Source organism: Solanum dulcamara, chromosome 12, assembly GCF_947179165.1.
Source record: "Solanum dulcamara chromosome 12, daSolDulc1.2, whole genome shotgun sequence".
NCBI classification, from domain to species: domain Eukaryota; kingdom Viridiplantae; phylum Streptophyta; class Magnoliopsida; order Solanales; family Solanaceae; genus Solanum; species Solanum dulcamara.
In genome coordinates, this window is record NC_077248.1 from 3,644,889 (window position 1) to 3,887,602 (window position 242,714).

The 242,714-nt window shown below is 32.2% G+C and overlaps 22 protein-coding genes across 26 annotated transcripts; 10 read left to right on the forward strand and 12 right to left on the reverse strand.

Moving 5' to 3' along the window:
* Nucleotides 1-4,005: 4,005 nt before the first annotated feature.
* On the forward strand, nt 4,006-6,799 carry LOC129876155 (transcription factor MYB54). The gene is made up of 3 exons (XM_055951504.1): nt 4,006-4,575; nt 5,348-5,815; nt 6,318-6,799. Exons 1-3 carry the CDS (start codon nt 4,275-4,277, stop codon nt 6,584-6,586), a joined length of 1,038 nt encoding a protein of 345 aa, XP_055807479.1. The 5' UTR covers nt 4,006-4,274; the 3' UTR covers nt 6,587-6,799.
* A 2,906-nt stretch (nt 6,800-9,705) lies between these two features.
* LOC129876153 (UBP1-associated protein 2A-like) lies at nt 9,706-12,715 on the reverse strand. Its single transcript, XM_055951503.1, has 2 exons — nt 11,372-12,715; nt 9,706-9,975 (listed from the first exon to the last, which is right to left on the reverse strand). Exon 1 carries the CDS (start codon nt 12,596-12,598, stop codon nt 11,372-11,374), a length of 1,227 nt encoding a protein of 408 aa, XP_055807478.1. The 5' UTR covers nt 12,599-12,715; the 3' UTR covers nt 9,706-9,975.
* Nucleotides 12,716-27,850: 15,135 nt separating this feature from the next.
* Nucleotides 27,851-29,541, forward strand: LOC129876369 (protein PHYTOCHROME KINASE SUBSTRATE 4). Its single transcript, XM_055951784.1, has one exon. It carries the CDS (start codon nt 27,905-27,907, stop codon nt 29,423-29,425), a length of 1,521 nt encoding a protein of 506 aa, XP_055807759.1. The 5' UTR covers nt 27,851-27,904; the 3' UTR covers nt 29,426-29,541.
* A 4,967-nt stretch (nt 29,542-34,508) lies between these two features.
* Nucleotides 34,509-40,530, forward strand: LOC129877246 (ABSCISIC ACID-INSENSITIVE 5-like protein 2). Its single transcript, XM_055952737.1, has 3 exons — nt 34,509-35,887; nt 35,969-36,040; nt 40,042-40,530. Exons 1-3 carry the CDS (start codon nt 34,991-34,993, stop codon nt 40,120-40,122), a joined length of 1,050 nt encoding a protein of 349 aa, XP_055808712.1. The 5' UTR covers nt 34,509-34,990; the 3' UTR covers nt 40,123-40,530.
* A 560-nt stretch (nt 40,531-41,090) lies between these two features.
* Nucleotides 41,091-47,594, reverse strand: LOC129877005 (co-chaperone protein p23-2). Its single transcript, XM_055952481.1, has 6 exons — nt 47,434-47,594; nt 47,166-47,349; nt 43,463-43,619; nt 42,474-42,499; nt 42,334-42,379; nt 41,091-41,482 (listed from the first exon to the last, which is right to left on the reverse strand). Exons 1-6 carry the CDS (start codon nt 47,436-47,438, stop codon nt 41,448-41,450), a joined length of 453 nt encoding a protein of 150 aa, XP_055808456.1. The 5' UTR covers nt 47,439-47,594; the 3' UTR covers nt 41,091-41,447.
* A 1,226-nt stretch (nt 47,595-48,820) lies between these two features.
* LOC129877399 (probable small nuclear ribonucleoprotein F) lies at nt 48,821-51,899 on the forward strand. 2 transcript variants are annotated; one of them, XM_055952895.1, is made up of 5 exons: nt 48,821-48,885; nt 49,507-49,594; nt 49,714-49,751; nt 50,816-50,880; nt 51,632-51,899. In XM_055952895.1, the coding sequence occupies exons 1-5, from the start codon at nt 48,880-48,882 to the stop codon at nt 51,699-51,701; spliced, it is 267 nt and encodes an 88-aa protein (XP_055808870.1). In that variant the 5' UTR covers nt 48,821-48,879; the 3' UTR covers nt 51,702-51,899. The 2 variants fall into 2 exon arrangements, with proteins under 2 accessions (XP_055808870.1, XP_055808871.1); XM_055952896.1 differs by lacking the exon at nt 51,632-51,899 and adding an exon at nt 49,877-49,950 and having other exon boundaries at nt 48,840-48,885.
* A 1,087-nt stretch (nt 51,900-52,986) lies between these two features.
* On the reverse strand, nt 52,987-55,819 carry LOC129876403 (uncharacterized). The gene is made up of 3 exons (XM_055951838.1): nt 55,580-55,819; nt 53,501-53,762; nt 52,987-53,380 (listed from the first exon to the last, which is right to left on the reverse strand). Exons 1-3 carry the CDS (start codon nt 55,721-55,723, stop codon nt 53,313-53,315), a joined length of 474 nt encoding a protein of 157 aa, XP_055807813.1. The 5' UTR covers nt 55,724-55,819; the 3' UTR covers nt 52,987-53,312.
* A 33,196-nt stretch (nt 55,820-89,015) lies between these two features.
* LOC129877385 (protein PLANT CADMIUM RESISTANCE 10) lies at nt 89,016-94,483 on the forward strand. 2 transcript variants are annotated; one of them, XM_055952883.1, is made up of 4 exons: nt 89,016-89,166; nt 91,429-91,618; nt 92,713-92,939; nt 94,011-94,483. In XM_055952883.1, exons 2-4 carry the CDS (start codon nt 91,453-91,455, stop codon nt 94,182-94,184), a joined length of 567 nt encoding a protein of 188 aa, XP_055808858.1. In that variant the 5' UTR covers nt 89,016-89,166; nt 91,429-91,452; the 3' UTR covers nt 94,185-94,483. The 2 variants fall into 2 exon arrangements, with proteins under 2 accessions (XP_055808858.1, XP_055808859.1); XM_055952884.1 differs by lacking the exon at nt 89,016-89,166 and adding an exon at nt 90,932-91,193.
* A 230-nt stretch (nt 94,484-94,713) lies between these two features.
* Nucleotides 94,714-100,875, reverse strand: LOC129876602 (probable inactive leucine-rich repeat receptor-like protein kinase At3g03770). The gene is made up of 7 exons (XM_055952077.1): nt 100,721-100,875; nt 98,174-99,751; nt 97,867-98,000; nt 96,978-97,218; nt 96,673-96,892; nt 95,958-96,069; nt 94,714-95,375 (listed from the first exon to the last, which is right to left on the reverse strand). Exons 2-7 carry the CDS (start codon nt 99,507-99,509, stop codon nt 95,067-95,069), a joined length of 2,352 nt encoding a protein of 783 aa, XP_055808052.1. The 5' UTR covers nt 99,510-99,751; nt 100,721-100,875; the 3' UTR covers nt 94,714-95,066.
* A 4,346-nt stretch (nt 100,876-105,221) lies between these two features.
* LOC129877605 (probable arabinosyltransferase ARAD1) lies at nt 105,222-108,875 on the reverse strand. Its single transcript, XM_055953128.1, has 2 exons — nt 107,497-108,875; nt 105,222-105,963 (listed from the first exon to the last, which is right to left on the reverse strand). The coding sequence occupies exons 1-2, from the start codon at nt 108,424-108,426 to the stop codon at nt 105,409-105,411; spliced, it is 1,485 nt and encodes a 494-aa protein (XP_055809103.1). The 5' UTR covers nt 108,427-108,875; the 3' UTR covers nt 105,222-105,408.
* A 4,139-nt stretch (nt 108,876-113,014) lies between these two features.
* Nucleotides 113,015-117,981, reverse strand: LOC129876708 (NADH--cytochrome b5 reductase 1). Of its 2 annotated transcripts, none has more exons than XM_055952202.1 (11): nt 117,949-117,981; nt 117,792-117,843; nt 117,345-117,469; nt 116,537-116,678; nt 116,329-116,419; nt 116,160-116,237; nt 115,629-115,709; nt 115,419-115,508; nt 114,009-114,074; nt 113,441-113,527; nt 113,015-113,335 (listed from the first exon to the last, which is right to left on the reverse strand). In XM_055952202.1, exons 3-11 carry the CDS (start codon nt 117,451-117,453, stop codon nt 113,243-113,245), a joined length of 837 nt encoding a protein of 278 aa, XP_055808177.1. In that variant the 5' UTR covers nt 117,454-117,469; nt 117,792-117,843; nt 117,949-117,981; the 3' UTR covers nt 113,015-113,242. The 2 variants fall into 2 exon arrangements, with proteins under 2 accessions (XP_055808177.1, XP_055808176.1); XM_055952201.1 differs by having other exon boundaries at nt 117,345-117,474; nt 117,949-117,973.
* Nucleotides 117,982-124,871: 6,890 nt separating this feature from the next.
* LOC129877746 (probable lysophospholipase BODYGUARD 4) lies at nt 124,872-128,714 on the forward strand. Its single transcript, XM_055953273.1, has 4 exons — nt 124,872-125,401; nt 126,668-127,017; nt 127,723-127,919; nt 128,285-128,714. Exons 1-4 carry the CDS (start codon nt 124,981-124,983, stop codon nt 128,601-128,603), a joined length of 1,287 nt encoding a protein of 428 aa, XP_055809248.1. The 5' UTR covers nt 124,872-124,980; the 3' UTR covers nt 128,604-128,714.
* Nucleotides 128,715-129,464: 750 nt separating this feature from the next.
* On the reverse strand, nt 129,465-137,902 carry LOC129875870 (cationic amino acid transporter 2, vacuolar-like). Its single transcript, XM_055951090.1, has 14 exons — nt 137,413-137,902; nt 136,211-136,412; nt 135,871-135,955; nt 134,618-134,758; nt 134,410-134,528; nt 134,250-134,346; nt 133,703-133,875; nt 133,507-133,573; nt 132,955-133,113; nt 131,890-132,160; nt 131,293-131,395; nt 130,874-130,986; nt 130,580-130,655; nt 129,465-130,003 (listed from the first exon to the last, which is right to left on the reverse strand). Exons 1-14 carry the CDS (start codon nt 137,612-137,614, stop codon nt 129,844-129,846), a joined length of 1,968 nt encoding a protein of 655 aa, XP_055807065.1. The 5' UTR covers nt 137,615-137,902; the 3' UTR covers nt 129,465-129,843.
* Nucleotides 137,903-145,421: 7,519 nt separating this feature from the next.
* Nucleotides 145,422-155,604, reverse strand: LOC129876017 (probable zinc metalloprotease EGY1, chloroplastic). Its single transcript, XM_055951298.1, has 10 exons — nt 155,155-155,604; nt 153,051-153,512; nt 152,786-152,926; nt 150,458-150,559; nt 147,562-147,773; nt 147,223-147,273; nt 147,080-147,149; nt 146,548-146,616; nt 145,876-145,926; nt 145,422-145,780 (listed from the first exon to the last, which is right to left on the reverse strand). The coding sequence occupies exons 1-10, from the start codon at nt 155,491-155,493 to the stop codon at nt 145,622-145,624; spliced, it is 1,656 nt and encodes a 551-aa protein (XP_055807273.1). The 5' UTR covers nt 155,494-155,604; the 3' UTR covers nt 145,422-145,621.
* A 1,147-nt stretch (nt 155,605-156,751) lies between these two features.
* LOC129877463 (uncharacterized) lies at nt 156,752-159,768 on the reverse strand. Of its 2 annotated transcripts, none has more exons than XM_055952967.1 (4): nt 159,647-159,768; nt 158,679-158,916; nt 158,519-158,577; nt 156,752-157,030 (listed from the first exon to the last, which is right to left on the reverse strand). In XM_055952967.1, exons 1-4 carry the CDS (start codon nt 159,704-159,706, stop codon nt 156,857-156,859), a joined length of 531 nt encoding a protein of 176 aa, XP_055808942.1. In that variant the 5' UTR covers nt 159,707-159,768; the 3' UTR covers nt 156,752-156,856. The 2 variants fall into 2 exon arrangements, with proteins under 2 accessions (XP_055808942.1, XP_055808941.1); XM_055952966.1 differs by having other exon boundaries at nt 158,519-158,580.
* Nucleotides 159,769-161,194: 1,426 nt separating this feature from the next.
* LOC129876405 (transcription factor MYB60) lies at nt 161,195-163,516 on the forward strand. Its single transcript, XM_055951841.1, has 3 exons — nt 161,195-161,415; nt 161,798-161,927; nt 162,383-163,516. Exons 1-3 carry the CDS (start codon nt 161,283-161,285, stop codon nt 162,969-162,971), a joined length of 852 nt encoding a protein of 283 aa, XP_055807816.1. The 5' UTR covers nt 161,195-161,282; the 3' UTR covers nt 162,972-163,516.
* Nucleotides 163,517-171,086: 7,570 nt separating this feature from the next.
* LOC129877110 (protein VAPYRIN-like) lies at nt 171,087-173,637 on the forward strand. The gene is made up of 2 exons (XM_055952591.1): nt 171,087-172,294; nt 172,905-173,637. The coding sequence occupies exons 1-2, from the start codon at nt 171,205-171,207 to the stop codon at nt 173,438-173,440; spliced, it is 1,626 nt and encodes a 541-aa protein (XP_055808566.1). The 5' UTR covers nt 171,087-171,204; the 3' UTR covers nt 173,441-173,637.
* Nucleotides 173,638-181,916: 8,279 nt separating this feature from the next.
* LOC129877753 (5-methyltetrahydropteroyltriglutamate--homocysteine methyltransferase) lies at nt 181,917-186,396 on the forward strand. The gene is made up of 11 exons (XM_055953281.1): nt 181,917-182,024; nt 182,829-183,182; nt 183,280-183,367; nt 183,584-183,711; nt 183,782-184,173; nt 184,264-184,427; nt 184,552-184,632; nt 184,723-184,889; nt 184,968-185,073; nt 185,194-185,444; nt 185,539-186,396. The coding sequence occupies exons 2-11, from the start codon at nt 182,833-182,835 to the stop codon at nt 186,107-186,109; spliced, it is 2,298 nt and encodes a 765-aa protein (XP_055809256.1). The 5' UTR covers nt 181,917-182,024; nt 182,829-182,832; the 3' UTR covers nt 186,110-186,396.
* Nucleotides 186,146-188,487, forward strand: LOC129876840 (blue copper protein-like). The gene is made up of 3 exons (XM_055952323.1): nt 186,146-186,155; nt 187,529-187,651; nt 188,135-188,487. Exons 1-3 carry the CDS (start codon nt 186,146-186,148, stop codon nt 188,485-188,487), a joined length of 486 nt encoding a protein of 161 aa, XP_055808298.1.
* Nucleotides 188,488-189,245: 758 nt separating this feature from the next.
* On the reverse strand, nt 189,246-200,254 carry LOC129876290 (V-type proton ATPase subunit d2). Its single transcript, XM_055951679.1, has 10 exons — nt 199,936-200,254; nt 196,771-196,891; nt 191,572-191,679; nt 191,392-191,494; nt 190,909-190,989; nt 190,724-190,809; nt 190,561-190,620; nt 190,430-190,478; nt 189,890-190,024; nt 189,246-189,719 (listed from the first exon to the last, which is right to left on the reverse strand). The coding sequence occupies exons 1-10, from the start codon at nt 200,114-200,116 to the stop codon at nt 189,588-189,590; spliced, it is 1,056 nt and encodes a 351-aa protein (XP_055807654.1). The 5' UTR covers nt 200,117-200,254; the 3' UTR covers nt 189,246-189,587.
* A 570-nt stretch (nt 200,255-200,824) lies between these two features.
* LOC129877318 (uncharacterized) lies at nt 200,825-207,580 on the reverse strand. Its single transcript, XM_055952805.1, has 10 exons — nt 207,379-207,580; nt 206,232-206,455; nt 206,015-206,123; nt 204,054-204,393; nt 203,430-203,499; nt 203,235-203,302; nt 202,991-203,106; nt 202,804-202,910; nt 201,821-201,957; nt 200,825-201,283 (listed from the first exon to the last, which is right to left on the reverse strand). Exons 1-10 carry the CDS (start codon nt 207,457-207,459, stop codon nt 201,036-201,038), a joined length of 1,500 nt encoding a protein of 499 aa, XP_055808780.1. The 5' UTR covers nt 207,460-207,580; the 3' UTR covers nt 200,825-201,035.
* A 3,349-nt stretch (nt 207,581-210,929) lies between these two features.
* On the reverse strand, nt 210,930-212,944 carry LOC129877096 (nicotine N-demethylase CYP82E3-like). The gene is made up of 2 exons (XM_055952576.1): nt 211,919-212,944; nt 210,930-211,656 (listed from the first exon to the last, which is right to left on the reverse strand). The coding sequence occupies exons 1-2, from the start codon at nt 212,864-212,866 to the stop codon at nt 211,030-211,032; spliced, it is 1,575 nt and encodes a 524-aa protein (XP_055808551.1). The 5' UTR covers nt 212,867-212,944; the 3' UTR covers nt 210,930-211,029.
* Nucleotides 212,945-242,714: the final 29,770 nt, after the last annotated feature.

Genomic DNA, 242,714 nt, shown 5'->3' on the forward strand with positions numbered 1-242,714 from the left:
AACCAACAAATAAAAATCTCAATTTTTCGATTTTTGTTTTTCTTTTCAAAAGGTGTCAAAAAAGGTGATGTGTTGAAAGCCCAATAAAGTGAAAACTGACACAATGCTATTTTGTCGATACATGGATCACACGTGCTAAGACAAAATTGATTCGCACGTGTGCATAACGGAAAACATCGTCATGCGAAAAAGTGACGACCGTTTCATTTTCCTCTTTAACAACAAAATGTGTCCCACTTTCCCATAAAAACAAAAACAAATACTTTTTCAACCACCCTTTACATTTTTGTAATATGGACTTCATTTATTTATTGAAGTTTTATATTTTTTAGGATTACTTACAAAGTTATATATTTATAATTTTATAAAAAATAATAATAAAAAATATTATTTAAATTATGTTTTTTAATATTTTTTTAATATATACGTTTTGTCTCACAAATTCAATTAATATGAAATAGAAGAAGTAGTATACATTGAATAATAAGAGAATGAGGAGGCTCGTTCTCTATCTTTTTTTACATAAGATGTGATAATACTTTACTATATTTTATTCTTTTATCATAATTTTCGATCTTTATAATTGTATATAGGATTGTATATTTAGACTTCAGTAAATTAAAATATTTACGGCTATCTAATTTTAATTCACATCTTAATATTTATATATTATAGTTCTAATTAAAATATATAATACCTCAAAATGCAGGACATAATAATAATAATAATAATAATAATAATAATAATAATAATTATTATTATTATTATTATTATTATTATTATTATTATTATTATTATTATTATTATTATTATTATTATTATTTTAGGACAAAGAAAGGGTTACAAGAATAGCATAACAGAATCAGAGAAAAGGCTAAAAAGAAACCGTTGTTTGCGCCATAGGTTTTTGGTTTTTTCCCATTCCACGTTTGGTCCAATTGCACGTAATTTATCATATAAAACCCCACCCCACTGTCCTTTTCTATAATATTTCATGAATATTATTTTTTGAATTGATTGTAAAGTGTTTTTCGGAGTAAAAAAATCTAGAGAAAATAAAAATTTTACGCCTTCATAAAGAGCAAAATAAAATCTGTTATATTTTATCCTTTTCAAATTTCACTCACCATCGTTCTATACTCACTTTGTTGTTGTTGAATGAGCTTGGAACGATATTTTATTATTTATTTTCGCCTAAGTAACATAGTTAAAAAAAAGTTAAATAATCAATAAAAGTTGAGCCGCTATTTTGGACTTTGGAGTCAAATTGACATGGGATAAACCGACAAAAGGGATCTTGATTAACATTTTATTTTAACCTATTCATGCCTTTAATTAATCTAAAGTTTTTGTAGTTTCTTTTAATGGTTAATTTGTTAGTTTAGGTAGTGTTAACTTTTTAAAATAATTGTAGTGTTTTAAGTAGGAGAATATTTCTAATTAGTTTTGTGTAATGTTTTTCTGTGTGTTGTCATTTGTTTTTGTCTCGAACATGCAAGTTTACTGTGAGGGGTCGTTTTGATTGATGATATAGAAATAATTAATAAATTATATAATCTTTGGCCGGTCACAAAAGAGAAATAATTGCCACATAACTAATTGATGAAATATTTAATTCGCGATGAATAAATTATGCGGGAATTTATGTAAAATAAAATTGGATGTGTGCACAATATGTGATTTTTACTCCTAGAGAAATTGGAATCAATAGGGGCACCATGGGATATTGATAAATGAAAAATCTTTTATTTAATTATATTTTAGTGTTTGAGTCATGAGTAAATATAACTCAGGTAAAAGAGTATTTCTACCTTAATGAACAAATTTAAGTATAGTATATATGAGTAAATTGTGCATTTAAATTTGTTCATATATTAATGACATTATTCGTCTTTAATAAAATGTTTCTAATTAAATTCAATTTTAAAAATTAAAAAAACAACAATAAATAATGAGTCTTATGTACAATAACATTAAAATTGTTGAAGGTTAATGAGATAGATGAGATCGCTTTATTCTAAACAACAGTTCTAAACTTCAAATCAAATACTCCTAATATAGTGTTTCCTTCTTAATTAGTCAAACGAACAACAGTTCTAAACTTCAAATCAAATACTCCTAATATAGTGTTTCCTTCTTAATTAGTCAAACGTACAACAAATCTTGATTAATAGTTAGTTGGGATGGTCTCCATCCTTAATAACAATTTTTAAAATTCGAATTCCTTAAATAGAGAAATCCATAATAAAGAGTGTTTTCTCCTTAATATTTTCTTCATCGTCCACTTTTACTTATTTAATTTGAACATTGCATCTTTTTCAAGATATAATGATTGATAGGACTATTTTATTATAATATTTCTATAAATTGATATTTATTATGATACTCATACTTTTGAAAAACAATTCGAGGAACAAGTGTACTAATGAAAATGGGAAAAAAAATTGAAATACACAAGATTCAAAGGAGTGGATATCGTATATTAGATAGAAGTTTAGTAGAGGTGGAGTGATCATGTCTTGCCTTGTGAAGGTTTAGGAATTTTAATCTAGTACTAGTCGTATTCTTGTAGTTTTTGTCATTATGTTGTTTATTGTGGTTCGATTATTACACTATTTTACTGATATATCATTGTCTCATTCTTGCAAACTTTACATGCTTTTCTTATTAACTACTATTTTTTTCTTCTTTGCCTTGAGTTTGATGCACTTTATGTCAATTGTCTTTTGGAAATAGACTTTCTACTTCCATAAGATAGTAGTAAAATCTGCGTACACTCTATCTTCTTCAAACCTTACTTAGTAGAATTTTAAATACATTATTTCAAACTTAATTTATTTAAACCCCCCAAAAAATTCTCTTAAATAAATCATATATATATATTCAAATTTAAATTAGTCGAATAAGTAAATTTTAAATATCGAAATCCAAAAAAAGACAGAGAGATTCTGTTTTCATGAAAATTCGAGAGCAGCGGTTACAGAAAAAAAAAAAGCACGACGTCCAAGTGCAACAGTGTGTTAAATGGAAGTTCCCGCCCACCCACACGAGCGGTTCTCGTTTTCCTACACACACGACCACACTTACTTTGAGCAATTTTTTAATTATTTCTTTATTAATATTAATAATTATAGTTACAACCGAAAGTATAATAAATTATTATCACTATTATTACTACTACTAACAAATTATTATTAAAAGAAAAAAGTAACCTTTATGTAATTCTTATATTACTATTGTATTAACTCTTCGATTGACGTTTTTGGTTAAAGACCTAGCCTTTTTTTTCTTTTTTTTTGTTAACTTTAGAATATTGTGGCTGAAATTTTTTATATTTATTGAGAAATATTGAAATTCGAAATATTTAATTGAGAAGAAATGACTTTTATTAATAGATTATCAATCTCTCGATGATATTACTTATTTATACGAGGTGTTTTTCTAAAACAAATTCAATTTATTATAGTAAAGTGGTAATTAAATATTTATTAATTAATTATGGTTAAGTGATGGAAATATATGTAGAAACATATGATATGTCTCTATTTAAAGTTTTAAACAATAATACAAATAAATGTTTAATGTAATTTTACGAGTGAGTTTAAGGAATGCGATGTGATGCACATGAGAAGATATAGAGATTGTTTTATGTTCAGCTCAAATAAAATATATCAAAAATCAAATATGTATTATAAATTAATACAATAATCCATATTGAAAATAATAGAAAAGAGAATAATAACAATAATAAATAGTATGATAATTGAAGCCAAGAAATTATTAAAATTAAAGAATAAGATAATAATAATAATAATAATAATAATAATAATAATAGTACTGATACATGTATCTGATATATTTGGATATTAGAAAATTTTAATTCAGAAATGAGAGAATCGTGTAAGTTAATTTTATTTATTTTTTAATATTTCTTGTTTTGTTTTATTCTTTTTTTTTTCTTATATATTAAATGAAAAGACGATTCTGTTTCATGCTCTTCGTCACTTGGTCCTTTTAAACGTTACAGCTCTTTTTCTTTTTGTTCCCTTGTGCTTTCATTTCTCTACTCCTTTTTTTCTCTAAACATCAACAATGAAAAATCACTCTTTTTCTTTTTTTGGTCTGATTTTTTGACCAAAATTTGATCTTTTTTCAAAACAATTTCTTACCCTTTTTTCCTTTTTCAAAGCAGAAAAAAACCCATCTTGAATCTTTAATTTTGGTTCTATAAATCAACTTTTCTTAGTATTATAAAAAAAAGGTGTCTTGAACACATGAATGGTGGTGTTGGTTTTAGTGTTGTTCAAGAAATAAACTTTTTAGTCCCTTGTGTTGATAAAAATCCTTGGATATTACATCAAATGGAAAATAAGTTGAAGGATGAAACAGAGGAATTAGTAGATTTAGTTGGGATTAGGGAGAATAATAATAGTAATAATAATAATAATGGAGGTACAAAGTTATGTGCTAGGGGTCATTGGAGACCTCATGAAGATTCAAAGCTTAAAGAACTTGTTGCTCAATATGGTCCACAAAATTGGAATCTCATTGCTGATAAACTTGAAGGAAGATCAGGTAATATTTCAATTTTTTTTTTGGTTTTTTTGGGTAGTTTTGTTGGATAGATTAAATGAAGTGTGTCCATATGGTATAAAGGTGTTTAATTAGTTGTTAAATTAGTTGTTAATCTTTTTACATAGTGGTGGATCTAACAATGAGTTATGAAATTGCGTTAGTCTTGCTACCTCTTTAGTTATCGTCTGCCACTTGCTTATAGGCAATTATTATCACAAGAAAGTCGAATCATGTCTCTACCTAATCAGTGGAACATGTTTGTTGGCCAAGACAAAAGGTCAGTCTCAAACAGTCTACAAAATAGGGCTAGTGTTTAGTCTTGGTTGGTTTCATCTCTTTACCAAAAGGAAAAGGCTAAGGCAACCAAACCTTGAAGGAGTTCAGGAGAAATATCACATCCTTCACACCCAAGACACCCAAAAATGTGATTCAGTGGTCAATGAAGCAATGGAGGGCTATAAGGTCTCAGGTTCAAATTCTAGAGGAGACGAAAATAACTGGGTGATTCTTCTGATCTGTCTTAATCTTAATAGAAGAATAATCTGGTATATATTTGTCTTAGTCTTAATAGCAGAATAGCTTGGTATATGTTGCTGCTGACAAGTATCCCATGAAATTATTCTTCACCTTCCACCTCGTAATATATAGTACATTACAAAACCCACACATAACTTAACGTTTAAATTCTGAACTTTATAACTATTGAACTTACTTTTTGTTTAAATCAGAACTCACAACGTCTAAAATCTTTGTTCTTTTTTTCTTTTTTCAGGGAAAAGCTGCAGATTGAGATGGTTTAATCAACTAGATCCAAGAATCAACAGAAAAGCATTCTCAGAGGAAGAAGAGGAAAGACTATTAACAGCACACAAAATGTATGGCAACAAATGGTCAATGATTGCAAGGCTATTCCCAGGAAGGACAGACAATGCAGTTAAGAATCATTGGCATGTCATAATGGCAAGAAAACATAGAGAACAAAACAGCGTGTATAGAAGAAGAAAGACTTCAAATTTGCAACAAACTATTGCTCCTAATAATAATGGTATGATCATCCAAAGTGATTCAACAATTTCTAGCAACAACAACAACAACATTGTTGATGATCTTCAAAGTGATTCAACTTGCACTGATCTTTCACTAACTCCCTCTTCTTCTAAAGCAATAATTCATCCTTTTCTCATGACAAGATTTAATCATCATCATGTGGAACATCAAGGAGTCCTTGATTCGAACAATGGTATAAGCTTTTTTCTCCCTTCCTTTTTACTTGTTTAAAACGAGTTTAAGTTATATACACTCATAGTATATAAGATAAAATTTTCTATATATGATCACAATATATGATCACAATAGTACCTTAAAACTTTTAAGTTATGGGGTACATATCATATCCTTCAACAGTATGCATTTTTTGAAGAGTTAGATATTCCATTCGTTTCATATTAGTTATCCACATTACTATAAATAGTTGTTCCAAACTATTTGCTAATTTATAAATTAAGATATAATTATTTTTTCATTTTACTCTTATAATTAGTTCTCTTTTGAAAGGGTGCTTTAACTCTTTCAAAATGTTTGGAGGGGGGGTGGGGTGCGTATTTTGATCCTATGCATTAATATTTTTGAAAATTTCAAACAACAATATTGCTTGTAATATCAAGTTAATTACTTATCATTTATTTCTAGTAAATTACCATAAATATTTGTAAATCTTTAATTATTTTTGGATTGTAATATAGGCTTGTCACAAGAGGTGAAAATGGGCTTGTATGGAAAGGAGCCAATTGCAAATTTGACTAGTGCTACTATAGATGATGAAGGTCATTATTATCATCAATATTATGGAAGTGGAAGTTGTATTAATAATAATAATATGTCAGATACAAATTCAGAAATTTCAGCATCAGACTCAGTAGCCAACAACAGGACCAATATTGTCAAGATTTATGAAGAAGAAGATGTAAAAACTGTGCCCTTCATTGATTTTCTTGGAGTTGGGGCCACTTGAAAAATTAAATACAAGTGGGATTTTGAGGGTTTATTTTACTATTACATAGTATATTATTATGGGGAAGTAACAATTAATAGAAGCTAATTAAGAGTTTGTTTTGCCAACGGAGTAGGATTAATTAGTTTTGTGTAACTGCTTATAACTGTCTCTAATTCTCTATTAATAGAGTTATTTTAAATTACTGCAAGAGAAAAAAGTTGATCTTAGTAGTTTAATTTGTAGGCACGTTTGGTTGGTAAACAAGTTATCCTGCAATTGTTATTCCATTTAGGATAAAAATAACATCATAATTTCGAGAAATAATTATCCTCGAAATTGTTATCCACCTTCAATGTGAAATAAAAATAACACTATAATTTAGGAATAACTAATTCAAAATAAGTTATTTTGTGATTTTATTTCAATCAAACATGAACCAAACATGAGATGTTGAAATTAATTATTTCTTATCTCTCATATCAAACGAGTCCGTACAGTCTTTTCTATGAATGGAAAAAAAATTGATAAAAAAACAAGGCTATATATGAAAGCATAGGTGATTTTTATATTTGATATACGCAAAGTTTCTTGATTACATATATCATGTATTGATAAGTAATTAGTAATATTTATTCGAGACACAAGTTAATTCAAACAACAACGTTATATACTACTAAATTAAAATACACATGAGGTTGATGAAAATGAAAATTGGAACGTTTTCGAACAAACTTTTCGTATTTCTAATGAACATGAATATCAGTTCGAAATTCACATTTTTATAATAGTAATAAAACCAAAAAGAAATACAATGTGGTAATTAAGCAAAGTTATACAACAACATTATATTTCTACCTCGTGGAAAAATAGAATTTACGCAGATCATACTTATCGAAAATTAAATAGTATGTGGGTGATAAAGTAATTCAAAGAGTCAATTTTAGTTTGAATGACATTGGCACATTGCTTACTGGACTAAAGTATTAATTGTTTTGGCCTATTAGGCAAAAGAAAAGAAAAAGGGGTTTATTTGCCTATCTTTTATGACTTTTTCGTTTGGAGTTTGGTATACTTTTGTTGACTGTCTGTGATAGTGATTTGTTGAAAACATTTTATTTTTATTTTTTGCATGTTTTCTTTTAATAATTACTAAATACTTTTTACACGTGTGCTTCATGATGACATCTTTCTGGTAATGTTTTTTCATTTTTGCATGAAATAATTAACTACTTTTTTACTATTCTGATTGGATTAACTGAACCTAATCACTTATAGGTAAAAATGATAGTGAAACACGTACTCAAGTTAAATCGAGTTCATAAAGGCAATCAATCTACAAGCAATATAAAAGAATAATTCGATACACAAAATATTAGTTCACATAAAAATAAAAGGGATTGTAATATAGACAATATACCTAACACAATCTTGAAATTGTGACATATACATCAAACGAATTGAAATTGTGACACACACACTATATATATATTTATTTGTAACAAATTTTAAATATATAAAAAATAAATCAAGCATAAATCAAATCTAAAAATAAAAATATTATTGATAAAACAATTTTTTCTGTAATAATTCGAGCTATTTCTTTAAGGAAGCATAAGCTAAGATTTAGAATAAAGTAATCTCCAAAAAAATTTAATTAAACTCAAACTCATTTTATAGAGTCTTACGAATTTTCAACGTCTATAATATTATAACAAGATAATTTTATCATTTGCTAAGAGTTCACGAGCTCAAATATAAGGGTAACAAGTGTCATACACCTCCCTTGGGCTGTACGAAGACGCACGTGAAATAAATTAATAAATGAAACCTATAGTCATTGATAAGATTTGAGAGAATATATTCTTCAATCACTTCATAATTATCTGCACAAATACTGCAGACAGTGTTGTCCTTATCATGGTCTTCAGTCATCACACAAGGAAAGAAGGATTCCTTTAATCACTCTTAAGGTGTTTTTTTTTCCTTATTATAAAGAAAATTCATAGCCGCAACTCTTTAGATGTGTACATGATAAAACTTCATTTTTATGAAATAGCTTACAAATTAAATAAAAAAAGTAATTTATATTAGACAAGTCTGATGCGATGAGCTCGATTCAAAGAACAAATTCCTTGTTTTCCCTCGCAACAGATTTTGAATTTGAAACCTCCAATATGAAAGTCTCAAGCCCAAACCATTGAGTCACCCCGAAGGGTACTATAAGGTGTGTTTCTGGTGTTATGCACTTAATGAAGAACTTAATTTTAATTAATTAAATTTTGATTATGAAGTCTGTTTACTTTTTAATTCTAAATCTTAATTATTGTAGTCATTTGGTAGGTAATTAGAATTATGCAAGTATTAAGTATGTAAATATTAATTATGCGGATATTAGTTATCACATTTTCTATCTTGCATAAGATATATATAATACACTAATTTCCTTTTTAACTTATACATGTATTAATTATGTCAATTTCTCAATTACAAACAACATCGTATTAATTTTATATATAAATAACTTATTTCCTAACTAGCTACCAAACGTTGAATAACTTATTACGGAAATCAATACATGAATTAATTGCTTCTTTACTAACTACAAGTGTGTTTGTTTATATAATTTTACAACCACTTAATGGATATGATTGATTCTGAATTATTAAAATTTATAATTAAGTCTTAATATCATTGACATATCTATTTATAAATTTCTACAAAGATGGTATATATATTATCACTACTCCATTCATTTTCACAACTAATCCCACCATTATCAACTACCACCGCGCACCACCCACCACCACCATCATCAGCCACAACTTGATGTGGGAAAAATAGGGTGGTTTTTGAGTTTAAAAGAAGACGGTAAGGTGAACAACAAATGTTTACACAGATGACAAATGATTTGGAATTGAACCCCCTTTAAATGGACATCCTAATTGCAAGTGTACAATGTTGGTAATATTCACGAATTGGAACTCCATAACATAGCTATTTTTCAAAGATAAGGAACGAAAAGTGATCAGTAGACGTTATTTCTACGAACCATAAAGATGGCTTATATTTTCAAAACCCATGTATCAGCTCAGAAGGAAGATATCAACAGCGGAAGAAACAGCAACGAAATATAGAAGTAAAGACTAAACAAAAGATCTACTCTGCAATGACAAATGTATGTTACATTTCTAAAATGTATCTTATCATATTCAATCCAATTGTGAAATACTCAATCAAATGGCTTACATATGAGCATTTTGGGTAGGATACACAACGCTGGTGTTGCAAGAAGATATTGTCACATCCAGCCGTTTTCTCAATGTGTCGATAGTGATTAGTGTGGAACGCTGCACATCAGAATGCTTACTTCATCCACTCTCACACATAACCCCCAGCCACTCTGTCATCTGTTGCAGGAGAAGAGTTTCACAGATGATCAGTTGAACATGAGGATTACTAATAAGAAACAGAGGCAGTAACGCCTGAAATGATAAGTGATTAGTATTTCAGGCTTAAAAAATAGCACAAGGCACTGAGCTGAATAGCACGGTCTGAAACTTAAGGTGCTATTTAGGATCTGGATCCTAAAGATCACAACACCTTGAGATCCACCTCCTCCAGTAATCAGAATGCAAGGGCAATTTAAGAAGTTGGAGGATGGTATTTGCATAGCAACCCATAAATTCTTACAACAGACGCCAACTTTGCTCCAGTTATGAGTTATTACAAAGTTTTTTTTTTCATTTGAAGTCCTAAAGCACAAAACCCAATATAACATAATAACATGAGATATTAAGGTGCCAAGACACATGCACTTGTGTTTTTTTTGATTAAGTAATGAAATTTCATCCAAAAGCATCAAGACGATGCAGAGCAGAAAAGACTAGTGCACTTGTGTTAGCATGACCATCACAAAACTCCGGTTCCAGCTGTCAAGTATCCAGGACCAGCCCACTACCAAAAGCACAGATGATTAATGAATACAAATAACTAAACATTAACTGACTTACAAAACTGGTTCATCATGTTTCCTTACTGATTTCCAACATGATTATTCAGGTTTTTATTTTAAGAAGAGTAGATTTCACCATATTTGGACTTGGTGGTGAAAAGGTAGTCAATGTTTTGTCAACTCCGAGTTAATACTTGATGGGATGGAAATTATGCAAACCTATATTTTTTCCTACAAATTGTAATAAACATAGTAATTCGTCATAGACTATCCCCTCGGAACTTACAAGGTCAATTGATAAATAGTCAAGATATCGTGGTCTGTGGACTGGATGGAATATACAGAACAAGAAGGGAGAAGCTTTATTGAGATTCAGTAAAATGCAGCACGGCATAAATCTCACACGGAAGGATATTGAAAGATAGAAGCAATCAACTTGTCAATCTAAGTGCCACCTACAAAAGTCGACGAAACCAGAGAACATATTTTGTTGCAGTTACACTTTGCAGATGACAAGTGAACTAAGAAAAGAGTAAGCAAACAAAATTCAGTTTATCAAATACACAAACTAAGCACTAAGCTTCTACCATAGTCAAGTTTGACAAATAATTTTTGAAACACGGCAAAAGTCAATATTTAAGATATCTCATCATCTAAACCTATAGAGTCAAAGACAAAATTGATAAGCATGAAATACACTGAGCGATAAACTCGAATTAAAAGAAGGTGGTGCCAAATATACATTCAATACTGATATCAAAATGCATTACATTTAAGACAACAGGAAATGAATAATAATATGAATCATATTACAGGGGGGATCAAGTCCAAGTAAGCTCAAAAGGCATTACCTAGCGGCCCAGAGACGAGGGATAGGTCACCCCTGCTGATCCAACGCCAGATGAATCTTTTGCAGGTGTTGTTATTGTTGCCATTGCTGCTGACCCTCCAAAAGAAGGCTGCCACATTTGTGCACCCTGGTAAGTCCCTAATCCCTGGAAAGCTAGGTCTGTACCATAACTACCTACAACAACCGGACTAACACCATTTATACCGTAACCAGCACCAATCCCTCCAAACGAAGGATTAAATCCTGGCGCAAGCAATGGATTCATTCCAAATCCCATGTTTTGCCCCATCAAAAGGGGCATCCCATTAATACTTGCGCCACTCATTATCCCAGGAGTCACTCCAAAACCATAACTCATCTCATTTTGCTGCACACCTTGATTTGCATTACTACTACTAGCATTATTCAAATTCTCCACAAATTTCTTGCAAAACAATTGACACCCATCAAACGATTTCTGCGGTTCCTCCAATGCCTTATTAGCTCCTTCAACAGACTTATACACAAATATAGCAAACCCCTTAAATTTCCTACTAACACTATCAATCCCCGATGGCCCTTCCTCAATTTCACCAAATTTCGCGAAAAAAGCCCGTAACTTTTCACTATCTACATCCGCCCCAACATTCCCAACATAAATTTTCCGGCCACCGGAATCTTGACTAGTCCCAGAAGATCGCATAGCAGCCAGCTGACAAGAGGTAGTACGATTCCCAATTTTCTTCTGGGGTTCCTTTAAAGCCCTTTTTGCCCCGACCCGTGTTTTGAATAGCACAAACCCATAACCTTTAGCTCTTCCTGTAACCTTATCAGTAATCAGCTTACACTCTACGATTTCTCCATAGGGTTTAAAGGCGTCGAGTAATTGCTCGGAAGTTGCATCGTAGCCGAGTCCATGAACGAAGATTTTCCGGTGGGTCGGGTCGTTATCGGCAAGAGCCGTGACCCGAGAAAGAATTGATGGGTCGTTTGAAGCTGCGGTTTTGAATTGCTGGATTATTTGGTCTTTACTGAATGGTTCAAGAATTTTCTGGATATTCTCTCGCTTTGTCGACTCATCTTCGTCGTCGGAGTCGGATTCTTGTTCGGATTCGGATTTTTCTTCGTATTCGGATTCTTCGGGATCTTCTTCATATTCTTCTTCTTCAGAGGATGAAGATTGAGGTTTTTGTTCTTCAGGTTGGGGCTTTAAGGTTGAAGAAGATGATGATTTTCGCTTAGTGCCCATTGAAGCTCAGCTCAGCTCAGTACAGAGAAATTCTAAACCCTAATCCCTCTTCTTCTTCTAGGGTTTTTGTTTTATGCCTTATAATTTTGGGCTTGTTTGAATCTCATGTATTAAATATTAAGAAAACTTGACAAAGCACGCTATTATTAGTGTTAATTACTCGCTGAAACAATAGTTTACATCCTAATTTTTTTTTTTGTCTTTTGAGTTTTGAGTGATAAAAACAATTCTAGAGCCCGTTTGGATGGGCTTTAAGTTGGTCAAAATCAATTTAAAGCCTTTTTTAGCTTTTGGACGTGTTTGTCTAATGCTAACTTTAAGCCATAAAGTTCTTAAACAGTCAAAAATGAAAAATTAGGATTTCTAACTTTTTTTTTCTAAGTGTTTAAAGCCATTTTGTTTGACCATGCAAATTACTTTTATATCTCTTATATTTTAACTAAATTTCCAAACTACCATTTTTATTCTTTTAACCCTAAAATTCAAACACTTATTTTCAACATAAGCACTTTTATCCAAACACTCAACTGCTTATTTATAAAAATAACTTTCAGCACTTTAAAATTCTAAAAACACTTCATACATAAAAGTTACTTTTTTTAATCCCATCCAAACGGACTCTACTCTCATATGCATAGTGTAGATTAATCGTGAGTTCATGGAACCCTCTTCATTAATAAAAATTACACTATATATATGTATATTATACGCATGAACAGTTTTTTTTATGTATATTTATTAGCTGTTGAATTTCTTAAGAATGTTTCGATCGATGTTTTTATGTATATACAATATCACACATCAGTTTTTTGAAGGAAAATTTTTTATAGAAAAAGTAGAGTATGACGTAAAATCATTATTAAAAAATTTGGGTAAAGTATAAAATAAGATTAGATATTAAATAATTAGTAAAGACAAAATAGCAAAAATCAAAAATAACAATACGAATGTGCCTGGGTCACTCTACTAAGAGAAGAACTATTGTTGTGGACGAACACTTAAAGCAAGTCTTAATGTTCATCAGAAGAAAGCACCGGAAAAATTTTAAAAAAAATGATGGTAGATGTATGTGGTGCAGTTCTATATCATATTTGAAGGGCTCGAAGTTGGAAGATCTTCCACCATAGAATCGTACAAGAGACAGATATAGTTACACAGATCAAAAAGGAAACTGTACATAAAATCCAGATGTTAAACAAATTGAAGAAGGCGTAGGAGCAAGGAGTTTATATACATAAAATACTTTGCATTTAGTTCAGGGTGTGGTATGCACAAAAATTGTAACTAGCTTATACTACTAGAGGCTAACCATTCATAACAATTAGTGATTGTGGAGGCGAGTGCTCTCTAGGTGTATTATTTTACTCCTTAATAGTATTGTTTACATGATTATCAAAAAAATATAATATTATATTTAAACTAACAACGTTATACAATGCAACATGTGACAACTAAACAATAAAATATGTTCCCTGATGTGTTTGGTTCAAAATCATGAGATTGTAACATCGATTATTTTGGGTTAATGTTAGAAAAGCCTAAAGTGTTATGTAACAAACTAACTTAGCAAATTAACAAGAGAGATAGTAAGAGAAAGGGAGAGAGTTGAGAGAACTGAGTATCTGCCCGTTTAATTGCATAACAGCAATGACTATTTATAGCCACTGCAAAGAAAGAAAACGTGAAAAGTTGGGGGGGAAGAAAAAGTGGACATGGACATCCACTTATTATTGCACAACACTCCCTCTTGGATGTCCACGTGTAATGTGCCTCATTAAAAACTTTCCAAGAAACAATATACATAGTTATCCTGAACACCCATAGATGTTGTGCCTCGTTAAAACCTTACTAGGAAAAACCCAGTTAAAAAAGCCTAATGAAGAAAAAAGAGTACACATATCTAGTAATACGCCTTGAGTGCTGCCTCATTAAAAACCTTACCACAAAAATCCAGTGGAATAAAATCTTAGTTAAGGAAAAATAATACAATGCGTATTTTACTCCCCTGATAAAAACTTCATTTGATATTTTGGAGACGACGCATTCCAATCTTCTACCTTAGCTTCTCAAAAGTTGATGTTGGTAATGCCTTTGTGAATAAATCTGCAAGAATATCACTCCAACGAATTTGCTGTACATCAATATCACCATTTTTTTGGAGATCATGTATGAAGAATAATTTTGGTGAAATAAGTTTCGTTTTGTCTTCTTTTATGAAGCCACATTTCAATTGAGCTATGCACACGATATTGTCTTCGAATATAACTGTGAGTACTTTGACATCATATTTCAGGTCACATCTTTCTTTGATGAACTGTATCAACGATCTCAACCACGCACATTCTCTACTTGCTTCATGAATTGCTATTATTTCAGCATGGTTTGAAGAAGTACCAACAATAGACTGCTTTGTAGATCGCCATGATATAGCAGTTCCTCCGTATGTAAATAGATAGCCTGTTTGAGATCGAGTTTTATGTGGGTCTGATAAATAACCTGCATCTGCATGATCAATAAGGTCTGCACAACCTTTGTTAATATAAAATAAACCCATATCAATGGTATCCTTTAGGTATTGCAAAATATGCTTGATATCATTCCAATGTCTTCGCGTTGTGAATGAACTATACCTTGCCAGTAAATTAACAGAAAATGTTATATCAGGCCTGATTGCGTTAGCAAGATACATAAGTGCACCAACAGCACTGAGATATGGTACTTCAGAACCAAGAAGTTCTTCATTCTCTTCCGGAGGTCGAAATGGATCTTTATCCATTTCAAGTGATCGAACAACCATTGGAGTACTTAATGGATGTGCTTTGTCCATGTGAAATCATTTTAAAATTTTCTCAGTGTAGGCAGATCTGTGGACGAAGACCCCGTTTGCTAAATGTTCAATTCGCAGACCCAGATAAAGTTTTGTTTTTCCAAGATCTTTCATCTCAAATTCTTTCTTTAGGTATTCAATCGCCTTTTGGACCTTTTCAGGAGTTCCAATGAGATTTATGCCATCAACATAAACGGTGAGTATAAAAAACTCCGATTCTATTTTCTTAATAAAAACACATGGAAAAATAACATTATTTGTATAACATTCATTTATCAAGTACTCACTAATGCGATTATACCATATACGCCCTGATTGTTTCAGATCATATAATGCTCTTTGCAATTTGATTGAGCACATCTCCCGAGACTTAGTACATGCTTCAGGCAATTTTAATCCTTCTGAAATTTTCATGTAAATTTCATTATTAAGTGAACCATAAAGGTAAGTTGTAACTACATCCATTAAATATATTTCAAGATTTTTATGTACAGCTAAACTGATGAGATATCAAAAAGTTATTCCATCCATAACAGGTGAATATATTTCTTCATAGTTGACCCTAGATTTTTGAGAGAATCCTTGTACAACAAGGCGTGCCTTGTCTCTTACAAATTCATTTCTCTCATTTTATTTTCGCACAAAAATTCATGTATAGCCAACTGATTTTACACCTTCAAGGGTTTGGACTACAGGTCCAAAAACCTCACGTTTAGCAAGTGAGTCTAATGCTGATTGAATTGACTTTTGTCACTCTGTCCAATCACATCTACGTCAACATTCTTCGACAGATTTAGGCTCAAGACTTTCACTATCTTGTATGAGGTTAAGTGCAACATTATATGCAAAAACATTATCCATCATAATTTTTGATCGATCTAAATTTATCTCATCACCAGTAGAACTTATTGAAAGTTCTTCATTCACTTAAGTCTCGGGTTCACTGATTTCTTCAGAAATAACAGGATTACTCAAATCTTGACCTTGTTCAGGAGGTTCTTCTTTAGTATCATCTTTATTATTTCTCATGCTTCTCTTTCTAGGATTTTTATCCTTTGAATCCAATGGTCTACCACGCTTCAGATGTGTTTGGGATTCTGGAGCTCTAATACTGGTAAATGCTTTTTTGGGACATCAATCCATATAGGCATATTCACTGCAGGAATATGTGACTTAGTTATCCGTTTCAAATCAGTAAATGCATATGCATTTGATTTGTTATTTTTTGTAAGTGAATGATCTTCTGGACCTCCTGCTCACATGTACAGGTACGTGAATCAAAATGAGATAGTGATGAAACTTTTCACGCAAGTTCTCTTTCTCTTTTGGGTTCCGTTTTTTCTCCCAACAATTTACTTTTGGGTTCCATTTTCTCTCCCCTTAAAATCTGCAAATCGAGCAGTAAATAAGTGTCCTGTCAACAGTTCAAGATAGCAAATTATAGAAGGCGGATCAAACCCAACATATATACTCAACCTTCATTAAGGGCCACCATTTTTGTACGTTGTGGTGGTGCTACAGGCATGTATATCGCACAACTAAAAATTCGTAGATGGGCTGTATTTGGATCATGACCAAATACTAATTATGACGGGGAGTATTTATTATAATTTATCAGTCTAAAACATACAAGTGCTGCTGCATGTAAGATAGTATGACCCCAAACAATAATCGGCAATTTTATTTTCATAAGTAAAAGTCTTGCTATCAATTGTAGATCCTTAATAAATGACTCTGCAAGGCCATTTTGAGTATGAACATGAGCAACGGGATATTCAGTTTTTATACCAATTTATAAGCAATAATCATTAAAAGTTTAGGATGTAAATTCTTCAGCAATATCAAGACGAATAGCTTTAAAAATCCAGGAGATTCATCTTGATAATGCATCTATTAAGACCATAAAATATCTAAACAATCCACTAGGTAGATGAATAGGTCCACATATATCTCCATGTATATGCTTTAAAAAGCCAGGAGATTCGATGTCAAGCTTCAGGATTTATGATCTGGCAATTAATTTGCCTTGATAACAAGCAGCATATGAAAATTCATCATTCGTAAGATTCTTCTGTTTCTTTAACGGATGTCCAGTTGAATTTTCAAGAATTCATCTCATCATTATTAAATCAGGATGACCTATTCAATCATGTCATAGCACAAATGTATTTAGATCAGTAAACGTCTGATTTACGATCAAATGTGCTTCAATTGCACTAATTTCTGCATAATATAGGCCAGACGATAAAGTTGGTAATTTTTTTAAAATATATTTCTGGCTTGAGACACTCTTGGTTATACCAAGATATTCAATATTAATTTCATTTAGTGTCTCAACATGATATCCATTTCTGCGAATATTTTTAAAACTTAACAAGTTTCTTTCTCAAAGTTCTCTAGCAAGGGTGAAGTGATCAAGAGAAGTTGTCCCTCGAGGATTTAGAAGAGAACAGTGCATCTTCTATAACAATCTTTGTCCCCTTAGGCAGAAATATAGTAGCTCTTCCGGAATCTTCAATTATTTTCGAATTATCAAAAATTGTAGTAACATTTACTTTTCTTCTAAGCAAGTAGGAAAAATATTTCTCATCTTTAAAAATGATACGAGTCGTTCCACTATCAATTACATAAATATCCTTGTGATTGATCATTGATCCAAATAAAATTTGAGGCATATCCATATTTTTCTTCAAAAAGATATAAAATAAATATTATAATTAAAACATGGCTCATTATACAAATTTTATTTATTTACATGAATTAGAAAAATATAAACATATTATTTATTTACATGATTATAATTTCTTCTTCGACCACGACCACGACTGAGGCCATGACCTTTTTCTCGTTGGTTATAGTTTGTCTGATTCACTTCAGGGAGTGAAAAAGAACCAACGGACCGACTATCATGATTTTTCATTAATATTTCGTTATGTCGTTCAACAATAAGAAGGTGAGAGAGTAATTTAAAATATTTTTTAAAACCCTTTTTGATGTTCTGCTGCTACAGGAGCATATTCGCAGGTTGAAATGTGGAGTATATTTTTTCAAATTTGTCTTGCTCATTGATTTTTTCTCCACATAAATTTAATTGCGCTATAAATCTAAATAAGGCATAATTATATTCAGTTATCTTTTTAAAATTTATTAATCTCAAATTAAGTCAATTATGACGTGTCTGTGGAAGGATGATCAACTTCAGGTGGTCATATCTTTCTTTTAGATTCTTCCACAGTTTAAGGGGTCTTTTAATGTGAGGTACTGTAATTTTAACCCCTCGTCAAGATGGTGGCGAAGAAATAACATGGTTTTGCACGGTCTTGACTAGATGTCTTATTGTCATTTTTGATGGTGTCTGCCAGATCCATTGATTCTAGATGTATTTCGGCATCTAGTACCCATGATGAGTAGTCTTTTCCAGATGTATCAAGAACAACAAATTCAAGTTTAGAGATATTCGACATTTTAAGAAAATAAAATTCTTATCCTTTTGTTACATTTTAAAAATAGATCAAAGTAACCGAAGCTCGTGCTGATAACTTGTTATATAACAAACTAACTTAGCAAATTAACAAGAGAGATAGTAAGAGAAAGGGAGAGAGTTGAGAGAATTGAGTATCTGCCCGTTTAATTGCATAACAGCAATGGCTATTTATAGCCACTGCAAAGGAAGAAAACGTGAAAAGTTGAGGCACAAAATTGGAGGACAAAATTGGGTGGAAAAAAAGTGGACATGAACATCCACTTATTGTTGTACAACACAAAGGCATTTATTGCATATTTTTAAAATTTTCACGCTTGTCAACCTTAAGAGTTTTCAAGAAAACTAACACAAACATGTATAGACACCTAAACAAAAGTGAAAGCAACTTCTTTCATTAATCAACTAGGTAAAAAAAAATATTTCAATCAAGAGAGAAAAGTCAAAATTTTAAAATTTTAACAGCACTAGTTAATCCTCTGTCATGCCACCATCAAATGAGATGTAACATGCAGTTTTATATTTAATACTAGGGAAAACGGTGATATATCCCCAAATTTTGTGATTTAGTATTGGTATACTTTCGTTATAAAAGGGGCAAATAACACAAATTTACTAGTTTAGAATCTAATTACCTGCCTTTTTGTGCGTTTTCAAAATTACTATTTATGCCAGATTTTTATCTCCAGATACATGTGTATTTGAAGCGTCCAAATACATGTATCTCAGATACATGTTGTCAAACTAAGGTGTAATTTATTTCAGATACATTGTATCCAAGTGAATTAGTATGTATCTAAAATGCCCTTACTCTCTCGCTCGCCTCTCTTCCACTCCTTCTCTCCTCTGTCCCTTTCTCGCTCGTCTCTCTTCCACTCTCGCTCGCCTCCCTTTCTCCATATGCATCTGTATTTCAGAATGTATATAGCACCCAGATGCATGTATCTGATGTATTTCGTGTGTATCTGGAATACACTGACTTTCTCGCTCGCCTTCCTCCTATCTCACTCACCTTTTTCTCTATGTATCAATATTTCTGAGTGTATCTAGTAGCAAAAATACATATATTTAGGTATATCTGACTTGAAATCTGGTATGAAATTATTAATTAGTGAGACAATATATAATTATTTCAAACTATAGAGAGAATTAGTAAATATGATTGGAATCTTTATGTAATTAAGTAGTTTTTCCTAATAAAAGTGACTCATATGTACCTCGACCATTACACAAATAACCAGATATATCCTTTTTATTTAACGAAGGTGAAAAAAATTAATTTTAAGTTAATTTTTTAGTGAAAAATTCATGAAGATAATTATTTAAAATCCTTTTAGCAAATTACAAATGTGTAATTGATCATTTTTACAAGTAATTATTTTTTTAACATTTTAATTCAACGACTAATTTGAAATTCGAATTTCTTGTTCTCCTATTCTCCCCTGATTTTGCCACCTCACTATTCATTTTTCTCCATGCCTCTTTTGTACTTATTGGCAACTCATAGTACATTTATTAATTTCAAGAAATAATGTTCATGAAGCTACTAATTAGTTATATTATAAAATCGCCTGGATCTAGCATGACAGACTTTCTTTCTTATCTCATTTGTCTCCATAAATTAAACAACATATTTTGTCCGTTGGCTAGTACATTAAGAATATTATTTCATTATTTAATCATATGTACACAAATTGGCCACGACTTCATGGCAACACATTCAGTAATTATTAGTATGGATTATGATGGAATGATTCGAAAGTTTTTCACCTTTAATTAGAGATTCTAGTATCGAGCTTTTAGAAATGAAAAAAAATAATCTATTGAGAGCACTATTTTTTAGAAATAGGCCTCGTAACACATAAATTTAAATTTAATTAAATCCAAATACAAATATCAAATACTAAATTGAATGAAAAAAAAAGAAGACACATCTAGTAGCTAACTTTTGCCAAAATTTCATTTTATCTCTACGTTACAAGAAGTTTTGCTAATACATGTATCAGAAATACATAATACTTGCATGTGGATTTTTTTTTTGTATAAGTTTCAATTAAGGTATCCAAATTATTTTTTTGTATAAAAATATTTCTTGTTTATATAAGTAAATGTCTAATTGAAGAGCTTGAAAAATGCCATTATCTTCTAGCACAGATATTATAATGATATATACCACCAACAATAATAATTATTTCTCAATTTCAAATAAACTGGAATTGATTATATGAATTCTTATTTCTCCATTTAAATTTAACTTGTATCTTAATTTCAACTTTCATATGGTATGGTCAAGACCATAATATTAAATGATATTTTGGTATATTATATATATTTTTAGTTTAAGATCATATGATTTAAACTTTTTTTTAATTTCTTAAATTCTGTATCAAATAAAAATCAGACAAATAAATTAAAACATCGGAAGTAAGTATTTAATTTCCTTTCTCCAATCAAACATGAAAGCTTAAACAATTCTCAAATTAAGAGAGTGTTTTCCTTGTTACCAAACCCACTGGTACTGTTTTCTTGTATGCTCAATTGATTGCAAATCTAACAACATGAATATTTGGTTGGTGGAAAATAGATCCTCCATTTTATGTAAGCTATAGAGCAATGCATGTAACAAATTAATGAAAACTAGATGCATTGAACTTTTTCTATCCCATGATACTATGATAGACCTTAATTATGTGTAGTGTTCGGATCAATTTGTACATATTTCGATTAGTTTTATATGGTATATATATACAATCTCTTATCAGTATAGCTCTCCACTAGAATTTGGTCTGGTATTTGCAACACATCTTGTCATTATAGATATCGGATATGTAACTCTATTCACAAAGACTTGAGCCAATGAAAAAAAATTATCAAGAACTTTTTTCGTTGCTACGAAATGTTATCTACTATAATAGTGAATTCAACTTAATTTTTTCCCTTGATTGGTTGGTCAAAATAATTTATGTACCTGCACTATACCAAAGATGTTTTTTAGTGGCAATTATTTAACATCAATAGTTTAATTACCACTAAATATATTCTTTTAGAGGTTATTACTAGTGGCAATTATATTTTAGTACTCTTTGTAAGTATCGCTATAACCTATAGCTACATTAGATCTAATGACAATAAAATAATGTGATAAAGACTTTAATACTCACACTCTTTGCTAATGTACATATTTATTGTTGCTAAAAACTATTTCTGTTGTAATTCTCACCCAAACCCTGCTGCTCACCCTATCCCATCCTCATAATATTTTGTTGCGTTACATATTAATGCCTGAGTGATAATATTCTTATACTTACTTACCATACAATAAAAATTAATTAAGAATCTTGCTTATTTTCTAGGGAAAACATTTTCCCTTCCTACCAAACCGACCATATATATGCACAAATAACAGTGATAGAAGAAATATATATTAACTGTTTTATAGGAAATTGTTACAATTTGTGAAAATATTTGGAACCAGGTTGTATTGTCTTTTCAGGATCCTTCTTTTGATTTGGTTAGTAGGAAATAAATATAGTAATTGTTTCATTAATTTATTCTTTATTTTTGTATTTTATGAGGTCGAACTGTATATATATATATACTTTTTATTCCTTTTGCTTTGACATGACATGAAGTGTTGTTGCATCTAATTTACCTAACAATTAATCTTAAGCCAACTAAAAATAAATACTTTAACCTAAATATAATTTACAAGCACAAACGCAACAAGATTTAGATCAAGTAGTTCGATCGAAAATTTTGTGTACGTCACTTCAACTCCACTAATTTTTGAATATCACCGTTACCATATACTAGACTTCTATTAACCACCCTAAAAATGTTAAGGGCATGTGAATGTGACTTCAACTTACGTATACGTAAATTCGATTTTGAAATGTGTAAAGTATCAAAAGAAATAATTGTTTGAGAAGTATTTATTCAAGTGAATATTAGTTCTGCTCAATATATTTTTCCACTTTTTTTTTTTCCAAAAAAAATTCATTACGGTTTCCAAATACCCTTGTTATCTAATTTCAATCAAATATTATCTAAATGCCTAATTTACTTAATAGTAATAACTAGATCATAATACAAAAACTTAGTAGCTCAGTTAATTGACTATCTGAACTTTCAACTTATTGGTGAGAGTTCGATTTCCTATCTTGTAATCTCAGTTCCTTTTTCCTGCACCCCCCCCCCCCCCTTCCCCCCCCCCCAAAAAAAAAAAAAGATTACAAAATGGGATTCAAAAATGATTTTCCATTGGAACTCTTATTAATTCGGATCCATAGCGTGTAAGGTATATTAAGTGAAAAATCACTTCGCATCAACTTATATTTTTAATCTTCAAGATTCAAATTCAAAAATTTATTCATTACACCATAATTCTCGATAGAGGTATCAATTCCCCTTGAAGACAATACTCATCCAGCCCATCAAATTATATTAGCCCTCCTCCTTCACATACCACAAAGCACAAGGCTAACACTTCATGTTAGGTTTGAAATAATTCTTACCCTACAAAACACAGTTCCCAATTTGTATCAAACAACAAATCTTTCTTCTTCTTTTTTTATTGGGGTCCAAATTGTTTTGTTTTCTTTCATGTTTGAATTAAATGCCCACAACAATTTTTCTCTATTTTTCAAAGCAAAGGGACCCTCTCACAGTTCACATCCACACATTATGCTAAGGTTTTTAAGCTAAAAAGTAGATCTGTTTCATAACCAAAAGACATTGAGACATGCAATAGTTTAATCAGTGTGACCAAAAAAAGAAATTAATTGGTCTAAAAAAAAGTAGTGGCTAAGAGTACAACAAGAAGATAAGAATGAAAAATCTAATCATAGAATAGATGATATCGTTTAATCTTTTAAATAGCTTGCCTTTTGTTCTCATGTCAATGAATTGATGAGACAGAAAGTGTGTAAAATTATATGTATTATTAATATATGGGACCTTGTTTAATTTGGAAATCATGCTGATTATTGGATGTGATACTAGATGTTGAATTTTCAACGTATATATGTAATTAGTGGTGGATTCAAAATTTAAAGTTTATGAATTCGAGCTATTACTAAACTTATTTGACTATTTAGTTACTCAGTTTGAAATTTAATATTTATACGTATTTCGTAGATTTAAGATTTCGTAATGTAACGATTCAAGATCCAACAGTCAAGTTATTGTTCGTTTTGGGCCTCTCCTCAAGGAACATAAAAACATCTAATTGTATGATTATTTCTTTAAATGAGTTGATCTTTAATTTTTTTGTCTTTCAAATGAATACTTCTGTAATTTTTGACCTTATAGAACTTATTCCCTAATAAAGGAGGCAAAAATTGTGAAATATTATGATATGAAAATAAAAACTTATGTCTCGTAAAAAAGTTATTTACGTTTGAGCGATAAAAGTTACAGGCTAACACAGCTAACACAAAACAGGGGCAATAGTGCAAATGGAACTTATAGATTTATCCCCTTGAACTTTAACTCAAAAGGAGTCTCAACAGTTTATATCATCACATCAATATGTTCTAAAAAGAAAAATTGAAATATGAATTTTATCGAGATCATCGATCTATGAGTTCGCTCTTATATAACTCTTTAAATCTCTCTTTCCATTCTGAAATGGAACTTATAGATTTATCCCCTTGAACTTTAACTCAAAAAGGATTCTCAATAGTTTACTTCATCAAATCAAAATATTCTAGAAAGAAAAATTGAAATATCAATTTAATCGATCTATAAGTTCAATCTTACGTAACTCTTTAATTTAACTCTCTCTTTTCATTCTAGTGTGACATTTGAGTTAAAGACAATTGTCATAGCAAATTTTATTTCGAGTTCAAGTAACAACACCCTTGAGATGTGACACTTAACACATATATAAAGTTTGAATCAAAATAATTGTGTTAGGCGAATTCGTAGATCATATTTTACGTTTTCACCTTCTTGTTAATAATGAATAATTTATTAATGCAAATATTAGTAACAAACATTAAAATCTCGACCTTCCCAATATAATGTACCTATTTTTCTTATGGTTATATTTTGCTATATAAAATAAGCATGTGAGATTTCAATTTATATATATATATATATATATTCATTTATTTCAATTTAAATGATTTTATTTTCTTTTTAATTTGTCCCCCCCTCCCAACCCCCACCCAACCCCAAATATTTATTTTTTTTTTAAAAAAAAACTCTCTCTCTATATATATGATTTGAAAACTCAATGATTGATAAGAGAGGAAATTAATAATTCTCAAATAAAAAAGACATTTGAGAAAGAAATTCGATTCTACAGAAAAGAATACCAAAATTTTCAATTTATATACATGTATCTTAGCTTGAATTATAAAGTTTATTAATTGTAGATTATTTAAATATATGTGCTTCTTTCATTTTTTTTTTCTCCTTTTAATCAGTTAGTAACTATTGTATGGGAGTTTTCATTCTTTATTGTTTTCCCCATTACCATTTTTAAGCGGTACTTATGTGGGAGAAAGATTGAGGTTAGTGGGGTACTTTGGGGCATGTTCCATTCAAAATTTTTAGGGTGTGATTCCTTCAATCTTAATTAGAGATTTTGAGTATCGAAACAATTTATGATAGCATGTGCCCTTTTTAATGGGTTTTATATGTGACGATTTTGAATTAGGACATTCCAAATACTACATAGTTATCAAAACAAAAAATATTTATCGTTTTATTGTAATTATTCTTGCTCAAAACTATCTTTTTTCATGATTTAAATGTGTAGTCTAACTATCGATGAAATAAGATTTTAAGTTTAAATTTTGAGAACGTAAAAATAGTTAAGAGTTAATCATGACTTATAATGGTGACCTTATAAAATTAGTCAATGCAACCAAGCGGCCTGGACAGCTTATTAGTGATCTTAAGATTGTTTGCTTCATAACGTAGGTGGTAGGACATTAGTCTTAAGATAAACTAGGACTTTTTTAATGTATAGGTGTCAAACCATCTTTAGAATACATCATGATATAATTAGCATGGTACAATCTATATTATATTATTGCTAGATCAAAAGCAAGATTTAGAGTTTTTGATGTCATCACTACTGAAAATACTAGGTTAATGAAAATATCATCTTAGTGTCCTTTTTAAATATCTCATCTAATCTTCTTGGCCAAATGTAACAATATTATAATTAGGACATTGCTTCGGTTGTGTTGGGGGTGGGGCACATTTCTTATATATATTTTTGGGGAATACATTGATATTTTTTAAAATTTTCAGTAAAATTTCATTCCGATATTTTAATTATTGTTCATTGAAATTGAACACATGAACATATGATAATAGGCGATTGAAAAAACGCACAAATTTTTTTTAAAAAAAAATTGAGACGGAAATGTTTAGTAGGAACACTTTATCACATCACTCAGGTGTTCAATCGGAACATGTCATGTACCGCTTTGCATAGTAATTTTGTCTGTTTTCAGCCTCACGTTAATTCGATTGTGGAGGTTGAGTCTTAAATATATGTGCATATTAGTTGTATAGTACTACATCCTTTTACATAGTTGAATTTGCACATAATACATAGATAAATATTTTAATTTGGTCTTAACTGATAAATTAAACATTTTAATTTTGAGGATGCACATCTAAATAACTCAACTTGTTTTTATTGTGTCAGTTGAACACTAAACTTACAAAATCATATTTATCTAAATACCTCTAAAATTTTATGTGTTATCTCAATATTCAATGTCCACGAAATATATTAAAAACAAATTAAAATATCTAAATATATATTTTTAAAGTTAAAATATTTAGTTATCCATTAATATCAAATTAAGATGTTTATATATTTCATTAAACTATGATCTTACAACTACAACTACCAGTGGGCTTCAAATTTATTGCTGCATCTCATCAATATTTCTTAGGTCTATATCAAGTTATTAACAAGACCAAATTTCCACTAAATAATTATTGTGTAATGAGTGACAATAAATAGTAATATAATTCCATCATCCAACCACTCTTGTTGGCTAAATTAATGAGAACATGGGACTTGAAATGATATCTGTAACTAGTTTACGTGAGCATAGATTGAAACAATTTACCTAATTTCTAATCTGTTTCAAAATAAATGTTGTTTTAATTATTGTTTTTCATGCTTATGAAAAATGATTAGAAGATATTATTTATTAAGTTATCCCTATTATTAGATGTTTCTTGAGAACTCAGCATTATTAAAAAGATATAAGGATATTGTTAAAAATAATTACACTATTTATAGTCTTAAATTTCAAAAGTAACAATTATTTTGAAACTCTACGAGACGAGTTCAATTTCAGTTAGGACTTATGGAGGATGTTTCACCCTAAATCCTAACTCATATCTATATACATGATAATATATTTTCTGAAGAGCCATATCGAAGATCCACAAAAACTTCTTCTTAAATTAAATAAATTCTAAAGAGGTCCGCATCTTCCAAATCAAGAAATAAGATGCTTCGCTCCTTGAATCACGGAGATAATCAATGAATAAACAGATTTGTATCTTCAATGTTGATGAATAAAATCATTTTTTTAATTTATTTTGTAATTATTGTATAATTTTTGTAATTAAAAAAAATATTGCAAACAATCATTATAAAAAAATTAATAAATAAATAAAATTAACAGGCCAAACATGACAAAATTGATCGCCACCAATTGAAAATATTAACATAACTTGAAAAAGAGTTGGTAGATTATACTATCAGTCTATCACTACTATGATTTTCTCAGAGTTTTTTTCCATCATTCTATATTTCCAATCATTAATATCTAAAAACTGAAAAATAATAAATAAAAAAGGAAGGTTCTTTTATTAGAACTCCAAAAAACTGACAGATGGTCAAGATAAATTCTCAAAAAACAATATTATCTCAAGAATTTTGTATAAATAATAGTACTATCTATATTTAGTTGTACAACAAAAAATTAAAACCAGAAAAAAGGAGGAAAAAAAAATGGATTCCCAAACAACAGTTAAAACCTTAACAGAACATCCTCTTCAATACAGAGCTTTTGTCCAAAACAATATACTAAAAGATGCATCATTTTCTTCTTATCTCAAACCTGAAGAACATAGTCCTGATGATTCCGAAATCAACGTATTCGATGCGAAAAAATATTTCAGTGAAAGCAATGAATCCTCTCCTACTGTCCAAAAAAACATAGTTGATAATCAATGTGAATTAGCTTCAGGTCATCGACATTCGTCAGTTTCTTCCGTAGATAATGCCTACGGAAGAAACTTTCGTGTCAATTCTTTTCGTGCTACTCCAACTGCTTCATCTGAAGCTAGTTGGAATAGCCAAACTGGACTATTAGCAAATCCTCCGGGTGCTATAGCTGTTTCATTGAGAGGTATTAATACGAACGAGAAAAAAAGAGGTTCGTTTAGTAGTACTCGTAAATGGTTTTTCTGTAGGAAATGCCCTTGTTCTGGGAAGAAATCGGTGCAAATCGAGGAAACTAGCTCGGAGCCGAGAACAGAAATTGGCTCCGAGCAGTTCCCCGTCAAACACACTAATAAGGTGGTAGTTGAGAAATCAATCAACATATCTCAAAAAAATTCGATTGAAATACAACAAAGAGTGGTGAGGCCACAATCGTCAGAGACTCATGTGGGAGCGATAAATAAAATTGGAACGATACAGAGAAGATCAACGTCAGAATCATCAGAGAGTACTCATGCTACAGCTACCTGTCAACAGCGTGTACTGGCACCAGTTAGACCATTTACCGAAACGCCAGGTGGAGGATTTTCATTCCCAATTCTGAACAATTCAGGACAAGCGAAATTGGAAATCAAATCTCCACCAACAAGAAGATCGGTTTCCCCAATATTAGAAGATCCGCCTCGAGAATCACTCGAAGTATTTCAACCATCTTCCAGAAAATCAACAGAAACAGATCATCGCCGATGCAATAATTTCCCCTTCCCGGGTAGTCCAATTTCTCGAGTGACAGCAACGGACGACGACGTTGCGAGCGATGCAAGTTCCGATTTATTCGAAATCGAGAGCTTTTCGACTTCGATCGCGACGTCGTCATGTCCGTTGTATCGTCAACGAAATTCACTAGAGGAGCCTGGTACGCCTAGCATTGCAGCTACAGAGTGTTATGCACCAAGTGAAGTGAGTATCGATTGGAGTGTTACTACAGCTGAAGGATTCGATCGTGCTAGTGTAACTAATTATTCAACAATCTCGGAAATCGAGACGAATACCCGATTTTTTGGCGGTAACGGTGGTGGTGGTGGTGACGGAGGAAAATGGAAAGGGGGTGGGTTGTTGAGCTGTAGGCATGAAAAGGCGGTAAATGTAGGACCACAGCCAGTTAAATATGGGTCGCCCAATGGGCTACCACAATTGCCGTTGATTAATACGGCAGAACATGTGGGAAGTAAGGCAATGCCAAGAGCTAATAAGCCACCTCTTGCAAGCTCTCATTCAGCACGCTTGTCTGTTGCATTTGCAGCATGACAAACATCTTCCTTCACTCTTTCATGTTTGATGTTTGTATGTTTTAGCCTTCTTCTATGTTTCATTTTACGTGGCATTATTATCAATCGGAGAGTCTTGAGAAATTTTTATCGTGAATTTTTTAAAATATTTTAAATCATTTATTATTGTAACTTATAATTTTTTTATGTAATTTCTTAGTACTCCCTCTCAGAGTTTATGTAGCAATATTTTTTTTTAATTAACTCGTTTCACGAAGAATGTTTTTCTTTTCATTTTAATTTGTTTATCTTATTTTTTTTATTACCTTTAAAAAAGAATGTCTTTTTTTTGACAAATCTTTAACTTAAACTTTCTACATTACATATTTAAAAACACAAAATTAAATGATATTTTGATACATTATATAAATATATTTTAATTTAAAACAATAAAATTTTAAAAAAAAATTTAATTTATTAAACTACGTATCAAGCCAAGCAAACAGATTGAAATGAACGAGTAACTTATTAAAAATTAATTTGAACTTCTCTTTTTTTGGATTTCCCAACAAGTATTCGGTATATATATATATATAATGTATACATTGGATCTTTGACTAATATGAATTCTCGGAACATAAAATTCATTAAAAGGTGAAGCTTTTCTGATCATGAATTCTTTTTTATATGTAAGTTAAATCTGATTCTTTTAATTAAGAGTGAATAGATATTAACCATCCACAACAAATATCTTTGGCAGTTGAAATTCTCATTCTATCCTTAATAGTAAGCCTTTGTAGAGATACATATGTTATGGTACGATATGCTTAAGAGCATATTTCAAAAAATTTATAGTCATATAAATATTATAATATATTTAAATTTATAGCCACACAAATTATACGACATATTTACCACAAAAAGCTTTGATTTTGCCAGCAAAATTTGAGTAAATGCCTGTACAATGTCTAGTTGGGGTCATCTAAACAGTAGGTAGGCTGAAATGTCTGATATTTTTAGTTGTTGTTCATGCACCTACCAATTGCCAATTGAAAAAAAAAATCTTAGATCAAATTTACGTGAATTTAATAGTTTTGCGTAAATAATATATCAAAAAATCTACTTAATTAGTGTTTGATTGTAGATTTTATATTAGATTTTAAAAAATTTATCTTCAAAATATTTTCAAGTTTTACTTTTGGCTTAGATAAGGTTTTGGGCGAAATTTCACTCCCACTCACAAACTTTAAATTTGTTTTATGTAAAATACATATCCAAACATAATTTTAAATTTCAAAAACTTAAATTTTAAAGTTTTAACTTCAAATATATGGTCAAATAGAAGCTAGATATCGAAAAATATTTAACTGTAAACTCAGTTATTATTATAGTATCAATTTAAAATTGACTTAGAGTATTCATAAACGTTTAATTTTGAATACATCGCTATTTTCAAGGCTATATATTTCTTCAATTTATCGTGGTTATGTTATTTACCAAATCCTTCGTCACTATACTATAGTCTATATGTCCTCTTATTTTGGGTCCTTAAATTGTCCCTTAATTTTTGGTAATTTCATTAGATTTATAAATATAAATCCTTCTATATGAGTTTTCTTCTTCTAATCCTTCATGTTCATTTATCTTTAATCAATTAATTATCTAATCTTTTTATCCACATTTATTTGATTGATTAGAATAAGGTTCAAGTTTGTTTTCCCTAATTATTAATGTTCGAAATTCATTGGTCCGATCTATAATTTTGAAAACACAACTTAGAAAGTAAAAATAATTTTCAATGCTTTTGTAAAATAATGTTGAGTTAAATTATTCGTGTGCTTTTCACAAGCTGCAGGACCAGCCTACAAACCCAACATGTTGTATTTTTTTAGCACTGAAAACCACTGCACTATATTTTGGTGGGCTATGTTTGTCTGTGAAAAGAGAATTTGCAATCTGAATGTGTGAAAGAAAAATATTCTTCTTTTGTTAATGCCCTACTTTTAGAAAGAAAAATAAATTTGAAAAACTATTCTTAATATATGTATGATTGGTATTGTATAATTAATGTAAGAATCCTTTTAAAATAATATAGCAGTAGTAAATTAGGTAGAAAACTAGAGGGTATCAAATCGGATGATTGAGTTGAATTTAGGCGTGTCATAATGAATTAAATTAATAAAATGTGTGGAACATGTTTTTATGGACTAGGTTTGTCACCCTTATATAACATGGGAATAACTAATTTTGAGATCATCATTTAAGTCATAGTCCTAGTGTATAAATTTTGTAAGTTTAGCCACTTTAGAATTAATATCAGGCATATGCAATCAAAATAATAAAGATTTATGTCTGAAGTTCTTCGATAAATTTGCTTGAAGTTTGTGTCTGTAGGCATGTGGTAAAGCAAACTTCAAACATGTATGTCTAAAGTTTTAGATATATATATGTTAGAAATTGAAAATAGTTTTTTTTTAAAGTTTGAACCATCGATATATATATATATAACGTTAACGTTATATGGTGTATTACATGTTTTTTGCGTTTTGTCTCACACTTCATATCTATCATACATTTTTTTGTGTGTTTTATCTCACACTTCATACATACCTTTTCTTTCAGCAATCTTTTATATTTGAAAGTCCATATTTAGCACCAACTTATATAGAAATAAATCTTTATGCTAATTTGTAGAAATGTCCAAATATAAACTAATTCTAAAAAAGCACAAGTTTCCATAATATTATATATACATACATGGTGGATTTGTACTACTTTAGTATGGTCAAAACTCAAAAGTGAAATGTATAAACAAGTTAAAATCCTTTCCATATTAGGTAATGATAAAAGAAGCAATTAACCTTTTTCCCCAAACATTTTGTAGTGGACCACCAAATGATATCCAAACTATAAAGTATAAAATAATTTGCCTAATAGCAAGCAGAAAAGTGAAACTGCAAAAGGATGCATTTGCAAATAATATATATATCAATGAAATTCCTTCATGCTTATTTCTACTTTATTATTGCCGCTATTTTCTTTTTACCCTATCTTGGTATTTTCGTTTTAATTGGTTTTTTGAAAATATTTTGATTTTCTTTTTTTGAGTCGAAGATCTATCGAAAACAACTTCATTACTTTGAATATATTTTATTCTCTTTATACTCCTACTTATGGAATTACACTGTATATATTATAGTGTAGATAGTTTGAGCTTTGGAATAAAAAACTCTTGGTAAGGACTAGGAATCGAGCAAAAGACAAAGCTATAATTTTGCTTACAGATTTAATACGACTTACTAACTTTGATCCATATTTTGAATTGGAACTTAAAAATCCCACTTAATATGTATATCTTTGCCTTTGTTAAGGAGCACTTTTTATTTTACGATACGAGTCTGAATTGATTGAGTCAAAGAATACTGAATACCGGATGATGGTTATGTTTAAAATAGAAATACACACTCCAACCACTTATGGTCACTGCCAAGTCACATTAGCATGTTACATATTCTCACAAATAAAATAAGACACTTTGCCTAAAAAGATGAGTAAAGCAGCACAGACCAGGTCTCTATGGCCTAGGTTTTGAAAAGTTTTAAGAAAGTAGAGAATTAAGTGTCAAATGTGGGAATACTATGGCCCCCTTTACTTTCTTACACACGTCTTATTTTTTTAATTTTAATTAATAAACATAACGAAGTGGGTATTTTTAAAATACTTTTTTATTTGTCCTAGGTTGGGTACTCAAGTAAATAAATCTTATTGATTTACTTCTGTCTTTGTTTAATAAAATAAACTAACAATTTGATCATTACCTATCTTTTTAACTTTTTGAGGTACTTTCTTTAAGTTAAATTGATCCAGACTTTTGTGAAAGCTTAAAAGGAAAAAAAGTACTTTAGCCACTTAGCTGATTTGGGTAAGTTGTGCATGTATTAAATTTTTCATAAGTGATATTATATTTAATAGCTAATTAAAAAATAAATTATTTATATATAAAATTAATATTATGTTTGATTTGCTATTTAGAAGCTAAGTTATAAAGAAATTTATTTAAATAACAAATCTTTGCATAGAGTGGCAGATTTAAGATTTTCACTAAGAGGAGTCGAAAACAAAAGATGTAGTGCCTAAGATATGAACTTGAAACCTTAAAGTGAATTTTGAATTTCCTAAATCACTAAACTACCCTTTAATCTTGTGTTGAACGAATTCAAAATCAATATATATACATAAAGGAGTTAAAAATAATCTTATATATAATATATAATTTTTTGTCAAAGAAGTTCGGATGAACACCCTTACCCCTCTTAGATCCACTCCTGCCTACATGGAATAATACGTAGATTTCTTTGTAACTAACACATAAATTACTAAAACATGCATGATTCTTATAGTTAGTTAGACTTATACAGGTATTAGTAATGTAGAGATTAGTTATGAGGAAATTTATATATTATTTTATGTAGATATTAGTTATTCCACCTTCTATCATGTATAAAATTATACAAGTTTCGCTTTCATAACTAATATCTGTATAACAATCACTAGTACAAGATAATTATATTTTGAAGCAATCAAATACAATATATTGTAACACTCAATAATCATGATATTAGTAAATATTAGTTATTCCACCTTCTATAATGTATAAAACTATACACAATTTCGCCTCCGTAACTTATACCTACATAATAATCACTACTACAAGATAATTATAATTTGAAGCAACCAAATACAAGATATTGTAACAGTCAATAACGATAATATTTACTCTAATTTTTTGTATGCATATAAAAAAAGATAGATCTTCAAGAAAATAAATCGTCTAAAATAGTACAGAAAAAAAAAATAACATAAATAAAAAAGTCATGTAATAAAGTTTGCATACACTCTATTTTATTCAGAAATCACTTAATATGTTATTGTTGATGGCTATTTAAGTTAATTTTCCTATAGAAAATAGCTTAGGTAATATTGAGGTCAAATTCTTGTATTGAAAATGAAAAAGAGACATTTTATAAATAGTCTTAGGATAATATAAAACTAAGGACTAAGATTTGTTTAATTAATTATTACTTAATTTCCTATTCGAAAGTTGTCTTGGATTTCTAATTTTTATATAGGGAGTGCACTTTTTTTTTTCTAGAGAGAATAGAATGTGGGTCTTGCTTCTATTCTCTCCTGAGTTAGATTGAGCCTCAGTTTTTTGCAGCAGAGAGAATATATGGTTTCTGGGTTTTTTGTTCTCTCATGGATGATGAATGTTGGACATATTTTGCTGCATGCAAGCTAATTTGACTATTCCCCTTTCTGGGTATTTCTTCAATTCCTTGGTAACACTGTTTTCTCCCTATTTTTCTACATGAATCCCTAGCATTTTCTTGAATTTGATCTGGGTATTCTGTTTCTTGATTTTTGTTTTTGTGAATCTGTTGATGGGGTTTTTGTGATTGTTACTGGAAGTGGGAAATGGGTTTGATTTGTGTGTATAGGGTTCTTAAGGAACAAATGTGTTTTGATGTGATGAATCATTGGGATATTGACAATAAACATTAGGACTTTAGTTTGTTTGTGTGTGAAAATAGAATTGATTTAAGGGATGGGATCTCAGGGTGGTGGGGGAGGGGGTAATAGTATTGGTGCAACTCAAGCTCAAGCTCAAGCTCAAGCCCAAGACCCAAAGACAAATGCTTTGGCTAGGCAAGGATCATTATATAGCCTAACTCTTGATGAGGTTCAGAGTCAGTTGGGGGATTTGGGGAAACCACTGAGTAGTATGAATCTTGATGAGCTTCTTAAGACTGTATGGACTGTTGAGGCTAGTCAAGGAATGGGGGGAACGGATTATGGGGCGTTGCAGCATGGTCAGGTTGCTTCGGGGAGTTCTCTGCATCGACAATCGAATATTACACTGTCTCGTGATCTGAGCAAGAAGACTGTTGATCAGGTGTGGCATGATATTCAGCAGGGGCATAAAAAGGATAGTATCGATAGGAAAGCTCAGGAGAGGCAGCCTACTCTTGGTGAGATGACCCTGGAGGATTTTTTGGTTAAGGCTGGAGTGGTTGCTGAGTCGACTCCGGGGAAGAAAAGTTTGGGCTCGGTTTTAGGTGTTGATTCATTGGCATTGCCACAACAGAGTGTTCAACAGCAAGCTCAATGGTCACAATATCAGATGCAGGCAATGCATCAACTACCGCCACAACAACATCAACAACAACAACCACAACAGCAGACCATGCTACCAGTTTTTATGCCTGGCCATCCAGTTCAACAACCTTTGACTATCGTTGCCAACCCAACAATAGATGCAGCTTATCCTGAATCTCAGATGACAATGTCCCCAACCGCTCTGTTGGGCACATTATCGGACACACAAACACTTGGAAGAAAAAGAGTTGCACCAGATGATGTCGTTGAGAAGACTGTTGAAAGGAGGCAGAAGAGGATGATTAAGAATAGGGAATCTGCAGCGAGGTCACGAGCAAGGAAGCAGGTGAAGTTGAAATACATTACAGAGTTTTGAATATAGTATATCGTCGCCATGGCTATTGAAATATTATCTTTTTATCAACAGGCTTACACCCATGAACTGGAGAACAAGGTTATACGCCTAGAAGAAGAGAATGAAAGGCTCAAGAGACAGAAGGTATGTTTGCAATAGCTAACTTTCTCGTCTGGTGAATATGGTAGTCATTTTGCATATTCTTCTAGTGGTTCTTGAAGAGTATGTGGTTATCAGGTACTTCGTTTCATTTGCATACTTAATGGTGTTACTTGCACTGACGTGGGCATCATTAAAAAGTGTAGACGAGTTTCAATTCTAGAACATGAGAAGCAAATTTGAAAGAAATGTAGAACAATTTCAACCTAACGATTTTTCAATACCATTTCCGACATATTATGTTAAACTTTTTACTGTTGAAACCTACATCGTTCGAATCATGTAGGCTCTTCACTTGTCCGCATAACAACCTCTCATCTAACGATCTTTGTAATGCTGCATTATGAAGCTCCAACTCCCGAAATAATGTTTTTTACATAAAATAAAGAAATAATTATATATCATGTTTAAAGTGAAATGTCTTTGGTAAGGTTAGAAACAAAATGAGTTTAATCATTTATGCAATGAGAAGAAGCAGTTACTTAAGTACATACTTTACGAGAGAGAAATGATTGCTTTATTCTCATTGCAATGTTTTTTAGAAAGGTCAGATATAGAATGTTTCGATCATTTATGCAAATTTGCATGAGAAGAAACTGCCTCTCTTTCTCATTTTGGGTCTTGTTTTATCTCCCCTACCCCATACTAAAAGAAAATGAATTTAAAGGGTCTAATACTGAATTACTATAAATTATATAACTTTATTCCTTGTATCGTTATGTTTCATATTGTAAAACTTTTAAACTATTATGTTGCCATTTTTGCTGGTTAAGTTGCATAAAGGTGCAGGGCTATCTAATGTTTAAAGTTCACTGCTTTTCATGTCATGCCCTTCACCGTTACTTTTATCCATTTCACGGAAATTCTCATAGTTGTAATACCCTTAAGGAAAATATCATCTTCAGTCAGTTTTGATTGCACAAGGTATTGTCTCTAGATTCTCCAAACATCTAGAGTTCCTTTCCTTCCATATTGCCCACCAAATGCTTGCAGGGACAATTCTCCATAAACTTCTGTTTTTAGCCTGCATACCTGCCTTCTCCCAGCTTTGAAGTGCTTCTGTAATCTTTCCAGGCATAGTCCAAGATATGCCTTTGAGATTTAGGAAGAGTCTCCAGAGTTGGCCTGCGATCTTGCAATGAAGAAATAAATGGTTAACTGTCTCAACAGTTTCACCTCAAAAGAAACATCTAGAACATAGTGGTATCCCTCTCCTCATCAGGTTATCTAAGCTCTACCATTCTAACACTAATTCTTAATGTTCTAACACTTAATGCCTTACTTAAGGGGTTAGGAACAAAGGGGAATGAATGCTATGGGTGGATCATTTTTCTTTGTATACAAAAAGGGATGGTCATCCATATGAAAATAAAGGCAGATTTTGTCGGTCTTCATCCATCCAAATCAGAATCAAAGTAGTATACATCTTCTTTCTTTGTTGGTATCTTAAATCTTGACCAAGCTATTTCAGATTAAGTGTTCAAAACAAGGAAGTGATCCTGATCTTATATCATCAACAAAGGACTTATCTCATGCCATGCTGTAGGCTTGACCTAGAATTCTTTTGCTCTCTATGGATTCCAAATTGAAAAAACAAAGCTTTAATGGATCGAGATTCTAAGACATCACACTCATCAACAAGCCAAATACTGTTCCAATTATTGTTGGTGAACATACCCCTTTCAGATTGGCTCAAGGCTATAGGTTTTGGAGGTAGAGTCAAAGATTATTGGAATGGTTATGAAGTTGTCTTGGGAAGGGATAGAGATGAAGATGAGATGAGTTTGGAGGAATAGAGGATTGGAAGGGGGTAAGGGAGTGCAAGGAACAGGTCAAGCGAGAGATAGCTATGTTGGCGATTGCGCAAGAGACTGATTGTAGATAGAATTTGAGGGCATTTTGCTTAAATGAGGGGACTTGTGATACTAATATTTTCCCCATGGTAGCAGTTAGATTAGGAACAAATCATAAAGAATAAGAGGGGTGGGCATAAAACCGAAAAAAACTGGCCAGCCGAAAGTTTTGATTTTTCAGTTTAGTTAGTTGGTTCACATTTAATGTTGAGGGCACAAGAGCTCTAGATTAATTTCCTTTATGATATATAAATAAGCTCTGAAGCAATTTCTACACTGAACATGAGAGAGCTAGCTTTGATAAAGAAGTAAGACTAAGCTGTTGAGTCTATTTTTACTTTCACTTTTCTTTTCTTTTTTGTTTTGTCTATTTGGTTTCGAAAGTAGTTAACTTAGCTAAATTTTATTGAACAAATCTTTGTAACTGATGCAGCAGTATCCAAGTAAATTTATTTTTACATGAACCCAAAACCAAACAAATCGAACCAATTAAACAAAACGAACATGAAGAACCGAAACCGAACCAAATTTACTATGTTTTGGTTCGGATTACCCAAATTGTCAAATCGAAAATAGAAAACCGGCTGAGACTTTCGCAAAACCGAATCAAATGATTGACGCCCAGCCCTAAAAGATAAAGTCAATGAGGCGGTGATGAAGTGTAAGGAGGAAGTGAGAGCAACAGCAGTTGCGAGATTTTATGAACAATTGTACATGAGTGGGGGGGGGGGGGGGGGATTCAAATAGGAGGGGACTTAAGGGAGTGATTGGAGAGGCCTAGAGGAGAAGAAGAGACGCGGTAGGCTGTCGAATGAATTCACATTGCTTTTTTATAGCATTGTTGGAAAGAGATTTGTTGGAGACCATTGCAGAGTTTCAAGAAATCGTAAAGTTTGAAAGCAATCCACAATGCATCCTTCATACTTAAAGAGGGAGTAGCATCAAGGATTGTTGGGCTGTTAGTATTGTTGGAAACATCTATGAGATGTGCTAGACGAAATATTCTCTACTTCTTAAGTCCATTTGTGGAAAAAAGACGTATCTTGGATGTTATTTTGGTGCAAAATGAAGTGGTTGACTCTAGAAAGGAAGAAGAGTTACACAAGTTGGACCTTAAGAAGGCTTGTGATCAGGTGAATTAAGAATTTCCAGACTTCATTTTGACGAGGATGGAATTTGGTGACAGGTGGAGGAGGACTCTCTCTCTCTCTCTCTCTCTCTTGATATCAGTCTGAACCACTACTAAGCTTTCTGCAAACTCAACGTGTATAATACTCATAAAATTTGCCCTTTTAAACAATATCAAAGGAAAAATCAGGGACGACAGGTTTGGATAGTCTTTTTCTAAAAATGAAAAAATGTTTTGCTCCTAGAGATCATAGCTTTGGTTTAATGGTAAGAACACAATTTGATGTGTTGATTAGGTGTTCGTCACGGATTCGAATCCTGTTGCGGACAAAAGTCTGACATATAAGTGGGGGAAGGGAGAAGGGCAAGCTTATTATCCACTGAGTTTAAACTGTGCACCACTAGCCATCTGGGACTCTTGGTTATAAAAAAGGATCAAAGATGAGTTTCAGGGTGTACTTGTCCCAAAAAGAAAAGAAAAACAAAAGATAGAACTATTTGGTCTAAAAGTGAGGTTCTGGTATCCAACAATAAGTTTTTCAAAAATCAAAAACACCAAAATGATAGGTGTTCACTAAATTAACACGCTAAACTAATAAGTCAAATTGAAGGTGGGAAGGTATCATAACTCTGTAAATCCTTTGTTCTTTTTTTCATCAAAAAATAATAATAATAAAAGATCCTTTGTTCTTTCAAGAAAGAGCAGGGGAAGCTTGACAACCAGCCATTTTCCATGATGTTCCTTAGTTTCTGTCTGAAATTTGTTTAGTTTCTGTCAGAAATTTGTGGCAAATGAATCCTTGAAATGCCTTTTCAGACGTCACCTATGCGAACTTATATAGCGAATTCATTGTTCAAAATAGCAAGATAGTTGTTGCTTAGCACTTGATGATCTGTTGTCTTCCCAAAATTAGAGAGCATTTGAGAAGCTCTTCTTCACATCCATTTCTTGTGTTTCTCAGCTGTCTTTCACAGATTATAATTTTACTATGGTTTTACGTGCAGGAGATAGAGAAGGTGTTACCAAGTGTTCCACTTCCAGAGCCTAAGTATCAGCTGCGCAGAACAAGCTCCGCGCCCTTCTAACATCCAGTTTCATGTACGAATGATGAATATGTAGATGCATAGTGTTCGTAATGTCATTGAAATTTATGTTTAGCTAGTCATTATCCGTTCATCTCCTTGTTCTTGGTTAACATCCTTGTTCAGGAGACCACCATGGAGGCCTCCGGTGGCAGCTCTTGTCTGCTGCCCGTGTGATTGCCTTGGCTGTCTCTACTTCTCTAGATAAGTTTTTTTTTCCTTGTATGTACATTTTTATAGTTTTAACCTTGGAATTATGTGGAGGATATAGTTTTGGTAGTTTCCTTTCAGTTACTGTAAGCATTTCCAGTATGAATGCTTTCTAGACAAGTGAAAACAAAGTTATTGTATGTTTCCAGTTGTATTAAAACGATCGTGAGAGGGGTAATCTTCTTCATGGTTCCTTCTAGACTTGAAATCCTCAACTGCTTTGGCATATGGTTTCCATACTTGACACTCAAATTGAACTTCACTATTCTCATATATGGACTAATCTGAAGCTTTGATAAGTTGTTTTCTAAGTTCAATTGTAAGGTGTACATGTTCCATGTAGATCAATATCTTTTGCTTTCCTTTATGTTGGAACAAGAAGCACTTTTTGAATACAAATGGGATATATACATAACTTGTGAGCTAGACAGTTGTTGAACACATTAACCTCATCTTTAGTAACCAGGTGTTTACACCAAATTATGTAAATTTACTATAGTTAAGTGATTTAATGAGGCGAGAATGATGTTAAGTAATGGTGTGATAGAAGTCGATGTAATAGATGTGTCTATCTATTTATTGATTTGGTGTAAAACTGTAAATACTCATAGTAGGCAAGGCAAGGCAAGGCAAATACAATAGAATCAGTTTACAATAAGGGTGCCCATAACCTGAAAGTAAAAAAGGGTGATTTCAGAACATTTCCAATAGTACTGGGCCAAATTTTCTCTAGACTATAGTATGTACTAAAACTACCTTGGTATGATGAAAATATTTCTGGTTAACAATCTCCTTTCCAAAGCCATAATAACCAAACGCATACCCATGAAAGGAAAAGAAAACAAAGAATTAGAAAAGCAAAGTAAACTTCTTTTAAATCCAAAACCGCGCTGGGAAATCCCATATTGAGAGGTAAAGCACTTTCTAACAAAAGTGACTCCTGAACCAGCCTGATAAGGTGAAACTAGATCAAACACATGGCTTAAAATCAGTCTTCCAAAAACCACTATACATCTGAATACTTAAGCAAGAAAGTCATTATATTTTGTTTCCTAAAAGACAATTTTAAACATCTCTGATGATCATCAGCCTCTTTTCAAAGTTTTCAACAGCTGGCTTTAATTTCCTCTAGCCTTTTCCAGGTCTGGAAGATCTGCAATTAAGAGACAAAATAGCCACAATTGAAAAAACTCCATCTCCTAATAAATAACTTGCTTCTATCTGGCTAAGTTGGATAAGGGAAATTAAGGACATTGTAATAGATGTATCAAAAAGAGCAAGCAAACATGGTTTTTTTCCGCCTTTATGCAAGTAAATAATCAGAATACACAAGAAAAATCAACAGCTAAATAAATGTCGTTTTGGTAACTTAGAAGACAGAGAAAATGTCAGGCAGATACTGGTGGATCAAGGAGAAGGAAAAAAGACACTGGCAGAGTAGAAAAGAGATATAGAGAGCCACTAACTTACACATTGGCAGAGACCAAGATTAAAGCTAATGTGTGTTATGTGATTTCAATGTACTTATCGGATGTTCAATTTATTCTCGCTTCTAAGATGTCTTTTAGCATTACAAAAAGTGTAACTAAGTGAGGTTTCCCAGTAGGAATAAACGAAAGCTTTAAGTCTCAGTTTAGTAACCTGTCCTTGTCTCTCTCATTTTCTCCTCCTTTGTTTCTCTCCTTAAGAGTTTATCCAAACTCCGAATGTTATCCTCCTATACTCATTCCTCTCCTTTCTCTCCCTTTCTTCCAATCTCTCTAAGTTCCTTGTATCTTCACCGTCATTCGAGTATAAAAAGTTATTCATATAGCAAGAAAATGAGAAGCAAGAAGTTGGGCTATTCCTATCTTAAAGGAAATGAGGCTTGGATAAGTATTTGAGAGCAGCTGCATAATGATGAATTGCAAGGAGAGCTGACTGAAAAACATAACATTGTCTCTGATGTGTACAACAAATTAAAGTTATATGTAAACTAGTGCAATCAGATTGGAAACAACTCACAGAGCATTCCTCCATCATCGCTGCTCTCGTCGTCATCTCCAGTGTACTAAAAGAAGATATATTCAAGTCATATAACTATGATCACAGTAATTGGACATTATGTTGCATATAATATTTAATTAGATCAGGTTAGGCATTACCGCAACACCCCCATCATCAGAGTCCGCTGCATGGAACAGAAAACTGGATTAGCTTTATGAGTATATTAGTTAGGATACAACATATAGTGTTATACATGAGAAGGAGTTAGCCAACTACTGAAAAGAATTACATGGTTTCAGTTCTTCCCAAAGTGAAGAGAGAGGAGGAAGTAGGTGAGGTAGTATAGTTCAATGTTCATCGCTATTGATGTGCAGCTGTAAAAGACACTAACTTGACAGAATAGATATCACTATGGTCAGAGAAACGAAGAGGGAGGGAAGTGATGAAGTGATATTTATATCTGGATCAACCTGAAGGTTTGGGAAGTACGAAAGGCAAATCTGCATGCCTAATTTTGGAGCACATTATCATTTCACTTTAAGCAACTACATCGATTGTAAAATTAAAATTTTAGACAAACTGGTCCCCGGAGTTTTAGTCTAGTGGTAAGAGCAAAATGCGTGATGTGCGGGTTAGGCCACGTTACGTGTTTGAATATTGATATAGGTAGAATCATGGTATTTAAGTGGAGAAGGGTAGAGGGGCGGGTCCATTATCCATCGAGTTTCAAACCTTCTATTACTTTAGTCAGGCAAGAAAAGTTTGATTAGAGACAGTCAGACTTAATACACTCAACCCACAGTCTGATTAATAAGGTTGCCTTTGATCAATCAAATGGAACATTTAGCAGAGAAAATAGAAAGAAAAAGAAAATTAAGTATTGTTAATATTTCAGCCGCCACTTTGCTCCTATTCCAAAGCATAAGAAAATAAAAGAGGAAATGGAGATGAAGTTGAATTACAAATTGAAGGAAGATTCAACAGAAAAACAATAGTAAGATTGGCTGAACAGGAAGGAGGCTTACCAGCATTAGGATTCATTAAAACACTTGAGTTCTCTAGTTCTATTTTCCCCCTCAAATTAATGGAAGGATAGCCATAAAATTAATTAAAATTTAAGGAAGCAAGTGAGATGCAGCCAACTCACAATATTCTTCATCATCTTCATCACACCATTTGTTCCAATCAACCTTGAGGTATGGAGCGGGCTTCTCTTCAGACTTCAATATTCTTGGCCACCAGCCTTTTTGCTCCTTTTGGATTGAGCAGAGGATGTTTCTCGACCCAATATTGGTTTTACACCGCTGCACCAGAAAACACTCTACAATATCAACCATGAGAATTTTCTAACCTTGAAACAAAATTGTAAAGGAAGATACATCCAGTTCAAATTTAACATTTCTTTAATAGACTAGTCATATCTCATCTAAAGGGAGCAAGACACTATCCTATTATTCAAGCAAAAAGTAATAGAAAGATTCTTTTTATAAGTCATGATAGACATAAACAGCCACAATGACGTCTGAATTAGGAAATACAATATCCAACTATCATAGAGAAGCAACCCAATATAAGACCTCTCCAGTTTTCAAGAAGTGTAAGGGACTTTGTCGTAACCTAAATTAGAATGTAAAAAAAGAATTTCTACTAAGAAATCAATGATTAGGTATCAAATTGCAAATTTAACATGATCATTTTTTTAAGAAGGTAAAACTTATCAATAACCAACAAAAAGAAAGTGCTTAGTAGGTACAAAAGAAACTGGCAGATTCCTAGTATATCCGTAAGGAATCTAGTAGACCATATATCGTCTATACTATTTACAACATTCAGATTGCACAGTAAGTTTAAATTCTGAAGACATCTTAATTATAAGAAAACTATATGATCATCTATATCATCAAAACACTTATAATTTCTTTCTATCCACCACAAAATAGCAGTTCTCTAGACTTGTCTCTGCCTTTTCTTCTCTTTCTAAATCAGCCAACTGGTGAGTGCAGCATTCGAGCCTCTTGACATAACCCGATGTACTCCAAGTATGTTTCAGAACATACACCAGTTTTCCCAGATTTGTCTGCACTTCATAAACATAACGGTATACTGATCCAGTTTCTGACCTGCAAAAGTAGCATCTGCAGCACATGATCCTCTTCTTAGCATGTTGTCTTGAGTGAACATGCATTGTGAGTAATTCTCCATATCATCCACAATGTATACAGATTTAAACTTGTGACATTATAGGTAACTCTATCAATTTCTCAATCAAAGTGTTTGTATGATTCCAATGTTCCATTCCCCCCTTTCTTATACTTAGCAATTGTGAGGTCATTAGTAACTGCAATGCCGAACAAATCAGGGAACGTCTCTTTCAAAAGAGGAGCCTTCCATCCATACATCCGATAAAAGCTAATTCTCTTGCCCTTCCCTACTTTCACTTTTACCTTGTTTTGAAATTCCCGCAATATTCCTAATCATGTTCCACACACGAACAATCTGATAATCATTATTGTTCCCATTTTGTCCTTACTACAATCTGATAATCACTATTGTTCCCATTTTGCCCTAACTTAATAGACATTTGACATTCATATGCGTGCGCAAACTAGTATTGTGATGGTTTATGCAAAAGTAGAAGATTAGACCAATTTTAGAAAGATAAAAAAGAAGTACTGCACAAATTGGCAGAAGTGCATACAATAGGTTGCATATCCCTTTCTACTTGATAACTGAGTATCACCAGGTATAAAGGAACAGACTAATAATCACGAGTGGCGTGCTTCCATATGCTTCCCTGTGAACTATCATCATGACAGACATACAGTTGAAGACACAAATGTAAAATTAAGAAACCTCTCTCACTATTTAATAGATAAACGTGGGTAGAGCATATGTAACTAAGCACTGTGCCAGCTTAAAAGTATCAATTCACTTCCAAAAGTATATCACGTTTAAATGCAAAACACAGCTACGTACATGATACCAAACTCTAGAAGAATAAGGAATACAAGCAAAGACAACTTGAAGTCACAAACATAGGACAGTGGGTTCACAGTCTTATACATACACTTCCCAAAAGTAAGATAAATTTTTATATCCATTTATATAGTCCAAGCCAAGGCAATGGGTAGATCTATCTTGGTGTAGATCCACCTCTGGTCATGAACCATCACAAAAAGGTATTACAACAGCTATGATTGAGCGAGCCATATGCTGATTTTGTGAAACCCATCAGTAATCACAGCAATAAACCATGCATCCTGATTCAAAACTACTACAGCCCTTTTCAGCAAAACAACACCTCAATCCCAAACTAGTTATAAGGAAGCTACATGAATCCTTAATATCTGTCCCAATCTACTTGTACCATTCCCATACTAACATTCCCACCGGGGGTAGACCCACATGCAATGTTTTGGGTGCTCAAGCACCCATCGACCCCAACACAAACTATATATTCTTATACAAAAATTTCTTAAAATTGGTATATAATAGCTGAAAAGCACCCATCAGTCAAAACTTGGAGTGGGTTCTTTGGTTGAAAACTAGAAAAAAGGGGCCTGGCTCGCCCCTACATTCACGGTTCGACTCCTAAATGTAACATTTTTATGAAGTCCTGTTTTCTTTTTCTTTCTTAACTTGTCCTTTTTTTGACATAAAGCTTAGCTTGTCCTCTTTCATTTTAATTATACTTTCTTTATTCTTCTTCTTTCTTTGTTCACTTTTTCATTTAGTTTTAACTTTTCTAAATGTTTTCATTGTTAACTTGGTTTTAAAGAAAATTATTATTGTGTACCAATAGTTTTGCTCCTATATTTTATGATCGGTAGCAATTTTATGTTAATTTCTACTTTGTGGAGTCATACTCAGTATGTTGTTGTTATTGTATGCAATTTTACATTAAACGAAGGTCAGCACCCACGATCTTAAAATCCCGGATCTGTCACTAATTCCCACCAATGGGACCGAAACTAATGGGTAACTCAGGATAAAAAGTATATATACTTTTAGTTACACGCGTACATGAGCTAGTTCAAACCTCACTACAGGATTGAGGAAGAGGCAAGAAAGTTGAGCTATATGGCTATACATCCTTCCTTCCCTATGGTTAACTATTTTTTCCTCCTTTTCCCATACTTCCGAAGGAAGAGATAGACGGTGCAATGGTAAAAGTACTCATCAGGTTCAAGCTGCGGAAACAACTTCATGCACAAGGTAAGGCTGCACATATGTAAAACCTAATGTGCTCCAGCCCTTTCTCAAACCCCCACCCCATAGTGAAAGCTTAGTGCACCAGACTGCCCTTAATCAATAATTTGGGGTTCTCCACATTTTCTAATCATATACAAATTGCTAGACAAACACCCTATACGAATATACTAACAACCCTGTTCATCATACTCTACACAATTGCTACATTTTTGTAACCTTTTTCAATAATTTAGGGTTTCTCTAAACATTTTTCACTTACATACAAATCGCTAAACAAACTACTCCTTGCAAACACTAAACTTAACATAAAACTACCATCAACCCACCAACAAGGGTTGTGGTAGAGTGGTAAGTACTCTCCTTAATCAGAGATCTCGGATTCGAGTCCCCTAATACGGAATCACCTTTGTTAGGAAGCTTTACCACCGCATTGGTAATTCCCAATGCGAATCTGGATTTAGTCGGGAGCCAATGTGAGTACCGGACACCGCGTGGGAAACCAAAAAAGAAAAACTAGCATCAACCCTTTTCATCAAACTCAACAAATTTGCCACGACCAATAAAATAAACGAAAGCCCATAAAGAAAAAACAAAACTTTAAAACTTTACATAAAACAATAGAAAAAACAGTGGAAAACCTCAGGGGAAACATTCCCGTAAAGTTGGAGAGTGACAGAGAATGAATCGCCATTAACACCAATTGCAGAGAAATTAAAAACACCATCTGGGTCACACTTCAATGATACATCTTTAGCATCGGGCAATGATATAGTCAAGTAAACTTTCTCCGATCGTTGAGCCCAAAGAACTTCTGGTTGACGACTGCACATTTTTTTTAAAATTTTTTTAATACATCTCAGAAAGAGAAAAAAATTGCAGATAATCAAAATTTATTCAAATGGGTACCTCATTTTTGGAGAGAAATTGTAGATTTAGATCGTCTACTGAATCAATTGATGCCGATTTTTCTTCTGCTTTTCGAGTTTTAGACTCAAAACTTTCTTCAATTAGCAGTTCATAGTTGTCACTTTCTCTTTTTGACTTGTTTCCTTGTACTAATCATTAATTCATTATATCTTCTAATAGCTATATTAAAATTAAAAAGAAAAAGATTTTCATGCTTTTATTGTGTTTTATCATGCTTTTATTGTGTTTTGCCATGATTTTTTAGTTTTGTAATTTCTTTTTCGATCTGCTTTGATATATTACAGATTTGAATGAAGAGTCTATCAGAAATAATAAATCTATCTATCAAAATAAAAATACATCAATTATGTTATTGTTATTGTTGTTGTTGTATTACTTTTGTGGAATACACCAATTAATTATATGCACTGGCGGAGCCAGAATTTCGATTAAAAAGTAAAAATATAAAAAAGTTAAATGGCATAGAAATCAAGAAATGTCAATAAAAAAATTATCTAGCTACACCTCTCAAATATCCGCCATTGATTATATGTACCTTCTTATTCTTTTCTTGAAACTTTAATATAAAACAAAGTGTATATGAGATCAAAGGATTTTATTTTTGGGTTGATTTTCCTTCTATGGAATAAGAATGTGTGTATAACGTGGTATACATATTAAACAAAGAAAAAAAATTGTACTAGTTTTTTGATTTGTACCACATGTTTAGATACGAATATTTATATCTTCAATCCTTTATATCTGATTATTTTTTTTTGATTTTTCATTCAGTATCCGATGTTTGCGTGAGAGTTCGCTTCCTAACAAAGGTGATTTTGTACCAAAAAGATTAAAATTTAAGACTTCTGATTAAAAATGGAAGAATAGTTATCACTACACACAACAGTAATTTTTTGGAATTTGACTCTATAGGTAGGTATCGGCGGGGTCTTTCGAACATCGGATCTCGAGTACAAGCCAAGGAGAAAGACTGCCGGAGTGCGGAGGTTGTTCCCATCATTGAAGTCAGGGTGTGGGACTGAGCCTTCCGAATGAGAAAGAAGAAAAGTGCTGAGTTCCTGAATATTCAGACAATAAAAAGAACCTTCTTAAACTCCAAAGAGTCGACTGACTCTTAGTTGTTTCCGCCGCGGATGCGGAAGACCCAATAAAAAAAGATTCTTGTGGTAGGCCCTGTCCCTGGTAAAAAATATAGTGAAATATTTTACCATCAACCTAGGGCAAGGCTTAAATTAGTCGTTCCAAATGGGCTATATGTTGCAACTCTCCATTGGGCTTTACATGGGCCCGTCCCATCTAATTGGAGCTGGGCCCATTAAAGTTTGTAAGCCCACTGCGTCCTCCATATTGATATAGCTCACCATTTGGTTACTTGGCTTTTTATTCCTCGCCTTCTTGTGAAACCCTAAACCTCGAAAAGCTTCAATGGCGGTAAGTACTCGAGCTCATTCTTCAAATGGCGTCTCTCCTTATTGTGCTGCTCACTATTGTTTTCCTCTTTCTTCAATCCCTAATAACTTTGTTTTTGACCAGTTTTTTGGCTTTCAGAGCCCTGTACTGCAATTACACTAACTATATTTATGCAAATTATGTTGAACAAATGTATGTATTCCTGAGCGTCTTTCGGGTGATATAATTTTAGTTTTTAGCTTATTTGCTGCTCGATAATTGCATTATTACTTCTTACTGCTGCTCTGGAAGATAAGCTTGCGATATGTGTTGTGAGTCTTGGATATTCCAGGAAGCGCACAAACGTTCTGGAGCTAATGGAACCATTTGAATTCCATTTTGAGGCCTTTTATCTGAAGTTTTAAAAAGTTTGTCAATTTGATTAGCAGAATTACCAAGTAAATTGAGACACAGAGAGTAGATGTAAGTATTTATGCATCATATTTCATAAGTTTGGTACTATAAATCGTCTGAAGAACTTCCAGGCTTTGTACAAAGTGTATTACTCATTATGTGTGGATGGAAATAAAAGTAGAGTATCACACTATATTTAGAAACTTTGGGTTCTGATTCTGAAAATCTTCTAATATTGTGTCACTGCAGACAGTACCAGTTAATCCGAAGCCTTTTTTGAACAATTTGACTGGAAAGCCTGTGATGGTAAAGCTAAAGTGGGGATTAGAGTACAAAGGTACTCAGTTTCTTGGACTCACTGATTCCTAACACTGTTATTCATTAAGGTTTTTGAGAGCTAGACTTGTGCAGACATTATTTAACTAAGCTCCTTTTTTTTGTTTTCTCTCTTTCAAGGGTATTTGGTCTCTGTGGATTCATACATGAACTTGCAGGTACTACTATTAATTTGAGTTTTGTCTGTATAATAAACTGTCTAAAAGAACATTATCATTAAGTGGATGTATGTGCATGTATGTCCTTGTGATATGTTTAACTCTTTATAATGAACCATTCACAGTTATCCATCAGTGGCATGAATAGCTTAGATCACGACATTATTATATTGTATAAAGGATTTCCTTTTGCAAACAGGTAGAAACGAATTTTTCCGAATATCTAACTCTGTTAAGACAATTCGTGTTAACTTTGCAATAGTTTGGGACATTTACCTTTTGTCTTTTTTCTATTTGTGGATGTGCAGTGGGGAGGAACTGTGTTCAAATCAGATGTCTTCACTAAAAAGTAGCATTAAGTTTTGTTTTGTTTTTGCAATGGTGTAGAGTGATCAGTGATAAAGTAGAAGACAAATGGAAAAATACAGTACAAACAACGGCATAGATATCAAAACAAAGAGATGCAAAACTCGTGAACTGTTTCATGTCATATGTTTCTTATACGTGTACTGTATCTATCATAGAGATAGCTTTGCATTGAGTAAAGCAGTTGTTTCATCTTCCAAACCTCTGTTCTTCTTTCTTTCCACACAAACCTGAAGATGCATTCAGGATGCCATCCAACTTATGGTGCCTTTCCCGCATTTTAGTAAAGTACAAACAGCTCAAGCCTGACCCATCAATTTTGCAGCAATGCATAGACCATTTCAAAGATAGTGTGCTATCTAGAAATGAAGTAGGAAACAATTAGCTAATTCATCTGTCTGCAGCATATACTACCCATAGCTGCGTACTTGAAGGTTATCTTGGATAAGGATAGCTCCATGTATGACTACATAAAAACTTGAATCTGGGAGTAGAGTTTTGTTTTACAAATGGCTTTGCAACTAAAATCAGAAAAATAATGAGCAGAAAACAATACAATATGTAATAAAAGACTAATCATTTTACATTCGTTGTCAGAAGAAGTTATCATGAGCTCACGTAACGTGCTTTTTCTAAAGAATTCTGTATCCGTGCATATTTTTGTGTTATTTTCTGGAATCACGTTATTCTTTTTGCAGCTTGCAAATGCAGAAGAATTCACTGATGGAGTAAGCTCCGGCTCTCTCGGAGAGATCCTGATTAGGTACCTTCATTGCTTTGTCTTTTGATGTTTATATTTGGACTGTATTTGAAATTCATGCAACAGCTGAACATAATACTCATGCTGTGGTAGTTAGTATTTTTAAAATATAGTAATTTTATCCCCCCTCTCCTCTCACCTCTCTTTTCTGCTTGCATTAAGTAGGAAGCATAAAAAGCTGAAGAGACGTGTCTAGTTGAAAATAGAGCTCTCATTTATTCTTCCCTGGTTGACATTTTCTGTTAATTTTTTCCCCACAATTGGTTCATTTTCGGAGTGGAAAGATGGAGACTTTTCTTTGCCCTGCATCTTTCTACGTGTTGGATGTGTCATGGTGGAAACCTTAAATTGTTAATATTCGACCAGCATGACTTAAATGTATAATGTACTGTATTTTCTCTGCTGCCCTTGTGATATGGGTGAGTACTCAGACATTCATAGCACATTTCAAAAGTGTCTCTTGTTGCTAACTAATTCAATCCGTACCCGCAAACATGATTCCATGCTCCATCTTCCTTGCAATACCACTCTCTAATTAGATCACTTGCATCTTTTCCTTTTAGAGGACGGCTGAAATAACCAACTTAGACCATAGAAAGTTGCATACCTTGATCTTTTTAACTCTTCTTACACATTTACTTGTTTCTGTTTTTAATCAATTGTATCATGGAAATCACCTAGGTTGAAATAGCTGCTGCTAAATAAAAAACCATGTAACTTATCTTTGTTAACCTTGTTTGTTTTGCATTTGCAGATGTAATAACGTCCTCTATCTTCGTGGTGTACCCGAGGATGAAGAACTGGAAGATGCTGACCGCGACTAGAGAGTGTGTTGTATTAATAGTGACATGGTTCATTGATCAATGATTGGAACGACTTGAATGTATTATCGATATGTGTTTTCTAGGTGCTTCCATCTTGATATATGCTGTTGGTAGTCTGGGGTAAATGTTGGTGACTAATGATTTACTGGAGCAAAATGACTAGAAAGCTATACGAGATTGCGTTTATTTTTGTTATGATCTCCAGATTGAATGATGGTTAGATTTTCTCCAAATTGAAACCAAATTAATTGTGCTGAATTGTTAAATATACAAATCAAATACTGTTTTTGTTTCTATTTTATCCAAATTTTGTTGGTTTTTTTTGTCTTGTTATCTACTTGAAATATATAAATGATTACTATAATTAAATATACAACTCCTCATCTACTGAAACATCTATACGCAAGAAATTTCATTGTAAGCCACAGCAATTATTTACTGTACAATCTATTTATGTTTTAAACTTATCTAACAAAAATAACTTTCTAGAAGAATAAAAGAACTCAGCAAGAGCCATTAAGATAGATAAAGTAGTTAAAAGATATCTATAAAAAATAGATATATATGGCAAAATAATTGAAATAATCTTTCCATATATTTTCACTACTTCCCATCAAGTCTTTAATGCGTTCAAAAAATTTCTTTCTTCATCAATTGAATCGCTGTTCGCGAAAAAGTGCATTTTCGTAACTCAAACTCCCTTGTATCCGAGTGCCTCCCTTTTTCATATTGAGGATCTTGATAAACTCAACTATTAAGATAGTTTCATCTAACTTTTTGGAGTGTGTTAATGGTTTATTTTGCTTCTCGACGTTGGAACGTCACCAACGTCCTATAATTTGCATTGTTCATTAGGTTATGAACCAAAAGAAAAGATCTACAAAGTTCTTTTCACGAGACTTGAAAACAACAGAAGATATTTAGAGACATAACTGGGTTTTCACTTTAGACGCAAGTCATGGAAGGAGATCAATAGCATTTTCCATTTTCGACAATTCAAGGAGGGAGTTTGTGTCAATGGAGTTATCTATATGTTTAACGGTTATCTTTGGGAGAAAAGTATAATTGCATTCCATGTTAAAGCTGAAAGTTTCATAGGTATTACAATACCGGAAACTTTACATGAGGTAGTAAATTATTCTAACCTGATAGAAGTGAGGGAAAATTAGCCAAGTATTAAAACCTAATAGAACTTGTAACTATACGTTGGCTACGCCCTTGTATTCATTGAGCCAAGTATTAAATCTTCGAGTAGCAGTTCATTCTCAAACTAACAACGAAAGTGTATGGATATTACTGTGGCCTGTTTCAGATAACCCTTGAAAACTCTAAATTGTTTTACATCCATTCAGATATAACTACATTCTTTGATGTTCAACTTGATAAGAATCAAGAACAAAAACTGATACACTAAAAAGGAAATTTAGTTGCATTTATCCGATAACGTTATTTTTCCCCAAAAACAATTAATTGATACACAAAGCTAACTTTGAATCATCTGTTCTTGAATATGTGTAACAAACTCTGTGTTTTTCATGTTACCTGACAAAGCCAAAGCCAATGCTTGCAATCATGATTCATGAAAAACAAGTCCCAATCAAACCCAAAGGATCAAGCAAGCCCAAGATGACCTCGACCCCCACACTCCGAACACATTATGTTACCAGAACCCCCACAACCTGCAAGGCCAAAGTCAAAGAGTAAAATATCTGGCCGTCTCCAGATCTTTGTCAGCACACATTGACAAAGATTGAAGGAAATCTGAATGCGAAGGGAATGAGGGAAAGAACAGAACTTACCTAAGCATCTAACTTTGACAATTATTCCCTGACTTTCCATTATAGAATCAACATATAGGCCCGAACCGGAGCATGTGGTACAAAGGACAGCGCCTTTAGCTTCACACTCGGAACAATGAGGATTATCTCCAGTATTCTTCTTGGCCAATGACAATCCAGTTGGCTTCTCAATTCTTTCCTCCGGTACAGATTTATCATAGCAAAACAGAGATTCAAGACTGCTTATATGTTTGTGAGCATCACCAACAGCATTTGGCATTGCCTGCAAAGTTGGGGCACATACTCTTAGGTCTCAAGTAAAATGTATAAATCCTTTGCCAAATACAAAGAAATGCAAATCTGAGATTGTTGTAGATTATTTTCAACCACAGCTTTAGCTATGACACAAAAACAAATGATGATATATTAAATTTAAGAAATTGATGCATGAGGTCTTAAAATAAAAGATTTTGAAACCGGTGGCCTCGCTGAATCCTACCCTTTAGATTTAGGCTTTAGCTTAATGCGTTCTCAATGTTGTGTATGTTGTGTTGCCTATGTGAGAAATAAAGTTGGAAGCATGCATGAAGACAAATGTAATACTTTATAGTTGCTCCATATAACATATACAATACATTCACCCGAGGTGGGGACACAAATACATACACTATTATGTTACATCTAGTCTAACACATGTTATGTACAAGACAATTTTTTCCTTGCACGAGATGGGCGTGTTATGTAGTGATTCAAAGGGTGGCTCGGATTTCTCCTAAGTTCCAACTCATTGTGGCTTCCTTTTCCTTTGAAACTCTTTACATAATCTGTCCACTGTTTCAAGAAGCTCTTCGTCATTCTAATCTTGAAGCACTTATATAAAAGTTATACTCCAAAAGAAAAGGATGAAATACATAGAGGTGTAGCAAGCTCATATTGCTCCATATTTGGAATTGTTCATTCACTAGGCTCTTTTGTAGACACGAACAACTGTAACCATAGATTTTTTGCCCTTTCAATTAATCTGCCACCTCCCAACAGTACCGGAAAGCTCTGTTCACCCAATCACAGAGCTAGGTTAAAGAATTGAATTCCCTTTTGTCGAAAATTTATATTGAGCAAATAGTGGCAAAACCAATTCTTTCTTAATTATAAGTTGTAGAATCCATAAAAAGAGAAAATTGTAGTGAAAGGATTCAAAAATTTGCCACTTTTGAATTCCTAGTATAAACTCCTAGCTCCGCCACTGTGTTCATCATTTTATATTTGTCCTTTATATGCAACACTAAGCACTTATAAACACATGACCCAACTCTATTTATCTTTATGTCCTCCCCCGGGCGGAGCTATACTTCTGCTTGTTGATTCCGCAGAACCTAGTACCTTTGGTCAAGACCTCGTATTTATATTAAAAATTTCATTTAATATGTACAAATAATCTATCCGGAACCCAACAAGCTTCCTTTTTCCTATAACTCGAAACTCAAAATCCTAGCTCCACCTTTGTCATCCCCTACCCCCACCCCCTTTATGTCAAAACAAAAAATCCACTTATTATGTACAAATAATTGATCCATAACCCAGTAAATTGCCTTTTTCCTAGAACTCCAAACTCAAAATCCTAGCTTCGCCTTTGTCATCCCCCACCCCCTTTATGTTAAAAAATCCACTTATTATGTACAAATAATTTATCCACAACCCAATAAGTTGCCTTTTCCCTAGAACTCCAAACTCAAAATCCTAGCTCCGTCTGTTGCCCCCTCCTCCTCCTTTATGTTAAAAAACCAGTAAATTGCCTTTCCTAAAAATCAGAACTCAAAATTCTAGCTCCGCCCCCTGCCCCTGCCCCACCCCAACCACCACCACCACCGACATGCCCAGTATAGTCCCACAAGTCGTGTGGTTTGAAGAGGCTAGAGTGTACGCAAACCTTACGTATCATTTAGGTATCATTTTCTCCAGTAATTCAACCTTTGAAGCTTAAAATTAAGCGGCTCAACTTCGACTTTTCTAATAGGATCGAGAAATCATAAACAACAACAAAATTGAAGAATTTAAAAACACCATCAAATAAAATTGGAAACAAATTAAATTTACACTTACTCGTCGTGGTATCGGAGATCCAAAAATGACATTGTTGGTGAAATTTCTCAAATTGGGTGTTGCAGAGAAGGAACCTATCCGACAAATTTGTGAAAATTTGGGCAAACTAACTGACAAAGATGATATTTTTAGCGTACAATCCATTGTTTTTCACAAAGAAATTTGATACCCAGATAATAAATTTAAAGGTTTTATATTTTAATCTTCATTTTTCGATGAAATTCATTGGTATTTTTATCTCTAAACCTTGTAATTAACGCCAGAATTCATTTGTCTTCACATTCTCTGTTTCGGGTCGAGAGAGATGAGGCCCATTATGGATTAATTTGGACCACTTTTCGAAGTAGGCCCATGTATTTGTAGGCGTTTAGGAAATATTTAAGTTGTAGCCGATATTTCCAAATTATTTAACTAGTAATCAGAATTAACAAATTTTAGGTAAGAGTTACTACAAGTCTACACTAGGATTGTTCAAAGCTCGAACTGAAATCAGTAACCTGAAATAAAAAAGGTTACTCTGGTAATGGGCTATTGATTTAACTATTTTGGTAACGGTTTTAATTTTTTTTTTCCTTATATTGGGTTATGAGTTCTTTAAGGTTTGAGATTTTCTCTTTAACGGTTTGATTGATAGTAAATTAATAAATTATATTTATATCACTTGGCATATATAGTCCTTAACTTAAGATTTAGTTTCATACTTTATTTCTGACTGTCTCAAACTCTCGGTTAGTCTACAAGGTGTCAGTATTTCCTTTTGAGTAAAATGCAATCTGTCAACTCATGTGCATTGTTCATTTGGTTTGTGACTATGTTACTAAATGCTTTTTAATGATTTATTTAGTATGAAATCTTAATAATTAAATCGATAATGATCAATAATTGATAATCCAATAAACGATATAATAGTTTATCATGTCTACAAACCGATAATCGCTAAGTCAAACTAAATCTACCGATACACAAACCTATGCTACATGCTTATTAGGTTAAAATCGTGAAATGTTGCCTACAAAATATGCAACTAATTATAAAAATGTTTGGAGTTTACATTCAAAGTTGTGTTTGGATACAAATTTCACTTCTCTTGAAATACATCTCAAAGTTATTTTAACTTTTTTTAATTTTGTATTTGAAGTTGAAAATAATGGATGGAATTGTTTAAGCAAAATATTTATTAATGGAGTGATATATTTCTTGCATTTCGTAGTTCTTGTGTCTTTGGTGTTGACTTGAATTAATTATTACTTTTAAAAAAAAATGACAATTAGATAAGTTTGGGATAGAGTTAGATTATAATGTCAATTTAATTTACAATTCTCTTGATGAACTACTTGAAAAGGATATAAAACTTGGAGAATGCTACTTGATAAGGAAGAGCAAACAGACAACAAAGAGATATTTTAGTTTATTTCAACTCAAATTTTGCGAAAGGAAATAAATATAAATGTCCTTTTAAAATAAAAATAAAATTATCTTTGTGTGAATATATATTGTCTATATTACACTCTTAGCTTTGAGATGCGATTTTTCTTTAAACTTTGCTAATGCGGATGTTTTGAACACTGAGTTGCTCTTACATAAATGAACTTTTTTAGATTAATAAGTATCCTTTTTAGGATACTTTTTTTATTACGGCCTATATCATATTTATCTTAATTAATAACTAAAATCACTTCATTAATCCCCCTCTCTCTCTCTCCCTTTTCTGCATGCTTCTTCTCTTTCTTTCTTTTCCGCGTGTGTAACGATCCATTAGATCGTTTTGAGAACTGAAGCTTTTTATTTCATAAAAGACTCATCCCGTAAAGTTTTAATGGGTATTTTGGACTAATTGACAACCATAGTTATTTAGTTGGGGGATAAATTTAAATAACCAATTAATTAATGGGCTAAAGTGATAATTTATTTAATGTCCTATACCACTTGTTCAATACATATAAAAACATATTAATGAGATTTAGCTTTTATTTATTTATTAATTCATGATTAGTTGCCCTAATTAATTAGAAAAGAGAAAAGAAGAGAGGGTGATTACTGCTACGGCGTGGAACCCGAATTGCTTCAGGTAAGCATTCCATAATACAATTAAAAAAAATGTCTCTTTCTGTTGAAAGATTTCAACTAGTGAGGGAGATGATGCAATATCACATGATATGGTTAATGTTCATTGGGCCAAAAAGAAAGAAAAAAATGGAAAGAAGACAAAGTGTTACTTCGTGTTGAATAATCGTATATAAGAAACCTTAATTTCTGTAAAGGTGTAAATGGGTAGAGGACATTATATTATAATACTAAACTTGAATTGTAAAAAGAACTTGTAAGTTAGCATGCGTACTGTTGGAAATTTTCTACAAGATTTTGGTCAATTGAATAATGATTATAGGCTAATATTTAGGGTGATGATATATATTAAATTCTTAGTTAGGTACTGCATTTTGTAGTTCAATTCTTTGTGTAATTTGAGTTTGATTTCAGATATTCTCATAATTATCACAATTTAATTCAAGTTTTAAAATATTGAGGTAGATAATTAAATAGTAGGTGTATTGTATTATATGAATACCATTAAATTTATGTTATTTGGAGGAATTAAGACTTAACCCTAGGCTTGAGATTTTAAGAAATTGATTATAGAATTGGGTGAGTTGTTGGGTCTAGGTTAAACATGTAAATAATATTGGTGTCTACGGACTAGTTACTTATAAATATTGTATAATTGATAGATTGAAAACGTGAGGCTTTGAAGGAAGGAAAGACATTCGTGAATTAGCTTGCTTGGATTCGGTTCTTCGATTGAGGTAGGTTATGGTTTTATTCTACATCATAGATAGACTCTTAATAGTGATTGATATTCATGGAGTAATATGTGTGAAGTTTACTACGCATTTAATTATTGTGGTTTGGATGGTTGATATGTTATTGTGATTGGTCTAAAATCCCGAGGCCATGAAATCCATAATCTTGAACTTACCTTATAAAAAATGGTGCCTTGAATAAAGAAGGCTTGATGAAATATTGTTAATGAAGGAGAATATAATCATAAGGAATGATAAATTAATTACATTTGGATCGGGTGTCACGTTCCGACACGGTATATTTGAATCGGGTGTCACGTTTCGACACGGTATATTTGGATCGAGTATCACATTCCGATACGGTATATTTAGATCGGGTGTCACGTTCTGACACGGTAATATTAAAGGGAAATAAATTAAAATTACTTAATGCTACCCAATCTCCAAAAATTCATACTTCAAAGAGTGTGGTGTGGAGGCTTGAGTCCTCATGTGTGATCTTGATATTGTTGACCGGTTATGTAATTGTTCGTTGGTTGCCACCTGTTAAGTGTTGTTGTTGATTTCCCACTATTATTTTATGTATATTGATTTCTATTTTGAGTCGACCGATGATACCTACTCAGTACATGTTGTCCTGTACTGACCCCTACTTGTATCTTTTCTTGTTTTATTTTGTGGAGTGCAGCGAGTGTTCCACAGACTTCGACTCGACCTCAGCTCTAGTCAGTCTCAAGATCATCGGATTTCAGGATGAGCTATCCTTCTAGCTCGTGATGGATTCTCTTAGTCATGACATGATGTCCTTAGTGTTCGGACATGAACTATGTCACTTATTTTATTTTAGTGTTTGACATTCTGGATTTAGTATTTTAGAATTATATGTCCTTGATGTGATGACTTTCAGATTTTGGGGAAAATATATTTATTTGAGTTTCCGCGTTATTGTTATTAGTTGTGGTTTGTATCGTTAGTTCTCCCACCCAGGAGGTTAAGTGTGGGTGCCACTCATGGCCCATTTGGGATCCTGACAGCGTGCTTATTCTCTTTCTCATTTCTATCTATTTTTTCTCTTTCTTTTTCTCTCTCTTTCTCCCTTTTTAAAAAAATAATAATTAATTATACTAATTTAAATAATACCAAAATATTTAAAATTCACATATAATACTTGCAATATATTTGTATTAAAAATATTCTAATTATATATTCACCACATTCGTTGAAAGATACCTATAATATGTATCATATATTGATTTCAAAATGTATTATAATTATTGTTTATTTTTTCTTTTATTAATGGTTCTAAAATATATTATTGTATTAAAAATATTTTAGTTATATATTCACCACGTGCATTGAAACATGCGTATAATATATTGAGTTTAAAATCTATTAGAATTATTTTTTATTTTTTTCTCTTATTAATGGAATATATTATTGTATTAAAAATATTTTAGTTATATATTCACCACATGCATTGAAACATGCTTATAATATATATGTATAATATATTGAATTCAAAATGTATTACAACTAGAATTCAATATTATACATTGTTATGAATTCAATTGTCGTTATTTCAATAAATATAATATATTTCTAACAACGTAAATTAATTTGAATAGTACTAGAATGTTCAAAATTCACACATAATACTTATAATACATTTGTATTAAAAATGTTTTAGTTATATATTCACCACGTGCATTGTAACATGCCTATAATATGTATAATATATTGAATTCAAAATGTATTACATTTATCGTTTATATTTATTTCTTTTATTGTGTTAGAAATGCATTATATAAAAATGTTTTAGTTATACACTTCACCATATGTATTGAAACATGTCTATAATATATGTGTTATTTATTTTTTTCTCTTACTAACGAAGTTAAAATATATTATTATATTAAAAACATAGAGTTATATATTTACAGTGTGTATTAAAAAATACCTATAATATGTATAATATATTAAATTTAAAATGTATTATAAGTATAGTTTATATTTTTTTAGTTTTATTAATAATATAAAAAAAATCCTCATATTTTCAAAAAAAATATTAATCTTAATCAAACATCCTTAAATATTAAAATAAATGAAATTTAAAAAAGAAAGAGAGAGAAAAAAATGACTGAAGAAAATAGAAAATGATAAAAGAAGAAAGCACAGAGAAGAGAGAAAAAAATGATGGGAAGAAAAGAGAAGAAGAGAGAGAAAAATAAAGAGATTGATTTATTTGTGGTAAGAAAAGTAATGTTAATTTGTGTAACAGTAAAAGATATGTTATAATTTGTAAATAAAGTTATACAATATATTATTTATGTAAATTAGCCTTTTTTAATTATTATTACTACGATCTAAAAATGGCCTTTTGTTCTTCCTACCAATAATATTATCATCACTAAAAGAATGGTGAACCTAAATCAAAAGTGGATCGAAAATTTAAAATTTATGAGTTATTAACAATTTATTAATTCTTAAAATTTGCAACTTTACATTTCAACAACATAATTATTTTTTCTTCTATGTTTCTTCCTTGCCATTATTATGAATAATTAACAACATATAATTAGTGGTGCCAGTTTGTTGAAGAAGCTGTCTAAATATTAGAAAAATGTCATACTAATGTGACAAAAAATTAATTTAGGCAAGTGGGAAAAAAGTCTACTCAAAATTTTAAATTTATTATTTGCAGTGTATATTGTGGTTGTTGGGAGGAGATTTCTTATCTAATTGAAGGAACTAGAAGTTGACTTTTTGTTATTAAATTATATTTATGATTTCTATATAATTAAATCACACAATTTAAAACTTCTGAAAACTTGTCTTGTTCTGCTAAAATTAATTGATCATTAAAAAAAAATGGTGCAAAAAGTTGCCTTTCACCTTCTTCTTCTGTTCATCTTTGCCACTATCATTTCAACTGCTTCATCATCAAGTAAGTTTTCATCAAGTTACTATTTTATAAAGCCTTCGATTAATTCTACGAAATATCTGTTATTTTTCATTAGTATGAATTTTGAATAACTCTATTTATCATAACTTGAATAGATGAGAAAAATTACTTAATATTTTTGTCTTCGTCTGAATTTGAACCGAAATTTCATGATTCTCAATTGTCAAAAATATACGTTCTTGCGTACATAGATCTAGGATTTAGATTTAATGAAATTTATAATGATTGTTATAAATCTTATTATATGCATACTTTTTAGTGTGTGTATGTAGTTTGAGCCGAGAATATTATAAATTCAGTTAAACTCACAGAATTCGTTCTAATTAAGATGAGTTAAAGATGGGTTGATGATTAGCTTTTGCGTTGACTCCTTAAAAAGAATGTAATTCACCTATTTTTCCAACCAAGAATTTGCGCATATATGAATGTTTTGTGCATTTTACATCTAAATAATTAATTTAATCAAATAATTGTTTATCTAATTACAGGAATTCCCAAGGAATCCATTGATGAAACCTCTACGTTCGATTTACCAGCCCAGGTTCCCCTCTCTCTCTTGCAAAACATATAATTTGAATTTTAGCGGATGTTTGGACATAAAATTATTAATTTAAAATAGTACTAAATATCTGTTTTAAATTGAAAATTGGAGTTATTTTTGAATTTTCAAGAGTGTTTTTAAATAAAAATTGTGAAAATTACTTTTTAAAGTTTCTTACTCGAAGTCGAATTCCCAAAAATTATGACAATTCTATGTCCAAAATACATGAATAAGGAAGCACAAATGAATAAGATGGCAAGTATACATGAAAATGTGAATTTAGAGATTTAGGTGGAAAGTTTAATAAAACAAGATTTTTAGCAAAGTTCTCCTATTTGCTATAGATTTAAGGGAAAAGGGTCAAAAAATGCACTTAAATTATTTGAAATGAATAAAAATATCTTCCGTTTATAATTTGGTCCAAAAATGTCCTTGTTGTTAATACTTTGGTTCAGAAATACCCTTATTGTTATTTAGTAGGTCCAAAAAAAACCTTTTCAAATAAAAATATTATTTATTTTCTTTTTGAACACATTTTTTTCCTAATAATATTTCTTTTATTAGCAAATATTTATCATACTTCAATTAGAAAAAAAGTTTAAAACTTAAAAATATTTCTTATTTTATTATGATTATTTTTTATCGTTATTTGAATAAAAATTAATAATGTATTTGTTATGATCTTATATATATGACATATATTATCCATTAAAACATAGAGTACCTGAATTTTTTTTTAATTGATAAAATGAGATTACGGAGAATAAAATAATTTCTACATTTTTATTACTTAAAGTGGTTTAAAAAGAAAAAAATAAGAATATAGTTTCTTAAAAGTAATATTATTATAAAGAACCAGATTTGTTTTTTCTTAAAAACAAATTATATTTATTCGTAAAAAGGTATTTTTGACCCATTTTATAACAATATGGACATTTTTGACCCATTAAATAACAATACGGACATTTCTGGACCAAAGTATTGATAGCAGGGGCATTTTTGGACCAAATTATAAACGGAGGATATTTTTGTTCGTTTCAAATAGTTTAATGACATTTTTGACCCTTTTCCCTAGATTTAAATAAAGACTTTGAGTTCAACGCAGCATGATCATCTCACCTAAAGTTTAATTTGTTCTAAAAAATATAATATTAATTATATTATGTAACGCTCACATTTTTAATTAATTTGGCTCAACATATTATCTCCACGTATGTGAGCGTAATTTTTTTTCACTGTCTAGATACGTCATTACTAGAAAAGAGAGGAACTTTTGAGACGTTTCTATCAGAAATCAGTCAAAAATCCCAAGGAAAAGTCTCTCTCAAATTTCTCAACGAGCAAATTTTCGACGAAATTTCTAATTTTTAGTAGTGCGTGGAATACGTTTTTTATTTTTGGGTGAAAGCGAGATATCAACCCAAGAATTTTTACCAGATGTGATATTATATTAAAATATGTGATCATTTCTTTCTAGAAATTAAAATTATTGTAGAAAGCATAATTTTAATTACTTAATTATATTATATTTCAACGAAATTTAAGTATAATTTTAAGTTTCTCTTCTCTCTTTTGTGTATATATAGGATGCAACAAACATAGAAGTGGATGATGCAGAGTTCTCTATAGCAAGGAGAATGGATTTGGTGTTAGACTATGCTAGTCCTGGAGCAAACAATCAACATAATCCAAAGCCTTGAAAATAATATTACGGTTTGTTTGGTACGCAGGATAAGATGAGATATTTTAGGATAAGTTTATATCGTTAATTCAAAATAAATTGAATTAATCTCAAACTTATTCTTAGATATCTCAATTTATCCTATTAAACTTGGGATTATTTCATCCTACTTTTCAGATGAAATAAATTTGTTCAAGAATTATAATTTCAGGACTATAATTCTGACTAATTTAATTTGCGTACCAAACGGCTCCTAATTACTTGGTGTCTATTGTTTTTTCATTCTTGATATCTTTTTCATGCATGTAATAAAAATTCAATTATTTATGCCTTTTTTTTTTTGCTCAATTCCCTATAATTTGTATCATGTAATAATTCTCCGACTGTGATTACTTTAAGGATAAAAATTAAAGATAATCATGTAATTGAATGCACGTTTTTCACTTCGCAATTTTAATTTATGTCTGATATCTCCAAATTACTGAACGATAGTTAGGATTGACAAGCGTTAGGTAATTAAAAATAACTATACGCTTATCTTACTACACCAAAAAAAGACTTTTAGCGGCAATAAATTTTTCTTTTAGCGGCAATATTTATTGCCACAAGTATATTTACCAATCAAATGCCATTGGATCCAATATCCCTAAAACCTTTAGTGACATTTATGTCGAGTGCCGATAAAGACCCTTATTATTGCCGCTAAAAGTAATTTACTTTTAGAGTCATTTATTTAGCGGCCATTACTATTGCCATTAAAGCTACCTTAGAAATTTAATATCAAGCATATTTGTGGATTTTGTTATTGCCTGCAAAGATAATAATTGTCACTAAAGGAAACCCTCTTTTATAGCATCAAAATTAAAATTCACAAGAGAAATAAGTTCGAAGGTAGTAAAGAAGAATTATCAAACTCAAAACAATGCCATTCACTTAAATAAGAAAAGACAATTCTAATACATTCACTTTCTTATCTAGTAGCAGTAAAAGAAAGTATGAATTATCAAAATGGAAAGAATGCGTTCAACAATAGAGGAAATAAGGACATAAAGCCGCTATTTTTTCTCTTAAGGGAAACTGTGTCAGCTTCCTGGATCAGGATAAATATTTGAAAAAATTATTTTCAAATATTTTCAGGATAATTTTCATTTTCATTCATATATATAATTTTAATTTTTTTTTCAAGTAAAATGCATGTTCAGATACAATATCAAGTTCCAAAAAAAAACAACTTTCAAAACAATTTTCAAATTTCAACTTCAAAATTTATAAACAAACAGGATTTTGGTCTAATTCCCCTCAGTAATATTTTGCTTATTTGATCTTTTTGGCTTTTCTTTATATGTTTCATTTTCTTTGGTTCCACAAATAGTACAAAACGGAGGAAGTAGGTGAGTAAACATTTGAGTGAATCCTTCAATAATAACTAGTTAATATTAAGTGGTAAAATTTTAAAAAAAGTCCATACACTAAGCTTCTATAAATATAAAATGGTATGAATTCTTCATTATTGTAGTTGATTTATTTATTATATATTTTATTTGAATCGAGGATCTATTGAAAATAACCTCTATGCCTTATTATAATAGAAATAAAGTTGTACATACTATTCTTCTCAGATCTCATTTATAAAACTACACAAAATATGTTATTGTTCGAGTACAAATGAAATATATTATGTAGGATATGTAATAATGATGAAAAGTAAAAATTTGAATTTCTTTCAATTTTTATATAAAAAAATAAGACTTAATGTTGTCCACCTCGTTAATTTCACTTAGACATTTGAATTGTAGTCTATTTTAAATTGAGCATTTAAGCACATGATAAAATATTTTTATTATCCATTTTTCAATTGAAAACTTGAAAAACTTTTGTGCATACTCTCAGAGATAGATAAATTAACCACATAAAATATGTTATGTCATTTAATTATATACATCGACCTCAATTAAACATGTGTGATTAGATTTTACAACATATTTAGGCTAAAGCATATAAATAAAGTAGGTGACATATTTTAATTAGTCAATTATCTATGTAATTGACACTTGAAAACATGTGGAGTTTTTTCTAAAATTTTAAGTGAAAGTGTTTAACAGAAATATTTATTTTGTGTTCACGTACTTAATTGAAACAAATCATAATTTGAGTGTTTAAACAAAATTTACTGAAAACTTTAAGGAATTATCAATGAATAAGCAAAAAAAAAAATCTAAGTGAAAACACTTTTTTCAACCGTCTTACCTTTTAAAAATATTGGCATAGTCTTAACTGATATCAATGTCTTCCAATTTTGGGTATGACTAAGTAGATGGTTAAAAATGTATGAAATTTTTTGGATTCTTTCATAGTAGTGTCCATAACGACCTAGGGATTGACTCAAGTAGCCCTAATGATGCTTAAGAAGGGTTTAAGAGCATTTTATTACGACGCAATAGAAATTAGACGATTTTGCAAATTTTTCGTATGTGTTAGCCCACAAAATTTTTAGGTTTCGGGGGTCCAGGTCGAATTTTCTTGAATTCTTAAATAGCAGCATCCGTAACTACATAAGAAACGACTCCAATAGTCTCGGAGGCACTTTAGATGGGTTAAGGAGCATTTTATTGGATTCTTCCATAATAGCGTCCGTAAAGACCTGGAACGACTCCAGTAGCCCCGGTGGCGCTTTAGATGGGTTTAGGAGCATTTTATTTGCGATGCAATAGGAATTAGGCGATTGTGCCAGTTTTTCGTGTGTGTTAGCCCACAGATTTTTTATGTGTCGGGGGTCCTGATCGAATTTTCTTGAATTCTTTCATAGTAGCATCCGTAACGACCTAGGGAATGACTCCAGTAGCCCTGAAGGGCTTTAAAGGGGATTAGAAGCATTTTATTGGCGACGTAACAGGAATTAGACGATTTTGCTAATTTTTCGTATATGTTAACCCACGAATTTTTGGGTGCCGGGATTCGGGTTGAATTTTCTTGAATTCTTCAATAGTAGCGTCTGTAATGACCTGGGGAACGACTCCAGTGGCCCCAACGACGCTTTAAAGGGGGTTCAGACTATTTTATTGGCGATGCAAAAGGAATTAGGCGATTTTGCTTGATTTTTTGTGTGTGTTAGCCTATAGAATTTTTAGATGTCGGGGTCTGGGTCAAATTTTCTTGGATTCTTATTTAGTAGTGTCTATAACGATCTGGAGAATGACTCCAGTAGCTCCGGTAGTGCTTTAGAGAGATTTATGAGCATTTTATTTGTGAGGCAATAGGATTTATGCGATTTTGCCAGTTTTTTATATGTGTTAGCCCTCACATTTTTTAGGTGCCAGGGGTCTTGATTGAATTTTCATGGATTATTTTATAGTAGCATCCGTAACGACTTAGGGAGCGACTCTATTAGCCCAGCAACGTTTAAGAGGGATTTATGAGCATATTATTAGCGACGCAACAAGAATTAGGTGATTTTGTCAGTTTTTTGTGTGTGTTAGCCCTGGGATTTTTAGGTGATGGGGGGTCGGGTGGAATTTTCTTAGTTTCTTCCATAGTAGCATCCGTAACGACTTGGGGAACGACGACGGTGCTTTGCAGGGGTTTAGAAGCATTTTATTCGCAACGCAATAAGAATTTAGCGATTTTGTTAGTTTTTTGTGTGTGTTAGCCCATAAAAATTTTCGGTACCAAGGTCCTAGATCGATTTTTCTTGGATTCTTTCATAGTAGCGTCTATAACGACCTAGGAAACGACTCTAGTAACCCGACAGAGCTTTAGAGGGGTATAGGATCATTTTATAGGCGACCTAACATGAATTAGGCAATTTTGCGAGTTTTTTGTGTGTGTTAGCCCACAGATTTTTAGATGCCAAGGGTCAGGGTCAAACTTTGTTGGATTCTTCCATAGTTTTATCTGTAACGACCCGGAGAAAGGCCCTAGTAACCCCGACGGTTGTTTTGAGGGGTTTAGGAGCATTTAATCCTAAAATTCACATAATTTTCCTCATTTAAGCACTTTTATCCAAACACTCAACTGCTTATTTGTAAAAATAACTTTCAGCACTTTAAAGTTCTAAAAGCACTTTATACATAAAAGTTACTTTTTTAAGCTCATCCAAACGGGCTCTTAGTCTACAGAATTTTTAGGTGACAGGGGTCCGATTAAATTTTCTTGGAGTATTACATAGTGGCATCCGTAAAGACTTACGGAACGACTATAGTAGCTCCGATGGTGCTTAAGAGGTGTTTAACAATATTTTATTAGTGAGGCAACAAAAATTAGGCGATTTTGTGAGTTTTTCGTCGATGTTAGCTTACAGATGTTTTAGGTGTCGGAGGTCCAGATCGAATTTTCTTGGATTCATCAATAGTAGCGTCCGCAACAACTTAGAGAATGATTCTAGTAGCCTCGGTAACGCTTTAAAGGGTTTTAGTAGCATTTTATTGGCGACGCAAAAGGAATTAGGTTATTTTGCCAGCTTTTCGTATGTATTAGCCCCACAGAATTTTTAGGTGATGGAGGTTCGGGTCAAATTTTCTTGGATTCTTCCATAGTAGCATCTGTAACGATCGAGGGAACGCTTTAGAAGATTTAGGAGCATTTTATTGGCGATACAATAGGAATTAGGCTATTTTGCCAGTTTTTGTGTGTGTTAGCGCACAAATTATTTAGGTTTCGAGGGTCCGGGTCAAATTTTCTTGGATTCTTCCATAGTAGCGTCCGTAACGATCTCGAAAACAACTCTAGTAGCCTTGGCAGTGCCTTAGAAGGATTTAGAAGCATTTTATTGGCGACAGAATAGAAATTAAGAGATTTACCAATTTTTAGTGTGTGTCATCCACAAATTATTTAGGCGCCGAGGGTCCGGATCAAATTTTTTTGGATTCTTCTATTGTAGCATCTATAACGACCTTGGGAACGAGTTCAATAGCCTCGGCAGCTCTTTAAAGGGGTTTAGGAATATTTTATTGATGAGGCAAAAGGAATTAGGCGATTTTGCCAGTTTTATGTGTGTATTAGCCTATAAATTTAGGTGTCGGAAGTCCATGTCGAATTTTCTTGGATTCTTCCATAGTAGCATCCGTACTGACCTGGGAAATGACTTCAACAACCCCAACAACACTTTAGAGGGGTTTAGGAGCATTTTATTGGCGATGCAATTGGAATTAGACGATTTTGCCGGTTCTTCATGTGTGTTAGCCCATAGATTTTTTTTGCTGCCGGGGATCAAGGTGAAACTTTCTTCAATTCTTCCATAGTAGCATTCGAAACGACCTGGGGAAGGATTCTAGTAGCCTCGACAGCGCTTTAGAGATATTTAGAAGCATTTTATTGTCGACACAATAGGAATTAGGCGATTTTGCCAGTTTTTTGTGTGTGTTAGCCTACGAATTCTTTAGGTGTTGGTGGTTCGGGTCGAACTTTCTTCGATTCTTCTATAGTTGCATTGGTAACAACCTGGAGAAGGACTAGAGTAACCCCGACGACGCTTTAGATGAGTTTAGAAGCATTTTATTGGCGACACAAAAGGAATTAAGCAATTTTGTGTTAGACCGCAGATTTTTAGGTGTCGGAGGATCGGGTCGAATTTTCTTGATTTCTTCCATAGTAGCGTCCATAACAATCTAGGGAATGACTCTAGTAGCCCCGACGACGCTTAAGAGAGGTTTATGAGCATTTTATTGCGACGCAATAGGAATTAGGCGATTTTGCCAATTTTTCGTGTGTGTTAGCCCATAGAATTTTTAGGTGCTAGGGGTTCAGGTCAAATTTTCTTGGTTTTTTCCATAATAGCATTCGTAAAGACCTAAGAAATGACTCCAATAGCCCCGGTGACACTTTAGATGGGTTAAAAAGCATTTTATTAGCGATGCAATAAGAATTTAACAATTTTGCATGTTTTTCGTGTGTGTTAGCCCATGAATTTTTTAGGTGTCGGGGGTCAGGGTTGAATTTTCTTAGATTCATCTATAGTAGCGTCCATAACGACATGAGAAATGACTTCAATAGGCCCGGCGTCGCTTTAGATAGGTTTAGGAATATTTTATTTGCGACGCAATAGGAATGAGGTGATTATGCCAGTTTTTCGTTGTGTTAGTCCATGCATTTTTTATGTGCCGAGGGTCCTGATCGAATTTTCTTGGATTCTTTCGTAGTAGCGTCTGTAACGACCCGGGGAAGGACTCTAGTAGCCCGGCAGCGCTTTAGAGGGGTTTAAGAGCATTTTATTTGTGAGGCAATAGGATTTAAGTGATTTTATCGATTTTTCGTGTGTGTTAGTCCTTGAATTTTTTATGTGCCAGGGGTCCCGCTCGAATTTTCTTATAATCTTCCATAGTAGTATTCGTAACGACCTAAGAAATGACTCCAGTCATCTCGACGTCTCTTTAGAGGGGTTTATGAGCATTTTATTAACGATGCAATACGAATTAGGCAATTTTGTCAATTTTTCGTGTGCGTTAGCCTATAGATTTTGTAGGTTCCTGGGGTCCGGGTCAAACTTCCTTATATTCTTCAATAGTAGCATTCGTAATGACCTAGGGAACGACTCCAGTAGCCCCGACAGTGTTTTAAAGGAGTTTAGGAACATTTTATTGGCGATGCAAAAGGAAGTTGACAATTTTGCTATTTTGTTTTGTGTGTTAATCCACAGATTTTTTAGGTGCCGAGGGTCCGGTTCGAACTTTCTTAGATTCTTCAATAGTAGCCTTTATAGCGACCTAGGAAACGACTTAAATAACTGCGACAACGCTTTAGAGGGGTTTAGAAATATTTGATTGGCTACGCAACAGAAATTAGGCTATTTTGCCAGCTTTTCGTGTGTATTAGCCCACAGAATTTTTAAGTGCCGGGTCAAATTTTATTGTATTTTCCATAGTAGCAATTGTAACGACCTAGGAAATGACTCTAGTAGCTCCGACGATGCTTTAGAGGGGTTTAGGTACATTTTATTGGTGACGCAATAAATATTAGGCGATTTTGTCAGTTTTTCGTGTGTGTTAGCCGATGCATTTTTTTGGTGTCGGAGGTCAGGGTCGAATTCTTCCATAGTAGCGTCCGTAACGACCTAGAGAACAATTTCAGTAGCTCTGACAGTGCTTTAGAGGGGTTTAAGAACATTTTATTGGAAACGCAATAGGAATTTGATGATTTTTTCTAGTTTTTCGTATGTGTTAGCCTAGAGAAATTTTCGGTGCCAAGGTCCCGGATCGAATTTTTTTGGATTCTTCCATAGTAGGTCCGTAACGACCCAGGGAACGACTCCAGTAACCTCGACAGGCTTTAGAGGGGTTTAGGAGCATTTTATTGGCGACTCAACAGGAATAATTAATCCCTTGATTTATTTCATTAACCTCATCAGTTTATACACAAAATACAAGAGTATAATTATGCTATAATTAAAGAAACTAAATATCTATCTATTAGGAATTAAATATATACAATCTGTCAGAATATATTTTTATATATTCTAACACATCTCCGCAGTCGAAGCGAAAGGTCGCCGAATGCTAAGATTGTCCCAAAAATCCTCAAATAATATCAACGAAAGGCCTTTGGTGAAGATATCTGTAATCTGATAACGAGAGGGGACATGTAACACTTGAACCTGGCCATATGCCATTTTTTTCTTTACAAAATGTATATCTATCTCAATGTACTTAATGTGTTTATGTTGAACAACATTATCACAGTAAATCAAGGCAGCCTGTATGACAATAAAGGTAGCCTGTAGGACAATGAAGTTCCAAAAGCAAGTTTCGCAACCAACATGACTCAGAGTACAAGAGTATTCTAACAATGCATAAAGTTAATCAAGTAGACACACGCGTTCTATAGGACACATATGACAACTTGTTTAACTTTATATAAATTTAAGTGTACACTCAAAGTTGGATGACATAGATGCTAATTGAGACCAATTTAACGAATATATTTATATATTATACCTAAAAATATTTAGTGAGAAACGCTATTCCTAATTATATTCGGCACGAATTCAAATTAGTCGGCTTTAATACATGTATCGAAATAAAAATAAAAAATAAAAATTATCCTACCTTTTACAAAGTTTTTCACTTTTTTTCTAGAAACGGAAAAAATAGAAATATTCATTTTTTGGGAAACAAACGCCAGTTTTTGTCCTTTGGTTATTTGTTCTCCTCTGCGTCATTTGGAACCTACTTGATTTATTTTTCGGTGAAGTTCATTGCCCGGCGATCTCTTTCTCCGGCGAAATCCTCAGCGATCTCTTTCTCTGGCGACATCGACCTATAAGTTCCGTTCTCTCTCTTATTTCTTCTCTAGATTTTGCCTTTTCTTTCTCTTACGAGCAAAAAAAGAAAATAAGAAATCTTATCCCTTTTCCAAAATGATTCTTAGTGGTAAAATAGGCGAAAAAATAATTGATATCTGGACTTAATGCTCTGTATCCGTTTTCACTGCATGAATGAAGCTTGAATTTCGATACTACGTAGTTGTTTTCCATGGAGCCATAGTTGGGATCTGAGTAATAATTGCATTGGAGTATTGCTAAGCAATTTTTTGAAGAAAATTATTTTTTTTAATTAAGGTCATTAGGACAATAGAATACCGTCATGAATTTCAAATAATTTACCAAATCCTTTTAATTATCCATACACCACATATCATATTTTTTTTGATAACCTTGCTGTCCGGTCAACTTGGGTGCAATTTGACTAATTTCACAAAATATCTCCCACTAGCAACATGCGAGGTAACTTTTGTCCACCAATGCTAAGACAAGTGTGAAGAAATCATCTTTTGTTTTTGTCTCTGTTGAGATTTGAATGATTCTCAAACTACCTGTTGATTTGATTTGGAATACCTACCCCGTTGATCTAAACCATTCTATCCATACTAGTCGTTTGAGTTAATGCTGGTATGTTAGAGAACTTATAACTTTCTTCAGCATCAAATAGTTAATATATAAATGGCTAATAGTTACTGATAAAAAATAATAATCTGAATAGCCGCACCAATGGTGTGAGTTAGTGGTCAATGAATTGGATTGAGAACTGTGAGGTTCCAGAAGTAAAAATATTAGGTGATTTCTTCTCATATGTCCAAGCATTAGTGGACAAAGTTATTTGGTACTTGTGATGGTGAGAGTACTGGGTGTCTACTGGTCCGGACATCACATTTATAAATAAAAAAAAGAAAAATCTGAATAGCTAATAGAAGTTCATTAAATAGCTACTAAAATATTTAATCAACTAGGACTTTTAGTTATATGAAAAAATGCTTTTATTTGCACACGTTTGTACAACCAGTAATCTTCCAGGAAGCGTTTGCTGACTTATTGGTAGCCGAATGGTTAAATAGAATAGAAGAAAATGTGCTGATCAACTTTATAAACCTTCTTTTCGAAGGGTATAGCATAATTCTCTCGCATCTCTTTTGATTTTTCCCATATAAGATGAGAATAACTGGAATAATCATTGGTGAAAATTTATATAGCTAAGAGCTCAACTTGTTTGAGACTGAGGTGTAATTGTTCTATTTTGTCATTACTTTATAAACAAGTCTATAATGAAATGATGGTTGATGATGAATTCACGTGGGTACCAGCACTTGCTGATTAGGTCCATCCATTTTGATTATGACGTAATTACTCGTTGATCTGCTTCAAAGCATTTCCGTCAAATAGAAGATTGTTGCTATTTTTCATCTAACATCCAATGTCATCTGGCGCAGATATGTGAGCCAGTAATGAATATCCCAGAGGGTGGTGAGTTGTTTGAGTGTTACAGCATACTGATCAAACAGATGATAGTGATGGATTTTGATCAAGAAGTATTTTGTAGTTGCATCAAGTAATGATTACTGCATAACGTGGTGTTTTAATTTCATAACAGATGCTTTTCACATGTGAAAGATTTTTTACTTTTCTTTTTATAACAGTGGTTGTTTAGGGCCAGCTTGCTACCAGATACCTACGTCTTCCCACCAGTACAAGTATTGGCAACTTTACCCACACGACTTGGGTATATGGAAGTCGTAGGAAGGAAATGTGCTGAGGTCGAAAGAGAAATAGTACTTCGGCGACATGGACAAAAAGACACGAAAGATAAAGGTCAGAAGGTTTAGGAGTGAGGACGAGCTTGTACAGATCTTAACGTTGCGGGAATATTAACTGACATCAATTACAACATCTCCACATGGACTGTGGTCATTGGTCTAAGTACCTTACGACACAAATAGATCTTTTTAATTGGCCTATGCTCTACCATTATAACCTATACATGGTCTACTTCATTTATTTTTAAAGACATTTTGGAGCCTATCAATATAAGAGGAATACATTAATATTTCTTGGATTCCATGTTTACCTTAAGTTTCTTGTTAACCTATTCATATGGGGACACCTTTGGAGCTAAAGCTAGAGAGACACATGCGGAGACATCAGAGCACTCAAATCTATATCTCTTACGCTTTATTTCATTTTATTTACTTTGTCCATTAATCAATAGATATTCAAACAGCTAGTAAACAGATTTAAATAAAATTAGATTAAGACACATACTCTTGACCTTCTGTAAATTTAATTGTATCATTTTTTTATAACAATTATATGTTTTAATTTTACTTTATATTTTAGACACGTTGCTTAACATTATCTATACGATATTCAAAATTTTGTACTAAATCGGGTTCACACGCATCGCGTAACCTGAAAATTGTATTACCAAAGTTAGCTGTAGACATTCTGCTCCTACAAATACTATAGTCCTATAATTTTTTCTATGGTTAAAAGTTTTCAGATATATCATTTTGAAATTGATTATAAAAAAGTGGCAGATAAAATGAAAGGGAAAGGATAATATTTAACTAAAAATCATCAAAATATATAGGCAAATTTGATGAATAACATAAAAAAGGGGCAGCCCGGTGCACTAAAACTCCCGCTATATGCAGGGTCCGGGGAAAATTTGATGAACAACATAATCACATTAATTTACAATATCACAACCAATTACATCTCACCTCTAGAAGGTTGGAAAATGTAAATTTTGAAGAAAAAAAATGAACTCAAGAATTAAGCAACAATAACGATTGAGCACAATTGACCAAAAATTCCAATTGTAGAGCACAATTGACCAAAAATTCCAATTGTAGCAATCGAAATATCTTCACCATCAGATATTGCATTAAGAACTTCTATTGCATCAACGGTGAAAATGGATCAACCATGGCAGGCTTTCTCAGAATTAGTACGACTGCCAAATAGGAAATAACCTAAAGTATGCCCCGCCACGACAACTAAAAGAACACCAACATTAAAAGACATAACTGCAAGCATAAGAAGGTAAGCAAGGGCTATTTTTACACCATGCACGAATGTTTTAACTAGACTATTATAATTTGTCATCTTGTCTTTAAAGTAATTGCAGTTAGAGAGCCATTCCACAAACAGAGAGACCACAAATACAATGATCAGAGCGAGGATGTACATGCCAGTGCGCGTTCCTGGCCAGCCTGAGAATAGAATTTCAGCATTTTTACTCCAGAAAAATGTCATGTGTGTCAACCCCATGCCCATCATCATGTGTTCCTGGTCATTGTTAGTCATGTGATTTTGTGGTGGTGGTGGTGACATTCCTTCCATTCCAGGCATGTTATGATCCATATGACTTTCCTAGTTTAATACTTCTCTCCTCTTAATTTTTGTATTAATAATGTATAAGGTATAGTATAAGATGGCTTGTGCAAATTGATTTAGCCTTTCGGATATTGAATATTGGAGAGTACATGTTATATAGAGTAGGGCCAAATATTGGAGAGTACATGTTACATAGAGTAGGGGCTAAAGTAGTACTACTACTACTCTGTACTTCTTAATTGGGTTGACTATACTTCTTTCTTCTTGTTGTATTGTACTTCTTACTTCTTTATTTTTTAAATAAATAAATAAATAAATTAATTGGGTGTTTGGCAAAAAAAATAATATTTATTTTTCGGTGGAAAATGATATTTGAAAATTGAAGTTGGGTTTGCATATATATACAAATTGAAATGAGCTTTGAATTTTTGTGAGTGATTTTGCAGTAAAAATATTATGAAAATAGCTTTTTAAATTTTTCAATTTTCGATACAAAATTTCATAAGAAAAGGAAAATTATCCATGGCCGAACAAATACTAATTATTTTATATATTTGTAATTTAGTAACATGAAACGACTAATTAGGATTTGTGTTGTATAGGGCTCACTGAAGAACAATGTTTTAAAAGGCGGGGGTGTGAGGCGGGACGTTTTACTTAGTATAGGGCGAGGCGTAAGCCTTATGGATCTTTAAATTTTTAATTTACAATATGGTATAATAATATAATAAGATAAATTATAAAAATACATCAATAGTTTAAAATAATTACAAATATGATTAAGAAAACTCAAAAAATAAAAGTTCTAACATGACTATACAAATATAAATAGTCTAATATTTTAACTTTCTAATAATAAAAGAATTATTATTTCTCAAAATATTTTTTTATCATACTATACAATTTAAAATATCAAATATAATAAAGGTACGACAACTTCAAAGAACACAAAGTACGTAAGAGGAATTTAAACGGCACGTCTCATGCCTTACTAGATCATAATTTTGACTTTGGAATGTGAACACCCTAATATGTTGCTTTCATGCCAAAATGTAAAAAACAAATAGTCTTCTTCAATAATATCTTTTAAAAAGTATGTCCACGAATATTATAAAAGGGATGCTTAGGCTACATGGTTGAATTTTGCACTTGTTGTATCAATTTATCTTTTATTTTAACCAATAGTTCAACATCTTGAGATTGATTAATATGAATTCATATTAAGAAATATTGTCAAAATTATTTTTCAAAAGAAACAATTACGGTCAATGCAAATATAATTATCCAAGAAAGAAATGGAAGCCAAATTCAAAGGAGAAAAGGGACATGTAAAATTGGGGTCATTTCTTTGTTTTCTTTTAAACTAATATATCATTAGGCAAGATACCTTGTGACTGCTTTTATTAATGCAGTTCCAAAATATAGTCTGTTCATAAGACTGAATAGGGTAAAAACACTCTCTTTTTCCATGGGAATCCTATCTACGCCAATCTAAAACCTATGTTGTGGCTATTACTGCCATTGATCAGCCTCCACTGACGGCTGACTAGATTTTTGCTTTGGTATTACAGTCGCAATTTCCATCGTTATATTGCTGGCGTCCAAATTACATCTAAGCGGTAGCTGTCAAATATAAAGTCCAATTAAGTTTAGGTTAAATCCCGTGGCAAGAAATTACAATTCACGCACAATCTAATGATCGCTCTTTCTAATGAAAGTTTAATGAAAATATTTGTGAGCTAATTTTATCCAAAGAATGGATATTCTTACAAAATAAACAAAACAAAGATAGAAACATGTAACCAATATTTATACGAGAAAAAGCACAATCTCCTAATCAGAGTCTTCTTGTTCCTAGAAATCCATTTTTAAAAATGAGTTCGAAGTCATATGTTATGCTCGACGGTAGGGATGTAAATTTCAAACCCTTAATCCAAATCAAAGGAAAAAAAATCGACTTGCGGTTTGGTTTTGGTTTGTTTGGTTTGGTATTAATAGAAAGAAAGTCAAATTGAGCTTAAACCAAATTGACTTTGTTAATATATTTTAAATTAATTTGTGATTTTCAATGTTTAGATATATTATTTTAAATTTTGGCTTGTAAATATATTGTTTTGTATTCAGATCGAAAGTCCAATTACATTGTTATAGATTTTAATCGTAAATTAAAAATCTACTTTGTCAATATTTTATTTAGCATTCAGCTTGACCGTAGGCTTTAATCCTGTAAATATAGCAGGTTGAATGTTGATCTTTCAATGTAAGTATTTTATACTCATGTGAATTTTACACTTTGAAAATTCATATTCAGTTAACATTTTTAAGTTCCAGCCAACCACATAGGTAAGTGAAAATATATTTGATCTCTTTTTATTTCATTATGTAAAAATCACACCATATATATTTTTAAGAGTCAATATTACAAGTTTTAAATGTAGTTTTAACTATTTACCACTTATAACATTTTATTTACAGCTCTTAATATATATATATATATATATTTAAAATTAGTTTAAATTAATTCTTTTTTAATATATTTATTTAAAACATAATTAATAGGAGATAATTATCTATATCCTTCAAAAAAAAGGTTTATAAAAATATACTAAATATGTTATTATTATTATTTCTTAGTTGCTACCATTGTAGGATTAATTACTTGTTTTGCATGCGGAGTATATATCTATAAATTAATAAACATGTTAATTAGTGGTGCCAGTTTGTTAAAGTAGCTGTCTAAATATTCGAAAATGTTACAACTATGTGACAAAAATTTAAATTGGCAAGTGGGTAAAAAGGTCTACTCAAATTTTAAATTTATTTTTTGTATTAAATAATTTTTATGATTTCTATATAATTAAATCACCTCAACTGAAGTAAGTTTTCAACAATTCATATAGCAACTATATATATATATTTATCAAAAGCATTTTTCTTTTAATTATTTTATAATCGCAGTGTCTAGTTCAAATCATACGCATATACTCGATTAATTTTTTGAGGTATTTATTATCTTCTATCAATTCATATATCGGATAACTTTATCCGCATGAGACTTCATGATTCTAAATTTACAAAAATATATTTTTGTATACACGAATCTAGAATTTAGAATAAGTGGATTTTATAAAGTCGTATTTATATATTATTATTCTTGTATATGTAAATGTTTGTTTTAGTATATCTACATGAAATTTTGAGCCAAAAATTTAATGAATTAATTCAGTTAAATTTACGAAACCCGTTCTAGATTAGTGATTTTGATTTTGTAAATGTTCTAACAAGAATTTTAAAGGAATCCATTGATGAAACCTCTGCCTACGATTTACCGGCCCAGCAGGTTCCCCTCTCTAGCAAAACAACCATTATTTTAAATTAATAATATTATGTCTCAACATGCATATTTTTCGTTGATTAATTATTTTAAATTTCAACATCTCTTTCATGTGTACGTAAAACCTTACCGTGCTTAGTGTTTTCACCATATCATACGTTTATGAATATTATTTGTTAAATTATATTTTCTCAGTTTCATATTAATTGTCCATTTTATCATAAAATTATTTAAAATTACTTGACAATATATAAAATCAAGATAGAATTAATTAAATCTCCATATAATTAGCTCTTTTTATATATTTTTTTTTAAAAAAAATGTAAAGTTCCAAAAAGTTTCTTAGAGTAAACTAATAAAACTATCATTTTTATTTATGATGCGTATAAAGGAAAAAATGGGCAACTACTATGAGACAGAAAAAATATTTAAAGTGAGATGTGCATTATTTAATTACAAATGACATTTCATATTGTCATTTGATTGTGTCTTACTCATCTTCCAAGTTCCAATACACTCATCTTCACTTTAACCCCCCAACCCCTACACCCTTATCCCTGCCTTTACATCCCACTGTATTTATTTAATTAGATTAATATTATATAAATATTGGTAGAGGAGACCCTCATTAAATAGAGATAGCAGTCATACTTTCATAAACTCTTGAATGAAGAAAGGGACAGAGAGATTGTGTTGGGAGATTTGGAACATACACGGAGGCGTCACAACTTTGGGTGTTGCAGAAGTATTACGGTCGAAGGGTTTAAGGATGATGTGCGTAGGATATGATGGGGAAGAGCAACCGGACCTGACGAGATTTTTGGAGAATTTTGGAAGAGCGCGAGCTTGGTAGGTTTGGAAAGGTTGACTAGGTTATTTAATGTCATCTTTAAGACGGCAACGATGCCCGAAGAATGGAGGTCGAGCATAATGATCCCTCTATACAAAAACAAGGGGGATATCCAGAGCTGCAACAACAATAGAGGTATCAATCTTCTAAGACATACTATGAAAGTGTGGGAAAGAATGGTGGTGATGAGGGTCAGAAGAGGCGTGTCTATTTCAGAGAATCAATTCGTATTTATGTCGGGATGCTCAACTACAGAAGACATCCATCTTATGAGGAGACTGGTGGAGCAGTATAGGGAGAAGAAGAGAGACTTGCATATGGTATTCATTGACCTAGAAAAGGCTTACGATAAAGTTTCACAAGAGATACTATAGAGATATTTGGAGGCTAAAGTTGTACCTGTGGCGTACATTAGGGTGATCAAGGACATGTGTGAGGGTGCCAAAACCAGGGTAAGGATAGTAGGAGGGAACTCAGAGCACTTTCCAGTTGTGATAGGGTTGCATCAAGGATCAGACCTTAGTCTATTTTTATTTGTCTTGGTGATGGATGGATTGATGCGACAAATTCAAGTTGAGGTGCCATGGTGTATGCTTTTTGCGGACGATATAGTCCTGATCGATGAGACTCATAGTAAAGTTAACGCTAAGCTGGAGAATTGGAGACATACCTTGGAGTCTAAATGGTTTAAGCTTAGTAAGACCAAGACATACTACTTAGAGTGCAAGTTCAGCAAGACACCTTCGAAGGTTGGCGCGGAAGTTAGGCTTGGTGACCAGGCCATCCAAAATAAAAGTAGTTTCAAATACCTTGGGTCTATCATGCAAGGCAGCGGGGAGATTGGCGATGATATCACACATCGTATTGGGGCAGGATGGATGAAATGGAGGCTCACTTCAGGTGTGCTATGTGACAAGAAGGTGTCACCACAACTTTAGGGTAAGTTCTACAAAGTGGTGGTTAGACCAGCTATGTTATATGGGGCGGAGTGTTGGCCAGTTAAGGTCTCTCACGTTCAAAAGATGAAAGTTACCGAGATGAGAATATTGAGATGGATGTGTGGGCATACCAAGAGCAACAGAATTAGAAATGAGGCTATTTAGGACAAGGTAGGAGTGACCTTGGTGGAAGACAAGATGTATGAAGTGCGACTGAGATAGTTTGGGCATGTGAAGATGAGAGACACAGATGCCCGAGTGCGGAGGTGTGAGAGGTTGTCCATGGATGGTTTCAGAAGAGGTAGGGGTAGGCCGAAGAAATATTGAGGAGAGGTGATTAGACAGGACATGGCGTAGTTACATCTTACCGAGGACATGACATTAGATAGGAGGGTGTGGAAGACCCATATTAGGGTAGAAGGCTAGTACAAAGTCTCGTTATTCTTCCTTATTAGTAGGCACATTAACGCACTATAATTTCTTGTGCTCTGATTTCTGTTATTATATACTACTCTCTATACTTTGATTACTCTATTTTATCCGTGTCGCTTTTATTATTTGCTTTCGCATAACGCTTTGAACTTCTTGTACTTCTTAGCAGTATCTAACTTTTTTTTATGCTTCTATTGAGTTGAGGGTCTCTCTAAAACAACCGCTCTACCTTGTTAAGAATAAGGTTTGCGTACACTTTACTCTCCCCAGACCCCACGTTGTGAAATTTCACTGGATTGTTGTTGTATATAAATATTTAAAATAAATTTTTGTACTTACGTATCGAACACGTTAATTATTTTTTTTCTTGTGCATATATAGGATGCAACACACATAGAAGTGGATGATGCAGAGTTCTCTATAGCAAGGAGAATGGATTTGGTGTTAGGCTATCGTTGGCCGCGGATCCAATCAAAGCCAAAGCATTGAATAATGGGAAATTTTCGCATATAGCAACTTAAAAATATCTTAATTATGCTTTATAGCTATAGTTTGTTAATTACAATTCGTAGCTATAGTTATAGCAACGTTTGTATAATTCGCGCAACATTTGTATATGTTTGTATAATTTGCTATACAATATTTAGTGTTTGTATAGTTCGCTATACAATTCGATTCGCACACAAAATTTGTATAAATTGCCCTAATTATACAAAATTCAACTATATAATCACGCGAATTATACAAAACTCAAACTGTAATTGCAGTTAGATGTTTGCCACGAGCCATAATTAATTCAAACTATAGCTATGTTAGCTAATTAACTAGTATATGTTTGCTTATCCGCATACTTTTTCTTTGAAAACCTCAAGGGCTCATCTGATCGTGGAACAAGTTATCTTGAAATTAATTATTTCAGAGTTAATTATCTTATAATTATTATTTCACTCTCAATATAGGATTAAAATAATATTACAATTCTGGAGTAATTAATTTCAAATCAAGTTATTCTGTCATGGATAAACTCATTCTAAAATTAATTTCAAAATTAGTTATTTCTTAGCTATCGTATCAAACGAACCCTTAATATATTACTTATTGTCTTGTTTATTCATTGTTTAGCTCTTTTTCATGCATGTAATAAAAAAAACAATTATGCATTTTTTTGGGTTCAGTTTCCTATAATTTGTATCATGCTATAATTCTCTTTAATGCGATTTTAAAAAAAAATTATATTAACAAGTGATATTGCATAAGTTTATATTATATAGAGTTGGGCGTATGCATTTCTCTCTCAAATTTCATTTGTGTTTGACCATAAAATTTAGATTAAATTTTAAAAAATTATTTTCAAATATTTTCAGGATAATTTTCATTTTCATTCACATATATAATTTCAAGTAAAATGCATGTTCAAATACAATATCAAGTTCCCAAAAAAACAACTTTCAAAACAATTTTCAAATTTCAACTTTAAAATTTATAAACAAACAGGATTTTGGTCTAATTCTCCTCAGTAATATTTTGCTTATTTGATCTTTTTGGCTTTTCTTTATATGTTTCATTTTCTTTGGTTCCACAAATAGTACAAAACGGAGGAAGTAGGTGAGTAAACATTTGAGTGAATCCTTCAATAATAACTAGTTAATATTAAGTGGTAAAATTTTAAAAAAAGTCCCATGCACTAAGCTTCTATAAATATAAAATGGTATGAATTCTTCATTATTGTAGTTGATTTATTTATTATATATTTTATTTGAGTCGATGATTTATTGAAAATAACCTCTATGCCTTATTATAATAGGAATAAAGTTGTACATACTATTCTTCTCAGATCTCATTTATGAAACTACACAAAATATGTTATTGTTTGAGTACAAATGAAATATATTATGTAGGATATGTAATAATGATGAAAAGTAAAAATTTGAATTTCTTTCAATTTTTATTAAAAAAAAATAAGACTTAATGTTGTCCACCTGTTAATTTCACTTAGACATTTGAATTGTAGTCTATTTTAAATTGAGCATTTAAGCACACGATAAAATATTTTTATGATCCATTTTTCAATTGAAAACTTGAAAAACTTTTGTGCATACTCTTAGAGATAGGTAAATTAACCACATAAAATATGTTATTTTATTTAATTATATACATCGACCTCAATTAAACATGCGTGATTAGATTTTACAACATATTTAGGCTAAAGCATATAAATAAAGTAGGTGACATATTTTAATTAGTCAATTATCTATGTAATTGACATTTAAATATGCGGAGTTTTTTCTAAAATTTTAATTGAAAGTGTTTAATGGAAATATTTATTTTGTATTCACGTACTTAATTGAAACAAATCATAATTTGAGTATTTAAACCAAATTTAATGAAAACTTTAAGGAATTATTAGTGAATAAGCAAAAAAATAAAATCTAAGTGAAAACACTTTTTTCAACCGTCTTACCCTTTAAAAATATTGGCATAATCTTAACTGATATCAATGTCTTCAATTTTGGTTGTGATTAAGCAGATAGGTAAACATGTATGAAAAAAAATTAATTCCTTGATTTATTTCATTAACCTCATCAGTTTATATACATAAAATACAAGAGTATAATTAGGCTATAATTAAGAAAATTAAATATCTATCTCGTAGGAACTAAATATATACAATCTGTCAGAATATATTTTCATATATTCTAACACACCTCCGCAGTCGAAAAGGGAGGTCGCCGAATGCTAAGACTATCCCGAAAATTCTCAAATAACACCAACGAAAGGCCTTTGGTGAAGATATCTGTAATCTGATAACGAGAGAGGACATGTAACACTCGAACCTAGCCACGTGCCACTTTTTTCTTTACAAAATGTATATCTATCTCAATGTACTTAATGCGTTTGTGTTGAACAAGATTATCAGTCAAATGTATAGCACTAACATTATTACTAGGGCTGGGCATAAAATACCGAAAACCGAATTACCGAACCGAACCGTCTATTTCGGTATTTCGGTATTCGGTATTCGGTAATTCGGTTTTGGTTTCGGTACCAAAAGTCCATAATTTCGGTATTCGGTTTCGGTTTCGGTATTTATTTTTTTCCCGTTCGGTATTTCGGTAAATCCCGAATACCGTAATTAATATGACTAGATAACTAACTAGTCCACTATTAATAGTCTATTATATGTCTGTTGGGCCTAATTTCTTAGTAATTAGTTTAGGGCAGCCCAAATCCCTCACCAATAACCCAACAGCCCAGTCCATTAGTCCAATTGTCCAACAAGGCAACAACAATACAACATTACAACAAAAATTCTGAATTCATTTAGGCTAGGGTTTTTATTTATGTTTCTCAGTTCCTCTTCAGCTCTTCTTCTCAGTTCTCTGACTTCTCTCGTTCTTCACTTCTTCTTCTTCAGTTCTTCACTTAATCACTTCTTCACTTCTTCTTCACTTCTTCTCAGTTTCTCACTTCTCAGTTCTCGTCGTCAACTCGTCATCAGTCATCACTCACTTCTCAGAAAGCAAAAGCTTTTTTGGTTATGGCTGAATCTTCTTCAACAAAATTGGTATAAGAAATTAGTGGCTTTGGAGAAATAATGTGTCTTATCTTAAGACGAGTTCTAAGGTAACTTGCCTTCTTTGTCCATCTCTGCTTATCACTTTTTCCTTTGTTATTTTCTAATTCTTTTTAAAAAGTAAACTAGGAAACTGATCATTGATTTTTTTTTAAAAAGTAGTGTCATATCCTAAAACAACATCCTACTATTGATTTCTTCTGAGACAGAAAAATCTTAAACACAAAAATCGATTTTCAAAAAGGTTAGGTTTCTAACCTTTTAATTCAGTTAAAACTTAAAAATCACGGGCTTTTGGCTTTTGGACGTAGATGAAGTGAGAAAAAGTATGTGGTTCTAGACTTCTAGTTACTTGATAGATTGTTTTAAGTATAGAGAAATTTTGGACTGTGTTCTGACTTCTGATAGCATTTGTTGTTAGAAACTTGACTTTTAGAAGAGTTTTATTTATGCATTTTTCGAAGATTCGGTACCTTTATTGTCGTAATGTAATTAAAAAAGCTAATAATATGTGTTTGCGTTTGGATTTATGCTCATATTGTAGTTTGGTTGTTATTATTATTCATAGAATTGATGATTTTAGCTGGAAAAATTGGGGCTTTTGGTATCCTTACTGAGAAACTCGAGTTTTTTGTCTGTTCAGGTATTGGTTTTACTTAAAAAATGGTTTTAACGTATAAAAATAAAATGGTTTAACATATCTTTAGTTGGTGGAGCTAGCTCTACTCGAGCTGAGGGTTCTCTGAAACAGAATCTTTACTTCCACGAGGGTAAGGTCTGCCCTCCTCAGACCTTACTTGTGGGATTTCACTAGATATGTTGGTGGAGCTTGCTCCATAGTTCTTTAAATTTTGGGTATGGCTGAGGTCAAGCTGAAAATGTTAGGAACACAATCGAGTAAGGGATTGTAATATTAGTGTCACGACCCAAAATGGGCCGTGAGTGGCACCCACACTTAACATCCTAGGTGGGAGAACCAATGATACAAACCCCAGCTTAGATTAACGATTCAACTTATAAATCACGATAACACTGCGGAAGCTCAATCTTATTAAAGTCAGAAATAACAAAAGCCACTAAAATCTATTACTTGACGTTCCCCAAAATCTGAAAGTCATCACATTAAGGACATCTAATTTCTAAAACTAAGTCTGGAAGTATCAAACACTAAAATAAACAAATAACAAAATGTGTCCGAAAACTAAAGACACCATGTCATAACCGGGAAAATTCATCACGAGCTAGAAGGATAGCTCACCCTGAAATCCGATGATCTTGAGACTGACTAGAGCTGAGGTCGAGTCGAAGTCTGTGGAACACTCGCTGCACTCCACAAAATAAAACAAGAAAGATACAAGTAGGGGTCAGTACAGGACAACATGTACTGAGTAGGTATCATCGGTCGACTCAAAATAGAAATCAATATGCGATAAATAATAGCGGGAAATCAACAACAACACTTAACAAGTGGCAACCAACGAACAATTACATAACCGGTCAACAATATCAAGATCACACATAAGGACTCAAGCCTCCACACCACACTCTTTGAAATATGAGTTTTTGGAGATTGGGTAGCATTAAGTAATTTTAATTTATTTCTCTTTAATATTATCGTGCCGGAACGTGACACCCGATCCAAATATACCGTGTCGGAACGTGACACCCGATCCAAATATACCGTGTCGGAACGTGACACCCGGTCCAAATATAATTAATTTATCATTCTTCATGATTAAATTCCACTTCATTAACAATATTTCACCAAGCCTTCTTTATTCAAGACACCATTTTTGATAGGGTAAGTTCAAGATTATGAATTTCATGGCCTCGGGATTTTAGACCAATCACGACAACATATCAATCATTCGAACCACAATAATTAAATGCGTAGTAAACTTCACACATATCACTCAATGAATATCAACCACTATTAAGAGTCTATCTATGATATAGAATAAAAACCATAACCTACCTCAATCGAAGAGCCAAAGTTAAGCAAGCTAATTCACCGGTGATTTTCCTTTCTTCGATGCCTCAAAACGTTTCCAATCTATCAAGTATACAATATTTATAAGTAAACGAGTTCGTAGACATCCATACTATATATATGTTTAACCTACACTCAATAATTCACCAAATTCTATTATCAATTTCCTAAAAACTCAAGCCTAGGGTTAAGTCTTAATTCCTCCAAATAATATAACTTGGATGGATTTCATATAAACACTACACCTAATATTTATTTACATAAACCAATATATTGAAAACTTAAATCATAAAGTGACAATAAAAATCACGATTGGAGCTAAATACATCATCTGCAACTCTAACCACAAAGGAACGAATGAACCCAATCCTTAACAGTGCATTAGTTTCACATTCACTACCACTGCATCCCTTATAATCATTGTCCCATCATTACCTATACATTGTAATCATTACTTAGTAACCACTCCTTAAAAATTCATCTCCAAAATTTTATTTTCCCACGCACAGCAACAACATTAATAAGGCCATAACTTCTAAATGCACTATAGATAATAATAATAATAATAATAGAATGTCTTATATTCTATATACATAATTAGCTATACAAAATAGTGTAATAGTAGTGGAAAATTTTCGTTTGTTTACCTGCAGAAGTGCAATGTTCGCCTCCACTGTTCGTCTGCTAGGGCTTGGCTCCTTTTTCTTTTCTTAATTAATTGTGTGCTAAAAGTCATAAATCCTACTAACTTATCTTAATAAATAAAATGGTATAGGGTATTAAATAAATTATCACTTTAGCCCATTAATTAAATAAGTTATCTAAATTTATCCTTCAATTAAGTAACTATGGTTATCAATTAGTCCAAAATACCCATTAAAACTTTACGGGATGAGTCTTTTATGAAATAAAAATTTCTAATACTCAAAACGACCTAATGGGTCGTTACAACTAGCTTCACGAATAGATGAGTGTATTTTTTTGATCAACGAGTCTGAAAATGCAGTGTAATAAGAAAAGAATGTAATTTGTTAATTTCTAAACCTTAAAAACTGGTTAATATAGAAAAATAAAATGGATCAAGTGTCTTCAGTTGGTGGAGCTTGCTCCCTTGTTCTTTTCATTTTGGTGTCTGGCTGAGGTCAAGCTGGAAATGTTAGGAACTCAGTCAAGTAGATTCCGGAAGTGTAATATTAGCTTCATGAATAGATGAGTGTATTTTGTTGATCCATGGGTCTGAAAATGCAAGTGTTATTAGAAAAGAATGTACTTTGTTCTTATGACCTATATATTTCTTTTCCAAACTGAATTGAGGAGAAAACACGACATTTTTTTTAATGTAGAGTCGAGGATTCAATATTCGTCATCGGTGTCATTCTTTTCCTGTATCATTTTATTTCGACAGTCTTTTCTTCTCAAAGATTTTTCACATTGATTTTGTCTAATTAGCAAGCTCCTTTCGGATAGTGACCACCACTGATATAGATTCAATGTGTACTAGTGTATTATGGTTATTTGATTGTCTTGTTACCTCATGTACTTATATATGCAATGACCAATCAGGCAAACTACTCTTTAACTTATTTCCTGGTATTGTTTTGACTGCAGTATTACAGATACTGTAAATTTATTTCACGGCAAAATGGTTGGATAGATATGCCCTCCCAGCTTACAAAGTGTGGGATTCTCATCTATTTGATGGAATGCTTATAGTCTGTGCTATGAAGTGCATGTTTTTTGGAAGGATACAAGATAAAAATGAATTTGCAACATATGTCAGGGCAGATCTCAGGGCAGGTTCCAAATCAAAGTGGCACTTCTCTGCCTGGGCTACCACAGCAGAGTGGAAATCCTTTCTCTATGCAGATGCAAAATCCAGTTGTCCATAGTAATGTGCCAAATATGGAGTCTGAGTTCTCGAAAGCTCGGATTTTTATATCAAATAAGATGTAAGAAAGTATGTTCTTTGCATCCATTAAAATGTCTCCAAGGTGTTTTCTTCCTTCCATTATTCTGCTGCCTTTGGCAGGGAGGGATGTGGGAATTGGATGGTGTAGATAAACTAAAGTAACAAGCCGTCAGTGACTAACTTATTAATATTGTGAAAAAAAAATGCTTGCATTTGTGTTGATTTTATAAGATGCATAAATTTTGGTATTACCGAATATCGTACCGAACCGAATTTTTATTTACCGATTACCGAATTATCGAATCGAAGTTTGAAAGTTCGGTATTTGGTATATACTTTGAATTACCGATTACCGAATTATCGAATCTAAATTTTGAAAATACCGAACCGAATACCGAACGCCCAGCCCTAATTATTACAGTAAATCAAGGTAGCCCATAGGACAATGAAGTTTCAAAAGCAAGTTTCGCAACCAACATGACTCAGAATACAAGAGTATTCTAACAATGTATAAAGTTAAACAAGTAGACACACGCATTTTTATAGGACACATTTGATAACTTGTTTAACTTTATACAAATTTAAGTGTACACTCAAAGTTGGATGACATAAATGCTAGCTGAGACCAATTTAACGGACATATTTATATATTATGCCTAAAAATATTTAGTAAGAAACGCTATTCCTAATTTTATTCGGCACGAAATCGAATTAGTCGGCTTCAATACATGTATGAAATAAAAATAAAAAATAAAAATTATCCTACCTTTTACAAAGTTTTTCACTTTTTTCTAGAAACTGAAAAAAGTAGAAATATTCATTTTTTGGGAAACGAACGCCAGTTTTTGTCCTTTGGTTCTTTGTTCTCCTCTGCGTCATTTGGAAACTACTTGATTTATTTTTCGGTGAAGTTCATTGTCCGGCGATCTCTTTCTCCGGCGAAATCCTCAGCGATCTCTTTCTCCTGCGACATCGACCTGTAAGTTCGGTTCTCTCTCTTATTTCTTCTCTAGATTTTGCCTTTTCTTTCTCTTACGAGCAAAAAAAGAAAATAAGAAATCTTATCCCTTTTCCAAAATGATTCTTAGTGGTAAAATAGGCGAAAAAATAATTGATATCTGGACTTAATGCTCTGTATCCGTTTTCACTGCATGAATGAAGCTTGAATTTCGATACTACGTAGTTGTTTTCCATGGAGCCATAGTTGGGATCTGAGTAATAATTGCATTGGAGTATTGCTAAGCAATTTTTTGAAGAAAATTATTTTTTTAATTAAGGTCATTAGGCCAATAGAATACCTTCATGAATTTCAAATAATTTACCAAATCCTTCTAATTATCCATACACCACATATCATATTTTTTTAATAACCTTGGTGTCCGGTCAATTTGTGTGCAACTTGACTAATTTCACGAAATATCTCCCACTAGCAACATGCGAGGTAACTTTTGTCCACCAATGCTAGGACAAGTGTGAAGAAATCACCTTTTGTTTTTGTCTCTGTTGAGATTTGAATGATTCTCAAACTACCTGTTGATTTGATTTGGAATACCTACCCCGTTGATCTAAACCATTCTATCCATACTAGTCGTTTGAGTTAATGCTGCTATGTTAGAGGACTTATAACTTTCTTCAGCATCAAATAGTTAATATATAAATGGCTAATAGTTACAGATAAAAAAAAATAATCTGAATAGCCGCACCAATGGTGTGAGTTAGTGGTCAATGAATTGGATTGAGAACTATGGGGTCCAGAAGTAAAAATAAGCATTAGTGGACAAAGTTATTTGGTACTTGTGATGGTGGGGGTACTGGGTGTCTACTGGTCCGGACATCACATTTATAAAAAAAAAGAAAAATCTGAATAGCTAATAGAAGTTCATTAAATAGCTACTAAATTATTTAATCAACTAGGACTTTTAGTTATATGAAAAAATGCTTTTATTTGCACACGTTTGTACAACCAGTAATCTTCCAGGAAGAGTTTGCTGACTTATTGGTAGCTGAATGGTTAAATAGAATAGAAGAAAATGTGCTGATCAACTTTATAAACCTTCTTTTCGAAGGGTATAGCATAATTCTCTCGCATCTCTTTTGATTTTTCCCGTATAAGATGAGAATAACTGGAATAATCATTGGTGAAAATTTATATAGCTAAGAGCCCAACTTGTTTGGGACTGAGGTGTAGTTGTTCTATTTTGTCATTACTTTATAAACAAGTCTATAATGAAATGATGGTTGATGATGAATTCACTTGGGTGCCAGCACTTGCTGTTTAGGTCCATCCATTTTGATTATGACGTAATTACTCGTTGATCTGCTTCAAAGCATTTCGGTCAAATAGAAGATTGTTGCTATTTTTCATCTAACATCCAATGTCATCTGGCGCAGATATGTGAGCCAGTTATGAATATCCCAGAGGGTGGTGAGTTGTTTGAGTGTTACAGCATACTGATCAAACAGATGATAGTGATGGATTTTGATCAAGAAGTATTTTGTAGTAGCATCAAGTAATGGTGGTGTTTTAATTTCATAACAGATGCTTTTCACATGTGAAAGATTTTTTACTTTTCTTTTTATAACAGTGGTTGTTTAGGGCCAGCTTGCTACCAGATACCTACATCTTCCCACCAGTACAAGTATTGGCAACTTTACCCACACGACTTGGGTATATGGAAAAAATTAGCTAGCTTTTTTGCCTCTGTTAGGATTCAAACCCTAATCTCTCATGATCTTTGTTCCAGTTCCATGGACTGATAGGATACACCTTTGGATGTCAGAATTTTCACATTTTCAAACAAGCAAGCACTAGGAAAGCTTCCTTTTGTGTTTACAAGGTCAAAAAAGAAAAGGAAGTGCACAAATTAGGTGCAATCCTGTCTAAGGAACATCCATAATTGAAAGTTGCAAATACTTAATCGTAAGCATTATATGAGAAAATAATCGTCCGTCCTAGGGGAGCCAGCCTGCAATATGGTCAATCTACACAGTGCTAAATTTTGGTTGGTAAGTACTTTTCAGTTTGACAACTTAGAATCGATTTCATAATGTTAAGCATCTTTCTTTTTATCTTTGTCAATATATTTGTGTGTGTCTTTTCTTTTAAATCGACGTCAGATGATTTATAGCTTCATCAGAAAGTAACTGTCCTTGATGTAATCAGAGAACTGATTGGATGTTTATGTGTAATTCGCTTGTTCTTAATTGATGTTTTTTGCTTTCTCTTGAATTTGTGCTGCAGGTTACTCTTTACACCTGACTAATAATGGGAGGGCACAAGAATTATTCACCTCCACCTTATATTCCTCTAGATCAGTCAGATGCAGAAGTGCAACAAGTTTCTACTGTGGAAGAAAATCAACAGAGCAAAAAAGATGACCATGCTCAGTGGAGTTCTGGAATTTGTGCTTGCTTTGATGATCCACAGAGCTGTACGCTACTCTCTGCTCTGTGATCTTGCTTTATGAGAAGGGGAAAAAGTGAATGAAAGGTGCATTTTTGGGTAGTAAAATAAGATTCATGATTAATTACCCTCTTGTCTTATTAGATGGAAAACATGATAAAACTCTTGAGTGCACCACTAAGGAAGCTATTATAAGCTATACATTTGATTGATTTTTGCTCAGGCTCTATAGTGGAATGAAGTATTTTGCTCTGCTTATATGCTAAAAATTTAGCTTGAAGTTGGTATGTCCTTGGAAACACATACTCTTACCAAATTTGCAAAACTAGTTATATCCATAGACTAGGAACTTAGAAGTGCCTGTACTTTTTTTATTTTTGGTGTAACATGCTTAAGTGTATATGACTTAGAGATTCCTTGCTAGAGGTCCTTAGTGCTCTGCATTTATAAAGGGTTATCTGGTTTTTTGTATGCTGTACATAAATACAGAACCTTCGTGGTGCTCTGTTGTTGGGATTACCCCTATCTTGTGGAGGTAGAGAGATTGTTTCCGATATATATATATATATATATATATATATATGTGTGTGTGTGTGTGTGTGTGTGTGTGTGTATTCTATGTTGAGGTAGCCTTAATTTGGTTTACTCGTTGGACTTAGATACAACAGCAGCTATTACGCCTCCAAGCTAGTTGGGTTTGGCTATGTGATTACTGACTATCCATTTAGCTCCAGTTAGAGTCGTTTAAATTTCAATGTTCAATAATTCGGACGCATGTCCTAATGTACTCAGTACTATGAAGATTCATCATTTTTGACTAGCTTTTTGCTGGACATTAAACTACTGCAGCCCTTGTCTTCAATTTGGGTTTGAGACGACTAGTTGAGCAAACTCACCAAGGCAATTTTCTTGCACTGCAGTGTTCTTGGAAATGAACCATCTCAAGTATCTTTCAGTTGTGACGTTAGCCTTAATTTGGTTCTTTAATTGCACTTACATGTTTTCATTATTCCTTATCAAACTCACACAGGCGTAGTTGATTGACATATTCCTTATCAAAACTCACACTAGATGTTGGTTGACAACCTTGAGTTAGTGCTAATTGCAAAATTTTGAGCACAGGTTTTATTGGACTTCTTTGCCCTTGCTTTCTTTTTGGAAAAAATGCGGACTTCTTGGGGTCAGGAACCTTGATGGGATCATGTACAACTCACTTTATTTTGTGGGCGCTTTTCAACACAATTTGCTGCTTCTTAACCGAAGGCATTCTTCTGGGTTTGCCTGGGTGCTTTGTTGCATGTTATGCCTGTGGCTATCGAAAGACATTGAGATCAAAGTACAATCTTCAGGTAGCCATCTCTGTTGTTTTACTATTTATAGTGGACATGGATGATAATATGGTTTAGCATATTATCAATAGCTCTATTGATTCAACAGGAAAGACGTATTTGTAAAAATGAGTGAAGTTAGATTGCTTGAAAATTTACCTTCAATATCTAACCTTTCATATTTCCATAGTTGTATTTCCTTAAATAAATAAATAAATAAATATTTTCATAGTTGTATCCCCTATTCTGCAAAGTAAATTACCCTCTGACATGGGGTATGCATGGAAGGCTAGTCTGATGTGCACATCTTTTGAGGATGTTTCTTTACGTTGATGCATATGTCTCTTAATGTTCTAGGAGTATATTAGATTGCACTTATGGTGTAAATTCTGCTAACATGATACTAACCAAAAGAAAGAAATTCTGGTTCTAAAATAAAATAAAAAAAATGGGACTCCCATTATGGTGTAAATTATATTAATATTGATGACTATATTAAGACTTTTATGATGGTAGTTTGAAGTTAACCTTTTCATTAGAAAGAAAAATTAAGCAGAAATGTCTTAGAATTCCAAATACATTATTTTGGATTGGATGCTTCTTTTGAGCCGAGGGTCTCTCGGAAACAGCCGTCCTACCTTGGTAGGAGTAAGGTCTGCGTACACTTTACCCTCCCCAGACTCCACGTTGTGGGATTTCACTAGGTTTTTTGTTTTGTTGTAATCGACTCCACGGGAGAGAAGATTATACTTTATTTGAACTAGTAGTGGTGGGTTGTACTGTCAACAACTTGAAATCAGGAAAATTAGGTCTCCATGTTGAAAGAGAACTGACCGTAGTTCCCTATTCTGTTTGGTTTACATTGAAAAGTTATCTGAGTTAGAAATTTTAGTTTTGAGTTTGTTATCAGATGAGTCTGCAGCATATATAACCAGTTACCGTGAATTCTTCACCTTCCTCTTTCCCATTAGCTCCCTCCCCCTTTTCTGTTCTATGATAATATTACGTTTCCATGCCTGAATAGAAAGATGTAAACTGCTTAAATCTGTATTTCTGCATTTAACAATTTTGTGTGTCCTGATATATATGCAGGAAGCACCTTGTGGAGACTTCGCCACACACTTTTTCTGCCACTTGTGTGCCATATGCCAGGAGTACCGAGAGATCCGTGAAAGATCTGGAGATTCGAACTCATCTGATCTTAGCTTAGTGGCAGTGACAGCCCCTCAAGTTCAGAAAATGGAAACTCCTCCTGCAAACGAATAGATATTCTGTTTCTACTGACCGAAAGATCCTTTTGCAATGCTTCCCTTTTCCATTAACTAGTCCTCTTTGCATTCTTTTATTTTTGGTTTTTATCGTCCACGTCTAGTATAGGTTTCTGCACTATATATATCTCTTGTAATATCTTGGTGTTATTAAGGTGAGTACTAGTTGACTGCTCACACTGTATGCTCTCTGGTTGGGTTGGTATATACACAAGAAGCTGCTATGGCATCTGTTTGGTAGAAAGAAGGTTTTATGAGAACTTACCTTAAATTATTACATAACTTATTTGGTTGGAATTAGTATCGGTAAAATGTGATAGCCATAGATGGTGCCTTATTCCTTGTTTGGTTGCTAATTCTGAGATAAGTTATATCAAGACGAATTATTCTTGGCATTATTCTTGTCATAGGATGGAGTAATAGTATTGGGATTAGTTATCCACATTGGAAATAGTATCATAGCCTTCCATTCATGTACAACATATTCAGATATACATATAAAAGGATTCAGATATTTGATACACATATAAAGGATTCAACCATTTCGATAATTCAATGGATAAAATGTGTCCAGAACTAATTCAAAAATTTGATTGGAACTCTGAAAACTTAAAAGTATTGTCAAGTTTATCTATACAGAAAATTATATTCCTTCACTTATTTCATGGCCTAGAGATCTCTGAGAGCAGGCAGGGACAAATTGTTGTATGCTTTTAGCAACTGACTACTTTCAAATGGATTCGGTTATATGAATCTTTCACTACTCCATCAAGCTCAACTCACGTCATTATCATTATGAATTGACAAGTTTTACGCAGGCTAACAGCCTACAACAACTCTCCTCCTTTATCCGGGCTTGGAACTGGCAATGTGAGCAAGCTCACACAGACGAGCTATTGCTATTGCTATTGCTTTTTCGTGGCAAGTTGGGTCGAAAGTCGTAGAGATGTGAAATTGGAGAGGCATCGCTACTTGAAGAGTCCCTTCTCCATGAATCCCCAACTTGAGCAGCAAACTGCAAATTCCATATTACATCTTCAAATGAAGGCCTATCTTCTGTATCTTGTACTAAACACCTGCAGCAAATCTCCATCATTGTCTTCAATGACTCGTCCGAGCACGAATTTCTAATTGCTGGATCAACCACATTCTTTCTTGACACTGCATTAGCCATTATGCTCTCTTCCAACTGCACATAATAATGAAGAGTAAAAGAGTCGGTGAGAATTCATATACTTGATCCTAACTTGCATTAGATTGAGACATAGTTGTTGTAATGGTGTCCGGGCCTGTCTGGGCAAGCTTGTATGCACCTCAACTATTTTATTGAGTACCTGCTACTTCTCACCAGCACATGTTAAGCTGACGTGAGGAAATCACCTAATATTTTGTCTCCGTTGCGATTTGAACATGATTTTTTTTAATAATCGAGGAATCGTCAATTTTGATGGCACAAACTTTGAAACTCCGTGGATAATACCCTAGCCCAACTATCCTTCTCTACTTAAATATCAGGCTTTTGTCTGCAACAAAATTTCTCATGATTTTTATCGACTTCATTAATCACTAGGCCTAACCTTGGGTAATGTTAAGGTTCCCATTATAAGGGTATCAAACCACATCATTCTAGCTTAACTATTGGTAGTTATGCACCCAAAAAAAAATGTAAATTTCTAAAATTTATCAAGAGATAATCTTTTTCCATTTTGGTTCTTTCATAGCTCAAGATAAATTTTTTGAATGAAGAGTGAAAAAAATTGTTAAATCATACCTGATTTTGTATAACACTCACTTCATTCTTGGTATTTATCCGCTTCCCACAAATTATCTCCAATAATATTACTCCAAAGTCAAATACAACTATCTTTTCTTCAGAATTAGCCCTGTAAATTAGTAGAAGTATAGGTTGAGTAATGTGTGTTCTCATAGAGGAACTAATACAACTTTCTTTGTACCTAAGTGGATTAGCAAAATATAAATCTAATATATTAGTTAATCATGTCTACTACCATAGAGGTGATTTGCAAGATTAGTGACACTCATAAGAGGCCGGTCTTGAACTTTTGATCCTGCTTACAAAAATCTTTATAAAATGATCTATGTTGCCCATCAGGTATAAGTTATCAGCATATATTAGATTTGCCTATGAGGCATGATTTAGGGACAGTTCAATATGTTTCGGAGTGAACATGCTCAATTGACAACAAGTTCTGCCTCATTGGTAAAAAGTTGTATGTGTTGCTCATTCGTTCACAAATCAATACAACTGAAACTCCTGCCCAATAGTTCACTATCTTATGCACACACTACGATTATAACTTATGCCCGCTTGGTAACAAAGATCATTTTTTTTGAAAATCTTATTAAGTAGGACCAAAAGTTCAAGACCACTGCCCCTTATGGTGTACTATTTCTGCATGTTTTTCGTTTCATCGCGCTTTTGAAGATTTAACTTAACAAGCTACTATCAGAACAGTTAGGCATACCTTGTACACTTCAGCTCCTTTACATTCTCATCCAGAATAGGCAAATTATAGCTGCAAATTTTGGCAACAAAGTTCTGATCCAACAAAATATCTGTTATCTTCAAATTATTTGAAAATATACCAGGTACAATTCCAGTAAACAAAAACTGAATTCCCCTTGCTACTCCTATAGCAGCTGCTATACGTTGTGTCCACGTTAATCTCCGTTTAGCATGTTTATCTGAAAAATCGGATAGCACATTACTGTTGTACTGCAATCTTGGGACCGACAAGTATAAAGGTATATATGCTTGTTAAATAATTACCGGAGATCCAACTCCTTAGGGTCCCATTTGGTACATACTCAAAGACGAGATATATCCTGCTAACACTCGAATCATCCAAGTAACACTCGAAGCAGTGTCCAAGAGTGCTGACCAGATGATGATGTCTGAGTTTTGACATCAATTCTATATGATGCATAAAATTTTGACTACTATTTTTTCGTTTCGTTTGCAGGCATCTAATGGCAATTGATGAACCATCTTTCAGCTGACCTCTGTACATCTGAATCCGTAAAAAAACAGGAAATTTATGAGTCTTTGTCCTTTATACTTCACTAATTCGGTAATATAATATCTGTAGTTTACTCTTCTAGTTGTTACATTCGCTCTCAGACGTGAGTATCACATATGTGTGTGTGTATCCAATAAAATAACATTTGTTTTTAGTAGACTAATGAACTCTGCTGGATCTCGGAGAAGAACTATTATCATGTTATACCTGTTTGATATCCACTCGTCTAAGCAAATGATCGACTAGTAACGTGAAAGAAAATCTTCTCAAACCTCTTTAACGAGATAAGGTATAGTTTAACATACTCCATGTGTTTCAATTTGTTTGTCTTACTTTCCTTTATTGTCTGTTTTAGAAAGGGCATTTTGGTACATTCCACATATCTTTAGTTTAAATCCACGAGATGCAACAGTCTTCTTTACTTTCTTAAACTCCGTGTCAAGTCAAGATGGGAGTAATAGATTAAGAATTATAAGGCAACTGAATGTGTGTGATAGGCTGCAAGATTCTGACTCATTTGTTGGTGTAAAAAAAATTGGAGGATGATAACACCCTCGAACATTCTCAAACGAACATTTAAGGATCTCAATATTACGATAAGAAAGAAAAGTAAGGTACATAGTGATTCTTGAAATGCACCTGATCATCAAAACTGTTGCCTATAAAAGTTGATGCATCAAAGTTGTTTGTTGCCACCTTAAGCTCTTCCGATGAAAAGGTCCGATAAGATGGAAGGCTGAGTGATCCCAGCTTCATTGTTCGAGTAACATATTCTTGTAAACGTACATGAAAACACAAAATGTCAAATTAGTTCTAGTTAGGAATCAAAGGAAAGTTCGTATATTTAGGCTTTTTTCGCCTTGGTATTGTGTGTTTCGTGCACAGGTAAGCCAAAATAATTGTATTATGCTTCAAAGCTAAGACGGAAAGAAGAGAGGAAACTTACTTGGATCTGTGAATAACTTTGAGGTATATGTAGATGATGCATTTTCTACTATTGATCTTGTTGTTTTTTTTGGTGCAGCTATCTTTGAAAGAAATTTTCTTACTACTATAATAGTCGCGCAAACTAGCATTACTCCACCAATGATGCTACCACAAATGATCAATGCAAGAACCACTTGTGAACCTGTTATATGTTTATGATGATGAGTTAAGATACCAACAGCCAACGCCTCATTCCGACAGAAAGAAAATGGATGTTGAGTTCTGTCTCCGGTTGCTAAACAGTTGTTAGAGAAACGCATGATCCTGTGCTTAGGGCCTGTCAGAAGGCAACTAGGTAATCTTCCACTCAACAGGTTAGTCGATAGATCCACAAAATCTAATCCGGCATTGCATTGATTATCTTCAAAAAGCATTCCCGTTAACTTGTTTCCTGCAACGTTGAGATAAGTGATCGATGGCAAAGACAGCAGAGACGGAGGAAATGGCCCCATAAATCTGTTTGAAGAAATATCCATATGTTCAAGCTGATGGTAAGATTGAACTTTCTCCGGTATTCCTGCAGTGAACTTATTGTTCCTCAACACAAGGCTTTGGATTTTGCTGCTAACTTGTGGAAATTTCGGACCAAGAGAATTATCTTCCAAGTCTAGAACTTGAAGGTTTTCTAGACTGCTAAGATCAGGCACATCACCAGTAAAATTATTCCTTGAAAGTGAAAGTACGCGAAGATTATGCAAATTTCCGAGCATATCAGGTAAATGTCCTTCTAAAGAATTGTTCTTTACACTCAAAACTGCCAAAACAACAAGTGAACCAAGTCCATTTGGAAGTCTTCCAGTGAACTTATTCCCATCTAGTATTAAACTCTGGAGGCTCGTTAACGATGAAATTTCTCGAGGTATGTCACTATGAAAGAAATTTGAACTAAGGTCAAGTATCTCCAATGATGAAAGTCTTGAAAGTTTACTAGGCAATGGTCCATATAAACCAAGAGAAACTAATTTTAGAACTTTCAAACTAGAAAGCTTAACAAGTGTAATGACAAACGAATCGATCGAGAAATTATTTGGTAACTGAGAAGCCCCTTTGCTCCCGATTATATGAAGCTGAGCTATGTTTTCCTCATAACAGGTAACAGTAACAGTTGAACTTGGCTCAGTGTTACAGAAATCAGTATCATTGTTCCAATTACTCAAAACATTTGGATAGTTCAGAAGATTTTGAATCCTCAATAGGGTCTTTCCTTGTGAAGATTGTAGTTGCTCTGAGATGCTAATTGAGAGCAATAAAACAAGCAAAACTAGAAGATTTTTAAGTCCTAAATATTTTTCCATCACCAAAAAGGACTTGAAAGAACTGAGAAATTTACACTTTTGAGCTTTCTTGGAAACACTCTAGTTGCCACTTCTTCACTACTTCAGCTGAAATGAAAATTTCAGTAAGCCAACATCAAACTCTGTATCCATAGAATTTACAACAACAACAACATCACCAAAAAGGATTTGAAAGAACTGAGAAATTTACACTTTTGAGCTTTCTTGGAAACACTCTAGTTGCCACTTCTTCACTACTTCAGCTGAAATGAAAATTTCAGTAAGCCAACATCAAACTCTGTATCCATAGAATTTACAACAACAACAACATAGCCAGTGAAATCTCACAAAGTGGTGTCTAAAGAGGGTAGAGTGTACGCAGACCTTACCCTACCTCGTGGAGGTAGAGAGGTTGTTTTTGAAATACCCTCGACTCAAGTGAAGCAAATCAAAGAGTAATGGAAAGGGAAAACAGAAGTAAAGTAAACATGACAACTAATAGGAAAACAGTGAAGAGCATACAAGCAAGAAACAATAACATCAACAACATAGTAAACAAAACAATTAAAGAAAATGCTAAACTAATCAACATAAAAAGATAAATTCATATTATTCAGCTTAGAAATTTGGAGAAAAAACGATAAAAACAAGAAGAGTCCCCCCATCCCACCCCACCCCACACCAAATTCTAATCAAGAAAAGATGAAATCTTGAGAAATGCAAAACACATAAGTGCACTGTATCATCATCCTTATCCTTAACAGAAATATATACAACCACAGCGACATAATCCAGTGTAATACCACGAGTGGTACAGAATGACATAAATTTTTAAAACTAACAAACAGTAAATGCTGCAATGAATTTTTACATTAAGCAACCCAATTAGGAAAAAAAAAATTCATGAAGTAATAATACACACAATTATACATTTAGTGAGTGTTTGACCATAGATTTTGGATAAAATTTTCCTCTCACTCATAAAACTTCAATATGTAGTAAAATGCATGTCAAAACACAACTTCAAAAACTTAAATTTTCAAATTTCAACTTCAAAATCTACGGCCAAACGAAAGTTTTAACTAAAAGTCACTCACAAAACTTCAATATTTAGTAAAATGAATGTCAAAACACAACTTCAAAAACTCAAATTTTCAAATTTCAACTTCAAAATCTACTGCCAAACGAATGTTTTAACTAAAAGTAATCAAGAATCTTGAATTGGGAAGTACCTGTTTAACAAAAGAAATTGGAGGAACTTCAACACAAGGAAGAAAAATACATGGAGACCTTCAAATGAAGTAAAACACCAAATGCTTTTGTTTTTTTTAATAGATAACTTCAGAGACAAACTTCACCAACTATTCTTCTTCAAACAATTACCAAAGAGACTAAATTTATTTATTTATTTTAAAATTTTTATGTTTTTACATTTTCCTCAAGAGTATAGTATTAGTAGAAATATTTGTAGTCTTTATGAAAAAGAGGGAAAAAATAATCTGAATCTTGAATACATACTAAGGCTGCAAAGATGTGACAGTTGAAGAGAGACCACACTTCATTTGTCACTTTCTTTTGATTGGACAAACTTTTTTTGGTACTATCAGTTTACGCACACACCGATTAATTTATTAAATAAATACTAAATTATATACTTTTTCTATTTTAATTATTTTATCTGATTTTAACTTAATATTGAGTTTAAAAAAAAAACAAATTTTTAAAGCTTACAAATTTATACTAAAGATATGTGAAATATACTAAAATATTATTTAATCATGTGGCTTAATTACAACGACGAATCTAGAACACACGAAGAAGTTAGAATCAAAAAATTGTTTAAAAAAGTGAAGAGATATTTTTTTAAAACAAACTAAAAGGCGAAGTAAGACAAATAAATTAGAACAAATAGAATAACTCATAACATTTTCTATTAAATGTTTTTCTCTCTAGAATTTTTTTTACTTTTTCTTTATTAAGAAATGAAACTAAATCCAATCCAAGTTGCACTCTATAAAAGTAGTCAAATTTATTTGTAACATTGGAGATAAAACAACCAAATTGGTCCCTAAAGAAAAAGTGTCTTCTATTGTTACTCTTTTTGCGTATAATAAAGCATGTTTTCATATATTATACTTTTGGCATTTCAAGATCTAACAGATTGCCAAGTCATTATAAAAAAAATAAAAGGAAAAAGAAAGATTCTAGTTTCAGACTTTAAAGTGGGCATATTTTACTATTTAATCCCTTCAGAACTACTTTAATGATCGTCATTATTAAAAATAGATGATCTAATATAATTATCGTTTTAAAAAATCAAGAAATAATTGAGTATGTCATTTTGTGTGTTTGAAGTGAAGATAACTCAATTTAATAATGTTTTTATTTTTTACGTGATTCAAACCTTCAATTTATCAAACGATGCGAAGGTCCTTAGACTTATAAAATTATGATACAATTAAGTTTGAACTCAAAACTTCATAGGAATTTCTCTGAGGGTTTTTATTATGTTTGTCCTTTTATTTCATCTTCTTTTGATATATTTTGTGTGATATTTTTTTTATTATTTTTTATCAAACAAAAATAGGAATTAGATTTAAAAAAATATTTTTTGGTATCATGGGCTGTGTGTGACCTTTCGCTTTCGCTTTATGAGTCCGGCCTGATGTGATTTTTTCGGCCCATCTAGCTTTGTGGCCCACTTTCCCTTTGCCACTTTCTATTTTGATTTTTTTTTGGAAAAATTAATTGATTGAGTGTTTTTTAAAAATTAATTACTAATTTTAGCGATATTTTTTATTTATTATCATTTATAACAATACATATCAATATTATGATAAATCTACACTTGTATTAAAAGTGAATTATGCATACAATATAAATGTATTATAAATGTTTTAAAATATATATTATGTTTGTGTAGTAAGAAACTGACATAATGCATTATAATTCTATTAAAGTATGTGATAAATGCTTATTCATCTATAAAACTTGTATTAGATATGTTTTATAAATAGTTCTCTGCAATATGTATTAAAACTGTATTATATATGTATTATAAGTGTTCAGTGATTTTTTTTTTATTGCTATAGATGGTAAATATTTTCTTAATATTGTATATTTATGTAAGTTTTCCTTTTTTTTCTTTTTGCATGTGTTTCTAATTTGTTTGAAAAGCAATTTGTGACTGTTTTTTTTTTTAAAAAAAAAAAGAAAGTGGAGTTGAATAACAAATCATAGGTCTTCCTTGGGTTAGTAGGATGTTATACCACAAGACATAACCTTATAATAATTACTCTATTTGTGTTAATTTATTTGACATAATTTGAAAAGCGAAAGCATTTCACGTCTTGAATTATTATTTACAGATGAATTTGAAAATTTAACAGAGAGATTTGATTCTAAATCTGTAAATACCATGTTGTTGCATGTGTTCAAATTGAAAGTAATTTGAAAAGTTATTGTTCCTATTCTAAATGTCATGCACTGCTTTCTCTATAATTTACTATATTTTCTATAGTGTCTTTTTTTATTTTTATAACTATTTTAATTTGTTACACTTAAATCGAGGGTCCTTCAAAAATAGTTTATCTATCTCCACAAGGTAGGATAATATCTGCGTACATTTTATCCTCTATAGATCCCACTTGTGAAATTTTTACCTATATGATTTGATAACCAATTAACTAGCAGTCAATTGATATTAATTAAAGTTGCAAATTTAGTTTTGGTTAATTTCATTACAAGAAGGATCAAAATGAGAAGTTGAATTTGAAGAGAAGTAATTAAAATGAAATATTAATTGCATTGTACAAGCAAAATAGCCTCATGAATTATACTTATTCATATGGACTTTAGGTTAACTAAGAAAGAAGTATTCATCACACTTTAACAAATACAGAAAGAAAATAATCATACGCTATCATATTCGTTTCTAATTTGTTTGGTCAAATCAACTTTTTTGGCCTTTCAAGAGCCAATTATTAAGGTAAGAGAAATTGAATTATTATTAGGTACTAGCATCATTTATAAAAGACTATATTGCATAATCTTGACATCCTTTTATCCAACAAAAAATAATGGTTCCATAAACACCTTTCATTTTCATCAATTGAACCACCAAGTACCAACAAATGGAAAAGAAAGTGGGGAGACTATACAACTGTCCAAAAAAATATTAATCGATAAATACAAGACACGTGTCTCTTAATCATAAATTTTATTACCTAATTATGAGTAACTAATATGTATTTTTAAGTTAAATAGGCTGATATATAAATATTTTTTTATTTTAATTAAAAATAAAGAAAAAACAATTTTCCTAATATAACTAGAAAAGACAAATTTAATAAGTGAAATTTCAAGATCATTGTCTCATTTTCACTCGCCGAACAACCTCAACCCTCCATCAGATCCAATATATATATTTTAAAAATAAAATAAAAATTGTTTATCAAGATTGTGAATACAAATTTGTTTATCTCTCGATTCTCCTCTTTTAAAATTTTTCTGTGATTCAAGGATTGTTAGTGGCGTATTTTTTGAACTAGGATGATTTGGATTTGATCTTCATGAAAAAATTTGTGGATCTTCTTGAAGTATTCAATTATCAAAAAAAATCTGATATATTTTGATCTCTTTATAAAAATATTCCAAAAGTTTACCGGATATTCGAGACTTTTTTTTGAAAAAGACAATATTTAATGTCTACATAATCCACTTTATCAATATCGTTTTCATCTAAATTCAGGAAAGCATAAATTTATTAAAATTGCAATAAATACTACTAGATATGAAGTTATAATTTTAAAAATATAATGAGTTTAAAGCTAAAAACCTTAAATATTAAATCCATAAAATTTAAATTCCGAATTCCCCATAAATTCATGAAAAATGATGGATTGTAAAATCCACAAAATTCAATGTGAAAGTCATTTGATGAGACTCAAATATCAATGTTCATGGAAATTGGTTTGCATTGCATCGGGCGAATAATCAATGCCAAGCCTAGTATGTCGATATTAAAGAGCGTGCAAATAAAAAATGTGACAAATATTTCAAAACGATAGGAGTATTTTTTTTTTTGGAACCTTAAGAAATCTGCAATCGTTATTAGTTGATTGTGCACTGTGTAAACTTGCTTTTGTGCATAGCTTGTAAATCACACAAAAAAATATATACAGTTCAAACAAAGCTGATATAATAAACTTGACTGAAAAGATGTTGACATGGGAATCAATTCCTGACATCCCTTATGGGATACCACCATTTTGCACCAATATATATAGTTGCTCAAGAAAGAATATAACTTTTTTGAATATATAAACATAGAGCATTTTATTAGGAAAGCTTTACTTAATGAGACTTTCATTTGAGAAATAATACCTTAGTACTATGATGTGCAAGGTTGTCTCCCATCCAAGTAGAGGCAAATCCAAAATTTTAAGTTGGATGGATACTATCTTTAAGATTCTTAATATTGAATTAGTAGCGACCATATGAAGCCTCTACATTTGGTTCGACAAGCTGATGATAGTAGATTACTTTTTGTGGATCGTTAATGCAATGACGTAGCCACATACAATAAAAAGTGGTCAATTGAACACCCTTCCTCAAAAATTTACTCAGTGTATATAGACAACTATATAACGTATATACATATTAAACTTTGAATATCCTTATCGAAAGTCTTGATTTTTTCATATAGATGAAGCTAAATAGATGAAAAATATATGACTGAACAAATTGATCAATGATCTCTTTAACTGATTTAACAAGCATAGACTTCAAAATTACAACTTTCTTTTCTATGTTACTATATATAAACTATTGTTTGTAAACATTGGTTATGTTCCAAAACTGTGGAAAAAATTTCTGATGTTGACAAAATATTCAAAATCCTACTGAATGTTTAAGTTGCTTACAAAATATTTTTTGGCAAGGGAAATGACTTCAGCCCTCCTTCTTTCGAAACAGGTGCTCGAGAATATCTCGAGGATTTATGCACCTTAAAATTGACAGTAGGAACCTTACGGGCGATAGCTTGCCAGATCATTTGAACAGCATCGTTGTCCTTGGAAGGATATCGATACTCAAACAGATTTTCAATCTCTTTTAACCTTTCCCACATTCTAGTCCACTCTTTTTTCGTGATGCTCCTGATGAAGTTTATGAGGAAATTTGCTTTGAGAGCATCTGATGTACGGACGAATATGCAGAACTCTGAATAGTCAAGAACATCTTCATAGGGAAGCTCTATTTCGTCACTAATGATGACTGGTACACAGTGAGATGCAATAGCATCAAAGAGACGATTTGATGAGGGAGTGTCACCTGCGATGTTGAGACAGAATTTGGAAGAGTGCATACCATCTGTTGCTTGTTTTACTCCGCCTTTTAGTATACTTCCAAAGGAGAAGTGAACATCTTTCTCATCTTTCAGCATATAGAATAACTCTTGTCGAATGGATCCACCCTGAAGTTAAAAAGCACATAAGACTTAGAAACGAAAGAACTTGAAACAGGAAAAGCAAAAGAGTAATGAAATAGGGTAAATTTTCATGATCTTGCTTAAGTTCAAAATTCAAGTTCCTTCGGGATGGATTTAGAGTGTAATCATTGAGGATTTCACAAAGAACCAAAACTTCAGCTCGTGCATCCACAATTTTACTTGAGAGGTTGTCTCGTCTATCCTTGTAATAGTAAAAAGAAAATCAGGCCAACATTCTCCTAATCTAATCCAGATTCTAGAACTAGCAACATGAAGCTATCAAATTAACTAGATTCACAACGTTCAATCCATGAGTGCAGACGCTTGTACATACAAACATGTCAAAAGATACAGTACAGCTTTGTTAAAATGAACTGAAACAAGTGACTGAACAAGATAACAGATACAGAAACATTCTACTTGGAAGAATACATGTACACAAAAAGTTCTGACTTTTCTGTCTTGCTTTATTTTGATAAGCAGTGTATCAGGCAACAGCCCACAACTAATAAATAAAATAAAGAACAGCGAAATCTAAACACGAGACTTGATCCTGATAACTAGCAATCCGATTTCAGTTGGTCCGCAAGGTATTGTGTTGCTTATGCACTCCTCATTGACCTCCAAAAGACAAGACAGAAGGGGAAAAGAAAGGAGAAATATAAAATTGAGCCTTCTGTGTGATATTTCAGTCTTGGAACTTGGACAGTAATTCCAACAACTTATATTCTTTCAAGTTACAAGAACCAAATAAACAATTGCAGGCTGTCACTTAAGTGATCATGCCTCCAAACACTTACGTGCCTAAGATGTGTATAATATACATTTAGGACATGTCACACCAAATTATTGTAATCTGTCTAACCATTCAGCTAAATTTGTTAAGTGAGCTACAATGTCATTGGAATATTTCACTAATCAATAAAATGGGCATGGAAGGGGAGGGACTCTTTTGTAATCCCAGCACAGTGTAATCCGACAAATGAAGTGCTGACCTTAAGAAACGCACAAGCTAAAAGCATCTTGGAGAGCAAGGTACATTTACAAAACCTAAAGACAAGGTACTACCTACTGTATTGTACAAACCATATTAATTCTTCTACCTCCTACCAAGCTTAGGCAGGTCCGAGATGCTAAGTCCCAATACAATTCTTCAAATCTTCACCTGAAAAGGTTATGCTGCTCATACTGTGACAAATCACCTTGTTCTGTTCATAACAAATTATTTTGCTTTACATCATCCAATTTAGCACACAATTCCAACTCCTCCCCCCCCCCCCTCGAAATAAATATACAACATATCACAGATGAAATTACTAGAGCACCAACGGCTTCCTAAAGTTTCTATTAACAAACAAATGATATTGTGCACTAACACAAACACATAATCTGAAATTCAGAAATTCATCTACAAGTAATTTTATTTCTTTGTTTTGCTGTACTACCTTACTATGACCACTTAAATCGCCATTGGAGAGATACAGTTAATGGAAGACTACATGAGCAGAAATGACTTACATCTTTTCTGTATATAGCTCCCTGGAAGTAGAGCAAAGTTGGTCGACTATCAAAATCAGAAGTGTCATTCTCATAGTTCCTGATTACATGCTTGTAAGGTGCAATGACATCTTTTTCGACGTTAGCTACCGTGGGAGGATACCTTCCAAAGTCTGAAAGTATGAACATTGCAGGCCACAACTTCATTCTTGCATCCAAAAGACTATTTGGATGGTGTGCAAGAATTATATGGTCTTTTCCCCCTGATCTTTTCCATTCCTCTTGTGCTGTCAAAAAGGCAACCAATTTTTGCTGCAGCAATGTGTTTGGACTTGTTTTCTGCTTTGGCTTAAGCTTTGAAAACCGATTATAGCAAACCGATGAAAAGAAAGGAACAAATATCACATCAGCTTCACTTGAATTATGCACTCTTATAGCACTAGCATTTCGACCATTGAAATTGTCATCAAATTCAGACAACAAAAGATCCAATGTCAACCAATACTCTATACTATGCTGCACGTTTAATCCACCTGGATAAGTAGGAACCAGTTTCCTTATATCTGGCCAGACACTCTTTCCCTCAGCCTTCCAGCCCAACAGTTCAAAATGAAATTGTGGGGGCAGGTCATACATAAAAACTTTAAGGACTTGTTTACTAGGATTACACTTAAACACATTGTACTTTTCCAATGTTCCTTTGTTAGAAACCGGTCTATTTGAATTCGTGACCTCATGATCACTTTGAGTACTAGATTGCGAATAACCTTCTTCAGACAAAGCAAGAATCTTGGACTTAGGTAATACATTGAGGTAAAAAAAGTGACGCCGTCCAGTTGAACGTATCACAAATAACAAAGATAACATGAATAAGATTGAAGTAATTGAAAACATACTAAACATGGATTTTCGACCAAAAAATCCCATCAAATGTACATTTCTCTCTGCCATTGCAATTCTCTATATCAACAAAGTAACAATTAACACATCCTATAAGCTACCAATACCATTGTTGCTCCAAAACTCAACATTTATGACAGCAAAATAACCAATGCAACAAAATGGTGGAGAAAACAATGCAAAAATTAGAACTTAAAACGGATCACATGATAATAACCAAGAACCATTTAATCATTCATTCTAAATGAAACTAAAAACAAAACTCCTACATTAGCTCACACCAAAAAAATCATATCTTTATCCTTTACCACAGCATTTATCACACTAAGGTATACAAATAAATCGAAGACAAATATGAAACAAAGACCCCTTCTTTTTTTCTTCTTTTTTTTTTTTTTTAAAGAAAGACCCCTTCTTGCAACCAATATCTAAATGCAATGGCAGACCCTTTTCTTAAAACCAAATCAAGAATGGATTTTTTTTCTATATCAGCAAGAAAACTTGTCAATGGAGCTGAAATAACCCAAGAAATCACAACCCCAGATCAAGAAACTGAAAACCCAGATCAGAACCAACGTGAATTTGACTCCAATATGAAGAAAAAAAATGTTCACACAACAAGAGGGGAAAAAGGGTTGAAATGGAAACAAAAAGACAAACAAAAAGAGGAATAAAGCAGTTGCACCAAATACAAAAAGGTCAAATTCTTCTGAACCGTTCCAATTTCTTTTTTTTTGGTGGAAAAAAATGGTTTTAAAAAAAAAAAACTCAAAATTGCGAAGAAATAGCTGAATGTGGAATCTCTGAAGAAGCGGGCTTATCAGACTTTTTTGCTGACAACTTTTTCTTCTTTTTATAATATAGTTTTCAAATTTTCAACATAAGTTCAACAGACACGTAATAGGAGATTGTACCATATGTTTTAGATGTTTGTACCATGTGGTTTAGGTATTTTGTAATCCAAGGCTCACGTTGATTAGTGGCTAATAGTTTATATTAAGAGTTAATTAATTAGTAATTTAAACGATTATTAGGGTTAAAGTTTAATGTAGGGTTCATAGACAGATCTCAAAATTTGGATCTCAGAAATTTGATCACATAATATATATTTTTTTTAAAAAAACTTAATTTAATTCATCTGTGTCAAATTATTTGTCGTAATTTTTTTACATGCCTCTTTAAAAACATTAATTAGGAGGAGTTCTACAATATCAAGAAACATTTTTTTTCCAATTCCATCCTTACTAATATAGGCATTGATTATTCAAAACGGTAAGGATAATTTAATTATGGTTAAACTCTTAAGAAAACTCAATACTCATATCGATAAATCAATAACACATTTTTAAGAAAACTCAATACTCATATCGATAAATCAATAACACATTTTTAAGAAAACTCAATACTCATATCGATAAATCAATAACACATTTTTAAGAAAACTCAATACTCATATCGATAAATCAATAACATATTTTCAATTCGATTCATCATTAAAATTTGCATGCTCCTACCAAAGAGTATGATTCTAAACCATAACCATACTTTATCTGCATGGATTCATTATAAGGAGGTAAATAGGTTACTTCTGAAAATCATGCCCAAATTAGGATTCAATGCTCCTCCCATCTTCCTTGTGAGTATTTGTGGTATATTTCACACCAAAATTAGGATTCATATTCGAACCAATATCTAAAAATGTGACCTAACGATCAATGAAATTCAAAGTTCAAATCCTAGCAAAAGTAAACATCAAATAAAAATACGCTTGAAGAATTATGTTGATGGAAGATAACAAGTACAAAGTAAAATTTTCATGTTCAAACAAATTAAAATTTTCACACTTCACTCTAAGGAGTTGAAGCTCTTTAAAACTAAGCAACTACTATAAATAGGGGTGTTCGGAGGTCAATTTGGGTCGGTTATTGATCAAAATTAAAATCAAACCAATTTAATCGGTTTTAAAATTATTAAAATCAAATAAAATAAAATAAAATATACATCCGTCGGTTTGATTGTTATTAGTTTCGATTTGGTTTGGTTTGGTTATTCAGTTATTAACTATACACAAAATAAAAGAAACGATTCATTCAAAAGAAGAAAAAAAAGCAATAATTCATTCAAAAAAAAAGTTTTCGTGCCATTTTGAATCTTATAATTCTTATACCAGAACTTTAATTATGTTTAACTTCTTGCTTATATTGTTTTCAATGTACTAAACACCATAAACTTACTGAATAATGCATAAGTTAATGATATGGTTATACAAATAAAAGACGCATCATACCTTACTATTTTAAATAAGTGTGCTACATTTTTTTGTATAAAAAATATGTATAACTTACATAAATCACATAGTGTTAAGAGTCAATTACATCATATCACTATTCCTTTTCAAATTACAAAAATTCCTTATTTTTTTAGAAACTCGGGTACATAAGTCATTTTTTCTGATACATAGTGATGCCTTTAATGCTATTGCGATAAAAAAGGAAAATGAAAAGATGGTTTGTTAATTGAATAATTTGTTGCATTTAAAAAGGAAAAAAAGTAAATAAAGAAAGCATAAATTATGGGAAAACTTTATTGGCAATGAGATTCAATCCCTGACAAATTAAAATATGCTACTACAATTCAAAATTCAAAATTTTTCTTCCCGTTCTTCCAAAAAAAAACTCTCAATTTTTGAATCAAAATTGTTGACAAATTGTACTGATACAATATGAACTTGTCGATTTTGTTGAGACATTCTGAAATCTGAAAAAGTGAGGTGAGGTATGAATGATATAAAAGTGATGAAGTTGCTGTTGGTCAAAATACGGGAGTTGGTGGTGGCTCCGGTAAAGTCTTTGAGTCAAGGTTCATGGATGGCGCCATTGTTGAAAGTGGAAAAAAGTTACGGGAGTTGTTACAAAGCAAAGAAGAATGTGTAGAAGATTTTCGTCATCACGTTTTTTTGTTTTCAACAAATTAGATTGTTGATTTTTTTTCTATTTTTTGTTGTTTATCTTTTGTGATAAATATAGGTTCAGATTTTTAATGTATCTAGTTGTTTTTCTTTCTTAAATTAATGTACCATGCCTTCATTTCAATATTATGATACATTATATTTTTATCATACACAATATATTGTGTTCGAATATTAGTTTGATACATAATCTTAATTTATTAAAATACAAATTAGTATGTATCATGTTCATAGTTATTTATTTGATATATAACTATTACAAATTTCGTTATTTTTTACTACCAAAAACATACACCTTAACTTATTCAACTAGAAGGTTATGTATCTGTAGAAATTATCAAATACAATTGTTGATATATAAACACTAATGTTTTTATACCAATATTAGTTTGTATCATATTCATAATTATGTATATGACACAACATTGATAGAACAACTGGTTGATTTTTATTTTTTTGATTTTTTTGTTGTTAATCTTTTCCTGATACATATGAGTTCTGGATATGATACATAAATTTAAATTTATAATAAATGTATCTGATACATAACGACTACCAGTAATGTATCTATCTCAGATATAACATCTTATGGGCAACAATTACCTATTTAATGTATGTAGTAAAAATAATGTACTTAACAATTCAAACAAGGTATATAAATAGTAATGTATCATGATAAATCTATCCATCTCGAAAATACAATTCAAATATAATGTATCAAAATGTTGAAACGAAGACATTATACATCAATTTAAGAAATAAAAACAATTAGATACATTAAAAATGTGAACCTATATGCATCACAAAAGAATGAATAATAAAAGTCGACCTTCATCCATATGCATCAGCAATTTTTTAACATGAAAAAACTAAAAACTAAATTAAAAAAAAACTTAAGTGATGGAAAGAAATCTACCTCAATAACTTGAAATCATTAATTGAAAAAGAAAACATTTAAAATTCAAAAATAGATTAATGGATGTAACTGTAGAGAGATTTGTAAAGTGAAAAAAGAAAAGAAATCATGGATATGATATTTTGAATTGATATATCTGAAAAAGGCGATAATGGGAGCAAAAGAAGGATTTTTTTATATTTTATGAAACGGTAGGAAAAATAAGAAAATATGGCAAAAAAGAGTATGTAGTTGAGTAATTTTTTCCAAAAATATTCATAAAAAATAATATATTATGCATATATAGTTATAAAAAAATATGTATATAATTTGTCAGTTATTTCTTCTGGTTTTTTCTAACAAAACCTAAACCAAATCACTAATATTATCGATTTTCGAAAATGTAAAACCAAACCAAACCAAATAAAAAATAGATTTATTTAATCGATTTGGTTTTTCGATTTGGATTGGCTTTTAGCCAAACCATGAACACCCCTAACTACTAATTACACTTCCACTTCTCTGCACTAAACACCATACCCAGTTTAATTCCACAAGCAAGGTCTACGGAGGGTAAAGTACATGCAGACCTTACCCCTAACAACATACCTAGTGTAATCCCACAAACGAGGTCTAGAGAGGTTAGAGCGTATGCAGACCTTATCCCTAACAATAACATACCCAATGTAATCTCACAAGCAGGGTCTAGAGAGGCAGATATTGTTTCTAATAAACCCTCTCTTGCCCTAAACAACTTGGGAAAAACAAGACTGCAATCAACTCAACTGTTACTTTGATATTAGTGCACTTTGAATCAACACCAGAATAGCACAGAGGACATTTTTACTCAAGGATGAGATGTTATTCAAACTTGAAAGCAGGGTTTTGAGTCTCTTCACTGAAAAATGGAAATGGAAAATGTCTATTCCCGGACTGTAAAACGTAAACCCTTGTAATCGAGGTTAATTTTAATGCGGGGATAAAAATGAAAACCGAAAAAGAAGTTAAAATTGGAATTGCATCTCTGGTGAATATCCAAGGGCTTCAAGATGAGCGGCCATGGCCTTGTTCATCGGTGGTGGTCCACACCTCAGTATCTGTACGTTTAACATGAAATCAGTCGAACTCTGCTTTTCCTCAATATTCCATGAACTTCTAAGATCATCTACCTATTTCAAGGATACAATTATGCAATGTATTACCTTAATGTCATCTGCTGGGGCAGGGCAATGAGTCTGGATCATTTCCTTGGAGACAAATCCCACACCACCACTCCATTCTTCCGGAGGCTACACACATATTAAGCGAACGATCTAATCATTTGATTGAATATGTACGATGTAAATGCACATCTACTTGCAAGAGAAATATACTGTAACAAGGAGCAACTTGGAATGACATAAAGAAGAAAGAAATCACTTCACTATAAGCTAGACGTTTCTCTTTTAGATATTTCTGGAGGGGGGGGGGGGGTTGGGGGGGGGCAGGCATAGTGCCATATCTACAACCCCATCATGTTTGGATCATGACATCTAGGCCAGTAAGAGAAAAAATAATATTTGGTTGATAAATTCACAGTTTATGAGTAATTATGTATGTCTATTCAACATTCAAAAATGTTGTCAGCATCCTTCATTGTAGAATTACTTGGACACACGAGTTTAACATTCTACACTTCTCCCATGAGCCACAAAAATGGTGTTAAGTGCCTCCAAAGGTCTACAATTAAAGTACCAGTTTCCAAAAGAGAAATGAAGTTATAGAACTGACCTGATTCAAGACGTAATAAACTTTGAAACGGTCAGGATAGTTGGCAGCAAGGCCATCCAACTCTTCCTGCAGGTCGACAAATACAAATTTAGGTGCCGTACGTTCAAAGCTAATATGCCTTTCCACTTTAACAAATACTACAATTAGTACAAAAGGCCAAGAAAGGTAACCCCCAGAAACAAACATTGATTGGCACAATTATCTACACTTCAAGGAGTTGTCAACTTCAGTATAAAAAATGATCAACTATGTCCTGCCAAACTGCTTAAAGGCGAACTATCATAGATGTTAGAGAAGTTATTAACTTGTTTGACAAGGATCGACTTAGCATATATAAAATCATTGGATAATAAGCTTCAATAGTTAGATAAAAACAGGTCTAGTAGACTCTAAACAAGTCTTACTAATCTTTGACCCCCTAAATAGTTCCTAAAAATAGAACATTTGGTGTCCCCGATATTATTAGAAAAGCAGATGTTGCATTTAGAAAAGGATCACATAAAACACTCAACATGCAGGTCAAGTTCAATAATGAATTTTGAGAAGTGAAAAAGTAATAAAGACTAGACTGTGAAAGCGCCAAAGAGTTCAACACTTCTAAACAGTCAAATGTTATATGACATAACAACAGTTACTTAGACTTCCCAAAATGGGGACTATCGGGTAAATTCAATATAATAGACGCCTATTGGCGATCCCATGAGCCATATTTGTGGGAGTGTGCTTCTTTAAATTGATTTACTTTTATTAGAAAAGGATGAAGTTGATCTAAAGGGGGAAACACGGGAAGTAGTATATCAATGACTTCTACTAATACAACAAAAATCGACAGATAGAAAGTTTGGATACTTTAGGGAAGATATTCATCTTTATTGTATGTAAATTTTTTTAAAAAAAGGCTCAAATGCTTTAATTCTTCAGTGCAAATCATTGTATATTGGTTTCATGTCTCCTTAGTAAAAAAAAATGCTCCGGATGCGTTTTTTATAACTCGAGCAACTAAACACAAAACAGCTGTCACTCAAGTTCAACAACAACAACATACCCGGTGAATCCCACAAAGTGGGGTCTGGGGAGGGTAGAGTGTACGCAGACCTTACCACTACCTCAAGTTCACAAAAATTAGACAATTTCTCCGATATCTCCAAAGCATAAGTCAGCGGAGGATTCAACTAAGCACACATTATACAAATTAAGCATCCTGCACTCCTGAATTGAATAGGAAAAAAGGTACTTCCAGGCAAAATAATAAAAATGGGATAAACAATAAACCTATTACTCAATACAGTTCAACTGCAGCAACTACGATTCTGTGACAGGAGATCAGTCAAGTGCATACATTAAATTTGTTCAAAACATTCAAGTGAAATGTATGAACCAATTGAATGACAAAAGGAGATAAATATGTACCTTCAAGAGAATATCTTCAGAAGTAACATTAGCATATATCAGGTGCACCTTTGTCGCGTCATTAGGATTTTCAAGAATAGCTCTAGCAACCTGGATAGAAAAAGAAAAAAGTATACTTACATCAAACTCTGAAATATTTTGGTCCAGAACAACCATTATCACAAAAAAAGGAAAGACAAGTTATTTTAGTAAAGCAGAAAGAAAATAGACCTGAAACATCGGGGTAATGCCAGAGCCTCCTGCAAGCATTCCAAATGCTCTAACTTGGCCTGGCTGGTACTTAAAGCGGCCCTATTAATGAAAGGATATTGATGTGTGAGTCCTCAAGAGATAAAGCTTTTTAATGGGATCATCAAGAATCCAATGCCAACTGAAATTAAGCAATGTCAGGTTTCTCCTGCGCCTAAATCTTAGATTTTTATTTTTATTTTTAATCTTAGATATGGAAGAAGAAAAAACATAATACATAGAAAGGTGAAATCTGAAAAGAAATATGGTCAAGCCATATACAGAAGAATATTTCTTGGATGCACCACAAGATTCCTATTTTTTTCTCAGTAGTTAATCTTCTGTTCATTTTCTAAGTCACCGGATATTAATTCAATGATTCAACAAACATGGAATGGTTGAAGAAGGGAAACAAAGTAAAGAAACAACAATACCCTTCTGAAAGGAGAAAAGGAAAGCAGATCACCAATAAGTATCACTGCAGAATTATCTCACAAGCAACAAAAAATCTACCTTAGGTCCCTTCACTTCCATATAATCACCCACACGCATTTCCCGGAAATGATGTGACATCCTTCCTTGGGGATACATCTGTGAATTCACAAAATACACATCATCAAAATCACCAATATGAGATAGGAAAAGGAAAGAGCGAAATAACCATACTACCTAAAAAATTTACCTTTATCACTAATTCAAAATACCCAATGTCCGAGTCCAAAGTAGTTGGCGTGTATGGTTTAATAACCTCTTCACCTTGACTATCTTTGCCCCTGATTGATTGAGCATGAAGTAAGAAACCAAATGTTTCCTTAACTATCAGTAGCAGAAATTGGTGAGAGCAAAGACCAAAAACTACTGGCATGTAAGAATAGTTTAATCAACCGAACCTGCAACTAATGTGTTGTCCGATGGGTAGGCCCAACACAGAAGTGGGCGTTGGAAGTTCAAATCTGAATTTCGCCACATTATGGCTAAGTTGTGTGCGCTTAACAAGCTTAAATGCCCTGAATTCTTCAGGATTTAAACATACTGTTAAGACAACAAGATACAATCAGTTAGGAAAACCAAGATCAAAAGCATAGAAAACAGAACCAGGCACAGTTTTGTAAGTGAGTTGAGGAAATAAATTAAATCAGAACATATCTTGACCTCTTTAAAATAAGATAAAATCACACATCCTTTGCTCTATATCATTTGAATGTTTTAACTTTGTTATATGAATGAATAACAACAATGAGACTGAGTTGATACACTAGAGGATTGTTAATGCATAAGCAAAAACTTATCAAGTTATGAACACCAGTATCCCAATGCCATGTTTCTTAATGAAAGATGTAGCGTGACAGGCGTATTCACTGCATACCTCTTGAACTATACATGCATAACTGATAATTCCTAAACACACACCTATGTTGCTTGAATTCTCCAAAAATGTGGCCATGCACGTATCATATCCTTAAAAAAAGGCCCTACTTTTGAAGGATTCAACGCACACCCAGCAGCATTTTGAAAAGTCCAAGAAACATAGACACACACAAACACAAACCTTAAGTCCACAACCATTGCCATCAAAAATTAGCTACACTACCACTAATTTTAAAACAATCTACCTGTTTCTCCTAAATAAAAAGCATGCATAAGAGCAATCAACAGTTTCTCTTATGCTGGAAATAGGTAACTAAGTTAAATCAGAACCTTTGGATTTCTTGGAAGAGAAGTAAAAATAAGCTGTAGCACCAACAGCAACAGCAGCAACAGCAACCCCAATAATCAATTGAGCATCAGGTCTTTCCAAGAACTCCATTTCCCCCTAAAAAAATCTGATCTTTAGACAAATAATAGGCAAAATAAACAAGCTTCAGTTAGTTCTCTCCACAAAACAAAGCATATCAATCTTTGAATCTCAAATTCAGATGAGGATCCAAGATTCTTAAATCAGTGAACTAAAAATCTGATCTTTAGACAGGTAGAAGAAAAAAACACAAAAGGGTGTTGACTAATTATAAATTTTCACATCAGTCACTGCTCAAAATGGCATTTCAAATTCCAAGAAACAAACCCCATTTCGAGAAAAAAGGGAAAAGGGGGTTTGTTTGAATCAATTTGTGAATTAGCTGGGAAAAAAATGGATTGAATTCTTACCAGAAAAGAGGAATCTTGATGATTAGTAATACAGTATCAATGGAGGCTGAAGCTGAAAAGAAAAATATTAGAAAGAAAATATCAATTGATAAATAGGGTAGAGAAAAGTTGGTGAAGACCAGACGTTGGATTTTGGGCATCCATTGTTTTCACCTACCTACGCACGCCACTGGTGCAGCCCAACCCTCAACTGTGGAATCTTGTTTTTGTCACCAAACTAGTTTCAATGTTGATTTTATTGACGAGTTTTGGGTAGGGAGTTTTTTTTGTTAGGAACAAGATCTTTTCATATTATTATTAGAATTTATTTGAATTAATTTATTTTAGGTATTTTTAAGCTAAAATATTTTTTAAGCATTTTTAAAAAGTATTTAAATAAAATTAAAAAAATATTTTTAAATATTTATTTTTAAATTAAAATAAAAAAAATAAGTCAATTGGACTTAGTGGGGCTGCAATTTAAATATCAAACATAAAATGGAAAATAAAAAAATGTTAATTTTATCGCAATGAAAAGAATATCAATTCGCCTTTTTAAAATTTGGGAAAGCATCAAAACTATCTTAATCAAAGTCTTAGGTTAGAATTGCATCTAATAGTGAGTGTTTTATTTTTGATATGAATTCATATTAATCGAGCTCAAAGTAAATATTGAACACTAAATAAAAAGTCTGAAAAAAATGGCCCAAAAAGTTAAATAACTTTACTCTTTATTAAAAAAATGTATGGCATGAAAATTGCTCTTATTTTCTGTATTTTTATATTCCGTTAGCATTTTTAGCACAAATTATATGTCACCTATTCGAATTTTTATCCTACACTGTGTAGGGATGACAAATGAATTGTTTAAGCTCATGAAGCCAGGCAGGTCTAGATGGATTGAAGTAAAAAATAAATTATTGTCCAATGCAATCTAAAACTGAGATAGATTAAGATGGAATAATTTAAAACGAACTGAACAATAAATTATAATTCAATTCGTCTAATTTAACTCGCATCATTTTTATAATTTTCAAAAATTATATATATGATTAATATTTAGAAAAATTATCTAAATACACAACTTATTTTATCATATTCTCTAAAATTCTCTATCATTTGAAAAAATTACAAAAATTCTTATTTTCCAATACATCACTTTATCGGATGCATCACTTTACGTAATATATCCGAATACCATCAAATTTAAGAATTTTTTGTAATTTTAAAAAAATAGAAATATGATGTAATTAACTCTTAATTCTATGATGTAATTAGCTCTTAACATTATAGAATCTGTATAATCCTTGCTAATATTTAATGTGGTGTATGATAACCTTAGCCCCCCAGACTCTTTTTAAAAAAAAAAAACATGTGTATGTATAAAGGAAAAATATGAGTTGCCACGCTCAGTAGCGGAATCAGGATTTTTAATAAGAGGGTTCAAAATCTGAAAAAGTAGATACACGAACTAGCCGAAGAAAGTTCGACATCTACTATTTATACATAAAAAAAATTTTAATCATATATAAATAGTATATTTTTTTGCCAAAGGAGGTTCGGATGAACCCCTGGACACCACGTAGGTCCGCCACTGGCCACGCTCCCATTCCCCCCCCCCCCCCCTCCCTCCCCATGTCTTTGTTTTTTTTCTTAATGAAACAAGGGAAGAATATAAGTTGCACACCAAATTATTTTGTTCTGAAAAGTCACTTAACTTTACGTGTGTATGTAAACTATGTATTGCTTCAAAGGTGTTAGAACTTAGATGTTAATATACTCACCAAGATTATTGGATACAAGTAAATATATTGGGTTTGATTATAGATTTTAAATATTTTAAAAAAATTAATTGGATTGAAGTTTTAAAATGTGTTCGATCACAATTTATGAAAATATATTTTATTTTTTATTTTTGAAAAATACATAACATGACTTATATTCATACGTTCTAAAAATTATCAAAAATATTATAAATATGGCATAAAATTATCATTTTTTATAATAAACTAGATAATACATTATACTAAAATTATCATATGGCATTTTAATAAAAACTAATAATGATATAATTATAAGCTACTACAATTCAACACATTATAAATTTATAATTAGTTAGTAACAAATTTGCATTGAAATCCCTTTCTTTGAGTTGGATTTATTCTTTTTACTATCTTTGTTGTCCGTACAATTTTTCAGAAAAATGAAACCCCTAATAAAAATAGGGAAGCAAGCTCTACTAATGATAATGTCCTCCGCACCTTCATAGTCTCCATCCCCACCATCTCACCATCCCACCTTATATAATATTTGTCTACGTTATATATAATGATGGCCTTATTTATAATTAATTGAGTTTATTGAGTAATATTACTAATTGACAAACTCTGTTGCAGTTTTTTTCATTTTTTTCATTTTTTATTTTCTTTCTTTCATATAGTATGCACAAAGTCGTTTGGGATTGACGCATGGTTCATCACTTCATTGATTCTTAATTTGTTTTTTTGTTAAATAAAAAAGTTTGGTACAAGTTAGAGGTGTTTATTGGTAAATCAATTTGATTCGATTTTATTTATTATCAATTTAATTTATTATCTATTGATTTATAAATATATTAAATTTATAGTCAAACAAGTAAAATATTTATTATTGATTTTCTCTTGCTTTCCTTGTTCATAATATAAAATTGATAGACATTTTACTCACAAAACTTAAAAAATAAAAGACTTAGATTCTTAATTAAAGGTAAAAAAAAGAAGAGGTAATTTTAATATAGTCTTATTGTGTTATTAATTTAACCATTAACTAAAATTTAAAAATTGAAAACTAACCAATAGTCCAATAAAAAAATTTATAAAACAGTTTTAAAATCGTTAACCCCCAAAAAATTAAATATCAATAAATTAATAGTATTTTTTTCCAATTCAACTTATTAATTAAACTAGATATATCTTATCGGTATAGGTGGTTGTTAGTTGGTAAGAAAAAATATATGATATATGGTCTCAGATATTCGTCAATGAGTTGGAGGTTGAGACTTATTATACTTATTTTTGTTTGATTCGCGAATTTAATATTTAAAGTTTATGAATTTTTAATATTTTAAAATATTTTTTTATTATTATTATATGTGCCAAAGAGGAACTGGACTATCACTAGGGAGGATAACAAAATTTAACAAGTTCCATTTCCACCACTAAATTAAGAGATAATTATTTTATTACTAGGTTCTTAATAAATATTTCTTACATATTTAGTAGATTTCTCAATATAATATGATTTGTGCGAAAATTACTCAGTTTTAGTTTTCGAAAAACGCCCGCTCCCACTATCCTAGATCTGCGGCCGTGTTGATTACACTAGATATCACAAATAAAGAATTTTATAATAATTATTTAGTAAAAATAATATAATTGACACTGCATTATATTTAGTGGGAATAATAAATTGAATATTTATAATAAGCATTTCATACAAATGCTATTAAAGACTTTAATAATTTTGGATGTAATATCATTAATTCAATTACCGCTAAAAAATTTTGCCTCAATAAATATTGCTGCTAAAAAAATATTATTGCCACTAATATTTTTTTTTAATTGTAGTGACAGATGTGACTGAGTAAATGGATATGTCCAAATCAAGTACGTGCATGGAAGAGCAGAGACAAATATTTGAATTTTGTATTCTTTTATTTTTATTTTCTGAATATTTATTGTCGTGAAAATAAGGTTATAGTATCCTACTTGTGAGAGTATACTAATTTTGTTGTTCTTATTTTATTGTCGTGAAGCAACAAGGTTATCAATATTGCAATATGCGGGGTGGGGGGTGGGGGGGTGGGGAGTTGAACTAATACTGCTCATCCCATTTTATGCGGCACTCTTTTTATTTATGTTGGTCCCAAAAAATGTTTACTTAATTACTATAATTAGAAACTTATTTTTTTTCCGTCTTATTTTATGCGGCATCTTTTTTATTTACGTTCGTCGCAAAAAGAATGTCACCTTTTTTATTTATGTTTGTCGCAAAAAGAATGTCAATTTATTATAATTGAAAACTATTTAACTTTAAAATTCTTCTTCCACCCTTAATGAAATAATTTACAATCATATAAATATCAATGTCTAAGAATTATTTTAACCTTAAATTTCAAAAAAATTTATTAATTTTAAATATTATGTCAAATTAAATAGTACCACATAAATAAAACGGACGGAGATATCGTAGGAAGACTTGAAAAATCATCGCATCTGATGTCACTAAATTAGACTACCAGTCTCTTTGATTCAAAATGTTCCAAACTTTGCAAGTCTTTTTGGAATAATGATGTATTATTATCTTGTGATTTTATCAAAGGGTGTGTTCGGTATTAAGAAAAATGTTGAAAATAAGTGTTCTTTTGACTTATTTTTTTGTGCTTTTATCATATAAATATGAAAAAATATCATTAACTATTTGTATATATCTAAGAAAAAATTATACATATGGGGTGGAGGTGCTGGTCGGGGGTGATGGGGTTGGGGTCGAGGTCGGGTTGGTGGTGGTTGCGAGAATGGGGAGGAGATAATATTAATTTTTTATTTTTTAAATTATGAAAGTTATTTTTTTTTTTCAAAAAGCTTATTTTAACAAAAAAATATTTTTCTACATATTTAATCAATCAAACACAAAAAAAATAAAAAAAATATTTCCTTCAGACCAAACAAAAAAAAATTGAAAAATATTCTTCTTACGAGTATCAATTTCTATCAACTTAAAGTTCATACGAAAACAAAGCTCCAATATTTATGACATTGCATCCGTTGAATAACTATTTTCTCAGGATTATAAGTTTATATTTTTATATTATAATATTTTATAAATTATATTTCATGCTTTTAAAATATTTATATTTTGTTAGACATAAAGTCAATGGTTAAGCACAAGAATTAATATCCATTCATTTAAAAGATAAAAATTAAAAATAATTCCTTTGAAGGGCAAAAATACAACTATTACGTGTTCTTTTCTGAGATCGTTAATTTACTTGGACAATATCTACAATCGTCCATAAATTAGAAGAATAGAATAAACAAAAGAGAGAATATAATATTCAATTGATAGACCATTCTACATACGTACTCCAAAATTTCACGACACGTTAACTTGCCTTATATTCCTTACACAATAACGTCTTTAAGGTCTCGTTTGGTGGGAGATATAAAATATCATGATTTTAAAATAAAATATAATAATTTTGAAATAAAATATAATAATTTTGAAATAAAATATAACAATAATAATATATTTAGTAAAATTTTGTAAGTGAGATTTTGGGAAGGTAAGATATACGTAGACTTTATTACTATCTCATTGAGATGAATAAGTTGTTTTCGAAAGATCTTCGGCTCAAAATTATCAGCCACAAGATAAGAGAGAGAAAACAATATATATAGCATAATGATTAAAGCGAAACGCAATGCAAATTTTACAACGCAAGAACAATAACAATAACAAAATAACGTGATAATCAAAATGCAATAGCATCACAACTAAAAAAACACACCTAGTCTGTAGGACCATCCTAAACTGTCACGAGGCAAGACGATATTCTACGGCTACTTGACATCTATCATAATTCGCGACCTCCACTTCTTTCCATCTAAGGTCATGTCCTCGGTGATATGGAATTGCGTCATATCCTGTTTAATTACCTCTCCCCAATAATTTAAAAATAAAATGTAAAATTATGTATTTGGCGTTTCATTGGAGATATTAGGTAGTCTTTGCATTATTTATATCATAATGATAACATAAGTTATTCCATATATATGATGGAATAACTTATCTTGCGATAATTAATTTCAAAATAACAAGTCTTTCCATTTAACTTTTTCTTTTTTGGTTGATTGAAAAAACAACTTAAATAAAGATTTAAAAAATATTTACATCCATGCTTCACTCCAGAGTATCAAAGCCTCTTCATCGTCGTGTTCTTCATTTGCTAGAAAATCAACATGTTAGTTTGCCTCTTTTCAAACATGTCGGATCGTGATTTTATGGCCTTCAATAAATATCAATAATTGATCTAAACGGATTATATTATACTATTTTACATATCTAGAAAAAAATAATTATGAAACTAATAAGTGATAATTTAGGTATGAGGCTCACACTTTCAATAGTTTAGGTATGAAACTCAAAAAAATGGAATAGTTTAAATATATTTTTTACACTTATAGAAAAGGGCAGCCCGGTGCACTAAGGCTCCCGCTATACGCAGGGTCCGGGGAAGGACCTGACCACAAGGGTCTATTGTACGCAGCCTTACCTTGCATTTCTGCAAGAGGCTGTTTCCAAGGCTTGAACCCGTGACCTCCTGGTCACATTGCAGCAACTTTACCAGTTACTCCAAGGCTCCCCTTCATATTTTTTACACTTATCTCTTTCTTAAATAAGTTAGGTAATTAATAGGGTTGATATAGTAAAATTACAATTTTAGTTATTGATTCTTAAAAAGTATGTCAAGTCAAATTTGAACAATATATATATACACACTCCATTTCATCCCAATCTATAGGTGTTGTTTGACCCCAAATAGTTTTTTAAAAAAACTTGGGAACAATATATATATATATACGCACTCCATTACCCAAAACTTATATATTTTATAAAAACACCCACCATTTATTGTCGGAAAAAAATTGTTCGTACAATGCAGGAAGATTTTATAAAAGAATAGTTTGTTATTACCTCCTCCGGAAAAGAATAGTTTGAGTGACAAAATTAGGAAACACAAACTTATGTGTATTTTTAATAATTTTTAGAACTTACAGGTATAAAATAATAACTGTCAAATATTCTTGAAAAAATTTATGGTCAAACGCATGGTGAAACTTCACCAAAAAATTATTTGCCAAGAATATTTGGGAACTTAATACCAAAAGCTAGCTATATAACTTAGTTTGACTTGACATATAATTTGAAAAAGAATAACAAATAAAATTTGTAGTATAAAATATTTATATTACTATAAATTATTTTATTAAGAATATTTAGACATTTTATAATTGAAATTGTTACTCTCTCCGTCCTATATTATGTCCGTGCCACATAAAGTAAAAAAATTAGGAAGCTGCTGCAAATGAAATATTGAGCAAAAAAAAAACAGAAATCTCTGAAGGCTTTGGTTGAAAAGGATATTTGAAGGGGAAAAAATCCCCCAAATATGCTTAAAATGTCTGTAAATTTCGCACAAAAATGGCTACAAGTTTTCACAGATATTCTCGTTTCATCAGCGAGTGCAGTAGTTTTCTTATTTCTCGACTTTCTCGATGTTCTGTTCTGCGTGTTCTTCAAATTGATTGATAAATTATTTGAAGGTAAAAGTTCGGTTTGTTACTGTTCCATAGAAAATGAAGAAGAAGAAAAAAGTGACAATAATAATGAAAACAATGTGTTGTCGAGTACTCTTTATAAACGGAAAAATTTATTTAGGGGAATTGGATTTCGCCGGAATATTAGTAATCGGAGAAAATTGAATGAAAATGTGAGGTGGTCTGATTGTTCTTGTGAGAATTGTATTTCATGGATGAACAATATTGAGGCGGAGTTGAAGCTTCATGTTGTTATCAAAGAACCTCACCCAGGTACATTTCATATTCAGTATCTCGTTGTTCTCTTTTGCTACTGAAATATCACTATTTATGAATGAAAACACATTTAAAATTTCAATTGTTTGTTTTTCTTTTTTCTACCATAGTCCGGATAGAAAAATGAAACAACTTGATAGTAGAGGCTGAACTCATGAAGAAAACGATAGTTCAAGTGGTTTTTTCACCGTTAACTCTTTTTTAATATTAAGCTTAATTACAGTTTTTCTAATAGAGGGAAGTATTTTAATGATGGAAATATATATTTATATAGTAATATTCTTTGTCATTAAGAGTGTATTAAAGTTTGTAAAACTGTGCTCAATTTCATGTGGCAATTCCGCCAAGATCTCTTCGTTAGTTGGGGGGAAGAATCCGCCCGAATTGGATTTTTTGAGGAACGTATCGAGAGAGAATTGGATTTGGTTTGACAATGTGTGGTTGGTAAACAAGGATCCGTCAAAATATCTGGTCAAAATCTGTAGACCTATTATTGGTAATCTTAAAGACTATTAATTATTATTTTACCAAAAAAGAAGATAGATGGTATAGAGGGGTAATTCCACAAAGAGACTGTTATAAAGATGATTGTTGTTGTTATAGGTAAAAGAAACTGTTATAAAGATGTATAATATAACATAAAAAATCGATCCTGAGAAGAAAAAAATTGGCTGTTATATTGAGATATTGTTATAGAAAGATCGACTGTATAATGTACATAATTTTTAGGCAGTTAGTATAATTTAACCTTTTATAGCATCATTTTGCATGAATATGGTGATTTGCTGTTTTGGTATTTGAATTGTTTCATGTTTCATTTGAAAAAGCAACAGTTTGAAGTCTCTTACTTCACAAGTAACAATGCTATTTTGCCAATTGCTTTGTTGATAGTATTCTTTAAGTACTCAATTTAGTTTTCATTTGAAATCTTCACCACTATAGTTATTACTCTCCATTAGACTTCTGGTTCATTAATATTTTTGCCATTAGTAAGTCATCTTGTATTTGCCTTTGCCATTAACGGACAACCAGCTTACAAGTCTAAGTCATCTCGTGTTTGCCCCTGAAGTTGGAGCTCCGTTAGAGGCCAAGGGAAAGAATGAGGGAGATTTTTCCCTTAATATAGGGGCAAAATTAGATCAGAAGTTTAACGGACGACAAAGCTACTCAATTTCAGACAAAAATAGAAACAAATTTGATCCCTTTTCCCAAATTTCTATACCAATTGATGAGTACTAATGTTTAGAATTACAACTTTTGCAGCTAACTTAGAGGATTTCAAAGGGAAGAAAGCAGAAAATATAGTATTTTTACATGGTTTTCTCTCATCGTCCACATTCTGGACAGAGACAATTTTTCCCAATCTATCTGAAGATGCAATGCAGAAATACAGATTGTTAGCAGTTGACCTATTGGGATTTGGAAAAAGTCCAAAACCAAACAATTGCTTATACACACTTAAAGATCATGTGGGAATGATTGAGAGTTCAGTAATTCAACCATTTGAGTTGAATTCATTTCATATAGTTGCACATTCAATGGGCTGTGTGGTGGCATTAGCCTTAGCTGCAAAACATTCTCACTCTGTCAGATCAATCACCTTAATAGCACCAGTAAGTACAACTTAAAATGTTTTTTTATATAGTAGTTTGTCGTGACTTCTTCATTTCCGTTATTTCCTTTGCCGATCTGCGTTGAACTGTTTTATCTCCATACGAGGGTCTATCGGAAACAACCTCTCTACCCTTAAGGTAGGGGTAAGGTCCGTGTACATTATACCCTCCCCAAACCCCACTTTTTGGGATTACACTGAGTATGTATGTTGTTGTAATTGTAAAGTACAAAATTAGTTTTTATCATATTAAAGTAACTGAACTATTAGCCTGTTTGACCAAGCTTGTGAAAAGCGAAAGTTCAAAAAGTGCTTATTTTTAACGGGTTGAGGTGTTTGACCAAGTTTATAGAAGAAGAAAAAGTGTTTTTGAGTATTAGTAGAAGTGGAAAAAAGTTGCTTTCCTAAAAACACTTTTGGAAACTTTGCCAAACACAAAATGCTGCTCTAGTATTGGCAAGAGTGTTTCTTTTAAAAAAATTGATTAGCCAAACACAAACAACTACTCTCAAAAGTACTATTCTGAACAAAAAAACTGTTTTCAAAATAAGCAGATTTTAGTAGCCTTCTACTTCCACGAGGTAGGGGTAAGGTCTGCATACACTTTATCCTCTCTTGACCCCATATATGGGATTGCACTAAGTATGTTGTTGTTGTTTGTTCTTGCTTATGGTCTTTGATTCTCTCTGTGACTGAGCTTTTTCAGCCTTATGTCACATCAACAAAGGAGGATGTTAGTTTAACAGCACTTAACAGACTTGCTGCAAGAAGATTGTGGCCACCTTTGTTATTTGGTTCATCATTTATGTCTTGGTATGAACACTTGGGTAGATGTATATGTTACATCATCTGCAAAAACCACAGAATTTGGGAAGGAATCCTCAAGTTACTCACTTGGAATAGGTAAGGCAGATAACACTTTCTACAACTACATTTTTTATATGTTTTTTTGGGGTTAATTTCACATATATAATCCACACGGCACCACTTTAAGAAAACTCATTTTCCGGCCCACTTAAGAAAACACATAATAATAAGCCACATGGTAAAAGACATTGGGTATTAAATTGGAAAAGAAAATAAGTTCTTGTTTTTGTTTGTAACTGGTGTTACGTCGATATTATGTAAAGTGAGTTGCTGACGTGTCTATACTTATATGACAGTGTTGTACATGTGAAGATGTGATAGCCTACATGCATTTTTGGGAGGCCACAATGAGTTGCTGACGTGACTATACTTACGATCTGCTTCTTTTTCTTTGATTTCAGGAACCTACATTTTATGGCAATTGACTTGACTAGGCACACTCATCATTCAGCTTGGCACACAATGCACAATGTGATATGTGGAGGAGCAAAGTTTATGGATCAATATTTAGAAACTTTAAGAATAGCCAAGGTGAAAATTAATGTTATTCAAGGTAGTAGGGATCAAGTAGTGCCAATAGAATGCAGCAACAATGTAAAGATGAAAGTGTCAAATGCTGAGGTAAAAATTATTGATAATGCAGATCATACTTCTGTAGTCATAGGTAGAGAAAATGAATTGTGTAATGATTTAGAAAAGTTACGGGGGTCAATATGCTAGAAATGGAAATTCAACCTCTTAGATTTTGATTTGTATGCAGATACAATTTGTTCTTTTGTAATGGCATTTGTTGTAAGTTGTAAAAGCTAAAATGAGTACAATTTTCACATATATTGTTGTCTTGTTCTTTTAGTTTAATCACCAATTAATGGAGATGGGTAGCCCAGTGTACTAAACTCACGCTATGTAAAAAAAAAAAAAAAGAGGCGAATCACGTTGGGTCTATTATATGCAACTTTACTTTGGATATCTGTAAGCAACTCTTTCTACTAACTCTTTGTAATTAAACTTGTGTGGGACAGGATAAGCATGAAACCTTGGTCGATATATTTGTCGGCTCGTATTGTTTGTTGACCATAATTTATGAATTCAATAGTCATAGGGAGCCTATTTAGAATATCTATAAAACAAGATTTTATGCTCTTTTTTTTCTCTTGTTTGAGACAAATTGTGAATCCAGAATACTAGTCTTTTACGTTGATGAAAGAAGTTGAGACAACGTTGTCAATAGTAGATTACTTAGAAAAATTGGTAAAATAAATTTTCACCAAAGATTTAATAATTGGTCTGTTCTCAGCTTCGATAAAATCCATCTTGTTGCAATAGGAATGAACAAAAACAAATAAATATGAACTAATATGATAAAGATATATTAATTATATATTCTGATAAAAAAGCACTCTTAGTTAAGTTTGATAGAACGTAGATCTCTAAAACCTGATGGCATAGGTTCAAATCCTACCAAGAGTGATTTTTTCCTTCTTAGATCAAATTAAAATTGTTGCACTAAGGATTCCTTAATCAAAATTAAGAATCAAAAATGAAAAACTTGTAATTGCAAAAGGTAAAGAATTTAAGGAATTCCACGAAGAAAAATAAATTTAATATTTCACATATTTACACCTACAACAAGTATCCCATTGCCAGCTATATCACAAATATGTACAAATACAAAGAGGCTAAAAGAATTAACTACCCACTGCTGATTACAAACAATACTAAATGTGTTTTGCAATAACATACATTTCTAGTTTTTATTCCCTTTGTCCTCTTTCAGCAACAGAACTACAATGGGAAAAGAATTACAATGGCACAAAGTGGAGGAAAAGAGATTTGTGTTTCAGCATTCTGAAACATGTAGCAGTTTTTATCAGCAGAAAGATCGAATATGCAGCTGCTTCTTCATGAAACCTTGTGCAACTGAAAATGAGGTTTTTTCATTTGCCTGGACAGATGTGTGTCAACATGCAAGGGAGATTGCAGATGTTTCATAGATTTCATCCACGTGAGTTGCAGGAACGTAAACTGCACTTTTTAGTGAACTGTGGGTTCGGCCATACAAAGCATATATGCACGCCCCTATGACTAGCCATATCGATACACGGGCCCACGTTGCACCACTGCAAAAAATGCAAGCAGAGGTTTAACAATGCTGAGTAGTAATGTTTCGATTAAAATGATGAAATAGTGGTAATTACGAGTAGTTATTCTCGGCATTGACAACTGGTCCATCTTTAGCAAGTATAGTAAAGTGCAGGAGGAAGCAGTATATATGTTAACTGGTCCTACATTAGTTGAGGGAATAGGTTCTTGTCGCCTCATATAGTTTTGGACAATCCTCACCTCATGAATTAGCTTCTAAGGTTGCGTTAGGCCCAAATTCATTTTGCTTAACATGGTTTCAGAGTCAAACTCATAAATATTCTTGATTTATCCAATGCTGGGCGCAGGTATTATATGTTGTTCACGCTCTGAAATATTTAGACCTGAGTGTGCAGATGGTATTAGAGTGTGTCACCTTGGTTAAGGGAATGGGTTGTTTGTCTCCTTATTTATATGATTGTTGGAAATCCTCACCTCATAAGCTAGTTTTCGGGATTGAGTTGGTCTAAATTCATTCTTAACAGTATAAAACCAAAATCTGAAATATAGTTCGACAGTGCTGAAACAATAACAGAGAAGTCATGAAGGCTTACCCAAGATTAATTAATAAGTAGACGTTGATGAGAATGCAGGCAATAGGTAGAAGTGGAACGAACGGACAAGTGAAACCTGAAAAGGAAAAAGAAAAAATGTTTTAAATTTGTCCTTGTAAGATGTATAACAGCCAGTCAGCCATAACTTGCGATCAAGCACTAGCAATCTAATTAGATAATTGATAGGACGATGATCACAAGTAGAACACTACCCCAAAATATCAAGATCATTAGACCTAATCTCAAATCTAATGGAGTGAAAACCCTTAATCAGGCGATAATGATATAACATACCTCCTGTGTGTCCAAATCTGTGCCTCGCATCATCCTGGTCTATGCAAGTGAGCACTATCAGACCAGATAGCAGGAGCAACCCACCTATTCCAGACAGTGCGTACCTTGCAGAACTGGTCACGACAATAATTTACAATCAAATTTTTGTACAAGAAAATGTAAGATTAAGACAATATAACTACCTCAGCATATGTGACAGAGACATCAAAAATATCAAGATTTAGATCATATTTAATGATAGCTATCAGAATCTCTGTGCATGTCCAGAAATACATTCATGAATGTCAATATCCGAGTTGGCGTACAAATTTTCCTGGTGTTTAACCCTTACTACACATTTGCTCGCTTCTTAAGCCTCCTCTGTAGCCCTCCAAATTTAAAGAAATAAACAGGTAAAATCTCAGAGAAAGAGAGCTCACTTAGACAAGCTAACAATTGAAGCAGCAGATGTAACCATGCATACTCCAATACAGATGAACATAATTGTCCAGCCAGCAACTTTCCGCCTTTGACGTACTAGATCTGTGACAAAACCAAGAGAAGTTAATTATAGTAGGAAATACCTACTTAGATTATTCCTTGTAAATGATAAGAATATAGTGAACACATCTTTGACTCCTGAATGCAACGTAGATAAAACAGACTGGAGAAGAAGGGCCGGTGAACCTAGCGAGCATCAGTTTTTTCATTTCTCATTGTTTATTTTTTATTGTTGAATTATTTACAGTTGGATCATGAGGTAAGGAAATATAATTCCTATATAATGGTGGGAAGAAAGAGACAGACTGTAATCAAGAAACCCGAGTCAATTCTTATTGCTCTTTTCTTCTTCAGATGATCTGCTTTTCACTGCTTAAGTTTCCTATTCTTTTTTTCGCCATGCCAAACACGAGCTATTAGATTTACTTTGGTTGCAATTTCTGAAGTTCATATAGCATAGCATGATCATTTCAGCACAAAGTAGTAGTCACATCAGAATAATAAACCGCTGTGTAAAACCAAGGTTCAGTACTTACAGCTCAGCTTTGCTGCTGCTTTTTCCACAAGAGGATGCCTGACTGAAATCTCGCCTAGCAATGGAGTGCTATCGCCAGAGGTCACAGCTGGAATTTTGGTATTCTCGACATCAATGTCTGAACTACTACTACAGCCACTATGTCGCAGGCTTACTGAGTCTATTGCCTCCTGAAGAGAGGAGGGAATTGGGACCTGGTCTGGTGGTACATATCGGAGAATCAATACTGAAATAGCCACCATTGTAAATGCAAGAAGTGTACCAACACTAACCTGTAAAGACAGTCACATAATCAAAACAAGAAAAAACCCGTTAGTAGTAAACTAAGACTTCTAAAAGTTACCATGTTACATGAATCAAAACATGTTAAACACACATCACAAATAGAGAGCCAGAGGGCATCAACATTTTCCCTTCATAAAAAGAAAGTTATAATTATACAAATGTCAGAAAGATAAAACATTATATTCCTCACTAATTTTTTTGGAATTTATTCCTGACTAATGAAAGCTGTGAATTACTCAAAACCATACTTCCAAAGTTTACTAGACACGATTGGAAAACAAGACAAATTATCACGTCATAATCTATTAGTTAACAATGAAAATCATTCATTAATCTTACAAGGGCTTTCTGGTCATAATCATGTTGTTCGCATAATTCTTTTGCACTAACAAAGAACGAGTTATAAGCCTCTAATTGAAAAAACTAATGAAACAACTAAAAGGATACGAAAAGGGAGATTTTTTTGAGCCAAAAACAAATGTTCATCCTGGATATCACTCTCTTGTTGTCTTTGTTCCCTCCCTCCAAAACAAGGAGAACACCACACAACAAAGGGAACAAAAAATACATAAATTGATTTTTTGATGTGTTTCAACACCATATCAAACATGCTACAAGTCATACTTTGACACAAGCCTCTATGCGTTGAAAGTACTCAAGACATTTGAATTTGCGGAAGATTATGTAGGAAGAAAATGGAACAAGTATCACTCAGATGATTGTGGAGGACTTAAGTCGGCCTTTAAATACATAATTTAATATATCCAGAAGGTGAGCGTACCATTCCTGACAACTGTTCAACGTTCATGAAAAATGTTAAGGTTCCAGAAAGTAAACCAGTTGCTATAGTGCCCTTAACAGGCACTTGAGTCCGTTTGTTAACATCTGAGAAAAATGAAGGCAGCAATCCATCCCGAGCCATTGCCATAAGTATCCGTGGCTAGAATCACAAAGAATCAATGTTAATGCCAAAAGTACAAGTATGAAAAAGAATCAACTCTGCCTATCCCTCTCTCAGAGAGTGAGAACACAAGTCTGTCCAATAATATAAGATGTAAAATCTAAGGCTTCAAAGTGGTTATGAGTAACATGCAATCAAGTTTCCCATGTAACATGCCAAGAGTATTAAAGTACTACCAAGAAGAAAGGTTTATTTTGTTGGGGAAGGATTACAAAGTATTTAGTACAGAAAGTTAACGTCTCAATAGAAGTGGCAAGTCAAATAGTTTTAAACACCCCAATGAAGTTTATAAGACAATCTAATCACACTTTGTGCCCTTAAACAATTTCAAGCTAGGTAGACTTCGAAATCTACATGATGCAGCTTGCATACCTGAGGCATTATAGAACCCATCAATGTTGAGCAAAGAGAAGTACAAGCTCCAATAGTTATAATATATCTGTATTGAGATCCAGAGAAAGTACATTAGAATAAAGAGTAAACAGTAAAAAGGCAGATTCATATCAAATAGTTCAGCATTAATTATAGACTAACTGCAACATCATAAGCCCAAAAAGATTAAACTTACGCTGCCCAATTAATTCCATGACTTGCAAATGCAGAAGAGATTGGTGTATCTGGATCCATAGCATAATAGGGTACTAAACCAACAATAACTGCTGAGACTAACATGTAGAGAGAACAGCATATCGATAACGCAAAACCAATTCCCATTGGCAGGTCACGTTGAGGATTCTTCACCTTTTAGAGATGAAAAATAAGAAGTAAATTAGATGGTAAATTTTAAAAGTTCAAGAATCTTCAACAGCGATAAGCCCTCATAAGTGATACTCCCTTCGTTTCAATTTGTTTGTCTTACTTCCTTGGTTAGTCCGTTTCCAAAAGAATGTCTCTTTCCTTTTTCAAAAAACTCTTTAAATTTAACTTTACACATGACATGTGCATGTTTAAGACCAGATGATTAAAGGGCATCTTGGTACATTCTAAATATCTTTAGTTTAAGACGACAAGATTCAAAAGTCTTCTTTACTTTTCTAAACTCTGTGTCATGTCAAAACCAAAAAAAAAAAAAATTAAAACGAAGGGAGTAAAGTATATACAGACTTAGGTAATACCTCCTCTGCTGTACTAGCAACTGAATCAAACCCAATGTAGGCAAAGAACACAGTTGAAGCTCCAGCAAGCATTCCATCAACTCCGTAAGGAAAATACCTATCAATTGAAGAAAGACTCAGAAAGCAGATTGAAAGGAGGAAAATGCATAAGAATGCTTACCCAACAGGAAGCTCATAGCCTGGCCATCCTGCTTTGTAGCCCAGATATCCACCAACAACAATTACAAAAGCCATGACACAAACATTTACTGAAGTGACAAATCCTTGTACCATGGTACTCTGCAAAAATGTAATTGAACTGACATAAAATGAGAGGCACAAACTACAAACTACAAAGAAAGAGATGATTATTTGGATATGAAACATACCTCCTTGATCCCCAGACACAAAAGCCCAGTAACAAGAAACACCAAAATTGCTGCACATGGGTCCACTGTAACATTCAGTCCAGGGATTGTGTGACGAGCTAAGAAAGACGGCAGGCTGTCTGGACTTCCAAAAAGCATGGCCTGCAAATAGAAAGCGATGACAAAAGTACAGTCACAAAGGAACATTCCAGGTGTAGTGACATTTCAAGATCGGAATTGCCTCTTTCTTTCATTTGGTTTGAAGGAGGGAAACACGGGCTAGTAAGTGATCTAGAATCAGAAGAGACGTGAAGATAAACTCAGATAAGTTATCCCTTTTACCACATCAATTTGCACTTAAAGACAAAACAGAGAAAGCAGGTCTCCCTCTCTCAGTACAAATTGTTCACATAACTAGTAGTACTATTTGGAGTCATTTATAATAATATACCCACAATTTGGATTGACTTTTTTAAAGTAGCTTATACGCTAAAAGCTAATAGTCATAAGTTGGGAATATCCGACGTTTGACTTTTAGCTTATTTTTGTACTTTTCCGTTTCGATTGGCTTATAAGTTGCTGAAAACAACTTATAAGTTGTTTTCAACTTTTTTGAGTGTTTGACTGACCAACTTAAAACTATTTTGTGCTTAAAATAAACCCAAAAAAATAATTGGGCCTGTTTGGCGTAGCTTATCTAAAAGTTGTTTTAGATAAGCTAAGCCAAACAGGCACTTACAGCCTAAAAGGAAGTGCTTAAAAGCACTTTCTGTCTTTCTCAAACACCACCAAAAATAAAAAAGAGCTTAAAAGCCAAAAACTACTTAAAATAAGTGAATCCAAACACCCTTATGAACCTGTTTGGATTGACTTTTGGCTTATGACTTATAAGCCAAAAGCCATAAGTTGCTACAGAAGTGCTTAAAAGTTATTTAGACTTAAAGGCACTTAAAATAAGCCAATCCAACAAGCTCATAAGTCATAATCCAATTGACACTGGTCACTCCTAAATTATTTGCCTTTCAATATCTAATCAATTATCTTCACATAATTCAAAAGACCTAAAGTAAGAGACACAAGTTGATTCAATCAAAGCAGATTTCCGCATGATACACAAGAACAGCTAAGCCAGTGAATCTACTTTGTCTGAAAGGTGCACACATTATTTTATAACGATAAGGCTGTCTCACGGAAAAAAGACAGCTAGGTGCATTACTTAATAATTATAAGGAACAAAATCTAATAATTCAGAAGTCAAAGAGAAAATGCTGCACCAGATTTGGAGATATGCCACGAGCAACGGCGGAACCTCCAATTGTGTACTCCAGTACTAATGCCCAACCGACCAGCCAAGCAACACTGAAGGGGGAGAGGAAGTGTAAATTTCAACAAAAACATATCTAGACCTCAAAAAAGTTAGAAATAAAAAGAAATTGACAATTATTATAAGAAAATTAGGAAAACTGAAATCACAAGTCATGTCCCATAGAGAAAATGCATTGTATTATAAATCAAAATTCTAATTATTTTAATTGGTTAGCAAACGATTTTCATTAATATCAGAAATCCAAGCATGAGATCAAAATTCGTGCACCAAGAACTTTGTGGAATTACCCCTCTCCAACACAAATGTAAGAATAATGATAGGCACTCCCAGCTGATGGGCAACGACTTGCGAGCTCGGCATAGCAAAAGGCAGAAAGAGCAGCTGCTATTCCAGCTATTAGAAAGGAAATAGTGAGGGCCGGGCCTGAGTGCTCTCTAGCAACTGTGCCAACTAGAATATACACCCCAGCGCCTATTGTTGAACCAACCCCTGAAAAATCAAACGATGAGGCTTAAAATATTATTAAGCTGGCCAGAACTGATAGATAGACATTATTCAGCTAGCAAAACTCAATACAAATCGATCAATCAATCAGCAACTTCAATCTCAAACTTGTTGGAGTCAGCTATATGAATGCTATGTATCCATTCTACTTGATTTGGGACAGTGCGTGTCTAATTGGGCATGTCCCACTAAATTCAGTATGCATTGGAGTTATGATAGTTAGACTAATTTTACATTGGCTATCAACCTACTAGCATCCTCCTCCCTTATCCAAACTTGAAACCAACTATGCTTTATGAATTTCATATCTAGAGTTACCTAGCTAATCCAATCTAAAACGAAAAAATTGCTCAACTTATGCTCCCTAGCAATCAAACACCATAAAAGTTAAAGAAAAGAATCATCTCTAAAAGTTACAGCGAAAAGTTGTCTAGTCTTACAATAACTATTTATTTTTTGTTTATAACTGTGGTGTCCTGGCTAGCCTGCGAACACCTTAACTGATTCCACGGGATACATGCCACTTCGACCAACAACAACTACTATCAGGTATTTGGTAAATCTGTCCACTAATGCTAAAATAGATGGCAAAAAATCATCTAGTGTTTTGTCACTCTGTTGGGATCTAAACCTGAGAGACCTCATGGTGCTCAACCCACTTTATAAACCACTGGGCCAAACCATTTGGTGCCAAAAACTATTGTTTGTTGATGTTATGAGGAACTCAATTTCCACTATGAGAACACCAAGTTGGCATGCCATAACATAAGAATACAGATAATTGCCATATGTATAATAATTTCATTAAAAAACAGAAATGAATGCAAAATATAATAAAAAGCAACCATAAAAATGAACCCCAGAGTACAAAAAAACTGAAATTTTTTTACAAAACAAGCTGATCTAAAAGACGAAGAAACAAAAAAGATCAATTTTTTTTGAACCCCAATTCACAAAACTCAAGAATCAATCATCATATTTTTACCTATTGTAATAAGATGAGGAATAGTTAAGGCTTTGGCTAATTGATGAGAAGAACCAGATGCAGAAGATGATTTTGAATTTGCAGAATCAACCTGCTTCCTTCTTACAAGACTTTTCATACCCCCAATAAAGCACCCTCCTTTATCACCACTACTACAACTACCACCACCATCAATCTTTTGTGCATCACCAACAAACCCCATGATGATGAAACTAACAACAATTTCCAAATGGGTGTTGGAAAAATTGAATCTTTTTAAATAAATACTATATCTATGAATATGTAGAGGAGAAATATGAAAATCTTGGATTATAATACAATCATTATACAAGGGAAGAGGGTACTTAGGTGCCTGAAAAGAGTAAAACCCAAAGGCATAAAAGGATAAATTCCTGGAAATTTGTGGCTTTTGGGAAAGCAGAAGGAAAATTGGGCAGATTCTGCAGAACTTTTTTTTTTTTTTTTACACCCAGAAAACCCTACAAATCCAATGAAATGGTTTTGCTTTATTGTTATGTAGGACATAATAGTAATTTTCAGAAAGCTCATCCACGCGCGGGCGCGTGTGCCTAAAAAGTGACTATACCACCACTTTCTTTGTTAAATTTTATCCATTCTTTATTATTTTTTTGTGTTGGGTTCGGTAAGTAATTACAGTTAATGCAGATATTAATAATATAATATTTAGTTATATATCGGTATTTTTTTGGTTTTAATTTATTTTTATTATTTTTTATATTTATTTTAAAATGAATATTTTTTTATATTTATTTAATTTCAACTTTTCACATAATGTATTGAAGATTATAGAGATTAAAAGGCAATTTAATATAGATTATAGAGATTAAAAGGCAATTTAATATATTCTACATATTTTAGTTTAACGTCACAAAATTCAAAAGTTTTTTTCATTTTTTTGAATGTTATATTAAGTAAAAATCAGAAAAATAAATTAAAACGAAGAGAATATTAATTATTTTATTTTCTATTCTTCATAAAATAATACATAATTATTTTCATAACTTATACATTTATTTGAAATTATAAATTACAGTAATCAAATACCATACTTAATACGTTGAATTTTATGTATAACAACTAAAATCTATCAAGTATATAATGTTAATTATGTTAATTTTAATACGTGAATAATTACCTTTTAAAACGACAATCAAAACACTCCTAAGTTTTTGGGAAAAGTTAAGAGAAAATAGGGTCCTAGATTTAGTATGACAAATTATTATCATTAATGTTGGATAGATGAGTTAAAAAAAATTAGAAACAAATATCTGTTAAAGATAATACAATATTAGCAATATGTATAACATTTTAATAAAGATATTTGTATTGAAGATTTAAAATAATGTATAAATATTTTGAAGCACTGATAAAAAGTTAAAAATTATAATACTCTAGGAAAATGATTTTAGCATAATCAAACAAGTCCTTTTTGCCTTGATGAAAAATATTTTCGTAAAATAAAAATAAAAATAACATGACTTAAATAAATAAATTAGATAGTTGTATTTATCTTCAATGAAAGGCATTGATGATAATCAAAATTTTTAGAAGGAGTTACACTTCTAAAGATCAAGTAGTCTCTATCCAGTTTAATTTATTTAAAGTCTAATTGATTTGAAACTAAATATGTACTCCAAATAGACCTATTAAAAAAATTTATCAAAATATTTTTTTATTTTTGATTTTACATGTACATGTAATTAAAGTAATTATAAATATTCTCAATTTTTCCCAACATATGTACCCTATTGAATTCATTAAAGAGGAGGAAATGACTTTCCATATCCAATATATTCCTAGCGATAGGCGGAGCATACGATCCTCTCAAAAAAATAAAAAATAAAAAAATTATTAAGCAAATTACAAGAAAAGAAGGTAAATTTTGAACTAATTTAATAATGATCTATCTCGTTTTGATCAAAATTAATTTTAGTCTAAATAATCTTTAATCCACCTTTTTGACACCCCTAATAGTTATACCTTTTAAAACTTTAAAGTCATTAAACTGGTCACTTATTTCTTTAATTTTGATATGATGTTTTACTCTATTTAACTTCGTTAAGCTATTTATTTATACGAAATGTATTGTTACTGTTAATTATTTTCAATATGTTATATGCATTAACTTTTTAAATTTCACGTTCAATCAAATGCAAAACTTTACTCAAAACTCATGTAATCGTGATGCTTCAATTTTATAAGTATAATGACAAAGCCTTACATTTAAATAAGAATATGACTCAAGAAAAAAAATATCAATAAAGAATATTGACCTCTTAAACTCAATTTTAAATTTTAAACTTGCAAATAAATAAATAAATAAGCAGTTGACTAGGATACGTAAACCAACTCCTTCAATATTAACTACTATAATAAACTTAACATGCAAACAACTATACATGGTTTAGCCAACTTTGACTTATAATTAACTCTATTTTAAATTTTTAAATCTACCAAAATTTAGTAGTTTGAGTTTGGCAGAATGAAAATGAAAAGGTCAAAAAAAAAGGAGGCAAGACTAAAATTAAATGAAAATTTTAAATTCAATAATTTAGTCGTAAGAATTCAAATAGAAAAAATATAAATTCTTTGGTTTGACGTTAGTTAGGGGAAGTTTCTTGATTTAGTATTTTTCTTTCCTAATACTTCTCCATTCTTTTGATTTTTGACGCCATATTAGATAATATTGATATTCATTTTGAGGTCAAATTAATTCAAATTCAAATAAAAAAAATATTCAAAGTAAAAACACCTTTTATGAACATGACTCTATTTTCAAAAGTCAAAATTAGATTTTTTAACTAAAAATAGAAAATATATTATCTCTACAATATTCTTTGATGGTAATACGTGTCCATATATAATATAATAGACAATATAGGTCATATTTTCTTGATTTTTTTTATAAAAAAAAAAGAAAAGAAAAGAAATGTGTGATGATGAAGGAAAGGAGAGTTGTTTACTATGGATAGAACTACACAAACCTTATCATTTTCTTTCTAAATAATAATAATAAAAAAGAGTATAACTTTGATAAATTAATAGTATAAAAATTAAAATTATATGTGAATATTCATGATAAGTGAACTCGCTATAATATATTAAAATTCATATTTTTAATTTGTAAGAATTAGTTATATTGCCTATACGGCTATACGTATAATTATCAAGTCATTTTTTTGTTATCCTTCCCTAGGAGCTTTCGAGAATATTTACTATCTAAAAAATCTCTCTTACCGTATAAATTATTAAGTCTTGATAGTACGTAAGTGAGAGAGAGATGTAATGCAATTGAAAAAGACTTTGAGGGGTTCTTATTGAAATTATCCAATGTTATTACTTATTAATTACTCTCTCCGTTTTAAAATTATCTGTTGTGTTTCTTTTTTAATATATTCTTAAAAAAATGTTAAATTGGAAGAATTTTTTACTATTTTATTCTACTTATATCTTAAGATATATTCTATTTTAAAAAATAATAAATATTTTAAAATCATGATATATAATTTGAAACGGAAGGAATATTTAATTATTCTCATATCCCTATACATCCCAAGCAAGAAAACATGAATTTGCGTCAGAATTCAGAAAATGAATGTGCAATAATGGATTGGAGGGTCCAATTTTATTTGTTGCCACACCCACTTGATTATATTTCAAGTCCCAACATGTTTTTAAAAAATTATATTATATATAAAAAAATAATAAAAAGTTGGCACTTTCTTATAGTTCACAATTCTAGATCCTGCCGGCCAAATCTCGAATTGGTTGCATCAAGCAAGTTGAGAATATCACTGCATATTTATATATTCAAAAACATTTAATATATATAGTATAACTTAATCGAAATTATTGAATTTTATCGAATTCGAGACCTTAAAGGAATGCGGGAACTACTGCTACAAGTCTGTTCTTCCAGACTATACAGTATGGTATCAGCGTAATAGAAAATAATGTATTTTTGTCTCAAATTATTTATCGTGATTTTTAGTTATTATAAATTATTTATTATTTTATAAGTTTAATATAATAGTAATTATTGATCTTGAAAAGTACAAACACTTTACTTATAAGGTGATGACGCATAAAATAGAATAAATACTTAATAAATAAAAGTTATGTCATAAATAAGATTGAGATAGATAAAACTCTTCCTAAATAATTATCTTTTTAAGGGACATAGAAAAAAGAAAAAAGACGGTTAATTTGATATGAAGGGAATATCGATGTAGAGTCGAATTGATATTTTAAATTTTTGATATGAGAAATAATTGCTTGTTTTTACCGACGGATTCATAATTTAAAATTTATGATTTTCAACTATTTCAATTATTTTTATTATAAGTGCCCGATGTGAATTAAAACCTTAATCAAGGAGGACATAACAAAGCTTAAGTGTGTTTATCTCTACCGCGAGCCTAAAATCCTACTTTATTACAAGTTTTCAAACACATATTTTTTGTATATTTAATAAATATTGTTACTGTGCAAAAATTATTGAGTTTCCAAAAATCCACACTCAAAGCCTTAAATCCCCCATTAAAAGATTATATTCCATCAAACTTTTTTTTTAAAAATCACTCAATGTCTGAATTTATATAAAAAAAATTAATTAAATTTAAATTCACATCAAAAAATTTTAAGCATCAAAAGGTAAAACATTCCTTAATAAAGACATATTCTATGGTTTTGTGATGTGAAAAAATAAAGTCGTACTTTAACTTCAAAATTTACATAAATAATATAATTTTATGATTATTTATGAAATTTACATATTATACCGTTTGACAAAATAAATGAACTGAAATAATTTATGATTTATTTTATGATTAATAATAAATGTATTAATCACGCTTGTCCTGACCTTTCAACTAATAATCTTGTTCACCTACCACAATTATTTCATACCAGAGAGTCAGCCAATTCAATTATTTGAGTTGAAAATATATTAAAAGAAATATTTTATTGATTTAAGTTGTATGGACTTTTTACTTTTGATGTCGTATATTTTTTAAGAGTATACTAATTTTAAAGATTTCGATACGCATTTATTGACATTTTAAAGAGTTCGAGCAATATAATCATTAATATATGAGAAAATACATAAAGTGACACTTAAAGTTGTCCCGAATTTTAAAAAAGACACCTTAACTTTGTGTGTGAGTGTTATATTATCCCACGAAACATTTCAAATCAAATTAAATACACACTTTTTGCACAACTTGTATTCTCAATGCCTAAGCGTGTGTCTCACTCCTAATTAATAATATAATTGTTTATTTTTTTCAACCCATTTAATAAAGATCGAATAAAATTCTGACCCATTCACATTTTACTCCAAAACCGCTCCATTTAACCCTCAACCCCTTTGAGATTTCACTCCCTCCCTCTTTGATGATCAAAATCCTAAAACATTTCAATAGTCAAAATAAATTAATTTGCTTCATGGTGATAATTTCTTGAATTATGGAGTCAAACAAAGAAGTGAAGGCTCACATGTTAATGGCTTCTTGATTTGAATGCAAATTTTGGTAGAAAAAATGTTCTTTTTATATAGTAATATTCAAGAGGTATGAATTGGAGATGTGGAAGATACATTCGTTGAAGCCTCTTGAAAAAAGATTTTTTGAAAAATCATCTTTGTAGTGATTTCTTGTTATTTTCTTCTTGTGTTATCTATTATTCATGTGTGTTATATAGTATTAGTTTAGGATTGATTTGAGTTTGATTGTTTTCTCACTGATTTAATGTTGAAATTTGTTTGCAATTGCACTTTCAGGATTTGCAAATTAGTTGATTTCATAACTTTTAAATAAAATTTTTAAAAAATAAAAAATTAAAGCTAGTAAAGCTAGATGAAATTTTATTTATTTTTGATTATAGATGGAAGGTTATTCAACATCTATCAAATTAATAGTGCCACGTGACATTTTTACTCTTCCACACGCCTATAAATGTGAGAACACAACTATTATAAAAATGGATCAAAAATGTATTTATTGTGATTTGAAATGGTTCCATGGATAATAGAACTCCCGCAAACTTGAGGTATCTTTTTGAAAATTCGAAACAATTTCAAGTGTCACTTTATATTTTTTTTTTTATATATATATATATATATATATATGACTAGTGAATTTTTCATGCATATATTAATTCAGTCCATTTTGATCTATCGGAAATTTAGTCATTATCTTTATTTTCTGATTTCAATTCCAGGGTGGGGACTTTTTTTTTAGTTTATTTATTTAAAGGGATTGGAGTTTTATGTACCTTTACAAGTTTTATTTTCTTATTTTCACTTTAAATTTGTTTTTTCAATTGGATGTTCTCTAAAGGTAAACTTTTTAAGTTTCAATATGAACAGAATAAAAATGGTTGGTGCAAGTGATGAATTTCCTTTTGTCTTTATTTTTTTGATATTTTAATTTTTGTTGTGCACTTTTGGTATTTGTCAAAATCTGATTAATTTAACTGTAAGGGCAAAACTTGTCATAAATTGATGCACTAATTAATCATAATTAAATGATAGATTGTACCTAAAAGACACATCAGCTATAACAGCTAATACTTAGATTTGACCCCAATTAATTTGTTTTACACAGAGCAATGTGGTATATAATTGGATAGACTAGCACTAGGGATCATACTGATACAAAACGATATCATACTCGGTGTAATTTTATACATGAAATTTAGAAAGGATAATATGTACACAGACCTAACCTCTTATCTTGTACTGATAAAAGTGTTATTTTCGATAGACTCTTGGCTCAACAGAGTCTACTAATAACTACTACAACAACAAAGCTAATGTAGTTTCACAAGTGGGATTTCAGGGAGGATAGTGTGTATAGAGATCTTATCCTTATCTTGTTGAGGTGAAGAAACTGTTTTCGAAAGATGGACACACTAATATAATAATTAAATAGAAATAGAGAGAAATTTTCAGGGAATACCTATATACGACACAATTCAAACTAGGTCATCATCATGTATAATGTTTTCTATATTTTCAATTTACACAAATATATGTAATTTTATTATAGATTGATGTAACATGACCATAAATGTAGTGTTTAAAAATTATTAAAAATAAAATAAATCTGTTTATGACCCCATCAATAAACGAAACGTCGAGATAATAATAGATTTTTTTTTGCATAATTGTAACATTTTTCCACAAGTAGGCAAAAAAGTGTAAAGAAAAAGTTGAACAAAAACGTGAAAGAACGCCCCATAATATGATTATGATATTTGTATTTGTTAATATCCAAATCTAATCAGAAAAGAACTCCAAAACAAATAAAATCAAATCCTCCGTTCGTTTCAATTTGTTTGTTTTATTTTATTTTATAATTTGTTTAAAAAAGAACGACCTTTCCTTCTTTCAACAACTCTTTAATTTCAAATGTTGACATAACATGTTTAGAACCACAATATTAAAAGACATTTTAATATATTCTACATATTTTTAGTTTATAATTACAAGATTCAAAAATCTTCTTTATTTTTTTAAAAGCACAATACATAAATATGCTCTTTAACTTCACATCATTTCACATTTATACCCTTTTAACTTTGGGTGTGCACGAGTAGACACTTAAACTTGTATAAAATTGAACAAGTAGACACACGTCTACGTGACACAATACACGTAGGAAACAAAATTGTCATTTGGACAAATGTGTCTATTTGTTCAAATTTTAGATAGTTAAAGTGCCTACTTGTGCATTAATAAAGTTAGAGGTCATAGTAGCCAGGTAAAACCAAATTAAGAATCATATTTATGTATTATGCCTTTTTAAACTCCATGTCAAGTTAAAACCAGAAAAACAAATTAATAAATTATATGTACTCTATACTTTGAAAGTTATTTTCACAGCTAACTTGTGTTCCAAATATTAAGGTTTCTAAGTTTTAAATGGACAAATCTAATGCAAATGTAGTGGTTGTTAACAAAACCTGTGCATAATTGGAGACACTAGGAGGAGAATGGAATTAGATTTCATTAAAAAAATAAGAACAAATATGCAGATAAAAAGTTGCGTTTCCAGCCCCCCAAAAAAACTCACTATTGTCTATATACATGTATAAACAGTATACTAAGTACATTAAAGATCAATATAAATACTTGTTAGAGCTCGTGGCGACATCAAAAATTGGCAAGGTTCCACACTCTAAAAAATCAAAAGGTGGTTACAAGACCTATACCAAGTTCCTCTGCAAGTTCATCCCATACAGGAAGGAGAGTCAATAATACAAGGAATATAGCCACACCAAGAGCTGCTTTCCTCCAAGTTCCGACCTCTGTTACATCGTTCAAGCATGGTTTCTCTGGTGACCTCTGTATGTCAAATGTTCCAATATTTTTAACTTCTAAACGACTATAACTCTTATACCATGTAATAGGACGGAGATATAGTATTGTAGTTTTATTACCTGACATATAAGCACATATAATCCCCAAGGAAGTGACAGAGGTCCACCAAGCTGATAGCCACAGAAACAGAGTTTTTGAACGATCAATTGTATAATTTGTAACACCAAGCAAAAGGAGAAAGGATTGATATGTAATAGGCCATAAGCAATTTGACCTTAATACGCGCATGCAATAAGTAAACAAAGGTTCCAAGATTGACAAGCTAATACTTCCGCCGTTTCAATTTGTTTGCCTGGTTTTGCTTGGCATGGAGTTTAAGTAAGTAAAGAAGACTTTTAAATCTTGAGTTATTAAACTAAAGATATGTGAAATGTATCAAAATGCTCTTTAATCTTGTGACCTTATAAACATGTCAGGTGGAAAGTTGGAACTAACGAGTTGCCAAAAAAGGAAAAAAAAACATTCTTTTTGAAATGGACTAAAAAGGTTAAATAAGACAAACAGATTGAAACGGAGAGAGTAGTATTACACCAACTTAACAGAAAAGGGGGTGGGTGGGTTGGACAAATAGAGTAGAGACACTGGACAATGATTGGATGTGTGAATGACAGACATTTGATCTACATATGCACATCAACAAACTAAAAAGACGTATTAGTTGGAAAACTTTAGAGCAATGTAAAGATTTATAGTAAGCTCTACCCAATATCAAACGACAGAAGAATGCTTACCACACCCAAGCCCAGAAGTGAGTATGTTGCCAACCCAAAACCAACCAGTGAACCTTTCCCAAAGACTCCCTGCCAAAAACAAAAGATGAAGTAGAGAGTTGTCATACTTTATCTGGGACAACCAATTATCTCTTAGCCAGGAAAGCTCTTCATTTTCAGAAAAGGTAATAATTCTTCATAAAAAATTAAGGAAAATACTTTGGGAAACCAATTTCTCTAAACATGCTAAAAAGTCTCAACAGCTCCTATGTTGCTAGGAGCCACACCTGTTTGAAATACTAGAATCACTTACGATCCTATGTTGCTAGGAGCCACACCTGTTAGCAACATCTATCAGTATTATCTATTCAATCTTTACACTGTTCAATCATCTAATACTATGTAAACAACAGTCTACTTCAAGGGTACTGACTTGTCATTCATTTATATTTCATAGGATGTTGCTGACTATGCTTTGAGATTAACCTTGACAGTGCCCCAAGTTCATGAAAAGTCGAAAACTAACTGATAAAGTAAAGAATGCAAAGGTCACCTGCACAGCTCTCCCACCATCAAGACATCCAACTGGTAGCATATTAAAAGCTGATGTAGTCAAGCCACACCTGTTAAATGAAATTTAGAGCAATCATGCTTAAGTTCAGCCAACAAAATTACTTGCAACGAACTCAAACTTACCAGCCAGCAATCACAAGAGGATGGATTGAAACCATTGCTCCATGCATTGCTCTGTGAATGAATGCACATTAGCTCAAATGTTATATGCTAAAGATTCAAATAAGTGAAAAGAAAACATATTGCCAATTTGGAAAAATCAAAAAGTTCCTTGGCCTTGAACAAGCGCATAACTGTTAAGGTCTTCTTTTAAGAATAACTATGTTTGTGTACATCAAAGTGATCATCAGCCCACAGATGCAGCGGTTTTGACAAAGGGAATTTTCATATTATAGTAGGTCAATAATTCAAATGTACATTCTGAACATCATGCTTTCGCTCCCTGTGGAGGGCTACACTTACCCATAGCCAAGAGTGGCCCTGCTAATAAGCCCAAGAAGCAAAGATCCCTGAAAAAGTGTGCTAGGAACCTGAACCAACTCTGCAGCAGCAGCAGGATTGGATGACAGTAACAGGCCAACTGCAAACATGGAAGAAGACAATGCAGCACCAGCAAAAGGACCAGCAAGAGAAATGTCTACCTTTGCTTTGCGATCAGGAAGAATAGATTTGAACTGCAGGAACCAAGAGAAGATCATTAATGCATGCATATATTTTATGCTTGACAGAGTGATGATGAAGATGGCAGAATGGCAAGGTTTGATGAAGTAGATTAATCTAGCACAGGTCCATCCCTGCTAGAATCCACCATTATTGAATCTGTTATATATGACTTTTAACAAAATATGTGATACTTGAGAAGGGAAAGCATGCCAGTGTATTACACATTGACATGTTTGAAGTGTTTTTTTTTTTTGATGAATTTGACATTGTTTGAAGTGTTACATTCACAACATCTCATTCATCAAAGATAACATTTGATTCTCCTTCCACTTCTTTTCTTCTCTCCTCAATCACAGCCTACATTTAGAACTTTTTTATTTCTTTTGATAACCGTGGTGTCTGTCAAGCTTGGGGGCAACTCTACTTCCACGAGCTCAAACTAAAAAAATCTAAAATGATAAAAGTCCTGGATAAAGCGACCACGAAATGGCTAAGGAAAAGGAAATTGGAGAATATTATTAACACTCCAAGAGATTAGTGTCCATGCACTAAAGTATACTACAGCACCATTGTCGAACTCCTCATGTTAATTTAAACTAGGTTGGTTGGAAGAGGCTGCAGCCAGAAGAATTTTGCTAGTAGCATTTTTTTATATGTGTATCGCAAGTAGCATATCTCTACAACGATTGGGCAGAGAGGGGAACATCTTGAGTATTACTGTCAGAAGGAACCTACAAGATTGGGAGTGTGAAGATTTTTTGAACTTATTAGCTTGCTTCTATTGAATGAGGTTATTCGGGAGAAGGTGGGAGTGGCATCTGTGGTGACAAGATGAGAGAAGCGAGACTGGGATGGTTCGGACATGTGCAAAGGAGGGGTGTTGACTCCCCAATTAGGAGGTGCGAGTGGTTGGATTTGGGGGTCATGCGGAGGGGTAGGAGTAGACCGAAAAAGTATTAGAGAGAGGTGGTTAGACAAGATATGACGCTACTTCATATCACCGAGGACATGACCTTATATACAAAGGAGTGGAGGTCGCAGATTAGGATAGAAGGCTAATAGGGGTAGAATAGTGTCTGGCCGTGTGCTGGTTTAGGGTGGTCGTAGGTCTAGGTGTGCCTTTATAGTTGTGTTGTTAGTGCCTTTGATTATCACTTTATCACATTGCTTTGCTATCGTTATTGTTCTCGTTCTGCAAAATCTGCATCGCTATCGTAATTTTTCTTATTATTGCCTTTGATTATCACATTACTTTGCTATCGTTATTATTCTTGTTACTCATTTTTTTGTGCCTTTATGCTATATATATTGTTTTTTTTCTCTGTTACTTGGGACTATGACTTTTGAGCCGAGGTTCTTTCACAAACAACCTCTCTATCTCCATGCGGTAGTGGTAAGGTCTGCGTACATCATACCCTCCCCAGACCTCACTCGTGGGATTTCACAGGGTATGTTGTTGTTGTATTAGCTTGCTTCTATTGAGGGCCATAGCATAACAGAATCACAGGAAGACAGAATATCATGGGGCAGTTCTAGCAAAGACATATTCATAGTTAAGGTCATAGTTAAGGCTGTCTATAAGCATCTGTGCTCTCAAAATGGAATGATTGAAGTCTGGCCTTGAAAACTTATTTGGAGGACTGGACTTCCCACCAAGGTGATCTATTTTACCTGGACAATGGGATCTGCTTGACCCTAAGTTAACCTTACCAGAAGGAGCTTTCAGTTGGTTAATAGTTACTACATGTGTCAGAGGAACCTGGAGTACATTGGCCATCTACTCATACACTGCCCAGTTGCAGCAGAACTTTGGAACTTATTATTCTTCTCTATTTTTAGACTGGAGTTGGGTGCAACCTCAGTCGACTAAAGATGCCTATGAAAGCTGGAGTTGTTGCAGAGTTGATAAAGCCATCAAAAAGTTCCGGAGGATGATCACCTATCACTAAAATATCCCTAGAGGGGGATAAGGCTAAGCGGAGCGAAAAGGGTTTTGGTGTTCATGGAATAAAAGAAATCACAGATGTTTTGATGAAATTTCAACTTCAACACACACCTTGAAGGCTAACTGTTTAGTCAACCTCTACAGCTAGAGTACCCTTACCCCTGTAAATTGCCAAATTCAATTTTTGGATTTTGTTAGCTCCTTAAAATTAGCTTAGTTACATATGTACAGGAGCTAGCACGACTTTTGCTTTTGTATCTATTCTGCATCTTCTTGATGCCTTTCAATGATATCTCTCTTCAAAAAAAATAAAAAATCTACAACAATCCCCTGTACTAAATGCTTTCTGCCATCAGGCCCTTCTCTAGGCAGAAATGAAATGTAATCCCCCTCCCTGCCACAAAAAAAAAAACAAAAAAAACCCATTACTTCTGTCAAGAATAGTTATTAAGAACTAGTGCATCTTTGACGACCAAGGAGAATGTACGTAACACAGGGTTTAAGCTCTAACAATGATAACAAGTCATGCAAAAACACCACTTTAAATGCATATCACCAGCATATTCCATCTTTTAACGAGACCAGGTGAATGAGAATGTACTCATTCATGGCTCTCCTGAAAGCGAGCAGCATTTTGAGGACTATTCAGAAAATTGGATCTATTTGCACAAATCTCTAAGAGAGTTCAAAATCCTCAGCTGCCAACTTCTCCATTTCCAGCATTGAAAAGTGATAACAAAATATGCTAACCTGAGTGATTGCTCCAAAGCTTCCAAGAGTGATGTTTGGAATAAAGTAAGGAATGCTTAGTTTCACATTCCTTGGAAATGCAGCCAGAAAATGCCCGATTTCCTGCAATAAATCAACTCTTCGTGTAAAATTGAACAGGGAGAATAAGTTCTGAAGAACAGAAATTAAGGTATATAACCACCAGGATAGACTAACCTCTGTCTCATTTTCTCTTAACAACAAACTTTATTTTTTATTAAAATTAAGATTTCCAGGTAGGATTGCAATGAAAAATGGGCAATGCAAAAGGGTAAGCTTTTTCCACAAGCAAAAGAAAACGGCATAGCAGCAACTTCTAGTTTTCATGCAAAGCTACAACTGTCTTCCATATGCTACTTCCTCATAATAGTTTGGCCCTCCTCTTCCTTGTCAAAACTTAGTTATCCGTGAATGAGAATCATTTAGCTTGTTGGTTGGTAGCTCCATGGTTGGTTAGCTCAAAAGCTAGTTTTGACTCTTTGATTGTCAAGAAATAAATGTGTGATTACCTGAGGCGAGGTTGACCTTCTTTCTGCCTTAGAAGAAGTATATACCTTAAGCCACATGTCATTTAGAGATGCAAAAACTTAGCTTTATCTAATATACGCATACAAGTGTCCCTTCTACATGTTCGAGCCCAATATTTTACAGTAACTTTCAACAATAATAAAAGGTGTCCAATAAGTTATAGCTAATGCTTCCTTCTGTTACTTCTGATCATTTTTGGATTTAATATAAATGGTACTTGAACTTTCATTTATATCTTAACCACAGACAAACTACCTGGTTCTGTGACCTTAGTTGTTGTTTCAACACTTCAATACAATTACTTTCACTTTAAAGTCCTGCATCTTTCAAAACAATGACCTAGGTCAGCTGAATATGTTTTTAAATAAATTAAGGAATCTTCTAATTGAAGGGGAGCCTTGGAGTAACTAGTAAAGTTGGTGTCATGTGACCAGGAGGTCACGAGTTCAAGCCTTGGAAACAGCCTTTGGCAGAAATGCAAGGTAAATCTGCGTACAATAGACCCTTGTGGTCGGGCCATTCCCCGGACCCTGCGCATAGCGGGAGCTTAAGTGCACCGGGCTGCCCTTTTTTTTAAGGAATCTTCTAATTGGCAGGAGGAAAGGCAAAACTTATGAATATGTTTTTAAGAAGATTAAGGAATCTTTTGATTGGCATGAAGAAAGGCAAAAACTATGTAGTTCACTAGTCTGAAGAAAAATAACCCTATATGTGTTGACAGACAAATGAGATCAACCCCTTCAGGGTCCAACTAATATAAAATCCCTGACTCTCCCTTCTTTCTCCTCGAATCCACCACCTCATTTTCTACTAATGCTGCATCTAAGATTTGTCTCCCTTCCACAAATTCATTCTGAGAAGAACAAACCGTCTCATCCAGCACATTTTTGAGTCTACTAGCACACACCTTAGACATGATCTTATAGATGCTTTCCACCAGGCTAATGGGCCTGTAGACTCAGAACTCGTAGCTCCTTCCTTTTTTGGCACAAAGGTAATAAAAGAAGCATTCAAGCTTCTTTCAAACTCCTTGAATGGAAGTATTGTTAGTTGTTGCAGGAGAAGTGTTAGCTAGTTTAGATTAAGTTAAATGCATACAGATGTAGCATTACATGTAGTAGTGTCCCAAATCAGATACATATATTGCAAAATGCGCCTATATAAGAACTTAGGAGTAAGATAGTTGATTCAATGCATTCTCTCAATTTTTTAGAAGAACTTTTCATGATCAACATTGCATTTCGTGGTAAACTGCCACAACTAAATCAATAAAGTGCATCTTCGTTGCTTCATCAGGTTGTTTTCTCTATTCTTAAGAGTAATTACGAGTTCAGTTACCATAGGGAACATATTTAGAATATCTATACAATATATGTTTCTGTTGAGACTGTTCTTCTATTTTCAGCAGTAACCATATTTATAACTTAAAACATAAAGCTTCTGCTCTGAGGCAAAGAAATGTAGTTGTAGTATTTATATTTAGTTTAATATTCTCCACTCTCCTATTTCAACATTAAACTTTTAAGTAAGAGAAATACTAAAAGCACAACTAATTATTCTTTTCTGAATAAAATAAAACAATACTCAACTTCTCAACCTAGACGACATAATTAATGTTGCCAAAGAAGGAAATCAAAAGCCTAAGTTAACCCATTCTATCATAAATCAAAGATAAAACTGGGACTCTTGAGCAATTTTTCATGTTTCTTTTGGCCTTGGCTTACTCTGTCAACAACAGAGAATCCCACACAATCAACTAAAAGGATAACAAAGAAATCTTACATGAAATAACTGGACACCCAGCACACCATATGCTAGTGGTAACGCAGAATCCACAAACGGTACTAAAAGCTGCATATCTGGTGGTTCAATTGCATTTGGATCCGTAAAGTACTTAACTACCTCAGGAGGAAGGCGAGTTATCTGCTCAACATAAATTTAAGTCATCAAGTCAAATTTGACGAAAAGATTGACAAGTTATGAGAAGAAGTAATGAAACAAAGTAAGAGGGAATTCTAAAGTCAAACAACGAGGATAATTAGCACACCTGAGACGCAATTCCTAGCTCCACAGATGAACCAATCGTGAGAAGAAGCAACAGAAAAGCAATTACATATTGCCAGAGAGTTGTTGGACCTGGTTCAGAAACTTCTTTCCGCAGCATACCAAAGCTAACTCTGGGCCCACCACGTGGGTCTGGCCCCTCTGAATTAGGTTCCTCCACCATGAACAGGTTGTACTTATCACCCATAATCTCTGATAACTGACTCTGAAGTTTGGCAAAAACATCCTCCCTCTTTCCTCTAAGATTCCCAAGTAAAAGAATGCCCTCTCCAAGATCTCCAAATGGTTCTTCTCTAGTCACCCAAAAAGTAGAGTAGCCAAATAACTTTTCCTTAATGATCTTTACATCACTAGGATCAACCTTTTCTGGTCCAAGAAGTTCCATCAACTTAAAAGAATCTACTTGGAAATTGTTATAAGTTGATCCAACAGAGGATATTGTTGGCTGCCAAGAAAGTAAACATACTCAGTACATCGGATTTCCTTCTCGATTTCTTTAATGATTCTTCATATGCTGCAGCTAGTCTTTATTTTTTATCATTAGAGTAACACCTCGGACGAGCTTCTTATGACTCAACAAAGATTACTTGAACATTTTCTGACTACAATATAATAAAGGATAGCTATTTGACACTTTCCCTATCTTAATGACCAGATAAGTTTCTTAAAATTCACAGATATCTAAGGCCACAACTTTTTTTTAATACTAGTCAAACTAATTTAACAGTTGAAACTGAACAGTATAAAAGGGCAGCCCGGTGCACTAAGGCTCCCGCTATGCACAGGGTCCGGGCTGAACAGTATATAAGGGTGAAAAGCCTTTGGTACTTTAATCTCCAAAGTAACTAGTTGTAAGATTCCCAGTAGGAATTTGCTTTTAAGCTTTCTATTCAAGATCAGATTTTCAACTAATCAAGATCGCCTATGCATTCCAACATTGGGAAGTCTTAGAAGGGTTAGATGTTCAGACTTCTACCAGGAGATTGTTTCCAAGAACACACTGCAGTAGAGCAACCTAACCACTTCCTTCTCTCAAGGATAAGTAACAAAGGCAAACGGAAAAAGGAAATTTCAAGCAAAATACTTGCAAATAACTTTCAATGTTCCTTTCCGTTCATTGCTGTAAATGTCTCCTATCTGTATAAGCTAGTTAGTAGCCACTAGACAGGATAAGAGGGCAGAATCAGTGCTCCTACTCCAGAAGTCTATGACATAGTACAGCAACCAGGCAACCAGCAGCATGAAGAACAACGTTGATATACTAATAATTATATCAGTTATCAGTTAAATACACATTCGTTCTCATATTTCCCTCCAAAGTTTCCCCCTTTCATCGGTACCAAACTCTAAAAATGTAACAAGAAACTTGAAAAATGTAGAAAATAACAACTACACATCAAATACCAATCTAGTTGGGTTGGGGTATGCTACATGAATCCTTTATATCCATTTCTGCTCTATTTCAATGTGTTTCATTTAAATACTCAATTAAACAAATTAGATAGTTGCTTGTCTTTGTTTCACTTCCTTGAACTAGCTACTTATGCAAAATGGGCCCTTGCTCGTTTAGTTATCAATTAATCAAAACTTCAAAAAGATTTGCACTTATCCCTACACTAACATAAATATCTCTAAAAAAACTTAAAACCAATTCTATGCTAGCGTTTGGAATAGATTTTGTAAGTAAATTTTGAAAATTTATCTTCAAATATCTGTTTGTCCATGAATTCTGATATTTTTCAAGTTCCCAAAAACTAGCTCACACCAGTTTTTGGATTTTTTGAGACTTCCACCCTCAAAGCTTCAAATTTTTTCCAAGCAAAATGCAAGTCCAAACACAACTTTAACTTTAAATTTTCAAGTTTCAACTTCAAAATCAATAGCCAAAAGGAGCTACTCCCTCTAGTTCAAACATTTCAATAAGAATGTGTTTTTCCTTTTTTACAAGTCTTTAATTTCAATTTTCCACCAACATACTTATGACCACGTCCATATTAGTACATTATATGTATATTTAGTTTAAGACCTCGAGATTCAAAAGTATGCTCTATTTTCTTAAAGCAAAAAAAAACAAAAGACAAACTCACGCTGGAGGAAATTGACGCCGGAGAATCCTCCGAATCACTTGCCTCACCACCACCGCTGCCGCCTCCGTTCCTTTCGTCAGTTGTCTCTTCAGTTGCAGTAGCTAAATTAGAAGAATCCTTTTCCAGCTTCCCATCACTACTGCTTCCATTATTATTACTACTTCCATTTCCACCACCACCACCACTACTACTATTACTACAACTAATAATCAATCTACCGAAATTCCTTTTCGACATTCTCTTCATTTCGATTCTTCGACTGAAATTACAACTAATTGGAGGATTCATACGAAACCTTAAGTTTATTGTACTGAAACTACAGCTCGTTAACGTTCCCATTGTAGTTGAATTTATTGGTCTTCTAATGGTGAAAAAATTGGAATTGGGAAATGTGTTTTAGGAGAAGACGAAGTTCAGGGGCTGTTTGGCTGATTTTGAGGTTTGAATGTAAGCATATAATAAAAGAATATCTTCTTCTCTCTTGATATAGTTTTGTTTTTATCTTTTTTAAATATGAAAAAAGTGCAATGTGGCCCTAGAAGTTTGAGGTTGCTCTTTTTGGTCCATCTTTTTAACCATTCGATAATTTGACACGAATTTTAAGAAATAAAAAAGACTTTTGAATCACTATGATTGGATTGATGGATGATGCACTATTCTTCTTCTAATAATTTCTCAGGAAAGTACAATTTATTACGAAAAAGTTCTTATAGCTAGCTGTTTCAATCATCCACAACTTCGGTGTGATCTAGTAGCTCTAGAACAATTAGGAGATTCTGTATAGAGTTTTGCTCCTGACGGCAACATGTTTGGCTCTGCTTACGGGGTCAAATCAATACGTTCTAAAAAGAAAACTTGGAATATCAATTTTATCGAGATCATACCGTTGTGGTCAATTTGTTTGTTTGATTTGGATCGGCGTGGAATTTTAAAAAGTAAAAAAGATTTATGAATCTCATAGTCCCATATTAAAGATATATGGAAATGTATCAAAATGCCCTTTAATTTTGTGATTTTAAACATATTATGTGAAAAATTGAAATTAAAGAATTGTAAAAAATGAAAGAGACATTCATTTTTAAACGGAGTAGAAAGAAAAGCTAGACAAATAAACATACTAAAAAGAAAAGTGAGACGAACAAATTGAAACTGAGAGAGTAGTTAATTAGGCTCACCATACCATTAGGTGAACTAACTTACAAAATGTCGCCAAACTCTTTGATAATTAACCATATATCAATGTCTCCACTCTCCAGCAAGAGGAGCAGTCTGAAGTTTCCCAAAACTGGTTAAATTTGAGTATTTTGAAAAGCTTGATGTGTTTCAATTAGGAGTGCTCTGTTCTGTGAGTCACCTGCACTTTTGTCTCCTATTTTGTGTTTGTCTTTAATTTTTGCCCCTCGTAACAAATAACTTTTCCATGAAACTCAAGTTTATACTTTTATATTATAATATTTCACAAGTTATTCTCGAGCATATACAACGCCCGGGGTAGGAAAGTTAGAAAATTTTCAATATCAGATTTGCAAATACAGCAGTAAACAGTAAGCCAACAAGTGATGGCAAGGTAGGGGGGGGGGGGGGGGGCAAGCAACAATTCATTTAGAAAAGCTTTACAATATAACATGAACCACGGGCAAATATTTCAGATTTTCTATACAAGCAGTGCTCTTGAGTACAGGCTATATGCATCTCAAAGATGCTATTCAACGTCGAGCCCATATCTAGATAATAGCTGTGGAAGGTTATCCAGCAACAAGGTGAAGAGGGCACCAATCAAGAACATTAGGACAAACACAAGCAATATCTTTCCGATGTAGATAGGGCTTAGAGGAGCTTGTGAGTTACTTCTTGCAGAATGTGAGTTGTCCGAAACCTGCAAAAAATGGAAGACAGAGAATCAGAAACTGTGTGTTTTTTTCTTCTCATACAGGATTCCTGATCAATCACTCTGGGTCTTTAACTCAAAGTCGTGGGGTGGGACGCACCCTAGGACAAGCGGAAAGTGGAAACAACACGAAACAATAAGGAAATGGTGGTCATAACTATTCCTTATACTCTCGGGATTCTATAATATTCAAAACTTTTGAACAAAGCTAATATCCGATTATTTCAACACCTCAATTAGAGTGTTATTCGTCTTCTTGTAACCACCACATACCTTTGTCCTTTCCTCTTCATTTTCAATCAAACAAAAAGAAGAGATGCCATCACTCATTAGTCCTCATATATATCATGAGCATGAATAAAGTTCCTTTTACTCACATATTTAAAAGAATTAGGCTAATTGCTTTTTTCAATACTGTATTATAAAAATCTTAATAAAAAATTCTCAGAAGTCTTGCACATTTCTAGAATAAGTTATGAGTTTGTAAAAAAAGTGTGTACACATTGTTTTCGTACCCATTAGGTCTACCATCTCACTAGTAAGCATTATATGAGAAATTTTCAGCGAGTTATTTCTCCTTACAGTACTGAATGGTGGAGACAGATTTAAGAAAGTAGAAGTACAGAAAGACTAAATGCAAGTGATATGAGAAAGTCCTTAACTTGGCATAAATGCTCATTTACATATAATTTCCAAATACAAATTGATATATGTAAGTGAACTAAGGAATGTGGCTTACACCTCTGGCATACATCTCATTTCACTACAATTTTCAGACACAATTTAGACATATGTAAACTGGAAAAGGGTGTAAAAGCCAAAATCTTTAAGAAAAGAGAACTATGAAATATCCAAGAAATCATCTGAGGAACATTCAAATACTACCAAAATTCTGCCAGTGAGTGAAGCAATAACGATTGTTTGATCAAGATGAAGCAATGGCAATTCTAAAACAATATCCAAATACATGAGAATGCAGGGGGCTATTTCAACACTTTCTTTTTACATCTGCATTCGACTGAATGTTCCAATTTGCAGCTTGTAAAGCAAGGAAATGCGAATTTAGACACCGTGAATGACAATAGCTACCCAAAAAATTATAATGCAGAGTTCCATAATGAACAAAATGAAAGATATCCATATTGAATGTCCAGCTTTCCTTTATTAATCATTTTGAAAATAGTGTCGACTTGTTTGTGGAGAAGATTTTAGAGTCATAGCTGAATAATACACGATCAAAATTCCTTTGAACGTTTTTTTCATGCAACTTCAATTTATCTATTTCTATTAAACAAAAAATATCAATTGGTTAAACGTGAAATCCTTTTTTCCCCAGTTCAAATCCGGGTGTCGCCTGATCAACAAAAAAGTATACTCCTGTTTAACTTCCAAACACGTTAAATGCAGATATTTTGATTGGGATATACAAAGAATAAGAAATCATGTGAGAGGAGATCAGTGTGACTACAATCATACCGGGGGAATATATGCTGGTCTTACTTCTGCGTGGTCATCAGGCATCCCGCTTGAAAAACCTGCTGCAAGAGAATTTCAAGAAAAAAATCTTACCACTAACAGTTTCCTATTTCTAAGTAATTCAGGTACCAAAAAACAATTAAATATCATAATAGTTTACTTGTTGTCTCAGTGACTGGCTGCAATTTCCATCCTTTGCCATAATTCACAAGAATTGAATTGGGGCCAAATATCACAGGCACTTCCCCATCTTTAACAGCTTCAACGTAAGTTGCAGGTTGGTTTGCCAAGATAGAATCAACGCTACTGCGATTGATAAATTTCAATGCGAATTTTGCCTCTGTTCCAGCAGCAAATCGCCAAGTCTTGCCGGTGCATTTGCAAATCACTTCCACAAACTATAATGCAGAAATTATAAGATCAATTTCAATTTCTTCATGCAAAAGTACCCGGTTTTTTTTTATAAGTATAACAATTCCTTAATTCCATTGTTCTAAATGATCCTATGGGCAATCATCAACCCAATCAAAACGCGTAATTAAGAAGAATCAAAGCTGATATCACTTCCAGAAATTTCAAGCTAGCAATTAGAAAATAAACAATTCTTGTTGAAATTAAAAAGCAACATTTTTACTCACTGATTACAAGAATATCCAATTTCACAGTGAAATTGAATGATCAAATGGTCAATAAACCTATTAATATGATAGTTTCATATATGATCAAAGGATAATATCGCATATTAATATGATAGCTCACGCAGAAACAACTTTACCGTTGCTCCCCTTCACAATTTTAGAAGGATCAAAGAATAAAATCATTTCCAGTTACTTCAGGGTAGGATAATCAGCAAAATGAACTACTCTAGTAGGAAATAGAGCAAGCAATTCTAATAACTAATTGATCAAACAACCAATAAGGTCAAAAGAGCAGCCCGATGCATAAAGCATCCTACATTAACGAGATCTGGAGAAGGGCTGCATCTCGTGAAGTGTGATCTAGATAGTCTATCCTAATGTAAAGCGTTAATGATTACTTCCACGGCTCCAATACACGACCAATTTGGTCAACAATTAACAAGAATCAAAACACTAATTACAGAAAGATCAATAGAAATAAAGGAATTACAGAATGAGATTGTTGTTCTGTGGATTGATTGACTTCAGCTTCATCTTTCAGCTCTGCCATGAGCTGATTGTTGTTGGAGGAATGAGCCGAAAGAGAAGCCGTCAACAGTCAATCTGGTGCCACAAAAGGCCCAAATATAATGGATAATTACCTTTTCATAACGGGTCGGGTAGCCCATATAGTGTATGGGCTACGAGTTGGATCCCCAAATTAAAATATTGGGCCCAAGTTTAGCTCATACAAAAAAGGAAAATTTACATAAATGTACTATATTAAAAAAATATTTCTCATTTATAGCAATAATATTTTTTTCACTAAACAATTATAATACAATTTTAATACATAATAGCGAAAATAATTTATAAAACTCATATAATACAAGTTTTATTCATGGATAATATATTTATCACATACTTTAGTACATTGTGTCAATTTCTTACCAAACAAGTATAATATATTTTAAAACACTTATAATACATTTATATTGCATGCATAACTCACTTTTAATACATGACATATATATCATAATATTGCTATAAATGATAATAAATAAAAAGTATCACTAAAATCAGTAATTATTTATTAAAAAGTGTTTTTCCTAGTAATTTTTCCTACAAAAATCCAATAACATATAAAGGGGTCATTTCCTTTGTAGACTTTTGCCTCTATTTGTGTTGGTTTTTAATTTTTATCCCTTGAAATAAATAATTTTTTTGCGGGGCATACATTTATATTTTTACATGATAATATACATAAGTTATATCTTGTATCTTTAACACTATGTTTGGATGGTTGTTACGTATTATTTCATAATGTATTATATTGTGTTGTATTTCATCGAATTATAATGTTTTAATGAATGCAATGTTTGGATAGATTGTAACGTTCTGTATCGCTATATAATGTCACACAACAACGATTTGAATGATAAACCTACGAGAAAAGTAGGGTACGTGATAAAGCTCCTATAAAATTGTAGGATAAATTCTAAAATAGAATTATTAAATAATAAATAAAAACAAAATTAAATGAGAAGAAAATATTAAGGTAATGACGCGATCACACTGAATCGGTCGTTATACAAAATGGGACTTTTCGTCGTTACCTAACAATGAATTTAAACGATATGTTACAGTAAAATTTAAAATTTAAGTAATTACATATTGCTTATCTTTTCAATGACTTTCTTTGTGTTAGATAGACTCTTCACATATTCTTGAATTGACTGCTCAAGAGTTTTCCTTAGAATATATAAACATTTCAACAATTATGATACTTAAGAAAATTTAGCATACAATAGTATTTCCTTTTTGTTTCTACCCCTATTTTATATATAAAGTATACAGATGTAAAGAGAAAAAAGTCATGAGCTAGTAAATTCAAGTGATTTAAACTCTTTAACATTAAGTGTCACAAAAAAGGACACAGAACCTATGTGTGTCCAGCAAATTCAACAATGAATGAATTAAAGACCATCTTCTTTTTTTCTTCCAATCACCTCATCTTCTTTTTTTCTTCCAATCACCTCCCTTTATTTAAACACCTATCTATATATGCCCCCCATTTTCATTTCAACTTTCCATACATCAAAAACACTTCATACAACATATCAACAACCCCCCCACCCTAACAAACTATGGGGAGGCCACCTTGTTGTGATAAAATAGGTATCAAGAAAGGTCCTTGGACTCCTGAAGAAGATATCATTTTAGTCTCTTATATCCAAGAACATGGTCCTGGAAATTGGAGATCAGTCCCTACAAATACTGGTAATATTTTAGTTGAAATCTTGAACCTTAAGTTGGTTTTCAATGTTTACTTTCTCTTTTTTTTTTTTGTTTCATTTGGTGTTTAGTACCCGCACTGAGCTTGACTGAAATTATTCGTGTTGAGAAATCCCATATAGGTAAAGCCTTTTCTAACAAAGGCGACTTCATTTCTAATTCAGGCCTTGAACCTGAGACTTTGATAACCAGAAAGAGTACTTATCACTCCAGTACAAGGAATCCCTAGTCCTATTTTTTTTAACAATTACTTTATGTTAGTGTTATAATTATGGAGTTAATTTTTTTCTTATATCTTTGTAGAAAAGGTTATAATTTTCTCTATTTTATTGTTTAATGGAGCAATTTTTTTGGTTTTTTCTTAAAGGGTTGATGAGATGCAGCAAAAGTTGTAGGCTAAGGTGGACAAATTACTTGAGGCCAGGAATCAAAAGGGGCAATTTCACTCCACATGAAGAAGGAATGATTATCCATCTTCAAGCTTTGTTGGGTAACAAGTAATGTTCTTCACCTTCTTAATTACATTTTTTCCCCTTTTTGACTCTACATTGCTATTTAATCATACAATTAAAAGAAAAAATCTTGAGACGAGCATAAACAGACAGTGAAAATTCATATAGCCGACTTCAAAAAAGAAATGAAAGTTTAACTAAAGAATAGCAATAGCACGAATTCTAAGCTGCATAAAGCCAGAGGAACGAATTGATGAATCATGACGGATCTTAATAATTTTCATGGTCTGAACATGCCAGGTTGGTTGACACATAAAGGGGAAAAGCCAAGGGGAGGGGACAATTAGAAAAGATAGTTCTTTGAAGTTCTAGAAAATAATAAACAAGAGTGTCGATAAGATACATATAAATTGACTTGTTTTTTGGAGGGGTGGGGTGGAAGTGGGGGTATAATACATGTATTTGGTTGATTCATTATGTATATGTATATGCTTGTACAGATGGGCAGCCATAGCTTCATATCTTCCACAAAGGACCGACAATGACATCAAGAACTATTGGAACACTCATCTAAAGAAGAAACTCAAGAAAATCCAAACAGAATTGGATTCACATAATTTTGCTCCTTTTCCTCCTCCTAATTCAGATAATTCTAGCACTAATAATTATGATCATCATCAATTCTCAAAGTTATTGAACTCTCCAAATTCTTCTTCATCATCATTGTATGCTTCTAGTACAGAGAATATTTCAAGACTTCTAGAAGGTTGGATGAGATCTTCCCCTAATCCTTCTAGAAGAAATAATAATGATATTGATCATGATGATGAGACGTTGCATGAGGCACAAAAAAATGATCAAGGTCAAGAAATTGTTAAGAGTTGTGAAAAATCTTGGATTAATCAAGATGAAGGAATAATTATTCCAAAAGAGAAATCAAGTAATTATGCTAATTGTGAAAGTAGTGGAGTTGTTGCAAATGAAATTAAGACAAGTCCTCCTCCATTCACATATCTTGAAAAGTGGCTACTAGAAGAAAATGGTGGTCAAGTTGAAGAACTCATGGAACTTCCAATGATATTCACATAATAATACTATTTTCTCTTTAATTACAACTTATGACAACTTTTTTTTCTATGTGGTGGAGTTTGTTTGGGGATATGCATGGGTATTCTTCGAAGAAAGCGTAATAGCTTATTAGTCTATGACATAAAAAATGTGTCAATATTCAAGTGATTCAATCGAAATGATGAGATCGTGAAACTTAAGCTTTTCAAGTATCATTTGAGGAACATTTTGCAATCGAGGAAGGGTCTTTAGCTCCATGGCATCGAAAATGTATTACTGCTCAAGTGATTCAACCTAAGTGACAAGAATCTTGAAAGTTGTTTTTTCAAGTGTATTTAGTGAAATGTTCGGTCAATCAAATAAGGTTTTTGATGACAGGACCTGGACAAAGTCCTTTAAGATGTGTGTGATTTTTTTTTAAATTTAACGTATAGTTCTAATTTTATGTAACTTTTCTAATTAGAAGTTAAAATAAGCTCCATTATAGCTTTCTTCACAGATCGATCAAGTTTTATTTATTTTGTAAATTAATTATTCATTATTTGAGTGAAGGCAACTTAGTTTATGATGATCAAGCTCATTGGTTTGTAATTTCTTCCACATAGGAAATTAAAAGCAATAATGGAGTATGGTAGGAAGTAAAGAAGGTAGATATATATATGTAGGATCATTTAAAATCGATCATATATTTAAATATAATTAAACATTTGTCACTAATACTATTAATACTGTACTGTTATAATTATATATAGATCAAGTTTAAGTTCGTTGCACTAACGTTAATTATTAATATTTTTTCTCCATCATATTAAGTTGTTGCAATAACAAGTACACTATTTATAACAAACATGATCTGCAAAGCGTAATAAAGTAACACATTTAAATTATATTAGTCATTATCTGTATATATAATTTAAATATCATCACATAATGTTAATAATGTGTAGACTAAACATAGAGTTATAAATATCATTAAATAAGTTATGAATCAATTATGAGAGTCATCAAAAGTCATAAAATTGTGGGCTTACTAATACTAACCCCATAATATAGGTACTTAATTAATTTCAACCTCTAAAACAAGAAACTAAAAGAATTTATAACACCAAAAATAAGTATTTAAGAAATTAAACAAACAAAAAATTAATATAAGTGAGTACTCTCGTCTAATTTTTTAAGATGTCAAGACGAGTTAGAGTTTAAACGGAAAAAAAAAATTGACTCTCGAAATACCTTCATCTATGGAACTCTTCTTTCTTTTCTTTTTTTTTGGTTTTCCACCGATGTCCGAAGTCCGTAAAACTCTGACTAAATTTGATTCGTACACTGCAGGGCCCATTCGGGGGTAGAGCTCACAACGAAATTTTTTTCATTCTCAGGGCTCAAACTCGAGAACACCGATTACGGATGAAACAATCTCACCACTGCATCACGAACACTAGAATTATTCTTCCCCTAATATTGACTAATACATAGAGAGAGAACACATATATGTATAGTATTAGGATAGGCCTTTTGGTTTTTATTATATTTAAATGTTATTAGAAATTCAATTAATTAATAAAGAATAATTTACATACCAATTAAAGGAAAAAAATAGTAAAAAAAGAGAATAATGGTTGATAGAAACAATCAATACTATGAAAGGGGAAAAGTGAGTGTCACGAAATTCTTGTTATCACTTTAGGGTAATAAAATGCTTTTATTTTAGTTTCCAATAACTTTAATTTCTTTTCACCAAAATTAGCAAAGATGAAAGAGGAAACATGTGATTTCTCTATATTATTTATGTCCTTTCTCTAAGGGTACATAGTTTTATTTATTTGACTTTAGCATGTCAAATAAATAATGCATGCGACGTTGGAAGTTTTTTTTTATATGCACCGTCAGTATATAACTAGTCGAATCAGACTTACTCAATGTGAATTCAAATTATTAAACCAATAGACTTTGGATTAAAATCATCAAATTGGTCGAATTGAAAAACTAAATGTTGATACAAAAGGTATTCTATTTATTGTTCTAAATTATGTCCTTGCCCCTTTTTGGTTTTCATTTGATATTTGATATCCATTTTGAAACACGACTTATTCAGATTCACGTCGAGAAGTTTTATTTTTAGAGTAAAGTGCTCTTAATTAAAAGCGACTCCATATGCATGATTCAAACTCGAGATTAATTAGACCTTCGATCCCTAAATTATATTCATTGTACCTATAATTGTTTTTTTCTTTTTTCTTTTTCACATACACATTATACGCTCTCAACATTCGAGAGTCATGCATGAGTGTGTATGTGGGGTGGGTGGGGGGATCGAAGTACTCAGTTGCAATCCAATGGATGGAAGAACAACAAATTGTTTTTTTTTGTATAACACTTCCATTGATATATAGTATTTATTAGTTCGATTGATTCAGATTCCATGCACGTTGAGTAGAGTCGATACTAAAAGAAAAATATTGCACTCATCTCGCCACATCGTCCTTCGATGATATCTAATATGTTACCAAGTAATATATTTCATAAAGTATCTGTTAGTCACATATACTTATAATTCAATCAACCTCCCACAAATAGCACATTTGTTAAACTATTTTTTTGGCAATAAATCAAAAATTACTTTTTTTGTCACCATATGTCTTCCCAAAATTATGATTGATCTGCTGGCAAGATTGGCATGCATGTGATGTTCACAAATACATGACCTTTAGTAATATTATATACCGCAATGAAATTAAATAAAGCAATAATTTGGTCAACCACCCTACGAACTCTACAATATTTTATTTGAATACAACTCAGTACTAAAATATTTAGGACTCGTGTCAAAAAATAGGGTAGTACAAATGACAGATTGAATTTTATGAATTTTGAATTTTAGAATAATCAGATTTTAAGCTATAGTAATTAAATTTTAAATTTAATATTTATATGTATTTATTAAATTGTTAGGTTCGATTGAACTGACGGGTCTCGTGACAACGCCTTCCTCTGTGGTCTTGCCCGAAGGAAGGGCTATCTGATTCGATGAACTACGTAAGCCGTAGCGCGCTAGCGTGCGCTAGGACTTTGTTCACCTTTGAATACGAACGGCGAATAAAGCGGGTCACCCTCTTTTTGGCTTCGGCCAAACACTTTTTCTCGCTGGTCGAACTAGTGACAGCATTCTCACTTTTATTATCACTTCCAGTGCTAAGGGATTAGTTCAAGTTAGACCGAGAAGTAAGAGTTTATAATTGAAGTTGGGGGGGGGGGGCTGAATAGAGTTTTCTTGAGTAAAGGACTACTTTTGCATCGGCTTTCTCTTGTTAGGTAATTACCGATGAGAGGGAATTACCTATAGTACTACACCATAGTGACCTACATAAAAACGTGCTTGAGGTTTCTTAATTTTAAAAAAAAATTGTCCAATTAATTAAAGACCCTTCATTTTCATTAATTATGCAATGAAGGGGCATTTAATTACACACTAATTAATTATCTACTGCCCCCTACACATTTATTTTATTAGATTTATTTATATGATTCGTAGCTACTAGCTAGTGTGTAGGGTTTAATTTGCTGGAACTTTCTGCTGTGAACAAATTTCGAGCTTGATGTGGCGTAGCTTAAAGAATAAATTCATAAAATTTGTTAGTCTAATTAAGGCGCATAATGTGTGTCATGGATTTTGATTTATGATAAATATGCATGATATCAAAGTTTTTGAGCACAACGTTGAAACAAACCTCAACAAAGACGATTCAAGTCGTCTCTAAAGAGGAGTGTGTATGTGTCCATGTTCATAATAGAAGGAACGTCGATAAAGGCGAATTAAGGGTGAACATGCATCTAAAGAGGCGAAGACTGGTTACTTTCCCTGAATTCTACATTAGAAATGGAGGGAAAAGTTTTGTGCCTATATACGACAACGTACTAGCAAATCCACACATGCTACACACGTTCGATGCGACATAATCAAAAGGAAAAAATTGTGAAGTCTATATTAGACCAAAGCGAATAATATGTACTATGAATTTTGTTTGTTAAAAATACAAATTTTAAGATGGAATATCTCATGCATATATACAAGAAGATTAATAGAAGAATAATTTTTTTCCCTTTTTTCCATTCAACAAATATTTTTCCAAACACTAGATTTTCGGGTTAGGATTTTATGGGCCGAAGTTAAATGGGTATTTCAATGATGGGCCTTGTAGTAACTATGGGTCAGGTTACAGTTTGTTGGACTGCAGAACAAGGCTAGATTGGGCCATCTTCATTTGACCAGCGGTAGTTGGGTCATTTACACTTTTGTCCCAATTTTGTGCTGGTTTTTAATTTGTCCTCCCTAATAAATATTTTTTATATAGGGATAAATTTATATATTTGCATCATAATATATCACAAGTTACACCCCGCATGACAGTTTTCCTTAAAGAAATTATGTCTACTAGGCATGAGTTCGATTGTGACAAAATTTAAAGATCGGTCTATTTGAAGGACAAAAGTTAAAAGATCAACAAATTTGAAGGCAGGTTGGTGCAATTTCATCGTAGTAGTTCCTGTGAAATTTTTACCAGTTGTCCCTTTTTGGCAAAACTATTTAGTAAATGACCCTCTTTTTTATTTCTCTTGCAATTTATGTACCTTCTAGCCTACAGTCGAAGGATACTTTTTGAGAAAATTAAAAATCTTAGGAGAAAATACTAGATCATAATTTAGAATTTTACTAAAAATGCTAGATGATAATTTAATGAGTTGTCTATAAAATTGAGCAAACATTAGACCCGAGTCTCACATTGTCCGAAAGAGTAATTTCTCAAGGACGATATTTGCAAACTTTTTAAAATAGGCTAAACAAGTTGCTTAATAGAACAATAAATCGATGGAATATTCTCTTATATACTTGCCCTTGTTTTAATTAATTTTTCCTCTAAGTTGGAATTGGTATTTTTACCATTTCTCTAATTCTTTCAAGACTAGTTCTAACCAATTTTTTAAAATAAAAATAACACTATTAAAGAAATATTTTGACTAATTATTGGTGCATTATGTAATTAATTGTGTATTTACTTTTAACGCTAGTAGTGAATTTAGTGGAAACAATTCAAAGGTCCATTTTACAAGTGTTGTGTCATTGTTAAAAAAACTTTAGCTTGAAAAAGACTTTTTACCAAATGTTTGGTGAATGTTTTAGAATAAATTTAGTTTGTAAAGTTTTTAACAAAAGATAATAAAAATCTTATGACTAAACGTTTGGAAAGACGAATTATTGTGTCATTGAAAGCAACTTTTATTAAAATTATTCCAGTTTATATTCACACTTTTACCCTAAATTAACCTTTTCTTTTACTAATACAAAATATGACATATTTTGTGCTAATTCCACTATATATATATAATTGTACTTTTTGTTTTATACCTAATAAAAAAACATGTGTTAAAAGTACTTATTTATTCCTAAGCTTATATGATAAGTCTTGCCAAATGGTGCCAAATAAATGCAATACATAAATTATTTGTTTGAGCAGCAGCACTTCTACCGATTATCAACATGGATGGTAATAGAATGGCTAGGATCCCTTTATTTTTAAGGGAAAAGACATAAATTCCAACTGAAGTTATACCGAAAAGTTAGTTATACACTTAAACTATCATGGTAATTTATTATACATCTAAACTATCTAAAAGTGAATTTATTACCCTTCTGAAACGTATAACATCACTCTCACGGTATGTGGTGTATTACACTCGCTGCCAAGTCAGCGTCATGTCAGAAATTATATTTATTTATTTATTTATTTATTTATATTTTTTTTATTAATTAACTTTTCTTTTATTAACTATATTTTATACTAATTAACTCCTAATTAATTATTAACCACCCATCCGCCCCTCCCCCCAACCCAACCCCAATCGTCTTCTCCACCAAAATCAAATTCACCCTCCTTCATCTTCTCAGCCATACCCAAGCACTCTCTAATTTTTCTAATCAAAATTTATTAAATGTTCTTGCCTATAAATTTAATTTGCTTGAATCTGAACAATTTGAGTGAAAGATTTCTATTCCATATCTAAAGTGGAATAAAAAAAGGTTTGACTTCTAGGTTTTTAGCTAGAAATCTTCTTCTTCTTAATGGGTTTTGAAAGAAATAAAAATCAAGATTCAAAATGGGGAGTAAATAGAGATGGGTGTGAAGAACTTCCTCTTAATGAGTTTTGAAAGAAAAAAAATCAAGATTCAAAATGGGGAGTAAATGGAGGTGGGTGTAAAGAAGAAGAGGGTAGGTGGGTGTGAAGAAGAAAGGACGTGGGGGTGGGGTGATTTTGTCTTTTTAATTTTTTTTCTTTAATTTGAATCTGATGCATTTCTTTTTTAATTTTTTTAATTTTTCTGCCACGTCAGTTTTTTTTTTGGGGAGGGGGGTAATAAATTCACTTTTAGGTAGTTTAGGTGTGCAATAGATCGCCATGATAGTTTAAGTGTGTAACTGACTTTTCGGTACAACTTGAGGGGAAAATTTATACCTTTTTCCTATTTTTAATCAAAGATTTTAGATTTGAGTCCTAACAATGAAAAAATTCATGTTGAAAACGCCATCTTCAAAAACAGGTCCCGCAATACACAAACTTAAATTAATCAAACTCCAATACATGTACCGAATATCGAATGAACTCAATTAAATTATTTTCCTAATGACTATATCAAAACATTAGCCGGCATTTGCTTTGAGAGGAGGAGAGGGGCATCATATAAGATATACCAAAATGGCATGTCAACAATTTGATAATATATATTTTCAAATTAAAAGAGAATTCATCGAGCAATATTAATTACTCCTTTCGTCCAATTTTAAATGTATAATTATTAAGTTATAACAATAAATACAAAGTATAATTATTAAGTTACCTTTATTTATTAGACTCCTTTTCTTTTTTTTAGAACTTAGTAGTATTAAAAGAACTACTTCTTTAATGTTAAAGATATAATTGAAAATAATTATCAATATTCAGTCTTAAGTTTTTGAAATAACAATTATTTTGAGAGAATCTTTTGAGCTAAAGCAAGAGGACCCTCAAAGCATTGGATCCACCAACAAATTTGCTTCAATTTTTTTTTATTTTTTTAAGAAATGTCATGAGATGGGTGTTAGCTACAAGAGATATATACTAAATTATAATGAAAACTTAGTTAAGATGTCGCAATGCACAATTCCAAAGAGATAAGTAAATCTTAGAACACACACTCCTTAAGTATTTATCTGTCTTTAATTATCCGTTTGATTTTTAAAAATAATTATCTTAAATTATATATAGTTTCATAAATTAAAATTAATATATATTATATCTTAAAACATAAACGAGGGTAAATAGTCCAAAAGAACTCTTCTAATTAATATTTTTTAAAGAATATGTAAAAAGTAAACATGATAAATAATTTGAGACGGAAGGGAATAGTTTTAATAACTTGTTGAAGATTATATTATTTGCTTTGTTCTATGTGGAATTAACTTTTCCAATGAGAGAATCCTACAGAGAATAAAGTATAAACTATATATTTGTTTTGTTCTATTTCTCAATCTTTTCCTTGTGGAATGCGCAAAATATAAAATACCTCATTTAATCTTGAACAAGAAATTTATAATTATACTACTCTATGATCCTTTTTCAATTTATCTTGCAATAAACCTACAAACATTTTTAGATCATGATCTAAAAATCTCTTTTGATCAAATTATCAATCTATGAAAAAATACGAGACTACACGTAAGTTATTAATGACGTTAGATGATAATCTAAAAATTTTATTTGTAAGGTTAATAAATACGAACAAACATTATACTCGAGAAGCTAATGTTAACTGAAAAGGTATTTTTTTCCATAATTATATTAATCTAAATGGCAACCTAAAAAAGGAATATTTGCTTATTTCTACTTCCCTAGGAATTTCCATTTTTGTCTTATAAAATTCCACTATACAACTGTTTCCAAATATTAAAATTTACAAAGTCAGACACCAAAAAGAACAAGTCTATCATTGTACTTAACACCAACAAATGGCATAGCCTCTTTAATTTATAGCCGGCCCTTTAATTATTCTTCCTCTTATATTTTACTTCACTCCTCACTATTCCACCAAATTCGTGTTTTTTTTTTCATTCTCCAAATTCCATGAAGGAACAAGGAAACCTATGTTCCAGTCGGATGTGATCATTTTTAATCTTGTCTAATTTTATATGATCACACATCTGTAAAGTTAATATCATCGAAGATGGATAGGCTATTAACCTTAGAGCCGTCTAATGTGGTGACTATACGACTTGAATCAGGTCAGAAGTGTTCAGGTGAATTAACCCTACGGAATGTCATGTACACCATGCCTGTAGCGTTTCGTCTGCAGCCAGTGAATAAGACACGTTACACGATCCGTCCTCAATCGGGCATCATCTCTCCACTAAACACAATCACATTGGAGATAATTTACCATCTCCCTCCAAACACAGCTCTCCCAAACACTTTCCCTCATTCTGATGATTCATTCCTCTTGCATAGTGTTGTTGCCCCTGGAGCAGCCATTAACAATAAGGCCATTTCTCCCACCTTATTAGACATGGTCCCAATTGATTGGTTCACTACAAAGAAAAAACAAGTTTTCATAGATAGTGCTATTAAAATCATGTTTATTGGTTCTCCTGTTTTGTGCTACCTTGTGAAAAAGGGCTATATGGACGAAATTAGAGAAGTGTTAGAAAAAAGTGACCCTAATTGCAAACCAGCTGACTCAGTTGACTTTGAAGGTCAAACATTACTCCATTTGGCTATTTCACAAAGTAGGCCTGATTTAGTCCAATTACTACTTGAATTTGGGCCTAACATTGAGGCCCATAGTAGATCATGTTCAAGCCCATTAGAAGCAGCAGCAGCATTAGGAGAATCTTTAATTGTTGAACTTTTACTAGCAAAAAAGGCTAAAACTGAAAGAACAGAGTACTCTGCTTCAGGGCCAATTCATCTAGCTGCAGGAAATGGCCATTTGGAGGTACTAAAACTACTCTTACTCAATGGAGCTGATGTCAATGCACTAACGAAAGACGGAAACACGGCCTTGCATATCGCGGTGGAGGAAGGTAGACGAGATTGTGTTCGTGTTTTATTAGCCAATGGCGCGAGTGCTGATGCACGAAACGGGGGGAATTGTGATACACCTTTGCATATTGCTGCTGGATTAGGAGATGAACATATGGTACGTGTATTGATTCAAAAAGGTGCTGAGAAAAATGTACGTAACAAGTATGGGAAAACGGCTTATGATGTTGCTGCTGAACATGGGCATAACAAACTTTTCGATGCCCTCCGTTTAGGTAACGATATATTTTTACTTTTTTCGATTCGAATGTGATGTATACAGTTAAACCTCTCTATATCATTCATACTTCATAACAACATTTCACTATAACGGTCAGATTTATGTTAGAACCTGGTTCTCATGTTATGTACATTATATATTTTTTATAACGATATTAAATCTACATCAACCAGAAAATATCGAGACAAACAATGTTGGAGGTTTGACATATATATATATATATATATATGCAATATATTATATATGTATCTTAACACGTTGTAACATGTTACTTGCCTCATTTTTCAGGGTTATTAATCTCACTCATTATATATTGGTAATTATGTTTAACTTCTATCAAATCATGTGGAAAATAAATACATGTAATCCAAAATGGATTAGTAATTTGAAAAATAAGTTAGATCCATGACAAGTAAATTACCTTTATAGTTATCTTTTAAGTGATGTGATAATGGAAAACTTATTTTACAAAGTCAAAATAGAAGTTTAACTCAATTGTACTTATGTTCTCATTCGGTGTATCATTTTTCATTTACATTATCATACTAAAGTAATCTATAATGTGTTTTACCTACTGACTCTAAATCTTGAATTCGTGTTTATAGGTGACAGCCTATGTGTGGCGGCTCGAAAGGGAGAGGTACGAACCATCCAACGTCTCCTAGAAAATGGAGCCAGCATCAACGGACGCGACCAACATGGTTGGACTGCGTTGCACCGGGCAAGTTTCAAAGGACGAATTGAAGTTGTAAAATCATTAATAGAAAATGGAATTGATATAAATGCAAAGGATGAAGAAGGATATAGTGCATTGCATTGTGCAGTTGAATCTGGACATGTTGATGTAGCTGAATTGCTTGTTAAAAAAGGTGCAGATATTGATTCTAGGACTAATAAAGGTGTTAGTCCGTTACGAATCGCAGAGTCATTGAAGTATTCGGGGTTGACTAGGGTAATTATGCAAGGTAACGGAACGAAAGAACAAGTAGTAGGTGCAAATTTGGAGATGAATTTCGCGAAATCATATGGTAAAATGACTAAAGATATCGAAATTGGGAATGTCAAGAAAAGAACTCATGTTAATAAATCGTCAAGAGTTCGGAGGAGTAGCATTGATAGAACTGTTCCATTAGCTTGTTGATTCGTGTGATCGACAACTCGATGCACTAAACTCTATCTTATAAGTGTATGATCTAGCTAGTCAAAGTTTACTCAAAGTGTCTAGGATTCGTTGAGCCATCAATGGTAAATTGTTGTGTTAGGTTTAAATAATTGTAATTGTTCTATTCCATCAAAATTATCTTCCACTTTGCTTGTATTGTTGTTGTACCTTTTTGGGGGTGAGTCGTGTTTTCTAATTTTCTCATGTATATTTTGAATATTTTTTTTAGACTTGTTTGGATGGTTGTTACCCATTGTATTATAGTGTATTAATGTATTGTATTATTAGTTTAAGTATAATGTTTGTTTTAATTGTTACTTAAATTTATTATATCGTATCGTTTAAATTCATCGTTGGGTAACTATGATAAGACCCTTAATATTTGGTGTGATTGTATCGTTTTCTTAATATTTTCTTCTCATTTTATTTTTACTTATTATTTAATAAGTCTATTTTATCTTTTACCCTGCCTTTCATAGTAGCGCTATCTTGTATCCTAGTTTTCTTGTAGGTTTATCAGCAAATTATGGATTTGTGACATTATGTACGTAACGACAGAGAACGATACAATCTATCCAAATGTTGTATTCATTAAAACAATACACTACGATAAAATACAACATAATACAATTAGATATATTATAAAGTAATATATAAGAACCATATTCCAAACAAAGTGTTACTAGATATACAAAAAAAAAAAAGTTACATAAGCGACATCAATTCCAAACTCATTCTACCTCCTCTTTCCGACTCCCCAACATCACTCTTCCTCTCCATAATATTTATCTTGATTATATAAAAAATGCTTTAAAACTATATTTTTTTGTTTACTTATCAAACACAAGAAAATTAACCACTTATATAACCAACATTTGTTAGATGACCAAAACTTGACATTTTATTATCTGTATATTAATCATTAAAAATGGCGAGTCAAATTCCACTTGCTTTGAATATAATATAAACCACGTATTTTTACCAACCAACCAACTTATACAGTCCCACAAACAACCCATTTGTCAAATAGTCTATTTTCAACAACCACACAATTCTTTTAAGCCAAAACTTAAAGACAACTACAATTTGTAAAGATTCCAAATATTTTTCATTTATTTGAAATTTATAAAATTAAAGATTAATTTATATTAAATTATATTTTTCTACAAAGGATAAAAGATATAAAGCGCTTTATTTGAAATTTATGAAAATAGAGTTACGTTGGGCAGGTTTGAAAGTTGAAACACTTTGTAAAAATTAAAATACAAATTTAAGCTAGATTTGGATATTTTATAATCAAACATCAATTTTAGAAAAATGAATAATTCTCGTGGCCAAACGATTCTTAGTATGTTTTGATCATGTTGTATTGTGAAATATGAAGAAAAAAAGGAGAAGATAATTTTTGTTTTAAAGTGGAAAATAATATTTGAAAATTGGCCTTATATTTGGTCATGAATATATTAATTGGATCTGTTGTTAACTTTTTGTGAGTCATTTGGTTTTTCAAATTCGTGAAAATTCCGTAATTTATGATCAAACGTATTTTTCGAAGTTCAACTCTATAAAAAATTAAAAAAATTTAATTGTCAAACGCCTCCATAAGTTTCATTTGTGAATAAACTCAAAATACACTTCACATGCATTCTTCTTTTCTATAATCTTTCATCCGATGTTTGGTATCTGCATTGAAGCTCGATTCGCATCGAAAAGTCTCACATTGGAAGATAAAGCACTTACTAACTATCAAATACGACGTTGTATCCAAGGAAAATTCGTATTCGATACCTCTAGTTAAAAATGAAGAAACATTTATCACTCCACCACAACTCTTTCGAACTGCACTTCTCATTCATTTGACTCTCCATCCATTTATGCTTTACTTTGTGAACAGAATTCTGAATACAAACGTATATGTTTTATCACTTTCACCAACCTCACCAACTCCTCAAAAGGAAAAGGAATTTTTTTATACACACAAAAAACGTCGCTATTTTTTACCAACTTACTTTGAACTATACATGACTTAATTCAAGTTGATTATATTATAACTTAATACGTCTCTTTACAAGTGTGATTATTTTTCAAAGATTGAATACTTTTTTGAAAATGATGAAATTTGAACACAGTATTATAAATGATCCGCTTGCCTCAAAAATTGGTCCAGATCATTTCTAGGCCAGATGATTATATATGATGAATCTTTTACCTTCAAGAAATTCAAGAAAGAAAGAAGAGGCAAAAATGATCTGCTTTCTACGACGTTGAAATATGTGATTATCTCATCTAAAATTTTGAAAATGATTCAAAAAAATATTTTCAATTATTTATTACTATATTATATCTTTTGCAATTTTTTTTTTATAGTTTTATATATCAACATGAAATTAATCACATATGGTATTTACTGCTGGTTTCTGAGAAGTAATATTTCTTTGTCCAGGTACAACTTTGTTGTTCTCAAACAAAATTCACAACAATCAAAAGACAGTAAATTTCTCAAATAATGGTTACATACACAAAAAAACTTAGAAATAATAATTTTCCTACTTGTCATATCGAACAAACGAAATATGAATTTAAAAATATCAAAGTATATGGAATTAATTTGATATGATAATAGTTAGAGATAAATTTAGAATTTGAAGGGACAGAGTACAACCATTATTAAAGTAGTTTTGAAAAAACTATCATGAATAATCACACTTCTCAATATTGCAATATGTTATTTTATTAAATATTGCATAAAAAAAAGATAACAAAAAAATATGTTTTATTTAAATATTCAATCATACCTCGCTTGACACTTCTCCAAAGACAAATAATTAATATAATTAATTAGATACATTGATGTCTAATTTAAAGTTAAAGTTTCATGTAAATATTATAATCTTTTTTCTTAAATCACATAGCGTTAGCATGTTTTGTACATTATTTTATAAATATTTGATTTTTCTTTTGGGTTTTTCCCCTTCTTTTGGAGCTTATAAAACTAAAACATTAAACTAATAATATTTAATTTATAGTTGCAGAATAGCATGTTAGTTCTTTTGGCTACTTACCAAGAAGATTCCATCTAATATTTGAATAATTAATATATTTTTTCTCCTTTATGCACTCACTACTAACTACTAATACTAGAATTCTTGAAGTTTTTTTTCTCTCTAGCTATCAATTATTGTTGAATAAAATATGACCACTCATGTTGCATACAACAACAACAACAATCCAGTGAAATCCTACATCGTGGGGTCTGGGGAGGGTAAAGTGTACGCAGACCTGACTCCTATCAATGTAGGACGGCTGTTTCCGAAAGACTCTCGGCTCAATAAAAGCATAGAAAAAGGTTAGACAAGAATATTAGAATAAATAAGTAGATGACGAAAACGGTCCAAACAATAGTATAATCAAAGCACAAAAAACAGTAGATATTATTATTAGATAATAACATAAATACCATAAATAACATACATCAGAGTACAAGAAATCATAGTGCATTAATACGCCTACGAATAAGGGAGAATAAAATCACTATGTACTAGCCTTCTATCCTAATGTGTGTCCTCCACACCCTCATATCTAGGGTCATGTTGCATGATTTCAATAAATATAAAGAAAATGAACTTGATTATTTCAGCAATAAAGCTAAGTCTTTAGAAATTCGTTTGATGTGCAGGATAAGATAAACAAAAATATTTTATGAGTTGAAATGTTCTGTAAAATTAGCCGATTAACTATTCTACCTTTCGTATGGAATTACATTTCTATCATTTTATTATATCCCATGAGATTCTTATCTCACCACATAAATGAGGATAAAATAATTCAACATTATATTTCGAAATTGTTATTCTTTATCTCATCGTAGCAAACTAGAACTTATTCTTAATTTATGAGCGTATGATTCCCTCGATGCTAACACATAGCTTTGTAATATTAGTTCATAAACTTTAAAGATTTTTTTCAAACTTTTTAGAAATATCTATATATCATAATATTAGACAACTACGTGCTCTAAAATATTAATAGCATTTAATTTGCTGATAAATTTGGTACAAAAAAACTATACCAAATTTCTACCGAACAAATTCCAAATATAAATTGTATCGGACCACTCGAATATATATTTTCATTAGTTGTATAAGCAGAGCTAGACTTTTAATTTTATGGGTTCTAAATTTTAAAATGACTATTTCAAATATTATTAATAGGGTTTTGAACTTGTTATTTATACATATTTATCAATTTCCTAACACAAATGTGCTATTTGAGCGAAAAGTACTAAATTCGACGAAATTTGTAGCTGGACTTCTAATTCCACCCTGATCAATTTAAGTGGAAAGGGGATTAACGTCCATATACCGCTTATTAAAATTGTTTAATAAATATTATAGTTAAAATAAGGGAGAAAAAGGTTGGAAAATCAAAAAATGATGTGTGAGTTAATAATTATTGATAACCGCATAGGATTGTGAAGGAGTGGTTAGTAAATCTTCATTCTTAATTAAGAAATTTCAGGTTCGAGTCTCTTTGAGTATGGGGTCGTCTTGTAATCAATGTAAGATTTTTTAGTGCAAATTCAAATTTAATCGAATTTCAATATAAATATCGATTATTAAATGAAAAAAAAAATATTGACTGCCACCAAAAATATCTGATGTTGATAGCTAGTGGCAAGCATCAACTCCAACACTTCTGAGATTCCTCTAATCAAAAAATAAAACAGACAACCCACAAAAGGAAATTATTGCAGGGAATAATATAAAATGAATTTTAAAACTATAATTGTTAACTCAGATGAGTTGTGTTGGTAGGATGGTTTCCTTTGAGTTAGTAAAAATAAAAAAAAATTATGTTAGGAGCATTGTCGACATAAATGAACTTTATATGAATTTAAATTTAATCAAGTTCTAATATAAATATTAATTATCATACAAAAAATAAAAATAAAATTCAACTAGGGGGGTTTATGATTTGATACAATTTTGAATTTTTTAATATAGTAATTTTCGTTTTTGAATAAAAAAAATGTTTTCTAATTATTGCAGAAAATTAATTTGGTTTTATTCGATATTTTAACTTTAATTTTGATTTATACGATAAAATAAGTTCGATTTGTTCAACTTTGACTTTCATACAATGATAGTATCGGCTGAAAACGACACATACTTGAATAATTTTTATTATGTATGGCTATATCTAATTAAATGTTTTAATTTATATTTAGTAGCAAAGGAGACAAGAAGTTGTTAGTTGTAAGGATTTTAGAATTTTAGGGCGTTTTATTAGTTTATATTTAAATTACTTAAAATAATCAATTGGCATATTAAATACTATAATATCAAAGTTAATTTATCGAAAATTTTGATTTCGAATGCGAATTCAATATTTATAAAGCATGCACGCCACTAATTAAAAACAAACTATAATATGAATTTTCTTTGGTCTGCTGCAAATGTTGACATAGAAAATGGCTACTTTAATATCATAATTAACAACAACAAAAAAAAAGTGGTTCGTATTGATTACCACCAACTTTTTCCCTTTGTAAATTTTAGGATTTTTTATTTTATAGACGTGTATGTTTAAATGGACTCATGTATATCATACGTAGTAAAAAGTATTATTGAGAAACGTTAAAGTGGTAACTGAATGCGACTCCCCTTACAGAGGGCGGATCAAAGACGACCGACAAATGTAATATTTTTTCAGTTTTAATTTATTTGGTTTTATTTATCGTACGAGAATTAAATTGACTAATATTTAATATGAATTTAAATATATAAAATCGAACAAATCTAAATCCAAATCAAATAATACGTATCATGATTTTGGATCATGCCTGATACGAAAAAACACCCCCTTGATCAACGAGGTTAAAAGAATCAATGGTAAATTTGCTTGAATGATGGCATTGAGTACTGAGATCTCAGATCTTGTATAGTAATGTGAATTCCTTAGATTATAAGCCAAGATATATTATAGTACTAGCATATATTGACTTTGTTTTACTCAAATGTTGGAAAACTACCATCATGAACTGTCTAATTAACGTAAGACGCACCGACAGGCAATGGTCTTGAAGATGATTATGTATGGGATAGAGTGCAGTGAATAATAAGAAATACTATATAGTATGCACTAATATCAAATTAATTAGGATTAATAAGTTTAAATTGTGTTGGTATATTTTAATTTGATTGAATGTTCATCGATCTATTCAAAGACTAATTTACGTAGTTCTTGTATTAGACAAATTAATTCTATAAAATATTATATCGAGCTGAGCTTATATGGAGTGAGACAAACGATAATGATATATACAGTTAATCTCACCTTTCTTAAGATTGAGATATAATAATAATAATAATAATAATAATAATTATTGCTATTTTTATAGCCTTTTTTTAATGTTAGATTAGGCCTGTAATTAGTAAGGATGAGACAGAATTATACTCCATCAGTTTTACTTTATTTTTCTTTTTTATTTTTTAATTTAGTACCATTGGGCGGTTAAATTGCATAATCCGTTCTTCTATCTAAACTCCTATTTATTTTTTAAATAAGTGATCGGTAATTGAATCTGAATTTCAAATAAAACTTTCAATTTTAAAATTTTATTGGGTCCAATAATCTCAACTGGATTAATTGTATTTACCACTTCTAGTCTACAGGTTCTTGTGGAGTCAATATGATTCACAACACATATTTAAAATCATAAGATTGAATAATAATTTAGTACATTTTATATATCCTTATTTTCTTTAATTTCTTAAATTAATAGTTGGAAATTTTATTTATTCTTAAAAAAATCAGATATTAAAATTGGGAATGAGTTATTTAATTTTAAGTTTTTTAACTGTTATTCCGTTAAAATTAAGGATGAAAAACGAAAAGTATAATAAGATGTATATTTAAAATATTTTCAATAGTACATGGGTATAGCCACATATAATAAAGGATGATCAATTTAACACCATTTGTTGAAAAATTATATATATATATATATATATATATATATATATATATAAAATTATAGGAAATATATAAATCAAGAATTATTTTTTATATGTATATATTAAATGTTGAATAATCTTAATAAATTTTTGATTCCGTCATTGCCCCCAACAAAAAAATTGCATGGATTTTTCGAAATCTTTAATTAAAAAGGGACAAATAGTATTGCACCACGTCTCGTATATCATATTATTAATATAGTTCCGCATCATTTTCAACAACTCTCGTCTCTCGGGGTTGGTACACACCCACTTTAATAAATCACAGTTAAAAAAATAATCAAATTGAGGCAAAAACATTAATTTAATTACGAAAATGAGTTGTAAAATTAAACTCAACATAATTAGGATTATCATAATCAAAATTTGAGATAGATGATCCTAATAAGTACACACTTCAAGTTAATATCCATTAGTTTCAATTTAGTTTATGAAAGTTTGTTTTTATTATTAACTTAGTTGCTTCCATAATTTAAGAGGGTGTTTGGATGGTTTAAAAGCTGATCAAACCAATTTTTAAATAGTTTTTAATCCTCAAAAGTATTTTCAATATTTTAAAAATTACTTAAACAAAGTTAAAAGTAAGTGCCCTTGTTTTTCATATTTTAACTTAAAAGTTTCTAAACTTTGATTTTTTAAAAACTATTTTTAAAAAGTTATTTTTATCAAAATCACAAAATTAATACCCCTTGTTTCTATTTATTTATTAAATATTTTTTAATTTAATTTTCCTTTTTACTTATTGATTTTGGCAAATCAAGAAAATATATTTTTTCCGTCTTATTATACCCTCAATTTATTAACATTGAATTAATGTCTTTGAAAAATATGATGAGTAAATATGTTGAAAATTCTATCAATAATTAATATAAGTAAAATAGTAAACTCACTATATCAAACATTGTTTTCTTAATAGATGTATCAAGTTAAAATTTGACAAGTAAAAAAGAATCGAGGAAATAGTAACTCATTATTAATAAACTAATACTTCTTCCGTCCCATATTAAATGAGCATTTCCAACTTTACACGGTGATTAAGAAATTATTAATACATTGAAAATTTTTACCATTTTGCCCTTTGTTTATATCAACACAATATACATAGAGGATAGAAATATCTAGTAGTGAGAATTGTTTACATTCAAAATACCATATTAATTGTAAGGATAAAATAAAAATAAATTTAATTAATTCTATTTTGATTTAGTAAGCGATCAAGCAATATAAAACAAATATTTTTAATAAAATATCTATCTTATATGGAATGAAGAAAATATATTTTTTTAAATTTAAATTATTAATTTCGATTCAATTTTGAACGTGGTCGATCCCCAAAAAGATAAAGAGTGTTTTAAGGAAATATTTTGCAGGTAAATATATGGTAGATGAATTTGTGTATATGGTAGATCTACAACAACTTTTTTCATTTATTATTGTCTATATAAAGCGAATCATCTTCCGCTTCAAACTCGCGTCCTCCTATTTTCTTCTTCCATTCATTCATCACCAAGAACCAGTCTTCACCGGTTCTATACTTTTTCCGATAGGTACGCTTTGCCGTTACCAACCCTTCTGATTTCTTGTATATTTCTGTCACCAATTTCTCTTTACTATTCATTTGCAACTTGCCTTCCAAATTATAAACATTTTTGTTTAGTGTTGCTTCATTTGGTATTTAATACTATTGGTATGAAACCCATCTCTTATTTAGTTTTGTTACTATGGTTAGGGATTTATTGTTATTTGGAATTGAGTATTAGATCTGTAAAATGGGATTACAGATCTGTATTGATTTGATTAGATCTGATTTGGCGGGTATGTGATCTAATTTCTATTGGTTAATGTATGTCAGATCTGGTATTGTGATGTTCATATAACTGATAATAAATAAGTTCGTTAATAGAATTTAGCATTATATAACTTTTTTTTTGTGTAAATTCTAATTCTTCTATTTGTTTGTTGTACTATTAGAAAGGACAAACTCTATGCTTTTTGTAATTGTGTACTTTGTAAGTTTATATATTTAGTACAACATATCAAAATGCTTAACCACCGACAACAAAATAAAAAGAAAAAAAGTACAATCTTGTTGAAGAATGAAGCCTTTTATCTACATCAACTATATAAATAATTTCACCTTGATCTTAAACCTATGTTGCTCGGACTCTTTAAAGATGTTGTCCGATTTTGGATCCTCCAAAAATGCGCTGTCTTTTGAGGATCTTACGAGCAACCCTTCTAACAACATAGTTTCAAACTGTTTGGGGTCAGCTATATGAATAGTTTACATCTATTGTGTGTGTGGCGTTTGGTTTATAATTGATGATGAAATTCATGTCTGTATGAATCAGAAAAATGGCATCTCACATTGTTGGATATCCCCGTATGGGCCCAAAGAGAGAGCTGAAATTTGCTCTTGAGTCTTTCTGGGATGGAAAGAGCAGTGCTGAGGATTTGAAGAAGGTCTCTGCAGATCTCAGGTCATCCATCTGGAAACAGATGTCTGATGCTGGTATTAAGTATATCCCCAGCAACACATTCTCTTACTATGATCAGGTGCTCGATACAACCGCAATGCTTGGTGCTGTCCCATCTAGGTACAACTGGACCGGTGGTGAGATTGAGTTCAGTACTTACTTTTCCATGGCCAGAGGAAATGCCTCTGTTCCTGCTATGGAGATGACCAAGTGGTTTGATACCAACTAGTAAGTCACACATCAATAACTTCTACCAACCTTTTTTTACTAGGCGTGATTATCTTGTTTGCGTACTGATTTTATGTTAATTCTTTGTTTGATCCAGCCACTTCATTGTCCCTGAGTTGGGACCTGATGTTAACTTTTCATATGCTTCACACAAGGCAGTAAATGAGTACAAAGAGGCCAAGGCGGTATGTGACTTTTTGTTTATATATTCTTTTCATTTCATGATACACGAATGATGTTTGAACTATTGAAATGAAATGTGATCATAAATCATCATGACATAGATCTTATTGATAGATAATTACACAATTACATTGTCTTGTTAAATCTTTATTGTTCTTATGCGTGGAATTAGAAGATTAGATAATTGATTATTGATCTTGATATTCTTACTCATGCAGCTCGGAGTAGACACTGTTCCAGTACTTGTTGGTCCAGTCTCATACTTGTTGCTATCCAAGCCTGCTAAGGGTGTTGAGAAATCTTTCCCCCTTTTGTCACTTTTGGACAAAATCCTTCCAATTTACAAGTAAGTATTTTTCCCCCCTCTGTCCGCTATATCTGAATGGACATACTCTAACTTTAAATTGTCAATATAGGGAAGTTATCGCGGAGTTGAAGGCAGCTGGTGCTTCTTGGATTCAGTTTGATGAGCCCACACTTGTATTGGATCTAGAGGCTCACAAATTGGAAGCATTCACCAAGGCATATGCTGGTCTTGAGTCATCTCTATCTGGACTTAATGTTCTTGTTGAGACCTACTTTGCTGATGTTCCTGCTGAGGCATTCAAAACCCTCACTGCTTTGAAGGGAGTTACCGCCTTTGGCTTTGACTTGGTCCGTGGAACAAAGACCCTTGATTTAATCAAGAGTAGCTTCCCTTCGGGCAAGTACTTGTTTGCAGGAGTGGTTGACGGGAGGAACATCTGGGCAAATGATCTTGCTGCATCTCTAGCCCTCCTGCAATCTCTTGAGGGCATTGTAGGAAAAGGTAATGTATTTCCTACCTCATCACTTGACAGTTCGTAGTGATTCCGTTTGGGATTTATTAAATGATTCCTTACCATATTTAATTATGCAGACAAGCTTGTTGCTTCTACATCTTGCTCCCTACTCCACACTGCTGTTGATCTGATCAACGAGACCAAACTAGACGATGAAATCAAATCATGGCTGGCATTTGCTGCCCAGAAGGTTGTTGAAGTGAATGCTTTGGCCAAGGCTTTGTCTGGTGCCAAGGATAAGGTATAGTTATTTCGTAACTAAAAGGTCTTCAAAACGTGACTTTGGAAAATGTTATTTTTTAAGCCATTACTCTTGACAAACTTTTTGTATATACAGCTAAATGTGTTTGTTGTCGTACTTTCAGGCATTTTTCTCTGCTAATGCTGCTGCTCAAGCTTCCAGAAAGTCCTCCCCAAGAGTGACAAATGAAGCTGTTCAAAAGGCTGTAAGTGTTGAACTGAAGGACGTCTTCTCTTTCTAATTAATGATTTGTCTCATATTTTACTTACTACGTTTTACTCTTCCGATATCTCAGTCTGCTGCTCTCCAAGGATCTGACCACCGCCGTGCTACAAATGTTAGTGCTAGACTCGATGCTCAACAAAAGAAGCTTAACCTACCAATTCTACCCACAACCACCATTGGATCCTTCCCTCAGACAGTGGAGCTTAGAAGAGTTCGTCGTGAATACAAGGCCAAAAAGTCAGTGTTATACTTGTTTTTCTGCTTGTTATTATTGATGTTATTGAATATCTTTTCTCATAATTCATTAATTTATAGGATCTCTGAGGAGGAGTATGTTAAAGCCATTACCGAGGAAATCCAGAAGGTTGTCACTCTCCAGGAAGAGCTTGACATTGATGTCTTGGTTCACGGAGAGCCTGAGGTAGGGAAATTACCTGCTTACCTCTACTTCCATACATGTTTTGCTGTCTTGTGTCCATATGCATACACTTGCATACGTAATTTATGGATCAGTAAGTTTGAATGCTTTTGATGTATGCAGAGGAACGATATGGTTGAGTACTTCGGAGAGCAGCTCTCTGGTTTTGCTTTCACTGCCAATGGATGGGTTCAATCTTATGGATCTCGATGTGTGAAGCCACCAATCATCTATGGTGATGTGAGCCGCCCTAAGCCAATGACCGTCTTCTGGTCCTCAAAAGCTCAAAGCATGACCAAGAGGCCAATGAAGGGAATGCTTACCGGCCCTGTCACCATTCTCAACTGGTCTTTTGTCAGAAATGACCAACCTAGGTAACTTTTGCACCCCACTCCTAATTTGATGTTTAAACATTCTCCGATCATGTGAAATGAACTCAATGCTAACGGCCATCATTGCTTTTTCCAGGTTTGAGACCTGCTACCAGATTGCTTTGGCCATTAAGGATGAAGTGGAGGATTTGGAGAAGGCTGGCATCACTGTCATCCAAATTGATGAAGCTGCATTGAGAGAGGGATTGCCTCTTAGGAAGGCTGAGCATGCTTTCTATTTGAACTGGGCCGTTCACTCTTTCAGAATCACCAATGTTGGTATCCAGGACACTACACAGATCCACACTCACATGTGCTACTCCAACTTCAACGACATTATCCACTCCATCATCGACATGGATGCTGATGTTATCACTATTGAGAACTCACGTTCCGATGAGAAGCTCCTCTCAGTTTTCAGGGAGGGAGTGAAATATGGAGCTGGCATTGGCCCTGGTGTCTATGACATCCACTCTCCAAGAATACCATCAACCGAAGAGATTGCAGACAGAGTTAACAAGATGCTTGCAGTTCTTGACACCAACATCTTGTGGGTCAACCCCGACTGTGGTCTCAAGACTCGTAAGTACACCGAGGTGAAGCCAGCCCTGCAAAACATGGTGTCTGCAGCCAAGGCCATCCGCACTCAGCTATCCAGCGCCAAGTGAAGTTGAATGTGCCACTGGAGGATTCTTGAATCAACTATGGATGGTGGTGTGGTGTCTTTGAACTTGAATGAAAAAATTTTCTGTTGATTTTAATAATTTGTATTGGTGATGACATATTATTGTGTAGATTAGTCTGCCCTTTGGGCCATTTGCTGATTTTTATTATTACTTTAATGTTTTGGAGCTTTTTTCTTGATGATTTTCGGGTTTCCTTGTTACAATACCAGCAAGCGGATTGATGTATTTTGGAGAAGAAATCAAAGAAATATTATTCCGTTTTATGCTCACACTATTTTGCGTTCCTTGTTTTTAGTCTTCTCGTATCAAATTATTTGTTGTGTTTCTCTTGCATAAACTTAAAAAAATATGAATTATATGGGTTTCAACTATTTTACTCTTATTTATGTCTTTTATTTCTTCTCTCTGTCATCCCTCTATATTAAGATCTTGTCTTTGAGAACGAATTTTGTCTTAATTTTTTAAAATGATAATTAATTTGAGATACTATTTTTTTAATTTAAAAAATGATAGATAATTTGAAATTAAGGAGGTTCTTTCATTAACTTTTTAATAAACACCGTGTTAAAATCTTTATCATCAACAACAAAAAAAAAAAAACTATCATAGTTGCCAATCCAAATGTCCATTTTCCTCCAAACCATCATTTACTTAGGTATATTCTCTTGTGTCTTTAGGGATCAAAGATTATAACACATAAGAACAAAACAGAATCGAAATTTGCATGTATAATAACAATAAAAAAACTTCAGTTCAGTGTATGATGTATATAAGTAAAGAAGAATCAATAATAATAAATGTAATTATGATTAAGATTAATAAACGTTTTTCTTATAAAAAATTGTAAAATGCAAAGAATATGGACTTGAGGGCAAGAGGCGGATCTAGGGTACAATATATGAGTTCACCAGAATCTAATAATTTTTGTTTTAAATCTTGCATATATATGATTTTTCTGATTGAATATATTTAATTTGACTGTAAACCAAATTATTATTATATAATTTGAGATCGATGTGTAAATCTATAAGTTTCAAATCTCTCAACAAGATTTTTTTTTTCATTTTGAAAAACTCGAACCTGAAACTTTTAGTTAACCGTGAAAGAATCTCAAACCATCCCTCCCCAATTTATTTGAGTTCATAGTTATTATCCTCATTCACTTCTTTGAACTTTACGAGAATATACAATTGAATATTTCCCTTTGTTAATTCATTGGGATTCACGTACTTAGAAATTCAATGGAATCACTTTGTCATTCTCAATATTTTTTTTTGTTATATTATGCTATAAATAGCCACACTAATTTTTCTTATTTCAAGACATTCTAAAAGTGTTATGTAAAGAATATCTTTTCCATGGCTTCAAAGATTATTTTTTGTTTTGTGATTGTTTTTTTAGGATTTTTGCCAGAAATTACAAAGGCAACTGAGTATTGGGTAGGCGGTGAAAAGGGATGGACCATTGATGCTGATTATCAAGCTTGGGCCAAAGGCAAAACTTTCGAGGTTGGTGACACATTAGGTATGATATAACCATTCTTAATTCTTTTTTTTAAAGGAGAACTAACCTAAATAATGAATATTATTTGTATAAAAATCCCCTTTTAAAGTAATCATTTGGTGTTCGATTAATTTGAATTTATATCATTTAAGGCATTTTCTTTAAAAAAAACACTCATTGTCGAGATTTTTCATAAAGTTCAAACTTCACATTTTTATTGAAGGTGTAGTATGTGACCATTCAATCATTCTTATATTATATATCACTTCATATTTTTATAAAGTCATGTGTATAAAAAAAACTAAATTGAAGATCTCTCGTAAAACGAACATAAAATTAAATTATGTATGTAAAGAGCTACAAAAACAAATCTCCCTCCGGTAATTTTATTTAGTCAATAGGAAGAATGTAATTTCAACTTGTTTTCTTCTTTCTTTTCCTTTTCTCAATTAGTTAGTAATAAGGAATTACTACTTGAAACTATTTTTCCATCTTTTCTTGCAGTTTTTAAGTATACCAAAGGACATCATAATGTGTTCAAAGTGAACCAAACATCTTTTCAAAATTGCATAGCCCCTCCACCAAGTGAAGGATTAACTACTGGCCATGATGTTATTACATTGACCACCCCTGGTAAAAAATGGTACATTTGTGGTTTTCCAACACATTGCTCTGACCATAACCAAAAGCTTGTCATCACCGTGGAAGGCGGAGCTCCGGCACCGGCAATTACTGTTCCAGCACCGGGACCGGCCACTAAGGATGATTCAAACAATTCATATAGGGTTACTATATCTACATACAAGATCTTTGTTGGAGGTCTAGTCTTAGTTTGGACAATTCTAACATTAGTTTGATCCAAATTGAGTTACATTTGTGTTGTGAACATAGAACTTTGCCTTCTCCAAGGAAGGGAATAAATGAACAATTGGTTTATCTTTTGGGGAAAGATTTTTCTTTTGTGAGGAATGGGAAGGGTGCTAATAAATGTTATATAAGTCTACATGCAAGTGTAATTGGAATATTAACTGTTGAGTTTTTCACTTTTTGGTTCCCCCCCCCCTTCTTTTTTTTTTCATTTGGTTTTCTACATGTATTTATACTTGTCAACATCTCTCTTAATACTCCACAATAATTGGTCCATCGAAAGAGCAGATTAGGAAAGATTCAAAGGATTGAGGAACTGGAAAAGGGCCGAATCGAAGGCTCTTCTTTGTTTGATTTGAAAATAAGGTTTGAGCTGAGGTCTAGGCTCCAAAGGGATAAAGAACAGAACAACTAATGTAAAAAGAAGGGGGGATAGGGGCCATATAGTAAATGAGTCTAATGTACGAGGATCTTTTTAATCAAAAGGAGTATTACTGTGAGAAAAAACACACCCACTCTAGATAAGTTTCGAGTTACAACAATGTAATCTCACAAGGGAGATTTGAAAAGGGTCGTGTTCTGTCAATAGTCTTGAGTTACACTAAACAAAGAAAAAGATCATCTGGAAAGGACATATCAACACCAATATGAAGTCTTAATGGTTCTACTTTGAAAGTTCAAGCAGGTGATTTGTAGCTCAGTGATTTACCAAAGGAAAATACCCATACAATGAAATCAGGCATTATGATAGCAGCAAACTCAATAAATAGCGATACATTGATACACATCAATCCAAGTATCGTTCGAGATAACAATTTAACCAACATACAATGACTTATTAGGAAAAGTTGCAAACGAACTGGGATATTAATATCCGTGCGTAACCGTAACCCCCATCCCACGACTTTGGAAAGACATAGGAGATATGGCAAGTTCCACAGAGAATGGCCTCACAATTACTGTAACCCCCATACTACGTCTGGGGTCTGGCCTTCTTAACCAAAAACTCAATCGTTATCGACAAATGGCCGTGAAAATCAAATTTACAGACAAGTATGGAGAGCACATGATCTCAAATATGGCTAAATTACTAAAATATGAAAACAACGCTGTCGTGAACCCTGGTTTTTTGGTTCTGAGAGACACATTCAGAAATCCACATTAAGTTCCTGATCTCCTGCTCTCTCAGCCTTATATATGAGAAAAATACACCGTAGTGGAACTGCAATGAAAAGAAAAGAGAATATCAATAAGGAAGCAGACGGATTGAAAGGTCTTTCTGCTTCTGCTGCACATTTCTGGGGACTATTTCTTAGTTTTTGGGGTGGGGAATTTGAAGTCTTCCTGTACAAATAAGAGCATTAACAATACAGATTGATCAAATGAACAAACCTGTTGTTCAAAAGATAAGCAGAGGCGTTTCACTTCCTCTTCATAGAAAGCCTTGTCGAGCATCTGGCTCTCCCCATATGCCAGCTTAGAAAATATGGATTGATAAGGGGGGTACTTTTCCATGACACCGCGGACCTACAACAAGAAGTATAAGGACAATTAGAAGACAACATATAATGTACGGAGGATCGAAAGCAAAATATTTTTCATTTTAATATGTCATTAATTCATTATAACTTTTAGTCGTCACAACAAAAGTATTAATTTGCTTGTATCCTTTAATCTAGAAACAAAATTCTGTATTCATTTTGTCTTATCTTCCCCTCTTATCCATCCTCGCCCTTCGAATAGTATTAAACCCTCCAGGCAGTATATGATGCTTCACCACTTCTTTTAAAGGGCGAGAATTGTATGCAATGTAGTACCCAACAACTATAAGAATCTCCTAATCTAGCTAACTATTTATTTAATTGGCAAAGAATCTTCCAGGTGCATAAAAGCTGCAACAAGAAAAATAAACAAAAGTTGGTCGTACAATACCTGATCTATATCTTCACATATGGCAAGTTCCTCATGACCGTACGGATAACTATTTAGCATAGATAGTGTCAGAAGGAGGTAATGTGGCATATGACATCAAGAACATGAATGATTGAGCTACATGAACTTACAGTAAGCCAAAATTAGAGTACAGCTTCCTGCGGTCATCACGTGTTAGCTCAGTACCAATGCTGCAAATGAAAAATATTGTAGTTAATAATAGAAGTATTACGACAAGGTACATCATTAACATTATCCAGTAGGATTATGGGAAATCCCAAAACAGTGACATGCCTGTTTATGGTAATATTAACAGCTCTTCTATCAGCCTCAAAAGAAAGCAAATCAGACATGATCTCTGCAGTTGCACCACCCAATTTCTATTTGAAAATATTCATGAGACAAGTGAAATGAGTGCTAAACTTCATTAAAATGTAGAGCAGAAAAAATGTGATAGAAAATTTAACAACAAACAGTACCTGGCAAAATCTGTAGAAATCTTCAAGGTATGCCTTGTACAGTGTGTTTCTCATAATCTCGATGTTCATGTCATCCAAGTCCTGCCCAAAAGTAAGTCTCATAAATAAAACAAAATATTGATATATGGAAGAAAACAGACTGATAAAAGCAACTGATGCACGATTAAGATACCCCCATATTAACAACCAAACCAACTTAAGAGTACAAAAAAATAAGATAAATATCATCCTCAAAACTGCAAGAAATCTTGACAAAATACTAGGCTCTGGTAAAAAGTGGGGGAGAGGATGCTGGTTAACTACTTATGAATTGCAAGAACCTACAACCATTTACTTATTAATTTCTTCAGAGGGACAGCAAACATAGAAAAGGTCGATGCTCAAGAAAATACAGGTATAAGGCAACATTTTTGGGGGAAACATAAAATGTAGTTACTGATTACCTATCAAAGTTTTAAAAGTAAAGGGTGAAGCATTTGATACCTCTGAAGTAATGCACTCAGAAAAGTATGGAGCCAAGGGTGTGTCAACAAGCACCAGCCTGTATAGTTCCCTCATATTCTGGGCAACTGCCAAAGAAGCAATGCTGCAGAATAAAGTTAAATAGTCAATACATGCTTTCATTTAGCTCTAACAATCCAATGCAAGCATTTGGAAGAATACCTGTCAAACATGCCCAAAGGATGGCATTTCTCCAACAGTTCTTGGACATCTCTCTCATGCAAAGTTCCGGTGACAATTAAGACAACATTATCAATCATGTGGCCATACCTGAACCATATGGTTAAATACCAAAACTCAGATTCGATTATGTAGCAGAAGTGGGTAATAGTGTAATACACTAAGCTAGATGCACATAATGCCATTTAAGGCTCTATAGTGACCAGTATTGTTGTGCAAATTTTCGTAGAATACTAAATGCTTAGCATCAGAATAATAAGAATAATATGACCACCCTACATTTAGCCATGCATACACTCATTCAGGTGGTGAAATTCCTCTTCTCTGTTGAAAACAGTCAGAGAAGATGATAGACCTAGAAAATTTAATTTTAGTTTAAAACATAGCATGGTTCATTCAGCAACACACATGTACTTTTTGTTATTTTTATAAAAGCAAAAGGAATACATGAAATGTTCTTTTTTCTTCTTTGTTTTTACACTACTGAAAGTACATGCTGCCAAAAGAGAGAGCTATGAATGTTACATTTGATAAAGACTTTAATGTATTACTCCCTCCATCCCAATGTATGTGATTCACTTTGATTGGCACAATGTTTAAGAAAGAAAGAAAAGACTTTTGAAACTTTTAGTCTAACATAAGTCATAGTTATAATCATCTCATTAAAGGTAAAATGGAAAATTTAAAGAAATTATTTCCAAATAAATAAAGGTATCATTATTTTGGAATAGACTAAAAAGGAAAGTATAACACAAAAATTGCAACAGAGAGAGTATATATGGATACATTGTTATTCGGATATGAGGTTTCGTAGAGGTGAAACTTTCGAATCTAGAACAGAATGAATTTTTTTTTTTGGGATAAGTGTAGAATAAAATGAAGTTACATGCCTACATTTACATGTATGACTCTCAAGTTCCTCTCTTCCAATGAGCAAATATCTAAAGAACGTTTAAACTTAGCAAGGACACTAAGGAGTATGTTCCCTTAGTTGTATGGGGCCATTTGGGTGATGCTAAGAACAACGAGACTGTTCAACTATCTGGAGAGACTATTTATTTATTTGTGTAATCAAATTTATGTAAATGGTATACATGATTGTATCGATATTTTAAGCTCTTTAGAGCTGTAACTAATCATAAGGATGTGTGAAACACATTTCATGTTTATGACTCAAATATTTTAAGTATATTTGATCATCCTTGGTATTGTTTCATCCTTTTCTTATTTTCGATTGGAAAAAATATTGTATCTAAAGAGCAGCAAACTGCTGCCAAGTATTTTGACTTCCTGTAGCTACCTCCTTACTTAGATCGTTTGTTCCCCAATTCAAACTCGGATCAGTCCAAAATACTTTGCAGCAGTTTCCTGCTCTTTAGATACAATATGTTTTTGATTAAACAATACATTAAGGGTAAATAGAAAAGAAAAAAAAATGTTGTTGGGAAAATGATAATTCCACCCAGGATAATATCTACGCTAAATAACACTATTTTCTCACAAACTAAGAAATAGTTTGTGGATTACTCTATATTGCTCTCTCTATTTGGTGTATTTTCAAATGTTCAATTGCTACTCTATTTATAGATTTATTGAATCTCTTGATTACATCATTAGTGACATAAATGTGACAGTCAATTTCTACAAAGTTTGGCTTCCAACTTTCACCAAAATTTGACTAACAATTTCAACAAATGTGGCAACCAATTTCTACAAAGTTGGTTGCCAACTTCCACCAAAATTTAACTACCAATTTTAACAAATGTGGCTACCATGACTACCAACATTTTGATCCCACCGATCTCTCCCTTAATTTTGATTTTTCTTCTTTATTCCAAGGCTTGATCTCAATCTCTGAAAATCTTCAAACTTGAGAGGCTTTGTTAAGATATCCACAACTTGATCATAAGATTTCACATACTTGAGCTCTACCTCTTTCTTGTCAATGCATTCTCGGATAAAGTGATACCTTGTGTCTATGTGCTTGCTCCAGTCATGATAAACTGGATTCTTGACGAGTGCTTGCGCAAATTTGTTATCAACACAAATCATTATGGCTTCAATTTGCGGCAAATTAAGTTCTTTCGTCAATCTCCTCAACCAAATAGCATGACACGTACATGATGTTGCTGCCACGTATTCAGCTTCACAAGTCGAGAGAGTAACAATGGATTGTTTCTTTATACTCCAAGAAATAACACAATCACCCAAGAAAAACACAAAACCAAATGTACTTTTTCTATCATCAATATCTCTCGCATAATCACTATCACAATATCCCACAAGGTTAAAATCATCATCAGAAGAATAAAACAACCCAAGGTCGATCGTACCTTTTAGGTAACGACGAATTCTTCTAGCGACCTTCAAGTGAGTGAAGGTAGAAGCTTTCATGAAGCGACTTACTATTCCAACTGCAAAGAGTATATCGGGTCTCGTACATGTCAAGTACCTTAGACTCCCCGTGAGACTTTTGAAAAAAATGGAGTCTACCTTTTCACCATCATCAAACTTTGATAATTTTATTCCACTTTCCATTGGGGAGTTCACAGGATTGCAATCGAACATGTTGAACTTCTTCTTTTTTGTATAGCTTTCTTGAGATATAAAAATGCTTTCCTCCATTTGTTTCACTTCTAGGCCCAATTAATATGATAAGAGCCCTATGTCCGTCCAGGGGCGGATCTAGCATGTAATTAGGGGGTTCATCCGAACCCCCTTCGGCGAAAAATTATACTATTTATATATGGTTAAAATATTTTTTTATGTATAAATAGTAGATGTCGAACCCCCTTCGGCTAGTTCGTGTGTCTACTTTTTCAGATTTTGAACCCCCTTATTAAAAATTCTGGATCCGCCACTGTGTCCGTCATCTCGAACTCAAGAGACATAGCATTTTTGAAAGATTCAAACAGAATTGGGTTGTTATCCGTCGGAATAAGATCATCAACATAAAGACAAACAAGCACAATGTCTCTATTAGTATGAACTTTAATGTAAAGAGCATATTCATGGAGGCAACGAGTAAATCCATTGTCTTGAAAGTACTTGTCAATGCGACTATTCCATACCTTTGGAGCTTGCCCATATAAGGCTTTCTTCAACCTCAACACCTTATCTTCATGATTTTTGACCACAAAGCCCAAAGGTTGTTCAACATAGACGTCCTCTTCAAGATATATATTCAAGAATGCCGATTTGACATCTAATTGATGAATTTTCCACTTCATTTGCACAGCCAAAGAGATCAGTAGACAGATCGTCTCCATGCGGGCAATGGGTACATAGACTTTCTCGTAGTCGATGTCATGCCTTTGCTTGTAGCCTTTAGCCACAAGTCTTGCCTTTTATCTCCCCACCTCTCCATGAGCATTTCTCTTTGTCTTGCATACCCATTTGACTCCAATTGCTCGATGATCCTTAGGAAAAGTCGTTAACTCCCAAGTGTTCTTCTCTATTGACTAGATTTCCTCCTTCATGGCTTGTCTCCACCTTTTGTTTGTAACAACTTCACCAAAATTCATTGGTTCACTATCAGCAAAGAGACAACACAAAAAATCAAAATTAGTAACTTCTTCTATGTTATCATAGAGTTCTTGGATGCTCCGCATACCATGAGGTCTTTCATTTGAACTTTCTTGACTAGATGGAGATGCAACATTTGTTGGTGAAGGAGGTGGGGTAACATCATTTGTAGGTGCCATGGTCTCATGTTCTTCTTTATCTCCAAAGTATGGAAGAAAATCATATGCTCTTTCTTCCTGAATCTCCTAATTCCATGTTGTTTCTTCATCAAATTCAACATCACGACTCACACCACCTTGTTATTGTTTGGGTTGTATAACTTATAGTCTTTTGAACTCGCGTCATATCCAACAAACACATATTTGACACTTCGATCGTCAAGTTTAGCTCTCCCTTGATGTGGAACATGAGCATACGCTATGCTCCCAAAGATTCTCAAGTGTTTGACACTCAGCTTTATTCGCTCCATGCCTCTTGAGGCGTTTGATCTCGCACATTTATTGTCGGAGACCTATTGCTCAAATAAACTGCACAAGAAATAGCCTCGGCCCAAAATTCTTTTGGCATACTTTTAGCTTTCAACATACATCTAGCCATGTTAAAAATTACTCTATTCTTTCTTTCTGCAACACCATTTTATTGGGGCAAGTAATGTATCGTTAGAAGGCGACGAAGTCCATGAGATTGACAAAAGTCATTAAATTCTTTTGAAATGAATTCGCCTCCTCTACCGGACCTTAATGCTTTTATTTCATAACCGCTTTCTTTTTCTACAAGTGCTTTGAAATTTTTAAAAGCAACAAAAGTTTCCGATTTTCGCTTCAAAAAATATACCCAAGTCTTTCTACTGAAATCATCAATTTGTGGAACAAATGTTGGCAGCCATGATAGCCACATTTGTTGAAATTGGTAGTTAATTTTTTATGGAAATTGGCTGCCACATTTGTTGAAATTGCTAGTCAAATTTGATGAAAGTTGGCAGCCAAACTTTGTAGAAATTGGTGCCACATTTATGTCACTAATGGTGTAAGTTTCAATAACTCTATAAATAGAGTTGCAATTGAACATTCGAAAATACACCAAATAAAGAGAGCAATAGAGAGCATTGAGAGTAATCCACAAACTATTTCTTAGTTTGTGAGAAAATAGTGTGGGAGTAATATTATTGTGAGTTGTAAGAAAAAAAAGAGTGTTGTTCTTATAAAAGAGTAGTTGTCTTTTGACACTACCAAGTTGTAATCAGTGTTATTGTATTACTTGACTCAGGTATCATATTTACTTTATTATAATATTTGGTGTCATTGTTACTCTCTTTCTATTGCTATTTAGCGTAGATATTATCCTGGGTGGGATTCTTATTTTCCAATCCAAACTACTACAAAGTATTTACATAGGAATTGTGTATCTTTTCCTTAGTACATTAAGGGTGTGTTGCAAACGGCTATACGGTCATAAGTCCTAATGCGACATATTACACCATATGTTATCATAGTAGTAAAATGAGCTTTCAATTCAACTATACAAAGATGTTCCCTTTAATGACAGAATAAACTTGTTATCATATTTCTCTAAGATAATTCTCCAAGCATAGCAAAAATAAAAAGTGGGTATAGAGTAAAGATACAAAATTTTCTCAGCAACACAAATAATATTTACCTGATGTACTCCAGAAAGGTTGACAAGGGTTCTGTGGCTTGGCAGAGCATGTGGTTGAACTCATCTACAAGTTTGACGGTACATTTCTCCACAATCGTAGTAGTGTGTAAAGGGGAAGGCTCTGCAAAAGGCCAGCAAAAGTATAATAAGGAAATAAAAAAACTAGAATAAGGAAGAATCTGACAGCGATCTGTATTAAGGATTGCAGAAGAAAGGAGTATTTTCAAGAATTGCAAAACTATCGGCGTTTAAGCAGCATTTTAGTATATGCTACCCAGAATTCCTCCTAGTATCCCGCAAATTCTGGAATCCAGAGATTCTGAAACAGAATCACCTTGAGGAATGATATTGGGATATTGGCTACCATTACAACAACAACATACCCAGCATAATCCCCACAAGTGGGGTTTAGGGAGGGTAAAGTGTCCTCAGACCTTACCCCTACACCTTTGGAGGTAGAGATACTACTTCTGATAGACCCTCGACTCAAGGAAAAAAAAACAGGTCTAAAAAAGAATTAACAAGAGTGAAGAAGTCATGGCAAAATACAATAGAGAGCATGTCAAAGCATACTGAAAAAAGAAACACAACTACAACAAAATAATACGATATTTGAAGTGTAAGAAACAGTAGGTAATAACAGACATTTTGGCTACCATTACACGATGAACTCTTGAAATGCCAAATACCTTATCTCGTATAAATAATTTCAATTAGATTCCCAACTTACAAAAGAACTAACATCATAAGTGACCTTCACAATGGTGGTCCTACGCGCAGATAAAAGATGGCCTTTGCACTAGGTTAATAGGCTATGTAAAACTAGTAATTTAGTCAAAGTACGATGAATGTTCATTATTATAAAGATTTGCACGTCAAGATACGGATATATGCGAGACTTAGAGAACCTCTAGTGCTATATAACCCCTAATTTGACTTAAATGACAAAGTACTGAGTATTGGATGGATATACAACAACAACAACATACCCAGTGAAATCCCATAAGTGGGGTTTGGGGAGGGCAGAATGTACGCAGACCTTACCCTTACCTCATGGAGATAGAGAGGTTTTCGGAATACCCTCAGCTCAAAAGAGTCGGCCCAAATAAGAGAGAAAAACCAATATATATATCATCATGAAATAAATGAAAAGCGATGCAAATTATACAAGACAATAACAATAACAATTGCAACATACTGTGATAATCAAAAGGCAATAACAACACAATTACAATGGTACACCTAGACCTACGATCAATCCTAAACTGTCACAAGGCAAGACATCATTCTATCCCTACTAGCCTTTTAATCCTACTAACATTCTACCCTAATCCGCGACTTCCACTCCTTTCTATCTAAAGTCATGTCCTCGGTGATAAGGAGTTGCGCCATATCCTGCCTAATCACCTCTCCCCAATATTTTTCGGTCTACCCCTACCCCTCTGCATAACCCCCAAATCCAATCGCTCACACCTTTTAACTGGTGCATCGACACCCCTCCTGTGCACTGCCCAAACCATCTCAGCCTCGCTTCTCTCATCTTGTCTGCCACAGAGGCCACTCTCACCTTCTCTCGAATAACCTCATTCCTTATCTCATTACTCCTAGTGTATCCACACATCCATCTTCGCAACATGCACCTTCTGAATATGTGAGTTCGTAACTGGCCAACACTCCACTCCATATAACAATACCGGTCTAACCACCATTTTATAGAACTTACCTTTACATTCTTAGTCAAACATCAACTTCATAAGACATCCCAATACCCTTCTATTGTAATCCAATAAAAAAAGGTCTATTGTTCCCATTAAACTAGCATCTCCCTACTTGTGGGATCCCACTGGGTATGTTGTTGTTGTTCCCATTAAACTAGTTATAATACACGACTTCTACATAGGAGTCAAAGAGATCTAAAGTCAATCCCGAACCTACAGAAACAAACTACCTTTTACTTACAAATCTGATTCACCTTCGAATAATCCAATTGATACACATACAAGAAAATGCCTAATCAATCACAAGGTTTCAATTGATTTATGGGCAACGAAATATGAAATTAAGGACTACTACACAAGAGTTAAATGCACTACTACCTCACTACCTTTTACTTACAAATCTGAGTCAACTACAAATAATCAATTTGATACACATACAAGAAAATGCCTAATCTATCACGAGGCTTCAATTGATATATCATAGACAACAAGGACTACTACAAAAACAAACTGCCTCAGTACCTTGTACTTACAAATATAAATCAATTTCAAATAATCCAATTGATACAAATACAATGAAAATGCCTAATGTATCACGAGGCTTCAATTGATTTATGATCATAACATAAGACTGATCTCAAGCTAATCCCCGAATCTACAGAAACAAACTACCTCACTACCTTTTCACTTACAAATCTGAGTCAAACTTCAAAATAATCCAATCGATACAAATACAACAAAAATGCCTAATCTATCACGAGGCTTCAATTGATTTACAATCATAAGCAACGAAATCACGAAATAAGGATGAGAAACTTGCCATTTTGTAGATGAGGAGAAAGCAGGTGCATTTTTAATGTTATTGTTTTCCATTAAAGTAGCTATAATACACAACGAGTACTACATAAAGAGTTAAACTGATCTCAATCCAATCCCGAACCTACAGAAACAAACTACCTCACTACCTTTCACTTACAAATCTGAGTCAATTTCAAAGTTCAAACAATCCAATTGATACAAAATATATACAACAAAAATGCCTAATCTATCATGAGGCTCCAATTGATTTATGATCATAATTAACAAATAAGGACTACTACATGAGAGTTGAACTGATCCCAAGTTACCAAACAAAACATAAAAAACTGATCTCGAGCTAATGCCGAACCTACAGAAACAAACTTATCTCACTACCTTTGCACTTACAAATCCGAGTCAAACTTAAAAATAATCCAATCGATACAAATACAACAAAAAATGCCTAATTTATCACAGGGCTTCAATTGAGAGTTAAACTGATCTCAAGCTAATGCAGAATCTACAGAAACAAACTTATCTCACTACCTTTTCACTCACAAATCTGATTCAAACAATCCAATCGCTACAAATAATTACAACAAAAATGCGTAATCTACCACGATTTAAGATCACAGGCAAGGAAACTTACCGTTTTGGAGATAAGGACCGTATTCAGTAGCAGAGAGATGCATCTTGATGTCATCTAAGGTTTCGCACTGGCATAGATTGTTGTAATCTGCAGCGGTGAGAAGACCAGATCGATGACCTCTAACGATGGCTTCCAAATAGCCACTGTGAATGTTGAAGGTAAGCGCTTCGAATCCGTACATGGTTGATATAGAATCCTCCACAGATACAGATCTGAAGCGAAATTTGGAGAAATTTTTTTCTAACCTTAGAGAGAAGATGATGAATGTAATTTTGTGCGTGTACTGACTTGGGGTAACGAACAAAGGGTGATCAATCAACTTCTCGCCTATTTCACGTGGTCCGTTGACAAAATGACACGTGTCTCTGATTTTTTAATTTAATCATTTGATTAAAAAAAAACTCACACACCCCAATATTTACATCAAAACTTATATTAATTATCATGTTTATCGCATAAATTGAGGTGAAAACGCGTATTAATTAACTATACATTTCAATGATAAGAGCGTTTATAAAAATATATATCTTGTGTTTATTAGTTTTGACATAAAACATTAGAGGTGAGTAAATTTTATCACAACAAATTCAGATTGCATTTGGTGATGTGTCATGCTTGTTAAAATTCTTACATTCTTGATCCTTGTCCATGGGCGGGCATTACAAGGTGGGAGAATCGAACTCTTATCAACACTAAAAAAATCCAAGTAATCAACCAACTGAGCTACTGATATTTTTCAGTTTCCATTCATCTCAATGAATGAAAAAGTAGTTTTTGATTGAGAAGGTTCATGACAAATTGAGTAAATGGAAAAAGTCACACTGACCAAATTAACAATGCAAGATGGACCAGCTCATCTATTCAATATGACTAGCAACAAAAAAGAATGTGGAAGGAAATTATCCCAAAATTGACAAAAGAAATTTATAGGTTGTAAGATCATCAAAATTATATATACACATAATGATTGAAGAAACAAAATAGCCATTTGGGACCAAAAGGCATAAATAGCTGCTGATATTACAATCTCTTACAAATCTTTTGGGGTGCCTTTGTATGTCTGCTGCATCAAATTCAGCTTGAATGTATAGTGGTTCCAATCACAAACTTTTTTGTGCAGTTTCATTCTTGTACCCTGATGCCCTACCACTTTTACCAATCAAAAACGGCTCGGGGAAGTTGTTTTCAGGATGAACGTCAAGGCCGTGATATGACCTAGTTGCGAAGTACTCTGCACCAGATTTAGCTGTTCCGGGCATTAGAGTTTGTGAGTCCTTGTCACGAACACGCAAAGCCTTCTCTGTGATGTTCACTAAAGCAGAAACTTCATCCTCAACTTCTTCAACCTCTGAAGAAAACATTTAAAACATTAACAAGAAGAATGACTTCAGGTAAGCATTTTAAAATAGGCACCATACAGGCAGAAGTAATCGCGGGCACACCACAAGATTAATAGAAATCAAACGAACAAACTAGATCTTGGCTTTTTCTGAAAGCCACTGTCCGAATACAAGTATTGGAAACACAGCTATGGAATAAGCAAGAATGGAATTTGCAGGAATGAAAAGACTCCACTTACACTGGTGAATAGACGAAAAGAGAATGTCCAAGACCCAAAAATATCATGAAAACTATATCTTAAAACAAGCCTAATTCATGAATTAAAAAGAAAAAGGACCATCAATAAACTTATGTTGTAATTACTTATCCATCATAACAGTCATAATCAAAATCACACTTATCAAAAGTAAATGCAAAACGGACTGTGCAACTCATTCAATACTCGACAGTTTTCATATCTGAACAGAAGCTATGCATGAACAGTTTTATGGTAGATTCATATTCGTCTTGAACCCAAAAAATAAATTTAAGCAGAAGAATGCACCTTGCTGTTCAACATCTTCCACGTATCCACCCTGAATGAATGAAAACCGTGCTTCTGACTGGTTTTTCGCTTCCATGGGGGAAGAAGTAATCAAATCCCGAAATTCTGTCACATAAGCCCCAGTCCATTCGCTTCCTCTGGAAAAAAAATGACTAAACGATTTAAAAAGGTTGATGCTTTGTTAATCACCAGCTTGTCTGAATAAATGTGACTATTGATGATATATTTCATCGATAATTCCAATTTATTGAAGCACATTATTTAACCAGACGACTTTTTTCCAAACATCAACAAGAGAGGCTGGCACATCCTTATAAAGAAGATAAACTTCAATCCTTTTCTCATTTTTCTGCATTGACTATCTTCCATAATAGTCACAATAATTATCTTATAGTGAGCAAAATTAGAAATTCAAGTGATAGTCATGAAACCACAAGAGATGGACTTCAAATTACTCCAATTTGAGGACTTGGGTATCACTTGAATGGCTTTTGGAAATCATTATATGATAGAATTAAGATTTGATAGTAGTAACAATTCAAAGGATCCTATGAATATATATTAAAGGTTAAAATGTTACATTAGTTTAGGCTGAAGGTCTTTTTTAACATTCCCCTCCTCCTCCCGGCTTATTCAAACTCCCAGCCCTTTGTTAGAAGTCAAGAGGTATCACCACTAAGAGCAACCCATCTTGTCAGCTTATACTAAAGAGCTTATTAAACCTCCATACCTTAAAAGGATATGCCCCTCGCAAGTTTCTGTGTTAACTGTCACCGCCTAATTCAATTCCTACTTCTGTCCAACATCAAGAAAAGCTACCAACCCAGATACTCCGCCACACGTAATGCAATGAGCATCCAAAAAACGAGGATGAAAGCTAACAAGATAATTTTTATAGTTTTTATACGTAGGACTAACAGAACACTAAATCAATAAAAGAAACGTGAGTGGGCCAAACATAAAAAAGGAGTTTGAAATACTACCTGCCAAAAGCAATCATTGCTTCAAAAGGAGTAATAACTGGAGCTAAGAACTCTTTACTATCCAATAGAGCAGTTTGTGCACAAGAAACATAAATGAAGATATCGCACTGCAAAAATACAGAAGAGCTTCAGCAAACCCACAAATGATGAAAATACCTCGGAACATCATGCAACTTTGGTGATTTACCTCAGGGAAGTTGGCAAGCTTTGCAGGGTTAGGTCTCCCCATAACAAAAGTATAGGCTTTCTTCCCAGCTCGCATAATCAAGTCTTTCATCTGATGTATCATGTGGAGGTAACCAGCTGCACCAACAATAGAAGAATAAAAGCCTTAGATGACCTACTGCAAAGGAGTAAAACATATGAATCATGCAACTCTCAAATTGCACCAAATGAACCTACAAAGTCCAAGTATGTATACTAGAAAGTACCTACTCCAAGTGTTCCTACCAAGATCCCTATGATGCTAGCATCCTTTGCTTTCTCAATAAGGAAGTACCTGCAGAGACATCATTAGTACGAAAACCATAAAACACTGTTAAAAGCATGCATACGAGGAAAGAGTGAGCTGACAAAATCTGTCAGTTGAAACAAAGGGAATGATACAAAAAAGTTGCTAATAATACCTACGCTTAAGAATCCTTTTCTGCTGAGAAAAGTCATTCACCAAAAGATCTTCAGTAGCATCATATCTGACTGGGAATAACTCAAAGAACATAGAAGACAACAATCAGTAACATCAAAAAGACGGAACAAGCATAAAATTTTATCAACAACAGATAGAATTGTCTACAGATAAATCCTACTGAAAAAATGAATATTCTTATATAAAAAGACGAATTCTTTTCTTCCTTTTTTTTTTTGAGAAGAATTGAAAGAGAGAAATTTCAGCAACACAAAAAAGTTAGTAATTTTCATCTTCAAACTATTATTATTGACAAGGAGAACCATTTGGATTAGAAAATCAAAAGAAAATAAACAGAGATAACTGACAAAAAGTTTAAAACACCTCTTATTAGACCAGCAATGGAAAAAGAATGATATATCTTGTTGAGATCGGGATGTAGAAAGAGATATGAAAATAGATAGTATTAGATGGAGGATTTTTGCAGTCTCGGAACAATAACTGAGAAGATTTCCAGCAAGGAGAAACAGAGGCAATTCTAATGTATCTGAAAGACAGCCATCACAGCCAAACAATTAAAAGGCAAACAATGACAACTTTACATACAAGAAAGTAAAACCCACACCTATTTCACAAGCATTGTATGTCATTAGTATATTTGCAAAGGCTGGGTCATCTGAACCAACATAGAAAATCAAATAGTCCTCCATCCTGCGTCCCACTGGTAACGACCACGTTAACCCTCCAATACAATATGATGCATTGTTCTCCTCAGTAGAACATCCATTAGCACATTGACGATCACTTAGTTCTGGTTGCTCATTCATCGAACTAAAAGTCTCTGATGGAGTTATAATTGGAGACATAATATCAGCAGAATGAACTTCCAGCTCGCACCATGCTTGAGCACCCACTGATGCTTTGATTTCTGTGACTGCATGTGCATATTCAAGTCCATAAAGAACCTGCAGTTATAAGCGAAAACACTTAAAAACAATTTTATTTTAATGTAGAAGATAGACTACCAATTTTTTGGTGTCCTTAACAAGCCTGATAGAGAATTTTAAAATTCTGACAACTCTTATTGCTGTATGACTAATCAGAAATCCTGATAGTAAAACCTCCCAGCACTATGTATCACATATGGAAGTAAAACACACGTAAAGCAACATGATGAATTCTAGCTTTAATAATAGACCTAAACATTGATACAATTAGCATCATTGCCACATCCTATTAAAAATCAAGAAAATTATTAAGGATATTGTACAGAACATTCTTAATGATTCTGCTATTGACAAGAAAATCATTAAGAATATGGTACAGAGTATTCTTAAAGATTATACAACAAATATAATCAGAATTCCAAGAATTAGGAACTTTTCAAGGGTAAATTCAAGTTTTTTTAAATAAAGATACATATTTTATTCACAAAAAAAATACAAAGTGAGTACTCATATCTGTACAAGGACATTGTGGTTGCATCTGTCTCCTTTTACTGTACAGTATCTAAAAAGTCCAAAAGATTATCAAGGTGATTTCCATTTTCAGATTGCACCAAAATTCAAAAGATTGTAAGCATCTAAATTTTATACAGTGGATTCCAAAAGCCATTTTCTCGAAATATCTGGAGTTCCTCTCCTTCCAAATTGTCCACAGAATGCAACAGGGAATAGTTTTCGCCAATGCCTTGAGCTGTTTCTTTATCCTCTGACTTGTCCAGCCACTAATGGCCTATCCAGGTTGCAAGGTATAGCCCAATTGACCCCCCAAAAAAGTTACTGGATAAAATCAACAACTACCAGAATACTTGATAATGCAGGAATAGATGCCCAGAATCTTCCACTGCTGTTTCACATAGGTAACATCTGCTGCAAATACTGATTCACCTTTTTCTCAAGATATGTTTGTGCTAAACATGCCTGTGCTGTCCAGGTGAAGCATACAACCTTTAAAGGTGCTTAACTCCTCCACGGTGCTTTCCACGGCCACTAGCTTTCCAGCATAACCTATCACCCAGTGGAGGACTCACTCCTTCGAACTTACCAATCAGTTGCACTATACCGTCAATTTCCAATTATGGAAGTCCATCCTAAAAACTCAGATTATCCAGACACCCTTTCTTTCCAAATGTGGGACAGAGATTGAAACCTTGTCCTTTTCTCCTGTACTTGTGACATCTCAATTAAAATAGTTTGGTTTTATCTGCATGGAAAATTCTCATTCCATTTTCCAAATGTCACAAAAGCATTATTTATTTTAGTGTTTTAAACAAGAACTTTCAAATAGAGCAACTGTGAATGTAACACAACTACTTGAAACGCAATGAAGATCAATCTTACTGATAAATCAACCACTTAACTAAACCAAATTGATATAAAAATAACAATCACTGACCAAACACTAATAGCTAACGACAAGCTCTTAGTTTGAGTCCACAAAATGTACCAATATTTACCAAAGCAACAAAAGACAGAAAACAAACTCATGCTAATATTGCACTAGACAATATCAGCTTATTGCAACTTCCAATGATAAACTTATGCAGAAGCAAACAACGGAATAGGAAGTAGCAGTTAATCATACCAAAATAGGTTTGCCAACTTTTATAGTATACTCGCATAGTTTTTGAGCACAGAGTGGCACATTTAGCGAAGCTTTCCCGAGGACAAGAAATGCGGGAAGAGTTGATGTCCTGCAGCAGGAATAGTCAGATCCAAACACTAACTTTGTCGACTGTTCCAAAAGAAACCCAAAAGTAAGTTACAAAGTGTGATGAAAATCATAAACATGCAACACTCACGGACTGAAGCAAGTATGACCATAATGGATAACGCAGTCCGCATTGGCATGAGATGCTCCAACTTCATCGACACAACAATTCCCATACATAGTATCCGCCATTACATACAGCTTAACATCCTTTGCATCTCCATTGCTTCCAGCATGTAACTGGTTCAACGAGCGAAGTTTTTCATGTAGAGCAGCAACTATCCTCGCGGAATCTTTCAATAATTCATCTGGGAACTAACAGTTTAAACAAAACGTATCATGTACCATTCAAATGCCAGTAATCTTCCATAAGTAGCACCTTTAGAAAGCAACTCTACTACATCTCAAATGACATGGAAAAGAAAAAGAAACAGATGGAGAAAGATAAAACTCTTGTTCTCTACATTCCTCAATATTTTTTTCTTTTTGCCGACATTATATATGAAAAGAACTTTGAATCTATGAACAAGCTGATACAAACAAGGAAATTTGAGCTGTGTATCAAATATTTCCGCAACAAAATCATCATTAAACTAGCCATAATATGGAGAAGCCCTCACATTGTAGAAGCTAATCTGAATAACTCACCACCTTCTTGAAGCAACAAGCTATTACAAGAGATGATTTCACACCATTATTCTTCTTCCATAATCACTGAGTAGCTAAATACGCTAACAGTAGTCTCATTTTTATTTGGTCATATCTGAATACTGACCATTAAGGTTTGAAATTGGAAAATGACCCTTGTTACATAAAGAGTTTTTGTCCCAACTCGTATTAAGGCTACACATTTCGATTTACAGACATACATTCCGAGCATACCATCCTAAATTCTTTCACCGAGACACTACTACTTTTGAAGTAAAGGTTTCTTTTGAACATTAGATGAGATAAAAATGTGTTTTTTCCAAACTTTTCTCCTGCAACTATGGAAGCGCTTTTTTCCTTTTTGACAACCATGGTATCCAGGCCAGCTTGCGCACTAACAACAGGTAGGTAACTCTGTTGTGGAAGCTTATGCCCAACAAATTAGCTAAAGAACATATCTTTGATTGACTATTTACATAACCGAGCACTAAGATTTTTTATTTTTTTTGAGTATTTGTAGGGTTTATGGAGAAATTCAAATTTATTTCTAATAAACAAAAACAGTAAAGTAGAAGAAACAAAATATTTACCTGAAGAGCAACTCGTCGTAAAGCTCTCACCGAGATGAATCCGGCGACACGGTCAATCTCATAAGTCGATTCCAAGTCCATTGAGAAACTAAAAACTAGAGAAGAAGAACTGAATTTTCAGTAAATAAAGGCAAAATCCCCAAATTGAAGAAGCCATGGACTGCATGCTATGGAGAAAAATAACAAAAATGATCCATTATGTTTGAGTGTAAGTTCAAAATAGTCACTTTTAAGTATATATTTTAACGGTTTAGATCCTTTTAAGTTTGTCGAAAATCATCATTTTTAGTCACCATCAAATACTTATTAGATTCTTTCGATTAGATTTTACGGAAATAATGAGAAAAAGAAAAGAAGTGATAAACAATAAGAAAGTCTCATCAAATTTTTAAAAATTAAACTTAAATTAGAGCTACTGAATTTTTTTGTGCAATTTAGTGTTTGTCATTGAGAAACATCGCATAAATTTGTTTGGTATTTTTCACGTTGATATATTAATTAAAGGGAAATTTACATAAACATACTACATTAAGAAAATATTTACCATTTATAACAATAATATTTTTTTCACTGAACACTTATAATACAATTATAACACAATTTTAATACATATTAGCGATAATAATTTATAAAACTCATATAATACAAGTTTTATTCATGTATAATATATTTATTACATACTTTAATACACTTATAATACATTGTGTCAATTTCTTACCAAACAAGTATAATATATTTTAAAATACTTATAATACATTTATATTGCATGCATAATTCAATTTTAATACATGGCATATATATCATAATATTGCTATATATAGCTATAAATGATAATAAATAAAAAGTATCGCTAAAATCAGTAATTATTTATTAAAAAACGTTTTTCCTAGTAATTTTTCCTTAATTAAAGCTAGTGAACTTTTTTTTTAACAATTGATAGGTATGGGCAGAAACTAACAAAGAACCCATTTGGATGGGCTTTAAGTTGGTCAAATCAACTTATAAGCCTCTTTTTAGCTTTTGGACGTGTTTGTCTAATGCTAACTTTAAGCCATAAAGTTTTTAAAGTTAGTAAAAAATGAAAAGTTAGAATTTCTAACTTTTTTTTTCTAAGTGCTTAAAGCCATTTTGTTTGACTATGGAAATTACTTTTATATCCCTTATATTTTAACTAAATTCTCAAATTACTTTTTTTATTCTTTTAGCCCTAAAATTCAAACATTTATTTTCAACATAAGCACTTTTATCCAAACACTCAACTGCTTATTAATAAAAATAGCTTTCAGCACTTCAAAATTCTAAAAGTACTTCATACATAAAAGTTACTTTTTTTAAGCCCATCCAAACGGGCTCAAAGGAAAAATTATCTATTTACACATATTATAATACCATATTTACTAATATTTCCTATCATATGAAAAAATATCAAAAATTTCTCTTTTTTTAACTCTCTCCCCATCTCACAAATACATCACATTTTAAAAGCTACTTACAACAATACATACAATACACACTCAACAATAACATATTCCTTTTCAGCAACCCACCGACTTAGCCCAAAAATACCCTCTTCTTCACAACACCTACAGTACACCACACCCGCATACGAACATACCCAATGCACCCCCATACACATTCCTCTTTCTTACTAGCGAACCCCAGTCAAAAGCGATGCCACTCTAGTCTCCTCTCCCTCGTTTCTCGTGTAGAATCACACGTAGAGCACGAGTTTCGTACGCGAATCTTCAAGAATGAGAATAGGTGTAGCATTTAGGCTCTCGTTCGTCCTCACCACAGGATCAGACGTTCCATCTCTATTCTTCAAAAGAGAGATTTCATCTCTCCTAATCAAGGAGAACCGATGGACGTCGAGTATTTTTTTTTTTTTTTGAATTTTATAGTAGTAGAATGTACAACTATGTTTTTGCACCAATAGTAAATATTTTTTTGGCTATTCAACAATTTAGCAGACTTTTTTAGTTTTTCTCATGTATCAAACTCGAATATAAGATGAAAGTTTATGTATCATATTCTCATGTATCAAACTTGACTGCTTCTGATACATCTTATTTTTGTATCATATTCTCATGTATCAAGTTTTAATGATTCTGATACATCTTGTTTTTGTAACAGATTCTCATATATCAAGCTTTAATATTTTTGATACATCTTGTTTATGTATCAGATTCTCATATATCAAGCTTTAATATTTCTGATACATCTTGTTAGTGCTTCACCTCGGATTGTCAATTTCCAGAATGTCTCAGTAGTATCGCGATATTCATCTCGATTCGCTTGATGAAAATTGAATTTTTTGTTCGTAGTTATGTTCTCTTTTTTGAGTTTTTCTTCCTATTCATAACTTACGTTTTTTAAGGATTGTTTCCCTTAATTAGCACGGTAATTTATTGAAACAATCAATCCTAACTTAAATTATGTTACTATCCATATATAACTCAACAACATTAATTATTCTACAACCAAAACCTGATGTATCAGCAAAATAAGTAATGTATCAGAAATATGAAGAAAAAAAAAGAAGGAAAATCGAGTAATTTTAAAAAAATGAGGAATATATTGTAATTGACTTTTTCACGATGTGATTTAGGTAAAGTCTACGAATACCAATTCATGGTACAAATTATTTAAGACATGATTGAGATAACATGACAATCAAAGATATCACTGGACATGTATTTTTGATTGAGATAATATGACGACACTGAATTTTTAGTCTTCTGCTTAGATGATCTAGTCTTCGCAGTGCAGAAATGAAGTCAAAAATTTAAATAGAAATTTTTTAAATAAAATAATTTATTGAGTTTTGAATAAATTACTTATATATCTAATAAATTTCTTATCATAAATATCAAATTTTCATCAAAGTGACTAATTTCTGCCTATTCATAATTTTTCATAGTGTATATGATTTAACTTTTTACTAAAGTACTCCTCTTTCTTTTCGTTTTTTTCCAAAACTTAAACCTACCCCTCATAAATGAAAGGACTCAACACCAAAGCAACAACAAAAAAAGGGAAAATACTGATTGACATATGTTAATTAATGCTTTCTTTTAAGTCTTGAAAAATAATTTGAAAAATAAGTAATTAATGCTGATGATAAATTTGATGAAAAAATATTTTTTTGATATACTAAGCATAACAAGTAAAAAATGAAAATATAGTTCTAATACCGTGGACAGGTAAAAGTGAATAGAGTGAGTATAATATTTTTTCTTCTTTATGAAACATAGAGAATTTTAGCATTGTTCTCGTGAAAATGATTAATTGGACTCTTTACAGTTTAATTTTTTTTTAAAATGATCTTACAAAAAAAAATTGTGTGTTAAAGTTTCTTATGTACAAAAATAAATACCCCTTGTAAAATAGATATAAAGTAAAAATAAATTAATAAAGACCTATAAAATCAACATCCAATAGAAAAAAAGGAAAATATAAGAGATAATTACATGATCACATAAAATGTACAGAAAAGAGCACTCTATATATTATATTTCATACATTAGTAATAACGTTTGAAAAAAGTGGCTCTTGGATTTTTTATTGGAGCTTTATGCCACTACTAAAAAAAAAAATCGACCCTTAAAAAAACAAGAATAAAATCGATGTCCAAAAGTCGATTTTTTCACATTAAAGTTCATAAAACATAGAATTCAAACGTGGGGTGATTACAACTTCCATAGGTTTTGCTTTAGGCATAGTAATCCCTTGACCTTCAGTCATATCCACAGGCAAATTTGATGGTGTACCAATATTAAATCCTTGAATTAATCGACCAATCGTAAGGTGCGCCACTTGCGTAGCGAAATTAATTCCGGGACAAGATCGTCTTCCAGAACCAAATGGGATGAACTCAAAATGCTGACCACGAGCATCTACATTTGAATGTTTGTTTAAGAATCTCTCTGGCATGAACTTGTCAGGCTCTGAATAAACTCGTGGGTCTCGTTGTATCTTCCATGCGTTTGGGAACAGACGAGTACCCTTTGGGATGTTGTACCCTGCCACAGTACAATCTTCCACAGCTTCATGTGGGACTAATAAAGGTGCTGGTGGATATAAGCGTAATGCTTCTTTAACAATAGCTTGGAGATAGATAAGATCTTTGATATCAGATTCTTCGATCCATTTATCTTTACCAACTTTATTGTCTATTTCTTCTTGGGCATGGCTCATGACGTGAGGATTGTTCAATAATAAGGACATGAGCCATGTTAGGTGAACTGCAGTTGTGTCTGAACCATCTAATATCATGCTCTTTAAAATTTAAAGTAGTGAAAATTGTTAGAATAGCAAAAGAGAAACAAAAGTATTTGAACAATATTAATGTATTTTCAATATTACGAATTTTAACCATTTTCATTTTCAAGATTTTGAATTTCATTACATTTTAAAGAGGCTTATTTATAGATTTTTTTTATCACACGATAGTATAATAAAATTTTATGCTGACGATGTATATATCTTGAAATAATTTCTAGGTGAATTTGATATGTAAGATGTAAAAAAAGTTACATACCAATACTGTAGCCTTGATAACTGTTTCCCTTGAATAACCATAGGCTTTGAAATCCTCAGGTTTTGTCACAGAAAGCATTGCATCTATACAATCTTGTTCATTATCATTATCACCTTCAACTTTCTTTTTCTCCATATGTTCATTAACCCAATTTTGAAGAATATCATCCAAGTCTTTGTAAATTTGCTTCATGGTCTTAATATGTCCTTGAAAATCCACATATTTGAAAATTTGAAATGGAATCGCATCGTATATAATAAATTCCCCGGCAAGATACATTATTTTAGCAAAGGCCCTTCTAAAACATTGTGCCTCTTTATCTTTCTCTAGAGATACGTATCTTTTTCCGGCAATCATCTTCACGATTATATTCAGAGTTAATTTCTCGAACCATTTACTGATATTAATCGTGTTCGGATTTTCACCCTTGCAACATGAGTTATACAACTCTTTGATGCTAACTTCCACCTCAGAAATTCGGACGTGTTTGACTTTTTCAAGCCTAGTACTAGAAAGAACATTTTGTAGCACGAGCTTTCGTACTTGACAATAATATGGACCATAATTAGAAAAAGAGAATCTCGCGTAATTATAACCATAATGTTCAGCTGCTAGACTAATTGGTCTAGCAGCGAGTTCTTTATCATTAATTGTGAAGCAATCCTTCGCGGCTTCCCAATTATTGATCACACAATAACGAAACATACCTAGCTTAATAGTGAAAATCGGACCATACTGATCGGATAGTTTTCCAAATGTTCGCGCTAGAGGGACATTTTTGCCATCACCAAAACCACGGAGATGACCTATGATTGGCCATGATCCCGGAATTTTCGGGGGTAGTTTTGTACTTTTCCAAAAAAAAATCCATAGAATGATTGATATAGCAAAAGTTAGAAGGACTGCAAGTATAATTTGCATATCATAGAAGGGAAAATTGTCATACATTTTTTTTTCAAAGGAGAAGGAGATAATAAGAAGGAAGAAATTAAGAATATGAGTTTTTTTTCTCTAAGACAGTATGCTATGTTCGTGTATAATGTCAAATCTATTTATAGGGAAGTTACTGCTCGAATATAATATTTTATTTAGCTAGGTTTCGTTTGGTTTGAAAACAACTTATGCATGATTTAATAATGTATGAATTGTAATTTAGAGATTAGTATACTGCAAAGATTAATAATATATAAATATTTATCTTGTCGGGATTCAAAAATGTAATTTGATTACCCCTTCTAGGAAAAAAATGTGTAGTTCATGAAGGTTACTTTAGTCATTTTCACTATTTTATTTTATCTTTTATCTCTCATAAAATTATTCATAGATTTTTATGTAATTTATGCAGATATTATTTATACGGAGAATTATAGTTCATGTCCAAACATTACATTGTGGAAGTTGGATTTTATGCAAGTAACAAAATGTTGATAAAATATTGTATTGCTAATTCTAGATTTTGTGCAGATATTTATAATACAGGTTGTACCTGCAATAAAAAGGGCCCTTTTATATTTTTTTTAAAATTATGTATGATATATGTCAATATAATAAAACAAAATGATTGCAAATGTCCATGGAATTTGCGCTCTTTTCTATATATTAGCCTATCTCTATTCTCTGTGCATTTGGAAGAGGTAGGATTTGGCTGTTTTTTCTATTTTTTTATTTTTTATTTGATGTTGGATATTTGGAAGAGGTAGGATTTGGCTGTTTTTTCTATTTTTTTATTTTTTATTTGATGTTGGATATTTGTATTATGATTTTAAATTAATTTATTTTTTAGTTTTTTATTTAATGTCCGATATTTATATTGGGATCTTGACTAATTAATTTAGATTCGCATCGTATAATGCCTTTAAATAGAAGTTCTCTTTAACAAGATTTTTTCATACCCAAGAGGCTTAAATCCGAGATCTCTGATTAAAGTTGAAGGGATCATATCCATCTCATCACAAATGTTGATGATATTCTTCAAAAAAAAATATTAAATTTGTATAAATATCAACAACTATATATACTATTACAAGGTTAATAAATGTTAACAATAATATATATTCCATTTAACAAAGGATAAAAGCTACTAAAACAAGAAGTATTCATATTTTGTACAGAATTGCACATGCACAATTGCACATTAGGGTTTATAAATTTCTCTGTACTTTTAAGAAGATTCAATATTATGATAATCAATCGTGTTATATATATGATTCTAAACCGGTTTAATTGGAATAAACTTTTAAATAAATGGACAGTAAAATTAAAATGTTGTTTACTTTAATTGAGTCGATGGTCTAACGAAAACCAATTTTTCACCTTTAAAAGATAAGGATAAAATTAAAAATTCACTCATGTATACATCACTCTCTCCGGACTCTACAAATTATGTTGTTGTTATTCTATTAGTCATGTCAATACATAATATTTGTTGAGCCTTCAATTTATCACCCCCAGTTTCAATATTTTATCTCATATACATTTTAACGTTTTCGTGACAACTTCCAAGACAATTATTATTAAAAAAAGAGAAAAGGGAAACAGACAAACTTCCAAAACTTATTTTACATGATTAATTGGCATGAAAAAAGATATACTTCATATATTATCATATATTAGTTAGCTCCTGTGACAAAAATAGATGCTTCATTTTATTTGCTTAATTTAGAAAATCAAGATAACTTTATAATACTTTTTTCTTTATGCTTCATTTTATTTGCTTAATTTAGAAAATCAAGATAACTTTATAATACTTTTTTCTTTCTAGTACCTTTAGTATTATATAACCACATAAAGTAATCAACTTAAGTTGTGATAGACAGGATGGAGTGGTAAGTATTTCTTCATTCTTAATCAGAGGTCTCGAATTCAAGTCCTCCTAAATACGAAATCGCCTTTGTTAGGGAGAGTTTTACCCTCCAATGTGGAAATTTCCAATGCAAATCTCAAATGGGAAAATAAAAAACCCACATAAAATAGTTCGTAATAGTCAAATTTAGAGTTTCAAAGTACATTAATAATTAGGTTAATTTAGTAAAATACACATTTCAACCTTTCACATGAAATATTTAAGATCATAAAATATAAATATATTTTGATACATTTGTTGACACCCAATTTTGACCCTCCACAACGTAATAACTTTAAATAAATAAATAAATAAATAATAATAATAATAAACATTAAAAATTAAAAAATAAATATATATATACATAATAACAAAATATGTATATATTATTATTATTTTAAGGAAGGGGAGCCTTGGAGTAACTGGTAAAGTTGCTGCCATGTGACCAGGAGGTCACGGGTTCAAGCCTTGAAAACAGCCTCTGGCAGAAATGCAAGGTAAGGCTGCGTACAACAGACCCTTGTGGTCGGGCCCTTCCCCGGATCCTGCGCATAGCGGGAGCTTAAGTGCATCGGGCTGCCCTATTATTATTTTAAAATAATTTTTGGCATATATATATATATTAAATAATTTTTGACCGTTAATATATACATATTTATCATTTATTCAAAAATTGTCTCATAAAGATTTTTTTTATAAATATTTTGTTAATTAGTTTGACTTAATTAATAGACTCACCTTTTCAAGTTAATTATTTTAATTCTAGCCTTTCTCAATTTTAAACAAATTAAAATAATTAGCTTTCATAAAATCATGCATATTTTCAAGTTTTATTTTGTCATCTTCATAATATATACAATCTCTATTATTTTATTATCTTTTATTAATATTCAAAATTGACCCATAAAAGATTTTATTTATTTTTAATAATTATTTCATAAATTAATTAATTAATTTTACGTTTTCATTTCTTCCCCTAAATAACACATAATTAATTTTATCTTAACAACATTTTTAATTCTTCCATTAATACTACAACATGCAAATAATATATATCTTTCCCCTCATATTTCAATACTATTACTATTCTAATATACTCACCCCTTTCTATAAAACAATAAAATAAAAAATATATATATAATAATAATAATAATAAAAAATACTGCCCACCACACTTTGTCTCTTTAAAATTAAAAGTAATTAATTATATATATGTATATTCCGAAATTCAAAAAAAAAATATTAATTAATAAATAAATAATTAGTTTTATTCTTCCGATAAAATAAATATAATATATGTATATATAATAAAAAATCCAAGCGTGCACCCCCTTCCCCATATATATTCTTCCGAAATATTAATAAAAAATAATAATAAAAAAAAATATTTTCGTTATTTATATTATTAATAGAAGTAGTAGTATGTTTATTATTATTATTTTTCGTTGTTATTATTACCATTATTATTAGTATATTTTATTTACGGTTATTATTATATTTATTATTATTATTATTATTCATTTTTATTATTATCATTATTAATAGAATATTTTATGTACTGTTATTATTAGTATACATATTTTATTACCGTTATTAATATTATTATTATACATATTTTATCACCGTTATTAATATTAGTATTATTAGTATACATATTTTATTAGTATTTGGAGTCGTATTTTTATTTTACTGTTAGTATTATTATTAGTATTTTCATTATTATTAGTATGTTTATTTACTATAGTGTTGTTGTTATTATTATTATTAGTAGTAATATTAGTTTCTTTATCATTAGTATTTTTATTTACTGTTATTATTATTATTATTATTATTATTATTTTCGTAGTAGTATCTTTATTTATTTATTATTATTATTATTATTATTATTATTATCATTATTATTATTATTTTCCTTATAATTATAATTATTAGTAGTATTAGTACTTTTACAGTTATTATTATTATTATTATTTTCGTCATTATTATTATTGGTAGTAGTAGTAGCAATTTTTTATTTTCTATTGTTATTATCATTATTTTTGTTATTATTGTTATTGTTGTCATTATTATTTTATTATTATTATCGTTATTATTGTTATTGTTATTATTATTATTATTACTACTACTACTACTAATACTACTATTATTACTATTACATATTAAACTTGCTTATATGATTTGAATATGTTCTCATTTATGTAATAGCTAACATTATATTAGGTATAATATTTATGATCGTTTTTATCTCATTTAAATGATTTATTCAAATTATCCCTCCTTCATTAAATCATTTATATACCAAATCTATTTCTCTTATAAATTTTTCTAAATGTTTTAAAGTTTATATTTCTTTCAAATTGATTAATACCTTGATTATTGTTAAAACACATTTCTCCAAAGTTAGTCAAATAAATTTCAAATCGTCGGACAACCGCACGTTAGCGGCTATTTTAAGTGCTAAAACCTTTTTAAAATAATAATATGAACCTCGTACCCTTTTCTCTAAATTTTAAGACTTAAATCTGTTAGTGTCTTTTAAATTAAGTTTTCTTAATTTCTTTAAAAAATTAAGTGGCGACTCCTCTTTTAATTGATTTTTTCCAAAAAGATGAAATTGATTTTAAACCACGTCTATTTTTCGACATAACAACATTATGCATATTTTGAGTTTAAGTAGGTGTTTGGCCATATGATTTAAGACCCCAATTTCAAGTTTTGATTTGAAATCAATGTTTGTTAATAAAATCTACACAAAATTTCCACTTTAATTTCATATCTTGATTTTAAATCCCAAATACTACCAAAAAGAAGAAGAAGAAGTAGATTTCAAATTGTGATTTCATTTTTAAAAAAATGTAAAACTTGACCTATAAGTTTATATTTTATAAAAAAAGACCCACCATTTTAAATTTTATTTAAAAAAAACTCATATTCGACGTGAATAGATTGTTGTACCATATGAAAGGATTATATTAAAGAATAACTAATTACTATGTACTATTGTTGATTTTTTTTACCAGTGAATATTTGTAAAATTATTTGTATTTGAAAGCTTGCAATAACATGTAATTCCAACATTTATTTATAGAAGGAATCTGGAGATACTATTTATTAATGTGGCATCTTAATCTATTCCGATTTATTATTTATATACTATTGTTTGCTCATTTGGTAAGATAGTATAAGAGTTGACAAGTGTTGATAATTTTCATAAATTGTGGAGTTTTCGTATTTATTTTAAAAAAATATAATTTAAGAAATTCAAATTACATGACAAAATGTCTGAACAGCCCCAGAACTATCAAATTTAAAAGTGCCCGTTTGTAATGACCCATTAGGTCATTTTGAGAACATGTCATCTCTCTTTCATAAAATACTTTTTTCGTAAATTTAAATTGAAAGTTTTAGACTTTTTGGTAACTAAGGTTAATTAGTTGATGGGTGATTTTAAATAATTAATTTAATTAGTGGGCTAAAGTGTTAATTTATGTAATATTCTATGCCACTTAATCCATATATTAAAATAAAATAGGTCAACAGAGTGGACACTTTCAGATTAAAATAGGAAAGAAAAAAAGGGCATAAGTTTTGACGAAGACTTGAGGCGATGGGCGTCAAATTGAACTCCGAAGAGGACATTCTCATACTACCGAGTTAGATAATTCTTATGCATTTACATAATGTCACCCTTTATTAATGACGTGAAATTACGTTAGAGCTTAACTAGTTACTATTCGGCAGAATTGTTATTTTTGAGCAATAGAATTAGGGTGATTAGTGGACAAGAATAATGACAACTAATTGCTGCCAATGATTAGGAATTCATGATAGATATACTTGGGGTATTGTAGTGTGGAATTAGTTCTGCAATTAGGCTTTCATAGTTGTAGTTATCAGTATATAGGATGGGTTTTGGCATGCTATTCCGACATGGTTGAGATTTTGGATTGTTATAATTTGGTGTTATGTTGAAATTGTTCGCATGCTAACACATCATGATTCAAGTTTTAATATATTGAGATAGATAATTTAATATTAGGGGTATTATATTATACGAATATAATTAGATTTATGTTATTGGGGGAATTAAGGTTTAACCCTAGGCTTGAATTCTAGAGAATTGATTATATAATTGGATGAGTTTTTGGGTCTAGGATAGACATATAATAATATGGGTGTTGTTAATTTCAAAATTTTATTGTGATTATTTATTGGACTAGATTATATTGATTTGGAGGCCCAACGAAAAAGGAAGGTTCAAGTCCCAGAGTAATTGCTTGATTATTTGAGGCAAGTGGACTTCTAAACCTCAGATTAAGTTTGTAGATGCTAGTATTTCCTTGTTATGTGCGTTGGGGAGTAATGAGAATTAAACTGGTTATTGACTGTATGAGTGATCTTAAAAATGGATATGAAGGGTATTGGTGTGATCGATGTGATGAGATTATTGACTTATTTTGGACATGTGAAGTGACTATATTGCTATGAGATGTGAAAATTATTATTGATATCATACTATTATTGTGAATTATATGAACCTTAATTGATTGCATTGGTTCTGATATACTGTGCTAAGACTGAAATATAATATGAAATAAAGAGGTCGGGCCACACTCTCCGTGGTAAGTATTATGAAACAAAGGGGTCGGGCCACACGCTCCGTGGCAGGATATGTATATTGAGGGGAAGGACCAAACGCTCCATGGCATGTTACATGGATAAGAATGTCTCCCATGGGTTTCGGACTGTGATTCAACGGATGTGTACCGATAGGACAGACATACATCATTTCATTGTATTGCATCACATTTTTTGATATTTATGAATTCGTGTTTACCACTTATTGCTCTATATATGTTGAACTTGACTTGATATGATTCACTTAATGAGACTACTGATGAGTATTTGTGGACTGTATTATTATTATTGTGCAAAGTGTAGAGTTAAGCTGGTTTTATGCAGGTTGTAGTTAAGGAGGTTCGGTTGGGATGACAGGAGTACTTGTAATCTATTGAAGCTTGGCTTAGTTTTAGCTGTCTACTTACTGAGTACTGTGTTGTTTGGTACTCACCCCTTGCTTCTACACATGTGTATGTCGTGAGCCCGGACCTGCTTGATCTCTTAGTGTTTCCTACCACATCCGAGGCTATTATTTCAAGTGTTGAGGTAGTTGTTACATCCATCTAGTGGACATTTCTTACTCTTTAATTATGTTTTAGTCCTATTCTAGAGACAAAGACATTGCGACTGTATTTCCTTTTGTATTTTAATAATGTATTAGTGGCTTGTATACGTGACAACCAGTCTTAGGGGATTTTGAGATTATTTACTTATTTTTGACTAAGTTAAACCTTGCTTTATCTCATTTACTTCCGCATTTACTTTATATTGGGTTTTAGGATGACTTGTCTCGATAGGTTGAGATGAGTGTCATCACACCCGGATTCGGATTGTGATAAAATGGCATCAGAATCCAGATTCATAGGTTTCACGTGTATATAAAATGAGTCTAAGTAGAGTCTTGAGGATCAGTACGGAGACGTCTGTACTTATCTTCGTGAGGCTATGAGGACTTTTAGGAAATTTTCCCCTTTTGTTCTTTCACTTTGTATCATGCATGGTTACTTGTGTTGGTACTGAATTGTCACAAGTCCTTTTTGACAGATGGTTAGGACTAGAGCTATGACTAGTAGTAGAGGAGGGGAGGCACTTCCCGAGGTTAATGTTGGGACCCCAACTAGGGTTAGAGCTAGAGGCCGAGCTAGAGGTCGTGGTCTTAGAGTGGCGGCAGGTAGAGGCCGTACACAAGAGGCGACACTAGCTAGAGGTCGTGCTAAAGAGGCTTCTCCTGAGACACAGATTTACTAGAGAGGAATAGGTCCCTCTAGAGCTTGTTACTACACAATTGCTTCAAGCCACTTTGATGTGAGTATTGGATGCACTCGAAGGATTTAATCAAAGTGTGGGGGCGATAGGTACACTCGAGGATTCTCAGACTAGAGCACGGGCTCAGACCCCAGGGCATCATCTAATTCTAGTTGTTTAGGGTCTAGTGGGCCAGCCACCTACGGGCCCTAAAGCTAATGAGGGTGGAGTACAGGTAGGGGGAGCTTAGGGTGCACCTATAGTCATGTTGATTGACGACGAGGAACGCCAATATGAGAGGTTCCAAAAAATGGATCCACCACAGTTTTAAGATGGGAAGCCTAAAGATGCACACGAGTTCCTAACCATGTGCCGAGAGTTGTTGGAGTCAATAGGGTTAGCTAAGACTCACGAAGTTCGTTATACTACACTCTAGTTATGTGGGCCAGCTAGAGAGTGGTGGAGAGTGTATCTGAGTTCCAATCCAGTTGGGTCACACCAGGTGACTTGGGATGAGTTAACTAGTGTATTTTATGACTGTTTCGTCCTCTGGAGTGTGAGGGAAGAGAGACAATTACGGTTTGAAAGTTTGAGATAGGAGAGTCTTATAGTTGCTGAGTATGAGACTCGTTTCTACTAGTTGTCCGGGCATGCCATGGCTATCTTTCCTGATGAGACAGAGCGAATTCGCAGATTTGTACAAGGATTGAACTATTCCATTCGTATAATAGTGTTTCGACCCGCACGTGAGGGTGCTTCCTTCTAGTCCATCGTAAGTGTTGCCAAGGAGGTAGATTGATGGAGAGAGAAGAGTTTGAGGACCCCAAGAGGGCTCGTGCTTCTAGTCAGTTTTCGAGTACCTTATCTAGAGGTAGAGGTTCCTAAAGAGGAAGTGGTTCTTTCCAGCATATAGGACTAGTTCGTGCATCTATCCTGACTTCTGAGGATGGCTAGATACCTCGTGGGTCCTAGAGTACAGGTCAGAGTTATCGAGGGTCACAACAGAGACCGGTGAGCCAGGGAGGTTATACAGGTTCTTCAGGTTCATTGCAGAGGTTTTCGCACAGGAGAGCATGTTATACTTATGGAGATCCGGATCATCTTTTATGGCAGTACACATCTCAAGGTCAAGGAGGAACCCAGCCTAGTTTTTCAGTTTCAGTTAGAGGACCAGCGTCGTCGGTTAGAGGTCGAGGTAGAACCCAGACTAGTAGAGGTGGTCGCACTCCTAGTAGGGGTGCTGGTGGTGCTATAGTCCCTTAGAGAGGAGGTAAAGGTGTTGTACAGGCCAGAAGTGGTAGGGGAGCTCAGTGTTATATTTTTTCGAGGAGACCCGAGGCTGATGCTTTCGACGTTGTTATCACAAGTATTGTCCCAGTCTGCCATCGACCTACAACTATGTCATTTGATCCAAGGTCTATATTTTTCTATGTGTCTGCCTATTTTACATCTAGATTTAATTTGACATGTGATCATATGCCAGTGCCTGTTTATGTTTCTACACCCGTAGGTGAGCTCTTAGTGGTGGATCGAGTTATCGATTCTGTCTTTTTTTCTTTGTCGGGTATGATACTTAGGTAGATATGATTATTTAGGGGATGGTAGATTTTGATGTGATATTGGTTATGGATTGACTTTCTCCCTATCGTGCTATTCTTGATTGTTATGCTAAGATTATTACCTTAGCGATACTTAGTGCCTCGAGGATTTAGTGGAAGGGTATTAATGGCTCCTATCCTAGTAAGGTTATCTCATATATTCGTTCTTAGAGGTTGATTGATAGAGGGTGTATATCTTATTTGGCCTTTATTCAGGATACCAGTATTAAGTCACCTCCTACGGAGACTATTCCAGTGGTTAAGGAGTTTTCTGATGTATTTCCTACTGATTTTCCTGGTGTTCCTTAAGATAGGGATATTGTTTTTGCTATTGACTTAGAGCCGGGCATTAACCATATTTCCATTCCTCCATATTGCATGGCTCCGACTGAGTTGAAGAAGTTGAAGGATCAGTTGCAAGACTTGTTGAGTAAGGGGTTTATTCATCCTAGTGTGTCGTCTTGGGGTGCACCGATTCTGTTTGTAAGGAAGAAAGATGGGACTATGAGGATGTGTATTGATTATAGGCAGTTGAACAAAGTAACTGTTAAGAACAAGTATCCTCTTTCTCGTATTGATGATTTATTTGATTTATTGAGCTTGGCTTAGTTTTAGTTGTCTACTTACTGAGTACCATGTCGTTTGGTACTCACCCCTTGCTTCTACACTTGTGTAGGTTGTGAGCCCGGACCTGCTTAATCTCCTAGTATTTCTTACCACATCTGAGGCTATCATTTTGAGTGTTGAGGTAGCTGTTATATCCATTGAACGAACACCTCTTACTCTTTTATTATGTTATACTCCTATTCTAGAGACAAAGACGTTGTGATTGTATTTCCTTTCGTATTTTAATAATGTATTAGTGGTTTATATACGTGACAACCAGTCTTAGGGATTTTGAGATTATTTACTTATTTTTGACTAAGTTAAACCTTGCTTTATCTCATTTACTTTACGTTCGATTTTAAGTTGATTTGTCTCGATGGATTGAGATGAGTGTCATCACACCCGGATTCGGATCATGATACCATTATTTACTTACATTATTTCAATACGGATATCTAATATTGGGTGGAAATTTTTTTAAAAAATACATTATTCCAAGACTTGTCTCCATTTTGCTTTTCCATACAAGTTTTGTCTTTATTCTTGCTTTTCCATATTTTAAGAGTTATCTTTATCGTCATCTAGAAATAGGCTAAGAAAGTCATCGGTTCGAATCCAAGAAAGGGCTTTTTTTTTTATTTCGCTTTCGTCCCGAAATGAGTTTGCCAAATTTTCTTCTGTGGCTGCTGGTTTTCTTCAATCCCAGGCAGTCCCTTTTACTCGTCGACGTGAAAACTATTCTGTTTCTCTTCTCCGGACACCGGACAAAGGGAACCCTGGCTTCACTTGTCGTAGTAAGACCACCCCTCTATAAGCTTTCCCTACCGCTTTGATGAACCTCTTTATGCCTGTTCTCTAGAGTTCAAGAATGGGTTTTCCGACTTACATTTATCATTAATTAATCAGACGATACTCGCTTACTTTAATCATTACTGAAGTAATTTCTTTTTTTTTTCTTCATATTCCAAGATATTATACATTTGCGTATTATTTGTATATTCATGTATATAATTATTGTATATCTTTCATCCTTGTTGATTTAAGTTCCATGTTGTGTCAATCAGTGTAGTTTTCTTGTTAAGAAAGAATATATTCTTTGTTGCTCCCTCTATTTCATATTACTTGTCCTTATATCAAAAGTAAATATTTTATTTTACTTGTTTAATTTAAAAAAAATATTATTATATTTTTTTTCTTTCTATCCTTAGTATTAAATAACTATTAAGTAGTTGTAGTTAAATTTAAAGTCTCAAAATATAATTAATAATATTAATTTAATAAAATATGTTTCTAATAAAAGCTTTCGTAAGGGGTATGCCAAGTGAACATGGATCAAATAGTATGAAACGGCGAGAACACTTCTTTTAAGTAATATCTTTATTTATAAAAATCTATAACATGTACTTTCTATGTAGTGTTTAAAATTCCTCAACACGTTTCTTCCTAGATGACTTTATTTAGATTTTGATTTATATATATTCATCAAATAAAGTATTAAAATGCAAACATAGATTATTAGTGGAATTTGAACAAACTAAATTAAATCATTTCTTTAAAAAATTATTACGTGATTTTTTTCCATTTTTGTAAGCCTTGGTGGGTTAGTGGGTCTAGTTACATGGTATTTATGTTAGTAGGAGATGACATGTATTTGATAAAATAATTGAGGTGCTTAAAAGCTTACTCAAACACATAATTTAAAAATAAAATACAACAACAACAACCTAGTAGAATCCCATAAGTGGGGTTTGGAGAGGGTAGGAGATACGCAGACCTTACCACTACCTCATGGAGATAGAGAGGTTGTTTTCGAAAGACTCTCGCTTTGAAAGTCACAGTTCCAAGTATGAGAGAAAAAAACAATATATATAGCATAAAAAATAATAATAAAAAATAATAAAAAATAAAAAGTAAAAATAGAAATAAAAATAAAAATAAAATGCAATACAAAATTTATAAGACAAAAACAATAACTATAGCAAAATATTGCAATAATCAAAGACAATAGCAACACAACTATAAAGGCACGCTTAGACCTATTACCACCCTAAACCGACACACAGTAAGACACCATTCTGTCCCTACTAGTCTTCTACCCTAATCCGCGACCTCCACTCTTTTCTTTCTAAGGTCATGTTCTCGGTGATATGAAGTACCGCAATATCTTGTCTAATCACATCTCTCCAATACTTTTTCGGTCTACCTCTTCCCCTTCGCATAATCCTAAATCCAACCGCTCGCACCTCCTAACTGGGGCGTTGACACCCCTCCTCTGCACATGTCCAAACCATCTTAGTCTCGCTTTTTTCATCTTATCGTCCACGGATGCTACTCTCACCTTCACCCAAATAACCTTGTTCATGATCGTATCACTCCTAGTGTGTCCACACAACCATCTTAGCATTCTCATCTCCGCAATATGCATCTTATGAACATGAGCGTTCTTTACTAGCCAACACTCCACTCCATATAACAATGCTGGTCTAACAACCATTCTGTAAAACTTACCTTTAAATTTAGGCGGTACATTCTTATCACACAGGACTCCAAATGCTAGCCTCCATTTCAACCATGTTGCCCCAATGCGGTGTGTGACGTCATCATCGATGTCCCCACTACTCTGGATGATGGATCCAAGATATTTAAAGCTTGTTGTCTTGGGGATAGGTTGGGTGACAAGCCTCACTTCCCCGTCCTCTTCATCCATCGCAATACTAAATTTACACTCCAAGTATTCTGTTTTGGTCCTGCTCATCTAAATCCTTTGGACTCTAGCGTTTGTCTCTAAACCTCCAACCTATCATTAACTCCGTCCCGAGTTTCATCAATCAAAACTATATCATTCGCAAATAGCATACACCATGGAATCTCCTTCTGAATAGACCGTGTTAGCTCATTCATCACCAAGACAAAAAGAAAAGGGCTCAGCACCAATCCCTGGTATAGTCCCACCTCAACAGGAAAATTCTCCGAGTTACCTCCCACCGTCCTAACCCTAGTCTTGGCTCCAGCATACATGTCTTTTATCGCCCTAATATACACCATCGGGACATCTTTAGCCTCCAGACACCTCCAGAGAGCATCCCTCGAAACTTTATCATAAGCTTTTTCAAGATCAATAAACACCATATGAAAATCCTTTTTCCTTCTCTAAAATTCTAAAATAAATAAATAAAAAAGGTGTAGCAAATATGACAAATGACAATCAACAGACAAATGGACGTTTATTGGTTAAAAAGGAAAGCAAGGATGTCCATTTGGGCTCGTATATGTGGGCTTTTTACTGGACTGGGTCTTAAAATATAGGTCTTTTTACATAAATGAGCTCTTTTTGATTAATAATTACCTTTTTTAAGATACTTTTTTTATCACGATCTATGACATATTTATCTTAATTAATAACTAAAATTACTCCATTACCCTCTTTTTCTCTCTCTGTCTCATCCTTTCTCTCTTTTTCTGTCCTTTTTTTCTCTCTCTCTCTTTCTCTTTCTTTCTGCATCCTCCTATTCTTTTGTTCTTTTTTTTTTCTCTTTTTCCTAATTAATTTTCTGTCATTTTTCTCTCTTTCTCTTTCTCTCTCTTTCTGGCTTTCTGCATTATTATTTTTTTATAATTTTTTTCTCTTTTTCTTAATTAGTAACTAAAATCCATTTTTTCTTTCTATTTCTCTTTCTCTCTCTTTTAAAAATAATAATTAATTATTCTAATTTAAATAGTATCAAAATATTTGAAATTCACATATAATACTTGTAATATATTTGTATTAAAACTATTTTAAATATATTCACCACATTTTAATTATAATATATTGAAATCAAAATCTATTATAATTAATTATATTTTTTCTTTTATTAATGGTATATATTATTGCATTAAAAATATTTTAGTTATATATTCACCACGTTCATTAAAACATATCTATAATACGTATAATACATTGAATTCCAAATGTATTATAATTCGAATTCAATATTATACATTGTTATGAATTTGATTGTTGTTATTTTAATAAATATAATACATTTTTAACAGCATAAATTAATTTGAATAATACTGAAATATTTAAAATTCACATATAATACTTATAATACATTTGAATTAAAAATGTTTAGTCATAAATTCATCACGTGAATTGAAATATGCTTATAATATGTATAATATATTTTGATTTTAAATTTTTTCTCTTATTAACGATGCTAAAATATATTATTGTATTAAAAATATTTTAGTTATATATTCACCACGTGTATTGAAACATGTCTATAATATAATATATTGAATTTAAAATCTATTATAATCATTTTTAGTTTTTTTTCTCTTATTAATAAAATTTATTATTGTATTAAAAATATTTTAATTATGTATTCACCATGTGCGTTGAAACAAATCTATAATATGTATAATATATTGAATTTAAAATGTATTACAATTATTATTTATATTTTTTATTGGGTTAGAAATGCATTATATATGTATTTAAATTAAAAAATTATTTAATTTAAACAGTAATAAAATCATCATTTTTGTAATATCTAATCTAAAATTACATTTTAAATTAGAATAACTAATTTTATTTTTAAATAGAAGGAGAAAGAGAAAGAGAAAAAAAAGAGACCAAAATAGAAAAAAGAGAAGAAGGAGAGAGGAGAAGAAAAAGAAAGGAGGGAGAGAGAGAGAATGAGAAAGAGTGAGAAAAATAGAAAGAAAAAAAATGTGTTTTTTACTATTTTGAGTAAAAAAGTATTGTCATTTTTGGTAATTTTAAAACATAACTAAAACTCGTAATTAATGCTATATGTTATATTATTTAAGTAAACCTTCCTAAAATATATTACCAATTTACCATCAAGAGATCAAGTATGATGGGCCGAACTCATGGGCTTCACCTTCTTCCTATTAAGGAAAAACTACATAACTAAACATACTTTACTATTACATCGTGGGGGGAGGGGGATAAAGCGCTCCCTACCAAAGATGACTTTCAAAATTGGGGGTAAAACACTCTCTTTTAACTATTATTACCTATACTTTCAAAATATTAAATATCTTACCACTAATTAAGAGTTTTCTATCATATTTTGAGGAATATAAACTTAGATATATGTATTTTTGCTACCAGATATACTAAAATAGGGAGAGATGCGAGCGGGATTGGATAGGTAGGTGAGCGAGATTCGTATGTATTTCACATACATGCCGATCAGACTAGATACACATTAGATACATATATCTATATGTATATGATGTGATTCACATGTATCTGAAATACCAAATACATGAAAGAGAAGCGAATAAGATTTATTATGTATCACAGATACATGGGAATTCACTTGGATACAATGTATCAAGAACAAGTTATACCTAATTTTGACCTCATGTATCCGGAGATACATATATTTGGACGTTATCTTGACGCACAAAAATGTGGTAAGATACATAATATTGCAAAGTGGTGTATCTAAGTAATTAACTTTTAAACTAGTGAAATTTATGTAAGTTCCCCTACTATTAAAGACTAACAAATGCAACTTAAATCAAACAAGCAAAATAACACTAAAATAAATATTTTAATTATCATTCAATTTTTAAATTTATTTTATGTTTTGGGTTTAATTGAAAAAAGAACATTAAAATAATGAATGTAAAAAACTATGCAAATGATCAGTCTTCATGTAGGGAATATTGGTTTTTCAGGCTAACAAATTCATGGTTCAGTTGGCCAAGTTAAGACCTAGTTATTGGACTAGGCCTTAACCGCGCAGCCAAACTTCAAAAAAAATAATATATATGCATTTGCCCGACATAGCAGACTGTAGAAAGTGGGCCAATTCTGAATTTGACCAGCCCGTTAAACATCCTTAATAACAAAGGTAAATGTTCATCGACACCTGATGTTTATATCAAATCATATTATGTTATTATGGTTAAGTAAAAAATTAAGGTTATAATGTGTGTATAATAATTAACTATGATCATTTTATATTAAAAAGTGCATATGAAGATATGTATCATTATTATAAAATAAACTGACTTAACAAATTAATAAGAAGGAAAAATAGTAAAATAAAGAGTAATAGAAAGAGAGAGAGTTTAAAGGAAATTCAGTGTATTATTTCATCTACATTCTTAATTCTCTGATTTCCAAGGCTATTTATAGCCAAGGAAATCAGAAGATAAGGCAAGTTGCCATTTTAGTGGATCCATAATTAAAAGTGAAATATCCACTAGCCCCCTTGCCTATGTTGTTTTCCTAACAGTCCCCCTTTGGATATCACGTGTAATGTGCTTCGTTAAAAACTTTATTAGAGAAAATTCAGTGGAAAAAAGCCTAATTAAAGAGAAAGAGTACTCGCATCTGCTAATATGCCTTAACTGCTATCTCATTAAAAATCTTGCCAGGAAAACCCAGTGGTACAAAATCTAGACAAAAGAAAAAAGAGTGCAGCGCGTATTATACTCCCTATGATGAAGACATCATCTAATATCTCGAAGATGACGCATTCCAATCTTGTATCTCAATTTCTCAAAGGTTAAAGTTGGCAATGCCTTGGTGAACATGTCTGCTAAATTATCACTTGAACGAACTTATTGAACATTTATTTCACCTTTCTTTTGAAGATCATGAGTAAAAAAGAATTTTGGTGAAATACGTTTTTGTTCTATCTCCTTTGATGTTTCCTCCCTTTAATTGAGCAATACATGCAACATTGTCTTCATACAATATTGTTGGAGCGTCTCTTATCAAAAAAAGGCCACATGTTTTTTGAATGTGTTGAGTTATTAATCTTAACCAAACGCAATCTCGACTTGCTTCACGAATGGCTATTATTTATGTATGATTTGAAGAAGTGGCGACTATAGTTTGCTTTGTTAAACGCCATGACATAGCTATACCACCACATGTAAATAAGTAGTCCGTCTGTGATCGACCTTAATGGGGATCAGACAAATATCCTGCATCTGCATAACCAATCAATTCTAGCGTGGATTTATTTGTGTAAAACAATCTATATATGTGGTCCCTTGGAGGTATCTAAATATATGCTTAATTCCATTCCAGTGTCTTCGCTTTGGGGAAGAACTAAATCTCGCTAACAAGTTTATTGAGAAAGCTATATCTGGTCTAGAATTGTTGGCAAGATACATTAATGCACCAATTGCACTAAGATATGATATTTCAGCACAACAAGCTTTTTATCATTTTCATAAGTTCGAAATGGATCTTTATTAATATCAAGAGATCTCACAACCATTGGGGTACTCAGTGATTGTGATTTATCCATGTAAAATCTCCTTAAAATATTTTCTGTATATGTTGATTGATGGACAAATATTTCATTAGCAAAATATTCAATTTGTAGACCAAGACAAAATTTTGTCTTTCCGAGGTCTTTCATTTTAAATTCCTTTTTTAGACATTTTATTGTCTTTGAAAATTCTTCAGGAGTTTCAATGATATTTAAATCATCAACATATACGGCTATTATGACAAATTCAGATCGAGACCTTTTCATAAAGACACAAGGGCAAATTGGATCATTTTTATATCCCTCTTTTAGCAAATATTTGCTAAGACGATTGTACTACATTCGCCCTGATTGTTTCAGCCCATATAAAGATTTTTGAAATTTTATTGAACAAATTTTCTGGGAATCTTTATATATTTCAGGCATTTTAAATCCTATAGGATTTTTATAAAAATATCATTATCCAGACAACCAAATAAATAGGCTATAACGACATCCATTAGATGCATGCCAATTTTTTCATGAACTACCAAAATTATAAGATATCTGAAAGTAATTATATCCACCACGGGAGAATATGTTTTCATATAATCAATGCCGGATCTTTGCGAAAATCATTGTGCCACAAGTCGTGTTTTATATCTTACGACCTTATTTTTCTCTTTTTTTTGCACAAAGACCCATTTGTACCCCACTGGTTTTATACCTTCAGGTGTTCAGACTATTGATCCGAAAACTTCGTGTTTTTCAAGCGAAACTAATTCAACTTGAAATTGCATCTTTCTATTTTGGCCAAGTATTCCTTTGTCTACATTCATCAACAGATTTTGATTCAAGATGTCCATTTTGTTGCATTATTTCAATAGCAACATTATAAGCAAAACTATTATCGACAATTACATTATTTCGGTTCTATATTTTTCCTGATAACATATTTTATTAAAATTTCTTTATCATTTTCAGGTGCGTTAACCTCTTTCAAGGTCTTATCAATTGTTATGTCTCCTTGCTCTTCTTGAGCAAGTTCTTTCATATCATGACCATCTTGATTGTTTGTTCCTTTTTTTTCCGAGGATTTTTATTTTTGAAACCAATCGGTCTACCACGTTTTAAACGTGATTTAGATTTGTTTGCATTAATTTATTGTCCTACTGGGACATCAACTCAAATTGGAGCATTAACAGCTGGAATATGAGATTTAATAACTCTTGATAGTTCAATGAATGCATCTGGCAATTGATTTGCAGTATTTTGCAAATGATTATCTTTTGAACTTTCAGTTCACATTTATTTGTACGAGTATGTAAATGAGATAGTGATAATGTATTACAATCTAATTTTTTTTTCAGCTGCTTATTTTCTCCCCTAATGCTGGATATATTGATTCATCAAAAGGAAAATCAATAAATCTTGCGATAAATAAATTTCCAGTCATAGGTTCCAAATATTTTATGATAGAAGGAGATTCATACCCAACATATATCCCCAATCTTCTTTGGAGTCCCATTTTGTGCATTGTGGTGGAGCAATTGGAACATATACTGCACATTCAAATATTCTAAGATGGGAAATGTTCGGCTCCTGACCAAAAACCAATTGTAATAGGAAGACTTTATGATAACTTGTGGGTCTGATCCGCACAAGACTTGTTGTATGCAAAATAGCATGACCTCACAATGAAATGGGAAATTTTGTTCTCTTAAGCATTAGTATAGCAATTAATTGGAGACGTTTAATCAATGATTCTGCTAGACCATTTTGAGTATAAACATGAGCAACCGGATGCTCAACTGTTATCCCAGTAGATAAACAATAATCATTAAATACTTAAGATGTGAACTCGCTAGTATTATCAAGACGAATTGTCTTCATTGCATAATCTGGAAATTGTGTTCTTAACTTGATTATTTGAGCAAGTAATCTCGCAAATGCTATATTACGAGTTGATAATAATCACACATGTGACCATCTTATAGATGCATCTATTAAAACCATATAATATTTAGATGATCCACATGATGGGCGAATGGGCCCACATATAACACCATGTATACGATTCAGAAATGCTGGGGATTCATTTTTCACTTTGATTACTGATGGTTTAGTAATTAATTTGCCTTGAGAACATGCAACACAAGAGAATTCTTTAAATTGAAGAATCTTTTGGTTCTTCAAAGAGTGTCCATGTGAACTCTCAATTATTTTGCGCATCATATTAGAATCGGGATGGCCCAACCGGTAATGCCAAATAATAAAATCATTTGAGTTAGTAAACAAGGTTTACTATGACATGTGTTTCAACCATGCTAATACTTGTGAAGTATAAGCCGGATGAAAGAGCGGGTAACTTTTCAAGTATAAACTTTTTGCCAGACGTCATTGTAGTAATGTAAAGATATTCATTATTTTCATCATTTGTAGTGTCAATATGATAACTATTTTGACGAATGTCTTTGAAACTTAATAAATTTTTTTGATACTTACTACAATATAATGCTTCATTAATTATTAAATTTATTCATCCGACAAGTACAACTTTAGCTTTTTCGGATCCTTTAATTAATCTTATACTACTAGAATTGTATTAACATTAGCTTCTTTCATAATCAAATAAGAGAAATATTTTTTATCTCTTAAAATAGTGTGTGTTGTGGTACTATCAATAAGACATATATCATCATAATTGTTTTTGAATCCAACTGATGACTGAAATTTCCATATTCTTCATAAACAAAAAGATACATTATAAGAACGTGAAAACTAATAACATAAGAAATTTTAAGAAACTGTACTGTCTTAAGAAATATTTTACGAAGGACAACATAATATCAAACATAATAAAAAAATAATAACTATTTTTATCCCCAGTTAGATGATCAATTCTTCAGTCAACATTCATAAAATCTTTAGCTTCCAAATGAGTAATATGTGGTAGATCTTCGAAAGCATAATTTTTATAAGCAAGATTCGCCTCAATATCTTCATATTTATTTGAGAGAGTTGATTCATTATCATCATTCCGAAAATTCAAGTGTGCCTCTACATTATTATCTCTTCTTTTGAGAGAAGCTTGATAAAGTTTCACAAAATGATTGGGTGTACGACATTCACGTGCCCAATGACCCTTCATACCATACCGGTGGCAAATATTGGATTTACCTCTGAAAGAATTATTTTGAGGAACTTCATTGTTCTCATGTTTATTTCCATCATGATGACGATAATTATTTCATCCTCGTCCACGTTCTCGCCCATGTCCACGATCAGGCTACGACCATGGCCGCGATAATTATTGTCTTGATTCAAACTGATTATTTGCTACTATAACATTCGCTTCAGTGAATGGAGCAGACCCAGTGGGACGGGCTTCATGATTTTTTATCAGCAACGTATTATTTTGCTCAGCCACAAGTAGGCATGTAATTAATTCAGAATACTTCTTAAACCCCTTTTCACGATATTATTGTTGTAGCAGCACATTTGAAACGTGAAAAGTGAAAAATATTTTCTCAAGTAAGTCATCATGAGTGATAGTATCTTCCATACTTTTAACATGGAACTTACCTTGTAGATAACAGAATTATACTTTGTCACAGTTTTAAAATCTTGAAATTGAAGGTGTATCCAGTCATATCGGGCTTTTGTTAACACCGTAAGTTTTAGGTAGTGATATCGATCCTTCAAATTAATTCATAATTCTAGGGGGTCTTTCACAGTTAAATATTTAGTTTTTAATCCTTCATGAATATGATGACAGAGAAAAATCATGGCATTTGCTTTATCTTGGCTTGATGTTTTATTTTCTTGTTTAATAGTATCACCAAGACCTTTAGCGTCAAGGTGAATTTCAGCATGAAGGATCCATGATAAATAATTTTTTTTGGAAATGTCAATTGCCACAAACTCAAATTTTAATAAATTTGACATGATGACAACTGAGATAAAAATTAATTTAGAAATAACAAAGACAACTAAAATAAAATTTCTTTAGTAGATATACATGATATAAAAGTTAATTTATCTGGAGAAAATTAAAACTTCGTACTGATAACGTGTTATAAAATAAACTGACTTAACAAATTAATAAGAAGGAGAAATACTAAAATAAAGAGTAACAGAAAGAGAGAGAGTTTAGAGAAAATTCAGTGTATTATTTCATCTGCATTCTTAATTCTCTGATTTCCAAGTCTATTTATAGCTAAAAAAATCAGAGAGAAATCAGAAAATAAGCCAAGTTGCCATATTAGTGGGTTCCACCATTAAAAGTGGAATATTCACTAGCTCACTTGCCTCTGTTGTTTTCCTAACAATCATGTATTTATGGATTGATATAACGAAAAAGGGCCAAAATTACCCTTGAACTTCGAAAAATAGTTCATTCATGCCCTTCGTTATACTTTAGGGCCAATTATACCCTTATCATTATAATTTGGGCCAAATATGCCCTTGAGTATAATAGAGTGTCATGTGTCGGTTTCTTAGAGACCAACTTATTTTCCCTTTTATTTTTTCATTCGGATCAAATAAATATAGATCCGACCCAATTAATTTAGTACCCGACCCATTAATAATATATCATACCCAAATAAATCTAAACCTAACCCATTAATAACGCTGCTCTCTCTCTCTACTCTCTCTAAACAAATTGCATATCATCTCTCTCTATCGTCTTCAACCTTCATTTCAACCCAATTTTGGAATCTGGTTCATGTTTTTGTATACCTCTGAAGTGAAGATGGCCTCAGCACAAAGTCTTTCACATCAGCCCCAATTCTCGCGGCTGATGAAAACTCGTTGTTCTTAACCTTACTAGTCCAATCAAACGGTAAAATATTTTCTTTATCACAAAAATTGGATTTTTCAGGTGCAGCATTCTCTTTATTATCAGAAATAACTAGTTGGTTCTGAAGCAAATGGACACTCAATACTTCTCCACCATTGCTGCTGCTACGATTTTGTCCGAGCTTATTTAAGGAATTATCATAAAGGAAATTATATGAATTTGAAGAACAAAGTGGGTTTGTGGTTTTCTTGAAGCCGGACATTTTTGAACACCCAATTTGAGGAAAAAAGCAGAACAACAAGTTATGAAGTGTAGTAAATTGAGATGTGCAGAAACTGCAGACCCTGTGTTAGCCGGTGATTGATGGACACAGAGTTGAGTTTTATGTGTTGAAGAAACCATTTATGGATGAATTCTTGAAATTTTTGAGCTACAAGTTTGATACATGAGAATATGATATATAAACTTTAAGCAGTAAAGTTTGATACATGAGAATATGATACATAAACTTTCATCTTATATTCGAGTTTGATACATGAGAATAGCTGATACATAAGTTATAGATGTATCAGAAGCAGTAAGTTGTATCCAACTTTACTGCTTCTGATAGATTTCAATTGACTATACTCCGTACACATTTCAACTGCACAACTGCAGTTTTTGTACATTACAACTGCATATTTCAACTGAACAACACAACTATACATTCATCAATATTTAGTAAAACTAAACATAATTGAATTCGACAAAACAACTGGACATTTCAAACACCATAATAGTTGTATGGATGCCACACTATAACCCCAAAAACTAATACACCACAAGTCTTAAGCAGTAAATACATCACCATAATTCACAAAAAATAATAACATTTCAAAAAGCTAAATCAATTGTTAGGTCCCCTTCTTGGATTCAATTTCCCAATCCTCTTTTGAGCTTTTGCCTCCAACTTGCTGGTAGTAACTGCATCATTCCCTTGCCAAGTTAATCTTGTTATTGAGACTGGAAGATTGGTTGCTTCACTAACACCATTGTCGTCACCTCTAAAGCTTATTGCTCTTCTACCTGTTGGTTCTTGCGCTTTCTGCCTTATTTGAAGTCTTGTGGAAAATTCAAAAATCACTATGGGCCTTAGAAAAGGGTCTTCCTCAACTGAGGGATATTCAAAGTTAGGAAATGGGGTGCTTCTACTAGGCATGGGCTGACTGTCTTGGGTTGGTTGGGGGGCTGTTAAGTCGATCTCTTCTTCAACTTGAGAATTTCATCTTCATCAACTAAGCCCCGAGTCTGTCTCTTTTTGCCTCTAGCAAGATGTCTTTTCTTAGCTTGTTGCTTGTCTTTCTTTGGCTATAAAAAGGTAAAAAAATCATTAGAAAATAGTTAATTATACTAATATTAGATACACAACAGTTAATAGATGTGTTGATTTACCTTGCCACAACCCCTAACATTATGATTTGGCTCTCCACAGTTGTTGCAAGTCATCACTCTACCTTTCCTTGAAAGCTTCCATTCACCTTACCTCTTAAGGGCCTCATCTTTCCCTCTATCCCTCTTAATCATGGGTTTTCCGGCAAGTTTGACCAAAGCTGGTGGTTCCATGGCCTGAGAAGAGTCAACATTTCAAAACTGTATGCCCTTAACCGGTTGCAACTTGTGTTTGTATGCTAGCTTAAATGCCTCCTTGCTATGATACCAATGTATCTCAGAAATAGGGTCAATTTTCTTGTGAATCATGGCCTTGATTGCATGTGGGCATGGAATTCCAGTAAGGTCCCATGTCCTACAAGTACACCGCTTTTGCCTCAAATTCACCACATGTCTATCATGTCCTTCTGTTACCTCATATCTACTATCTTCATTACCATTGACCTTGCACACTTGGGCTATTTTCAAATATTCATTATACAACTTTATTGTATTAGGACTGACCAAACCATACCACTTACTCACAAACTCATTATTTTCTCTTAATCCATTCATCACCTTAATCCTTATGTCATCCAACATCCCAATGATAGGCTTATACCTTGCTTAAAGTATCCAAGATTTGAACACCTACAAATCCTAAAAGGAAAGTGTACTCATTTACAATGTCAATATAAGATAAGAGATCAGGATCATACTCTCTCCAATAGTGAACCCATTTCTTTTCATACAATACATGTGGTTCTCAAATCCAATCACCACCATGATGGAAGAATAAGTTGACTTTTATCATCTTAACAAGCTGCAATTAATTGGTAAGTAAAAGTTAATATAAATGAGTAGACAAAATAAGACTCTGGACAAAACTTATTTTCTAACTCCCAAAATGATCTAAGCCTAAACAGCAAATGAAGTTCTCATTATTGTCTATCACCAAAGAATGAAAAGGAATTATTTTTTAAAATTGATTAAGTCAAGCATAGGGTAACAACAAATGAAATTTGCGTTGTTCTCTATCCCCTTCGGAACCATATCATAACCACAAAAAAAGGGAAAAAACAAACAACTGATAATAAACTAGGAATATAAAACTGTTGGGCAAAACCCCAAATTTCAAAAAAAAAATCACCAGATTTCAAAAAAAATAAATCAACCTTCATTAATGTTCAGACTTAACAATCCGCAACAAGCCTTTAAAAACTGAAAACACAACAATAGCAGTAGCAGATAAACGAAGATTATGGAGTTTATGAAGAACCTTCTTCCAATAAGAACCTTATGAATAACAACAGCAGTAGATAAATGCCTATATGTACAATATTTGATGATGAAATGGAGGTTGAAGACGATAGAGAGAGGTGGTATGCATTTTTTTAGAGAGAGAAGAGAGAGAGCAGCGTTATTGATGGATTAGGTTTAGGTTTATTTGGGTATGATATGTTATTGATGGGTCGGGTACTAAATTGATTGGGTTGGATCTATATTTATTTGATCCGGATAAAAAAATAAGAGGGGAAATAAGTTGGCCACTGAGAAACCGACACGTGTCACTCTATTATACTCAAGGGCATATTTGACCCAAATTATAACGGTAAGGATATAATTGGCCCTAAAGTATAACAAAGGGCATGGATGAACTATTTTTCGAAGTTCAGGGGTAATTTTGGTCTTTTTCCGTTGATATAAACTATTGAATGATGATGCGTTTTTATCAGATATATTTGAAGATGAAGGAGACATCATTAGCTCACGTGTCTTGATTTAGTCTTTCAACCTATTCAAACACGTATGAAGGTAACAAATTTATTAATAATTTTCAAGAATGCCTTCTCTCCTACCGTTTTTGAATATAAATATTGATTAATATTAATTATAATCAGATCTAGGTCGATCCACTTATAATATAGTGGAAAATACTTTATGAGTTGTGCTGATATCTTTTATTTAATATATTTATGGCGAGCAGACACTTAATGATGGGGAAATCTTTTCTTTTTTGCACTAAACTTGTCTTACACTTTTCACTAATATACAAATTATATGCCAAGTGATTATACTGGGAAAGAAAAAAAGAAAAAGGCTAAATATGCTCTACGTAGCACCAAAATGGACATAGCGTGTTAAAAAAAATTAATTAATGTCACTCCTCAGACATGCTAACTAATAAGATAATCTTCAAAATGTTGAGAGGACCATATATATTTAGGGTAGAATAATTTTTTTTATCGGTAGTATTTATCGTCACAAAAATATTTAACGATAATTGAGTTAATATCACTGTATTAAAAGTCATTAAAGATTTTATTGATATTTATATAAAATATTGATTATAAATACGCATATTATATTATTTCGGCAAAATTCTTAAATTCTTTATTTGTTGTCTGTCATTGTGTTGGCCATATCATTGTAGTGTATTGTTTTTTTATTTCTATCATCATTTATTATTTATTATGTTTTGATTATCATACTATTTTATTGTTGTCATTGTTATTTCTGTTAATTAATTGCTATGTTTTCTTCAAAATTATTTTTTCTTTCATACTTTGATTTACACTCGTGTAGGTTATCCGAAAATAACCTCTCCACCTTTATAAGCTACAAATAAAATTTGTATTTGTTCTATCAGCTCATACCTCACTTGCAAAATTTTACTGTATATTATTGTTTATTGTTTTATCAATGCACTATTATTATTGTGCTAGTATTATTTTGTTCTTGATTCTATCACTATTGTTACTATTCCTTCTATCCATATTTACTTGTCCATTATATTAAAAATATATGTCCAATAATACTTGTAAATTTATGAAATTAAAAAATAATTTTACACTTGGGTTCCTAATTTACTCTCCATCATTAATTATAATCATTTCCTTATTACATTTTTCAAGACATTATATTTATTATATTCATAGAGTGATATGGTAAAATTATCTTTCTACTTATGATTTTTTAAGAAGTGTACAAAATTAAATGGGGACAAGTATTATTGGACGAATGGAGTATTATCTTTATCGTAAAACTATACCCCTCCATTCCATATTAAGTGAATTTGTGAAACAATGTACACATATTAAGAAAAAATATTCAAAGACATAATTTGAACCATATTTTTCACTATTACCCTTTGTACAATCATAAATATAACTTTGCAAGTAGTGTGATTTATCTTTTAGAAAATATAAAACTTCAATAAATGAAAAGACAAATATGAAAAAAGTTTCAAACATCTATCTTGAACTTTGAACAATTCAATTATTTTGAATAATGAAAAAATCCCTTAGAAATTCACTTAATATGGAATGGAGGGGGTACCGAATATATTACTCCCTCCATTCATCTTTACTTGTCCACTATACTAAAAATAGATGTCCAATAATACTTATCCAATTTATAAAATCAAGAGGTAATTTACACTTAATTTCTAATTTATCCTTATCATTAATTAATAGTCATTTTTCTATTGTATTTTTTAATACATTATATTTATTATATTCAAATGATCATATGATAAACTTACTTTTTATTTATAATTTCTTAAAAATTATGTATACAAGTAAAGATGAATGGACGGAGTATTATCGTCTTATTATTGCTTTGTTTTCAGTGCTTGAATTAATTTATTTTTCTTTTCCCATAGGTAGTAATTGTAGTAGCTGTTGTGATAGGTACTGTCTCTATCTTAATTCAATAAAAAGGTTAAGTTGAGAAGAAGACAATTCAATGACTCCAAAATCTGTCAGCTTTTTCTTTATTTAAAATCTTTTCTCCATGACTTGTCTTTCATGTGCTCTTCCACATGCACTCTCTTTCCAAATTCTACCCATTAATATATTTTAAATTACAATAAAAATAAAAATAAAGTACACTATACACTGGCATGCTCACCAAGAAATTATCATAAATATTCATATAAAGGGAATGATTTTTCTTTAATTTACAATAAACATCATACATAAATAAATAGATAAATTTGATTTGAGCAGATGAGTAAACATTCTCACTGATTGATATGATACATGAATTTTAAAGATATTTAGATAATTACTTTATAAATTTAGAGTATTCAACTAACATACAAAAATGATTTGAGTTATTTAAATATACATATTTAAAATTTGAATACTTACTTATTAATTGAGACCACATTTAAATATAGGTATATATATTATGTCTTTAAAATAACAAAATTAGTTATCTTAATATGATTTTTTTGGATAATTCGTTGCTTATCCACCACATAAAAAGGTTATCGACAAATTTTATTATTCATCAATGAAAATTTGACAACAACAATAACTATACAATTTAATTTTATAAATGTAGTTCGAAAAGGATAATGTGTACATAAATTTTATCTTTATTTTTATTTCATAAAAAAAGTTATTTTTGATATATTGACCCTTGACTCAAAAAAAGCATATCAAAAATGATTTATAAAAGGAAATACGATAGAAATAAATCATATTGAAAGTAATAGACCAAAAATAATAGCAACAATAAACAATATGATAATCAAAATAAATGAAACAACACTCAAAAATTAAAGTTGAAGAATAATATAATAGAAAAGTAACACTAAAAATATTATTACTAAGTAAAGACTAGCTAGTAACCTTTTCTCTTGTTATATAAACTACTACATATGTAAACTAATATGATGAAATGGACAATAATATGTATATCGTCATGTACTTGAATTATATTTCATTTATCTCATGTGATAAAATATTTCTTCGGAGAATTTTTATAATTTCTTCCCCATTTCCATTTTTTATACCTAATAATTAAAAAATTAAAGTGATATATTTTTTTAGTCCATCTTAAAAAAGATCTTTTTCTTAAAAAATAATATTTAGAAATAAGTTACTGTTTTAAAATTTAATTTATTTTATATCTTTTTGAGATGATTTATAATCATACTAATAACTAAAAATAATTTTAGATTACAAGTTATAATTTTTTTCCCTTTTAACTAAATTTTGTGCACAATCAAATATTATCACACATGTTCTAACAAAGAGAGTCACGAATATGATTTCGACAAGTTACCAAATCGTTTTGCCATGAAATTTTTTCACTTTTTTCCTAGATTTTTTTTTACTTCATTTGAAAATACAACTTAAAATTGTATTTGGAATTTGAGAAACACCAAAACCTTGTTTCACTCTCACTTTTATATTTGTTTTATCAATTTTTTTTTATAAAATAACTTTATTTAAATTATACTTCATGTTTTTAAAACACATTTAAATTATAAATAGTTATTATAAATAATATGACCGAACACAATTTCAACTCCAATTTTTAAAAATTCAAATAAAATAATATTAAAAAAAAATATTCATCACCAAAGGCTCATGAGCCTTCACAGTTCACACACACATAACGTTACTTTTCAGAATTTCGTAAGAAAGGCACGCAACTCTTTCTTTTTTGTTCTTTTAATATTTTTTTTGGTTTTTTTAATCTGTTTTCCGCCAAGTGTTTGAAGTCCGTGGAATTTCAAATCCAAAACTTTTGATTAAAAATGAAGCAATCTTACTACTGTACTGCAATTCATATTGGTTATTCTTTTTAATATACCATTCCCTTGTAGGTAATTTTCCTAATGTATTATTTTTATTTTATTTTTAAGAGAGACCTAATTCTCACACTTTTTCAACTACTATATGATGGTGAGTTATACATAGAAGCTTTTGATCATTGAGAAATCGAGTGTCTCTGCAGCTTTTTTATTCATATATATATATATATGTCTATCCCTCTTCATTGCTAAATCATAAGTGAGAATTGAATAATTATGAACACATTATTATTCATATATTCAAAGGAAATATGAAGTGTTTGGAATGAAGACTGATCCAAGATCCTTTCATTCTTATTTCTTTTTTTTTTCTCTTCATATATTTTTACAAAAAAAATTCGATCTACTTTGATATATTTTTTCTTGAGTCGAGAGTTATAGGAAATAATTTCTGTATCTCTCGAGGTAGGGTAAGATCTGCGTATACTTTATCGTCCACAAACCTACTTATAAGATTACATGTTGTGATTATTTTTCTTTTTACGATATCCTTCTATTTTGTGTTTTTTCTTATTCTTTAATCCTTTGTTTTTTTTGGTATGGTTCTTGATTTTTTAATCTTTTTAATCTAAAATATTTATTTTTTTGCTACATATTTATCTCTTTTTGGCTGAAAATAGTTCATTTAATATAGTGAAACAAATATATAATTAATGGAGTGATCTCGGACCAGGCTTCATTCCTCACACCCATTTTCCATTAGCTCAAACAGACAGCTCCTTGTAAATCAAGATAAGTACTTTAATTACATTTTTCTATGTTAATTACTAGAACTAATTATTATTGTTGTTTTTATATTTATAGGTCTCTTAATCTTTTAATCTATGAGGTTAT

Excerpts from the sequence above, each read along its gene's own strand:
- LOC129877246 (XM_055952737.1), top strand. The coding sequence starts at position 34,991 with ATGGGATCTCAGGGTGGTGGGGGAGGGGGTAATAGTATTGGTGCAACT. Across the intron at positions 35,888-35,968 it reads GGTCACGAGCAAGGAAGCAG|GCTTACACCCATGAACTGGA; the intron begins GTGAAGTTGAAA and ends TTTTATCAACAG. Across the intron at positions 36,041-40,041 it reads AAAGGCTCAAGAGACAGAAG|GAGATAGAGAAGGTGTTACC; the intron begins GTATGTTTGCAA and ends TTTTACGTGCAG.
- LOC129875870 (XM_055951090.1), bottom strand. The coding sequence starts at position 137,614 with ATGGGGTTTGTTGGTGATGCACAAAAGATTGATGGTGGTGGTAGTTGT. Across the intron at positions 130,987-131,292 it reads TCAATTGTTAGCTTGTCTAA|TTCTGCAAGGTACGCACTGT; the intron begins GTGAGCTCTCTT and ends TGTCGTGACCAG. Across the intron at positions 130,004-130,579 it reads TACTTATTAATTAATCTTGG|TGGTGCAACGTGGGCCCGTG; the intron begins GTAAGCCTTCAT and ends CATTTTTTGCAG.
- LOC129877110 (XM_055952591.1), top strand. The coding sequence starts at position 171,205 with ATGGATAGGCTATTAACCTTAGAGCCGTCTAATGTGGTGACTATACGA. Across the intron at positions 172,295-172,904 it reads TTTCGATGCCCTCCGTTTAG|GTGACAGCCTATGTGTGGCG; the intron begins GTAACGATATAT and ends TCGTGTTTATAG.
- LOC129877746 (XM_055953273.1), top strand. The coding sequence starts at position 124,981 with ATGCTTAAAATGTCTGTAAATTTCGCACAAAAATGGCTACAAGTTTTC. Across the intron at positions 125,402-126,667 it reads TATCAAAGAACCTCACCCAG|CTAACTTAGAGGATTTCAAA; the intron begins GTACATTTCATA and ends CAACTTTTGCAG. Across the intron at positions 127,920-128,284 it reads AAGTTACTCACTTGGAATAG|GAACCTACATTTTATGGCAA; the intron begins GTAAGGCAGATA and ends CTTTGATTTCAG.
- LOC129877753 (XM_055953281.1), top strand. The coding sequence starts at position 182,833 with ATGGCATCTCACATTGTTGGATATCCCCGTATGGGCCCAAAGAGAGAG. Across the intron at positions 184,890-184,967 it reads CGTGAATACAAGGCCAAAAA|GATCTCTGAGGAGGAGTATG; the intron begins GTCAGTGTTATA and ends ATTAATTTATAG. Across the intron at positions 185,445-185,538 it reads GTCAGAAATGACCAACCTAG|GTTTGAGACCTGCTACCAGA; the intron begins GTAACTTTTGCA and ends TGCTTTTTCCAG.
- LOC129876708 (XM_055952202.1), bottom strand. The coding sequence starts at position 117,453 with ATGGAGTTCTTGGAAAGACCTGATGCTCAATTGATTATTGGGGTTGCT. Across the intron at positions 113,528-114,008 it reads TTTATTACGTCTTGAATCAG|CCTCCGGAAGAATGGAGTGG; the intron begins GTCAGTTCTATA and ends ATATGTGTGTAG. Across the intron at positions 113,336-113,440 it reads CCCCAGCAGATGACATTAAG|ATACTGAGGTGTGGACCACC; the intron begins GTAATACATTGC and ends TTAAACGTACAG.
- LOC129876405 (XM_055951841.1), top strand. The coding sequence starts at position 161,283 with ATGGGGAGGCCACCTTGTTGTGATAAAATAGGTATCAAGAAAGGTCCT. Across the intron at positions 161,416-161,797 it reads ATCAGTCCCTACAAATACTG|GGTTGATGAGATGCAGCAAA; the intron begins GTAATATTTTAG and ends TTTTTCTTAAAG. Across the intron at positions 161,928-162,382 it reads CAAGCTTTGTTGGGTAACAA|ATGGGCAGCCATAGCTTCAT; the intron begins GTAATGTTCTTC and ends ATGCTTGTACAG.
- LOC129877005 (XM_055952481.1), bottom strand. Across the intron at positions 43,620-47,165 it reads ACGGGAATGTTTCCCCTGAG|CGGTGTAAAACCAATATTGG; the intron begins GTTTTCCACTGT and ends TTTCTGGTGCAG. Across the intron at positions 41,483-42,333 it reads CGATGATGGAGGAATGCTCT|ATCTTCCAGACCTGGAAAAG; the intron begins GTGAGTTGTTTC and ends TCTTAATTGCAG.
- LOC129876840 (XM_055952323.1), top strand. Across the intron at positions 187,652-188,134 it reads CGAGGTTGGTGACACATTAG|TTTTTAAGTATACCAAAGGA; the intron begins GTATGATATAAC and ends CTTTTCTTGCAG.
- LOC129876602 (XM_055952077.1), bottom strand. The coding sequence starts at position 99,509 with ATGGAAAAATATTTAGGACTTAAAAATCTTCTAGTTTTGCTTGTTTTA. Across the intron at positions 98,001-98,173 it reads AAAGTTATTCACAGATCCAA|AATATGTTACTCGAACAATG; the intron begins GTAAGTTTCCTC and ends TACGTTTACAAG. Across the intron at positions 95,376-95,957 it reads TGAGTGTTATACAAAATCAG|TTGGAAGAGAGCATAATGGC; the intron begins GTATGATTTAAC and ends TATTATGTGCAG.
- LOC129877385 (XM_055952883.1), top strand. The coding sequence starts at position 91,453 with ATGGGAGGGCACAAGAATTATTCACCTCCACCTTATATTCCTCTAGAT. Across the intron at positions 91,619-92,712 it reads CTTTGATGATCCACAGAGCT|GTTTTATTGGACTTCTTTGC; the intron begins GTACGCTACTCT and ends TTTTGAGCACAG. Across the intron at positions 92,940-94,010 it reads GATCAAAGTACAATCTTCAG|GAAGCACCTTGTGGAGACTT; the intron begins GTAGCCATCTCT and ends ATATATATGCAG.
- LOC129877605 (XM_055953128.1), bottom strand. The coding sequence starts at position 108,426 with ATGGCAGAGAGAAATGTACATTTGATGGGATTTTTTGGTCGAAAATCC. Across the intron at positions 105,964-107,496 it reads GAGCTATATACAGAAAAGAT|GGTGGATCCATTCGACAAGA; the intron begins GTAAGTCATTTC and ends TTTTAACTTCAG.
- LOC129877096 (XM_055952576.1), bottom strand. The coding sequence starts at position 212,866 with ATGTATGACAATTTTCCCTTCTATGATATGCAAATTATACTTGCAGTC. Across the intron at positions 211,657-211,918 it reads TTATCAAGGCTACAGTATTG|AGCATGATATTAGATGGTTC; the intron begins GTATGTAACTTT and ends TAAATTTTAAAG.
- LOC129876369 (XM_055951784.1), top strand. The coding sequence starts at position 27,905 with ATGGATTCCCAAACAACAGTTAAAACCTTAACAGAACATCCTCTTCAA.
- LOC129877399 (XM_055952895.1), top strand. Across the intron at positions 49,595-49,713 it reads GTGGGGATTAGAGTACAAAG|GGTATTTGGTCTCTGTGGAT; the intron begins GTACTCAGTTTC and ends CTCTCTTTCAAG. Across the intron at positions 49,752-50,815 it reads ATTCATACATGAACTTGCAG|CTTGCAAATGCAGAAGAATT; the intron begins GTACTACTATTA and ends TTCTTTTTGCAG.
- LOC129877463 (XM_055952966.1), bottom strand. The coding sequence starts at position 159,706 with ATGGCAGAGCTGAAAGATGAAGCTGAAGTCAATCAATCCACAGAACAA. Across the intron at positions 158,917-159,646 it reads CAGAACAACAATCTCATTCT|TTTGTGGAAGTGATTTGCAA; the intron begins GTAATTCCTTTA and ends TCTGCATTATAG. Across the intron at positions 157,031-158,518 it reads GACCAGCATATATTCCCCCG|GTTTCGGACAACTCACATTC; the intron begins GTATGATTGTAG and ends CATTTTTTGCAG.
- LOC129876155 (XM_055951504.1), top strand. The coding sequence starts at position 4,275 with ATGAATGGTGGTGTTGGTTTTAGTGTTGTTCAAGAAATAAACTTTTTA. Across the intron at positions 4,576-5,347 it reads TAAACTTGAAGGAAGATCAG|GGAAAAGCTGCAGATTGAGA; the intron begins GTAATATTTCAA and ends TTCTTTTTTCAG. Across the intron at positions 5,816-6,317 it reads AGTCCTTGATTCGAACAATG|GCTTGTCACAAGAGGTGAAA; the intron begins GTATAAGCTTTT and ends ATTGTAATATAG.
- LOC129876403 (XM_055951838.1), bottom strand. The coding sequence starts at position 55,723 with ATGGATTGTACGCTAAAAATATCATCTTTGTCAGTTAGTTTGCCCAAA. Across the intron at positions 53,763-55,579 it reads GATCTCCGATACCACGACGA|GCAATGCCAAATGCTGTTGG; the intron begins GTAAGTGTAAAT and ends CCAACTTTGCAG. Across the intron at positions 53,381-53,500 it reads TGTCAAAGTTAGATGCTTAG|GTTGTGGGGGTTCTGGTAAC; the intron begins GTAAGTTCTGTT and ends TTGGCCTTGCAG.
- LOC129876153 (XM_055951503.1), bottom strand. The coding sequence starts at position 12,598 with ATGGGCACTAAGCGAAAATCATCATCTTCTTCAACCTTAAAGCCCCAA.
- LOC129876290 (XM_055951679.1), bottom strand. The coding sequence starts at position 200,116 with ATGTACGGATTCGAAGCGCTTACCTTCAACATTCACAGTGGCTATTTG. Across the intron at positions 191,680-196,770 it reads ACCTTTCTGGAGTACATCAG|GTATGGCCACATGATTGATA; the intron begins GTAAATATTATT and ends CATATGGTTCAG. Across the intron at positions 191,495-191,571 it reads CCTTTGGGCATGTTTGACAG|CATTGCTTCTTTGGCAGTTG; the intron begins GTATTCTTCCAA and ends TTTATTCTGCAG.
- LOC129877318 (XM_055952805.1), bottom strand. The coding sequence starts at position 207,459 with ATGGACTTGGAATCGACTTATGAGATTGACCGTGTCGCCGGATTCATC. Across the intron at positions 206,456-207,378 it reads TACGACGAGTTGCTCTTCAG|TTCCCAGATGAATTATTGAA; the intron begins GTAAATATTTTG and ends TTAAACTGTTAG. Across the intron at positions 202,911-202,990 it reads AGCTTGCCAACTTCCCTGAG|TGCGATATCTTCATTTATGT; the intron begins GTAAATCACCAA and ends GTATTTTTGCAG.
- LOC129876017 (XM_055951298.1), bottom strand. The coding sequence starts at position 155,493 with ATGGGAACGTTAACGAGCTGTAGTTTCAGTACAATAAACTTAAGGTTT. Across the intron at positions 153,513-155,154 it reads CGGCGTCAATTTCCTCCAGC|CCAACAATATCCTCTGTTGG; the intron begins GTGAGTTTGTCT and ends CTTTCTTGGCAG. Across the intron at positions 152,927-153,050 it reads AGCTAGGAATTGCGTCTCAG|ATAACTCGCCTTCCTCCTGA; the intron begins GTGTGCTAATTA and ends TATGTTGAGCAG.